At 31.4% G+C, this 251634-nt stretch overlaps 14 protein-coding genes and 2 long non-coding RNA genes across 19 annotated transcripts; 8 read left to right on the forward strand and 8 right to left on the reverse strand.

Annotated features, from left to right (window-relative positions):
- The first annotated feature begins 61002 nt into the window (after window positions 1-61002).
- Window positions 61003-66538, forward strand: cas (castor zinc finger transcription factor). The gene is made up of 4 exons (XM_075289411.1): window positions 61003-62408; window positions 64104-64935; window positions 65012-65403; window positions 65497-66538. The coding sequence occupies exons 1-4, from the start codon at window positions 61320-61322 to the stop codon at window positions 65911-65913; spliced, it is 2730 nt and encodes a 909-aa protein (XP_075145526.1). The 5' UTR covers window positions 61003-61319; the 3' UTR covers window positions 65914-66538.
- Window positions 66539-69644: 3106 nt separating this feature from the next.
- Window positions 69645-85590, reverse strand: gzl (godzilla E3 ubiquitin protein ligase). 2 transcript variants are annotated; one of them, XM_075289415.1, is made up of 10 exons: window positions 85161-85590; window positions 79155-79598; window positions 78929-79085; window positions 78698-78867; window positions 77231-77328; window positions 76954-77147; window positions 76698-76890; window positions 76306-76626; window positions 72436-72559; window positions 69645-72350 (listed from the first exon to the last, which is right to left on the reverse strand). In XM_075289415.1, the coding sequence occupies exons 3-10, from the start codon at window positions 79058-79060 to the stop codon at window positions 71876-71878; spliced, it is 1707 nt and encodes a 568-aa protein (XP_075145530.1). In that variant the 5' UTR covers window positions 79061-79085; window positions 79155-79598; window positions 85161-85590; the 3' UTR covers window positions 69645-71875. The 2 variants fall into 2 exon arrangements, with proteins under 2 accessions (XP_075145530.1, XP_075145531.1); XM_075289416.1 differs by having other exon boundaries at window positions 78935-79085; window positions 85161-85589.
- A 2121-nt stretch (window positions 85591-87711) lies between these two features.
- On the forward strand, window positions 87712-89865 carry Slu7 (Pre-mRNA-splicing factor Slu7). Its single transcript, XM_075289429.1, has 4 exons — window positions 87712-88442; window positions 88507-88735; window positions 88790-88973; window positions 89033-89865. Exons 1-4 carry the CDS (start codon window positions 87845-87847, stop codon window positions 89777-89779), a joined length of 1758 nt encoding a protein of 585 aa, XP_075145544.1. The 5' UTR covers window positions 87712-87844; the 3' UTR covers window positions 89780-89865.
- Window positions 89861-92480, reverse strand: Cpsf100 (cleavage and polyadenylation specificity factor subunit 2). Its single transcript, XM_075289428.1, has 4 exons — window positions 92258-92480; window positions 91268-92191; window positions 90496-91207; window positions 89861-90436 (listed from the first exon to the last, which is right to left on the reverse strand). The coding sequence occupies exons 1-4, from the start codon at window positions 92404-92406 to the stop codon at window positions 89966-89968; spliced, it is 2256 nt and encodes a 751-aa protein (XP_075145543.1). The 5' UTR covers window positions 92407-92480; the 3' UTR covers window positions 89861-89965.
- Window positions 92481-92615: 135 nt separating this feature from the next.
- Window positions 92616-96912, forward strand: LOC142220343 (uncharacterized). Its single transcript, XM_075289430.1, has 5 exons — window positions 92616-92834; window positions 93121-94376; window positions 96250-96384; window positions 96452-96562; window positions 96626-96912. Exons 1-5 carry the CDS (start codon window positions 92688-92690, stop codon window positions 96723-96725), a joined length of 1749 nt encoding a protein of 582 aa, XP_075145545.1. The 5' UTR covers window positions 92616-92687; the 3' UTR covers window positions 96726-96912.
- A 236-nt stretch (window positions 96913-97148) lies between these two features.
- On the reverse strand, window positions 97149-99767 carry LOC142220344 (uncharacterized). Its single transcript, XM_075289431.1, has 6 exons — window positions 99502-99767; window positions 98657-99435; window positions 97977-98038; window positions 97826-97898; window positions 97482-97592; window positions 97149-97412 (listed from the first exon to the last, which is right to left on the reverse strand). Exons 1-6 carry the CDS (start codon window positions 99694-99696, stop codon window positions 97259-97261), a joined length of 1374 nt encoding a protein of 457 aa, XP_075145546.1. The 5' UTR covers window positions 99697-99767; the 3' UTR covers window positions 97149-97258.
- Window positions 99768-101353: 1586 nt separating this feature from the next.
- On the forward strand, window positions 101354-101776 carry LOC142237662 (uncharacterized). The gene is made up of 2 exons (XR_012722542.1): window positions 101354-101506; window positions 101563-101776. It is a non-coding gene; the product is annotated as an uncharacterized LOC142237662 (long non-coding RNA).
- Window positions 101777-103609: 1833 nt separating this feature from the next.
- LOC142220345 (soluble guanylate cyclase 89Db-like) lies at window positions 103610-113855 on the reverse strand. The gene is made up of 2 exons (XM_075289432.1): window positions 113672-113855; window positions 103610-105805 (listed from the first exon to the last, which is right to left on the reverse strand). Exon 2 carries the CDS (start codon window positions 105728-105730, stop codon window positions 103763-103765), a length of 1968 nt encoding a protein of 655 aa, XP_075145547.1. The 5' UTR covers window positions 105731-105805; window positions 113672-113855; the 3' UTR covers window positions 103610-103762.
- Window positions 113856-119410: 5555 nt separating this feature from the next.
- CSN5 (COP9 signalosome subunit 5) lies at window positions 119411-121001 on the reverse strand. The gene is made up of 3 exons (XM_075289434.1): window positions 120643-121001; window positions 119980-120574; window positions 119411-119663 (listed from the first exon to the last, which is right to left on the reverse strand). The coding sequence occupies exons 1-3, from the start codon at window positions 120901-120903 to the stop codon at window positions 119515-119517; spliced, it is 1005 nt and encodes a 334-aa protein (XP_075145549.1). The 5' UTR covers window positions 120904-121001; the 3' UTR covers window positions 119411-119514.
- Window positions 121002-122417: 1416 nt separating this feature from the next.
- LOC142220346 (uncharacterized) lies at window positions 122418-150964 on the forward strand. Its single transcript, XM_075289433.1, has 8 exons — window positions 122418-122994; window positions 123152-123388; window positions 128955-128992; window positions 129232-133700; window positions 136728-136985; window positions 137047-137091; window positions 137162-137227; window positions 137288-150964. The coding sequence occupies exons 1-8, from the start codon at window positions 122818-122820 to the stop codon at window positions 150394-150396; spliced, it is 18399 nt and encodes a 6132-aa protein (XP_075145548.1). The 5' UTR covers window positions 122418-122817; the 3' UTR covers window positions 150397-150964.
- Window positions 150965-154195: 3231 nt separating this feature from the next.
- On the reverse strand, window positions 154196-161010 carry LOC142220349 (glycerophosphodiester phosphodiesterase 1). Its single transcript, XM_075289435.1, has 6 exons — window positions 160743-161010; window positions 160291-160659; window positions 159224-159396; window positions 158968-159160; window positions 155430-155605; window positions 154196-155360 (listed from the first exon to the last, which is right to left on the reverse strand). The coding sequence occupies exons 2-6, from the start codon at window positions 160618-160620 to the stop codon at window positions 155207-155209; spliced, it is 1026 nt and encodes a 341-aa protein (XP_075145550.1). The 5' UTR covers window positions 160621-160659; window positions 160743-161010; the 3' UTR covers window positions 154196-155206.
- Window positions 161011-162308: 1298 nt separating this feature from the next.
- On the forward strand, window positions 162309-199572 carry Hcs (holocarboxylase synthetase-like protein). Of its 2 annotated transcripts, none has more exons than XM_075289437.1 (14): window positions 162309-162841; window positions 162933-163234; window positions 167235-167391; window positions 167521-168077; window positions 168134-168711; window positions 168894-169092; window positions 169190-169338; window positions 172270-172429; window positions 182762-182968; window positions 183031-183216; window positions 183286-183435; window positions 184509-184652; window positions 198479-198807; window positions 198880-199572. In XM_075289437.1, the coding sequence occupies exons 1-14, from the start codon at window positions 162700-162702 to the stop codon at window positions 199055-199057; spliced, it is 3438 nt and encodes a 1145-aa protein (XP_075145552.1). In that variant the 5' UTR covers window positions 162309-162699; the 3' UTR covers window positions 199058-199572. The 2 variants fall into 2 exon arrangements, with proteins under 2 accessions (XP_075145552.1, XP_075145553.1); XM_075289438.1 differs by having other exon boundaries at window positions 162310-162841; window positions 172291-172429.
- ksr (kinase suppressor of ras) lies at window positions 191206-196651 on the reverse strand. Its single transcript, XM_075289436.1, has 2 exons — window positions 195927-196651; window positions 191206-195470 (listed from the first exon to the last, which is right to left on the reverse strand). The coding sequence occupies exon 2, from the start codon at window positions 195404-195406 to the stop codon at window positions 191915-191917; it is 3492 nt and encodes a 1163-aa protein (XP_075145551.1). The 5' UTR covers window positions 195407-195470; window positions 195927-196651; the 3' UTR covers window positions 191206-191914.
- Window positions 199573-201027: 1455 nt separating the features above from the next.
- LOC142220353 (uncharacterized) lies at window positions 201028-219214 on the forward strand. 2 transcript variants are annotated; one of them, XM_075289441.1, is made up of 7 exons: window positions 201028-201632; window positions 208426-209117; window positions 211659-211809; window positions 214680-215107; window positions 218160-218718; window positions 218790-218919; window positions 218990-219214. In XM_075289441.1, the coding sequence occupies exons 1-7, from the start codon at window positions 201151-201153 to the stop codon at window positions 219014-219016; spliced, it is 2469 nt and encodes an 822-aa protein (XP_075145556.1). In that variant the 5' UTR covers window positions 201028-201150; the 3' UTR covers window positions 219017-219214. The 2 variants fall into 2 exon arrangements, with proteins under 2 accessions (XP_075145556.1, XP_075145557.1); XM_075289442.1 differs by having other exon boundaries at window positions 211662-211809.
- Window positions 203577-204923, forward strand: LOC142220354 (uncharacterized). Its single transcript, XR_012717860.1, has 4 exons — window positions 203577-203962; window positions 204056-204144; window positions 204297-204358; window positions 204455-204923. It is a non-coding gene; the product is annotated as an uncharacterized LOC142220354 (long non-coding RNA).
- Window positions 219159-242124, reverse strand: NKCC (sodium potassium chloride cotransporter). Its single transcript, XM_075289440.1, has 11 exons — window positions 241619-242124; window positions 232361-232460; window positions 222538-222925; window positions 221913-222463; window positions 221467-221853; window positions 221063-221410; window positions 220591-220832; window positions 220091-220521; window positions 219918-220029; window positions 219542-219818; window positions 219159-219470 (listed from the first exon to the last, which is right to left on the reverse strand). The coding sequence occupies exons 1-11, from the start codon at window positions 241879-241881 to the stop codon at window positions 219354-219356; spliced, it is 3216 nt and encodes a 1071-aa protein (XP_075145555.1). The 5' UTR covers window positions 241882-242124; the 3' UTR covers window positions 219159-219353.
- Window positions 242125-251634: the final 9510 nt, after the last annotated feature.

Raw genomic sequence — 251634 nt, forward strand, 5'->3', positions numbered from 1 at the left:
TTTATTTTTATAGAAAATTTTTTCAAAATGTTATTTCTATACAAAATTTAGTCAACATTTTATTTCTACAGAAAGTTTTGTTAAAATTTTAGTTCTATAGAAAATTTTATCAAAATTTTATTTTTATAGAAAATTTTTTCAAAATTTTATTTTTATAGAAAATTTTTTCAAAATTTTATTTTTATAGAAAATTTTGTCAAAATTTTATTTTTATAGAAAATTTTATTTCTACAGAAAATTTTGTCAAAATTTTAGTTCTATAGAAAATTTTGTCAAAATTTTATTTTTATAGAAAATTTTGTGAAAATTTTATTTTTATAGAAAATTTTGTCAAAATTTTATTTCTATAGAAAATTTAGTCAACATTTTATTTCTGTAGAAAATTTTGACAACATTTTATTTCTGTAGAAAATTTTGTCAAAATTTTAGTTCTATAGAAAATTTTCTCAAAATTTCTTTTCTATAGAAAATTTTGTCAAACTTTTATTTTATAGAACGAAAAATATTTTAGTGGAATTTGTAGGGGAATTTTTTTGGGAATGTGGGGAAAAGTAGGGAACTTTTTTTGCTCATGTAGGGTAAACCGAAAAATTTCCCTGGCAACACTGTGTTAAAGCATAATCATTTGCATTTGAGTTTGATTATCAAAATCAAAAGTGCTTTAGGCATGCACCATAGTTAATTTCAGTGTCCTTTCAGTCCTTTAGAATTGTCCAATTTAGATTCGATTACTAAATTATTGAATTCCAAATTCCTATTAATATGGTCATTAAACTATGAATTACCCAATGACCATATGACCTATAGTTCACAAAATCAAAGCTAATGAGATGAACTCATTTCGACCAGATGTCTGAAAAGGTCGTTATGGTCGTTCTTATTCCAAATCCTTCAGAGAATGAATAAATGTTGTGGTTAAAATTCTTTACGGGTGAACTATTAAAAAATTGGTCCATAATTCTAAGAAAATGTATGGCAAATTCATGCCAAATGGACGTACAACAACTGCCATTAAGAAAAATTGTAATCCTTGTATAATGGGTCATCCTTTTTATTCTTAGCAAAAAAAAAAAAACAAAAACAAAAATAGTTTGAGGTAAATTTCATGAAATTCCAAAAGAAAGTATTGCAGCAAGGGTTAGAATGTGGCATCGAATACAAAACCTTAGCTAACCAAAGGTGAAGCCAATTTTTCATAGATTTTCTCATGTGAATTCTTTGAAAGGATATATGAAAGAAAAAAAACCAAACGTTTTTTATGGAAAAAATACAAAATCAGAAAACCTTAATCCTTCATCCTTTTTTTCAAAAACACACACACACATAAATGCAGTGGTGATTATTTGGGCTTCACCTTTGGACATCATTTAAGATGAACCCGATGACTCGTATTTATCTCTAAAGCAGCATTCACAATTTCATCCTAAGAATAAGGGTGAGTTTTCCTCGCCTAAGGATTGCCCAAGATTTAAGTAAGAGAAATGACATCATAAGACGTGACATATTGAACCGTGCGTGATCCCCTTTGGCAAAGGATCAACTACATGAAGACGAGAAGAGTCTTTTGCTTAGGGTGCCTATCAGAATTTTGGCATTCAATTTTTGCCAATGTGCAAAGGATTTTTTCTTGTGTTTTTTGCACCCTTTTGATATTTGCTAGGATATTTGATCACTCGTAATGTTTTTTGTTTTTGCTCTATAAAAGAAGAAATTGAAATCGTTAAATAAACTACGATGACGTTGAGATAGCCTTTATTGTGTCCTGTTTTTTTTTTTAGAGCATAGATCAATATCGTTTTATGAAAAACTCTTTTATTCCTAAAGGCTTCGAATTTTGGCAAAACGCCATGAGAATTTCTTTAAACGTTGTATCCTTTCATTGTTGGATTTTGTAAGATCGATAAATAGATATTGCACAATGTTTGCGGAAGCCTGATCGAAGTCTCAAAATATATCCTTGCCGAGTGCGAAAGGGTTCCGCCTTACTTTGCTATTTTTTAAACAATACCTTAGAAAACTATTGATGATCGATGGTATTGGATTTTTGTTTTCTATTTGTCTCTTGTCTTTGTTTATTCCAAGGATTTTTTTATGGAAAAAATTTACAACCCTTTTTTTTGCATTTTTGCGTGTGCGTATGTATTTTTTTTTACCCAAGAAACTTGATATTTTGCTTTGCTAAAAAATTTTTATTTTATTTTTTGAGGGTAAAAAACTGTTTGAAGATCTATTGAAATTATTAGCTTATTTGGTATAGATTTTTTCCGGTTTAATAGTTAAAGATGAAATATTCGTGTTGAATATATTAGCAGCTGTTATTCTCACTAATATGACAGCTGATAAAATTTTATGAGTTTTAATAAAAAAAAAACAAAACAATTTTAGTTTTATTAAATACTTTTCTCCTCAACGAAATTTTAGACAAACGAAATTCGCCTTTCTTATAAAGTATTTTCTTTAAGAGCAAATAACATCGTATTTATGGTAATCGATTCAACGATCTGTTTTATTTGCTGTTAAAGATTTTTTAGTGCCAAAAGAAAACTTTGCTGATCTAAAATTTTATTCCTCAGAACAAAAAAAAATTCAGTGGTGTTTAAAAGGAAAACCTTTCAGGTACGCAGCACGGTTGCCACTCGAGCCAAAATTTGGAGAAAATTCTACCAAAAAAATCTTCTATAGAATATTTTTCAAAATCTTAAAGGGTGATACAGTCAAAATTTGGACAAGGGAAAACGCGTGTAAATCGGTGAAATCGTTTATTTAAAAAATCAAATTAAATTTCTTTTTCATGTTCAATTAGTATAAAATTCAGGAAAAATATTCAGTTAGGCTTTCGCTATTCCAAATCCGAATTGTTTGCCTTGAACTTCTGCTCGTCCTTAGCAGTTTTTTTGGTCTTCTTTAGGTTCCGCTTGACAATAGCCCAGTATTTCTCAATTGGGCGGAGCTCTGGCGTGACTGCATTACCACGCAGTCAAACTTCGTCAGCATCGTCGTGTACAGCCTCCGGGATCGCGCTTTGGCCGTCGTATTTTGTTTATCATCGCTATTTGGAGTCACTTCCTTCTTGTAAGTCGATAGTCCGGCTCGTTTTTTGGCTCGATGCACGGTTGTAGACGATACACCCAGCTTATTTGCGGCATCTCGGAGAGAGAGGTTAGGGTTTCGCTTGAAACTACCGGCAACTATCTTTGTCGTCTCAGCGGCTTCCGATTTTCGATTTCCCCCCGATCCAGACTTCCTGGCTATCGACAAACGTTCCCCAAACACATTTGTAACGGTTGATTTGGCAACTTTTAGCGATTTTGCCAGCTTTGCGTGCGAGTAGCTCGGATTTTCGCCATGCGCGAGCATCGCTGTTCTTCTTGCTTGGACGGCATTTTGACAACTGAAGAGTGAATTCCAAAATCAAAATAGGAGCAACATTCTACACACACACCTTCAAAATGAGGGGTGTTCAGGTTTTTTAAATGCAAAATTGAAAGAAATACGTCAAGTTTATAATGACCAAATTTTGACCGTATCACCCTTTATTTCTATAAAAAATTGTGTCAATATTTTATTTCTATTTTATTGACAAAATTTTATTGCTATAGAAATAATTATCAAAAAATTTTGTCAAGGTTTTATTTCTATAGAAAATTTTATTTCTACAGAAAATTTTGTCAAAATTTTATTTCTACATAAAATTGATTGTATCACTTACCCTCCACCATAGGATGGGGGCCATATTAACTTTGTCATTCCGTTTGTAACACATCGAAATATTGCTCTATGACCCCATAAAGTACATATATGTTGAATGTGAACCTCACCTAAACGCCAAGTTTTTTTTCCGAATTTTATTTGACATTTCTCTATTTCAGACTTACTCAATTTGAACCATGGACGTCTTGAATGGGCAGAATGGTTCCACGAAATGGCAACGAAATTTTAACCACCCTTCAAGGGCCGATGTTGATTTTGAATAAAACACAAACTATTTAGGAAATTATTGTAATTTTATTTTATTATGATATATTGGTATTATTCAATTATGCATGGAACAAAATATCGGCCAAATGGGCGCAGCGACCTCGGTGGCACACCTTCATCCGATGGTCCAAATTTTCGATGACGCTGAGGCATAATGGAGGTTTTATGCCGTTAATGTGCCGAATTATCTCATCCTTTAGCACTTGAATTGTTGCTGGCTTATCGACGTACACCTTTTCTTTCAAATAATATTGAATTTGTTGCGCAAAAGAGCCATTGTTTCGTTAGCTGTGTGGCAAGTGGCACCGTCCTGCTGAAACCACATATCGTCCACATCCACATCTTCCAAATCGGGCCATAAAAAGTTCGTTACCATCTCACGATAGCGAACACCATTCACAGTAACTGTCTGACCGGTCTCATTTTGGAAAAAATACGGCCCGATGATGCCGCCAGCCCATAAACCGCACCAAACAGTCACTCTTTGTGGGTGCATTGGTTTTTCGACAATCACTCTTGGATTCTCATTCGCCCAAAAGCGGCAATTCTGTTTATTGAGGAATCCACTGAGGTGAAAATGTGCCTCATCACTGAAGATGATTTTCTTCGAATATTGATCATCCACTGTTGCCATTTATTGGAACCATTCTGCCCATTCACGACCCATTTGAACCATCCCAGCAAAAAAATTGGAAGTTGTTCCACAAACATTTCTTTTAAAGCCCATCCCAGAATCCCCCATCGAGTTTTTTCAACTTCCGATGCAGTCCTTTTGGACAAGTCCACAAACATTTCTTCTAAAGCGCATCTTGGGATCCCCCAATGATTTTTTTCTACTTCCGGTGCAGTCCTTGTGGACAAATATTAGAAAGAACGCAATCAGGCTATTTTAAGTGCAAATTTTGGACAATTAAATTTTACAAAAAAAATATATAGAAAATTAGTAAAAAAATAGAAAATTAATAAAAAAATAATAATAATAAAAAATTTCATCCCAGCTGGGATTTGAACCTGTTCCGTTTGACTTTTTCGCTTCCATGAAAGTTCTTTTGAGAAGGTTTTGCAAATTACGAGAATTAAATTTTTTTTTTTTGATTTTTAATAGAAAAATATATATTTATACGAAAATATATGCCGAAAATAAAAAATAAAAACGATACATAACATAAAAAATATTTTTTTAGAAAAATATTTGATAAAAAAAATTGCCGCTGGTGAGATTTGAACCTGCGTTTCTTATTTTTTCGTTCATACTAATAAAGAACATCTCGAGAAGCAATTATAATGTTATTCCTTGGTGTCGTATTACGATCATATCACAAACATTTGAATTGACCTTTCGACGCTTTATGTTCAATGGCGTTTGTGGCTGAGTGTGCTAAGGCGTTCTGTTATGGTGCCAGCAAACCCAGGTTCAACCCCTGGTCGGAGCGAAAAAGTTGTTCAAATTGTAAAAATTAGATAATAGGAAAATAATAGTGTAATAAAACATATGGATGAAAAAAAGTTGAAATTGGTTGAAAAAAAAAATTTTTCGCTTTTTAAATTTCTTCATTCAAATTAACTTCCAGGGCACAACTTCTAAAGCAATGCAAAGGATCCAAAAAGGGAGTACTTCCGTCCTATGACAAGCCCATGTAAAATTCATTGGAGATGATCCAAGTTTGCACTACTTCCGGATCACAGATTGGGGATCCAAACTACTTTTTTGGAAGCTCTTTTTTTGCTGGGATGGCAAATTGAGTAAGTCTGAAATAGAGAAATGTCAAACAAAATTCGGAAAAAAACTTGGCGTTTAGGTGTGGTTCACATTCAACATCGGCCCTTACAATTTAACCACCCTTTATATTCTGGGTCGTGGTGAAATTTTGAGTCTGTGGAAATCACGCTAATCTCCGAACGAAACAAAGTATCGACTTGAAACTTGGCACAAGTAGTTGTTATTGATGTAGGTCGGATGGTATTGCAAATGGGCCATATCGGACCACGTTTACTTATAGGCCCCATATAAACCGATCCCCAGATTTGACCTCCGGAGCCTCTTGGAGGAGCGAATTTCATCCGATCCGGTTGAAATTTGATTCGTGGTGTAAGTATATGGTCTCTAACAACCATGCAAAAATTGCTCCATATCGATCCATAATTATATATAGCCTCCATATAAACCGATCCCCAGATTTGGCTTGCGAAGTCTCTAAAAAAAGCAAATTTCATCCGATTCGGTTGAAATTTGGTACGTGGTGTTAGTATATGGCCTCTATCAGAAATAACAGAACGCTTTAGCAGACTAGCCACAAAAGCCATTGAACACAATGCATCAAAACGTCTATTCCAATGTTAGTGATATGAACCTAATATGACACCACGGTATGACATTCTTACTACTTCCTGAGATGTTCTTTATTATAATGAATGAAAACTTACACAACAAAAAAAAAAATCACGAAAAATTCTCCAAATTAAGTCTTAATTGAGTTTTAAAAAATATTCAATTAAAAACTTAATTGATTCAACAAATTTTTTAATTGAAACAAAAATCAATCACAAAAATTAATAGTATCAATTAATTTTTTTATTGCATCAATTATTTTTTAATTGATTTTCAATTAAGTTTTTAATCATAATGTCATTTCTATGATTGAAGACATTTCAATTAATTTCGTGATTGAAGACAAAAATATTTTTTTTGGTGCGTAAAGAACGCTGGTTTAAATCTAACCAGCGGAAATTTTTTTATCAAATATTTTTCGAAAAAAAAAAATTATGTCATACATTGTTTTTATTTTGTTATTTTCGGCATATATTTTTGTATAAATACGTATATTTTTTCCACTAAACATCAACAAAAAAATTTAAAATTCTCATAATTTGCAAAAACCTTCTCAAAAGAACTTTCATGGAAGTGAAAAAGTCGAACAGCACAAATTTTAATCCCAGTGGCCATGAAATTTAATTTTTTACTTTTTTTATTGATTTTCATTTTTTTTTGTTTTGTAAAATTGAATTTTTTTGTAAAATTAAAATTTAATTTTAAATTTATTGTAAAATTAAAAAATTTAATTGTCGAAAATTTAAACTTTCACTAATAGTCTAATTGCGTACTTTCTAATCCTTGTACCAAAGGACTGCGTCGGAAGTTGAAAAAATCGATGGGGGATTCCGGGAAAGAAATGCTAGTGGTACAACTTCCATTTTTTTTTTTTTTTTTTTTTTGAATTTTCTTTCTAAGCAAATTTACCAGACTTTATGTGATTTAACGATTGACTCTAATATGGTTTATAGGCCTTGAAAGAATTTTATTTTATTATTTTATTTATTTATTAAACTTATAGTAAATATAAGAATAATAGAGAAAATCTAGCATTAGCTACTTATCAGCTAATATTTTATTTAATTTTATTTATAGAATATATTTATTTATAGAATATAACTTTTTTACTTTTTGAATGGAAATATTCTCTTGTTATTTTGACAAATTTCTAATTGAGCTGCTCCTAAATCAATTTAAAAAAGGACATATGATATTGATCATCAAAAGAAGAAAATGAATGAGTGGTGGTAATGTTTGTTGAGTTCGTTGTACTCAAAATAAAACAACGTCATCATAGCAATCTTGATCATAACCATCGTCATCCATGTTGATCCCATTATTGTGCTCTTTTGCTCGTGCGCTCATCTTGAACTGTGTTGGCGTTACACGCATCATTTAATAAAGAACAAAATATTGGCAGTTACGAAAAAAAAATCTAAAGGTTTCTGTGTAAGACTCCTAAACACTTCCTCATACAGGAAAATTCTTTCAAAAAAAGGAAAACAATTTAAAGTAAAACGCACAATTTTTCTACACTATTTTTTGGGTTCTTTTGTCTCTCCCCCATCCTCAAATACTCGGGTGTATGTGCTTTTTGTAAAAATAACAAGATTCTTTTAAACGAAACGAAAATCTATGAGAATATCCTTTATTGGTATTGTTTCGGTGAATGAATACTCTCTTTGTTAGATCTTCCTTTGGCTCCAGCTCCTAACATGCTTTGTAATGCTTACATAATCCTTTTTGTAAGACCACGTCATATTTATTTTTCAGGAAAACATTTGTTCATTACCCACACACACTCTACACGTAAAGGTGGATGCATCCTTTCACACATTCGCACACACACACAAGACTTATTGCGAAAGGATTGGCATAGTTTGAAATTGGTCTTACTATTCGAAGGAATCCCCCTTTGGTTATGCCATCACCATCATCACATTTGCTAGTCTATTGTAATGGAATTTAGGACAACTGTCAGCATATCTCCGGCCGGTGTGTAGTTTTAGTTTTTTTTCTTCAAATATTTCTTGTTTGCCTTTAAAGAATTTTGCTTGTGATAGCAGCTGATAATATTGATTGGAGGAGAAGAATATGATGAAAGAATAGTTTTTTTAATAACTGGTGAAGGGATTACAGACAAGATAATTTGATGAAATCATTTTAAGAACTATAGCATTTGCAAATAAAAAACATTTGTCATCCAATTAAAATTAAATTTGTAGAATTCTATTTTGATTAAAAAATTACTTAAATCAATTAAAATTCTTGATGATATTTTCTCTGTGAATAATCAGTAAATTTAATTAAATTAACTTGTGGAAATATCCGCTGTAATAAATAGCTAGGGAGCGACAGTGGCTCAATGCTTACCATGCCTGCCTTCTTGGGTTCAATCCTAGTTTCGACCGAACACCACAAAGTTTTCGAGCAGTAGTTTATTCCCCCTCAGCAATGCTGGTGATATTGTTGTGGGTAACAAAGATTCTCTAAAGTTCATCGTTACCCAGCAAAAAAAAGAGCTTCCAAAAAAGTAGTTTGGATCCCCAATCTGTGATCCGGAAGTAGTGCAAACTTGGATCATCTCCAATGAATTTTACATGGGCTTGTCATAGGACGGAAGTACTCCCTTTTTGGATCCTTTGCATTGCTTTAGAAGTTGTGCCCTGGGAGTTAATTTAAATGTAGAAATTTAAAACGCGAAAACACTTTTTTTTTCTACCAATCTCACTTTTTTTCATCCACATATTTTACTACAACTATTATTTTCCTATTATCTAATTTTTACAATTTGAAAAACTTTTTCGCTCCGACCAGGGGTTGAACCTGGGTTTGCTGGCACCATAACAGAACGCCTTAGCACACTCAGCCACAAACGCCATTGAACATAAAGCGTCGAAAGGTCAATTCAAATGTTTGTGATATGATCGTAATACGACACCAAGGGATAACATTCTAATTGCTTCTCGAGATGTTCTTTATTAGTATGAACGAAAAAATAAGAAACGCAGGTTCAAATCTCACCAGCGGCAATTATTTTTATCAAATAATTTTCTAAACAATTATTTTTTATGTTATGCATTGTTTTTATTCTTATTTTCGGCATACATTTTCGTATAAATATATATTTTCCATTGAAAATCAACAAAAAAATAAAAGTTCTCGTAAATAATTTGCAAAACCTTCTCAAATGAACTTCCATGGAAGCGAAAAAGTTAAACGGCGCAGGTTCAAATCCCAGCGGGGATGATATTAATTTTTTTATTATTATTTTTTTACTTTTTTTATTAATTTTCTATTTTCTATTTTTTTATTTTTATTAGTTTTCTATTTTTAAATTTAATTGTCCAAAATTTGCACTTAAAAAAGCCTGATTGCGTTCTTTCTAATACTTGTCCACAAGGACTGCATCGGTAGTAGAAAAAAATCGTTGGGGGATCCCAAGATGCGCTTTAGAAGAAATGTATGTGCACTTGTCTAAAAGGACAGCATCGGAAGTGGAAAAAAATAATTGGGGGATCACACGATGCGCTTTAGAAGAAATGTTTGTGGACTTGTCCAAAAGGACTGCATCGGAAGATGGAAAAACTCGATGGGGGATTCTGGGATGGGCTTTAAAAGAAATGTTTGTGGAACAACTTCCAATTTTTTTTTGCTGGGTAGAAAAAAACATTTGAGAACATTTTCTATAGAAATAAAATTTTGACAAAATTTTCTATAGAATTAAAATTTTCACAAAATTTTCTATAGAAATAAGAAATAAAATTTTGGCAAAATTTTCTATAGCAATAAAATTTTGACAAAATTTTCTGTAGAAATAAAATTTTGACAAAATTTTCTACAGAAATAAAATTTTCTGTAGATATAAAATTTTGACAAAATTTTCTATAGAAATAAAATATGCACTAACTTACAATACCCTGTTCCACAAATTTTTCTATAGAAATGTTTTTTTTTGTCACAAAATATTCGATAAAAATAAAATTTTGACAAAATTTTCTGTAGAAATAAAATTTTGACAAAATTTTCTATAGAAATGAAATTTTGACAACATTTTCTGTAGAAATAAAATTTTGACAAAATTTTCTATAGAAATAAAATATGCACTAACTTGCAATACCCTGTTCCACAAAATTTTCTATAGAAATGCTTTTTTCACAAAATATTCTATAGAAATAAAATTGTGACAAAAATTTCTATAGAAATAAAATTTTGACAAAATTTTCTACAGAAATAAAATTTTGACGAAATTTTCTATAGAAAAAAACATTTGAGAAAATTTTCTATAGAAATAAAATTTTGAGAAAATTTTCTATAGAAATAAAATTTTGACAAAATTTTCTGTAGAAATAAAATTTTGACAAAATTTTCGATAGAAATAATATTTTGACAAAATTTTCTGTAGAAATAACATTTGACAAAAGTTTCTATAGAAATAAAATATGCACTAACTTACAATACCCTGTTCCACAAAATTTTCTATAGAAATGCTTTTTTTTTCATAAAATATTCTATAGAAATAACATTTTGACAAGATTTTCTCTAGAAATAAAATTTTGACAAAATATTCTATAGAAATAAAATTTTGACGAAATTTTCTATAGAAAAAAACATTTGAGAAAATTTTCTATAGAAATAAAATTTTGACAAAATTTTCAATAGAAATACCTTTTTCACAAAATATTCTATAGAAATAAAATTTTGACAAAATTTTCAATAGAAATACCTTTTTCACAAAATATTCTATAGAAATAAAATTTTGACAAAATTTTCTATAGAAATAAAATATGCACTACTTAAAATACCCTGTTCCACAGTGTGACGCAGGTTATAATTAAAACGCACAGTCTAAATATTTATTAAAATTTCTTTTGACGCAAAAAATCTTTTAAAAAATAGATACAAGCATTGCGACGCTTGTTCTAACTTTTTTGTTTTTAAAGAAAATACTTTATAAAAAAGGGAAATTTCGTTTGTCTAAAATTTCGTTCAGAAGAAAAGTATTTTTTCTTTGGGTGTATGAGATTGAAATTGTATTTGGGTGCATGTGTATGAATGCTGTAACTGATCAATTTTAAAACCACAACATATGATCTTATTTGATTTCTTGCTATTCAGAATTTTCCAACTTTAAATAACATTTCTATTTACTTTTCCCAAAATTTCTTAGCATTTTGCCAAATTTAAATCTTTAGAGTAAACATAAGTGAATTCACCCATGAATATAATGTTTGCCACAATTTATTGTGAGCAGCCGTTCCAATAGCAAGGGTGGCTGTCTTTGATGCAAGAGATATCATAGGCATTTAGAAAGACGGACAAAATAAAACCGTTTTCATTCTTCCATCTTAACGCCAAGGGTCAAAATCTTTCTTAGGTTAAATGATAATACAGACGATCATAACGTTCGCTAAAATAGAAATCGCTTACAAAAAAATAAAAATTGGCAATTATAAAACTCGTATGGATTGAATTTTACCTGATCGAAAGATCCCCATCGTATGATACGATATCATCATCATCATCGAAGCATTTTTGTAGGGAATTGTATTGAATTGATTTTTTAATACTGGACTTTAAACAGAGGGGGTGAAATGCCAACACTTAAGACAATGGCCCACATATAGACATGAAGATTATTGATCATCCTCAATTTTTAGGAAATATTATTTTCTTTGTTTTTTTTTAAGAAAATTTCTGACATTTAAATTTCTTTTGTTTTTTGGGTTTTGCATTTCGTCACTCTTCAAGATTTCTATTGTATGGCTCTTATATTCTGTGGATTTCATTGTCATTTCGAACCTAAAGAATTGTTATTTTTTTTATTTAAATTTCTTGAAAAGTCCTTTTTTGGGATAATTGATCAATTAATAGCATTTATGCAAAAAAAGGACATTTGCGAGATAATACTCAGAGAGTTGTGTTGACAGTTTGTACGCATGCGCAATGGATCAATTGATAAATGGCTGACCTTTTCCATTATTAGTTATTTAAATTCTATTTGGGATTTATCGCCAGGATATGTGTGACAATATTTTGTATAAATGGTGACCACCTAAGGAGAATTCTATTTTTTTACTATAGGGATATTCCCATGCATAGATTATTTACTAAAGATATGTAAAAACCAAGTAAGACCTTATCACTGGGCTAGGCGGAAGTAATTACGTTAATTTTTTAGGAAGTAAATATAGAAATATTTACAGGGTGTCTGATACCCAATGCAACAAAGTAAAGCGCTATATATATTTTTTAATTTGTTCTTTAATTATTTTGGTCCATTCCATGAAATCGTCGATACTTTGGCATTTCTTAGTAGTACCAACCTTACTCTCAAAAATGTCTCAGGCACAAAATCCCAACGTACTGAAATTCGAAGATTTTGAGGGCCATTGAGCGGTAAAAAACAAGCGAGAAGCCTTTTTTTTTAAGACCATCTTGGTTGACGCATGCTGAGTGCGATGGTGCTGAGTTCAGTTGGAATGCCTATGGTATGTGGCCGAAAGGTTTGTCTTTAGGACATTCGGTATTTATTTTGAACACACGGTCAAATAAATATCATCGGCAGTATTTGAGTTCTGGTGGACAATTGAAGATGAACATTTTCAGCTGACCTCATTAGCAAGTAAACCCGATCATTTTGTTTGGTCACAAACTGTTCACTTCGTCAAAGCGTCCAAAATTCTTGGCTTTTTCAAGTCTAAGTTTTTATATTTTATCAGCGAGCTTTGGTACATTTTGCAATTTCAAAGGGTTTAGTCTAAGCTCATTTTCCAAATATGTGTTGTATCCGTTATAGCGATATATTCAGCCCACGAGCAAATTTTCTACGAATGTGGCTTGGATTTTGATCAAATCCAGCCTTCACTTTTCAGATCATTTCTGGTATTTTTTTGTTCACCTTTGCTGGAAGGCTTCAACGATAGCCACTTAAGGGTTTCCAGCCAAATATAAAGCAATTACACTATCAAGCTTGAATTCCATTACGAATGACTTTATTTCTGAATGTTATAGATCAAAATGCTTTTGGAAGCTTATAAACAATAAAATGAACTGTCACTGGAATATATCTGTCAGCTGTCAACAGACTTAGAAACGATAGCAACATGAAGTTTGTTGCAATATATATCAGCCACACTGTATTAGTATATGAGATGTAATTAATTTAATTTTCTTAAATCAATAAAACTGAAAAAATTTGTTTAAATTTGTCTGAGTAGAAGGCCTTGTTATAAAACTGGGATTCCTAATTTCTCGTGTTGATACCACCTGTCATTTGTATTCGAGGTGTCTATGGATCCTTGAAAGAATATTAATATTAAAAATATCCACCACAGTTAATTTTAGAGGAACTCCAATAGAAATATTAAAATAATCCAAACTTCACTACTCATATCGATGTCTGTAGACTCCCAGTAAAGATACCAAAAAAACAATCCTAATTAAACAAGACATCTTCACTACAATAAATACCCACAAAGAAGACAATAGCAATCAACCCTAAATGGCCAAAGAGAACAAAATGAAAGTACTACCGCACAGGTCTATGCTAATAATGTCACGTATTGAAATTTGTGTCGTCGCGTCTTGTCTATGCGTTGCATCCATCCTAGGGTAAATAAACAATACACCTCCCTCTGAGTTTTACACTCAATCAAATAAAGATTATGCAAATTTCCAAAACAAACGTTCACTTTTTAAGAACTCTAAAGAGGTGTGGAAAATCTTAAGAAAGTGTTTTCAAGAAATGATCAACAAATGATCGAAGATTAATGATCAATTGCAAAAGTAATCATTCATCAAATTGTATAGGTAACATAGAGCACGAGAAGGCATCAATTTATATGTTAATATAAAAATAATAACCTTTTGAAACAATAACGAATTTTATAAAAATCAAAAATATAATGAAATGATGATGAAAATCGAATTTTTACAGAATTTTTTTTTTGTATAAAATGTGATGAAAATCGAATTTTCATAGAAAATTTGATGAAAATCGAATTTTCGTAGAAAATTTGATGAATATCGAATTTTCATAGAAAATTTGATTAAAATCGAATTTTCATAGAAAATTTGATAAAAATCGATTTTTTTATAGAAAATTTGATGAAAATCGAATTTTCATAGAGATTTTAATGAAAATCGAATGTTTATGGAAAATTTGATGAAAATCAAATTTTTATGGAAAATTTCATGAAAATCGAATTTTCATAGAAAATATGATGAAAATCGAATTTTCATAGAAAATTTTATGAAAATCGATTTTTCATAGAAATTTTGATGAAAATCGAATTTTCATAGAAAATTTGATAAAAATTGAATTTTTATAGAAATTTGATGGCAATCAAACTTTTATAGAAACTTTGATGAAAATCGAATTTTTAAAAAAAATTCGATGAAAATCGAATTTTCATAGAAAATTTGATAAAAATCGAATTTTCATAGAAAATTTGTTAAAAAACGAATTTTCAAAGAAAATTTGATGAAAATCGAATTATCATACAAAATTTGATGAAAATCTAACTTTAATAGCAAAATTTTACGAAAATCGAATTTTTATAAAAAAATTTATGAAAATCGAATTTTCATAGAAAATTTTATGAAAATCGAATTTACAAAGAAAATTTGATGAAAATCTAATTTTAATAGCAAATTTTACAAAAATCGAATTTTCAAAGAAAATTTTATGAAAATCGAATTTTCATAGAAAATATGATGAAAATCGAATTTTCATAGAAAATATGATGAAAATCGAATTTTCATAGAAAAGTTTATGAAAATCGAATTTTCATAGAAAATTTTATGAAAATCGAATTTTCATAGAAAATATGATGATTTATGAAAAACGATTTTTTATGGGAAATTTGATGAAAATCGAATTTTCATAGAGAATTTAATGAAAATCGAATTTTCATAGAGAATTTGATGAAAATCGAATTTTCATAGAAATTTTGATGAAAATCGAATTTTTATAGAAATTTTGATGGAAATTCAATTTTCATAGAAATTTTTATGAAAATCTAATTTTCATAGACATTTTGATGAAAATTGAATTTTCATAAACATTTTGATGAAAATTGAATTTTCATAGAAAATTTGATGAAAATCGAATTTTCATAAAAAATTTGATGAAAATATAATTTTCAAAGAAAATTTGATGAAAATCGAATCATCAATGAAAATTTGGTGAAAATCGAATCTTCAAAGAAAAATTGATGAAAATCGAATTTTCATAGAAAACCGATTTTTTTATAGAAAATTTGATGAAAATCGATTTTTATACCCTGCTCCACTCTGTGGAATTTTATGAAAATCGAATTTTCATAGAAAATATGATGAAAATTTATGAAAATCGATTTTTTATAGGAAATTTGATGAAAATCGAATTTTCATAGAGAATTTAATGAAAATCGAATTTTCATAGAAGATATGATGAAAATCGAATTTTCATAGAAAATCGATTTTTTATAGAAAATTTGATGAAAATCGATTTTTATACCCTGCTCCACTCTGTGGAATTTTATGAAAATCGAATTTTCATAGAAAATATGATGAAAATTTATGAAAAACGATTTTTTATAGGAAATTTGATGAAAATCGAATTTTCATAGAAATTTTATGAAAATCGAATTTTTATAGAAATTTTGATGAAAATTCAGTTTTCATAAAAAATTTGATGAAAATAGAATTTTCAAAGAAAATTTGATGAAAATCGAATCTTCAAAGAAAATTTGATGAAAATCGAATCTTCAAAGAAAATTTGATGAAAATTGAATTTTCATAGAAGATATGATGAAAATCGAATTTTCATAGAAAATCGATTTTTTATAGAAAATTTGATGAAAATCGATTTTTATACCCTGCTCCACACTGTGGAATAGGGTATTATAAGTTAGTGCATATGTTTGCAACACCCAGAAGGAGACGAGATAGACACATAGTGTCTTTGGCAAAAATGCTCAGGGTGGGCTCCTGAGTCGATATAGCCATGTCCGTCTGTCCGTGAACACATTTTTGTAATCAAAGTCTAGGTCGCAGTTTTAGTCCAATCGACTTCAAATTTGGCACAAGTATGTGTTTTGGCTCAGAATAGAACCCTATTGATTTTGGAAGAAATCGGTTCAGATTTAGATATAGCTCCCATATATATATATATATATATATATATATATATATATATATATATATATATATATATATATATATATATATATATATATATATATATATATATATATATATATATATATATATATATATATATATATATATATATATATATATATATATATATATATATATATATATATATATATATATATATATATATATATATATATATATGTATATATATATATATATATATATATATATATATATATATATATATATATATATATATATATATATAATATATATATATATATATATATATATATATATATATATATATATATATATATATATATATATATATATATATATATATATATATATATATATATATATATATATATATATATATTTCGCTCGATATGGGCTTATATGGCCCCGGAAGCCAGAGTTTTACCCTAATTTGCTTAAAATTTTGCACAAGAAGAACAATTAGTACTATAGTCAAGTGTGCCAAATTTTATTGAAATCGGTTCAGATTTAGATATAGCTCCCATATATATCTTTCGCCCGATATGGACTAATACGGTCCCAGAAGCCAGAGTTTTACCCCAATTTGGTTGACATTTTGCACAGGGAGTAGAATTAGTATTGTAGCTCTGCGCTCCAAATTTGGTTGAAATCGGTTCAGATTTAGATATAGCTCCCATATATATCGTTCGCCCGATTTACACTCATATGACCACAGTGGCCAATATTTCACTTCGATTTAATTGAAATTTTTGCACAAGGAGTAGAATTAGCATTGTAGCTATGCGTGCCAAATTTGGTTGAAATCGGTTTAGATTTAGATATATCTCCCATATATAGCTTTCGCCCGATTTACACTCATATGGCCACAGAGGCCAATTTTTAACTCCGATTTAGTTGAAATTTTGCACAGGGAGTAGAATTAGCATTGTAGCTATGCGTGCCAAATTTGGTTGAAATCGGTTCAGATTTAGATATAGCCCCCATATATATGGTTTTCTGATTTCGACAAAAATGGTCAAAATACCAACATTTTCTTTGTAAAATCGCCACTGCTTAGTCGAAAAGTTGTAAAAATGACTCTAATTTTCCTAAACTTCTAATACATATATATCGAGCGATAAATCATAAATAAACTTTTGTGAAGTTTCCCATATTTATACCCTTCACCACTACTGTGGTACAGGGTATAATAAGTTTGTGCATTTGTATGTAACGCCAAGAAGGAAAAGTCTGAGACCCATCGTTTAGTATACCGATCGTCTTAGAATTAAATTCTGAGTCGATTTAGCGATGTCCGTCTGTCTGTCTGTCTGTCTGTCTGTCTGTCTGTCTGTCCGTCTGTCTGTCTGTTGATGTATTTTTGTGTGCAAAGTACAGCTCGCAGTTTTAGTCCGATTGTCCTAAAATTCGGTACAGGGTCCTGTTTCGGCTCAAAGACGATCCCTATTGATTTTGGAAAAAATCGGTTCAGATTTAGATATAGCTGCCATATATATTTTTCACCGATCTGGTCATAACTGGCGTGTATATCAACCGATCTTCCTCAAATTGCGTACATCCGAATATTTTATGAGTCTCGAAAAACTTGCAAAATATCAGCCATATCGGTTCAGATTTAGATATAGCTCCCATATATAGCTTTCGCCGATTTACACTCATTTGCCCACAGAGGCCAATTTTTTGCTCCGATTTAGTTGAAATTTTGCACAGGGAGTAAAATTAGCATTGTAGCTATGCGTGTCAAATTTGGTTGAAATCGGTTCAGATTTAGATATAGCTCCCATATATAGCTTTCACCCGATTTACACTCAAATGACCACAGAGGCCAATTTTTTGCTCCGATTTAGTTGAAATTTTGCACAGGGAGTAGAATTAGCATTGTAGCTATGCGTGCCAAATTTGGTTGAAATCGGTTCAGATTTAGATATAGCTCCCATATATAGCTTTCGCCCGATTTACACTCATATGACCACAGAGGCCAATTTTTTGCTCCGATTTAGTTGAAATTTTGCACAGGGAGTAGAATTAGCATTGTAGCTATGCGTGCCAAATTTGGTTGAAATCGGTTTAGATTTAGATATATCTCCCATATATAGCTTTCGCCCGATTTACACTCATATGGCCACAGAGGCCAATTTTTAACTCCGATTTAGTTGAAATTTTGCACAGGGAGTAGAATTAGCATTGTAGCTATGCGTGCCAAATTTGGTTGAAATCGGTTCAGATTTAGATATAGCCCCCATATATATGGTTTTCTGATTTCGACAAAAATGGTCAAAATACCAACATTTTCTTTGTAAAATCGCCACTGCTTAGCCGAAAAGTTGTAAAAATGACTCTAATTTTCCTAAACTTCTAATACATATATATCGAGCGATAAATCATAAATAAACTTTTGTGAAGTTTCCCATATTTTTTTACTAACAATGTGTTCCACCCTAGTGCATTAGCCGACTTAAATTTTGAGTCTATAGATTTTGAAGAAGTCTATCAAATTCTGCCCGGATCGAGTGATATGTATTTGGGACAAACCTTTATATATAGCCCCCAACACATTTGACGGATGTGATATGGTATCGAAAATTTAGATCTACAAAGTGGTGCAGGGTATAACATAGTCGGCCCCTCCCGACTTTAGACTTTCCTTACTTGTTTTATAGGAAATTTGATGAAAATCGAATTTTCTTAGAAAATTTGATGACAATCGAATTTTCATAGAGAATTTGATGAAAATCGAATTTTCATAGAAATTTTGATGAAAAACGAATTTTCGAAGAAAATTTGATGAAAATCGAATTTTCATAGAAAATTTGATGAAATTCGATTTTTTTATATAAATTTTAATGAAAATCGATTTTTCATAGAAAATTTTATGAAATTCAATTTTTCATAGAAAATTTTATGAAAATCGACTGTTGATAGAAAGTTTTATGAAAACCGATTTTTCATAGAAAATTTTTGTGAAAATCGAATTTTTATAGAAAATTTAATACAAATCTAATTTGTATAGAAAATTTTGGGAAAATCGAATTTTCACCGAAAATTTGATAAAAATCTATTCAAAGAAAATTTTGATGAAAAAAAAATTGGCAAAAATATTTGCTTTTAAAGAAAATTTAATGAAAATCGAATTTTCTAAGAATATTTGATGTAAATCTAACTTTCATAGAAAATTTCATGAAAATCTAACTTTCATAGAAAATTTAATGAAAATCGAACGTGATTAGGGATCTGCAATTCATATTGGCCTTATACAGTTGTCTGAGATTGACTTATTACAAGGGTTTTCTGAACTTAAATCTACGTATAGGGTTGACAGTGATGACTTACGAGTATATATTATTTTTTCAGGCAGTTGATTTTCACAAGACTGCCTTATAAAAATTCCCAGAGCTTCTGGCGTGTCACTATCGCATTATGTTGTCTGGCGTTGTCCTGATGGAACATATTGGCCGAAGCAGGCCACTTTGGGCGAATACTTCCTTCGTAAGGACCAATTGCTGACAGAACATTATGATTTAAGAGATTTTTGGCATGAGAAGAGCCCATAGTAGATAATTCTCTGCCAATCCCACCAAACACCTGGCTTGGTTACCTAACGGATTTCGATCCGATACAATCCCATATTCAGAAAAATAACTGAATCTATTGAAAAAAATGTATTTCTTTTTACTGTACCTCATATATGTCCACTATGTTCTTGTGTTTTGTAATTTTTACTATCGATAATTTTGTTAATGGATCAATATTTTATATTGATAAAAATTTATTTTTGGAATATTTTTTTTTGCAAATTTATTTTTGGAAAAAATTGCCTGCGATTTTTTAATTAAAAGGACAAAAATATCTTCCAAAAATTCACATCAATTTATAAAGATATCATATATAAGATAAATGATGATTGCGTCAAAGAAATAAAATTGAAATTCGATACTCTCTTCAAAAAAATGAAATGATTGATTGATATAGCAACATTAGAAATGTTCAATGATTTCTCTTGAAAATATCATTAAAAAATTCTTAAGAAAAAAATTGCAATTTCCCAAGGAAGGGTTGCTTGCATCATATCAAGTTTCACAAAATTACACATTTCAAGGGAAAAACGTACATTTTCGCACCCAAAAACCAAATGAAATATGATAAATTAAAAACAAAATTGCGACATTTTACAATCATTAATTACCAAAGGATCACAGTAAGATGCCAAGCAGGAAGTAAAAGGATACTTTCTTCTTCTTCTTCCAACAAGAAATACGTGCACCAAGTGAAAGGATAAAAGGGAAGGGGTTTGCAAAATGGTGAGAAAAAAAATCGAATGTGCAAAGAAATTCAATACTTTTATGGGAATGCAACAAACCTAAGTACTGCACCAAGGATATTTGCAATTTCCCTAATCCTTTTTCGTTTCGCAATATTTGTAAACAAAACAAAAGGGTATTTGCAACAGATTTCCATGCCAATGCAATTTTTTGCATTAAAAGGAAAGCCTACTTGGCGCCAAAGGGTTGATTTAGGTCTTAAAGAGTATATTTGCTACCTACCTATGGTAATGGAATCTTTTGTGTAATTATGCTTGGCATAACGGAAGGGTTTACAATTTTGGCGAATTTCTCCTAGTCTATTGTGTAACATGCAAAAATTATTGAATCCTTTTGCAAACTTAAGGATTTGCTTTTTTGCATTTCTAATTTCGATTTATTAACCCTGTGGCCAGGTCTACTTCTGTCAATTAATGAACCCTCATATTTTTCTATAGGCCCAGGATCCTCTATGCAAAGCGTATACAAAAATTAATCCTTTTACATGGCAATATTGTAACAAGAAAAGAGGAAGGCGTTTGGGATGCCTTCCATTAAGAAATTCGATATGTGCAAATTATGCGCCACCACCACCACCATCGAATGAACGTGAGAAAATTTTCTAATTTCGCTACAAAAATGTTTGCCAATATCTTAACTTTCTCTTTCAAGAATATTTGAAGTGGGTTACATGGTGAAAATTAGTGGATTATTAAGATTCCTTATGTTTTCTTAGACATGCAAAGGCAAATGTCATAAGAAATTTGCATAATTTGAAATTTTTGCATCCCCACATAAGGTAAAATTCTAATGAATATTTAATTAGGGCCTTTGGAATGGTCTTAATTAAATTTACGCAAAATTGCAATATCGATTAACTTGGTCATGGATAGGCCAAACATACGAATTATGTAAATTGGGGGGAATGATTTGAAATTAAAATTTGCATAAACTGTTGTTTGGTATTGCAAAAAATAACATAAGGTATGACAAGCGCAAAATATGATAGATGTTATTTGAAATAAATTTTTAAATAATTCTAAGCAGTGCATGTAGAAATCGAATTTTCTTAGAAAATTTTAATAAAAATTGAATTTTCATAGAAAATTGCAGAATAATCGAATTTTTATAGAAAATTCTGTGAAAATTGGATTTTTCATAGAAAACTTTAATAAAAATGTCATTGAGCTTAACATGGAATCGGGCAGCACTCAGTGATAAGAGAGAAGTTCACCACTGTGGTATCACAATGGACTGAATAGTCTAAGTGAGCCTGATACATCGGGCTGCCACCTAACCTAACCTAACCTTAATAAAAATTGAATTTTTAAGAAAATTTCATGATAAAAAAATTGACAAAAATTTATTTTCATAGAAAATTTAATGAAATTCGAATTTTCATAGAAAATTTTATGAAAATCGAATTTTTATAAAAAATTTCATGAACATCGAATTTTCTTAGAAAATTTTATGGAAATCGAAGTTTCTTAGAAAATTTCATGAAAATCGATAAAATTGACAAAAAATTAATTTTCATAGAAAAAAATCGAACTTTTATAAAAAATGTTATGAACATCGAATTTTCATAGAAAATTTTATGATAATCGAATCTTCTACGAAAATTCAATTTTTCTATGAAAATCGAATTTTCTTAGAAAATATTATAAAATTCGAATTTTCGTAGAAATTTTTATGAAAATCGAATTTTCATAGAAAATTTGATAAAAATTGAATTTTAATAGAAATTTCAATAAAAAAAATGAATTTTCATAAAAAAATTGACAAAATTGAATTTTCATAAAAAATTTGACAAAATTGAATTTTCATAAAAATTTTAATGAAATTCGAATTTTCATAGAAAATTGCAAGATAATCGAATTTTTATAGAAAATTCTGTAAAAATTGAATTTCATAGAAAACGTAAATAAAAATCGAATTTGCAAGAACATTTCATGAATATCAAAATTTCATAAGAAATTTAATTAAAATCGAATTTTCGTAGAAAAAAAAATCGATTTTCAAAGAAAGTTTAATGAAAATCGATTTTCATAGAAAATTTGATGAACATCGAATTTTCTTAGAAAATTTTATGGAAATCGATAAAATTGATAAAAAAAATAATTTTCATAGAAAAAATCGAACTGTCATAAAAAATGTTATGAACAACGAATTTTCATAGAAAGTTTTATGATAATCGAATCTTCTACCAAAATTCAATTTTTCTAAGAAAATCGAATTTTCTTAGAAAATATTATGAAATTCGAATTTTCCTAGAAATTTTTATAAAAATCGGATTTTCATAAAAATTCAATAAAAAAATGAATTTTCATAAAAAAATGACAAAATTGAATTTTCATAAAAATTTTAATGAAATTCGAATTTTCATAGAAAATTACAAGTTAATCGAATTTTTATATAAAATTCTGTGAAAATCGAATTTTCGTTGAAAACGTAAATAAAAATCGAATTTGCAAGAACATTTCATGAATATCAAATTTTCATAAGAAATTTAATGAAAATCGAATTTTCATAGAAAATTGAATGAAAATCGATTTTCATAGAAAATTTAATGAAAATCGATTTTCATAGAAAATTTAACGAAAATCGATTTTCATAGAAAATTGAAAAAAAAATAATTTTCATAGAAAATTTGATGTACATCGAATTTAATGAAAATACAATTTTTGTAGAAAATTTTATGAAAATCAATAAAATCAAGAACTTTTCATGAATATCAAATTTTCACAAGAAATTTAATAAAAATCGAATTTTCATAGAAAATTTATTGAAAATCGATTTTCATAGAAAATTTAATGAAATCGATTTCCATAGAAAATTGAAACAAATTAATTTTCATAGAAAATTGAATGAAAATCGATTTTCATAGAAAATTGCAAAAAAACAAAAAATAATTTTCAAAGAAAATTTGATGAAATTCGAATTTTCATAGAAAATTTGATGAAAATCGAATTTTCATAGAAAATTTGATGTACATCGAATTTAATGAAAATAGATTTTTTATAGAAAATTTAATAAAAATCGATTTTCATAGAAAATTGATAAAAATTTAATTTTCATAGAAAATTTTATGAAAATCGAATTATCATAGAAAACTTGATGATACTTGATGATTTTCATACAAAATTTGATGATAATCGGATTTTTATAGAAAATTGATTATAATCGATATTTCATACAATGAAAATCGAATTTTTATAGAAAATTTGATAAAAATCTATTTTTTTAATTCATTAAGTTTTTATAGAAAACTTAATGAATATCAAATTTTCATAAAAAAATTAATGAAAATCGAATTTTTACAGAAAATTTGATGAAAATCGAATTTTTATAGAAAATTGATAAAAAAAATCAATTCTTATAAAAAATAACTAAAATCGAATTTTTATAGAAAATTGATAAAAAAAAAATCAATTGTTATAAAAAATAATGAAGATCGAATTTTAAAAGAAAATTTGATAATAATCGAATTTTCTATCAAAATTCGATTTTTCTAAGAAAGTTGATTTTTCCTAAAAAATTTTACGGAAATCGAATTTTCATTAAAAATTTCATAAAAATGTAATTTTCATAGAAGGAAATTTGATTATAATCGAATTTTCTATCAAAATTCGATTTTTCTAGGAAAATCGATTTTTCCTACAAAATTTTATGAAAATCGAATTTTCATTAAAAAAAATCATAGAAAATTCGATGAAAATTGAATTTTCATAAAAAATTTAATTAAAATTCATAGAATATCTGATGAAAATTCAATTTGCATAGAAAATTTGATGAATGATGAAAATCAAATTTTCATCATTCATCAAAAAAATTTTTTTGAAGAAAATTTGATTGTCATAGAAAATTTGATTATCAAAAAAAATTTGATAAAGTCGAATTTTAAAAGAAAATTTGATTTCTAGAGAGTTTTTATTACAAATTTAAATTGAAGTGCATTGTTATAGAAAATGTATATCATGTTCTTTAGCAAATTTTCCCGCCAAATATTGGCACCTTTTCAAACTTTTTATAGGAGTTTTCCGTTATTTTTGCACAATAGCTTAATATTCATGTATGTCCTTACCCTTTAGCAATAACACTTTTTTATATATTTGCAAAAATTGTATTTATGCACAAACGCTTTAAATGAAATTGATTATAATTGAATTACCATTTTTTTTTGCAAAATAAAAGGAAGCTCCTTCGTATACTTCAATCAACCCTTGATGAAAATTGATCTCGATCTATACCCAATAAAGATCAATTGAAATTTTACGCATTTACGTTATGGTTAAAGAAATGAGCAAAAATGTCTTAATATGCAAATGAGTTAGGGAAGGTAGAGAACAACAAGGGGCTTAATAAAAAGACACAAAGTGAAAATTTGCATGACATTGGCACAAGCCTTTGCCAAGTAGATATGCATGAAGCTATAACCCAAACCAAATTGAAGCAAACATGACGAAACGACTTTTTGCCAAAACACATTTAAGAAAATAAACAAAGGCAACAGGATGGGAAATCAATCGTTATGAGTGTATGGTTGGTAAAGGATAAGAATCGAATAAAAAAAAACATACTTTTAAATTTAATTTTTCTGAAGTGAAAAAGGACAAATTTTTAAAATTCAGCACAAAAACAATTTCACTTTAAAAGCATTTTTACATCAAATAATTCTGATCCGGGTGAAATTCTAAGACGATCTAACGATGTCCGTATGCCTGTTATAATCACACTACAGCTTTCCATAATAAAGCTATCATGCTAAAATTTGGCATCTTGAGGATATAGATGCTCAAACTAGAGGTACCCAGTAAAAACCGGTGGAAGTTGTTCTAAAGGCACAACTTTAAAAGCACTTCCAAAAATGTCCTCTCAAAAATTTTGTTTATTTTAACTACACAGAAAGTTCTTTTAATTCAACTTTTTATAACTCACTTTTTTCTTATTTTTAATGAAAAAATTAAAACAGAGTAGGATTAATAAAATGGTATAAATTATTTAAGTTTTGTTGAAAAACAAAAAGCCTAATTCCATTCTAGAAAAATTGCGAACTTTTGAAAATATTTGAGGTCAAACGTTTCAGACAAGCTTTGGAATGTATTAAAAATCATCAAAAATTATACAAATTATTTATTTGGCAAAATATCATAAAATTTTTGAATACACATCCAAAACACTGATTTCTATAGAAATCAAATGTGGACAAAATTTATAGAAAATTTTTGACAAAATTTTCGTTAGAAATACAATTTTGACAACATTTTCGATAGAATAAAATTTTGACAAAATTTTCTAAAGAAATAATATTTTGCCAAAATTTTCTATAGGAATAAATTTTTGACAAAAATTTCTAAAGAAATAAAATTTTGGCAAAATTTTCTATAGAAATAAAATTTTTAAAAAATTTTCTATAGAAATAAAATTTTTACAAAATTTTCTATAGAAATAAATTTTTGACAAAAATTTCTAAAGAAATAAAACACGACAACATTTTCTAGAGAAATAAAATCTTGACAAAATTATTTATAGAAATAAAAAGTTGACAAAATTTTCTATAGAAATGAAATTTTTACAAAATTTTCTATAGAAATAAAACTTTGACAACATTTTCTATAGAAATAAAACTTTGAAAAAACAAATTCTATAGAAATAAAATTTTGACAAAATTTTTCTATACAAATAAAATGTTGGCAACATTTTCTATAGAAATATTTTGACAAAATTTTCTATACAAATAAAATTTTTGTAGAGATTTCTACAGAAATAAAAGTTTGGAAAAACTTACTATATAAAAAAAAATTGACAAAATTTTCTATAGAAAAAAATGTCGACAAAACTTTCTATAGAAATAAAATTTTAAGAAAATTTTCTTAGAAATAAAATTTTGACAAAATTTTCTATAGAAATAAAATGTTTTCTATAGAAATAAAATTTTGGGAAAACTTCCCATCTAAAAAAATTTTTGATAAAATTTTCTATAGAAAAAAATGTTGACAAAACTTTCCATAGAAATAAAATTTTGAGAAAATTTTCTATAGAAATAAAATTTAGAGAAAATTTTCTATAGAATTAAAATTTTGACAAAATTTTCTATAGAAATAAAATGTTCACAAAATTTTCCATAGAAATAAAATGTTGACAAAATTTTCTATAAAAATAAAATTTTGACAAAATTTTCTATAGAAATAAAATTTTGATAAAATTTTCTATAGATATAAAATTTTGTCAAAATTTTGTATAGAAATAAAATTTTGACAAAATTTTCTATAGAAATAAAATTTTGACAAAATTTTCTATAGAAATAAAATTTTGACAAAATTTTCTATAGAAATAAAATTTTGACAAAATTATCTATAGAAATAAAATTTTGACAAAATTTTCTATAGAAATAAAATTTTGACACAATTTTCTATAGAAATAAAATGTTGACAAACTTTTCCGTCGAAATAAAGATTTGGCAAAATTTTCTATAGAAATATTTTGACAAAATTTTGTATAGAAATAAAATTTTGACAAAATTTTCTATAGAAATAAAATTTTTACAAAATTTTCTATACAAATAAAATGTTGACAAAATTTTCTATAGAAATAAAATTTTGACAAAATTTTCTATAGAAATAAAATTTTGACAAAATATTCTATAGAAATAAAATTTCGACAACATTTTCAAGAGAAATCAAATCTTGACAAAATTATTTATAGAAATAAAAAGTTGACAAAATTTTCTATAGAAATAAAATTTTGAGAAAATTTTCTATAGAAATATAATTTTTAAAAAATTTTCTATAGAAATAAAATTTTCACAAAATTTTCTATAGAAATAAAATTTTGACTAAATTTTCTATACAAATAAAATGTTGGCAACATTTTCTATAGAAATAATATTTTGACAAATTTTTCTATACAAATAAAATTTTTATAGAGTTTTCTACAGAAATAAAATTTTGGGAAAACTTCCTATATAAAAAATTTTGACAAAATTTTCTATGGAAAAAAATGTTGACAAACCTTTCTATAGAAATAAAATTTTGACAAAATTTTCTATACAAATAAAATTTTGACAAAATTTTCTATAGAAATAAAATTTTGACAAAATTTTCTATAGAAATAGAATGTTGACAAAATTTTATATAGAAATAAAATTTGGACAAAATTATCTATAGAAATAAAATTTTGAGAAAATTTTCTATAGAAATAAAATTTTGACAAAATTATCTATAGAAATAAAATGTTGACAAAATTTTCTATAGAAATAAAACTTTGACAAAATTTTCTATAGAAATAAAACTTTGACAACATTTTCTATAGAAATAAAATTTTGAAAAAATTTTTTATACAAATAAAATTTTGACAAAATTTTCTATACAAATAAAATGTTGGCAAAATTTTCTATAGAAATAAAATTTTGACAAAATTTTCTCTAGAAATAAAATTTTTACAAATTTTTCTACAGAAATAAAATTTTGGGAAATCTTTCTATAGAAATAAATTTTGACAAAATTGTCTATAGAAAAAATGTTGACAAAACTTTCTATAGAAATAAAATTTTGACAAAATTTTCTACAGAAATAAAACTTTGACAAAATTTTCTATAGAAATAAAACTTTGACACAATTTTCTAAAATTTTGACAAAATTTTCTATACAAATAAAATGTTGGCAAAATTTTCTATGGAAATAATATTTCGACAACATTTTCTATACAAATAAAATTTTTACAGAGTTTTCTACGGAAACAAAATTTTGCATAATAAAATTGTTTTGCTTGGTAGATAAAATGTTCTCGAAATTATTTTTGGCTCGAATGGCAACTGTGATGACAAGCCCATATTAAATCCATTGCTTTGCGCCTATTTTGCACCACTTCCGGATTCAAAAAGAACATTTTTACTACTCTTCTGGCGACCCTTTTTTTTGCTTGGTAGTTTAGGTCCATAAGGAGATATGCCAAATTTGGTAGATGTCAGTCCAAATCTTTGAATTAAAGTAAACTTTTTTGAATGCACCTAAAATTGGTCTGATATTGCCCATTTGCCATACATTCCGTCCTACACCAATAACAACTACTTTTGTGCCTAGTTTCAAGTCGATAACTTGTTTTGTTCGAACATTAGCGTGAGTTCGTCAGACGGACGGATGGACATCTCTAGATCGACTCAAAATTTCGCCACGATCCAGAATATTTATACATTATAGGGTCTGAGACCAATATTTCCATGTGTTACCTTCAGCCAATGATGGATGGTATAGAAACCCTTAATTCTGGAGAAAATTTTAAAGACTGTTGGTTGTTTATTAATTTTGATTTAGTTGATTAATACTCTTGTTTTAAGAAAAGTTCAAAGTTGATGATCATTAGATCTCAAAATGTTGGATGAAACATTTTTTGCAAAAATATAATGCTCCGATCATGTCGCCAAAACTGTGAGTCGTATATCTTTAGGTTTTGAATTTCTGTTGACAGCTGTCCAAATGATTGATGTTTGCTGTGGGCAGTTTTCTTTGGGTTGGTAGTTGTGATCTATGATCATAACATATACCCCAACACACATTCCCAAGTATCCTTCATAAGTAAATCTGAAGACATTGTTTGCTTAAGATTTTTTTTTAATTAATGATTTTTCGATTTTCACACTTAACATTTTTTATATTGTACAAAAAGAAACTTAACGAAAAAGGAAGAAAAAATTTTGATTAATGGAAATTTTATGGTATCTGTGTAAAACCATGTTACAAAGGCCTTCAACACTTTTGAAAATTAAAAAAAAATCTCTTTAATTTAATTTACTAAATTTTTTTATGGAAATTATTTTTTTTAATTTTTAAATGGCTGTACTTTTAATGTAATTGAAGAGCATCGATATCTCAAACAAAGCAAATCAACAATTGATGTTTATCGAAAGGGTTGCAAGACGGGTCCTTAACTCTTCTAGTTTTTGCAAACTTTAAATTGATATTGCGAAAAAATCATCCCTATTTATCACTTCTTACATTTGACATAATAACTGAATTTTTACTGAAATATCCCTATATCGATTTTTATTACCTGTGTTGGCTAAACACAACACGAAAGGATTAAAAGCCAATAACAAAGAAAAAAGGATGCGCCACCCAAATGACAATGCATTTTTTTCTACAAAAATTTTCAGTTACAACTCTGCAAATAAAATTAATGAAAAACTACATAAAAGATTTCATGTGCTTCATACCTGAGGTAAGAGAAAAAGGGGTGAAAGGCCACCACACTTGAAAACAAACAAACGAAGTATCCAATTTCTTCAACGAAGATCATTAATTTTAATATTGTCATTATTTTATATAAAAGTACATGACATTTTTGATGTTTTTTTCTTACAAGGTAACGTAGAAAAATTTAAGGTATACAAACTAAATAATGATTTAAGAAGATTTTCTTACAAAAATTAGAGGAATTTTTTTAATGATATCTTTCGATCATTAGGTTGGATACAAAAAATTATGAAAAGATAATAAATCAAGATTTTATCTTAGGAATAGGAGTTTCTTTCAAAATGAAGGGATTTTATAAAATTTAGGGAATATGGGAAACGCATACAAAAAATTAAATGTAAGCGAATCTTTATAAAACGTATAAAAAAAATGAATTTTCATTGATTATAAAATAGAAATAAAATTTTGACAAAATTTTCTATAGACATACAATTTTGATAAAAATTTTCTATAGACATAAAATTTTGACAAAATTTTCTATAGACATAAAATTTTGACAAAATTTGTCAATTTTTTTGTAAAATTTGTAAATTTGTAAAAATTTCATTGAAAATAAAATTGAAATAAAATTTTGACAAAATTTTCTATAGACATAACATTTTGACAAAATGTTCTATAGACATAACATTTTGATAAAATTTTCTATAGACATAAAATTTTGATAAAATGCTCTATAGAAATAAAATTTTGACAAAATTTGTAATTTTTTTGTGAAATTTTCTCCAAATTTTGGTCTATTTTTGTATGCTCGAGTGGCAACCGTGGCCTCAGAACAATGTTACGAAAACGAATTTTTATAGAAAATTTTATGGAAAAAAAATTTTTATAGAAAATTTTATGTTAATCGAATTTTCAATGTCACGAAAGCGAATTTTTATAGAAAATTTTATGGAAAATAAATTTTCATAGCAAATTTTATGTTAATGGAATTTTCATAGAAACTTTTATGATAATCGAAGTTTCATAGAAAATTCGATGGAAATTCAAATTTAATTGAAAATCATAGAAAATTTTCCATAGAAAATTTTATGAAAATCGAATTTTTAAAGAAAATTTGGTGAAAATCAATTTTTCACAGAAATTTTTATGAAAACCGATTTTCATAGAAAATTTGATAAAAATCGCCTTTTCGTAGAAAATTTGATGACAGTCGAATTTTCATAGAAAAGTTTGTGAAAATCGAATTTTCATAGAAAACTTAATGAAAATGGAATTTTCATAGAAAATTTGATGAAAATCGAAATTTTTATTAATTGAAAATTTTGATTAAAATCGAATTTTAATTGAAAATTTTGACAACAATCAAATTTTCATTGAAAATTTGACGAAAATCCAAATATTATTGAAATTTAATTTTAATTGAAAATTTTGATAAAAATCGACTTTTATTTAAAAATTTTAACAACAATCGAATTTTAATAGAAAAATTGATAAAAATCGCATTTTCATTGAAAATTTTGATAAAAATCGATTTTTATTTAAAAATTTTAACAACAATCGAATTTTCATAGAAAAATTGATAAAAATCGCATTTTCATAGAATATTTGATGAAAATTGATTTTTCATAGAAAATTTGATGGAAATCAAATTTTCTTAAAAAACTTGATGAAAATCGAATTTTAATAGAAATTTGATTAACCCTCTAATGCCCAATTAATAAGGAAGCTTTTAGTAAAACACACCTTAAGGCAATATAAAAAGAAAATTTATTTGAAACTATTCGAGAGGCTTTGCAGCATATGCTGCATTTTACCGTATACATTTTTCTTGCTTAGTTCTTTTGCTTTTGTGTCGTTAACATTGAAAATTTAATCAGCTGACAAAAAAATTGGGGCATTAGAGGGTTAAAATCGTATTTTCATAGAAAATGTTATGGAAAACGTATTTTCAATGAAAAAATTGATAAAAATCGAATTTTCAAAGAAAATTTGATGAAAATCGATTTTTTATAGAAATTTTGATGAAAATGTTTTTTTTTTTTTTTTTGTATAAAATTTAATGAAAAATCGAATTTTCACAGAAAATTTGACAAAAATCGAATTGTATTCATATTTTGATGAAAGTCATAGAAAATTTGATGAAAGTCAATAGAAATTCATAGAAAATTTGATGAAAGTCAAATTTTCATAGAAAATTTGATAAAAGTCGAAATTTTGCTGAAAATTATAATTCTCATAATATCTAGAAAATTTGATGACAATCTAATTTGATAAGAATCGAATTTTAATAGAAATTTGATTAAAATCGACTTTGCATAGAAAATGTTATGGAAAACGCATTTTCAATGAAAAAATTGATAAACATCGAATTTTCAAAGAAAATTTGGTGAAAATTGATTTTTTTATAGAAATTTTGATGAAAATCGTTTTTAATTATACAATTATTTTTCGAGCTTTATGGACAGCTATAGATTAAGGAACATGGTTAATAGAGCCATTGAAAAGAAAACGCCAGATACCAATCTATACACGCCTGGACTGTACATGTTTCGGTTCGGGCGAATGAACCTTTCCACAGCCTTTAGTATAGATCTGGCTGGGAGAGATAACTCAATTTTGGGCCCTTTATGCTAACTCCTTATGGAGAAAACATTTGGGAAATTTCCTCTTACAAATTGAATCATCTTTTTCTCCCACTGTACATCATCTTTTCATATAACTTACAAGTCCCTTAATCTTATTTTATTTCGTTTTGTTACATAGTAATGCAACAACACGAAATTTATTTTTAGAAAGCTAATTTGTTAGAATTCACCTAAGTGGTGAACAGTCGAACAATGCTTATTGTTTCTACAGTCAACTACAACATATGACAATTAACAGAAACTGGTTTCCAGGATACAACAACAATTCTAACGCGTACATTAGTCGTGTTTTTCCTAGTGAAAATTTTACGGAAATCGAATTTTCATAGAAAATTTGACAAAAATCGAATATTCATAGCAAATATGAAAAATATCGAATTTTCATAGAAAATTTGATGAAAGTAAAATTTTCATAGAAAATTTGATAAAATTTAATGAAAAATCGAATTTTCACTGCAAATTTTATGGGAATCGAATTTTCATAGAAAATATGATAAAAATCGAATTATCATAGAAAATTTGATGAAAATCGAATTTTCATAGAAAATTTGATGGAACTCAAAATTTCATAGAAAATTTGATGACAATCGAACTTTCATAGAAAATTTGATGACAATCAAATTTTCATAGAAAATATGATGAAACTCGAATTGTCATAGAAAATTTGATAAAAGTCGAAATTTCGCAGAAAAATTATAATTCTCATAATATATAGAAAATTTGATAAAATCGAATTTTGATAAAAAATTTGATGAAAATCGAATTTTCATAGAAAATTTGATGACAATCGAATTTTCATAGAAAATTTGATGACAATCGAATTTTCAAAGAAAATTTGATAAAAATCGAATTTTCATAGAAAATTTGATGAAAATCGAATTTTCATAGAAAATTTGATGAAAATCGAATTTTCACAGAAAATTTTATGAAAATCGAATTTTTACAGAAAATTTGATGAAAATCGAATTTTCATAGAAAATTTTATAAAAATCGAATTTTCATAGATAATTTGATGCAAATATAATTTTCGTACAAATGTTGACCAAAATTGAATTTTCGTAGAAAATTTGATAATCCAATTTTCATAGAAAATTTGAGGAAATAGATTTTTATAGAAATTTTTACCAAGGACGATCTATAGTTATTGAGATCCATCTTCAAGAAAACTCATATAAAATATTTAGTAATAAAGATTTTATAACAAAAATAAAATATTTATCGAGGTATTATGAATACTACCAAGATATTAAATATTCATCCTTATGCTCAAACAGTCTCATGCAAATATATGCAAATCATGAAAATTGTTACAGTGGAGGCTATGACTTCGATTTCATTGATAGTTTTCTTTTTTTTATCATTCAGAAATGTTATTCCAATTGATTTGTAATTTACATTTTGGTTTAATGGTTATCTAGCCGTTAGAAATGTAGAACATGACAAGAACTATTCAGTGATCACAACCCTGTTTCCATATTCATTGATGGTATTGCATGAATGGCATGGAAGAAAGGAGAGTGAGAGGGGCGGTAAGTGGTAGGACACAATTTAGGGTTTGTCAAAGTTGTTGCATAAAATGGCATAACAACAAAAAATCTGCATAAAAATAGTCCAAGTCAAATAGAAGTAAATCCTTTGGCATCCTTTTGCCATTCACAGTGATGATGGTGTTGAATGAAATCGAGTTGTAAAAAATCATGTTGGTACAAATGTGTCTTTTTGTGGAAACCGAAGCTAAGCAATCACCACTGTATCATAGGAAAACACACGCCCAAAATGAAAATTTGCATATTTTGCCAATGAATTAGATGTAAAGTGAAGTTGCCATTCATTGCCAAGGATATCTCATTTCAATGTCTTTTGTTGCAGTTTGAAATTGATTTTTGTGCACATAGTAAAAAAAATCGAAATACTATATGGTTGTATCTGTCATGTTATCTTTACGAATGTTTTTTGACTTCTTTGTTATTTTAATGCAAAATCCTTGAACTAAGGTATTTTCAAAATTTTATTCGCTTGTTAAGTTGATAGAAAAGTGAATCCCTTTGATTTTATATTTACATAAATATACTCTCGGTATCGTGAGTTTACTATTTGCTCCTATAAGTTTGAGTGATATGAAATAGTTTTCGTTTGATTGAATGTCATTTTCCTGGAAATCAAAATTTTAAACAATTCAAAACTAAAATTACATTTCATTACAATTGTACTATATTGCATTTTAATTAGACATATTCAAACTTAATAAAGGACTTTCTATATAGCAACAATAGACCATTGTCCAATGCTTTAGATGTCATATGGACAATGGTCCATTATTCTCGTCTCTCTCAAGAGGACAATTGAAAATTTTATATATTTGATTGACCATTGTGATTATACCTTGTGTCCGTCTCTCTTACAAATTGGCCATACACTGAAAAACATATTCGCTAATATAAAAGATCATGCAATCTGAATTTTAGGATACACAATTAACACAATATTAAGGACAAAGTCTTTAAAAAGAAGAAATTTAAATTAAAAACAATTAAGAGAAAGTTCATGATCTCTTATTAAATGTTTTTCATTAAATTTATGATATGAATCTTTGAAATTTTCATTCCTTCGTTAAAGTTGCATGTGTTTGAATTAAGAATTAAGAAATATTTTTATACCCTTCACCATAGGATGGGGGGTATATTAACTTTGTCATTCCGTTTCCGTAACACATCGAAACATTGCTCTAAGACCCCATAAAGTATATATATTCTGGGTCGTGGTGAAATTCTGAGTCGATCTGAGCATGTCCGTCCGTCCGTCCGTCCGTCTGTTGAAATCACGCTAACTTCCGAACGAAACAAGCTATCGACTTGAAACTTGGCACAAGTAGTTGTTATTAATGTAGGTCGGATGGTATTGCAAATGGGCCATATCGGTCCACTTTTAGGTATAGCCCCCATATAAACGAACCCCCAAATTTGGCTTGCGGCTCTTCTAAGAGAAGCAAATTTCATCCGATCCGAGTGAAATTTGGTACATAGTGTTAGTATATGGTCTCTAACAACCATGAAAAAATTGGTCCATATAGGTCCACTTTTACGTATAGCCCCCATATAAACGGACCCCTAAATTTGGCTTGCGATTGCTCTAAGAGAAGCAAATTTCATCCGATCCGGCTGAAATTTGGTACATAGTGTTAGTATATGGTCTCTAACAACCATGCAAAAATTGGTCCACATCGGTCCATAATGTATATAGCCCCCATATAAACCGATCCCCCGATTAAGCTTGCGGAGCCTCTAAGAGAAGCAAATTTCATCCGATCCGGCTGAAATTTGGTACATAGTGTTAGTATATGGTCTCTAACAACCATGCAAAAATTGGTCCACATCGGTCCAATTTTATATATTGCCCCCATATAAACCGATCCCCCTATTAAGCTTGCGGAGCCTCTAAGAGAAGCAAATTTCATCCGATCCGGCTGAAATTTGGTACATAGTGTTAGTATATGGTCTCTAACAACCATGCAAAAATTGGTCCAAATCGGTCCATAATTATATATTGCCCCCATATAAACCGATCCCCCGATTTGGCTTGCAGAGCCTCTAAGAGAAGCAAATTTTATCCGATCCGGCTGAAATTTGGTACATGGTGTTAGTATACGGTCTCTAATGTCCATGCAAAAATTGGTCTTAATCGGTCCATTATTATATATAGGCCCCATATAAACCGATTCCCAGATTTGACCTCCGAAGCCCCTTGGAAGAGCAAAATTCATCCGATTCGGTTGAAATTTGGTATGTGATGTTAGTATATGGTATCCAACAACCATGCAGGAATTGGTTCATATCAGTCCATAATTATTTTGGAGAAGCAAAATTCATCCGATCTGGTTGAAATTTGGTACGTGGTGGTAGTATATGATATTTAACAACCAAAAGTGGTCCATATCAGTCCATAATCATATATAGCCCCCATATAAACCGATTCCGAGATTTGGTTTTGGAGCCTCTTGGAGGAGCAAATTTCATCCGAGTCAGTTGAAATTTGGTACATTGTGCTAGTATATGGCCGTTAACAACCATGCCTAACTAGGTCCATATCGGTCTATAATTGTATATAGCCCTCAGATAAATCGATCTCCAATCACACAAAAATTGGTCAATATCAAGTTCATAATTGTATGTAGCCCCCATATAAGCGACCCCCATATTTCAATTCTGGCTCTCTACGTATAGTGCAAAAAGTCCATATCGATTCGTAATTATTTGTAGACTTACCTATACATACATAACTTTGATATATACCACGTATGGACTAACTCACAATTTAGAAAACGATGTTAAGAAGTTTTAAGATACCACAACCCAAGTAATTCGATTGTGGATGACAGACTTTCATAGAAGTTTCTACGCAATCCATGGTGGAGGGTACATAAGATTCGGCCTGGCCGAACTTACGGCCGTATATACTTGTTTTTAATTAACTGAGCAATTGAGGCGTTGGCTTAGAGACACAAAAAGCTTAAAATATAGTCTCGTACTTATTTTTATGCATTTGCTTATTTGATTTACTTTTTTTTTTTTAAGAAAACAGTTTTTACTTCGAAGTTCCAGATATAATTGAAACAAATATTGACATGATATGAAAGATTATGCAATCAAAATTTTAAGACACGCAAGAAATTTTAATTAAGGAGGAAATTAGAAGCCGTCAAGACTTGATTTTTAACAATGTGTGGTAACCACCACGGTTATCACGCGTGCCAAAAATAATCTACCAATACTTCAAGAACAACTTACCACAAATCTACCAAACAAATATTTTTATAGACAATTTTGTAAAAATTTTATTCGTATAGAACATTTGTCAAAATTTATTTCCGTAGAAAATTTTGTCAAAACTTCATTCCTACACTCAAAAAAAAGTTTACTTGGATCGAAAGATTTTGATCTTCCTTCAAGGATTTTGGTATTGATTCTGAGCCAAAGATGCGGGTTCTTTCAAATAAGGAAATTTGTTTGCGACCTATCTGGCTTTAAATCTAGGATCTATAAAATTAAAATTAGGATACAAATCTCATTTATCGAATTTTCATTCTATTTTTCCGGTATATTAACAAAGCTATTCACGTACAAACAAATGCCAGTTCAAAAATCCAAATTATGACCGATACTTCGAAGTAAGAAATATTTTCTAAATTCCAAAAAAACTTTAAACCAAAGATGCTAAATCCTCAAAATAAGTCTTAGCCTATATTTGAAGCGTTTTTTTTTTCTTAAATCTAAAAATTGAATATTTCAGTTAATTTAATTAAGGACAATTTCTTTAAATCAAAAATGTGTTTCTTCACATTAAAGAAAATTTGCCTTAGTTTAAAGACATGCAACTTTAGCGAAAAGACGCAAATTTTCAAAATGTAGGACACAACAACATTTAATGAAAACAATTTATGAAGCAAAGATTATAAACATTATTCTAATTAAAATTTTATTATTTTAAAGAAATTTGTCCATCCTAAAATTGAGCTTGCGTAATCTTTAATATCACGTAAATATTTTTGTCAGTGTATAGAAAATTATTTCAATATTTCATTTCTATAGAAATTTTCTCACAATTTTATTTCTATGGAATTTTTTCTCATAATATTATTTCATGCATTCATATCTAAAGAAAATTTTCTCAACATTTTATTTCTTTAAAAAAAAAATTTCTCAAAATTTTATTTTCATAGAACAATTTCTCAAAAAACAAAAAAAAAAATGAAAATTTTCTCCGAATTTTATTTCTATAGAAAATGTTGTCAAAATTATATTTCTATAGAAAATGTTGTCAAAATTTTATTTCTATCGAAAATTTTGTCAACATTTTATTTCTATAGAAAATTTTGTCAAAATTTAATTTCTATAGAAAATTTTGTTAAAATTTTATTTCTATAGAAAATTTTGTCAAAATTTTATTTCTATAGGAAATTTTTCAAAATATTATATCTATAGAAAATTTTGTTAAAATTTTATTTCTATTGAAAATTTTTTCAAAATATTATTTCTATAGAAAATTTTGTCAAAATTTTATATCTACAGAAAATTTTATCAAAATTTTATTTCTATGGAAAATTTAGTCAGACTTTTATTTCTATAGAAAGTTTTGTCAAAACTTTATTTCTATAGAAAATTTTGTCAAAATTTTATTTCTGTGAAAAAATTTGTCAAAATTTTATTTTTATAGAGAATTTTGTCAAATTTTATTTCTATAGAAGATTTAATCAAAATTTTATTTCTATAGAAGATTTTATCAAAATTTTATTTCTATAGAAGATTTTATCAAAATTTTATTTCTATAGAAAATTTTGTCAAAATTTTATTTCTATAGAAAATTTTGTCAAAATTTTATTTCTATAGAAAATTTTGTCAAAATTTTATTTCTATAGAAAATTTTGTCAAAATTTTATTTCTATAGAAAATTTTGTCAAAATTTTATTTCTATAGAAAATTTTGTTAAAATTTTATTTCTGTGGAAAATTTTGTCAAAATTTTATTTCTATAGAAAATTTTGTCAAAACTTTATTTCTATAGAAAATTTAGTCAGAATTTTATTTCTATAGAAAGTTTTGTCTAAACTTTATTTTTATAGAAAATTTTGTCAAAATTTTATTCCTATAGAAAATGTTGTCAAAATTTTATTTCTATAGAAAATTTTGTCAAAATTTTATTTCTATAGTAAATTTTGTCAAAATTTTATTTCTATCGAAAATTTTGTCAACATTTTATTTCTATAGAAAATTTTGTCAAAATTTTATTTCTATAGAAAATTTTGTTAAAATTTTATTTCTATAGAAAATTTTGTCAAAATTTTATATCTATAGGACATTTTTCAAAATATTATTTCTATAGAAAATTTTGTTAAAATTTTATTTCTATTGAAAATTTTTTCAAACTATTATTTCTATAGAAAATTTTGTCAAAATTTTATTTCTATAGAAAATTTTATCAAAATTTTATTTCTATGGAAAATTTAGTCAGACTTTTATTTCTATAGAAAGTTTTGTCAAAATTTTATTTCTATAGAAAATTTTGTCAAAATTTTATTTCTGTGAAAAATTTTGTCAAAATTTTATTTTTATAGAAAATTTTGTCAAATTTTATTTCTATAAAAAATTTTGTCAAATTTTATTTCTATAGAAAATTTTGTCAAAATTTTATTTCTATAGAAGATTTTATCCAAATTTTATTTCTATAGAAAATTTTATCCAAATTTTATTTCTATAGAAAATGTTGACAAAATTTTATTTCTATAGAAGATTTAATCAAAATTTTATTTCTATAGAAGATTTTATCAAAATTTTATTTCTATAGAATATTTTGTTAAAATTTTATTTCTATAGAAAATTTTGTCAAAATTTTATTTCTATAGAAAATTTTGTCAACATTTTATTTCTATAGAAAATTTTGTCAAAATTTTATTTCTATAGAAAATTTTTTTAAAATTTTATTTCTGTGGAAAATTTTGTCAAAATTTTATTTCTATAGAAAATTTTGTCAAAACTTTATTTCTATAGAAAATTTAGTCAGAATTTTATTTCTATAGAAAGTTTTGTCAAAACTTTATTTTTATAGAAAATTTTGTAAAAAATTTTATTTCTATAGAAAATTTTGTCAAAATGTTAATTCTATAGAAAGTTTTGTCAAAATTTTATTTCCGTAGAAAATTTTGTTAAAATTTTATTTCTATAGAAAATTTTGTGTAAATTTTATTTCTATGTAAAATTTTGTCAATTTTTTTTTTCTAAAGGAAAATTTTTCAAAATTGTATTTCCATAGAGATTTGAAGTGACATTTGCAAAATCTACCATTTTTGGTAGACTTCTACCAACTGTGGCCGTCGTGGTGGTAATACAAATATATTTTTACGTAATATATGTACATTGCAATTTTATAGGTTTTAAGATAGTAAAGCACATAAAACCATTTTTTTTTTGTAAATTTCGTTTAAACTTAACGAAAAATATTGTAGGGCAAATTGTAGGGAACATTTTTTGGGAATGTAGGGGAAAGTATGGAACATTTTTGTCCTTGTAGGGTAAACCGAAAATTTACCTGGCAACACTTCTTTCAAATGTGGTAAATATTATTTAACTTCAAGTATGTAGTTTTTTGAATTTGAAAATTTGATTTTCAATTTTGACTGCAGATTACTCGAAGTTCTACAAATTTTCCGGAAAAAAACATAATTTTAAAAATAGCATTATGATGTTTTAAATGCAATAAACTTGATTTCCTAGAATTCGGTCAAAATTTTAAGACGTAGAATTTTTTTCTGGTTGTATCTTAAAAGATACTGTGCGCATTTAAGGGTTAACTTTAACCCTGGACAGTCATCCTTCGTCAAAATGACGACGCGAAATTTCATTTTCGGTTTAAAATGCATTTTAGTCGATTGGGAAATGATAAATTTAAGTTATACTAATTCAACAATTGTATAAATTTTTGTTTTATACTAATTAAAAACAAATTGAATAAGAAAATAAACTGAATTTTTGTTGTTATTTTTGCTTACGATGTAAATTATAGCGTCTTGAAATAAGCAGTAGTCAAAATGACGAAGGATGACGTTTGTGTACAAAAAAATAAGGATGACTTTCCAGGGTTAAGTAAGACAAATTTTTCATAAAGTAAAGAAAACCATTTTTGATTTAAAGAAATAATATTTGAATTAACTGTAATATTGAAGATCCGGATTAAAAAGTTTCAAATATAGGGTAACACTTATTTTGAGAATTTCCCACCTTTGGTTTGAAGTTTTTTTCAAAATTAAGAAAAAATTAGCTTTGAAATATCCGGATTTTTAAACTAATATTTATTGGTACATACATAGTTTTTTAATATACCGTTAAAAGAAAATGAAAATCCGATTTAGAAAATCCGATTAGATTTTTAATAAATTTTTAAATATCTGCACAATACATGATTTTTTTTTTAAATTGGGTTTCACGAAATTTCCGGCAAAAAGTTGCCATCTTTTACTTAAAAAATAATACATTTCTTTAAAAAAAAATTTTTCACTAAATTATTTTTTTTTCTAGAAAAACCGGAATCGTCTTCTCGCATCCTGTTTAAACCTTTTGAGATTACGATGGTAATGTTATATTGACTAATTTATGGCATGTTCATTCCTCTACAGTCATAGAGTAAAGGCACGTGCTTACATGTTGGTCAAGCTGAAAATCCGGTTAGGTCATTTTCATACAATAAAACAAAGGGTGGTCAATTGAAGTGAGAAGATGGACATCTTCTACATAATGGTCAATTAATGGTCAGTGACATTACAAATAGGGTTAAATGGATGGACGATTGAATGGCACACTTCACATGGCAGATGAGTTTATGAGATATATGTGAAGATTTGAGACTCTCTCCAATGGACAGAGTAAAATGTGGGTTTTTGTGGAGATTTCCTACTTTTTTCCTAATGGACAGAATCCAAGAGAGAAACCTAACGCGCTCTCTAAAGAGATTTATTTGATCTTCGTCCATTGAGCGGGATTTGAGGCTTTCTTCTATGGACAGAGTCCAAAGTGGGCTGAGGCAATTACAAAGAGATATAATTTGCAGGCCTTCGATCGGGATATGAGGCTTTCTCCTATGGTTTAGGGTCTAAAGAGGACTAAAACAATTCCAATGAGATAATAATCGATAGGGATATGATGCTTTCTCCTATGGTTTAGGGTCAAAAGAGGACTAAAACAATTCCAATGAGATAATAATGCATAGTTAAAATTTTCTAAAATTAACCAAAATTGTTCTTCCTGGTGGGCTCACTGTTTTTTTCAGTGTAAGAAAATAAATAAATAAAAATAAAATCAAACCTAAATGAAATAGAGCCCCAAACTTTAGGCGACAGTTTGGGTATCTGTTTCATTTAGGTCTTATTTTATTTATTTATTTTTATTTTTTTATTTTCTTACACTGAAAAAACAGGAAGAACAATTTTGATTAATTTTAGAGTGTAATGTAGTTTACTTTTTTTACTTTATCTCATACAAAACTTGGTTTTCTCTGCATGTAATGGTAAGAGGCCCATTTTTCGTGGGAATTTGTGTGTGTTTCGTAGAGATTATTTTTTCTAACGGCTATTTGGATGAAATTGCCCACTATTTTTTCTCGACAATTACCTTAAAATTCATTCTTCACATTTGGGATGATCTAATAAGAATTAAAATGTTTTTTTTTTTGTTTTTTTTTGGTTTGGTTTGGTAGAATCTTCTTAAGAAATATCTCTCAAATTAAGATTTTGGACAAGGGAAGCTACTTTTTGCTATTTAGCATAATAAAAGGGATGAAATCATCTTAACCGGACGCTGGATAAAACCCCATTCCATTGTATCAGCTACTGATGTCGCTGTGAGAATCTTGTCTACAACCGCGATCTGTCAAGAGCGAACAATGCAAAGGACGAGAAAACAAAAAAAGGGGTCAAAACCGGTTTGGACATAACCAAACATTAATTTCAAACTAAAAAACTTAACAGGGCATTGAAAGAACGACGATTGTCCATATTCCATAATGGGTGATGTGAAACCCACTTCTGTGTGTTGCTCTCCATATGTTTTTCCAAAAAGGGATATGCATTGAAAATCTACTAACCTCCAATGGTTCATGACCAAACGAAGCGAAAGCGAATGTCAGTTATCAACACATCACCTTAACGCTTTGGGAATATTAATGATGGGTGGGGGGGAATAGGACACACCAATACATGCAGACATTCTCAGTATATAGACATATTTGCATTTATATACAAATGTTTTGGTATATAATTATTATTTATGTAAGGCCCATACCGAAATAACCTTCTGGCTTTAAAAGGGAGTTTTTTTCAAGTCCATACCAAAGAGTCTATTTAGGAAAGTTGATACTAGGCCTCTATGGAGATTTAATATGCCGTTTGATAATGTTAATGTATTTCATACAACCTTAAAGGGTTCTATTTGTATGGTATGTTGTGCGCATGCCCATGGCCATTCATAAATTGTTATGCAAATTCATCCACACTCTCTCTTGCAATGGTCATACGCTCTATGTGACCAATTACTGAATGGGACAACGCAATGTGGCCGAAGGCAAGGGTTAAAGAGTCAGCCATTTTATTCGAAATGGTGGCCGCGAGATTTTTTTTTTTTTGAGTTGTCTTCTGTTTTCAACTTTAATTTTCTTACAGTGGTTCACTTTAAAGTATTGATGGATGTTTGCATTAGTGGCTGTACCCCAAAGATAAAAATGTAGATGGCAAAATTTGGGGATACTTACTTACAAATTCAACCCCACATTGTCTTTGAAGAAATTAATCTATGAATCACTTTTAATATCTTCTAGTACAGTACAAGATTATTTTCGTCTAGCTAAAATAAAAAAAGTTTTCTTTTTAGAATTCTGAGAGAACACTGAAAAAAAACTAATTAACTACACTCTAAAAAGGGGCGCTAATGGCAACTAAACTTTATTTTAGTTCGTGAACATTTTGTTGATTTTTATTATATTTTGTCCAATATAAGCAAATGTTCCTTATTTGAATTATGTTTTTGCTTACTTTAATGGCGTGAACTAAAACTGAGAAAAAATAACTTGTATACAAATGTAGTACACAATTTTATTAAAAACCAAGTACAAACGGACTTAGGTTAGGTTAGGTTAGGTGGCAGCCCGATGTATGAGGCTCACTTAGACTATTCAGTCCATTGTGATACCACATTGGTGAACTTCTCTCTTATCACTGAGTGCTGCCCGATTCCATGTTAAGCTCAATGACAAGGGACCTCCTTTTTATAGCCGAGTCCGAACGGCGTTCCACATTACAGTGAAACCACTTAGAGAAGCTTTGAAACCCTCAGAAATGTCACCAGCATTACTGAGGTGGGATAATCCACCGTTGAAAAACTTTTTGGTGTTCGGTCGAAGCAGGAATCGAACCCACGACCTTGTGTATGCAAGTCGGGCATGCTAACCATTGCACCACGGTGGCAAACGGACTTACGTTCGGACGGGCCGAATCTTAAATACCCACCACCATGAATCACAAAATATAATTGTTTCCGTAGAAAACTCTTCGTCAGGTTACTTGAAAATACATATATAGAATTTCAAGTGGATTTGATGGCAGATCCCAGCAAAAAACAAGTATATACGGCCGTAAGTTCGGCCAGGCCGAAGCTTATGTACCCTCCACCATGGATTGCGTAGAAACTTCTACTGAAGTCTGTCATCCACAATCGAATTACTTGGGTTGCGGTAACACTTGCCGATGTCAAGGTATCTTAAAACTTCCTAACACCGTAATATATACCCCATTGCCCATACGTGGTATATATTAAACTAAAAAAGGCCGCTTAAATACGTATATAATTAAGTTTAAAGTTTCTATAGAAATAAAATTTTGACAAAATAAAATTTTGACAACATTTTCTATAGAAGTAAAATTTGGAAAAAAAATTCTATAGAAATAAAATTTTGAGAAAATTTGCTATAGAAATAAAATTTGACAATTTTTTCTTATAGAAATAAAATTTTGAAAAAAATTATCAATAAAAATACAATTTTAGAAAAATTTTTGTGTAGTAAATAAAATTCTGCAAAATATTCTACAGAAACAAAATTTTGACTAAATTTTCTATAGAAATATACACTCAAAAAAAGTGAACTCTCTATTTCACTAAAGCCAATTTAACATTCGTTTAGTTCATGGAATTATTATGTTTGGAGAAAGTTTCCTCTACTCTAATATGTTTTGTGTATGTTAGTTAAATTAACTAAACCCGAGGAAAAAATATATACAAATGAAGGATAAAGATTAACTAAATTCGTGTCTTCCACAAAATAGTTCAATATTTCTTTAAATTTGTAAATTTTACTACAAATGCGTTCATCATGAACTTCGTATGTCACTAAAGACATTCTTGCAATTTTTAACTCCAATTTTTTCCTTCAAACTACAAAATTTTCTTTAACAAGTGAAAAAACGTCATTATGTCTAATAAATTTTCTTGAATTTGTCGAAAAATATTTACTTATTTTTATGACATCGGCGTGATGCCAGCGTTTGTTATACTGTTTAGTTAAAATTTTCTAAAAATATTCAAAATTTTCTAAAATTAACCGAAATTTTTCTTCCTGGTGGGTTCACTGTTTTTTCAGTGTAGAAATTAAAAATTTTGACAAAAATTTGTATTACTATAAAATTTTGGCAAAATTTTCTATAGAAATAAAATTTTGACCAAATTTTCTAATAAACAATCTATTACTATAAAATTTTTGCAAAATTTTCTATAGAAATAAAATTTTGACCTAAATTTTTATAGAAATAAAATATCAATAGAAATAAAATTAAAAAAAAAATTGTGTAACAAACAAACTTTTGCAAAATTTTCTATAGAAATAAAATTTTGCAAAATATTCTATAGAAACAAACTTTTGACTCAATTTCCTATAGAAATAAAACTTTGACTAAATTTTCTATGAAAAAAATATTTCTATAGTAAAAAAATTTTGAATAAATTTTTTATAGAAATAAAATTTTGACAAAATTTGCTATAGAAATAAAATTTTGACAAAACTTTTTATAGAAATAACATTTTGACAAAATTTTCTATAAAAAGCAACTTTGAAAAAATTTTCTGTCAATATTCCACATATGTATATGGCCTTAAAATAAAATTAAAAAAAATAATAATAATTTCGGGTATTAAAATGGATCGATCCAGCCCATCTGCTAGTCTAAGATTCTAGGAAACATCAAAAGATAGCCGTAATTGGAAGTTGATTTTCATTTACAATCATGCTGTACATTGATCGAATGAATAACGCAATGGAAACTAATTTGCGTAAAAACTTGCTTAGTTACAAAAATGTGAAGTGTTTTAAAAAATTTGATTTAGCCGGAGTCGGAGTCGAGCAAAATTTTTACGACTCCGACTCCAGCAAAATCTTCAGACTCCGACTCCAAGACTCCGACTCCACAGCCCTGGTGGCAACCATGATTATGAACCGATAATGGACAAATTTTTGTGTGATTGGGAATCGGCTATATATATCGGATGAATTTTGCTCCTCCAAGAGGCTCCGGAGGACAAATCTGGGGATCGATTTATATGGGGGCTATATATAATTATGGACCGATATGGACCAATTCTTGCATGGTTGTTAGAGACCATATACTAACACCACGTACCAAATTCCAACCGGATCGGATGAATTTTGCTCCTCTAAGAGGTTCCGCAAACCAAATCAGGGGATCGGCTTATATGGGGGCTATATATAATTATGGACCGATGTGGACCAATTTTTGCATGGTTGTTAGATACCTTATACTAACACCATGTACCAAATTTCAGCCGGATCGGATGAAATTTGCTTATCTTAGAGCAATCGCAAGCCAAATTTGGGGGTCCGTAAAAGTGGACCGATATGGCCCATTTGCAATACCATCCGACCTAGATCAATAACAACTACTTGTGCCAAGTTTCAAGTCGATAGCTTGTTTCGTTCGGAAGTTAGCGTGATTTCAACAGACGGACGGACATGCTCAGATCGACTCAGAATTTCACCACGACCCAGAATATATATACGGAATCACAAAGTTCATATACCCTCATCCTATGATGGAGGGTATAATAATTATAAAATTGCAAGCACTTAAATATCAGTGTTCATACTGTAGGCACTATTATTCTGCGCAAAATTGTAAGTGCATAATTCAGCACTACTTCTTCTAAAGGTGTAGCAATTTCTTCGTTTACAGCGGTCGACGCACTTAATATTTTTTTTTATTGAACGCCCAACAAAATGTAAGTGCTGCTAAAATATGTAAGTGCTGAAATTAGCGCAATTCTACTGCACTAGAGTAAGCGGGTGCTTCCTCCTTCGCTTACCAAGTTGCACTTCTGTATGCAAGAGCTTTTTGTGTTTTTTTTTATCACGACTTCTTATGAACGAACGATTTTGTGCGAAGGGAAACTATTAAAAATAAATCAGATGATGTATTGTGTTTAAATGATAAATACGTGTTCTGCGGAGGATTTAATTCATTTTTTGGTCTCTTGTTTATTGTATTGTTGAATTTAATTCTAGATACGGATCCGGTCCAGCTAGTATAACTATAAAAATGGAGGACGGTTACAAATGTGTGTTCATTTCATAATTTTTAAGGCAGTAAAGTACCGCTATCTGGTGGTACTTTAGCGCTGTAATGGATCCAATATTCGAAATTATTATGTGCTTCCTTAAGCGTACTAAAGTTGCAATGATTTCCTCAAGTAAATGTACTGCTTCTGAAAGCGCTGAATTTCATACAAAGAAGAAGCGCATTTAAGTGGGACATTTCCTTATAAATTCATCAGTTAATTCCTCGCAGATATAAACGCTGATTGAATTTGACTTCCCTTACAATGCTGCTGAAAATTCAGCAGGTTTTCGGCTGGAATACTCTGCCAAGCAAACATATATACCAACATGGACATCGCAACATGGGAGCTATACCAAATCATGATCCGATCCACACCATATTCGCTACACCTGTTTACGGACCGAAAATACCTCTAAATTTCCGGCAAATCGGATAAAAATTGCGGTGTCTCAAAGTCAAATCGGGAGATTGGTCCCTAAGGGGGGTATATCAAAACCGATCGATATGCCCCATATTCAGATTACCTTGTGTGTACCCAAAATACTTCTTTATTTTGAACTTCAGGCAAATCTCATACAAATTGGGATGTTTAAACACTTAAGAGGTCAAATCTGGAGATCGGTCTATATATACACCATATTCGGCGTACTTATTCGTACACCCAAAATGTCTCCAGATTTTGAATTTCAGATAAATCGGATAAAAATTGCGGTGTCTAGAAGCCCACCAAACCGTGGACCAATACACACCATATTCGCCACACTTAATTATGAACCCAAAATACCTCTAGATGGGATAAAAGTTCGGATGTTTAGATGCTCAAGAAGTCATCAAAATACATATAGATTTTCAGGTAAATCGGATAAAAATTATGGTGTCTAGAAACCCTAGAAGTCAAATCAGGATATCGGAGAATTTCGACACACCTATTTGTGGTCCTAAAATACCTCTAGATTTCCAATTTCAGGCAAATCAAATAGAAAACACGGTTTCTAGAAGCCCAAGAAGTAAATCGGTCTATATGGGGGCTATACCAAAACATGAACCGATACACGTCTTTTTCGATACACCTAAAATACTTCTAGATTTCCAATTTCAGAAAAATCGGGTGGGGGGGGTGGGGGTCCGAGCTATATCAAACCCTGGACCGATATAGCCTATCTTCGAACTTGACCTGCGTGCAGACAGAAGACGAATCTGTGAAAAATTCCAGGACGATAGCACCATTATTTAAGACTGTAGCGTGATTACAACAGACAGACAGGCGACCAGACAGGAGGACATGCCTATATCGTCTTACAATTTCTCCCTGATCAAAAAAATATTTACTTTATATAGTCGGAAATCGATATTTCGATGCGTTACAAACGTATTGACAAACTTACTATACCTCCACCACCATTCTATGGTGGTGGGGACAAAAACGGGGAAAAATTATACACAAATGAAGCATAAAGATTTACTAAATTTGTACTTTTCATAAAATTGTTTATTATTTATATTTGTACATTTTACTACAAATGCGCCCATATTGAACTTCGTATTGGCACTAAAGACATTCATGCAATTTTGAACTCCAATTTTTTCCTTCAAACCACAAAATTTTTTTAAACAAGTGGAAGAAAGATTAATTATGTCTTTCTTGAATTTGTAGAAAATTTTGTGAAAATTTTGTTTCTATAGAAAATGTTGTCATAATTTTATTTCTATGGAAAATGTTGTCAAAATTTTATTTCTATAGAAAATGTTGTCATAATTTTATTTCTATAGAAAATGTTGTCATAATTTTATTTCTATAGAAAATTTTGTCAAAATTGTATTCCTATAGAAAATTTTGTCAAAATTCTATTTCTATACAAAATTTTGTACACATTTTATTTCTATAGAAAATTTTGTCAAAATTTTATTTGTATAGAAAATTTTGTCAAAATTTTATTTGTATAGAAAATTTTGTCAAAATTTTATTTGTATAGAAAATTTTGTCAAAATTTTATTTGTATAGAAAATTTTGTCAAAATTTTATTTCTATAGAAAATTTTGTCAACATTTTATTTCTATAGAAAATTTTGTCAAAATTTTATTTCTATAGAAAATTTTGTCAAAATTTTATTTCTATCGAAAATTTTGTCAAAATTTGATTTGTATAGAAAATTTTGTCAAAATTTGATTTGTATAGAAAATTTTATCAAAATTTTATTCCTATAGAAAATTTTATCAAAATTCTATTTCTATAGAAAATTTTGTCAAAATTTTATTGCTATAGAAAATTTTTTCAAAATTTTATTTATATAGAAAATTTTGTCAAAATTTTATTTCTATAGAAAATTTTGTCAAAATTTTATTTATATAGAAAATTTTGTCAAAATTTTATTTATATAGAAAATTTTGTCAAAATTTTATTTCTATATACAATTTTGTCAAAATGTTATTTCTATAGGAAATTTTGTCAAAAATGTATTTCTATAGAAAATTTTGTCAAAATTCTATTTCTATACAAAATTTTGTTTACACTTTATTTCTATAGAAAATTTTGTCAAAAAATTTTATTTCTATAGAAAATTTTGTTAAAATTTTTTTTTCTATAGAAAATTTTTTCAAATATTTATTTCTATAGAAAATTTTGTCAAAATTTTATTTATATAGAAAATTTTGTCAAAATTTTATTTCTATATAAAATTTTGTCAATATGTTATTTCTATAGAAAATTTTGTCAAAATTTTATTTCTATACAAAATTTTGTCAAAATTTTATTTCTATAGAAAATTTTGTCAAAATTCTATTTCTATACAAAATGTTGTCTACACTTTATTTCTATAGAAAATTTTGTCAAAATTTTATTTCTATACTTTTATACTTTTCTAAAATTAACCTAAATTATGTAAAATTATCCAATTTTTCCTTCTTGGTTCGGTTCTCTGGTTTTTGAGTGTACCTCCTTGTATTAACTTAAGATTTAACACCCAAAAAATTACTTATATTTGGGATATTAGAGAAATATTTCGATGTATTATAAACTTTAAGACCCCTCATATGATAGATGGTAAAAATTTTAAATTCATATTAAATCCTTATTTCAAAATAATGAAAATTTGAAACAATGTTAAATGTGTTTACTCTTTTTCCTTAATTAGGAATCCAAATATTCAAAAAATAATATTAATTTCATTAAAATTTTCTACAGAAACTTTACTTAGAAAATAAAAATAAAATACTGTCATTTTCTTATGAATTATTGCCCAGTAAAAGATTAGCATAGCTCAAGTACCTATCAGTTCATTAAATAACCAAATTAGTTTTTTTACACAAAATTAGAAATTATTTATTCAAAATAGTCAATAATGAAGCCCAAACTCATGTGAATTGCTTTTGGCTATATTCCCATTATCATCAATTTTTCTTTGTAAAATAAAAAATGAAAATAAGGATATTTTGGACGTTTGTTTTTTTCTCTTAAAGAAAAGAAAAATTGACAATATTTACCCTATTTTCACAAAGATTAATGCTACCAAAATAATTTTAGCTATCTTGCTGCTGGGTATCATCATTAAAATATTATTTCCTCTTTTGTGTGGCGGCTGTTAGCCACAGGATTTATTGCCGCCTCAAGACAAACAATTGCTAACCGTTCCTAAAGCGAGAGCCCTAAAGACATCTACGAATAAAGAAACCACCCTTAAAGATTGAAAAAAGATCGCATATATGCTCATGGGGATCAATAGATAATATAGGTAATTATTTTGTTGGGATTTTTGTTTTTCAGGCAAATAATCAAATTTATGTGAGCATTTATTTTTCAATCTTTTGTTTTGCGACAAAAGAAATTTCTAAGGCCAGTCGATCTATGGGGAATGAGGTCAGTCATTGGTATAATGTCTTGCAAATTTTCTATAGAAAATATCCGCAAATTTCATAACAAAACTCATCACCAACTACTGACCCTTAGCGAAATGTGAGATGAATGCAAAAAAGGAAAAAAAAAAGATTTTAAAGTCAAAAATGATCACTTAACTAGATTTCTATTGAAATGGTATATCCTTAAGTGTGGTATATCCTTAAAAGATCCTAGGCAAAATATTTAAATGAATGGACAATGCAAAGTCATTGCTTACCTCTGGGTATAATATGAATGGACCAAATACCTAAGCTAATCTCTCCATTATCCCATCCACATAAGTTACCATTTGAAATTTTAAGGATATTTTCAGTGATGACAACACAATTGAGGTGTTAAGTATCCTAATTTATGAATGACCAAAGAGATTTGTATGTTAAATAGGGAAGATATGCAAAGTCAAAGGATCTATAACTTCCTTGGCATTGTAGATAAGGGTAGATAGCCAATGGTCATTTTAGTAATTTTAATATTCAAACAAAGTCTTTAAACAATGACACGCGAATAAGAATCCTTTGAGATTGTGGTCAAGGAATTTTTTTTTCAAACTGGTTTCTTTTTATAATAAGACTGCCATGAAGGCAAGGTTTCGAAGGTTGTTTAATGATGGTCAGTTTTACTGGAAGGGTTTGAAATCTTAAGGCAATGACCAGTTTGGCACGTGTTAGTAAATGGGATTTTAATTGATCTCGAGAAGATGAATTATGAGATGATAATTGTAACCTCATCAAAGAGTTCTCCAATATATATTTTTGTTTATAAAAAAAATTGGAATCGATTGATGAAGCAATGAATCTTCAAATCAAACAAACATCAAAATAAAAGATGTTTTCTGGATTAAAAGAAAACTTTAAATCATGGATGCAACATCGTCAAAATAGATCATGGCTCCATGAAATAAGTCCCCATGAAATAACTGTCCAAAATGACAAACGAAATAAGTTCCCAAAATTGAGGACTTATTTCATTATGAAGTAAATCCCCAAAATATTTTATGAAATTATACCCCAAAAAATGTGATAAATCCCTAAATCGCAAAATGAAATATATCCCCAATATTTTGGGGGCTTATTTCGTAAAAACAATAATAACAAATTTATGAATTAAATACTATGTTTCTTAATTTTTACAATTTCAACTTCTAACCCTTGCGGTAGTATATTTATTTGGGTATATAATTGTAAACAATTTCTGACTGAAGTACGACAATGTGGACAATCGTACCTGTCCAATCCCTTTGATATGATATCAGCCAGGAGTCTCATTTGACATTCGTTACAAATTTATAAATATAACAATAACGTTTTATGGTAATATATTCCACATTTTTTGGAAGAACGTATGTACTGCAAAGGATCCCTACGCTTATCGTATTTCGCATTACAGCCTGCCAGAAATGAATCCGTATTAAGCATCAAAAATAAAGTGTCAATAACGGATGAGAGAATAAAATTATATTTTTTTAAATTAATTATACTCATAATTATACCAACCAAAGGCTTCAAAGAAATTGAAGCCTTTGGTTGGTTATAATTATATATAATTTGATGAACGCAAAAGCAAAAGCCGAAGGTTTTTTTAGTTTTTGGAGCGTGCGAGAAACAGAAATTAAAAAATTCACGCGAATTTTTGAATTTCTGTTTCTCGCTTTTGCTGAAGAAGGAGTGAAGGACATACAATTCGGTAAATGCAAAAGCAAAATTCGCGCGAATTTTGGAGCGTACGAAATTCAAAAATTCGTGCAAGATTAAGTTTCGCTATACACTACTTAATCTTGCACTCATATTTTTGTACACCATTGTATACAGATTTCTTTTGACAAATCATATTTGTCAAATCAGTTTACGTCCAATCTTCTATGATCGTAGTCATAAGGAAAAACATCTGTGATATTTTAATTTAGTTTTGTAATTATTTTTGAAATTATTTTAAATATTTGTTTAATGTCGTGGTGTTCCTGTGCCGTTACTTTTTACAATTTAAAATTAATTTTAAAAAATATGACAAGAGACTAAATATTTCAATAAAAAATTCATCCCAGAAGAAGTTGGAAATCACCAACGAAACGTCAGATGTAAATATGAAATAAAGTATTTTTATTTGCATATTGAGAGACCTTGAAAGCCCATTTTAGAAAAGATCTAAAAACAACCAAAAATCATATTTTGATTCATAACGTAGGGTAATTCACTATTTTTTCTACACCCGTTTATAAATTCGAAATTCGTTTTATATCATCATCGCTTCACATTTTTTTTTTCAAAAAGTGAGCATAGTATTCATAAAGATAACGGCTCCTGCTACTACATTTATGAATTATTTTAAAATTGAAGAAAATCAAATAACTCCTCAAAATCCATATTGGGGAATTATTTCACTATGACAAATTTGGGAGTTATTTCATTTGAAAAAACTCCCCATAATTGGAAATGAAATAGGTCCCCAAAATATGAAATAACTCCCCAAAAATCTTTGTTTTTGTTCTCTGTAGAAGAAATTGGGGACTTATTTAATTTTTCAATTTGGGGAGTTATTTCATGGGGACTTATTTCATGGAGCCTTTCATTTAATTTAAAGATTATTTCTTTAAATCAAAAATGTGTTTTCTTTATTTTAAGAATAATTTTCCTTACTACAAAGACATACGACTTTAACGGTGGGGTGCAAATTTCAAGGATTTGTGTCCCAAATTGAATGAAAAAATATTATAAACTCTTCAATATTTTCTACAAAAAAAAAATTACTTAGAAAATAAAAATAAAAAACTGTAATTTTCTTTTAATTACAATTTCTTTATTTTAAACAAATTTGTCCTTAATTAGGTAAATATTTTTTGTACATGCTATAGGATTTTAATTGGAAATATTTTGATATTTTTCTCAGTAAAACTTCGAGAGTTCCCAGCAAAAAAATTTGGAAGTTGATGTGATGGCATAACTTTAGAAATACTTCCAAAAATCTCCTCTCAAAAAGATTTTTATATTAACTACACAGGAAGTAATATAATTTTTATAACTCGTTTCTTTCCTATTTTTAATATGCAATTTTAACTTTGTTTGTTTCAAAGAGATTTAAAACAGAAGAATAAAAAGGTTCAAATATTTTTTTTTCGAAAAAATACTAATTCCATTCTAGAAAATTTCCCATTTTTTAGAAATATTAGAGGTTAATAGCTAATTTCTCATATCCGAAACGAATGCTTTCGTTCGTCTATGGCGCCCAAAACAGCTGAATTTATAAAGGAAAATCAGCTGTTTTTGACATTTCAATCGAACGAAAGCGTTCCTTTCGGATATGAGAAATTGGCTGTAAATGTTTCAGACAAGCGCTAGAATGCATTAAAAGGCATATGAAAAAATTATAAAAAAAAATTTATTTGGCAAAATATCAAATCCACAGCACTGAATTCGAATCATACCTTAAGCAGTGTGCATCACTTCAGTGCAGAGGCAGTTGAAATGGAGGACATCCGTCCTATGATAAGCCCATGATAAATTCATCGCTTCTGCCCCATTTTTGCACCACTTCCGGATCCAAAAAGAACATTTTCACTTCTTTTTTACCAACTCTCTTTTTGCTGGGTTCTTATGGGTCATGACCCCTGAGCACTTTCGTGTATGACTTCTTAAGATCGTCTGAGTCAGCGAGTAAAATTTCTTCGCTCTTAAACGCTATTAAAAAGCAATTAATTTTCTCCATTAGCCTGTTGTAATGTTAAGAAAAGATTTTGCCTTATCCAATTACCCCCCCAAATAATATTTTGAATTCCCAAGCCCTTCAATTTAAAAATAAAGTGAACAACATTCTATTCATTCATTGAATTTTTAAATACCATGGTTTTGTTCTAAACTAAATATGTATATGAGAAAATCAGACGATAGAGAATGATCAAATTGTATTGACAATTGATTGGATTTGATTGAATTTGAAAATTGTTACAAGGATAACATAATCATTGATTTTGTAATTACAAGGATACAGAAGTGATTGACAAACTTTTGTGTGGCATAGTGATTTAATCATATGCATAAAACCAAAGGACAGATATTAAACTAATACTTCTAACAATATAGTTTAACGAATCGATAATTCTCACACATACATACCCAGAAACATTATATGTAAAATAAATTCAAAGTTATTGTTTAGCGAAATATGCAAATCTGTATATCAGTCCTGAAATACCAAAATCAATGATTTGATTTAAAAGCATTTCTGCATTTGCATTTCGTATATAAATTCAAAATTATCGTTGAGTAGACGACACCATTCACCCTCTCTCGCTCTTTCTCTCTATTGATTTCTAGAGAATTAGATCTAGGAAAAAGAGATCCTTCGTTGTAGCTTTTTTGAAAAATTCAATACAAAACGTTGCTCCCATTGTTACCATTTTTATGCAGATTTTGCTCCATTTTCATTTTGGTCTATTATTGCCATTTTGAATGTTTGAATTGAAGTGAATACCTTTTTTGTAATCAATATGGAAAGGAAATCGTGGATTTTCAATTCACAAATTCATATCCTTTATTTTCGCCAAGGCTTATTCTGATACGCACAATTGCTCTTGTTCCACAACAGAGTTGAGAGTCAGTTACAAGCGTTGCCCAAAAAAACAATATCATAGGCAAATTTTTTGAAATGGGTTCAAAAGGCTGTTTCCCTCTCTCTCTCAGTCTCACCTAAATCAATCGATAGAAAATCAATTGGCATAAATTTGCATAGATTTATAAGCCTACAGTGTATCACTCAATAGGGGAAATACACAAGCAATCACAAAGCTGCCTTCTCCGGGAAATTGTGTCGTGTGCGCAAGCGCGACAGGTCATTTGCATAACATTGGTCTCGCCCATATCGAAAGAGAAAGAGAGCACACATACACACGAGCCCTAACCTTAGGCTATGGAAAACTGGTGCGCATGCCACCACCACCAATCTACCAGCCATATATCCGGGATATTCTTCGTTTTGTTTTTTTAAAGGTGGAATATGCGAAAATTATGCAAATCCTTAACTCATTTACATTTCAACAAAATCTATGGAAAAGAGAAATAACCTGAATATTTGCAGAAATTATTTGTAAGTATAAACCCTTGTATCTTAGATCCATTGTTAGTTTTTTTTTTTTGTTTTTTTAACGGAAGTTACATGCCGTTTCCTTTTTCTTTTTGATAATGTTTTCTAGAGGGTTGCCATTTGTAAATGGCAAATCCTTTGATTTGTAAAATATGCAAATTTTTGCATCCTAAATGCGGTTCCACATTTGCCAAATCCACATAATTATTTGCATTTCTCATTTTTTGTTTTTGGTTGCAATTAAAATAGCATTCATGCGAGATAGGTTTTCGTTAGTTTTGATCATAGTAGTTTGGTATTGGCAAAATTAACCATTTGGGATTTTTATGTAAATTTATTTTTGTATTAAATCTTTTTTCCTGAAATATGAAAAAAATACAATGGCTTTATCCTTTTCTTTTTTTTTTTTGTAAAACATCTGCAGTTTTAGCATGAAATTTCCCAAGCGTACACACAAAAAACAAAAAGTTTACTTGCAACCAAAAGTTTTCAGATATCTTTTTCAAAGACCATGGTAAATCTTTTTTAGATCTAGGATTTATAACATTTTAAAGAAATTTGTTCTTAATGTTGTGTCCTAATATTAAGCTAGACTTATTATTCATATTACACTCAAAAAAAGTTTAGTTGGATCCATAAATGTTTCCCTTTAAGATTTTGGCATTGTTTCCGAGCCAAATATGCGGCTTCTGTAAAATAAAGACATTTTATAGTGGCCTATCTGGATTTAAATCTAGGATTAATAAAATTAAAATTTGGTGTATATTAATAAAGCTATTCACGTACAAATTATAACGAATACTTCAAAGTAAAAAATGTTTTCTTAATTCCAATAAACATTAAACCTCAAACCACCGTGGTACAATGGTTAGCATGCCCGCCTTACATACACAAGGTCGTGGGTTCGATTCCTGCTTCGACTGAACGCCAAAAAGTTTTTCAGCTGTGGATTATCCCACCTCAGTAATGCTGGTGACATTTCTGAGGGGTTCAAAGCTTCTCTAAGTGGTTTCACTGCAATGTGAACCGCCGTTCGGACTCGGTTATAAAAAGGAGGTCCCTTGTCATTGAGCTTAACATGGAATTGGGCAGCACTCAGTGATAAGACAAGTTCACCAATGTGGTATCACAATGGACTGAATAGTCTAAGTGAGCCTGATACATCGGGCAGCCACCTAACATAACCTAACCTCAAAATATATGTCTCAGCTTATATTTGAAGCGTTTTTATCTTAAATCTAAAGATTCAATATTTCAGTTAATTTAAGGACGATTTCTTTAAATCAAAAATGTGTTTGATTTACTTTAAGGAAAATGTAAATTAATACAAAGACATACGAATTTAAAGGAGGGACACAATTTTTCAAAATTATAATCTTTATCTTAATTAAAATTTCATTATTTAAAAAAAATGTGATTAATATTTTGTAAATTGCGCATCCCAAAATTTAGGTTGTGTAATCTTTAATATCACGTAAATATCTTTTTCAGTGTAGATCAACATTTTCTCAGTGTAGTAAACAATTTCAATGGTGAAAATTTGTATAAAAATTTTTCCAATTAAAGTTTTAATTGAGTTTTAAGAAATATTCAATTACAAATTTAATTGATTCAATAATTTTTTTAATTGAAAATCAATCACAAAATTTAATAGTATCAATTAATTTTTTTAATTAGATCAATTAACTTTTTAATTGACTTTCACTTAATTTTTTAATTGATACTATCATTTCTGTGATTGAAGACATTTCAATTAAAAAATTAATTGGATCAATTAATTTCGTGATTGAATCAGAAAAAAAAATTGTGAAGCTTATGTCAAGATTTTATATACTAAATATTCATTCAAAGAATTTTCCATTTTTTAATAAACGAAAACGAATCTTCAATTGTAGGGTTTGAAGATTCGTTTTTCGCATTAAAATTTTCCTGATTAATTTGAAAAAAAGAAAGAATTCTTACTTCATTAATACTTACACAATTTTTTTTTCTGATTCAATCACAAAATTAATTGATCCAATATTTTTTTATGAAATGTCTTCAATCACGAAATTGATAATAAAAATCACAGTTTTATTTGACCATCAAATAATTAATTGATCGAAAAATTAATTGTTTCCATTAACAAATTTCAATTAATTTTTTAATTAAATCAAATTTAATTGATGTTGATTGAAAAATTTCAATAATTTTTTAATAAACAAGTAACTATTTTCAATCACTTTAGTCTTCATTTTTGTATAATTTTTTTTTTAAATTGAAAATTAAAAAATTTTCAACCACTGACTTAATTAAAAAAATTTTAACCACTGAATTAATAATTTAGTCTTCATTTTTGTATCATATTTTTTTTAAAATTGAAAATTAAAAAATGTTCAACCACTGACTTAATTGATTTATTTTTTGCAGTTTGATTAAAAGGATAATTGTATTTATTATTTTTTATTTGAAAAAAGTTTTCCGTTTCAAAAAATTAATTGATTTCATTAACAAATTTCAATTAATTTTTTAATTGATTCAAATTTAGTTGATGTTGATTGCAAAATTTGAATAATTTTTTAATAAACAAGTAACTGTTTTCAATCACTTTCTCATCAACTGGCTTAGTGTTCTTGCTTAAATAAATGTTTGTTTCAAATAAATCTTTAATTGAAAATTACAAAAAAATCCCAAAAATGGTTCAATCTTCCGAGTTTGATTAAATAACTTTTTAATCAAAATTAATTGATAGTCTTAATTTTTGTATCATTTTTTTTTAAATTTAAAATTAAAAAATGTTCAACCACTGACTTAATTGATTTATTTTTTACAGTTTAATTAAAAGTTTACAGTTTAATTAAATAACTTTTTAATCAAAATTAATTTATACAAAAAATGACTTAGTCTTCATTTTTGTATCAATTATTTTTAAATTGAAAATTAAAAAATTTTCAACCACTGACTTACTTGATTTATTGTTTTCAGTTTGATTAAAAAGACATTTGTATTTATTAATTTTTTAATTGAAAAAGTTTTCAGTTTCAATCAACTTTTTAATTGAAAATATTTCGGTAATATTTTTTTCTGTGTATTTCATACAGTTTTCTCAAGTTTTTTGTGGGAATAGGTTTGCTTAATTTTTAAATTATTTTTTTTTTTATTTTATATCTATTATTTTATTTATTATACTTTTATTTAGGAAAACATATCAGCGAACATAAAACTGAAGATAGTAACGGCCTTAACCGATAAATTTGTATCCAGACAATTGATCCTTAATACTAAGTAAATTTAGATTCATTATTAATTTATTTTATTCAAATAATAGAAAAATTGAAATAAAAAAATAATAATTTAATTAAAACTCAATTAAATTGACATTTCATTTAAATGCACATATTGAATAAAAACTAATTTAATTAAATTAATTAATATTAATAAATTATCTTTTCAAACATACCCCCTAAAGTAAAAAAATCCAACGAAAAATATCTCAAAAAATCCTCTTTTTTCCTACAAAAACACACTCAAATGCCTCTCATTAAAAAATTGCCATACACTTTTCTCTCTTTCTCACACTCACATTGGAGTGCATAAGAATCCTATGTAAAACAAATCGCACAAATTCCAACACTCCCGTTGGCTAAACAGGCGATTTTTTTTTAGCAAAAAAACCATGTATTTTATCAAAATATTAGCATTTCCAGTCATACCATTGGCCATTGAGAAGCCGAAAAAAATATACAACCATGAAAAAAAAACCAGAGTCCCATAAGGGAACATTATTGTATGGCTTGCTGCTCAGTGAAACAACCTAAAATTACAAACACTTTTTTTGCCATAGCGAAACTTTGAAAAACAAAGGAATCAAAATTAAGGGATGAAAGAAAACATTTCACAAAATTTGCCATAAAAAAGAATTTAGAGAAGTCGTTAAAAAATTGTGTAACATTCAATAAAAAGGACCAACATGAGTGGACGGACGATGAAGGACATAGCGCGAGTAAACAACCCCTTTTAGGTTAAGGCCTCATTAACAACTTCTGCTTGCTTGCTTGTAGTTAGCATCGGATCCCAATTGTGCTCTTTCTCTCTTCTTCTCTCTTTGGTACCTATTTCATTATTCCTTTTGTTTTTTAAGAGAACGATCTATGTGTTTTTTAAAGAGCAACATTTTTGTTGTTTTTACTTAGGGCTTCGTTAAGGGATTTTTTAACGAGAGGGTTGTTGAGTTGTTTTTTAGCAAACTCTGTTAAGAGATCTTATGGGCAAGAATTTTTCCTATATTAACCGCTTGCCGTTGAAGAGTTAAATCAGTTTGAGCCCAACAGCCAAGCTTGAAATATCTCTTAGGACTTATTTCGCTATTACGAACGCTAAACGTTAAATAAAATAATTTATTTTATATTTTACGTGAAGTGAACGAAAATTACCAACCAAACACCACAAAAAGGATTACACTCGAAAAAAAATTTAATTGGAATAAAAAATAAAATTTTTTCTTTAGAAAAAATTATTATATGTGAAGAAAAAAATTTAAAAAAAAAAACCAATATAAGTGAAAAATCGAGAGTTTCAAAGAAAATTAAACAAAATAAAAAATCAGTTTTTTTGGAAAAAATTATTAACAGAAAAAAAACTACAAACATGTCTACTCAATTGGAATTCATAATGCAATTGTATATGATGAATTTACTGCAACAACAACAACAGCAGCAGCAGCAACAACAACAACAAACAAATCAGCAACAATCAAACCAACAAGCATCCTCATTTGCCTTAAGTCCTGTTAAGCCTACACAAGATTTGGCAACGCTTTATCAAGCTAGCCAGAATTTAAGGACACAGAAACGCAAAAACTCTCAAAACACCAACAGTAGTAGTAGCCGTAGTTGTAGTCCCAATAGTAATTTGAGCCCCATACCAACAAATATTGCCACTAGCTTTAGCTATCCTTCATCAAATACTACTCCTCATTCAGCTACAATTTCGTTGCAACAGCAGCAATTGCTAATGCAGCAACAACAAATGTTGCTACAACAGCAGCAGCAGCAACAACAGCAGCATCAGCAACAGTCGCAAGCTACCATGAATCCCATGTTGCTAAATAATTTACCGGCCTTGACCCAATTAATGTTGTTGCAACAGCAGCAGCAGCAACAACAACAGATAACCTCCTCCAATTTATTGCTAACACCCACTACTCCCAATTCCTCAAATTCCTCCCTTAACTGTGGCTCCTCTAATGCCCCGAATATGGCAAATTATTTGGGCAACAATATGACGATTTATGGTTCGGCTACAGCCAATGCTGCTTTGTCGTCTTCTTCTGCTTCTTCTACTACACCTCCACCCTCCAATGCTCTTGGCCCTTTAGTTTCTTCCTCTTCGCCCTCTTCTTCTTCTCTTTTCTTTCCCTCAGCTTTTCCAGCACAAAATTCTTTTATAGCTTCACAAGAAAATTTTCTTCAATCATCTACAGTGACATCGACACCCAACAACACCGTCGCCACCGCAGCTTTGAAAAAAGTTTCATGCTCTACCATGGGACAGCAGGAGGCATCTTATGTTGTGGACGATGACGATGATGATGTGGTGCGTGAAGATGTTAAAGCTATTAAGATTGAAGAGAGCCTCAGTGTTCAGACTTCATTGGGTGGAAACACCAATATATTATGTTCAGGCCTTAAGGTTTTGGAGACAACTTCGGATTCCATACAGGATGATTCACATATGGTAAGTTTTTACTTTCAGTTTCACATTCAGTTTCACATTTTAAGATAGAAGGGCACAGTAGGAATTCTAACATTTGGAATTGTGGATTTTAGATTTTTTACCATAATTGTATACAAATAATTTACCATGAATTATATGGCACCTTCACTCTCATTATGGTTCATTTAAAATTTTATGTAGTAATAATAGAAAGGGATAATAGGGATCTCAACATTTTGAATTGTAAATTAATGTTTTTCTCAAGGTCTATTTTTGTTTTTAAATATTTTATTTATTTTTTCCATTACTTCGCTGTTCTACAATATGTTTATCCTTTAATAAGGACAGTAAGAATCTTAACACTCAACATATTGTAAATTAATGTTTTTCAAGCTCGAGGTCTTTTTGTTTTTAAACATTTTATTTATTTTATTCGCTGTTCTAAAATATTTCACCCTTTAATAAGAATTTTTGATATTTTTAAAATTTATTTTTTATTGATAGAAAGGGACAATAGGAATCTCAACATTAAGAATTGTAAATTAAGGTTTTTCTCGAGGTCTATTTTTGTTTTTAAATATTTTATTAGTTTTTCCATTACTTCGCTGTTCTAAAATATGTTTATCTTTTAATAAGGATGTTATATTTTAAATTTTTTTTAGTAATGATAGAAAGGAAAAGTAGGAATCTCAACATTCAGAAGTTTATATTTTTTTAAAGAATGAAGGCACTTCAAACAAATTTTATTTTTCCAAAACTTTTTAATATTTTTGGGTTCAATAGGAAAAAGAAATATCAATTGCTTCAAATTAACCTTTTCGAATTTCATACCCTATGTTTTCTAAGCCAAATCCAATGTAAATGGATAGACATTTTTTGGAATAATAGAAAAAAAATCTTAAAATTTTTCAAATGTTTAAAACATGTAATTAAATAAATAAAAATTGCCGATAATAGAGAACAGTAGGAGTTATAGTTATTCAATTTTATGAGGTAAGATTCCTACTATTCCCTTCTACTATCAAAATTGGTTCGGTTTATTCAGTTAATTCAATTTTACAGCCGACCGCAAAAAAAAACGTTGAACAATAAAAATAATACAAAATGTTTAAATCTATATAAAGTTGGAATATAATAATTTAACTAAATAAAACAAAAAAAATGGATAGTAGAGGGGGGCAGTAGGAATTTTAGCTTATACAATTTTATATTAAAAAATCTATTGTTTAATTTGTTTTTATTCTTATTTGTTGTTATTATGTTTAAGGTATATAGTTTATAGATAATTATTATATTTTTATTATCAAAACTGTTCGTTTCCATAGTTCCTATTTATGGGACATTTTCTAAGCCATCTTACTGAAATCCCTGGAAATTCCAATTCTCAATGTGAACATGTTTTTTTTTTGTTTACATCAATTCATAAAATCGTCAACATCGTTAACGAAAAGAAAACATATATAAGAAAACATCAACATTGTAATGGCTCAATGGAACACTTGTGCTTCATGCAAATTTATAAGAAATTCTGAAAATCAAAGATAAACAAAACCAAAAAAAAAATCCAAATGATTGTGTGTGGGAGAAGGAAATATGAGATATCGAACATGTCTAAAGCATCAAAAACAAAACTCTAATAATTCAATTTTAATTACCAAGAACTTGATGAGGCCAGCATTATTTACCATTAAATGTCAATTTTCTCTCTCTTTGCAGCCATTTACACCAGAAAAATCCAGCATGAATATAAATCCTACAACATTTCCTATGAAACATACCAGTGCCACAACAACGCAAATGATGACACAGATGGTAATGGACGATGATGCTTCAAATGTAACACCAATGTCTTTGAAAAATGCCATATTGACACCACCCTCAAGTGAACAGCTTTCAACATCAACAAAAATAACACCACCCAAAACATTTGAAGGTTCATCGGGGGGTAAATCATTATCGAGTTCTACGGTAACACCTATTACGGGTACCACTTGTACCTCATTGGGTTCGAGTTCGAGCGGTATTGTAGATAGTTTCCTTACCGAAGAGAATCTAAAACATTTACGCAAGAACTCCTCCTATCTGGAATGCGAGAATCCTCTATGCCGCCAAGAGAATTTACGTGACCATTTCCATTGCTATGAGGAACCATGCCAGGGTAAAATCCTTAGTAAGAAGGATGATATCATCCGTCATTTGAAATGGCATAAAAAACGTAAGGAAAGTTTACTCTTGGGTTTTGCCCGTTTCTCTTCATCGGATGATTGTGCTCCAGAATATGGGGCTGGTTGTGCCTACAATTGGAAACAAACCCATTATCATTGTATCTACGAGGATTGTCCTAAGGTCTATGTTAGTACAAGTGATGTACAAATGCATGCCAATTTCCATAGGAAAAATTCCGAAATAGTCCAAGAGGGTTTCAGGCGGTTCCGGGCCCATGAGAATTGCAAAATCGAAGAATGTCCCTTCTATGGCAAGAAGACTTCGCATTATCATTGCTGTCGTGAGGGTTGTAATCACACCTTCAAGAACAAGGCTGATATGGGTAAGTGAAAAGTGAATGAAAGCAATTAGGAATGATTAAATTAACGGGGTAAAATTATTTTCAATTTTTTTTTCAGAAAAACACAAGGTCTATCATATGAAGGATCATCAATTGACCCAAGATGGTTTCAAGAAAATTTTGAAAACGGAAAAATGTCCTTTCGATGATTGCAAATATTCCTGTGTCTCCAATCACATTCATTGTGTAAGGGAAAATTGTAATTACATCCTACATTCCAGTACCCAAATGATAAGTCACAAACGCAAACATGATAGAACCGAAGGTGAACAACAGCAATTGAAAACCCAAAGAGATTCCAGTGAGGAAGAGTCCCCTAGTAATATAGCCGCAGTGGTTAATACCAATAAGGTCAATACTTTAAATTCCAGCAATGCCTCAACGCCTTTGTCCTCATTATCGGCTGAGCATTTTCTGGCCAGAAAAAGGGGAAGGCCACCAAAGAAAATTGTAAGTAGAAAGCCATTAAAAAAGATTTGAAAAATAAAAATCATAAAAAAATAAAAAAAAACTTTACTAATTTTTTTTATTTTCTTTTTCCAGCAATTGCCCAGCGAGGTTAATGAATCGAAGCGTATTAAATTGGAACATAACCAAGACTCAAATAACTCCACCACCACCACTACCCATAATGCACAATCCACTCTTCAAAACCCAAATCTTCCTGGATCAACTATGCAAAATCTGGCCATGATGAATCCTTTTATGGCCAATTTCAATCCTGCCGTAGGTTCTATGGATCCCAATGCTCCCAATTTCCAGTTAACCCATTTAATGGCTCTATTTCAATTGCAAAATCCTCTCTTCTATCAAAATCTCTATCCTCGAGGTATGTCCGCAGCTAATATGGCCAATATTTTGGGAGCTGCCCAAACCACTGGATTACCAGCTACTACATCCAACATTAACAATAATGTAAAGCAAGAGTTTAGTAATGACAAACAGGAATTCAAAGAATGATAGGAAAGTCTTTAAGATGAACCACCCTATTAGCCTGGGCGGTATTGGGTTAAAATTTTCATAAGGACTTGAAAAGGAAAATGTTTGGTTTTCGCACGTGGCTCTTAAAGCCATATCGAACATTTTCTTCTTGGTCTTGGATCTTTTGATGGGAAATCTTCAACAATGAATTGAAGTAAATAAAAGATCTATCTATTGTGGGAAGCTAAAAGACAGCTTCTAGGTATCAAGGGATTTTACTGGCTTATATAAAATTAAGCTTCAGTTTAAGTCTCAGGGCTTTTTGTTTAGAAACAACTAATACTCTGACCTTTAAAAAAATCCTATGAAATATGGAGACAAGAACTTATCAAGGACACTGTTTAAGTCCCCATAAGTTAAAATGCATGAAAAGTCTCTTTCAAAAGTTTTTTTTCCCAACCTCAGACTTTTGGTAAAGAGTCTAGAGCGAAAAACAAAACTTTTGAGATTTGATTTTTCATTGATGGCTACGAAAAAAATCTTACTACATAAATATTTTCTTTTTTTATTCAAATAGAGTATATTTGTAAATTATAAATATTTGAATTTTTGAAATTTATTTTTTACAATAGTACCTCTATTTGAATATCAGACCATAAATTATTAAAAAATTACAAAAAATAAAATTTTTAAAAATAAAAAACAAATCAATAAAAAATTGCTGTGATTATTTTTGTTAAAAATTTTCGTTCATAGAGAAAAATTAATTTAAATTATTATAAAATTATTTTTAGATAAATGTAAATTACTGTAAATACCTAAAAAATTGTTGTTAAATTAAAGAAATTATTATTGAAAGTATATAGAACAAAGACAATTTTATAGACCTTGGGAATGCATTGGCAAAAAGTGGGTAAGGGCATACTGTACGATTGTATGGTATACGCAGAAAAATATATATATTTTTTTATTTCAATTCATCCAAAGAAATATGTATAATTTTGGTCGATATTTTTTTTTTTCATTTTTACGCTAAAGATATTAGTCTATCATTTTAAAACATTTGTGGTTGCTTGGCGAATATTCCCCTTTTTATAAAAAATTCAGTATGCTGAGAATTTCTTCGTTATTGTGACTTATTTTTTACCATTTATAAGTTTTTTTTCAACTTCTACGAATTTAGTTTTGTTTGGTTAAATGATTAAATCAACAACACCATATTGTCTACTGAAATAAAACTTTGACTAAATTTTCTATGGAAATAAAATTTTGACAAAATTTTCTATAGAAATAAAATTTTGACAAAATTTTCTATAGAAATAAAATTTTGACAATATTTTCTATAGAAATAAAATTTTGACACAATTTTCTATAGAAATAAAATTTTCCCAAAATTTTCTATAGAAATAAAATTTTGGCAAAATTTTCTATAGAAATAAAATTTTGACAAAATTTTCTATAGAAATAAAATTTTGATAAAATTTTCTATAGAAATAAAATTTTGATAAAATTTTTTATAGAAATAAAATTTTGACAAAATTTTCTATAGAAATAAAATTTTGACAATATTTCTATAGAAATCAAATTTTGACAAAATTTTCTATAGAAATAAAATTTTGGCAAAATTTTCTATAGAAATAAAAATTTGACAATACTTTCTATAGAAATAAAATGTAGACAAAATTTTCTATAGAAATAAAATGTAGACAAAATTTTCTATAGAAATACAATGTAGACAAAATTTTCAATAGAATAAAATTTTGACAAAATTTTCTATAGAAATAAAATGTTGACAATATTTTCTATAGAAATACAATTTTGATAAAATTTTCTATAGAAATAAAATTTTGAGAAAATTTTCTATAGAAATAAAGTTTTGAGAAAATTTTCTATAGAAATAAAATTTTGAGAAAATTTTTTATAGAAATAAAATTTTTAAAAAATTTTCTATAGAAATAAAATTTTTAAAAAATTTTCTATAGAAATAAAATTTTCACAAAATTTTCTATAGAAATAAAATTTTGACAAAATTTTCTATAGAAATAAAATTTTGACAAAACTTTTCTATAGAAATAAAATTTTGACAAAATTTTCTTAGAATAAAATTTTAGCAAAATTTTCTGTAGAAATAAAATTTTGGCAAAATTTTACATAGAAATAAAATTTTGACAAAATTTTCTATAGAAATAAAATTATGACAAAAATTTCTATAGAAATAAAATTATGACAAAAATTTATATAGAAATAAAATTTTGGCAATATTTTCTATAGAAATTTTCTACAGAAATAAAATTTTGACAAAATTGTTTATAGAAATAAAATTTTGACAAAATTTTCTATAGAAATAACATTTTGACAAAATTTTCTATAGAAATAAAATTTTGACAAATTTTTCTATAGAAATAAAATTTTGGCAAAATTTTCTATAGAAATAAAATTTTGACAAAATTTTCTATAGAAATAAAATTTTGACAAAATTTTCTCTAGAAAAAAATTATAGAAATAAAATTTGGTCAAAATTTTCTATGGAAGTCAAATTTTGCCGAGTACAGCAAGAAAGTTATGTCTAAATCTGAAGCAAGTAATGTAGGCATAATGAGAGGTTTATTTTGTACCAAATTTGAATTTACATTCGGTTAACCAATTTATGAAAATTACACATATATGGGAGATAGATATACATATATCTTAAACCGATATGGGCAACAATTTTTAGGTTCCAGTTTCTAACATTAAAAATTACCCACTTTCATTTCGCCTGAAAGTATGAAAAGAAATTGCATGTCCAAATCTTCTTGTAAACACACTTGCATAATATTTTTCCAAATATTATCTCGTTCTTTAACAGTGAGGAAATAAATTTTCTAGGCCTGGCTCCGACCAAAGGGGACTCAGGATGTTATTTTGTGGACAAGTGGTTTAGGGACCTTTTTCTTACCTTTGAGCTTATTATTAGCTTAAGCGCATTTCTTGAGTAGGCTGTCGAATACGACCCCGAGAATTATGTGGTAATTCTGATAACCATATAATGAACTCTGTTATTGAAGATGTACAGGCTGATATTTTCAAATGTATCGCAAATCACGGCAAAGAAATTCCATAATTTTCAGATTATTGACTCACTTGTTTCATAACTTTTTTAATAGAGTATTTTTTCTGTCGATTTTAACCACGACTCTCATAAAGATTATGGATTTGAATCGTGCCACAATTAGTAGTTTCTTTTAAGCTTGTATCCATCAATTTGTGAACATGATTTTTTTGCAAAGTATGAAATATGTTAATAACTTTTTGTCGACGCCTGAAAATATGCAAATGTTTCATTAGAAATTGTTAGGATAATGTAGAACCAATTGAAAGGAAATTTATTGTCCAAATCTTGCTTGTGGAACACATAATATTTTACCAAATATTATCTCGTTCTTTAACGGACAGAGTGTAAAGCTCAGGATGTGATTCTATGGACTAGTGGTTTGGGGACCTTACGAGAATACTTACCTTGGAGCTTGAGCTTATCCCAAATAGCATTAGCATAAGCGAAAAACTTGAAGGCTGTTGAATATGACCCCGAGTATCATGTGGAAATTCTAATGTCCGACGATTGAGAATGTATTCTCAAATAAATAACAGCAAAGAAATCTTGATCTTATAAAATCTTATTGAAAACAAAAAATTTAAACTCTCCAATAAATTCAAATTGAAATTGCTTCCACTTCTGTAAAATAGTAAATATGTACAAAGATTTAAATGGAAAATAAATATACAAAATATGTAGAAAAATAAACATGTTTATTGAAATTTTTATGCTTTAATTACAACTATTTTTATATGATGTATGTTTTATATATATAATGTATTAATCGTGTGTGTATGAATGTGTGTCTATCTGTCTCTCTTTGTATAATATTATATAGAACATAAAAAATATAACAACAGTTGTAATTCAATCAAAATTTGTTTCGTTTGTTTAATTTTTAATTCATATTCATAATACATTATTATATTTATTTATATATATGTTGCTTAACAATTAAAAAAAAACTAAAAATTATATAATAAAGGTACTTAGTTATTAACACATATGCCAATAAATTGCAATTAAATGATTATTGATTAAATTTGACTGTTTTTTTTCGTATTCTTTCCTATATAGTTTTTGGTACATAACTTGGAGATATAAAAAAGATATTGGTAAACCGTATAGTATAAATATAAATGTTGATCAATTTTGGATAATTTCGAAAGTAATTTAAAGTAAAACAAAAAAAAGGGGTTAACAAAATTACAAAAAAAAACGAAAAATATAATTAAATAATAAAAACAATGAAACAATGGTACAGAGATATAAAAATGTTTGTTGTTTGTGTTTTTTATACTAGTATTAGTATGTTGTTGTATTATTTTTTGTATTTCTTTTCATATAGAGTAATACATTACATATACAGTTTATAAAATTATAATTATAGATGGAACTGGTAGTGGTGGCCTACAACAAGGTATACCTAGGATTTCTCCTTTTTGGCTTCCTTTCGTTTTCTTTGTCTCTGGGTATTAAAACAAAACAAAATATTCATTAATAGCTGTATATGAGAAAATATTTTGGTAAACATTTTTAATTCCTATCCTCTTAATCATCATCATGAACAGGCTTAAATTTAAGTTTTTTTTCGGTTTAATTTTTGTTTTTGTTATATATTTTTTTTTTAATTTGTTATTTAAAGATAAGCTATTTTTTGTATTTATTTTTGTTTTTTGTTTTAAATTTAAACCATCGGCTTTAAATAAATCACAATTATGTATTTTTTTTTTTTATAAAGGAGGATTAATAGGAAGGAAGTTTTTCCCTAACATTAAAACATGAAAAAAAAATGATGAGAAAGATATAAAGTGTAAATTTTTCGAAAGATTTTCTCTTTTTTTTTGTTTGAAAACACAACTCTAAGGAAAGGAGTAAGGAGTAACGCAGAACCCTTAAACTTGCTATGAACACGATATGGACAAATTCAAATATATATAATGACCAAATGTAAGGCGATTCATAAATTTTGACCCAATCTAACGAATGGCGATATTGACCCACTGTAACGAATGTCCGATTTCAGATTTAAAAAAAAAATAAATTTTCTCTTGCAATTTGAAGACAAAAACTACTATATGGGATGCTGGAGAATCAATATTTGCAAACGGGTTTTTTTTATTCTTCATTTTAAAAAATTTAAAGCGGGCATTTTGATCATTTTTCGCTTTTATATCCTTAAAAAAATTGGCATATAAATGTCATGAATAGTAAAAACAATAAAAAGCTACATTTATTAAAATTCTAAATTGGGATTTTGGAAATCTAAGATGACAAGAAAATTGGTTGCGATTATTTTTTTAACTAATAAAAGTTTTTATGTATTTTCGAGAAAAAAAATAAAAACTTTTATTAGAAAATAAAGATCGATAAAACATCAAAAACATAAAATTTTTGTTTTTTGTTTTGTTTTTTTGTTAGATGTGTCTCCTTTTTAAGGTTTAGTCGAGTTAAAAATCTCTGTTAATTTTCTTTAACAAAAAACTATTAGCTCATTATATATTAGGGAAATTCTTACTGCAAAAAAAAAAAAAAAACAATATTAAAAAAATCACAAAAATATCTGTGTAATTATGAGGATCTATTTATTACCAAGCTATACTCTATATTCCCTTGGCAAACAAAAAAAAGACGAATTCCAGCGTCTTATAAAAATATCCATGCTATGGTAAATATTCATATAAACTAGTAAAAGGAAAAAAATCCTAAAGCAAAGATGCCAAAAATCCCTTTTTCGATATATTGAGTCAAAATGATATGAAACCCTTTTGATTTTGTGTCACATAATAAATCTGATAAGCTCACAGCATTTCATTAAAATAATTCCATCCTTCTCCATTTCCATTGAATTACTATATATTGAAAACAAAAACTCTATCTCTGTCTATCTGTATAGCAATTTTTTTTAATAATAATTCATAAATATTACCAAAACCTTGTTGGTTTATTTGTTATACGTTGATTGTTGGATGTTGTGTTTACGGTGTTAAATGTCTCATTCGTATTGGGAGGTAATGCGGCTACCGCTAGACCCCCTTGTGTGGGAGTTTGTAGGAAAATCGAATCGGTGTCTACAACTGCAGCCTGACTATTGTCTATAGCCATTTGCTGTGTCTGTTGTTGAGAATTTTGATGATTAATTAAATTTGATGCCGGTTCGTATAATGATTGCAATGGTGCATCATCCTCCTCGTCATCTTTAAAGGAACCGCTTAAATTCGGATTTAAAACATTATTCGAGGAATGATGTGTTTCTGTTCCTCTTAAATTGGACGTGGGTATATTAGATACCGACGTAGCTGTTTCCATTAGATTTTCCCCAGCTATGACGTCACTTAACATATCTTCTTGATAAGGAGGAGCAGCAATACTTATAGTAGTTGGTCGACGGCTAAACCATCTGTAAAAGGAGAAGATAAATAACAAAAGAAAAAAATCGTTTGTATTTGACTACGCTACTCAGATGACAAAAAGCAAAGAAGTACCTGAAAACTGGCCAAGACCACACAGAACTTCTACGATTGTCACTGTTGAGTTGGGCAGCCAAATGTGGTGGCAAATTTGGTGAACGATCAAAGGGATTTATACGAGGACCAGAAGATGTAAGCACTGAAAAAAAATGAAATATTATATAAATATAGTAATCCAGTTTGATTGGAACGAAGTGGTAGTTTGGTAAACTAGAATTATTTTTCTAATCTAAGTGAGCTTTCCAATGGGCCCAATAATTAAGCCTAGCATAATAGGCTTAAGATAGTTTTAACTTTCTCCAGAAAGTCATCTTATGTTAGAAAATGTGCAAAAAAGAGAGGCGTCAAAACTTTTACATTCAATGGAACAGCATTTGCTTCTTTGAAGCACACTTTTTTGTTTTTTTTTTTTTTATTATTATTTAACTCATTTTACAACCACACTCAAATAGCCACTTACAGAGATACTCATACGGTTGCCCCTCGAGCCCAAAAAATCTACCAAAATTTCGAGAAAATTTGACCAAAAACCTGCCAAACAATTTTCTCAAAATTTTATTTCTATAGACAAATTTCTCAAATTTTTATTTCTATAGAAAATTTTCTAAAATTCTTATTTCTATAGAAAATTTTCTCAAAATTTTATTCCTATAGAAAATTTTCAAAAAATCTTATTTCTATAGAAAATTTTCTCAAAATTTTATTTCTATAGAAAATTTTGTCGAAATTTTATTTCGATAGAAAATTTCCTCAAAATGTCGTTTCTATAGAAAATTTGGGAGCCACCGTGGTGCAATGTTTAGTTTGCCCGCCTTGCATACATAATGTAGTGGGTTCGATTCCTGCTTCGACCGAACACCAAAAAGTTTTTCAGCGGTTGATTATCCCACCTCAGTAATGCTGATGTCATTTCTGAGGGTTTCAAAGCTTCTCTAAGTGGTTTCACTGCAATGTGGAACGCCGTTCGGACTCGGCAATAAAAACGAGGTCCCTTGTCATTGAGCTTAACATGGAATCGGGCAGCACTCAGTGAAAAGAGAGAAGTTCACCAATGTGGTAGAACAATGGACTGAATAGTCTAAGTGAGCCTGATACATCGGGCTGCCACCTAACCTTCTATAGAAAATATTTTCAAAATTTTATATGTCTAAAAAATTTTATTTTTATAGAAAATGTTGTCAAAGTTTCATTTCGACAGAAAATGTTGTCAAAATTTTATTTCTATAGAATGTTTTGTCAAAATTTTATTTCTTTAGAAAATTTTGTCAAAATTTTATTTCTATAGGATGTTTTGTCAAAATTGGGAGCCACCGTGTGCAATGGTTAGCATGCCCGCTCGATTCCTGCTACGACCGAAAACCAAAAAGTTTTTCAGCGGTGGATTATCCCACCTCAGTAATGCTGGTGACATTTCTGAGGGTTTCAAAGCTTCTCTAAGTGGTTTCACTGGAATGTGGAACGCCGTTCGGACTCGGCTATAAAAAGGAGGTCCCTTGTCATTGAGCTTAACATGGAATCGGGCAGCACTCAGTGATAAGAGAGAAGTTCACCACTGTGGTATCACAATGGACTGCATAGTCTAAGTGAGCCTGATACATCGGGCTGCCACATAACCTAACCTAACCTAACCTTTGTCAAAATTTTATTTCTGTAGAAAATTTTGTCAAAATTTTATCAAAATTTTATTTCTATAGAAAGTTTTGTCAAAATTTTATTTCTATAGAAAATTTTGTCAAAATTTTATTTCTATAGAAAATTTTGTCAACATTTTATTGCTATAGAAAATTTTGCCAAAATTTTATTTCTAAAGAAAAATTTATTTTGATAGAAAATTTCCCCAAAATTTGGTTTCTATAGAAAATTTTGTCAAAATTTTATTTCTATAGAGAATTTTGTCAAAATTTTATTTCTAAAATAACGTAACTTATCGACACGCCTGCTACTACTGCTTATTGAACGTTTTTCACAAATCAACGACAGCCATGCCGACAAGCTGCGTAAACTAGAAAATGACGTATAACTCTAAGGCAGGATTTTCCTCAGTTTTGTTCAGTTGCAAGTACTTAATTAGCCATCTTACAACTCGGCCATCCTGTACTATCACTGTCCTCGGTGATTATGGCTAAATCTTCATTTACAGAAAGCTTCACTGCCACAGAATCAACAAACCGCTCAACCTGAAATACGGCCATGGAACACTAAATTAATCAACGCCCAATGGCAATTAACATCACAGAGCCTCTCAACCTGGCAATACCCAGGGAACAACCAAATAAACCATCGCTCAATATGTACTACAATCACAGAGCCGCTCAACCTGGCAACAACCAGGGAACAAAATTACGCAAACCATCGCTCAATGTGGAATACCTCCACAGTAGAGGTGTGCACGTGACACGAAATTGTCGTGACTCACGAAAATGTTTGTGATTTGTGCGTGAGTCACGCACATGACAACAGCGTGAGTGTGCGTGGGCGTGATTAACAAACCAAAATGTCGTTCGTGAGCGTGAGTCACGCAATCTTCGTGAGTGTGCGTGAGTAACGAATTACACTCACGAAAATATTCCTGTTCAATTACAATTTTAGTGACACCTGGAATGTTAAGAGTTTAATAACACTCTCGATTTTAATAATGCTCATGTTTTCAGACACTTCGGTAACTATTACTCACGTGCACACCTCTACTCCACACAGCCGCTTAACCTAGTAATGACCAGGGAACAAAATCCAAACTTCATCAACCTGGAATACATCCAGGAAACAAACTTTCGCTCAAGCTGTCCAATTCCAATTGAACAACCAATGTTATACTTACGATCTTACCATAACTGTATGAAACCAAACCAATCCATTCGAATTCGGTTATGAGACCTCACGGTTTCTTTGTTGTTCCATAACAGACAAATGCGATTCATTATAACCCAATAGCTCTAATGGCACCTTAACTTCAGCAATGTATCCAGTAACGTCATTAATCTGTGGATCCTTTACTTTACTTACTTATAATCCATTCACGAGGCGAAACTGAATCCGGAAGTGATGGGCTAAATACAGGAACTAGTCTTTCGCATTCCTCAATGCCACACCACATAACCACCGATGGAACTGCAACGACTGCTGACTCTTCGTCGGAGATAACGCTACTGATTCTGCATTTCGTTATATTTTCCAGCTCCAATTCGTTGTTAGCCCTGTTGTGGGCAAATATATTCCTTTTTGAATTTTTCCTTTTGTGAAAAATGTCTATACCAATTTTCTTTTTTTTTGACAGCTACATAAGATTTTTTTTTGATATCCCACTTCTGATAAAAGAACGTAACTTATCGACAAGCCTGCTACTACTGCCTATTGAATGCTTTTCACAAATCAACGACAGCCATGCCGACAAGTTACGTAAAGTAGAAAATGACATATAACTCTGAGGCAGGATTTTCCTCAGTTTCGTTCAGTTGCAAGTACTTAATTAGTCACCTTACATTTCTATAGAAAATTTTGTTAACATTTTATTTCTATAGAAAATTTTGTCAACATTTTATTTCTATAGAAAATTTTGTCAAAATTTTATTTCCGTCGAGAATTTCAAAAACGTGACAAGTGTCACTCGTAATAAGAGGCAGCACCCTTATTTTTAAAAGTGTCACATTCTGTTACAAAGAAAAGCCGTTGTACTTTGGACTTTGGCGTTTTCCAGCCATTTCATGTTTCATCGACTGTCATGAAATGATGCCGCAATCCCTTAGGTTGCGCTGAAATAGCAGTAATAATATCCGCTGTAGAGATTTGCGCCGAAAAACCTCGTAACTCTAATAAATCATTTTTTCTATTGCAATTTTTGGTTTATATGTAATATCTCAAGAATATATCGTGGTTTTTTATACTTACTATTTTCATCATCGGAAGTAACATCTCCAACACTGGCACCTGATTCCACGCCTCCACCACCTGCACTACCTCTTTGGAAGGTGCCATGTCTAGTGGTGGAAGATGAGCGATTAGATGATGTCAGTGTAGCATTTGAAGAATTTTGTGATGTCTGACGTAACAACGGAGCCGTATCATCGTCGGTATCTACCATACTATCCAATGAAGACTGTCGATTCCGTTGTGATCGGGCTTCGCCTTTCGTAAAAACCCGACGCTTACAAATTGGACATTCACGTTTATTTTCGGTTAGCCAAACATCTATGCAATCGCTATGGTACGCTGCAAGTAAAAATATCAAATACATTGAGATTATATCCTCCGAATAGCAAAACTCTTTTTGCAATACTTACGATGCTTGCATGGTAATACTCTAAGCTTATCACCCTCGGCAAATGTCTCTAAGCATATCACACAAGTGTCATAGGCAATATCACTGTTTTTTGTATATTTAATGATGGGTAATTTTTTCAACATTCTCTTGGGTAAACGATATCGTCTCAGACGTCTCTCTTCTCGTATGCATTTATAAATCATATAAAATATCTAGAAAATACACACAACATTATCGAAGTTATAACGGAAAGCCAACAAAAAAATCCAGTTTACCATTATCAAGAAGCATATTCCAATCAATATTGAAAATGGCAAAATTAATTGTGTATTAATATTAAAGGGTAACTCATCATTAATAACTAAAACAATTTCCGGTGTTAAGAATGATCTCAGGGTCATGCCCGCTGTGTGGCCTACAAATACTGATGGTATCATTATCCCACTGGAATTTTGGGCAGACATGTGTTCTGTTGGTTGTAAAGGATAAAATCAAAATTTATTACTTAAGCGTATAGTAGATATCAATGGAAGATGAAAAGTGAGATCTTACCCAAATCATCACTATCATTGTTGTAGATAATGACAGCATCGAATCCAGCAGCCTGTGCAATGCGTACTTTTTTCTCAAAAGTGCAATTCACACCTCCTCTGAAAAGAAAACAACAGAACAAAAACAATAGAAATTTATATCATCTTAGTTGTAGAGGCCATTCTGGCCTCCCTAGAGATGCCAGAGCAGAGAGTGAAGCCGACCCATTTTTTGCGGCGGCGGCTTGACGGCTAAGCCGATATAAATATGGCTCTTCGACGGCGGACAATTATCCATTATAAGATCAATTGGAAGTTATTCGAATGGTAATGAGATTAGTTGTACAACCAATCTAACCATCAAATTTACATTTCATTCTAATTTTCTGAGTCAAGTTTTTGCAAAATTATTATAACACTTTGAAATAGATTGATTGTGAGTGAAAGACTCAAAATTTTGGTAAAAATTACGACAATTTTTAATACATTTTTCTGATTTAAATCCATATTTTTGATTAATTGGCGGCTTAATTTGAGTCGAGATGAGTCGAAATATTCGGCGGCGGCTTCGACTGGCAAAAAATGGTCGGAGGCGACTGAAATCAGCGGCGCGACTCGGCGGCTTCATTCTCTGTGCCAGAGGCCATGATTTCATGAGATTTGTTGTACAAAAATTTTAAATAGCCTCTAGTTTAGATAGCCTCTAGTTTATTATAATTTGTAATTATTATAAATTAAGTAATAAATAAATAATCCCTAGTTGGGCAAAGGATTGTCGTCTCCCGTCATTGGAAAATTTTAAGAAAATGTTTTTAGTTTGATTTCCGTTTTTTTATTTTTATTGTAAGAGGTACATCAATTTTCTATAGAAATAAAATTTTGACAAAATGTTCTATAGAAATAAAATGTTGACAAACTTTCCATAAAAATAACATTTTGGCAAAATTTTCTGTAGCAATAAAATTTTGACAAAATTTTGACAAAATTTTCTATAGAAACAAATGTTGACAAAATTTTCTATAGAAATAAAATTTTGACGAAATTTTAATAGAAATAAAATTTTCTATAGAAATAAAATTTTGCCGAAATTTTATATAGAAATAAAATTTTATATAGAAATAAAATTTTCTATAGAAATAAAATTTTTAAGAATTTTGACAACTTTCTATAGAAATAAAATTTTGACAAAATTGTATATAGAAATAAAATTTTGAAGAATTTTGACAACTTTCTATAGAAATAAAATTTTGACAAAATTTTCTATAGAAATAAAATTTTGACAAAATTTTCTATAGAAATAAAATTGTGACAAGGTTTTGAATGGAAATAAAATTTTGACAAAATTTTCTATAGAAATAAAATTTTGACAAAATTTTCTATAGAAATAAAATTTTGAAAAAATCTCTATAGACATAAAATTTTGACAAAATTTTCTATAGAAATAAAAAAGATATTTTTGATCATTTTTTTCTTCAAATTTTCTACTTACCTTTTTATAATGGCTGCATACTTTGCTTTAGGAGGATAATTTTCCTTCGGTGGTGGAGCAATTTTCACACAAGCCTCTTCAGGAAATGCAGGTGCTGCAAAAACTTTTATACCAGTCGAAGAAAGGCTTGGACCAAATTGTGCTGGCATATCATTGTATTCCTCGATGAGCTAGTGAAAAATAAAGAGTTAGAAATGGACTTCCATTATGACTAAGACGAAATAAATTTACAAAAACCTGATTCGTAATGCGACGATAGACCAAGATATGGCCATCAACTTGATGTAAAGGACCCAAAATGCAAAGGCATACAATAAGACGTGGTAGTAATAGCGTATGGAAACATTGTCGTTTGGTCTCCATTGTAAATTGAGTGTATACTCAAAATCTAAGTAATATAAACAAATAGATTACACATACAATTAAGTAAATAAATAAAACAAAAACAAATGCATACATGCTACTACTGCTGTTTGCAGTGAAAACGTTCAAGCGAGTGCAAGTGAGAGATCGTTTAATTGGAAATTAACTTGTTCACCTACACTTATGTTGAGCCGCTCTGTCGTCGCTTTTCTTTACTTCTTTTGTCGTTCGTATGTATGTGTAGTCGATATTTGTTCTTAATATTATTATTGGTTCTCTACTTTACATCTAGATCTTGTCGTTACTCAGTGACGGCTGATTGATGGCTCCTCTACTGCCAGTAGTCCCACCATGCAAACAAAGAAAAATTTTAAAGTGGATCAAATATTTGCTGTCGCTTTCGTAGCTGATGTTGATGCTGTTGATCTTGCGGCTGCTGCTGATCTTCTTGCTGCTGATGAGGATTGATAACAAATTTCCTACTTACAAGTAGCATTTGTATGCCCATGAATTTTTCAATGTTTGCAATGCTATAAAGCTGTAAAAACAAAAAGAGAGAAAAGGATATGATTAAAATTAAATTATTTAAAGAAAAAATAGATATTTAATTGAGGATCAGGTCATTCGATACAGGAGCAACCAAAGTAAATGCAATTGTGAATAGAAAATGAACTATGAATTTTTGAAGTTTTTTTTTGTTAATTTTTGAATAAATGAAATTTAGAACATTTGCAAAATATTATTATTACATAAAAAAAATACTCTCGTAGTCCTATCTCTCAGATTTCTATCATATAGAGGAAAATTTAGTTTACTAAATTGATACAAATTTGTTTTTTTTTTTAATACAAAATTTTATTTTACATTTTGTAAAATTTTATTTATAAAAAAATTTGCCAAATTTCTAAACAAAAATTTATATCAACAGAAAAATTTTGAAAAATTTTACTTCTATAGCTAAATTAAAAAAAAATATTTCTATAAAAAATGTTTGCTAAATTTTATTTTTAAAGTAAAATTTTGTCAAATCTTAGTTTTTAGAAAAAAATTTCCTAAATTTCATTTTCTAAACGAAAATTTATATCTACAGAAAAATTTTGAAAAATTTGAAGAAAAAAATTGCTAAATTTTATTTGTAAAGAAAATTTTGGTAAAATTTTAGTTAAAAAAAAACTTTTTGAATTTCATTTTTTGAGAAAATTATTGCTAATTTTATTTTGCAATTTTTTTCTTTGGGAAATTGGCGATAAATTTTATTTTTATGAAAAATTTTGTCCAAAAATGTTCCATGAATATTTTTTCTACACAAAAATTTATTTCTGTAAGTAGAAAATTTTTGAAATTATATTTTCTATGGAAAGCTTTGTAAATTATAGAAAATTTTTGCAAAATTTTGACAGTAAAGTTTTATTTTTATAAAAAAATTAATCTTTTTGATTTCTCAAATTTTTATTTCTATAGAAAATAGGTGTTAGAAGTACATGCACATATATAATTATCAAACAAATTTTATTTCAAAAACCTAAAATCGGAAAATTATTTCTTCTTTAATATTATAAAAAAATAATTTCTATAGAAAATTCTCGGAAAATTTTATTTCGGTAGACAATTGTTTGCAAAGTTTTATTTCTATAAATTTTTTGTCAATTTTATATTTCTATAGAAAATCTTTGCAAAATTGTAATTCTATAGAAAAAAATTGCAAAGCTTTATTTTTATAAAAAAAAAATACTTCCATTTTTTTTATTTCTAAAAATGTTTCTTCTTTAATATTATAAAAAAAAATTCTATAGAAAATTCTCGAAAAATTTTATTTCGGCAAAGTTTTATTTGTTTCCAAAGTTTTATTTCTATAAAAGATTAAGTCAAATTTATATTTCCATAGAAAATTTTTGCAAAATTTTATGTCTATAGAAATTTTTTTATTTCTACATTTTCTTTAATTTTGTTTCTATAGAAAATTTTTACTTAAAAAAAGTGTCAATAAATATTTGCATAAGATTTTAAATTTCTACAGAAATGCATTTCGGTAGAATTTTCCTTTTTCAAAATTATATTTCGATAGAAAACTTTTGATTTTTTTTTTTTTTTGCTGTTTTCCTATAAAAAAAATTTTGCAAAAATTTAAATCTGAAGAAATTTTTTGCAAAATCATATTTCGATAGAAAAGCATCACTTTTTTAAAAAACGATTTTTCCACATACATTTTTTAATTTTATTTCGATACAAAATTTTGCAAAATTTTATTTTGTATAAAAATGTTCTCAAAATTTGATATTTGTGGAATATTTTCTCAAAATGTTCATTTCATTCGAGTGCCATTCTTTCTTTGGAGTTTTGTTCGATGGGTAGCGTATGCTCTCATAAATAGGTAAGAAAACCAACTCTAAGCAAAAGACTAAGTTAATAAAATGACAGACAAAATTTAATACAAAATGTAATCAGCAATATTAAAATGTTTCAAATGATGCGACAAATAAAGTTACTCAATCATCATTTTATATTTGTATACTCATCAATTGCATATACATATTTTTTTGTATTATCACATGATATGAGTAACAGGCCCATTGATTTCATCTTTGAGTTCAATAACACAAAAAAATGTAACAAAAGAAAAAATTAGTTAAAATAAATTTATTATTATGTGGAATAAATGTAGCGGAGCAAAAATCCTTCCTCTAACCTTAATAACAAGCATATAAATTTCCAGCAAACAAATTAATAATACAAAAGAATGTCATTTGTTTGTTTGTAGGCGCTCTAAAATACGATGGGTGGTTCAATAAGTTTATCATGCCATTTATAAAACGTTCATATTAGATTCCCACAATATGAAATATACAGGGTAGTTCACCAAGTTGACTCTGGTTATATGCCAATCTAGATATTATAGCTATACGATATAATTTCATTTTATTTACTAAGTCATCAATACAAAGAAAGCCACTAATTTATATAATTAAATTAAATAAAACCTAATTTTGTACAATGAAAATAATTTCGTGTCAACTATCCTGTAAATATATCCTCATATTACTCAAATACTATTACTAATAAATGTAATAAACTAACAATAATAATAATAAAAAAACTAATAATATTGAAAAAAATATTTTCATTATGGATCTAATTTTTGAAAATAATACAAAACTAAAATACAAAAAAATAAATAAAAAATCAATGTTATCTAAACACAATTAGACTCACAGGTATTAAAGATAATCACAACAACAAAAATAAATAAACAATTTTTTACTGAAATGTTTAAAAAGCAATCATATTGAATAACAATTATTTGATTAATAAAATAGTACGCAGCAGAATAATGGGCGGCTAGTAATGACTAATAAGCCGAATAGAAAACGATATGCATTTTTTACAAAATACACGCTGCTGTGCGTCCAACGAGCGAATCAATTAAAACCTAGAATAGCAAATGTATAAAAAAACACACCAAATAAACAAAAATATTACTTCCAACTGTTTTTGCTCAAATAAATGCAAACACTATAAATTGTTATTGTTAACAAATATCTATGCATGGTATTTAATAGCTAAAATAATAAATAAATAAAAATAATGGTCCAAAAGTTCATAGACATCTACATTAATATATTTTGCTTGTAATTGTTTTTCTTTGTTATTTTGTTTAATAATTGCTACTGATATCTACTCAAAAAAAAACGAGGCTATGAAATTAAACCAAGGTTAAAGAAAATGTACACTTTGTAAAACTATCGACAATGTAAAGAAAATAATATCAATTACATTACGTAAAAAAAAGAATTTTAAAATAAAGTTTATTTCTAAATATAAGCTGGCTATTTTAGCATTAAAAAGTGTATCTATAAGTAGTGGCTCATAACGACAGGCACAGAAAATAAAATAGAAATAAAATTTTCTACAGAAATAAAATTTTAACAAAATTTTCTATAGAAATAAAATTTTTACAAAATTTTCTATAGAAATAACATTTTGACAAAATTTTCTATAGAAATAACATTTTGACAAAATTTTCTATAGAAATAAAATTTTGACAAAATTTTCTATAGAAATAAAATTTTAACAAAATTTTCTATAGAAATAAAATTTTAACAAAATTTTCTATAGAAATAAAATTTTGACAAAATTTTCTATACGTTTTGTTTGTTATTGTTGGCTTCTCTTCAATCGTTATTGTTGTTTTTGATCTCAGCTTAAAGCCATGCATTGACTAAACTACAAGTGTAGCTTAACCAACAGAGGAAAAGTATGCTTGTCAATTTTTTTTTTTTTTTGACAAAATTTTCTATAGAAATAACATTTTGACAAAATTTTCTATAGAAATAAAATTTTTACAAAATTTTCTATAGAAATAACATTTTGACAAAATTTTCTATAAAAATAAAATTTTAACAAAATTTTCATTAGAAATAAAATTTTGACAAAATTTTCTATAGATATAAAATTTTGACAAAATTTTCTATAGAAATAAAATTTTAACAAAATTTTCTATAGAAATAAAATTTTTCCAAAATTTTCTGTAGAAATAAAATTTTTCCAACATTTTCTGTAGAAATAAAGTTTTGGAAAAATTTTCTATAGAAATAAATTTTTGGCAAAATTTTCTATAGAAATAAAATTTTGACAAAATTTTCTATAGAAATAAAATTTTGATAAAATTTTCTATAGAAATAAAATTTTGATAAAATTTTCTATAGAAATAAAATTTTGATAAAATTTTCTATAGAAGATTTTTTGTTTGGTATTTTTTTTTTTTGTAGAATTTTCTACAAAGTTTAGTAGATTATTGTTGGTTCGAATGGCAACCATGATACGACTACGCACTATAAGATAATAATTTGCTATAGCAATAGTCTTGGGTCAACCATGTCCGCCCGGCATTGTTTTTTTACTGTAAATTATTAACATTTCTCCAGCAGAACCTATTCACTCAAATCCACAAAAACCACATCTATTCTCTTATATCAGTAAACAGTAATCATTCGGACCAAAAGACCTTTGTTAGGCTTGGTTATATATGATAATAAATAAATTAAATTAATTAAAAGATTTAACTGTCAAAGGATACAACGAACCCTGATCGAAGTAAGCATGGACTTTGGGAGTGTCTTTGATCCTCCATGGTATTGACAACTTTTTTATGGTGCATCCTACCCTTAGGTTGCTTAAAGAAGTTTCCAAAGTGCAGGGACATTATATTTAAAATATTTCTCATTTAAAATCTAGTTATGCATTCAATTAATTAAGAGTGTTCTAACAACTATGAGACATGCGAATGCCTTATCGCTCTAAGAAGAAAGTTTCGGTTTTTGTTCTTGGACAAATGTATGTGTTTCGAGGACCATATTCAGGGATTATATCTACACTACAGTGATTTATATATTAGGTGGTATTATCATTCGGTTGACATCACAGGAAAAATCGTTGAATATCTTAGCCCCCCCACAAAATATATACTAAATGCATGACGCATATATGCAAGTCTTCACAGCCATAAACATAAACCAAGTAAAGGAAACAGACAAACATTTTCGTAGCATGTAAAGGAATAACACCTGTTAATCGATTTTAATGCAGTACCAATGAGGGCAATTAAAGGTCACGGTAAAAATAAAGAACTTATAAATTCAAAATAGCTCTACAAATAAGGAGGTAATAATGTTGACGGGCACATTCAACCCAGACCTTGAAATAAAGGAAGGTGGTAGGGGGTATAGATAGAAAAAGCAGCCAAACAAGTTTAAATTTAACATCAAACAAAAATGTACATCACGGCAGGAGATTGTTTTTACTATGAAAAATATTAAAACTTTATATTAATCTGGTGCACATTATTGTAGCTTGATTTACACGATATTAGTTTACTATGTGGAAATAAGAATGTGTGGAAACGTCATTGCACTCAACAAAAAAATAAGGAATGGTAATGTACTGAGGGCCATTCTGTGTTTATCAAAATGAACACAAAACACACACAAACAATAGATGGAGAAGTAGGAAGTGGGTGGTGAAATTTTATTGATATTTTCCATTTCGTGTATACCTTCTTCAAACCGACCATGAAACGACCCTCCACGGAAATAATGGTACTTACATTTCTATTAACTGTTGTTACTAATGACTATGGTCGCCTCTGCTGTATTTCTAATATATGCAGCAGTCATGAAATTTTCTTCTATCACTTTAGTCACAAATTTGTTAGCAATACTTCGAAATTGTTTTCATTTCTTTATTTTTGTTCACTTTTTTGCTTCTACTTTTTGTGTTTGTGTTTTTTTAGGGCCTTTTGTCTTCGACCATACTACTATTGCGTTCAATTACCATGGACATAAAATAACGTCTGTTTATTGCCATACAAAGCTAGATCGTACACAAATTTTAGCTTAAAATGCTAAATAATTTTGCTATATATCTTTGGGACACATTTTTCCAGTAAAATTCCGTTTATTATTGGTAAAATTTGTAAATTATCGCACACAACATTGGGAATAATAGATTGAAAAATTAAAGACAATTGAGGATTTGACAGTTCAAAGGTGTTGCCATATAATTGTTAAATACGCCAGAATTAAATGGTAGACGTATGAATTAATAACAAGATGGCATTGCTGAAACATCTGATTAGAATATTTTGCGAATGCGATATCTATTTCCAATGCAACTTTTGCATGGTTTCAAGTTGTATAAATTGAACGTAGTAGCCACTTTTAATGAATATTTTCCTGTTAAATGGTGATAAATGCAAAATTAAAAAGTTAACATATCAAATGAGTAAAAGAATATGCTCAAATTTAAAAATTTCTAAAATAAACTGCGAAAATTTCCATTTATTTCCATTTATTTCATCGCTATTTTAATAGTCACTACTACTCTTGCGGCTGGGGAGCCAATTAAATTAGTTTCTTCTTAGTTTAAGGTATTAACTTGTTTACATTATATCGATGGCTCAGTAATTTTGTTATGATGTAATATATTTTTATAGGCATCTATTGGCTTTGTATTACAGAATATTTGAGTAAATAAATAAATAAAAATTTCAATTTGGATGATTTTTTGAGGATTTTGTATAAAAAAATGACAACGCTGCCTTGAATCAATTGGAGTTAATTTGGCGTATTTTGTATCGGTAATCTCCTTTGCATTACCAGCAATCGGTATAGGCCACGATCAAGTCTGTTCCCACTTTCGTTTTGCTACGTATTTTCTTTATACGTTTACATGTAGTCATTGCAAGCAACCCTGACAACATTTTTTGAATTTGGGGGCGATTCTACGTCGAAAACAGTAGTATACGATATCTAAAACTCCTCGGAAAAGCGCCGTCACTATTGAGAAATTGTACCACGCCAAGTTACTACAAAAAAGTATCGCATGAGTGTAATTATTAGGAGCCCTTCTGGATACATTTATAAGGACGCCAATAAGAGCCCCTTCAAACAATCAGAGAAAGTGCATTTTAAGAAAGTTGTAAAAGAATCATTGTGGTCAAGTAAAACACGATTGTTTATTTGTTTATTATTTTTATTAAACATGTATAAATTCTCATAAATATAACATTTATACGACTATCACATCACATTTAACATATTTTTATGCATTAATAAAAGATTGATGTTGAGTTACAAGTTGCAAGTATGTTCCCTGCCAACCTGCCTATTTAGATCAATTTCGAAGGACGCCAATAAGAACCCCTGCAAACTATCAGAAAAAGTGCATTTTAAGGTAATTGTAGAATAATCATTGTGGTCAAGTAAAACACGATTGTGTAGATGTTTATTGATTTGATTAAACATTTATAATTTCTTACGGCCAATTTCATGTAGCTCCGTTAGGCTTTAACTCCCAGTTAACAGAAAGTAAATTGCAAATAACTTCTCTCCGGTTAACTTTAACTAAAAAATTTTCGCCAGTTATGTTCCTAACTGGTATGTGGAATATATAGGCAAGATGACAGCTATGTCTGTAATATGGTTTAAAAGTTCGTTAGTTAACGGAGCACTAACGGAGCTTCATGAAAATGGGGGTTATAAATATAACATTTTTCGGTTTATCTCATCACATTTAACATAATTTTTTGCATTAATAAAAGATTTATGTTGACTTTTAAGTAGCAAGTTACATATTGCAGCGTCTATCAGCCAGTTTGTTTATTTTCGATGGAGACAGCGTGCCTGGAAAAATATTTGAAAAACGATCACTTTATTCTATTTGGAAAGTCGAAAATTGTTCACCATATTCCTTTAACAATTTTAAGCGTAATATCTATGTGTTCAAAACTTTATTTTCGTTTTTATTTAAGTAAAATATAACAAGCTGGTTGCGCTTGGCGTTTCACAAAAAAATAAAATGGCTCTTCTAACAGTAGTGATGGCCAAATACTTTCATGTACATTTTGTACTTTTTGATATGCTTCCCCCATCACAGTTCGCGTTGGTTGTGGTGACATTTACGAGTCTGTGGTAGCGATGAGGATGAAATGGAACTTTGAAATGCTGGCATGATTACGTGTCTGTATATAATTTGGCAACGAAATTTGATATGAAAAAGAACTTAATGAAAAACGTGATTGTGTAATATATTCTACTGGCTAATAAAATATTTATATACAATTAACTTTATTTATAATCGTTGAAATATTACTTTCATCAATTGGTAGACGCCAACCGCTTCAACGCCAACGTCTTCATAAAACAAAGAAACACGCATATCTAAGAAATCTGGCAACGTTTGGTTTGCATTGTTTTGGTTAATTTGGAGATATCTTCAGAAAAATCCAAAATGAGTTCCCAAACGGTACGCAATCCAGTATCACAAATTATACACAGTAAAGAAACATTGGAAGATGAAGAACCCAAAAAGAAATCTCGAGAAGACTGGCGAAAGGCCAAAGAGCTGGAAGAAGCCCGTAAAGCTGGTACAGCTCCAGCAGCGGTCGATGAAGAGGGTCGTGACATCAATCCTCATATTCCACAATATATCTCTAATGCTCCTTGGTATTATGGGGCTCAGGGGCCAACCTTGAAGCATCAAAGGCCACAAAGAGAAGAGGATAGAGGAGAACTGGAAAGAAAGGCTCCAAGAGGAGTAGATACGTCACGATTGGTCACCAAGTTTCGAAAAGGAGCATGTGAAAATTGTGGTGCAATGACACACAAGCGAAAAGATTGCTTGGAGAGACCACGCAAAGTAATAGCCAAATATGCTGAATCTATTGTAGTTCACGATGAGTTCATAGCTAAAGATGTTGCAGTAAACTATGATGAGAAACGGGATCGTTGGAGTTCATATGATCCAGCTAACCATAGGGAAATTATTGAGGAATATGAAAAGGTGGAAGAGACTAAACGCCAGTTAAAGGCAGAAAAATTGAAAAATGGTATGTCTTCTATAGATTGTTGGTTTGTTTACGCAGCTTATGAATATTCCTTGGAATTTCTTAGATCCTGATGCAGAAATATCGGACGATGACAATAATGAGGACAAATATGTAGACGAAGTCGATATGCCTGGTACAAAAGTGGATTCAAAACAACGTATTACTGTGCGAAATTTACGTATAAGAGAAGACACTGCCAAGTATTTGAGAAATTTAGATCCGAACAGTGCCTACTATGACCCCAAAACAAGATCTATGCGCGATAATCCAAATCCTAAAGTCCCATCGGAAGAGTAAGTATAATATAAAACAGCATGGAAATATAATCCCAATTCTTTTCATAATAGAGCGGAATTTGCCGGAGAAAACTTTGTACGATTTTCTGGAGATACCACAAAACATGCTACTGCTCAGCTATTTGCATGGGAAGCCCATGGTAAAGGAGTTGATGTCCATTTATTAGCTGAGCCCACTAAATTGGAATTGCTCCAAAAGGAATATGAAAAAAAGAAAGAACAATTCAAATCAAGTGTAAGTAGTAATCATTAGGAATGGAGGCGGTAAATTAATTCGTTGATTTTCTTTTTTAGACAAAAGATCACATTGTTGAAAAATATGGTGGAGATGAGCATTTACAAGCTCCGCCAAAATCACTACTTTTGGCACAAACTGAGGAGTATATCGAATACTCAAGAAGTGGAAAAGTCATAAAGGGTATGGAAAAACCTAAAGCACGCAGTATATATGAAGAGGATGTGTACATTAATAACCACACAACAGTTTGGGGAAGTTATTATAATGGCGGGCGTTGGGGCTATAGATGTTGTAAATCTTTTATTAAAAACTCCTACTGTGTAGGCATGAAAGAACCAGATCTAAATCAAGAAAATTCTTTAACAAAAACAACGACCACACCAACAAGTACAGAAAAACATACGGACGAAGAAATTGTTTCTACTATCAAGGATTCCGAAAAGGATGAAAACTCAGACGATTCATCGTCCTCTAGTTCAAGTTCATCATCGGAAGATGAAGAGGAATTGCAGAAAGCGGCTTTAGAGAATAAGAAACTGAAAAAGAAAATGAAAAAACGGGAAAAGAAACGTGCAAAGAAATTGAAAAAATTAGAAAAGAAATTGGCAAAATCTAAGAAAAGAAATGAGATAGAAACCAAAGAAAAGAAAGATAAACCATCTACTACCGAAATTCTAGACGATAGGAAAAGACCATACAATAGCATGTATGATGTTAAGGCACCCACTGAAGAGGACATTGAAGAATGGCAACGTAAACGAACCAGAGAAGAGGATCCAATGTTGCAGTTTATGAATAATTAAGTTGTAGCCAATAGACAATGTTCATGTATGTTTTTTTTTTAATTTAAATATATAGAAGGGTACTCGCTTTTTCCCAAAAACTTTAATTTTTTACATTTTTTCTTTATTTTATCGTTCCAAATGTATGGAGCAAATCTTACCAATAAAAACAGAATAAAACTAAAATCATGAGGAATCATTAGAAATTTATACAATAGCATATTGTTCGTATAGAAGTTCACGAATTTTATAGTATTCCTCAGATAAACATCCTTCCATTGTTACTTTTCCTGTGTCGATACGTCGCAATGCCAACGAACCATTGCAACACCATAAGACACCACCAGAAAATTCCGAATTTATATTATTACGCATAAGGATTTGCTTAAAATCGGATAGCTTGAGTTCGTTAATCAAGACAGAATTATGCACAGGAATTTCATCGGTTTCCAATGACTCTAATGTCAAAGTTTTTTCCTCTTGTGTGGCTTCAGTTACATCATTGTCGGCTTCATTGCCTTGTGATGGTGTTGCATCAATTGCTTGTGTACGTACACCAATACGGGCATCGACCCAAGCAACTTCGGCATCTTTGCCTTTTTGAAATTGTAATTGAGCCACAAGACCTTCAGTTAAACGTACTTGGTAAATATGAGTTTCCGTTGTGACATCGATTATCTGGAATTAAATTTAAAATATTTAGAATTTTCAAATATTTAAAATGAGAACCCACTCACCTCTCCCTTGCGTGGAGCAAAGACACGTGCTCCTATATTTTGTTCACAGTGTTTGGTCACGGCTTCTGTAGCATCCTCCATGCCATGAACCACAATAACCCGTCTAGGTCTTAGTTGTGAGAGAATCTTTAGCATGGATTCACCATCCGATCGACCCTCGAAATCAATTCTTTGTATTTGTGCATTAATTTCTATGGTCTTCCGTTGACTGATGCATTTCGTTGGCTTCTCCAGCAGTTGGACATCTTCATCTATTTTCGTTTTTTCGCCTTTGATTTCCTCTTTCTTAACATTTTCCTTGTTGGCCTCTTCCATACTAAATTCATATGCCATATCAGCTATTCGATAGTCTTCTAAATTTATTATTTCTCCATATTCATCACATTTTATCTTTTCCTCATGAAATGGAAACATAACATGATGACGCTTATTCGACTTGAAGAATCCTGTATGTTGTTTCCCTTCCGGCCTTATTACTATATCATGTTTGCCAGTTATAATACTCATTTCAATATCGTCATCAGAGTCGGAACTGCTCTCCTCTTCGACGTCTTGTTTAACTATCAAACGATTTACTTTTTCTCCTTGAATACGCAGATATTCCTCGAGTTCGGCACCTTCCAATTCAACTCTACGTCTGATATCAAGTTCGATTTTACGTCCGGGCGTATGGTTGTCAACTAGATCCATGGCTAATGTTCCCTGAGATGTTCTGTAATGGAGAAGTAAATTACCACATCTTTCTTTACACCGATTTTATTCCCTTGCTTACCTTGAAGTGAAAATTATACTGTTATTGGGATTACCAGCCCATTGTACAAACAATTCTCTCGCAAAACCACTTTCCATATCTTGCTCGCTGGCCAATACTACTTTAGGTCCTGGCAATAAAGCCAGTTCAGCCAGACTATGACAAAGCTGCATGTGTTTAAATTGAAATGGATTATTACGGGCCCCTTCAAATGTTTTCATAAGCTTATCACTCATCCATTCAATTTGAGATTTGGCAAATTCAATGACATTATATGAAAAGTTATTCAGTAGTGCCAGTGTGTAGGCCATCAGACCCGATTCTTTGTTTTTCCATAATTGATCTAGCATATGGGCTAGTTCAAGCACCCGCCCAGCAGTGTCAACCGCAATCAAAACATTACCATTCCCTCGAAGTGTTTGTAAAATATTTGTCATTAACTTTTCATCGCGCGCTCTACGCCGAGCTTGTTGATACAGGGCATTAAAGGCATCCGTAATAAGCAAAGATGGCCTTTGTAAACGCTCCAACTCGCAACCGTTTAGATGCCGTTCTTTTTTATGATTGAAATCGGTTGCATACACTATGTCCTCTTCTCCCACTTTGAGAATTTTCCATATGGTACCACCAATCATATGACCCGCAGGCAATGGAGTAATTGCAATTCCATAACCTTTACCTTTCAACGAAACGGTTTGATTATACTTGAGTTGTATTATTTTATCGAAGGCGGCATCAACATCATCCAAGGAAAACAGATCGAAATCATACATATTAAAATGGGACATATACAGGTCGTACATAAACATCTGGCCCATTTTATGGACTGGAATAGTAGCATAAATGGGACAATGCAAACCCAACTTGCCAACTAAGTAAGGCAGAGCCCCCAAATGATAGACATCTGGATGCGACAACAATACGGCATCTATGGAATGTACGTGCCTGCAGGATAGCAATATTGTATTATTTCAATTTCCAATGAGATCTCGGAGACACTACTTCACTGACCTTTTTACCTCCTTTATAAAATTGGCATCAAATTTTTCGTCCCAGCCACAATCCAACATGATTTTTACTTCATCAATTTGCAATATATAACATGGTGGAGATTCATCCATTGCCCCCGATATTGTGTGTAATTTAATAATTGAAGTCATTTTTTAGCAGTATCTGAAAGTCGACCACCACAAAATAAATGTAAACAAAATCCGGTGTTTCGAAAAACATTCACAATGCAATGATATCTTGCGGTCAAACATAACCTTCCACCGTAATATTTATTGGACAATTAAAAGAAAGCAGCGAAAACATGCAGAATGTTTGTGAAAATAAAGTTGGCAACACTGGTTTGGCTGTCATATATACATTCACAATAGTTTTGTTTTGAGTGCTTGCTTGGCTTGTAAAAATTCTAAACATTAAATTCTAAACATTAAATATGGAAATTAACATAACATGGAATATTTGTCGCGTATGCCTTCGAGAGGAAAGCAAAGAAAACAAGGATAAGAATAGAAAGCTGCAGCCGATCTTTAGAGAGGGGAATAGAATGGCAAAAAACATCTTAGTTACATCCGGTGTATTTGTAGGTGTATTTGTTTAGATGAGTTAACATAGAAAATTGTTTCGAGATTTCAAAGTTGTGATTAAATCCACAAATCGGTGGTAGTCGCATGTTTGCAAGAACTGGAAAACATTGAGACTATTTGAGACCATTGGTGTTGGTGGCTATTGTCTTAGATTTATGCCCCATCTGTCCAGTGTCGTATTTCAATGTCCGAAATAGAAATTATTTTATTGTCTATAAACATTAAAAAAAATCCATCAAAATCGAATTTATTTCATTTTCTACAAGCATGTAAATCTTTCAGATGAAGCCCAATGATGGTCTCCCAGACAAGATTTGCGAGAAATGCATTAAGATTCTCAAATATGCGGTCTATTTTCGGAGAACGTGCCAAGAGTCGAATGCAAATCTCCAAACAATTATACAGCGTACAAAATCTGCTAGCAACATATTCAAAAAAGAACGTTCCATGGATATTTTGGAAGAAGATATCGTAGATGAGCTATTATATGATGATGAAGAAAACGAAGATTTGGGTCAATCTTCAATAATTGATAACGGTGATGATGGCGGCGGCGAGCAAAGAAAAACGACAGAAGTCCGTAGTAAAAATAATGATCACAAACCGAGTCAAATCTATAAGCCACAAATGAGTAAAACTAACGAAAACTTAAATGAAAAGCAACAAAAACCAGAAAAACTCTTGGGAAATGAAGTCGATGGGGCTGAGGATAAGGAAATGGTCGTAGAGGAAGATGATTCAGACAATAATACATCTAAAAATGCTTCCTCCAGAGAAAAACAAGATGCTAGAGAAAGATATGAAAATATTAAGTTCCATGCAGACAATATTGTTTGTAGACTTCTTGTCGATTCAATGCTTGAAAATGATGATGCTAGCGATGAATATGAAAATGGCACCTTCAATGAACAAATGTCACCACAAGGATCAAATATGAGAGATCAAAATGACGACGACGACAAAGACCTCTATTACATAATAAATACAATGAAAAATAACGATAATGAAAACCAGAATGATCGGGAATCTAAAGATGAGTGTGAAGATGACCATATTGATTTCGCACCTGTCGAAGATGATCATCAAGACTTACAACATGAATTGGAGGAGAACCAAGATACAGATAATTTAAATGATAATCAAAGCTATGTCACTTCAACGGTTGTTACCAAAGAAGAGATTGATTTTGACGAAGAAAATTCCAATAACTCACAAAGCATAGATTCCGAATATATAATAGATGAATACATTATTGATGAGTGCCAAAGTGATCAAGATAACAATTCAACGTTAAAATCCGAACTGGGTTCGTCAACAACAAAAAACCAAAATGCGTTGCAAAAGTTATCCAAGAATATTGTCGTACGAAGTGCGAAAAAGTCTATAATGTCAATGGAACAAAAACATCGCAGTTCGGAACGCTCACTAAATAATACAACACCCAATGTATGTGAAATTTGTGGAAATTGTTTTTCCACACGCCAACAAATGAATATACATATGAAAATACACCGACAAGAAAAAACACATGAATGCGAGTAAGTATTGAAATTATCTCAAATTTTAAAAAATTGAATATTTTCAAAAATTGCTTTGTATCGTCTACTTATCATTAATTCATCGTGGTTATTACAAAAGACCGACACACCAATAAACATGAAGATCTAAAATTCCAAAATCTTATTTGGCACAATTTTTATTTCTATAGAAAATTTTGTCAGAATTTTATTCATATAGAAAATTTTGTCAAAATTTTATTTCATTCTTTTTTTTTTTTTGTTATTGTTGGTTTTGTTCAACAATGATTAAAGAACAAAACCAACTATAACAAAACAAAACGAATGAACAAAAGTGGAAGCACGCTTAAAATAAACCCAGCCAACTGCACTCAAATCGATGATTTGACGGTGGCAAAGGAAAAAGAGATATGTTTGTACGAATTTATTTCGGCATAAGTCGGCTATAATGTAAAACATTTTTTCGGAAGGTTCAAGTGTGGTTCATTGTTGGGTTTAATGAACTGACTGAATTTATTCTGATAATTGGTTGATAGTTTTGCTGCAAATAGAGGATGCTGATGAGGAATGTCTTTGCCCAAATAAATTTGACAAACATTCTTTTCCTCTGTTGGTTAAGCTACACTTGTAGTTTATTCAATGCATGGTTTTAAGCTGAAATCAAAAGCAACAAAAACTTATTTCTATAGAAAATTTTGTCAAAATTTTATTTCTATAGAAAATTTTGTCAAAATTTTATTTCTATAGAAAATTTTGTCAAAATTTTATTTCTATAGAAAATTTTGTCAAAATTTTATTTCTATAGAAAATTTTGTCAAAATTTTATTTCTATAGAAAATATTGTCAAAATTTTATTTCTATAGAAAATATTGTCAAAATTTTATTTCTATAGAAAATATTGTCAAAATTTTATTTCTATAGAAAATTTTGTCAAGATTTTATTTCTATAGGAAATTTTGTCAAAATTTCTATAGAAAATTTTATTTCTATAGGAAATTTTGTCAAAATTTTATTTCTATAGGAAATTTTGTCAAAATTTTATTTCTATAGGAAATTTTGTCAAAATTTTATTTCTATGGAAAATTTTGACAAAAATTTATTTCAAAAAAATTTTTTGTCAAAATTTTATTTCTATAGAAAATTTTGTCAAAATTTTATTTCTATAGAAAATTTTGTCAACATTTTATTTCTATAGAAAATTTTGTCAAAAATATATTTCTTTACAGATTTTTGTCAAAATTTTATTTCTATAGGAAACTTTGTCAAAAATTTATTTCTTTAGAAAATTTTGTCAAAATTTTATTTCTATAAAAAATTTTGTCAAGATTTTATTACTATAGAAAATTTTGTCAAATTTTTATTTCTGTAGAAATTTTTTTCAAAAAATTATTTCTATAGAAAATCTGTGAATTACCCCTTAGTTGGAGAGGAGTATCTTGCAAAATCTACCAAAACATCAAGAATTCTACCAATCTACCAAGCAGTAAAAAATCTACCATTTTTATGTTGAATTCTACCAACTGTGGCAACCGTGGTTGACGAACCTCTCTGAAGAGCAAACTTCGTTTAAAATTTGTTAGTATAAGCATATATATCACCCATATAAACCGATCCCCATATTTAATTTGATCCGGTAGAAATTTGGTATGAGATGTTAGTCCATGTTGGTCCATAATTATATATAGCCCGCATATAAACCGATCCCCAAATTAGCCTTACGGAGCCTTTTCGAAGAGCAAATTTTTCCTATTTAAAAACCAAGCAAAAATTAGTCCATAATTATTTATAGCCTAACCTAACCTACTAAATAAAAAATTATATTCGCATCAAAAACGTAGCGTTGTTTGAATTACTAATACTTCCTGTATAATCATGTTTTTTTTTTAATTTCCAGGATATGTTATAAAAGATTTATAACAGCATGTAATCTTCAGGCCCATATGCGAACACACACAGGTGAAAAGCCATTCGAGTGTAAATATTGTAATAGACGATTCGCAGATCGTAGTACACACATACGACATGAAAGGTTATTGATAAAAGTTTTTCGTTTTTTTATGTAGAAAAACTATATTTTCATTTTCTTCTATATACAGAATACATACTAATGAGAAACCATTCTCATGTGAACGTTGTGGAAAATCATTTGCGTTGGCTACAACACTGCAAGCCCATCTTAAAGTTCATACTGGTGAGCGGCCATATAGGTAAGATAGATGAATAATTACTACATCAAATTCTATGATAACCTTATCCACTTTGTATTTTAGATGTGATCTTTGTTCGAAGTCGTTTAAATTAGCCCATCAATTAAAAGCTCATAAAAATACAAGTCTACACAAAGCTGTAGAAGAGGGGCGTCCATGGTAGCGTTGTAAATCTTGATTACTTTTGACTACTCGTTACTTTTCAAACACTACTTCATAGATGGGTAACAAGAAATATTAAAATTAATATTACAATATAAGCAATTTAGTATTATAGTAAGAACAGTAGTGTGAGGTAACACTTCTATGCAGGATAATGCATAAAATAAATTTTTTGTATACAAATTAAACTTTTGCTAAGATTGATATTTGCGAGCAAAATATGACTCGATTTGCAAGCAAATTGATTTTGAAGTCGAATTTGACTTGTCAACATATTTTAGGAAAAAACAAACGATTGCTCTCCATAGAACTCCAGATGTTTTCGGCAATCGACTGACTAGAGTAGTTTTATTGTCATCACTACGTCGTCTGTTTTGATGGTTTTGATCTATTGTTTTGGAGAAAATTTAACAATATGTAATGATTAAAATTTTCATATTCTCCGATGTATTAAAATCTTTTCTTTATCTATTTTAATTTTCTTGTAAAATGGGTTTCAAACAAATCTTACAACTAAAAACGATTACTTAAACTTCAATTCTTTGTTGTTTTTGTCATTTCGACAGCCTCAAATATAACTTTATAACCTTCGGCTTCAAAGGCTGCTTCTTTCTGGCGATGGGTCAAAGTTAACATATGTGCCTTTAGCTGATGGGCCAATGTAAAGGATTTATTGCAGACTGCACAACTATAAAAGTAAATAAAAAATGTTACATCCACTTTTCACCTTAAAACAATCGTTAAAATTTATACTCACATATAATCTTTTTCTCCTGTGTGTAGTTTCATGTGATTTTTAAGAATAGCAGAATATGTAAAACTTTTATTGCAGACATTGCAAGTATAAGGGCGGGAATTGGTATGAACTCTGTAAATACAAATGAAAATTAAAACACACATTGAAGACGATTTTCTCATTCAGATTGCAGCCTTATATAACTTTCAACGTTAAATTTAATTAAAATTAAAACACACTTTGGAGACGATTTTCTCATTCAGATTGCAGCCTTATATAACTTTCAACGTTTTCTTTGGAATGTTCTTTTTTTACAAATTTTAAATAAGGCTACAATGTAAATCGGCATAAAAATGATTATGTACCTTTCATGACGATGTCTTGAACTTCTATCCATGAAATGGCGATCACAGAATTTGCATTTAAACGGCCGTTCACCTGTAAGCAAAATGTTTTTGGAAAAATTGTGTAAAAAAATTAATAAACAATTCATTAAATTCCCCAAATATAACTTACCTGTATGACGATACATATGATTTCGCAGATCGCTCATAATACGATATGATTTGCTGCAAATTCTGAAAAAAAACATAATAAAATAGAAAACTGAGTTTGATGTATGTATTGATACCGAAATTGCACGAAAATACTGGATATCATCCCCAAGGGTAGTAGACTTGGAATTAAGTCTAAATCCTTATATGTCACTGGTCTGGATACCATTGGAAAGAAGTTAGTTATGAAAATTTTAGAACGGGTGTAGAGACCTTGTTTCGAAATAAGCATGACAAGTAGAACTACGCCAAAAAACAGAATGACATGAGATTTGGACATAAGGTACCAAAATGGATGATATCACAACACATTGTTATAAGAACAATAATAACGATGTGGTAGGTGGCCGAGGCAAGGAACAAGTAGAACAATAGAAGGAGACACTACTGATTTCGTAGAATTACACGGCCCGAGAAGACCCATAGTGAGTTTCTGAAGATATCCTCATTTAAGAGGCAACATGAGCAGATGGAGTTTTGGAGAATACATCTAAGAAATTGAATTTCTAAACTAGAAAACTTCCGTAAATATGGGACAAAAGCAAGCTCAGTGTAAGACAGGTATAAATCTGAACAAATGAAACATATAAGCTTACTCAAAATAACAAACCTATCACCTTAATAGTATTAATTTCTACTCACTCGCATTGATATGGTTTAACATCGGAGTGCATACGCATATGGTATTGGAATAAGGGTTTTTTGCTGTAAACATTTCCACAAATGTTGCACATAAACATAGATGGTTTCATTAATTTTTTTGTCTCACAATCTATCTTTCTAGTCGATTTTGGTGGTTTTTTCGGTTTTTGTTCTGATGTCTTCTCTTTCATATTAGATGCAACAGCCTTACGTCTCAATGTCTGTAGAGCAACATTTTTTGTGGCACAATGTTCAATAACTTTCTCCAATTCATCATCATTGTCGGCATTTAAATAATCAAAGGCTTCTGCATAGTCATCGGCAGACAATATTTCTGAAATGTCACTTTGATCCAATTTTGAAATATCAAAGTTTTTAGTTTCAATATTAGAAGCGTCGCCACTATCATCTGAACATGGTTCATTGTGAACTTCGAAATGACCATCATCATCATCATCGTCTACTTCTTCAACAATATAATCAATATCCACCTGTGAATCCGATGACTGTATAGTCATTATTTCGGCATTTTTATCCTGCTTTTTGTTGACACTTTTAAATTGTGGTTGTTTCTCTGTGGTTTTCTTTAGTAATTCTGTACGCATTTTTTGTAAATTCTTAATATTGCTTGCAACCACATCCTCCTCCAGAACTACATGCATTTGGGATGCCAAAAATGCTTGTGAATTGCGACACATTTGTCGAAAGTTAGACCACATATTTATGATGTTCAAACATTTAATACAAATTTTGGTCGGCATTTGTGGCTTTGGAAGTAGCTAAAACGGAACATGTAAGAGATATTAGCAACAAAATAAATTCAAAATTGCCTTACTTTCGTTTACCTTAACTCCACAACAATATTCAACCTTTGCAAACAGTGGCAATTTGGTGAATTCGTCCCCTTGAGGAACACTATCGTCATTGTTTTTCATATCGGGAGACTCAGTCTTAGAGAAAAGATCATGCATTTTTTCTATTTCTGTATCTACTAAACAAAGTCGACACTTTCGTTCGTTTCTTTCTTTTAAGTTCGCCATATTTTTAATTATTTCTATAAACACGGAATAATCTTCAATGTTTGGTGTTAGGATCCAGCAAGAGTTGCCAATAGTACTTTCCCAACAAACCACGGAGTTTCTTCAAATCCCCGAACAATGCAAAAATATCTAAGTAGTGTCATACATGATAGAATTACCAAGTAGTAACGATAATGCGCTTTACAGAGTATCAGTTATTCCGGACGACAGTGCTCGTGTCGAATATATCCCATATATTGTGCACATTATAAGTTAAGTCCGAAGGCATAATCGATACTTCTGCATGCTTATGGGATCGATAACACATTTACCGATTATTTAGTCATCGCCGACACACTGTAAGATTCTTTACAAACACCGACATTCCGTCCGGAATAACTGTTAGTCTGTAAAGCGCATAAATTGCAGCCAATTTATCATACCTTTGGTTTAGCGGAAACGCCACTACCCTGCCAACATTTTTTGAATTTAGCGGCGCTTCTGAGAATCCCAACCACGTCGAAAAAAATCGTATACGACATCCAAAACTCGATGAGGATGAAATGGAACTTTGATATTGTTTGAAACAATAGTCGAAGACAGTCGTATACGATATCCAAAACACGTTGGAAAAGCGCCGCCACTATTGAGAAGTTGTATCACGCCAAGCTACTACAAAAAAGCATCGCATGAGTGCAATTATTAGTTGCCTTTTTAGATAAATTTAGAACGTCGCCAATAAGAGTCCCTTCAAACTATTATACTACGTTCGCACTAGACACGAAATCTCGCTATTTAGAACCAAAATCTCTTTACAAATTTCAAATGTTCGGACTGGCAAAATAATGAGATTTCGTAGATTTGAGGATTTAACAGCCGTTTGTAAATATATCAATACAAACACAAACCCGTATGGTGCACACGCACACACAAATTCATCTACAAAGAAAATTGGAGCAGGGTTGCAAAAAGCGCATTTTTGTACCACAGTTGTACAAGGCAGTATAGGGGATTTTGCAAGTGATTTTGTTGGGGTCCTCTACGAGCCAGCTGATATTTACCTATTGCAAATCTACTGAGATCTAGGAGGATTTCGTGTCTAGTGGGAATGTTGTATTAGAAAAAGTAAATTTTAAGATACTTGTAAAAGAATCATTGTGGTCAAGTAAAATACGATTGTTTAGAAGTTTATTAATTTGAATAACAATTTATTTATTATTCCAGGTATAACATTTGTACGAATAAAACCACATTGAATATAATGCCTTAAAAAGGAACGATGTTGATTTATAATTTGCAATTCTGATCCAGCGTCTATCAGTGTTTATTCTTGATGGATGCAGCGGGTCTGGAAAAAAATCTGAAAAACTATCACTTTACTCCGTTTGGAAATTCGAAAATTGTTCACCTTTCACAAAATATAAAATAGCTCTTGTAACAATAGCGATGGCAAAATACTTTCATGTACATTTTGTACTTTTTGATACGCTTCCCCCATCACAGTTGGCAATTGTTATAGTGTCAAGAATCTGTGGTAGCGATGAGGATGAAATGGAACTTTGAAATGTTGACAGGGTTTGGGCAAATATTTTTTGTTTTCTTGCTCTTCCCCTGCCAGCATTTCAAAGTTCCATTTCATCCTCATCGTTACCACAGACTCTTCAACCATCATGAAAAGGTACATCAAAAAGTACATGAAAGTATTTTGCCATCCCTACTACGATTTTATTTTTTGTGAAACGCCAAGCGCAACCAGCTTGTTATATTTTAATTAAATAAAAACGAAAATAAAGTTCTGAAAACATAGATTATACACTTAAAATTGCGAAAGGTATATTGGTGAACAATTTTTGATTTTCCAAATGGAATAAAGTGATTGTTTTTCAGATATTTTACAGACATGCTGCTTCCATCAAATAAAAACACTAGTTGATAGACGCTGCAACATGTAACTCGCTACTTGTAACTCAACATCATCATTAATGCCAAAAATTATTTAAAATGTAATGTGATAGTGGTATAAATGTTATATTTTTAAGAATTTGTAAATGTTTACACAAATTAATAAATATCTAAACAAACGTGTTTTACTCGACCACAATGATTCTTTTACAACTATCTTAAAATGCACTTTTTCTGATTGTTTGGAGGGTCCCTTATTGGCGTCGTTCTAAATTGATCTATAAAGGCACCTAATAATTGCACTCATGCGAAACCTTTTTGTAGTAACTTTTGCGTGGTACAACTTCTCAATAGTGACGGCGCTTTTCCGACGAGTTTTTGATATCGTATACGATTGTTTTCGACGTGGTGGAGATTCTCAGAAGTGTCGTCAAATTCCAAAAATGTTGGCAGGGTCGTTCTCTGATTTTTTTACATATTTGTTAGTACTTTGTAGTTTATTTCAAAGCTATCAATATATGGTCCAAGAGGGCTCAATTGATTAAAAAAATGTTTTGGTTTGAAAAAAATATATACAATTCTGGTATTTTTCTTTTTTATCCGAGGTGACAACTTCATAACTTAAATATTTTTAAAGAATACTTATAGGAGCATTTTTTTATTGCTATGAATAGTTTATACAGTACTTGTACTGTTTCCAACATACATGTTGACACTGTGAAATATATTGCACGTATCATTTGTTTATGATTATGTTTGTGACAGCTGGTAATTGCATGCTACCTCTTGCAAGCATTTAATGGGAACTTGAATGGAGCTATTATAAATTTATTCCAAGTTTAATAATGGATGAATATTTTATTTTTATCCGAGGTGGCAACTTCAAAACAAATACATTTTAAGGGATATTTTTAGGAGCATTTTTTAAATGCAATTGATTGTACTGTTTCCTACTTAAATGAAAAAAATTTTCCGAGTCAATCATGAAATTAATTGATGCAATTAATTTTTAATTGAAATGTCACAGAAATGATAGTATCAATTAAAAAATGAATTGATCCCATTAAAAAAATAATAGATACTATTAATTTTTGTTTTGAATTAATTAAATTTTTAATTGAATATTTTATAACCTCAATTAAAGGTGAGTACTATGTTCGATTTTTTCACCAAAACACTACATTAAAAGTGCAAAAATATATATGACGACGATAACATTTTTATCAAGTCTCTTCAATTTATGGATGGAAAAGATTCAATGTATTGTTGCGAACCATTTAATATTTCGAAATTAATTGATTAAAAAAAGTAACCGTGAAAATAAGCTGGTTTTCAGCTTGAAAACTGAACATAGTACTCAGCTTAAGATTTTAATTAGGAAAAATTGTCATGATTTTTTTTCTGTGTGGTTAAAATAACATATATCAAATTGGATAAAATAAAAGAAAATAAATTTAATTAAATAATTTAAATTTAGTCAAAATATCAAAAGTATTTCAAAAAATTTTAAATTAATAAAATGAAAAAATAAAAATATTTAAAATTTCGAAGGACTAAAAAACCTAAGAAATAACAAATAATAATTTCGAGTCGATAAAATAGATGATCACATACAAAATTTTTACTAACCGGTAGTCTTAACCGGATGATGTGAAATTGGCCATAAGAATTTTTCTTCGCCTTTTATAGGCTAAGTACTGATAAGATTAGTTTTGTATTGATATTAAAATCGGGCTTACACTTTCCTTATATATCCATCAATGCATCTCTGTATACAGTTCGAGCATTGCATTTTCACAAATAATGGTCGTTAAAGATGTTGACCTACATAGATTCTCTTTGACTTTCGACCATAATGAAACCATTACACCTAATTGGTAAAATCAACCATTAAACATTTCATTAGACAAATGAAGGAATCTATTTATTACGACGCGGATAGACAAAATATTAATTGACTATTTGCATGACACTTCCATTACACCAAATTTAATTTCTTCCGCAATAAAAATAAATAAAAAGGCCACTTCAATTTAATTGATTAGTTGTTGTTTTATTATAATATGTAATAATGAAGAAAAATATATAGGTATTTGTATCCTTTTTTTATTTGCTTTCCTTTTGTAACAATTTCTTAGAACTTATATTAAGCTCTAAATTCACCCACCCCAGAGACAATGTCGAATTAATCCTTAGGACCATCAAGTAACCAAAAGGTTTCCATTTCACCCTTACCTTTCACCTTGACATGACCTCGAGATTCAACTCTATAGCCAACTTCTCGAACTTTTTTTGCTGTATCGAATGACAAATGAATTTTAAAAGGTTCACTGGTACTTTCCATACGCGATGCAGTATTGACGGTGTCTCCGAATAGACAATAACGCGGTACTTTAAGGCCGACAACACCAGCTACAACGGGTCCGGAATTGATGCCCACTCGTATTGAGAGATCTGGTATTTGTAGAGCTTTGACTTTTTTTGTGAGGCGTAATGATAGATCGCATGCATGTTCTGCATGGAGAGGATTAACATCGGGGGCTCCCGAAACTGCCATATAGACCATTCCCACAGTTTCAACTTTGTATACAAAGGGTGAAATTATCTCCTCGTCGATTGCTGTGAACACTTTATTCAAAGTAGTAACAGCCATCATGGCGTCATGACGATTATTCGCATCACCATCGTAAATATTCATTACCTCTATGAAAATAACCGAAACTTCATCGTAAGTTTGACAAGTGGCCTCTTCGCCATTACGCATACGCTCGGCTATGGGTCTGGGAATCATGGAATATAGTAATTCGTCACCCTGCTTTTTCCACGAATCGGCCAAGTCCAAAGATTTCTCTAATTCATCAGAGCGCATTTCCTCTTTTTCGAACATCATTTCCAATTTCGAACAATGTTGCCAACCTGCCATAACCAATTCACGGCTTAGACCATGGGGGTTTAGATCGTTTATATATAAACCAATACCATGCAGTTCATCTAAATTCTCTATCAAAGGACTGCATAGGAATATCAATGAGTCCAAGTCCTTCATATAGAACATTTGACCTTTGAGTAAAATCGACTTAATACCCTGCGATTCTTTTCTTACGCCGGTGGCCTCATCAATTTCATCTTCGTCATCCACCTCAACTGGATTTTTCAAAATCGAATTGTTTTCGGCAAAGTCCATTTCATCGAAATTTTCAAAATCCATATTCATGGCGGCGTTATAGGCAGCCTTATTACGACCCGTTCTCATAAGCTCAAACTCAAAGAGTACTGTTCGCATTTGTAGCAAAGTCTCCCATTCTATTTTAGTACCCTTGGGACGACGACATTCAAACAAATCCATTACATGGGACCCAATAAAAGTCTTGGGATTTTTCCCGGGATTATGTAAAATCCAAGTTTCAACTATTTTTTCACCTGCATGTGTAATGCACATATCATGATCGAGGACAATGGTAAAAGGAAATAGATCCAGGAATACACTCATATTAATAGCAGGTAGACTCTGTTGCGATGGATGGGCCACATAATGGACACGTTTTGCCATATACTCGCGATTATCAAAATCCAAACGATATTTTACTATTACAGTTATTGGAGCATCCGACAGCTTTATGGGACCTGCCGTGCCTCCAGCAATATCATTTTGCGATTCCAAAACATAGGCTTTTATATCCAAACCATAGAATTCCTTGGCTACTTCTGTCATTTGACCAATCAAATATTTTGACATTCCCGTTCTACCACTGCGATATAAAATAACAGCTCCGTCATTATCCATATGGGTCAGTTGCATAGAAGGAGACTTCATTTTGGGATAGGTAAAACGCATTTGTAAATGTATATTGTCAATCGATTGCAAGAAATCGCAGTAATATCTTCCCGTGGAACGTATCATTTTATCATATCCGAAATTACTAAAGAAACGGACAAAGCATTTGCCAAAGAAATTCATATAAAAATCAAAAGTCTCTCCTGTACAGGCGGCCAGGGCAGCAGCAAAGTCAGGCATAAGTTTATCTGGATATATCTGATGGGTTTTGAATGAATTGTATTTGCAATCAACAATTTGACAAACTTGTTTCCATACATCTTGGCCATATTCCTTCTGGACAAAGAAAGCAACACTCTCATAAAGCATTCCATACATATTTCTGGCTGGTAATTTAATACTGGCTCATGAACAGTCGAGTTAAAATTTTTCCTGGACTGTCAAAAGGAAAATCTGAAAATATAATGGATTAAATAGGTTAATGGATGCATAATGGCGTCGCTTAACTTAAGGTCAATTTGCCCTTATCTGCCCTAGTAAAATTCCAAAACAAATTTTCTTTTTCAATTTTTTTTTTTTTGGAGTTTTGAATATGCAAAATTTCTATTATTTACTTAAGGCCGGTACTATGTTCATTCTTGCGAAAAACTTTTATGGAAACCATTATTTCGCACATAGAAAGCGGCGTTTTTTTAGGTAGCTTGGAGCGCTATTTTACAGGGAGCGATATTGGATTAAGTTGGTGGTTGTTGCTTGTTTTTACAAAATAACATTTTATTTTTCCTTGGGCAATTGATCTGCTATTCCTTTGATTCTTTGTATAGTTTCGGAACAAAAATATGGTCCGTGTCTGATTTATAAACCCGCACAAATAGTTTTTAATAAATAAATTATTTCTTAATTCACATTGCAAATGGCGCCGTGCTATAAACGTCACTTTTTCAACACGAAAAAACAAAGTATCACAAATGGAAAAAATTTCGCAAATTTTTCGCATTTTTGGTTTTGTATGGAGTTTCAACGCGAAAACCGAACAGAGTACCGGCCTTTAGGCGAAAAATCCTACACTCGTGGGGAAAAATCTGCTAAAAACAATAGCCCATGACTGCTGTTATATTTTTATAATTATTTTTTTTAATTCTTATAATTAAAGGTGTAATGAATAAAAAAAAAAGTAAATTCCGGACCTCTAATATTTCTAAAAACTCCTAAATGCGGCATATTGTTGGCTGTTATGCCTTATTTTCACAAAAAAATCCGTTTCATAAATGATTACAAGGCATATAGGGCTTAAATTAACTTTTTTTTGCTTATTTCGGGTAACTAAAAATATGTTTAACGGCCATTTTCATGTAGCTCCGTTAGGCTTTAACTGCCAGTTAACAGAAAGTAAATTGCAAATATCTTCTCTCCATTTAACTTTAACTGAAAAATTTTCGTCAGTTAAGTTCCTAAGTGGCATATGGAATATAAAGGGTGATTTGTTAAGAGCTTGATAACTTTTTTTTTTTTTTAAACGCATAAAATTTGCAAAATCTCATCGGTTCTTTATTTGAAACGTTAGATTGGTCCATGACATTTACTTTTTGAAGATAATTTCATTTAAATGTTGACCGCGGCTGCGTCTTAGGTGGTCCATTCGGAAAGTCCAATTTTGGGCAACTTTTTCGAGCATTTCGGCCGGAATAGCCCGAATTTCTTCGGAAATGTTGTCTTCCAAAGCTGGAATAGTTGCTGGCTTATTTCTGTAGACTTTAGACTTGACGTAGCCCCACAAAAAATAGTCTAAAGGCGTCAAATCGCATGATCTTGGTGGCCAACTTACCGGTCCATTTCTTGAGATGAATTGTTCTCCGAAGTTTTCCCTCAAAATGGCCATAGAATCGCGAGCTGTGTGGCATGTAGCGCCATCTTGTTGAAACCACATGTCAACCAAGTTCAGTTCTTCCATTTTTGGCAACAAAAAGTTTGTTAGCATCGAACGATAGCGATCGCCATTCACCGTAACGTTGCGTCCAACAGCATCTTTGAAAAAATACGGTCCAATGATTCCACCAGCGTACAAACCACACCAAACAGTGCATTTTTCGGGATGCATGGGCAGTTCTTGAACGGCTTCTGGTTGCTCTTCACTCCAAATGCGGCAATTTTGCTTATTTACGTAGCCATTCAACCAGAAATGAGCCTCATCGCTGAACAAAATTTGTCGATAAAAAAGCGGATTTTCTGCCAACTTTTCTAGGGCCCATTCACTGAAAATTCGACGTTGTAGCTCGTTAGTAAGTCTATTCATGATGAAATGTCAAAGCATACTGAGCATCTTTCTCTTTGACACCATGTCTGAAATCCCACGTGATCTGTCAAATACTAATGCATGAAAATCCTAACCTCAAAAGAATCACCCTTTATATGCAAGATGACAGCTTCTTCCATAATACAGTTTAAAAGTTGGTTAGTTAACGGAACACTAACGGAGCTTTATGAAAATGGGGGTAAGTGTAATTGAGTTAAAAAAAAAGGGTTTTAAATTCAGCATACAGCGACTGCTCTCCTTTTATCAGCATAATTTTTGCTGTTTTAGCAGATTATTGTGCTATTTCTACAAAAAAACAAAATTTTTAGCAGTATATTTCGGGCTCATCTCAATTACTTTAATTAATTAAATAATTGAAGCTGTTTGCCATTCTTCAGGAGACTTTCTTTTCATTTTTTTTTATATTTTTCTGCTAACAAAGTTCTTTGAGTGTAATAGCAGCAGACCTTTTACTGTTTTAGTTCTCTTCTATTGTTTCTACTAACAAATTTCTTTGGGTGTATTTATTAGGCTCATCTCAATTACTTTCAAAAATAACTTTTGTTTTGAGCCTATCCTATAATTAAATAAGTAATGGTGGCTGCTTACCATTCCTCAGAAGAACTTTTTATTGCCTTTTTATATTTTTTTCTATTTTTCTGCTAACAAAGTTCTTTGAGTGTAATAGAATGTAGTCGAAGCCAAATTTGATTTATGATTTCCTCTTAATGTTGTTTCCCTTGTGGTATAGACTTGCTAATGCATACGTATTCTTTGTAAATATGAGAGCGGTGTATGGGGAATGGCAAAGTAATATCAAAACCATTTTTATGGAAAATGGCATACAGCCACGGTTGCCACTCGAGCCATAAATAGTCTACCAACATTTGAGGAAATTTTGTAAATTTTTTTTTCTATAGAAAATTTTGTAAAATATTTTTCTATAGAAAATTTTGGAACAATTTTATTTCTACAGAAAATTTTGTAACAATTTTATTTCTATAGAAAATTTTGTTAAAATTTTATTTCTATCGAAAATTTTGTAAAAATTGTATTTCAATAGAAAATTTTGTCAAAATTTTATTTCTATAGAAAATTTTTAAAAAATTTTATTTCAATAGAAAAGTTTGTCAAAATTTTATTTCTATAGAAAATTTTGTCAAAATTTTATTTCAATAGAAAATTTTGTCAAAATTTTATTTCAATAGAAAATTTTGTCAAAATTTTATTTCTATAGAAAATTTTATTGTTATAGAATATTTTGTCAAAATTTTATTTCTATAGAAAATTATATCAAAATTTTATTTCAATAGAAAATTTTGTCAAAATTTTATTTCTATAGAAAATTTTATCAAAATGTTATTTCTATAGAAAATTTTGGCAAAATTTTATTTCTATAGAAAATTTTATTTCTATAGAAAATTTTATCAAAATTTTATTTCTATAGAAAATTTTATCAAAATTTTATTTCTATAGAAAATTTGTGAAGTACCTCTTTGTTGGAGAGGAACATTCGGCAAAATCTATCAAATTCTACCAATCTACCAAACTGTAAAAAGTCTACCATTTTTGGTAGAATTCTACCAACTGTGGTATTTAGAATTAAGAAATTTAAAGAGCAGAAAATTACATTTTTTCTATAATATTTTAATATGTAATTATGATAAGAATTAACTTCATACCTTGCAATGATAGGCACATACTTTAATTGAAAAAATTGTTAAAATTTTGTTGTATGTGTAATTCCCTAAATAAATAAATAAAATAAAAATCCTGCTCATCGGCATAAGTTAAAATAGAAGACTTTTTTCCGTAAAATCAATTGAACCAAAACAAGCTGTTTTATATAAATTTTCTATTGATTCATAGCTAATATTTAGTATTTTCGTATTTCATTGAGGGTTTGCAATAAATTCCATGAACGAATGTATGTAAAAAGGGGAACAATAACGAACAAAATTTCTATTAGTATACGTAATCTGGATGTTGACTAGTAAACTGAAATCAATAACACCTAACATAATTTATGTTTTTAAGCAGTGTGCTCCTTCAAGTATTTTTTTTTTTTTGAAGTGAGTGAATTGTGTTGTTTTATGGTCTCCTTTAAATGAGATTTTAAAATTTCCACATACCTACACATACTACATAGCTTTGCATTGAAACACACATACACAAATAAATGAACTGACAACGGTTCTCATGAGTGAAAGTTGAAACTGACTCTCTCTCAGCTAGACATTTACCGTTATGAAAATATAAAACACGACCTACAGGTGGTGTTAAGGGTATGTCATTAATCATAATCAAATTGCAAATGTGGTTATATATGTGTTGACATATTGTTACGCTACATTAAAGCGTGGCGGTATCAATTTGATTGGGAGAAATGCACTCTCAATATTATTGACATTCAAAAGAAATGCCAGGTTTAATGTGAATGCAAAAAAAATTAAATAATAAAAATATTTGTAAAGTTTTATAGCAATTCAACGTGAAGTATATGGTAGATTAAAAAATGTGTTGTATAATTCTAGGTTTGGTTTGTGTTAGTACCTCGGTCGCCACAGTTTGTATAATTCTACCAAAATTGGTTTGTTTCCAATTTTTCTACAGAAATAAAATTTTGAAAAAAAGTTTTTAAGGAAATACAATTTTAACAAAAATTTCTATAGAAATAAAATTTTGACAAAATTTTCTACAGAAATAAAATTGTTACAAAATTTTCGACAGAAATAACATTTTGTACAATTCTTATTTCTATAAAAAAAACGTTTGACAAAACTTTTAATAGAAATAAAATTTTGAGAAAGTTTTCCAGAGAAATAAAATTTTCTTTAAAAATAAAATTTTGAAAAAAAATTCTATAGAAATAAAATTTTGACAAAATTTTCTATACTAATAAAATGTTGACAAAATTTTCTATAGAAGCAAAATTTTGACCAAATTTTCTATAGTAATCAAACTTAGAGACAATTTTCTATAGAAATCAAACTTTCAGACAATTTTCTATACACCCAAAGAAATTTGTTAGTAAGGACAGCAGAAAAGTCTGCTAAAACAGCAGAAAGTCTGCTGAAAAAGGGCTGAAATAGCAAACATTTCCTGCTATTTTTGAAGCTCGATTACTCTAAAACATGTTTTATTTTGGCTAAAACAAATAAAAATGTGAACTTAGGAGCTATCCTAACATAATTAAAACAATATTTTATGAATATCTATAGTATGTGGCCAAAAATCTGAATATTTATCGAATTGAGGCATAACAGCAAACAAAATGTTTGCTGATCGTATTTAGGAGCTTGTAAGTATATTACGGTGCAAAAATATACCAAAAACTACTTTTGGTTCTTAAATATGCTTTGGGGAAAATTTATAACCTAAAAATTTTATAAATTGTTGTTCATTCGGCCCTGAAGTACAAAAATATAACAGCAGACATCGACTGCTGTTTTTAGCAGACTTTTTTCTATGAGTGTAGAAATAAAATTTTGAGAAAATTTTCTGTAGAAATAAAATTTTGAGAAAATCGTCTGTAAATTCAATATCTTGAAAAATTGTCGCTGATAGGAGGGGTCATTCATTCATTCGAAGAATAAACAGTTTTTGACAATAACCACAAACAATTGATCCAAAACTTGAAAATAAGATTTTTTTGTTTTAAATTTGATAGATTTGTGGTAAAATTTTCGTCGAAGATTATTTTTGGCACGAGTGGCAACCGTGGTAAGTACACTTGGAGGCAAATCGTACACTAAAACAAAAAATAACTTTACTTGGATCCAAAGATTTGGTACTTCCCTTAAGGATTTTGGCATTGATTTCGAATCAAAGATGTGGCTTCTTTACAATAAGGAAAATTATTATGTTTTGCGTACGTTAATTAAATGAACTAAAAGGGGGAAAATTATACACAAATGAGGCATAAAGATTAATTCATGTCTCCCACAAACTAGTTCAGAATTCCTTAAATTTTGTAATTTTTACAAATAATGCGCCCATCTTGATGTTCGTATGGCATTTCGCAATTTTGAACTCCATATTTTCTTTAACAAGTGATAAGAAATAAATATGTCAAAAATATATACTTATTTTTGTAAGATCGGCGTTTGTGATATAGTTTAGTTAAAATGCAATCTAATCTAAAATTTCTAAAATTAACCACAATTTTCCTTCGTGGTGGGTTCACTGTTTTTTTTTTTTTTTTTTTTTTGAGTGTATAGATTGAAAAATTTTGTTGTATAATTCTAGACTTAATTTGCGTTAGTTAAATTGCATCCCAATCGTAGGACAAAGTCTTAAACCATGAAAATACGTCAAATTAATTTTTTGCTCAAGTTTCCATTGCACATATTTTAATTTTTTGTAATGAAATTCATAGCACTGGGTTTGAGGTTTTATTTCATATTCAAATTTTAGGGTTCATTTAATTAGGAAAAAGTCCTATCTTTGGAGATTTCTTTTATTTTCTTTGTGGAGAATTGTTTCGTCAAGCCTTTTGAGAATTCTGATGGTACTTATATCGGACTCTCATCACACTATCATTGGGATCTATATCTTTGGGTAAATTTCTTTTATGCTATTCATTTATAGGGTGCTCAAGTTTCGACCCGCATACTTTAATTTTTGTGTGTGTTACTTATTCATGAGGCCCAAATTCACACCAACAGTTTTTTTTTTTTCAATAGCCTACTTTGAGGTTTTATTCCTTCCCAACATTAAAGGTTTTATTTAATTAGGACGAAGGCCGAATTTTTTGGGGGGTTTTTCTTAATTTTGGCTTTGCTGTGTTATTTTATGCAGGCTCTTTGAGAAGCACAAAACATCATGACTTTTATATGGGACCCTCATTACATTGGGACCTATGTCTTGGGGTGATTTTTTTATATGCTATTTAATTTGAAGAGTACTTAAGCGTCGACCCAGTCGAATTTCTCGTCTTATTTTTCTACATCACATTATTTACTATAGCTCACATAAGTAAGTCACTATTAATAAGTTTTCACACTCAATTGAATATTTATAATTTTTTTGTTATAAATGGAGCAACACATAAAATCAAGGGCTTAATCAAATTGACCATGATACGTGTTTCAAAGAGAAAGTTGGTTTTATTATTAGTTTTTTATTTAATTGCATTTCATAAAAAACCCACATTTGATTTACACACTTTTTGTACACAAGATTTTACATAAAAATGTTTGCCCTTTAATTTTAAACTTCTGTGTGAAATTCATAGTACGCACCTTTACTGGATAAACCCTAATTTAAATCTCCTTGTCACCATTTATTTTATCTTGTCATTTGCACTTGGTAATTTGAATTTAAATTTGGGGGGTTCGTTCTCTGTTGTTTTGTTTGCTACTTTTTTTCCTCTCTTATTTTCACAACATAAATTTACGCCTCATACAAATATGCTTTAACACTTGATTTATTTTTATCCTTAGCATGTCGACCATGAAGACGGAAACCAAAGACAAACACTGTATCTTGTTGGTCTCTTATCTGCATATGTTGCGAAGAACACACCACATATGCATGTATTGAAGTATGTAGGTGTATTCAACATGAAATAGGTCCCTCTACTAAAATTCCTTTAGGCAATATTTATCTGACTTTTGTATCGAATAATTGGGAAAAGGCGGCAAAAATCATTTTACATGTGTATGTGTGTGTGCGTGTGTGAGTGTTGAATATGTTTACTTTGAGTGGAGAGAGGGAGTGTGGTATAGAGTTGATGGGAAAGTACTACTTATGTGTTTTTGTATGTATGTTTGTATACAGCAGCAATGTATAACAAACAATACACTCTGAGTGCTTTTGATGGTTTTTGTTTGACATAGGGCATTAGTAGAGCATAAGATAAATCATCTCTGCTAAATGTCATATCAATCTGAACTTGACAAACAGTTATTAAAATATATATTTTTTGTTTTTAACACAGAACTTCACACATAAAAGGGTGTTTTTTTATTTTGAAATTATTTTATAATATTGTTGAAGTAAGTACTCATTAACAAAAAACACACCAGCTCTTAGTACTCTTGTGCGTATGATTAGCGGCAACAATATGTATTCCTCATCCGCTATGCTGGACAGTTTTCCTTTTGTATTAGATCAAATGCGCAACTCTTATGTGTTGCTTTCTTTGGTAGAGATGAATCTAATGTTTTGAGTTCCGTGTATTATTTCCGCGCGCGTTTATTGTTCAGATGTTTTGTTGTGTCTGATGTATGCTTTCTTGAAGCACTCGCTTTTTATAGCCTCATCGCTTCTGTATGTGATGGCGGAGAACACTTATTCACTCACATACTTGTCATTTGCAACTTGCTGTCTCCCAGTAAATATAAGGCGTCCGCAAATGACACACACACACATGCTTAGACATATCATTGAAAGGTTAGAGTTACTGAGTTTGTGTCCCAAATGTATCCCTAACCATCTAAAAGTTATACTCTTGTATACTTTATGTGTAATGTGTATTGAATGAATGTGCGTGACAATGATGTGATGTCCTTTCAGTGTTCTTTCCGTTTTGTATTATTTCTTTTGAATTAGGATTGTCGTTATTGGCAGATATTTATGGGCTGGTTTCCTTTGGAAAAAATGAAAATAGTACGATCAGAAATATTGCAACAAGTAACTATGTTCTGTTTTACGATTTTTTTTTTTTAATTAATTAATTAAAATTTAGGGTTCTGTGAAATCATAACACAGAACATGGGCCAAAAGTTGTTAATTTTTGATAATTTTTCGTTTGTCGAAAATAATTAGAAAATATTGTCTAAATTTGAGAAATTGAGTGAAAAATGTGATAAAAATGTTTTTATATCACCAAGCAATAACTTCTTTCACTTCTCTTCCTGTTGGTGTACACAGAAAAAAGTGTTCATAAAAGTAATGAATTTTTCATAATATTTATGAAAAATGTTCTTGATTTTATCCCAATGATACTTTTTATTATATTTATGAAACCTGTTTCACAACTTTGAAATTAATGAAAATTGTAATAATATTTATGAAAGACAATCATTAAATTTTATGATGTTTTCATAGCATTCATGAAAGTTTTTCATACCATTAATGAAGATTATTCATAGCACTAATGAAATCTCATCATTCTATTTATGATCTTTTTTTTTACTTTTATGAAACACCATTTTTAGATTAATGAAAAGTTTTCATTATATTTATGAATATTATTCTTAAAAATTATTATTAAAAATTTCATGTAAATTTATGAAAATATTCAATAGTAATATTTTCATAAATTTACATGAAATTTTTAAAAATGCATAAAAATTTTCATTAATGCAATGACAGACTTCATTATAATGATGAAATATATGTCATTGAATTATTTTTTCGACTTCATAGCAATTATGACGGAAATGTTTAGTGTTATGAAAATTTTCATGGTATTTATGAAACTAAATTTCATAAGTATAAGAATTTTTTAATGAATGGTAGTAGTAATCAATTCCTAATTATCAGTTATTTTTTTTTTGTTGCTTTTTTATATACATATGTCAAATTGTTTTTGTAACGTAGTCTACATATTGTAGTTCCCAACGCTGTTCAACCTAAGATATATACTTAGTAGTAAGGTGCAACTATGTGTCAAGTTTATGCAGTCCTAGTTAGTTTTTATTAAATAAAAAACAAAAATTAGAAATCAAATATAAAATAACTTAAATATATAAGTTCGAGAATTAAAAATTTTTAACATAAAAATATATATTATTTAAAATATTAAATTTTTAGTTGCAAATAATTAAACTTATTGGTTAATAACCTGCGTTAGTAGGCATTTGAGAGTAGTAATCAATTCCTAAATGTTTATATTTATTTATCAAATTGTTTTTGTAACGTAGTCTACATATAGTAGTAAGATATATACTTAGTAATAATGAATAATGTCAAGTTTTTGCAGTCCTTGATTGTAGTCCTAATTATTTTTATAATTTTTTTAAGTAAATTTAATGTAATTCTTTATTTTGAGTATCCCTGTAACCGTATATGGCCATTTCGGCTTGGTTGTAAAATGAGTTAAATAAATAAATAAAATGGTCATATTCTTACATTTGAATTTTCATTAATATTATGAAACATATCATTATATTTATGAAATGGAAGTTATGAAACACGATCATTACATTAATGACCATTTTTGTGTGTACTTTCTTACATAGTTTTCTACTATATTTGAAATTTCATAGTTTTTGTTTTCCTTTGGTCTATCAAAATATTTTCCATATTCATTTTGCACAAACTGCATCCCTACTTTGTTTATGCTCTTTTGTAGATGTGTATGTGCAAGGGTTTTTTTTATTGATGTTATTTAATTAAGTTCACTAAGGATACAATGTTAAAACGTAATCGATTAACTGTCAAAAAATGCGAATTGCATTAGATGGGAACATAGCAACTCATTGAAAAGCAGCTAAACTCTGTATGCCGGTTTAAAATTAAGACGATCACATCTTAATCTAAAGACAATCGCCTATTTTATCTATTGAATTTAAAGAGTAGATTGTAAAAATTTTGCATTATAGTATGGATGTGTTAATTGTGGACTGTTTTGCATGTCATACACTGAAAGAAATTTGTCGACTAAAAGGGGAAAATAATCTAAAAATTATTAACTTCCCAGTAAAAAAAAAGCGTCTCCGAAAAAGTAATGGAAATGTTCTTTTTGGATCCTGAAGTGGTGCAAAATTGACGCAGAAGTGATGAATTTAACATGGGCTTGTCATAGGAAGGAAGTCCTCCATTTCTACAGCCGTTGCACTGAATTTGCATCACTACTTTAGGTGTGAACCAAATTCATTGTTTTGGATGTAAATTAAAAAATTCTGTGATATTTTGTCAAATAAATAATTTTTTTAATTTTTTATAATTTTTAATGGATTCTAACGATTGTCGGAAACGTTTGACCTCAAATATTTTCAAAAATTCACAATTTTCCCCGATTGGATTTAGCATTTTTGTCGACAAAAATTAAATGATTTGTACCATTTTATAAATTCTTACTCTGTTTTTAACCTATTTGAAACAAAAAAAGTTAAAATTATCCATTAACAGTATGAAAAAAAACAAGTTATAAAAAATTTAATTAAAAGAACTTCCTGGGTAGTTAAAATATAGAACATCATTGGGAGTGCATCTTCTGGAAGTGCTTTTAAAGTTGTACCTTCGGAAGAACTTCCAAATTTTTTTGCTGGATTATAACTAACACAACGATTGTTGTTATTTTTTAATATTTCTGTGAGTGTATAATTAGATAGAAATCGAAGTATAATGATGATTTTTTTTAATTCACTTATTCAACTACAGTAGAATTCATTTATAGCGACCTCGGTTATAACGACCATCCGTTTATAACGACGGATTTTCAAAGCAAGTTTGGTTCTTAATAGTTTGTACATGCGCAAGCATTCGCTTAGAACGACTCCGGTTTTAGCGACCATCTGCTTTTAACGACCAATTTGCACGTCTGCTTTGGAATGGACATTCGGTTATAACGACGATGTAAGTTCTGTGTACTAATTTTTATTTTTTTCATTCCATTTTTTGTCGTTACACAGAAAAAAGTATCACCAAAATATTTCCAATTACAAAGTTAATTGAAGTTGAAAATTTTTTCAATTAATAAATTAATTGATACAATTAACTTTTTAATCATGATAGAAACATTAAGTTAATTAAGTCAATGATTGAAATTTTTAAAATGTTTAATTAAAAAATTAATTGATACAATTAACTTTTTAATCAAATTCGGAAGACTAATTCAGTTAAAAGAAGTGCTGCTTTTTTTACTTTTTTAATTAAAAATGTATTTCAAACAATCATTTGTTGATCCAAATAAAAACTCTAAGCCAATCTAACAAAGTAATTAAAAATAGTTACCTGTTTTAATTAATAAATTAATTGCGTTTTGCAATCAACATTGATTAAATTTTTAATTGAATCAATTAAAAAATTAATTGAATTTGCTGAAAAAATCAATTAATTTTTTAATCAAGAATTTTTTCTATGCCCAATTAAAACTGTGATTGATACTATCATTTTCGTGATTGAAGACATTTCAATTAAAAAATTAATTGGATCAATTAATTTGGTGATTGAATCAGAGAAAAAATTTTTTGTGTGTACCCAATACTAAATAAAGAAACATATACTGCGGGAATCACAGAATTTGTTTTCGACTATCCCAAACAGAGGTGCAAATGACAAAGAAGAAATATTCAAACCAGGACTGGGATGAGTTCGTAAATGTCGATGACAACGTCGTGACGTCAGAAGAGCCTTCATTGAGAGAAATAGTGGAGAACACAAAAGAAAATGATGAAACTCACAGCGATAATGAACCAGATGACGAAGATGAGCCAATCAAAATTCCAACTAGGACAGAAACCTTGAGTGCGGTGCACACATTAAAACAGTATTCACGATTTGGGGGTTCTGATATATCAGAGAGTTTATATTGTTCCGTTGAAATTATTGAAAGTAAATTATTAAAAGAAATTCTTGTAAATAGAAAACAAACCACAATTCTAAACTATTTCCAATCTCAATAAATATGAATATACATGGTAAAAAAAAAAAACTTAAAAATATTGTGTTCACGTATAATTTCGGTCCCTTGGCGGTCGCTATAACCGAATTCTACTGTATTTAAATTTCAAGTTTTCGCTATTGTTTCCCATTCCCCATCTAATGTACAGCTATCAATTATAAACACTTTTTTCCACAACGAAAGGATTCTAACCACCAAACGGCTTTGAGAGTGTACATATCTAGTCTAGTGCGCCCCCCCCATGTAGCTCCAAACACTAATTCATTGCGATAATAGAGATAAGGCAATATTAAAGTGATAAATGTGACAAACACTTGATAGTATAAAGAAAGAAAAAACAGAGACCATAGGATGTATCGAATCAGTTTTGTTCGACTTGTGGTCATAGACACAATCGATTTTGTTTTATTTAATTATTTATTTCTAATATTTCGGTTAGTGTCACCAGTCGTCTTCTGGGATTTGAAATCTAAATAAAATTGTTTTGCATATGGAAAAATATCGGTAACTGTTTCATAAATAAGTTTTTTTTTTCATATTGTTTAAACAAATGTTTCTAACGGCATGATTATTACCAAATGAATTCAGAAATAACTTCGTTTTACTGCTGAAAATAAAATTTCGCTCTAAACACCCACCCACTAGGTCAAATTTATGGCATGTTTATGAAATAAGAGCAAATATCGCTCTTTAAGCTGAGTACTATGTTCAGTTTTCAAGCTGAAAACCAGCTTGTTTTCGCGGTTACTTTTTTTAATTAACTAATTTAGAAATATACAATTATTTGCAATCAATTCCTTGGATCTTTTCCATCCATTATTTGCAAGACTCAATCAAAATATAATCGTCATCATAAATATATTTGTACTTTTAATTTAGTGTTTTGGTGAAAAAAAAAAACCAAACAAAGTACTCACCTTTACAAGCTAATATAAAACTTACATAAGTTTATTATCGAGAATACAAACTATTTTATGACAATTTTGAAAGTATTTCCAAAATTGTCCAATGCCATCCTGTTAATACATATAAGAATTTAAACATTTTTCATTCTCTGATTATAGCTCATTTACATAACATATCTCAAATACACTTTAACTAGATTTCAACTGTCATCTGCCTTAAAAAAAGGGTTTTCAAATCCACTTTTTGTATATTTCGAGCCTAATGTGAATGAGGTATTACAGAATTTACTGTTTTTTTTTTGTTTTGTTATTATATTCCAAAATTTCGATACAAGTTCAGTTATACAGTTATAATTATTATGTTAAATATTACATTATAATTTTAAGATCACTTGTGATCTAAACCAACTTTGTTGAATAGTTTATCTTTGGCTATTTGAGCCATTAGGCCATGTATTAATTCAATTGAAGCGCGGCTACAATCTCGAGTGGCTTTAGTTAATTTATCTTCAGTGCGTTTCTCATTAACGTCCCCACCTAAAACAATAAGGAAAGAAAAGTAAGCAAAGGCAAAGTGAGGGAAAGTCATATGTATTATACTCCAAATCATCTGCAAAAGCCATAAATCGGAATTAAATGAAAGAAGAAATAAGAATTGAAACGAGGAGAAAAAAGGAAAAAGGACTGTATAGTCTCTATTAGGAATAAGCTGGAATATTTGAAGTTTCAGTCACTCAAAACATCATATCTTCCAGTAATTGAGGTGGAAATAATATAGGCGCTAAAGATCTATGCTTTTTCTATAGATGGTTTGAAGTATAAATATCGGACGATGTGCTACGTTTTAACATACCGGTTATTAGAAATGTTCCTCTTCCCAAGCTCGATTCACTTTGTTCCAGTTTTTCCGATAAATCAAATATCTGACCCGTTGTATATTCAGTATTAGTCAAGAGTCCAGAACTACCCAAAGTATTAACCCAGTATTTATTCCAAAGTGAATCGAGTAATTTGCGATCCAATGCCGATTTAAAGTAACTTACTTCCAGTGGATAGTATTGTTTACAATGTACTCCGAAATCTTCAATTTTGTTCAAAGGAATAGTTTGATATTCTGAGGGTTCTTCATTTGGTGGTTTATATCCCTTAGGATAAGTACGGAATGCACCAAGACAAACTTTTCCAGCAGAAACAGTGCGTACTGGGTCCACAACAATTGCCACGAATGGTTCTTGGTAGTTCTGATTAAGCATTTGCGTCGAAACATCAATACCCGAAAGCCAACAACCATAACCGGGATGACTATGATACCAGCCAATGGCATTCTCAAGACGGCCAACTTCCTTGGCGGAATCTATGTATGCAGACATATACTCGTATGCTTGGGATTGAGCATTAACCCTTGTCTCGGTACCTTCAACGGGAAGAGCGAAAGCATCCATAACGATCTGAAAATACAAAGAAGTTACATTGAAGGGGGAAGGGAAGTAATTTTAGCACTTCTATCAACACTTACCATAGTATTATCCTCGACTTTGCCCAGTAGTAAGCCCATAATTTCCAAAGTTCCACCAGATCTCGCATGCATTACCATTTTCAGTAAAGATAATGCCGATATCTTAATATCCTTAAAATAATGAGGATCCTTTTCCCAAGGTTTCGCATCTAGTATTTGTCTTTGTTGGTCTGCATCGTAGCGGAAAATTTCATCACACGAAGGTAATGTTTTAACATTATTTTCCAATTCCCATGATCTGCGTGCAGCATCGGCGTCCATTTTCAATTATATTAATAGTTAATATCGAATAATAGTAAATAGTTTTGTTTCAGAATATACGATGGGTACTAATCGCAATGGCCCCATAGACACTTTAGAACAAACTAAAGATTTTCTCTCTTTTCGAGCAAATGTCAAACCTCTAGATGGCACTAATGCGTCGTTCAGATTATAAGTTTATACGGACGTAATACGGCGTTCTCACCAAGCAAGTTTTGGGGTTTAAGATGTTTTCCCTTTATAAGCATTTCCAAGGCATATTAAAGAGGTAAAGTCATGCAATCAGGTGGCTAATATCGACATTCATCTTGTCAAAGGCTTTGTTTACGTTTTGTAGGTTTGTTTACATTCTTTGTGTACATAAATATTGCTTTTATTTACATTGTGTTACAATACAAGTCCGACAATTCTTAGCGTTCGGCCACACTGTAATGCGCCGTTCAGACTATAAGTTTAACCGGACGGAATGTCTGTGTTTGTAAAGAATCTTAAGGGGACCTTATACGGTCAGATAAACCCTACGACACAACATGTTGCGGCGACAAATTCGCTAGTATAAAGGTCTGGTTATGCATCCAAAAACGAGTCGTAAGCGTAGCGTGGCGTGTTAGCGTAAGCGTAGCGTGGCGTGTTAGCTGTTATTCGAAATTCCCATTTCCTTTAAATTCAAATACTCACCATTTGTTCAAATAAATACCGCGATCGCAAAGGGAAAACATTTTTTTAAGTTATTTTCACGTCCCTATGGTCTCCAAAGGCTTTGTTTATTCATTTTTTCTATGAAATTTATTTTAATATTTTGACATATATTTAGAAATGAGTATGTTCAGTCAGATCATATTCTAAATTAAGGGCTTTACATTATAAAATTAACGTGTTTTGGAGTGAATGGGGAAAACGACTCGTTTTGAAATGCCTGGACGTAAGTAAAATATCGACAAATGTGTTATCGATCCCATAAACAAGCAGCAATATTGATTATGTCTTCGAACAATATTTGGTATGTGCGACACGAGCGCTGTCGTCCGGATAAACTTATAATCTGGACGACGCAGTATGCTAGAAGTAACCTTTTTTGATTATTGAAACTTCAATTGGTGCATGGTATGAACGTGTCTTTCTCATAAATTGCGTGTAAACGGCCTATTAACTTTCAATTGTAGTACTATTCGTTGCCGCACCGTCTAAAGCGCCATCATGTGGCAGACTGCAATTTAAGAAATAATGATTTTTAATAAAATTAGAAACTATCTGGTTGTTAATTTCATAGTAGTTAACACACGCATTGAAAGAGAGAATCGTTTTCAATTTGAATATATAAAAATATACTTTTATTTATAATTCAATTCTTTGACATGTTCCTACTTTCAAATATAATGCTAATGACCATCGCAATGACGACAGCGCCATGTGACAGATTGCAAATTAAATGCTAACGGCCAAAAATTACCGGCGAAATTCTCGAATGGCGTCGTGCAGAATAGGCGAGGACAACAAACAATCATTCGGCGAAATCACTCGAGGCGTCACTTTGTGTGCAGAAAAGAAAGGCAATATGAAAAAAAGAAATTCCAATACATTACAAGACATTTTATTAAAAAATATTAATTGTGAACGAAAAAAGTAATTATTCAACAAATGTGATTGAAATAAGTATCGCAGTGTGCCAAAATAGTGTTCAATTTGAATCATATTACCGGCCTTAAAGGAAAAGAAACTCTATACTCAATTTGAGAAGGATACACACATACAAACGACGAATGTCGGAGAATATAAATTTATAAATAAAAAAGATATTAGAAAGGAAAAACCCCAGCTTGGTGACAAATAGTAAAAATTCAGTAAGCAAAAAATTGCTGGGGTTTTGTTTTTCCTAACTTTCCACAACAGTAGGAGCCTAGTTTATGTGAAAAAATGACTCTCGATGGCGCTAAGTTCATATGCCTCGATGAGGCCGGCAATCGTGGAAAGATTATTGAGGCCAAAGGCCGTAAATTTTCAGTGGGTTACTATACAAGCTGCGATCTAACCATTGACGATGAGCGAGCAAAAGGGGTTCACTGTACCATTGAATGTGATGCATTTGGCAGGGTATGTAAAACTTGGGATTTTTTAGCATTCATTTATGTTGCATTTTGTTCTAGCTATTTCTAGTCAGTTGTGTGCTGTTTTTCCCCAATGCTTCTTTTTTTTTTATTACTTTTTAGCATAGTTTAATCTATACCTCTCTTTTTTATTTTCCCTTTAGATTACCATACGCAATTCATGTCCAGAAAATCCCATTTCTATCAATGGAGAAATTGTTGAAAACAAAAGGGTACTTTTCAATAAGACTGTAATCAAAATCTTGGATAAAACTTATTTCTGGGAATTTGAAACGAAAACTATCAAGGAATTTGAAGATTTGGAAAGCGAGAATGTTTCCACTCCCCAGAAACAAATTGGTATACCCCAGCATTCGGCTTTCTCTTGTCCAGGCATTAAGGTAGGTAGTACATATTCCATATCCCTAAAAATTATTGTACATTAACATAATTGTTATTGTGCGACACATGTTAATAGTTTTCCATTACAGTATTGCACAACAACTAAGAGATTTGTTTTTTTTTATATATAATGAAAACTGGTTTTTAATACCATTTTCTTTCTTAAGGAAAACAAGAAATAAAATTTATAGTTAATAACTCATATCCTTTTGACAAAAAGATGTAGGTTGATGACAGGCTTTACATTGTTGGCTATTTGAATTCGAACGATAATTGCCTAGCAAAAACTCTCATTACCCGGTAATCTTGTATGTAAGCCTATTTAAAAACAAATAACCACTTATTAATTGGCATCGCTCCGGATTACATTTACATACGCATGTAAATGTAATTTCATGGCATACTTTCGGCCATGAAATAAGTAGTGCTTTTAGAGCATATAATCAACTAATATGTAAATACTTATTCGTAAATAGATACACCAAAATTTGCAAAATAGCCACTTATTGTCTCATGCAACCACATCTCGAAAATATTGGTTGGATTCGTTAATTACGTTATAATATATCCAATAGTCAATTCACATTAGGTTCGAAATCAACTAAATATGGATTTTACGTCCCTTTTTTATAAGGCAAATGGCATTTGAAATCTAGTTTAAGTGCATTTTGGAAGCGTAATGTGAATGAGGTATAAGAAAGCATTTATTTAAAACATAATATGTTAATGGCATTAATTTAAAGCACAATTGTTATGAAATATTTGTGATAAAAAGTTCTTAACGGAAAAATGTTCAGAATTTCCGTTACATTACATATTCTTTTTGATTTTTTAAGTAAAAACTCAATTATGTGAATAATTATACCAAATGGTACCAACATTTATTCTATTTTATGAAGTCATTAACAGCCAACTGCATAAAAATTTGAGAATAACAATTCGAAAATGACCGAGAAGTATTTATTTTTGTCATTACAAGTTAGTCATTATAACTCACCGCAATGTAATGCAACGTGTAATGACAGCTGTACTCCTGGTAATGCCAATTGTAGTGAGATGTGGTTATCTAGTTTTTGCTGGGTGAATACCAATCAATTTCATAAAGATGTCTAAACAATGAAAATTGGTTTCCAAAGTCAATAATTCCAAGAAAACAGCATCTTGAAGGAGCAAATTGAATCCGATGCGGTTGAAATTTATTTATTTTTTTAAATTTGGTAGGAGATCATATAGTATATGGCTTCTAACAACCATGTAAAAATTGGTCCATATGGGTCTATATGGGGACTATCAGTCCATAATAATAGCAAATAAAATAGCAAATTAAAAATCAGTAGCATGTTATGCTAAATAAATAAATAAAATAAAAATAAAATAAAATAAAATAAAAATAGGCCCCCCACCCCCATTGGACTGATAGCCCCCCTATTTTAAGATTGAACTTCTTTAGCATTTAGGAGCAAATTTCATCTGATCCGATTCAATTTTGTTACATGATGTCAGTATTAGAGGTGTGCACGTGAGTAATAGTTTACTCACGCACACTCACGACTGAAAAATCATACTCACGCACACTCACGTACGATATTTTTTGGTAGGACTCACGCTCACGCACACTCACGAAAAGAAAATTTGTACTCACGCACGAAAACGTCGTGGCTCACGAAAAATATCGAGACTCAAGAATAATTTTATGACTCTTAACATCCCAGGTGTCACTAACATTGTAATTGGATTTAAGTCTTAAGCGTTTTATGTTGGTGAACAGGAATATTTTCGTGAGTGTAATTCGTTACTCACGCACACTCACGAAGATATTATTTTCGTGACTCACACTCACGCACGACATTTTGGTTTGTAATCACCCTCAAGCACACTCACGCTGTTGTCATGAGCATGACTCACGACTCACGCACGAATCACGAAAATGTTCGTGAGTCACGACAATTTCGTGTCACGTGCACACCTCTAGTCAGTATATGTTGTCTAATAATCATTCATATCGATAATTATATATAGCCCCATAGAAACCATCACCCTGATGTGATTTCTGGAACCCCTTGGAGGAGAAAATTTCATAGGATCCGTTTGAAATTTGGTATGTGAGGTCAATATTTCCTCATACAAATTTGCTCGGAACCGTTAGGAATTCCACAAAAGAAAATTTCACGAAAATTAAAGTCTTAATAATTGAGTTTTAAGAAATTTTAAAAAATTTAATTGATTCAACAAATTTTGTAATTGAAACAAAAATCAATCACAAGAATTGTATAGTATAAATTATTTTTTGACTTTCAGTTATTTTTTACTTTTATTTCTGTGATTGAAGACATTAAACATTAATTGAAACAATTAATTTCGTGATCGAAGGCAAAAAATATATTTTTTGTGTGTATGCAAAAATTGGTCCATATCTGTCAAAAATTATGTATAGCTAGAGTTGGGTAGTTCGCGAACGAACTAGTTCAATTGAACGGTTCACTGAAATGAGCGAGCTGAACTAGTTCACATCTATTGTTCTTTTCCGTTCACCATGTCAGTTTAGCTAACTAAGCACATTTTATCAGTTTGATCGATCAGTTATTTTCGCTTTCGTAATAATTGGAATTGGAAAGTATTAATAGGGCTTTGCATCCAATGATATGCACGAAGGAAACAAAATCAAAAAAATTACCAAACTATTGGTTTAATAGCAATTTAAAGAGAATGCAAGTTCACAAACAACAATTACATCAAAGAGCTGTTTGGATAAACGATAATACTAGTTGGGAAAATTATAGGCATTTCAGAAATCAATACAAATCACAACTTCGTAGTGCTAAGGAAACTTTTATCAGTAATAAAATTGATAACTGTACAGATCAACGGTCAATGTGGAAAACCATAAAAGAATTTGTACTTAAGAAAGATGATACTCATATTAAGAAAATAAAAGTAAATGGATCCCTCATATCTGATGAGAAACGCATAGCTGAAGAAATGAACAAATTTTTTATAGAGAGTGTAGAAGAAATAGTCAGCAGTATACCTCCGATCAATTATGAAAATAATATTTCACACATTCCAAAGGAGAACTTCAAATTCAAATTTATAAATACCAATGATTTGAAATCTTTATTAAAGGGAATGAATACAAAAAAAGATCAACATTTTCTGTCAGTAAAAATTCTATTAAATAACTTTGACTTGCTTGGTGAAGCAATAAAACGTTTAATAAATGAATCTATGCGATGGGGATTTTTCCCTAAATGTCTAAAAGAGTCATATGTAATACCCATACCGAAAATCAAAAATACGGATAACCCCAATGAAATAAGACCAGTAAATATGCTTCCGATTCTTAGTAAAATATTGGAAAAAGTAATATACACGCAACTGAATAGCTATTTTGAATCAAATAATGTATTTATCGAAACGCAATCAGGATTCAGACATAATCACAACTGTGAGTCCCTTTTGAATCTCGTTATTACTCAATGGAAATCTGAAGTCACGAATAAAAATTGCATCGTAGCAGTTTTCTTGGACTTAAAACGTGCATTTGAAACCGTCGATAGAGAATTATTGGTACAGAAAATTGAAAAATATGGAGTAAAAGGAGTTGAAAGTAAATGGTTTAAAAGTTACCTGGAGGAGAGAACACAAAGAACAAAATGTGGCCTTTATGTTTCATCAGGGAGTACTGTAGGAATCGGTGTACCGCAGGGAGCAATATTAGGAACACTGCTATTTTTAATATATATTAACGATCTAAAAAACATATTAAGAAATACTAAATTATGCTTGTTTGCTGATGATGCTTTGTTGTACATAAGTGGAAAAAATACAAACGAATGTATATCAAAGCTTAATGAAGATCTAAGAGCAGTGGAAAAGTATTTAAAAATGAACAAACTGAAGCTCAACATAAACAAAACTAACGTAATGGTTGTCAATGGAGTCATTGAAGGAAATATTCTAATCGATGAACAAGAAGTGAATCAAGTTGAGGAAATAAAGTACTTAGGTATTGTAATTGACAAAAAATTTAAGTTTGATGCACATTACAACTATATCTGCAAAAAGATCTCAAAAAAAGTTGCTTTTTTAAAAAGAATACGAAACAAAGTTTCTCTTCCAACAGCAATCAATATATTTAATACGATTATTAAACCTCACTTTGAGTACTGTTCAACAATCATGTTTATGGGAAATCAAGCTATGAAAGCCAGACTTCAGAAGTTACAAAATAAAGCAATGCGAGCGATTCTAAAATGTCATCATTTAACGCATACAATCAGCATGTTGAATAAACTAAAATGGATGTCAGTTAACCAAAGACTTACAATGAACGCATTGATATGTATATTTAAAATAAAGCACGACTTAGTTCCAAAGTATATGCAAAGTTTTATAACGTATGTAGCAGACGTTCAACCGTACAATTTACGAAATATTCAAGATTTTCGATTAAATTTAAGTAGAACCAATTTTTATCAAAACTTATTGTTATATAATGGGCTTAAATTATTTAATGAACTGCCAATTGAATTAAAAAATGAAAATAACATACATTCCTTTAAAAAATCGCTCATTTCATATGTAAAAGAAAAGTTTTGAAAAGTTATGTAATGTCAAAATTACCCAATCCAATTTAATAATTTAACGATGTATTGTTTAAAATCAGTAGCATGTTATGCTAAATAAATAAATAAATAAAAATAATTGGACAATTTTCTGCCTTTACGCTAATATCGATCTTATTTGCACATAAGCTGTTCGGGATTATTTTCGCATGTGGTTTTTGGCATGAATAAATCAATGCAAGGCTAATAGGTCTCATTTATGATGAACTGGAAGAAAACAACAACATAAGTTGAAATGAACCGGTCACTGACCGTAAATGAACTAATGAACTAACTGACCGAACTAGTTCGTTGATCGGAAAAGAGCTGAAGTGAGCGATCACTACACTGAACTATAATGCCCAACACTATGTATAGCCCTCATATATTCCGATCCCAGATTTGATTTATTTTAGCCTAATGGTGAAATTAATTTCATCCGATCTGATTTCAAATATAAATCGATCAAGAACCAAAGTTGTTTATATTGATATTAAATTTGCCCCTTTAACTAATATAGACTACAAAGGTTTAGAAGACAATGTTAAGCAATTTTAAGATTCCCTACCATCAAAACAACAACAACATGTCAATCTATTGTAAATAACAGTCTTTAGTAGAAGCCTGCATGCAATTCATGACTGAGGGTACATAGGAATTAGCCTAACCGAACTTTCTGCTCAATATACTTGTTGTCTAATAATTGATACTTTCATTTTCGCGATTGAAGCAATTTTAATTAAAAATTGATTGGATTGTTAGTATCTTTGGTTTAGGTAAATTGTGACAGGCTGTCAGGCTACCGTAGATAACGAATTCAATTATAGGATATGCTTATCGTCCCTTAAATTGATTTGAACAATTGTAGGATCTGTGTTTTATGAATAAGTAATACATTTTGTAACACCCATTTATTTTTTTGCATATTGTAAATGTTATATTTATTTTTATATTATTCCAGCATGTGGAACACATTGAACCAAGATTTACAGTTCACAAGTAAGTACAAGTCAACATAGTTTATTAATTGGATATATAAACCTCTTAATATTATGCGGCTTTAGGTATTATACTTTTAAAATCTATTTTAATGAGTTTTCAACTCTCTTTTGGCTTATAAAAAGGGATTTAAAATCTCAAAAAATGGCTTTTGAGCATAATAGTGATTAGAGCCTATTAGGGTTGTTTTAACTATAACGGATTTTTCCATATATCTAATTTCATTTTTCCATGAAAAGTTTTGCCTATTGCATACAATCAGATGAGGAGGGAAATACTTCCTTGGAAACGTCTATTGATGTGTTTGAAGAGCAACCATCATCGACTACCGCCGAAAATGTACAAGAACTAGCCTCAAAATCTGAAGAAAAATCATGTGATGATTCTTTAAAACAAAGCACACAGGGTGAAAACCAACGTGAAGTTACACCAGAACCCGAAATAGCAAAACCCGAAGCGCAGGAAACGCCTAAAATGAATTTAATAAATTTTACAAACGATAAAGAAAACTCAGCAAGTACACAAAAGAAAACCCATCTACAACTATCATTGTGCCATCAATCAGATGTGGTCATCACATCGTTTTCACCACGAGAAACAGGAGTTAAAACTGAAAAATCCTTTACGGCTATACTCAAGCCAAAGGTGCTGGTCACTACTCTGGCTTCTAACACACCAAAAAGTGTCTACAGTACACCAAAAAGTATTCTACTCGATGACGATGATGTTGTTGATGAGATTGATAAAAGCAAAGACATCATAAACTTCCATACACCATCAACTTCACGCAAAGCCACGAAGAATTTGAAGAACACCTCAATGCATTTGGTAGATTTTACTACGCCAAACAAATTAGCGCCAGCAAGTCCTTATCTAAAGTCAGCCCTAAAAGCTTCGGCTAAGAAACATCCAATTACGTTATCATCTTCTGGCAAAATTGCAACGAGCAAAGCTAACGAAGGAGATTTAGGTGTAAGTGCTTTACCCAATACACCTATAATAGTGGTGGACGAAATTAAGAATGATCAAGAAACACCCAGCTCAATTATAAGTGTTAATTCCACTGACACCTCTAGTGTCATTGAAATTCTAAGCGATGAATCAACACCTGGCAATAATGCTAATATCATACTCAAAACTCCTGTCAAAAAAGATGCAGGCAAAAGTCAAGCAACAACGCCAATGAGAACGCCTCAATCTCTGATGAAAAGGGCTCTACTCACTAGCACCAAGAAACAAATGTCAACACCGAAACGACAAGAAGCACCCTCCATCGCTACGCCCACAGGTACACCACGCAGGGAACCTATAAATCGTATTCCCTTACGTACTAGCATTGGGGCACTCAGATCTCCCAGTACACCCAAACCAACTAGGCCCGACGAAGCAACAACGCGGCGAATTAGTATGTCTGCCCCTTCACGCAAGAGCATGTCGGCTGCAAGCGTTAATAGAGCTGAAAGTAGTACCCCTATGTCAAATAAAAAATCTTTCATGACACCATCTAATTCTAGAAGATCATCACTAATACCAATGTCTGCCAGTAGAGCTCAAACCTCGACCCCATTCAGTCATTCTAATCGAAATAAATCGGCATGCAGGACCTCTCCATTAAGCAAAGTTCGAAAATCTGTTGGTGGTATTCCTCTGTCGACACACATATCAAAGGCCAGACGATCCCTTATAAATAAATCACATTCCCAATATACCTCCATAAAGGAGAAATCACCTCAGCAAGTTATGAGTGATAGATTGGTCACAAGGGCTCGTAAATCGATAGCAGCCACATCGATGGTTACACCGTCTCCCAGCATATTGAAAAGCAAAGGAATTTCGTCAAGAAAATCGATTGCTCCTCAAACTGTGTTATTTGCCGAAAGAAAAGAATCTAAAAAATTGGTAAAGGAGGATGAGGCTGATCTTAGTGTTACATTTATTATCGAGTCCGATGATGAAGATAAGACGACTGAAAAGATGCAAAAAACTAAATTGGCAAAGGATGTAGAAGAATGCTCCTCAGAAAAGTCAAGTCAAAAAATGGACAGTGAGAAAGGACCGGTATTGAATGTAACCTTTTCCCCGGAAAAAGAATCTACGGACAATAAACAAACGGATATGGATGTTCCTATAGATGTTGAAGAGTTGGTGCAAAATGTTGAAAATGATGATCAGGAAGAAGTCCAAGAAAAGAAAACCTGTACTTTAGAAAAGGAAGCAGAAGATGGGTTAGTAGAAGCCCACTCTGGAGAGGAAATAGAAAAACATGAAACCGAAGAAAGTTTTGCTGAAATTATTCCCCAGGAGGAACTCAAAGATTGTAAACTTCCAATCGTAGAGCAAACGAAAAATGTCGAACAACCCAAAACTGATGGAATAGAAATTGAAGTTGGCTTTGGAGAAGAATCATTAGCTAACCAGGATTCTGTTTGCTCAACTGATGATGTAAATGAACAAAAAATTAGCTCTGATATCATAGAGCTAGATTCGTCAAATGACACAAACAACAAATCTCTACCAAACACAAATATCTCCCAAGAAACAATAGAACCGAATGTAACTTTAGACAAATTGTCAATTTATAAACCCATTTGCGAAGACATAACTCTAGAAGGATCATTAATAGAAAAAGATACCAAAGAGCTGAGCTCATTGAATGAAACGAATAAGAAGATAACTGATATTTTACCAGGAGAAACCCCGAAAGAAGATGAAAATCCATTGAATGGTGGAGTTGTATCCAGCATTGGAGAAAGTACAGTAAAACTGGATGATTCCAGGGATGATACGAAAAACGAAATTGTAGAACAAAAACCATTGAAAGAGGAATTTGCAAGCTCCAATGAATCTTGTGATTCTGAAAAAATTACAGAGCCAAATGTTTCCTTAACAGAACCGGAACATGATCCCAAAGATGAAATTCAAGTTGAATCTAATGTTGAGGAAAAATCAAAGGAAACAAATGACGTAATAAACCAAGAAGAACAATGTACACCTGAAGATATACAAGCATTTGGAGATAGCGATAGGGTTGATACACAAGTAACTGATGTGCCGGCAAATGTGACATTGTCAGAGGATTCGTTGGCCGAAGACCAAATCGAAAATCAAACTGAAGAAAGGAAAACTGAAGAAGTTGTATGCACAACTGTTAGTAGCAACTTGCAGATTTCAAAAGAAAGCATTAAGGAACAAGAAGAAGTGTCAATTTGCCAAGAAGCAGATTCTAGTGTAATTATACAAGGTAACGAGCATATCGTATCGCAAACAGAAAACACTGAAAAATTGTCGATAATCATCGATACAAAAATACCACCAGATATGGAAACTACCAGTAAATTGTTGGAAGAAATCGAAGATGTTCTGAACAAATCTGATGAAATACAACAGAAACATTTGGGAGAACAGGAAGACAGTGAAAGCCTACCAACATTGACGGACGAAAATGAAAGTTTAAAATTAACACAAGAGAGTGTATCCGATTATCAACAGAGTGAAAATGGTGGTGCCGAGACATCTGAAGATGATACAGTTAAAAATTCTACAATTTCTCCAGAAGACTCTAAAGAAGATGAAAATACGCCCACAGTTTCTATAGAAAATGGTGGTGCCGAGACATGTGAAAATGACCCAATTAAAAATTCTACGACTTCTCCAGAAGATGAAAATACGCCCACAGTTTCCAAAGAAAATACCGAGACATCTGAAGATGACACAGTTAAAAATTCCACGACATCTCCAGAAGACACTAAAGAAGATGAAAATACACCAACTATTGCCATAGAAAATACCGAGACATCTGAAGATGACACAGTTAAAAATTCTACAACTTCTCCAGAAGATGAAAATACGCCAACCATTGCCTTAGAAAAGGCGGAGACATCAGAAGATGACACAGTTAAAAATTCTACGACTTCTCCAGAAGACACTAAAGAAGATGAAAATATTCCAAAAATTTCCATAGATCATAACGTGAAACCTATGGAAGAGAGCGTAGTTAATGAGGACATTGATAAAATTCTAAAAGAAGAAATAGTCCCTGAGACGACAATACAACAAGTTCTATCAAGTCAAAATGAAGATAATCCTACAAAATCTCTACAAAAATTAATAAAGGGTAGTGGTTCCACCACTGGTACACCTAAGCGTCGTAGTCGTCGTGCATCTTTATTGATAGAAACCCAGGATGATACTAAAGAAAATATTGATGCTTCATTGCAAACAGTTGCCAAGAAATTATCCGAATGCGAAAGCGAAATGGTATTCTCTCCAAGACGTAGTTCTCGTCGGAAATCCAATTGTATGGAGTCGGATGGTGAAAACAACAATGAGGTTAAACCTTTACCAACATTTACACCAAGACGTAGTACTCGAAGGGCTTCTATGTCTTCTAATGAAACCGCTAGTAGTAGTTCGTATACTCCCAGTAAAAAGACTAGAAGAGCCTCTCTCTCAGCAGTATCGGAAACTCCTTTAACCCCAAAGCGTATAACTCGACGTCGATCTTCCATATCCTTAGATACTGAAGAAGTTGTTAAAGTTGTCCACGAAGCCAATATATCTAGCCATGATGTAACACCACAACTTGATATTATGGGCGAGGAAATAAATGAAGATATGGGAGCCATTATTGAAGAAGAAGAAGAGGAGGAGGAGGTGGATAATTTGGCGAAGAATGAAACCAAGATTGAAGATGATATTAAAATTGCAGGTACATATTCTTTTCATTATTTATTTATTATAAGTCCAATTTTTAGTATTGACGAATATAGCATTTTTAATTAAAATAATTTATTTTTCAAATTAAATGAGATTTTTTTTCAACTCAATGAAACCTTTTTCAAATCAATTGAAACCTTTTTCAAATCAAATAAAACCTTTTCAAATAAAACATTTTACAATTAAAATGAAACTTGTCAATTGAAATTAAACCTTTTTCAAAACTTTTTATTTCAAATACAATTTTTCAAATCAAATGAAACCTTTTACAGTTCAAACGATATTTTTCTCATTTCAAATGAAACCTTTTTCATTTCAAATGACACCATTTACAATTAAAATAACAAATTTTCAATTGAAATGTAACAATTCACTTGCAATTTTTTTCATTCTAAGGAAACATTTTATAATTTAAATGAAACTCGGCAAATTAAATGAAAATTTTATAATCAAATAAAAGCTTTTCATTTCAAATAAAACATTTTACAATTAAAATGAAGCTGTTCAATTCAAATGAAATTTTTTTCAAATCAGGTGAAACTCTTTTCATTTCAAATGAAACTTTTCAAATCAAATGAAACCTTTCTCAAATCAAGTGATACCTTTTTTATTATATCAAATCTGTTTTACATAACATGAAATCCTTTTCTTTTCAAATGAAACCGTTTACAGTTCAAAGGAAACCCTCTTCAATTCAAATGAAACCTTTTATAATTCAAATAAAACTTTTTTTTTAAATCACATGAATATTTTTCAAATCAAGTAAAACCTTTTTAATTTCAAATTAAACTTTTTTACAATTAAAATGAAATTTTCAAACCTCTTTCATTGCACTAGCAACTTTTCATACCAAAGATAACATTTTATAATTTAAATGAAGCTTTTCAAATCAAATGAAAACTTTATAATCAAAGAAAACCTTTTCATTTCAAATAAAATATTTTACAATTAAAATGAAGCTTTTCAATTAAGGGTGTCCAAAACCGACACCGGTTAACCGATTGACCGGATTCAGTTACACAAACCGAAACCGGATAATAAAAAATTAGCATTTTCGGTTAACCCCGAAAACTGGGTTTTGACCATAGGTTTACCGGTTTTCCGCATTTCAACGAAATTTCCTTCTATTTTTCATATATTTCTTCCAAAAGTGGAACTTTTTGCAAAGATATACTGAAGATGAGAAACAAATGACTACCCTACGGGAAATTAATGCAAATTACAGGACTGATACTAGTGTTTCAGTTTATCAAAATTTTTAATTGTCATATAATTTATTGATTTTTATACTCACTTGATATTAAACTCTTTTTGAATCCAACCTTTATCTACAATACAACTATCAGAATTATTTATTGTTCAACATATTCCTTTCTGGTGCAATCCGGATGGAAACAGGGTCCTAAAAGTTTGTCCAAGACTGTTTCATGAGCAGTTGTCTATTGGGGTAGTCCTACTAAGTTGTTCCAGGACATGTCCTTTGGGATGAATCCAAGTCGTGTCCTAAAGTGTGACCTGTCCATTCCATACGCTTGGATCAGAACTGTGACTGGTCCGTACTCACCAGGGACTAACCCTGTACCGGTCCTGGGGTTGATCCATTTCCTGTAGGGTACTTACAACACAGTTTCACTAAGTAAATGAAGATATTTTAGTCAAACGATATTCCATTTAGTTGTAAAGTCCTTTCTTTGATCGCAAATAAACCCGAATTTATTAGAAGCGTTGTGACATTGACTCAAATCTTTTTTATTTGCTTGTAGACAATGTTGTTTGTCTAAAATGTCGGTTTTCAGAAATGAAAACAAATTCTTCTAGAAAACTTATAGTCGGATATCTACAATCAGTCAACAAGTATTTTCAGCGCAAAAGGAGCACCTTAACGGCATTCATTTTCCGGTCAATGCTCTATAAATTGTTAATGTTATTACAATGAATTTGTATTTATTTATTTTTTTAATAAAATGAGTATTTAAAACTCATTTTCACTAATTTTTGGTTTTGAGTAAAATAAAAAACCAAAAACCGCTTTTTAAAAAATTGGGATTTTCGGATAAACCGAAAACCGTCTTTTCAAAAAAACCGACACCCTATGTTCAATTCAAATGTAATCTTTTTCAAATCAAGTGAAAACATTTTCATTTCAAATGAAACTTTTCAAATCAAACGAAACCTTTCTCGTTTTCACATCAAATGAAATCCTTTTCATTTCAAATGAAAACTTACAATTCAAATTAACCTTTTTTCATTTCAAAGGAAACATTTTACAATTCAAATGGCACTTTTTTTAAATCAAATGAAAATTTTTCAAATCAAGTAAAATCAAATTAAAATTTTCACAATTAAAATAAAACTTTTTCAAATCTTCCTGTCCAATAAGCTCGAATAAATATTGAAATAATATGAAATGTTTTTCATTTCAATTTAAATCTTTTTCAAGTCAAATGAAACCTGTTTCATTTGAAAGGAATTCAAACGAATATTTTTAAATCAAATGAAACTTTAGCAAATCAAACGAAACGCTTTTCATAAAAATTCATTAAAATTTTCAAATGAAATGAAACCTTTTTTATATCAAAGGAAACCTTTTACAATTCAAATGAAGTCTTAAAGGGTTTATTAACATAAAACTACGAAATCGTTTTCATCTAAATCTTATGCGATTTCGATTGGAATAAAAGGTGCAACATTCTCCAAATTGATTGCAAAATATGAAGGAGATGGTCATAGATTTTGTATACCCCACAATATTATGAATTAACAATATCATTGGAATGACACTATCAATTGTACGAAAATACAATGAGGGGAAAAGTAGTGTAAGACCAAAGGAACGTTTTAACGAAAATTGCGTAGCTTCGAAAATAGTACCAATATTTTCAGTAAAAATTTTAGTAGAAAAATAAGTTCTTCACAAGTCATAAATTTTTAAAGTATATGTAAAAAATGTAAAATTCCATAGAGAATATTGCTTTTTTCCATATTTATTGAAATCAAATACCCTTTGAAAATATTACAGATACTACGAAAGGTGCTGCCGAGGAAGATGTAAATAAAATTGTAGGTGAAATCAATGAAGCTGATCAAAAAGATTCCGTAGGAAATGAAAACAAAAATGCTGATACCGCCATAGAACTTGACTCGTCTATAAAAGAGGATGAGAGCGAGTCTCAAGGAACAATTGTTGAACCAGACTCCACTCAAGTCATAGAAGAACCAGTTGTTGAAGAAAATGTCCCAGCTTCCACAGAGGGAGAAGCCAAGGATAAGGATGAAAGTATGTTGAAGAAAATTAATAAAAATTAAAAAAATAATTAATAATTATTAATTTCTTATAGCTAATGTTTGTGAAGATATTCCTGATGACATTTCACAGGAAGAAGGTATTGTTATCATTTTATTTTTATATACAAAAACATTTGAATTCATTATTATCCTCTAATTTGTATATAGATATGCAAGCACTTTTGATTTCGGACGACGATGATGATGATGATGAAGATATGCCCGAAAATACAGGTAATTTTTCACAATTATTTAACAACATCAAAAATTATATAGGGCATAATTTATTTATAGCATTGCTAACACCAAAGTTGAAAAAATCTGTTCGTATTGCGGCCGATTCACCGCGCACGCCAGCAATGTCTGGTATGCGGGATTTGTTAAGAACTCCAAAAGCAGCACAAAAAACCCCACAATTTGCAGGAATACGTGATTTGGTGCGTACGCCTAAAGAGACCCGAACTGAAACCGAAGAAGAAGAAATCGAAAAGCTACAAGATGTTCAAGAACTTGTTATGACCCCAAAGGCCGTGTCTAATACCAAAGAAATGGTATATGATGAGGAACAAAAAGATCTTGGAGGAGGGGTGGAGGAAAATATGGCAGCGAAAATTGAACATAACGAAAGCATTGCAATAAAATCTGAAGACAATATTGATAATGTCATGCCCAAAGACAAGCCTGAAATGCTTGAAATTCCAAAAGTAAGTAATACTCCCGTTTCTAGTTGTGCTAAAGAGCTTTTGGATACCACAAAAGAGGTAAATGTCAAAGATGTAGATATTGTCGATAACGAAGTGGAAATGGAAAAAACATCTGAAGAAGATCTGTGCCAACTTCAAGGTGTTAAGGAGCTGTTGAAAACTCCAAAAGGGGCCAGCACTCCTCGCCTTGGAGGATTGCGAGAAATGATGGAAACTCCCAAATTAAGCGCTACTCCGGCTATCAGTGGAGTGAAAGAGCTTATGGAGGAAACACCTACCAAAGCGGATGTAAATATCGAAACTTTGCAGAGCCGCCATACAATTGCATCTGCTACGACAGAAATGGAAGTTCTTACAGGGGTCAAAGAATTATTGAATACACCGAAATCTTGCAAAACTCCTCATTTTAAAGGTATGCGTGAACTTCTGCAAACTCCAAAACTTTCTTCTACACCTGTTTTAGCTGGGGTTAAAGAACTGCTAGATGATTCCCAACAAATGACAACAAATGAAGAAACTGTAAATCCTACACAACTAGAGACATCACCTGAAGAGGCCAAAGTGAAGGAGGAAGATCTAAAAGGCTTAAAGGAATTGATGAACACTCCAAAGGCTCCCGGTACTCCGCGTTTTGAGGGTATGAGAAAATTATTACAAACCCCTAAAGTAAGCACAACGCCAACCTTGGGAGGAGTAAAGGAACTCTTGGATACACCTAAACCAGAAACGATTGATATTAAAAGTGAAGAAAGTAGTGCTGATACAGCCACTAACCAGCCAAAAACCCCTCTTTTTGAAGGTATGCGTGAACTTATGAAAACTCCTAAAGTTAGCACATCACCTGCTTTAGGCGGCGTTCAAGAACTTTTAGAAACTCCCAAACAAGCAATTGAAGAAAGCAATGACTCTGAAGAAGAGGAAAATGATAAGGACCTTAAAGGTGTAAAAGAATTGATGAATACTCCAAAGGTACAAGGCACTCCACGATTTGAGGGAATGCGTAATTTATTGCAAACACCTAAACAAAGATCAACTCCCACTTTAGGGGGTGTCAAAGAACTCTTAGATACTCCGAAACAAGAGGCAAATATTGTTGAGAGTGAAGATAGTAATACCGCAGACACCACACCAACAACTCCTCACTTCAAAGGTATGCGCGAACTTATGAAAACTCCTAAAGTTAGCTCTACACCTGCTCTAGGCGGAGTAAAAGAACTTTTGGAAACTCCCGTTCAAGCAATCGATGAAAATATGGCAGAAGAAGAAAACTCTGACAATGAAAAAGAGGAAAAAGTTTGCAATCTTAGAGGTGTAAGGGAATTGCTTAACACCCCAACATCTTGTGCCACACCACGTTTCAGTGGCATGCGAGAACTCATGAGGACACCCAAAGTCTGCTCATCACCAACACTGGGCGGTGTAAAGGAACTTTTGGAATTTTCGGAAGATGAACACAAGGCCGATTTCCCCACAACATCTTCGACAGAAGAAGCCCATAAAGAATTGAAGGGCGTTAAAGAGTTGATGAATACCCCAAAACGTTGTAGTACGCCACGTTTGAAGGGTTTGCGTGAACTAATGCAAACTCCCAAGATGACTTCAACGCCCGTTTTAGGGGGACTCAAAGAATTGATGGACACCCCTAAGCCAACGGATGAAGAGGAAAACCTAGACAAGTTTCTTAAAACACCAACAGCTAAAAATATTATGATACCTACTTTACCATCGAGTGCCATAATTGAAAAGCGTGAGGATTCCGTAGAAATGGTGCATTCCACAGAGTATGATCTGAATGACTCGAATGATGCAAGTTCTGCACCATTGGGCGATCTATTTAAAACTCCTGTGGCTACGGGTTTTGTGGAACGTATAACAGCCTCCTATTATGGCGAGCAAGATGAAGTTGAGGAACAACAGCCGGGGAGACAAAATCCCTCCGATACCGGCAATCAAACACCTTTGCGAAAAGGTTTACAACGTAAATCTTTGCTACTAAATACACCTAAATTTCAATCGCCTTTTACAGCTGCAGAGATATTATCCGATTTATCGAAATCTGAAGTAGAAGATTGGGTTGGGAAAATTGATCCCTTGCAGCAAACATTAAACATGGAGGAAGCAGAAGGTGCAGACACCAGTTTAGCGGAATTGAATGAAACTAAACCAAAGGCTAGTTTAGATCAGTCAAGCAATGAATCGCTATCCGTTGTTCCCGAAACATGTAGCAAAACAACAGCTGTCAATACCTCTGAGGCAATGATTAATTTAAGCTCGAATGATGGTACTGCATCGAAGGATCCTCTTGCTATAACAGCTTCAAAAAGCACAAATGTGATAAAGCGGCCTCGGACACCTGTGGATATTGAGGCCGATATAAGTGGGATTAATTTATTGGATCAGACTGGAGAATCGGCATTGGATGGTTCTTTGCTAGTTAGCGATGACGATGATGAAGAGCACGAAGATGGCGAAAAGTCAGCCAATGAAACTTTAAATGAACCTATTAGCAGCGATGTCGAGGAAGATCACAACAATACATTGTGTGATTATGGTAATGATTTGTCCCAATCTTTGCTTGTCAGTGATACAGAAGATAACGAAAATGAACCAACTGAAGATTCGGAAAATATCCACAATAAAGAGGAAACTGCTGAAACTCCAATGTCGAATTCTCCTAAACAAGGTGTTGTTGCAGATGAAAGCTTACCTTCATCCCTTGAAACTCAAATAAAACCATCAGAGAAATTAGCCAAGGCATCTAGTATAGAATGTGAAGACATATTCCTGGATGATTCAGTTGATGATCAAATAGAAGAAATTCACAAAATCGAAACTAAAGATCAAGAGACTTTGGGACAAGAGCAAATCGAAGTAACTCCATCCCATTCAACAAATACCGGCCAAGAATGTGAAGATATATTCATGGATGATTCTGTAGTTAGCGATAGCATCGAAAGCCAAAATGATAATAACAACAAGTCTGTTACTGGTTCATTTGGCGATGTTATGGTAGAAACGGTTTCGTCAAGTCATGCGGATGTTGAAATTGTAGCTGCACCATTAAAGGAAGAAGAAAATGTTATTACATCATCGTCAGTGGAAGAGCCAACGGAAGAATGTATTGATACTACAATACAAGAGCCCAAACCCGACGAGGAAACAAAACAAGTTGTTTCACTAGATACCTCCGAGAACCCTAGCGAACCTGAAGATACTTGTACCGCTAAAGAAATTACTAATTCTGAGTCTATAGCTGAAAATGAAGCAATAACTAGCGAAACTGTAGCAGAGAAATCTGCTGAAGACACCCAAATAGTTGAGAAAAATGAAATTAAAACAACAGTTGAAAAAGAATCACCGACTATTGAAACTGCAGTGGAGACATCTGATAAGGATTCCGAAGAAGGAAGGAATGTTCTAGAGACCACTGAAATTGCGCTTAATACAACATCAACAGATAAAGAAGTACATGAAGAAGGTAAGGCATCAGATCAAATAGAGGATACACAAACAGAAATTCCCACCCAATCAGAAAATTCTGCAGAAACCGAACAAAGAGAGGTGCCAATGGACGCAGAGAATTCATCGGCTAAAATTGCCCAAGAAGATGAAATTGAAACTGCTTCAAGTACCCTTAAGACTGTGACGTCAGAGAAAATTGAAACTGCTGATATTATGGAAGAAGATAAATCAGCGGAGCAAGTAACTGAAAGCAAAGTTACACTTTCTCCAAAACCAATTGAAATTCTTGAAAATGATGAGAAATTGCTAGAAGAAAAAACGGAAAGAGATACTGGAGTTTCTGAGGATTCAAAACTCCTCGATCAAGTTGAAATGTCCGTTGTCGAAACAGAAGAAATCTTACCTCTTGTATCTGAAGATAATGACGGAGCCAAAACAACTGATGATGTTCAATCCACAACGCAGGAGGTTGTATCGGAAGACATAGTAGAAACTCTGGTGTTAGAATCTAGTATTCAAAAGGATGCTGATTCTATAGATGAAAATAAAAACCCAGAAGAAGTTTTGAGTCATACAGAATTACCGGAAGTTTCTGAAACCTCTATACAAGTATCTAACGAAAAAGAACAAATGGAGGAAATATCGGAGACTGAAGAGGAGGTTACTACAACAGGTAATAAGACCATTGCGGAAGAAGCTACAATTTCATCTGAACAAAATATTATGGTAGATGAAGCATGTGCGAATGTAGTCATTGATAAGCCCAATCGTGAAGATTCTAACGCTGACCAAAGTAATGAGAAAGCTCCTTTGGAAATACCAGCAGATGAAGAAATTTCAAAGGCAAACATTGAGCCTACTAATGTGGAGGAGGCCGAAGAAATTTCCTCACTAAGCGATGAGAAAGAACAATCTTCCGAAAAATCTTTGAATGTAACCAAAGAGGATTCTTGTATTGTTGAGGCTGATGTCCAACAAGATGCTCCAACCACTATAGAAGTTGAAGGCAACTCAGTTCCGATTCTTAGCTTATCATCCCCAAAAACTGTGCCCCATTCATCTTCGAAATCCGACGAATCTGAAAAAAATATTGATCAACAGGAACATCAAAAAGAACAAAATACCACAATTTCGTCTTCGAAAGACCCGAATGAAGTTGAAAATTTGGACGATGAAAATTCAAGTAGTGTAAATAAGGTCAGCAGTAGCACGGTTGAAAGCTCAACTAAATCAGACCTAGAATTGCCATCCAAACCTGTGAAAGAAGATAAAGAAAAGGTTGAGGCAGTATCAAAAAGCTCAGTTGAGATTACGACTCCATCGGAAATTTCAGAGACTGTGCAAACCTACAACATTGAAGTCACAATTAAAGACAAACCCGATGAAATACCAACAGAAACCGCTTCCAATATCAAGACTGACGAAATTGTCAAGAGATATGATATGGAAGTAAAAATCGAAGATATTACCGATGAAAAACCAAAGGACGTCGGTGAGAAACGACAGGAAGAGGTTAAACCTAAAAAACGTTCTTCTCGCAAAGGCTCGCAGTCAAGTCTTTGTTCTGATGATGGTATTGCTGAGTTACCAAAATCAAGTTACCAAAATCGCAGAGGCTCTAAAACCGAAGAAGAAGAAATTTCTTCCAAATCGGTTGAGGAATTACCTACCGTTAGTGAGGAACACGATGGCCAAGAGGAAACAAAGACGATAGAAGAGAAAGTATCAGATAATGAAGTTCAACAAACGCCAGAACTAGATGAAGGACCAGATAATTTATTGCAAACAACAGAAGATGAAGTAATAAAGGAAACATCTGCTACGAGCATAGATCAGCAATGTGAGCCTACAACTAAAGAACAATCCGAAAGCCCAAAGGCAACAAATCAAAAGCAGGAGTCTGTAGCAAAAACAGAAATTGATTCTAAAGAAACGACTAAGGAAGCTGAATCACCTTTTAAAGATGAGCCTGGAAAAACTTGTGTGGTTACTGGTGAAGATGAGCTTTCTGAGATTACACCTAGTGAACAATGCGAAAGTGGACTGGAGGAGTCTACAGCTCAAACAGAAATAGAATCTAAAGAAATGGTTAAGAAAACAGAAGCCTCGGTTAAAGATGTTAGCGATGAGGACCAAACAGAGAAAGCTGCTAAACCCGAAGAAGAGCCCCACGTAACGACGCTACAACGACGTACTCGTAGAAATGCTAGCCAAGATTCAAATCACGAGGATATCACAGCACATTCTCAAAGTACAATAGATGAAACAAATAAATTGGAGAAAATTGAAAAAGTTGTCCATGTTGAAGATGATCATTCGGAAAAGGAAAGTGGAACTCAGCAAGATATTGCCGAAATCTCAAAGAAAGAAGAAAATGAGAAAGATACGCTATTGCCTACAAATAAGCGTGGTAAGCGTAAGGCTAGCCAAGATACCAGTGATGATGTAGAGTCTGAAGAGAAACGTGACGTAGAAAAGATTGATGAAGTTCCCACCGAACAAGATATTCCCCAATCAAGTTGTGTTGAAAGCGAGCCATTAAATAAACGTAGTCGAAAGGCTAGTCAAGATTCCAATCAACGTGAAGATGCTGCTATAGCACCAAAATCTGTTCGTTTCAATCCGGATGATAATGTGCTTTTGTATAAAATAGACGAAGCTATATTACCTACAGAAGAAATTGCCAGTGATGCAATTGTAAAACAAGCAAGCGAAACAAAATCAGCAAGTAAAACTATCGCAAAACGTGGTCGCCGAAAACCTAGTCAAGATTCGAATCTTGGTGATGAAATGGAAAAATCGGAAGAGAATGACTCATCTAAAGTCGATGTTAACGAAGAATCCAATGTTAAAATAGAATCTATCCGTGCGAGACGTGGTCGCCGCAAGGCTAGCCAAGATTCAGATAATGAAGATATCGCAACCAAAAAGTCAGGGCGTTCAAAATCCAACGAGAAAAAACCTACAGATCTGGATAAAATTGAAGAAATACCTCAACAAGAGGTCAGCAAATCTTCAGAGGAAAGTGCTCAAGTGAATGCATTAAAAGAATCTGATGATGACAATAACACTAAAGAACCTCCTGTAGATAAACTTTCTGCTGAAGAAAAAGGAGACAATGAAGCTATCGCTGAAAGCTCCTTGTCAACAGATCAACATTCGGTTACGGATGAAACGAAAGAAACTAATAAGGAACACGAAAATATTACAGTAGCTAAAAAAGAATCAGCAAATCAAGTCAGACGTGGTCGTCGAAAGGCTAGCCAAGATTCAGATCATGAAGATATTGCAACCAAAAAGTCAGGACGTTCAAAATCCAACGAGAAAAAACCAACAGATCTGGATAAAATTGAAGAAGTACCTCAACAAGAGGTCAGCAAATCTTCTGACGAAAGTGCTCAAGTGGCTGAATTAAAAGAATCTGATGATGTCAATACCACTGAAGAACCACCTGTAGATAAACTTTCTGGTGAAGAAAAAGAACAACACAATGAAGCTATCGCTGAAAGCTCCTTGTCAACAGATCAACATTCGGTTACGGATGAAACGAAAGAAACTAATAAGGAACACGAAAATATTACAGTAGCTAAAAAAGAATCAGCAAGTCAAGTCAGACGTCGTCGAAAGGCTAGCCAAGATTCAGATCATGAAGATATTGCAACCAAAAAGTCAGGACGTTCAAAAACCAACGAGAAAAAACCAACAGATCTGGATAAAATTGAAGAAGTACCTCAACAAGAGGTCAGCAAATCTTCAGAGGAAAGTGTTCAAGTGGATGCATTAAAAAAATCTGATGATATCAATACCACTGAAGAACCTCCTGTAGATAAACTTTCTGCTGAAGAAACAGGAGACAATGAAGCTATCGCTGAAATCTCCTTGTCAACAGATCAACATTCGGTTACGGATGAAACGAAAGAAACTAATAAGGAACACGAAAATATTACAGTAGCTAAAAAAGAACCAGCAAGTCAAGTCAGACGTGGTCGTCGAAAGGCTAGCCAGGATTCAGATCATGATGATATCGCAACCAAAAAGTCAGGGCGTTCAAAATCCAACGAGAAAAAAACAATTGATATGGATAAAATTGAAGAAGTACCTCAACAAGAGGCCAGTAAATCTTCTGACGAAAGTGGTCAAGTGAATGCATTAAAAGAATCTGATGGTATCAGTACAACTGAAGAAGTTCCTTTAGATAAAATTTCTGCTGAAGAAAAAGGAGACAATGAAGTTATCGCTGAAAGCTCCTTGTCCTCAGTTCATCCGTCAGTTACGGATGAAACGAAAGAAACTAATAAGGAACACGAAAATATTACAGTAGCTAAAAAAGAACCAGCAATTCAAGTCAGACGTGGTCGTCGAAAGGCTAGCCAAGATTCAGATCATGAAGATATCACAACCAAAAAGTCAGGACGTTCAAAGTCCAACGAGAAAAAACCAATCGATCTGGATAAAATTGAAGAAGTACCTCAACAAGAGGCCAGTAAATCTTCTCACGAAAGTGGTCAAGTGAATGCATTAAAAGAATCTGATGGTATCAGTACCACTGAAGAAGTTCCTTTAGATAAATTTTCTGCTGAAGAAAAAGGAGGCAATGAAGCTATCGCTGAAAGCTCCTTCTCAACAGATCAACCGTCAGTTACGGATGAAACGAAAGAAACAAATAAGGAACACGAAAATATTACAGCAGCTAAAAAGGAACCAGCAAGTCAAGTCAGACGTGGTCGTCGAAAGGCTAGCCAAGATTCAGATCATGAAGATATGATAGCCAAAAAATCAGGACGTTCAAAATCCAACGAGAAAAAACCAACAGATCTGGATAAAATTGAAGAAGTACCTCAACAAGAGGCCAGCAAATCTTCTGAGGAAAGTGCTCAAGTGGATGCATTAAAAGAATCTGATGGTATCAGTACCACTGAAGAACTTCCTTTAGATAAAATTTCTGCTGAAGAAAAAGGAGACAATGAAGCTATCGCTGAATGCTCCTTGTCCTCAGTTCAACCGTCAGTTACGGATGAAACGAAAGAAACAAATAAGGAGCACGAAAATATTACATCAGCTAAAAAGGAACCAGCAAGTCAAGTCAGACGTGGTCGTCGAAAGGCTAGCCAAGATTCAGATCATGAAGATATGATAGCCAAAAAATCAGGACGTTCAAAATCCAATGAGAAAAATCCAATTGATTTGGATAAAATCGAAGAAGTACCTCAAACAGAGGCTAGCGAATCTTCTGAGGAAAGTGCTAAAGTCCAAGTGGATGCATTAAAAGAATCTGATGATATCAATACCACTGAAGAACCACCTCTAGATAAACTTTCTGGTGAAGAAAAAGAACAACACAATGAAGCCATAGCGGATGAAACGAAAGAAACTAATAAGGAACACGAAAATATTAGAGTAGCTAAAAAAGAACCAGCAAGCCAAGCCAAACGAGGCCGACGAAAGGCTAGCCAAGATTCTAATCATGGTGATGAAACGGTGTCTTCGCGAAAGAGAGGTCGTACAAAATCCCAAAGCAATAATGATTTGGAGAAAATCCCCGAAGCTTCTGTACCTTCTGCACAAAGCGAAGAACATTTAGATAAAATTGAAGAAATACCACAATTAATTGCTAGCGAAAACCCAGAGGGAATGTCTCAAAAGGATTTATCAAAAGAACCTGGAAAATCAAATGATGACGCTGCAGAGACTCATCTAGAGGAACCTCCAGTTGAACACATTGAAACTACCGCTGAGAGTTCTTCATCTGTTGATGAATCGAAACAAACAAATGAGGAACACCACCAAGGTACTGAGGTAACAAAGAAAGAACCTGCAAATCAGGGCAGGCGTGGTCGTCGAAAGGCTAGCCAGGATTCTAATCATGGTGATGAAATTACCACTACACGAAAGACAGCTCGTGCCAAATCTCAAACAAAACAATCTGGTTTAGAACAAATTAAAGAAATGCCTGGCTCTTCTTCCCAAAATGAAGAACCAATTGCGGAAGTTCTGGGCGGCAGTAAAAATGACGTGCGACTTCTGAAAATGGAAAAGTCAGCGGAGAGTACCTCAAAAGATGAAGCAACCGAAGAGCAGCCTATAAGTAGACGAGGTCGACAACACCACCATGAGGTCAAAAGCAATACAGCTACAACAAACACAAGAAGAGGAGGTCGTAAGAAAGTTGATCCCAAACATGATGATGAACACCAAGGTGAAGATGTTCAAAAAAGTGAAGAACATGTTCCGACAGAACGTGATGCAAAGGACCTTGAAAATAAACATACTGAAGATACTGATGCTGCTATAGCAACAAACACAAGAAGAGGTGGTCGTAAGAAAGCTGATGCCAAACATGACAATGGACACCAAGGCGAAGATGTTCAAAAAAGTGAAGAACATCTTCCCACAGAAAGTGATGCAAAAGACATTGAAAGTAAACCTAGTGAAGATACTAAACCTGAGCCTGAAGCTGAACACACAGAACATACACGAAAAGGTGCACGTCGGAAGGGTAAACTTGATACACAGCACACAGAAGAAACAGAACATGCAGAAATTGTCGAACCATCGAAGGGAAGAGGTCGCCGCAAAGCCCATACAGAAATCGATAGCAGCTCAAAACCTACTAGGCGACAACGTGGTATTAGTACGACAGAAGATGATCATTGTGCACATGGAGGAGACGAGCAAAATGCCGCAAAGATCGAAAAGGAGGAAGAAAAAGAACACGTGGTGGAAGAAGAATCGCCCAAAAAAGATGTGGAACAAAAGGACCCTGTGATTCCAAGTCATGATAGCGAAACAATCGAGAGCAAATCAGACAATAAAAGGAAAAGGGGACGAAAGGTCCATGATGAACATGAAGAGAACCCGAAGACTGCCACCGAAAAAACACCAACAGAAGCTGAAAATGTCAAAGATGATCATAAATCGGAATCTAGTAGGGGCACAGGTAGAACGGCTCGCACGAAACATGACGACCACCATGATGAAAAAACCACAACATCAAGATCGAAACGAGGTCGAAAACTTCACGAAGAAGAAGAAACAGTCGGTCATGGTGAAACACTTTCAAGTCCTGAAAAACCAAAACCTGTACGAGGTACTGGTAGAAGTGCTCGTTCCAAAGTCAACGAGAACGAAATGGTTCAACATGAGGATGAACACCATGATGAAAAAGTATCAGGAAGATTAAGACGAGGTCGAAAAGCCCAAGAAGACCACGATCATGCTACAGACAAGACGGATCAAGTTGAGGATAAAGAACAACAGCATCATGAAGGAGAAGAAGATGAACATCACGATGTAAAGGTAACAACGAAAACAAAACGAGGACGCAAGGCCCCCTTGGAACATGCTGCACAAGAACAAGAAGAAGAAACTGCTGTTCATAATAATGAATCTGAGGTCAAAGCAGAAGAAATGAAATCAACTGAAGTTGCAGAACAACAAACCAGTCCCGAAAAAGTCAAGGCCCCGAAAGCAGCAGCAAGATCTAAACGTGGAAGGAAAGTAGCTGCTGAAGACGAGGTACGAAGTGAGGAAACAACAGAAGAAAGTCCCTCTAAAAAACCAAATCTTGAAAAAGCCGACAAAGAAACCGAGGGAGTGGAGGATGATCATGCGAATAAAGAAAAAGTTAAACCTACGCGTGGAACTAGCCGTAATGTGCGTGGAAAACACGAAGATGATCATCACGAGGACCATGATGAAACAAAAGCGCCTGGTGGCAGCAAGAGAAAAGCAGTTTCAAAACAAGTTCCTGCAGGCCGAAGACGTGCTGCGGCGAATAGGAAACAAGATATTCATGAAGATGATCATGATTCCGAAGAATTGCACGAAGTGCCAAGTGGTAAAGAGCAAACTGATGAACAACTTCCAGAGTCTTCGTCCACCATGGAACATACGGCAAAATCACGTCGACGTAAAGAATCGCACACCGAAAAAGAAGATCATCCTCAAACCGATAGTGCAGAGCCTACAACGCCACAACGTCAACAATCGACAAATGACAAACTGCCTAAAGAAACCCCTGAATCTGAAAAACGCACTCGTGATTTGCCCCAACGAAGAGCCGCAATAGCCCATCAAAGCTACGATGAGACATCGGATTCTGAAAAACCAGAAAAGAAGAAAAAGAAAACCGATTCTCCTCGCAAAGCAATAGAAACAATTAAACCGACAATAATAGAAACCATAAAGTCCAGTGATTCTTCGTCAGATCAATCCCCAGCTTTAACAACTACCAGGGGACGAACAAGAAAACCCACCGCTAGAGTACAGCAATTCTTAGAAGAAGAGCGGGCCAAAAATGAGTCGCCTAAAAAGCGTGTTGGAGCAACGGTAGCCACAGCTGCGGTTGATACACCTACAAAGCGCCCAGCAACTAAACGTGGAGCAAAGGCAAATGTTGCTGAAAACCCCTTGGAAACCACTTCGACACCAGATATTAATAAAGCGACGAGAGAAGAAGGAGAAAAACAACATGTACATGAATTGGAAGAAAGTCACCAAGAAATTGCTGAGAGTAATCAGATGGTCGATAACAAAACACCACCTGCAAAAGGTCGCAAAGGGGCACGAAAGGCCAAAGCCCAAGAAACAACTGAGGAGCCACCCGCGAAAAAATCGCCCGAAGAACTGGAGGCAGAAAAGAAATTGCCCACTATTCCAATTAGCGAAGAAAATAGTACTCCAGGTAGAACCACTGGAAGACGCAATGCAGCAGCTGCTGCAATAGCTAGAATAGAAGAAGATGCTATTGCCGCCGCCTCTATTGAGGACCCGAAAAAATCAAAAGCGAAGAAAACACCTGCTAAAGCGCCTCAATCTTTACCAGCAAAACGTGAGCATAGATTGGTATCTGCGTCAACAGTAGAGGGTGTAGAAGATTTGCAGCTGGCTGAAGAACCTGCGGAGGAAAAGAAGCCTGCAAAGAGAGGAGGTCGTAAAGCAGCTGCTGCTTCGACACCTTCCATTACCGATTCTCCAGCAGTTATACCCGCCAAAAGAAGTCGCAAAGGAAAGACGGCTACAATGGATCCATCAACTGAAACCATTGAAACTGAAGAGGCTAAGACAAGTCATGCCACCGCCAGAGGTCGCAAAAATGTTCATGATAAAACTGCAGCAACCGAAGAAAGTACTGAGCCCGAAACTGCCGAAAAAGCTGAAGAAGAACCAGCTGAAGTAGCGGCGACGACGACGACGACGACGACGACAAAACGTGCAACGCGAGTTCGTCGTAAATAAATTTAGTTCTTTTTTTATATAGATAAGTATTGATAAGATTTTACAGATAATTTAATCGTTTCGTTTTTTTATATATATATAAATATTTATGAAGATATGTTCGAGAACAAGGAAAATTTATAGTTTTTGTTCTATTTCTAATCTAATTGTCCTTTGGAAGTTATTTTCTGTTTTATATTAATTCATCATTCACTGTAAAATTGGTTAGTGCTGTGGAACCTTTAGTAAGAAAGCATTTTAGGTTAACACATTTTTGAAAGGAGGATTAGCTTCAATTAAACTTTCCTGTCATCTACTATAATTTTTCGTTTTTAGTATTTTTGCTTTGGCTATAAATGAAGAAAATGTTATCGATTTCGCTTTTTTTAAATTTGTTTTCATATTAAAAATAAATTGAAAAAGAACAAAATCTTTCTTTTATTACAAATAGTTTTTCCCTATCGTCGTATAAATATTAGTAGAGTATTACTTAAATGTAACACTTCAACAAAATTGGACCCGCGATAATTACATAATAAATATATATACAAAATAAATGTAAAGAATATTCTTTAATATAATTTTAAAATGATTTGTTTTATTCGTAGTAGTATAGACTGTGGACTAAAGTAGATTTTTTTTTGGCGCCGATCTATTCAAATCGTTTTTTGATAATCGAAAAAATTGACGAATCGTCGTCGTTAGTATTTTTGTAGGATTCGAAACAGACTCAAAAATAAGAATATAGGCGATATACTCTCCAATAGGTTTGGTTATAGCGACAGTGAGTTTTTACACTCAGACAATTCAGTCCATATTCCTCTCCAACTAAGAGGTAATTCATAAATAGAAATAAATTTTTGACAAAAATTTTCTATAGATATAAATTTTTGACAAAAATTTTCTATAGAAATACAATTTTGAAAAAAAAATCTATAGAAAATATAGAAAAATTTGACAAAATTTTCTATAGAAATTACATTTTGACAAAATTTTCTATAGAAATAAAATTTTGACAAAATTTTCTATAGAAATAAAATTTTGACAAAATTTTCTATAGAAATAACATTTTGACAAAATTTTCTATAGAAATAAAATTTTGACAAAATTTTCTATAGAAATAACATTTTGACAAAATTTTCTACAGAAATAAAATTTTGATAACATTTTCTATAGAAATGTAATTTTGACAAAATTTTCTATAGAAATAAAATTTTGACAAAATTTTCTATAGAAATTACATTTTGATAAAATTTTCTATAGAAATAAAATGTTCACAAAATTTTCTATAGAAATAAAATGTTAACAAAATATTCTATAGAAATAATATTTTGACAAAATTTTCTATAGAAATAAAATTTTGATAAATTTTTCTATAGAAATAAAATTTTGACAAAATTTTCTATAGAAATAAAATTTTGACAAAATTTTCTGTAGAAATAAAATTTTGACAAAATTCTATAGAAATTAATTACATTTTGACAAAATTTTCTATAGAAATAAAATTTTGACAAAATTTTCTATAGAAATAAAATTTTGACAAAATTTTCTATAGAAATAAAATTTTGACAAAATTTTCTATAGAAATAAAATTTTGACAAAAATTTCTATAGAAATAAAATTTTTTATAGAAATAAAATTTTGATAAAATTTTCTATAGAAAATATTCTATAGAAATGAAATTTTGACAAAATTTTCTATAGAAATAAAATGTTAACAAAATATTCTATAGAAATAAAATTTTGACAAAATTTTCTATAGAAATAAAAGTCTGACAAAATTGTCTATAGAAATAAAATTTTGACAAACTTTTCTATAGAAATAAAATTTTGACAAAATTTTCTATAGCAATAAAATTTTGACAACTTTTTTTTCTATAGCAATAAAATTTTTCCAAATTTTTTTCAATAGAAATACAATTTTTTCAAATAAATAAATTTTCTAGAAATAAAATTTTGCCAATTTTTTTTCTATAGAAATAAAATTTTGATAAATTTTTCTATAGAAATAAAATGTTGATAAATTATTCTATAGAAATAAAATTTTGACAAAATTTTCTATAGAAATAAAATTTTGACAAAATTTTCTGTAGAAATAAAATTTTGACAAAATTTTCTATAGACATAGAATTTTGACAAAATTTTCTATAGAAATAAAATTTTGACAATAAAATTTTGACAAAATTTTCTATAAAATAAAATTTTGACAAAATGTTTGATAGAAATAAAATTTTGACAACATTTTCTATAGAAATAAAATTTTGACAAAATTTTCTATAGAAATAAAATTTTGACAAAATTTTCTATAGAATTAAACTTTTGACAACATTTTCTATAGAAATAAAATTTTGACAAAATTTTCTATAGAAATAAAATTTTGACAAAATTTTCTATAGAAATAAAATTTTGACAAAATTTTCTATAGAAATAAAATTTTGACAAAATTTTCTATAGAAATAAAATTTTGACAAAATTTTCTATAGAAATAAAATTTTGACAAAATTTTCTATAGAAATAAAATTTTGACAAAATTTTCTATAGAAATAAAATTTTGACAAAATTTTCTATAGAAATAAAATTTTGACAAAATTTTCTATAGAAATAAAATTTTGACAAAATTTTCTATAGAAATAAAAGTTTGACAAAATTGTCTATAGAAATAAAATTTTGACAAACTTCTATAGAAATAACATTTTGACATTTTCGATAGAAATAAAATTTTGCCAATTTTTTTGTCTATAGCAATAAAATTTTGCCAATTTTTTTGTCTATAGCAATAAAATTTTGCCAATTTTTTTTTCTATAGCAATAAAATTTTGCCAAATTTTTTTCAATAGAAATAAAATTTTGCCAAATTTTTTTCTGTAGAAATAAAATTTTGCCAAATTTTTTTCGTAATTTGTAAATTTATAAATAAAATTTTGATAAATTTTTCTATAGAAATAAAATTTTGACAAAATTTTCTATAGAAATAAAATTTTGGCTAAATTTTCTGTACAAATAAAATTTTGACAACATTTTCTATAGAAATAAAATTTTGACAACATTTTCTATAGAAATAAAATTTTGACAAAATTTTCTATAGAAATAAAATTTTGACAAAATTTTCTATAGAAATAAAATTTTGACAAAATTTTCTATAGAAATAAAATTTTGACAAAATTTTCTATAGAAATAAAATTTTCTATAGAAATAAAAATTTGACAAAATTTTCTAGAAATAAAATTTTGACAAAATTTTCTAGAAATAAAATTTTGACAAAATTTTCTAGAAATAAAGTTTTGAAAAAAAAATTTCCATAGAAATAAAATTTTGCCAAATTTTCTTCAGAAATAAAATTTTACAAAATAAGATTTATCTGTTTGCTAGTTTTTTTTTTTTTGTAAAATTTATTTATTTAAAATTATGCAAAAACGACCTCGATGATTTATCGAGATTCCGTTACAAAAACCGGAACCGGATATTAAAAAGATTAAAATGTATGAGAGCAAATGTAGAGCCTAAACCTACGGTTAAAGAAATATTTGAATTTTTATGTTATATTCGTTTGAACTTTATGTCCTTTTCACATTACAAAAGGTATGTAAAATATGTGTAGTTACACACATAACTCACCAAAAAAATAATTTCCAAGAATTTTAAAATTTAAAGTCGACTTTTCCAAAATTTTAAAGAGTTGTAAGTTTGGAATGTCAGAAGAAAGTCATTTAACTTTTGAATATACTTTGGTTGGATCACCAAAATGTAAAATTTTTTATTATCGAAGCTTTCATTGGCATACCGAAAAACCCCATAAATAAAAAAGTGGTGAAATTAAAAAATTCGTGTTTTTTTTTGCTTTAAAAACTGAAGTTTTTATTTGTTTTTCTTCTACCATTATTCGTATGTTTTCTTTTTGTGTTTTTGGTATATTTAATACAGAACGTAGAACGTATTTGTAGAAAGTCCTTATAGAAATTCTTAATATTCATTACATACCATTAGGTTAATATTTTACTTTTTTTGTTTGTATTGGATATAAAAATAAAAAGACATCTATAGAGTCTTTCTTATACCTATGGATATAAAAAGTAGATTTTACGAAAAATTTGTAACAAATATAAAATGAGAAATAAAAATTTGTGCAATTTATAGTTACAAATTGAGCGTGAAAAATCGATGAATATGAAGTAAACAAAAAAAGATCAAAATATAAAAAACAAAAAAGCGTAACAAAAATAACAATATATGCTGCATACATATGCTAAATAAAAAATATACAAAAATGGCAAAATATAATAAAATAGCATCCATAAAAAAATTATAAAAATAAAGTGTAGGTCAATAAATATTTAAATATGAGAATAACTGGTTCGCTTAATAACATACATAAGTTCATATCTATGATTGATATTTGTGTATGATGATAATACTCTAGAAATAAATATAAATGTATGCCTTTTAATGTTCATACAATGACTGTGATATCTCGCACCATATGAATATTTCATGAATTCTTTTGGTTATATAGTCGGCTTTCGGTTTCGCAAACGACGATTGTACACTAAATCGTTTTAATCGTCTCATTTTCTCCGCCGTAATAATCTATAAGATTATGAGTAGAGATGCTTGGGATTATTGATTGGAAGATGATTGTTTTTTGATTGATGATAGAACTAATATCAATTGAATTTTTTTTTTTTCGTTAATATCGTTGATGTCGCTTATCCCATTTAATTCGTAAATCAAAACTAAATGCGTTGTTTTTTTATTTGTATTAGAGGATTTTGACTTGTTTTTTGATGATGCTGCCCCTAAGATGTAGCTATAGTCTAGATTTTTGAGTATAATTATTAGGCTTTCATTAGTAGATGAGGTTCCGATCTTAGAGAATCGGTTAAGTATTGTGTCTTCATTGTTTTTTGAAAATAGCGTTTTTCGTTTGGTGAATTGACATTGTATACAATTGGCCTTACGCCTACATTACGCCATAGTTCAGCAATATGTCTGTCAAAGAGATTGAATGCAATCAAAATATATATACACAATAATTTTAATGGATAAATGTCTACTTACAGATTAAATTCCTCCTTTGAAACGAAAACTACACTTATACCAATTACGGGAGAGATTATATTACGAAAGAAAGCACCATATATTGAGGTAATTAATGTTGAAGCTTTGAGCAATGGTAATGCCAAAGATTTTTCAGTCCATAGACCACAAATAACGTCGGGATTGACTTTACGCAGCTGCAAAAAAAAAAATAATAAATCGTCTACATATGCAATAAGGCCTTATTTCAACAAGACTTTTAAATACAATTGTTTATAGAGGGAAATTAATTAGCTGGACGATGTTATCGATTTTTATTGCATTTTCTCATTAAGCCCTGTATGCAGCCCTAACGAAATTTCTGCCAACCATTAAAAAAATGCATGGACATTTCCCCAGCGAAAATTTCCCTGGAACGATATTATCGATAGTTTACATTTACTTTCATAAGAAACATGGAAATACTAGAATGCAACATAAATTTTCGTAAGAGCTGCATACCACTGCTCATTAAAACTATCTTATTGCCTGGCAACAAGAACAGTTGCATATCGGGCCTTAAGAAAAAACTCTTATCGACTCCCGTTCCCTGTGCAAGAGAATTTTCTGATATCCATCAGAAATGTTGTATGTATTTTTATTAGTGAAATGGTCTTAAGACTGTATTATCGATAGATAAATTGTTTTCCATTGTAACAGAAATTTCCGCAAGGGAATGTTTTCTTCTTATTAGAAAACATGTAAACAATTTTTATAGTTGTCGAAATTTACGTAGATGTTAATATTGGGGGCTAATCACGGCATTCGATATCGAATTCATAATCATATCGAAAAAATTGTCGATACGATTAAAAGTTTGGATCACGGTATTCGATCGAAATTTGATGTAATTTCTCTAGCATTGCCAACAGCAAAAAACGAAGCAGAACAAAATGATAAAATGACAAAATTAAGTTAGCGGCACAAAATAGAATGTAGAAAAACACATGCTTTTGAAGATTTCAAAGTAAAAGGTGAATTGTATTGCATTATAACTTATGGACCCATATCTATTTTTACATTCCTCCAAATTCCTTCCTAATTGGAGGATGAGATGAATATAAAATAATTCGGCTACAAATAATAAATAAAAGTGCACATTCTTATTGGTGTAAGTACATGGGTTTGAAATGGTGTGCACTGTTAGAAAGTCACCTTTGGAGGCTCAATGGATGAAGGAGGCGTTCTAATGGAAAATAATTTTTGGTGGCATGTCAACGACAATTCTATCACTTTACAATTGTCTGCCGTCTTAAAACTTTTTGCCAGTGGAAGCCTTCATCATTCACTATTCTTACAAGGTGGTGCAGAAGTGTTATGTTGTCAAGGAATGGTTCTTTGCCAAGCTAGGATGCCCGAACTCCTCGACTATGACCAATTTTTTGTTTAACTTTTATTGGAGTTGCATTAATCCTAAATATTCCAAATATTTATTTATTGAATCATAAAGTAATATTAAGCCTTCAAGGCCAATAAACACATTACTCTTAGCAAGTTCCTGAGCATTAAATAATTCTGTAATAAATCTAATATTTAATGACTATTTTTAGTCTAATACTAACGCGGCTCCCCAGCCATGACAACAAAGGTGTATGATATTAAGATAAAAAGGGGGTAACGTCCCATAATTAGGTAGCCTAATATAGTAATATGTTCATTCGAACTAAACTAATATATTTACTATTCCTATATGGCCAAAACAAGTGAAAAATGTTTTACAATTGCAATTTAGCAATCGAAAAAATTGTCGATGAAAAAACTCGATATCGACTCCCGTGATCCGAAAAATTTAGATTTCGATCAAAAGTTCTCGATATCGAATGCCGTGATTAGCCCCCTGGCCGTCGATAAGACAGATTTGTCATATATAACGTTTTAATCCTAGCTCTATAGAAATCCAGTGTACACTCATAAGGTAGAATCATAGCCAGCTGATTTCAATGTTTTTATTTTGTCACACACACAAGCAAACCAACCAATATGAGCAAAGAATTTGACAGAAGGAATTAATAAATTAATTGATACAACATTTTAATCATGATGGAAACTTTAAGTTAATTAAGTCAATGATTGAAAATTTTAAAATTTTCAAATAAAAAATTTAAATTTAATTTAACTAAAAATTTGTTACAAAAATCAATTTTATAATCAAACTAAAAACACAAGTCAGTTAAGAAAGTAATTGAAAATAGTTACGTTTTTAATGAAAAAATTAATAGAGTTTTGCAAACGATATCTCGATATCGATATTTTTAATTGAATCAATTAAAATTTAAATTGAATCAAAAAATTTATTGAAATTTGCTAACGAAATCAATTAGTTTTTTAATCAAGTATTTTTTTAATGTCCAATTAAAACTGTAAATGATACTATCATTTTCGTGATTGAACACATTTCATTTAAAAAATTAATTGGATCAATTAATTTCGTGACTGAATCAGAAAAACAAGTTTTATGTGTACGGCCAAGCACACATACAAACAAGAGAAAATTGTTTTTGTTTTACTGATTCTACCTTATAAGTGTACCCTGGTGGAAATGCTGGTGCGTGCCGATAATGCAGTTCATAATAAATATGTATAAAAACTACTATTCAAACAAAATATAAACCGTCGTTAACAACTCACCGAATTTTCGATTGCTAAAATACAAATGCATCTCTTATGAGCAACGGGAATTTTGCTAGAGATCCATACCCGCCTTTAAACCTGATATGTACCTTTAGCGGAAATTTCGTTTGCGTGCCTGTAACACATTTTTGCAACGCATTTCTTATGGGAGCAAAATGTAAACAATCGATAATAACGGCTAACGAAATTTTCGTTAGCAAATATGTAGCAATGCTGCATACCGGCCTATATGGAAGGAAAGGCTAAAGTCCGGTACGCACCACTAGCGGAAATTTGGTTTGCATGTCAATAACACAATTTTGCAATGTATTTCTTATGGGAACAATATGTAAACAGTCGATAACAACGTATAATTTCTTTAGCAAATATATAGCAATTCATTTCTTATGGGTAGCGGAAATTTCGATGAATGAAATTTAAAACGCCCAAGCATTTTTCATGGGTGCCTACAATTTTTTAGAAGTGATAAACGGGGTCGGTATGCGAAAATTGTTCATTTCTTATGTGTATGGGTAGCAGACATTTCCGTTAGAGCTGCATACCGGCCTATATGAAAGAAAAGGCTAAAGTCCGGTACGCACCACTAGCGGAAATTTGGTTTGAATGTCAATAACACAATTTTGCAATGTATTTATTATGAAATTTCTTTAGTAAATATATAGCAATTCATTTCTTATGGGTAGCGGAAATTTCGACTGGAAGTGCATACCGGCTTTAAAGATGAATGAAATTTAAAATGCATGCATTTTTCATGGGTGCTTACAATTTTTTTTAGAAGTGACAAATGTGGTCGGTACGCGAAAATGGTACAAAATTCCCGCATGTTACATTTTTTCGCATAAAGATTTTTTTGTCACAAATGTTGAAAATGCTCAATATTGAATATTACCTGATAAATAGTTATCGGAGATCGGGTTATAACAATAATTCGTTCCATGAACACATGAGATATGCTGGCTTTCAAGCGTTCTATCATTTGTGAACTATTATCTGATATGTATAAAAATACCGTGAGTCTATTTTCTTCTAAGAATTCCAATAGTTCTTGAAGGGTCCACACATATTCCGGTTCAAAGTGTTTGCTAGTAGTGTAAAAAAAGTAATTCGTAAGCAATTTGTGCATAATATTTATTTAAATGTCTTACCCCATTGGATGTAATTCGGCAATATTGATTTTCTTCAGGGATTCAAGTGTATGTGTCGCTATACTGCCAGAAAGGCCGGCTTTTTCTAAAGTCAAACGGTTTACAATAACAATTTCACCACATGCTGTAAGGCCGGCATCCACTAGAACATTGCGATAGCTTCGTGCGACGCACTGAAAGGAGAGAAAATGTACATTTTATAAAAAAATCATCTATCAGATGTGTGCAAAAAAAGAAAGAGTTTAAACGAAGCAACTGTTAAATAAAACAGGCTTTCCAGTCAATAGGATATAAAATGTAGATCGTGAGGGTTGATTATTATCAAAAATCCCATGAAGCTTTGAAGCCCGTTATGCAGCTGTTACGAATATTCCTGTTGCATGCAAATATGGCGGTTTTCCTATGTGTTTCTTTTAGGAGGAAATGTAATGTTTCTATAGCTGTATACCGGGCTTTTTCCTGGGAAATATATGACAAACAAATTTTCTCTAAGTTGCATACCAGACATTTGACTTGAGAGAGCCTATGGCATATAAAGAAGCTGTCCATCGTATATATTATGATGGACAGCTTCTTTATATGCCATAGATGTCAACGAAATGTACTAATAAGTTAAAAGTTGACTTTCTGGAGACAGATCCATAATTATGTCAATATTTTTCAAGTAAATTTTTATATGCAATATTTCGTTAATTATTATCCCAAATGCCAGTACATTCGGATTTTTTCAAGCATATACATTTGATCAGGTGCTAACATATATGAGTAAAATATTTTTTCTTTCAATAAAATGGATTTCGCATATCCTAAGGAAGTCCTTAAAAGGTAAACATCTGTTCAACCCCCATTCACAATTGTTTAAAGTTATACACCGTTATTCATAACTACCACCAAGTGCCGGAATATAAGCACTCACAATGGCACTAACACACACACAATAAGTACTTGTATCTAACCCTCCTCCACCCACTAAAACATACAATGACGAAACTACATAAGGTCAAGAAAAAAAGAATTCATAAATTTCACTACTGGGACGTCTGTCCCTTCTATGTCTTCTTACTTACTTTCTTTAATGCCGCTTTAGAGTTTTCCGGAGCATCATATCCAGCTCCTCTATGGGCTATTGGCCAAAATGACAAATCTTCGGGATAAAGACCTTGACTGGGCCAGGCCAGCAAACGTTGAAGCCGCTTTTCATCGGGACTTCGAAGTTTTACAAATTTTGAGGCTATACATATAACAACCAGTGTGATCGTGAACCAAGGCAGTAGACCTGAGGCTATGTTGCACATAAACCAGAATACATTGAACAGAAAAGCAAGGAAACTAAACGAACAACACAAAAGTTGATAAAACATTTTTAAAAGATACCAAAATATGGTAAAAATATTCATTCAGGCCTTTTTTCGCGTTATTAACCGTTATGCCAGAATCTGCAAAGAGAAAATATCCAAAATCATTGTGTCTGCTGCTTACTTCATAAGAGTTGGTGGTATTTTATAATATGTGTACTGACCCAATTCAATGAACAAATTTTGGGGTGTCTATTGCAATGGATACAGACACTTTACTTTTTTTATGCTAAATAAACTAGCAATGGGAGGAATTTTTATAAATTTTGTAACTATTAATTTCGTTGTCGTGTACACCGGCTTCGTGTTAGTAATTGTAATTCTCGTAAAAGGACTTTCTTCCGTTTCCTTCCTTAAAATTTTTTCGCATTTTCCTGATTTTGTGGGAAACGGGATGATGTTCTAATAAGAGTACTTTTTGACATTTCGTCATGGAATGTTGACAATGTAGCGATTTTTTAGCGATGAAATATATGTATGGCACTTCGGAGGTTGAAGATTAGTCATACAACTATAACAGTATATTAGGGCCGTTCAGACAATGAAACGTGTTGGCAGATTGTATACACCCAGAAAAAAGGGGCTCTAATGCCAACTGAACTTTATTTTAGTTCATGAATATTAGTTGATTTTAGTTAAATTTTGCACAATATGAGTAAATGTTCCTTATTTGAATAATTTTATGCTAGCTTTAATGACGTGAACTAAAAATAAGAAAAAAGTTGTATACAAACCCTGCCAACATTTTTTGAATTTGGGGGCGCTTCTGAGAATCCCCACTACGTCGAAAACAATCATATACGACATCAAAAACTCGTCGGAAAAGCGCCGTCACTATTGAGAAGTTGTACCACGCCAAGTTACTACGAAAAAGTTTCTTATCAGTGCAATTATTAGGTGCCTATTTAGATCAATTTCGAAGGACGCCAATAAGAACCCCTGCAAACTATCAGAAAAAGTGCATTTTAAGGTAATTGTAGAAGAATCATTGTGGTCAAGTAAAACACGATTGTGTAGATGTTTATTGATTTGGTTAAACATTTATAATTTCTTATAAATATAAAATTTTTCGGTTTATCTCATCACATTTAACATAATTTATTGCATTAATAAAAGAATGATGTTGAGTACATATTGCAGCGTCTATCAGCCAGTTTGTTTATTTTCGAATAAAGTGATCGTTTGTCGTCCGGAATAACTAATAGTCTGTAAAGCGCATAACTGATAGTCTGCAAAGCGCATTACATATCATGCGTTAATCCGTGTGTTGATGGAAGGGTTGGTATTTTTCAGTTTGAAGTATTCCAACAAAACTGTTGCTTTCAAAGAGAAAATTCAACCCTTTAATCGACGGACGCATTAACGCATGGTATGTAACTCAATCTTTAAATTTGCTCAATTTTTGGTTAGAAAATTTAATTATAATAGATACCTAATGACAGCCTTAATTCTTACTCTCTTGCAAGCTTTTACTGGAAATGTTCGCAAACACTTCTAATATCTTGAACTCTATATTTGAGAATGTTTTTCCAATTATTTTTCAAATTGTATTTTAAGTTTAAACAAATGTTTGAAAGCTTGTTGAATATAAGCCCTTATCCAATGCTAGTGTTTAATGGGATGAATCTATGACAAAACGAGTACTCGATTACTCGGTACTCTATTTAATGAAGAACACTAGTTATTTGTTATGAATATGCGTAAAATAGAATTCGCAAAAACTCAAGAAGAGATTGGTCAAATCAAACCAATTGCCATTTGACAAGGGAGGTGAACGAAGGTAGTGTTTTATAAAAATAGGTCTTCGAACGTTATGAAACTAATGTAAAAATATAAAATAAGTGTTAAGCGAACAAAGATTATTAGATTAACTAGATTGTTTTTGCAATAACCAATAGCCTTGCTTGCCGGAACGAGCAAAAGTGCAAAAAGAAACACCAGAAATCCTGAAATCCTTGTCTCCCACTTTCTTCTCTGTGTGGGTCCGGAGATTTGTGTTTTTTGTCCTTTCTATTTAATAAAAAAGCTATAATCTATTCAAGGGTTAAGTTATATTAGCTTCCATTTGAAATTGGGTTACCATAAAGGAGCAAGAAATAGAAACAAACCACCAGCATCATTATGTTAACTCTATATTACGTGAGCGCAACCTTTTTGCAATCTTGGCGTATTAATAAAATATGCCAAAAGATTAGTGAGCAATTGTCTCAGCAAGCCACAATAACCTTCTATTCTGTGCCCCAAAATCGTGATGATGGTTTCTGTAAGTAACAAATCCAAATTGACCAATATAATCATCACAAGTGGTTTTTGTTTTATAACTTATTGCATGTTTTATTTTCTTCCTTACAAAGATTCACGTTTGGCTACATCAGAATTGTGCCAAAATCGACAAATAGCCAAAGTCACCGAAATACTTTGGTTACATGACCATTATAGAGGCTGTTCTTTAATGCCATTACAATTTCTACATATTAACAACTGGATTTCATTTCCCGATGCTCCAAATTTACTGCCATTCCATTTTGATAAAGCTCCTGAATCTCTCCAACGTAGTTTAAGTTTAGATAAACATGGTGGCTTAATACGTCTTTTATTAGAAACTGAAACAACACCATCTTACGAAGCTGCAATTATGCAAAAGGATGTAGTCAGGGTAAGTACCATGATTGTTTATAGCTGTATGTGTGTGAGTGTGTGTATGAATACCAGAGTATGTGTCTATTCTCTGTTTAGGTCAACAACAATCTTATAAATATTGACAAAACTTTGCAAGTGATTCAAAAAATCTATACCATAAAGGCAAGGGGAATACAATTTTTATTAGATTTCGTAGAGTAGTCCTTTGGAGTTGTTCGCATTTCTGAATTTTTCAAATATGGGGCGTTTGGATAGAGTTGAAAGCTCAGTCAGCCCCGGACCGTACACCCGACTCCATTGTGGGTTTAGTTAACATGTCTTATAATAATTTGCTTAATTTCATGGGTACAATCCCAGTTTCAGTGCGAAATTAAAAAAAACTTTCATGGATTTTATCGGTTCCTAGTAATGTAGCTTACATTTCGGAGTTTCATCCATGTTGCCATTCGGGCTCGCTTGTAATACAATGTCGCTTTATCATTGAGCTAATCAATGGACGTCAAAGTTTTTTGTGGCGTAAAATTTTGATATTTTCCCCTTTAAGGTCGGTATTAAGTTCAAGTTGAAATCGAAAGTAAATATGTAAAATCAGAAAAAATGATAACTTTATTGGTAAATTTTATTTAATTTTAATTTTATTAAGACAATACAATAATAATAATTTTATTATAACTTGATGGGGAATGATCTAAAAAGGTTTATTTTATACAAATGAATTATTAAAGGAAAGTGACCAAATGTCTATTTTAGCGCTATTATTCGAACTTAATTAATTTAACACTTAAGGTGGGTATTAAGTTCGAGTTTAGCTGCTAAAATCAAAAATAAATCAGTAAAAAAGTATGAAATTATACATCTTTAATGTATATTTTAATATAACTTGATGGGGAATACCCCAAAGCAACTTTTCACAAAGTTTTTATTTATTATTTATAATGGATTATTAGAGAAAAGTAATCGTGAAAATTTGGCGAATTTATAGCCTAAAGGTGAGTATTAAGTTCGAGTTTTGCCGCTAAAATCGCTAAAGTGAAAACTAAATCAGTAAGAAAAATGCATGAAATTATACGTATTTGTTGCAAATTTTATTATAACTTGATGGGGAAAAGCCCAAAGCAAATTTTCACAAAGTTTGTATTCCTTAAAATGGATTATTAAAGAAAAGTAATCGTGAAAAAATGACGTTTTTAGCGGCTAAACTCGAACTTAATACCCACCTTAAAGGTGGATATTAAGTTCGAGTTTAGCCGCTAAAATCGTCATTTTTTCACTAAAGTGAAAACTAAATCAGTAAAAAGGCATAAAATTACGCATTTTTGATTCAGATTTCATTATAACTTGATGGGGAATAGCCCAAAGCAAATTTCACACAAGGTTTGTATTCCTTAAAATGGATTATTAAAGAAAAGTAATCGTGAAAAAATTACGATTTTAGCGGCTAAAGGTGGGTATTAAGTTCGAGTTTAGCCGCTAAAAACGCCATTTTTCACGATTACTTTTCTTTAATAATCCATTTTAAGGAATACAAACTTTGTGAAAATTAGCTTTGGGCTTTTCCCCATCAAGTTATAATGAAATCTGCGACAAATATGTATAATTTTATGACGTTTTTTACTCATTTAGTTTTCACTTTAGTGAAAATTAGCGGCTAAACTCGAACTTAATACTCACCTTAAACTTAAACTCGAACTTAATACCCACCTTAAACTCGAACTTAATACCCACCTTTAACTTAAAGTATAGGAATATCGTCATATACACAGAAAAAAATATTACCAAAATATTCCCAATTAAAAAGTTGATTGAAGTTGAAAATTTTTTCGATTCAAAAATTAATTGATATTTTAAGTTTTTAATCAAACTAGAAACATTGAGTCAACGATTGAAATTTTTAAATTTTCCATTAAAAAATTAATTGGTACAATAAACTTTTTAATCAAACTCGGAAGAGTCAGACAGTTAAAAAATTTTGGATATATTTGTTTAAATTCTTAATTAATTTTTTTTTTTGAAACTATGAATTTTTGAATCAAACTAAAAAGAATTAAAAATATTTATAGAAAGTGATTGAAATATAGTATATCCATTGAAATTAGTTTTAAGTTTTAATGAAAATTAATTTATTAATTTATTTTTGAAATCATCATCCAGTAGAAATTAATTGAATCAAAAAAATAAAAAAATTGATTGAAATTTTTTGATGCTCAGTTAGAACAGTGATTGATACTATTATTTTCGTGATTGAAAACATTTCAATTAAAAAAATAAATGGATCAATTAATTTTGTGATTGAATCTGAAATTTTTTTTGTGTGTACAACTTTCCAATATGGACATTGAGAATTCATTTACCGGTCCGTTCGAATTGAGTTTTCGATCTTGCGGCTACAAAATTCGAAAATCGATTTTTCGAATTTTTTTTGTCAAAAAATTCGACTAATTTACCATTGATATCTATCAATCTACTAATCGACCTTTGATGTTGGCTAAACTCGACTTATAAAGAAAATGGCGAAAACTCCACATTTCCAAATATGTTCACACCATTTTTTTCCTGATTCAATTACGAAATTAATTGATCCAATTAATTTTTTAATTGAAATGTCTTCAATCACAGAAATGATAGTATCAATTAAAAAATTAATTGAAGGTCAAATTAAAAAAAAAATTGTTCAAATTAAAAAATTAATTGATACTATTAATTTTTGTGATTGATTTTTGTTTCAATCAAAAAATTTGTTGAATCAATTACATTTTTAATTCGATATTTTTTAAAACTCAATTAACATTTTAATTGGAAAAATGTTCGTGATATTTTTATCTGTGTATTCAAATGTCGAAAGATCGTCAAAAAGTCAACTTTTTTCAAATTTTCAAAAAACTTAAAAGGACCATTTTTTGATTTTGATTCGAACTCCTGAATTGTAAAGGAGTAGGCTTGCAATAGTTTTAAAGTAAGGCTAGCACCATTAAAAATCGAACATTCGGTTTTGGTTAACAAGTCGATTAATTTATTTTCAATTTCATGAGTTCAACTAAAAAAAATAGATCACAAATTTTAATAAAGTGAAGTTAATTTTTTTCACATACACAGAAAAATATACATATAACTACAATATATCAAATTAAAAAGTTGATTGAAACTGATGCCCCGTTCACTGAAGACTATGGAAATGTGTATTAGCCAACACTAAAACATATGTATAGTCAGGCTTGCGAGATTGGTATCTGGCATTTTTTCTTTTCAGTAACTTAATAGTATCAATTTTCTTGTCTACTAAGCTCGCATAAATATTGTAATAATATGTCGTTTAAATGGTTTGGACATTAAATCAGCCTGTATTGATGTCAGTCTAACATAAATATAACATAAATATATTCGATATACAGAAAAACGGTGTGCAATCGTAGTAAATTAAAAAAATAATTGACATGAATAATTTTTTTTGGGCGAATTAAAAAATAAATGCATTAAGAAAATATGTGAAATTTTTTACTTTTTTATTTAAAACACTAGCTAACATAATTAACATTTAACTCAAATAAAAAAAGTATTTCCAATAAAAAAAAATTAATTGAAAAATATAATCGAAAATAGTTAATTTATATATTAATACTATTATAAAAACTTTGCTCAAATCATTGCTAAAAATTGGCAAATTATACACATTTTTTAAAGGAGGCTAAATTCAACTAAATAATTGATTGTCTCAACCAAAAAAAATTTATTGAGGAATCAAAATTGAATTGAATTAAAAAAAATATTTGAAAGTATCGTTTCAGAATTATTTAGACGTTTTATGTCTAAATAATTCTGTGATTGAGTCTCAATTAAAAAAATAATTGGAATAATTTCGCTATTGAATTAAGAAAAAATTTTCTATGTAAATATTTATTTTTTTCTAGGATAGAACCAACTTTCTCAGCTTTTCCAAAGCATATAACCTATACTAATATTTAAACTTATAACTATTTGATTTATTTATTGAATTGTCCCAATTATTTTTTTTTTTGCAGGTTGAAAATTATGGTAAGCTGATTGCCTGGAAAATAGATTCCCACCTCGCAGTGCTTATTGAAACCGATATTGAGCACTTTACAAAACTATTAATAGATACATTTTTACAAAATCATTTTATTATCAATGATCATCTGCCTCTATTAAGGATTGAGTGTAAGCAACCCCCCTTAAATGGATCCTAATGAATTATTTCTTCTTTTTTTTTAATTTCTAAAATTTCCTTTATACATATATATTTTTTTTGGAAAATCTATTAATAAAAAATATTTTCATTTCATTCAGCTGTTAGAAATAGTGGCGAACCCCAGCCTTATACATTGTTGTGTAGTCATCTTCGTAAGCCCATACGAAACCTGGAAAAATGTATGCCCCAAGAATGGGAAAAACATCTAGAAGATCTAAAATCTTTATGTGTTTTGGCTAATCAAGCCATTGAATATGCTTCCACAAAAACCAAAAACGAAAGTAATAAATTAACAACAGTTGCCATAAAACCAGATCTTATACCTCAAGAGAAACGTTCCGAAAGCGAAGTCAAATCGAAAGATAATGAATCGCCTAAAAAACCTCTAAAGGAAATAAATAAAGCCGAAGAGGAAAATAAGATGGGGGAAGTTGCAAAGGTGGTAGTTGACTCTCCCAGTGTGTCTGAAAATTTTATAAAGGCTGAACAAATACCCCAAACTAAAACAAAAGAAACAACAACTAAAATAGCGCAACAGGCCGAAGTAACCAAACAAACCAAAGATAAAAATGCCAGTCCCAGTAAACTGAAAGCTAAACCAACTGCAATTAAAAAGCCCGGTGTTCCAGATGCAGGAAGATTAAAAACTGCAAAGGTAAGTGCCCATTGTATATGGATATATTGTAATGCCCTAATATAATCTCTTGTTAGGCTTCTGAAAATCTTATCGAGGCCGAATCGAAAAAATCAAGTGAACTTGAAAAACTGGCAGCAGCCAAAGTTGCGGAACGATCTAAATCGAAATCACCTTCCAAAGATAATGAAATTCCAAAGAAAGCCATTACAGTAGCTACACCTAGTCCAAATGTTAACACTATTCAAAATCCAATGTCTTCATCAAATCCAAATGGTAGCCCTATACAAACTACTATTGCCCAGGAGCAGAAAGAGATTCTCGAAATTCCAGATATGGCTGGTCCCATAGAAACAGCAAAAGTATCCGACTCACTGCCTATAAAAGATGTATTAGATAAAAATTCCCCTCAAACATCCACATCTATGGCGAATAATGACACACCTGTTAAGCTGTCTGAGACAGCTGCAATTTCATCTGGTCCTAGTGGCAGTGCTGCATCGGTTTTAAAGGACAATGCCAAAAGACCAAGTTTAAAACGTCACAAAGACAGCATTAAAGAATGTAAACCCTTAAATGTCTTGGTTTATGCCGAAACGGCAACAGCTCGGGAAAGTGCCATAATAATTTTAAAAGAAATTTTAGCTGATAATACGTAAGTTGGCGTCAGTTGTGGTTTTTTTTTATAGCATTTTATATAGAGTCATTCTATACTGTATATGGCATGTGCCCACACACACCCATCACATCACATTACATCCCATTAAATTTAGAATATGCCCATGGCCTGTTATTACATTGATGTCATATTCTTGTTTTTATTATTCTTCTTTGCAGTTACACCATTTACCCTATGACCCAGCAGCAAGTTGAACAACAACAATGGCTTAATACAACTGCCTTATTGTGTGTTTGCGGTTCGGTGGTCAATTCATTGGGTGAACTTTTTGTCGATTATTTTTTGCATGGTGGCAAAGTACTTTCTTTGTGTTCGGATGTCTTACACTTTATATTACCCACATATCGTACGGCTGAGGTACTATTTTTTTATTGTTAGAGAATACACCCTGCTACACTTGTAAATATACTAGGCACAAGTGGTTGTAAGAACAAAAAATGTGTACTACTTTTAGGTTCGTGAACGTGAACTTGTGCAATTCTCCTATGACAAATGGGAAAAGGTTAAAATGATGCATCACATATTTTGCTATCAACCATCACCAGTAAAAAAGAATTTCTCCACAGACAGCGATGATTCAGCTCATGCAACAAATCGTAAACCGTAAGTAGTCTTTGTGTACAATGTTCTATTGTAGAAACAAGAAAACGTTCTTAGGATAACACTGTTCTACAGATAAGGTTTTTTTTTAAATTTGAAAAACTTAGATTTTTTTGTGATCCCTTCAATTTTTGCTACCAAATTTGTTCACATTTTTCTATCATATTTTTATACACACCACCAACATATGGGGGGTATAAGTTTGCTATTCCGTTTGTAACATATCGAAATATCGGTTTCCGACGATTTAAAGTACTATATTCTAACGATGTCCGTCCGAGAACTTGATCAAAAACGGTGGAGAAGATAAACCGGTTTATCTTCTTACGCCGATTATCGCTTTTCGTGGAATCCCATTTTGGGTGGAGCCGGTGATTCCAAGGCATCAAAAACCGGCTTTCGGTTTTTATATTTAAATTTTAAAATTCCCAACTTAATGTCAAATTTTGGCAAATACATCGGGGTAATATTAAAACAGCAATGAAAACACTTCCAAATAGGGCAACGTACACTTGAATTAAAAAAAAAATGTGTCCAAATTTTAATAAATCATCGAATTATTTTTTCGTGGATTTTTTGTAACAATAAAATTAGATTTTCCTTCCAAAATTACGTGTTAAAAAAAACTGGTTATGTCGGTTATTTGTTAAAAAAAAAAAAAAAAAAAATTACCGTCCACTGCTTTTGGAAGAAATGCGGGTTTTTAAAACCGAGAAAAACCGACACTTAAAAAAGGGGGTTTTGACCATTCTAGTTCTAATGGAGCTAACATGCGGAGTAGATAAAATGTCAAGATAGGTCCAGGCTTAGATATAGATTTCATATAAATTGACCACCCGATTTTGCTTCTTGAGAATCTGGATAACGCCATTTTTATCCAATTTGCCTATTTTAGTCCCATAGAGACATATTTGGTTTAGATCGGTCAATGTTTGGTTCAGACCACCGTATTGACCAGTATACCAATTTGAGATTTCTACCAAAAATGGTAGTTTTTGTACGGTTTGGTAGATTGGTAAAATTTGAAATTTGAAGATTTGGTAGATTTTTAATTTTTTATAGAAATAAAATTTTGACAATTTTCTATAGAAATAAAATTTTGACAATTTTCTATAGAAATAAAATTTTGACAATTTTCTATAGAAATAAAATTTTGACAAAATTTTCCCATAGAAATAAAATTTTGACAACATTTTCTCATAGAAATAAAATTTTGACAAAATTTCCCATAGAAATAATTTTTCGACAAAATTTTTTATAGAAATAAAATTTTGACAAAATTTTCTATAGAAATAAAATTTTGACAAAATTTTCTATAGAAATAAAATTTTGACAAAATTTTCTATAGAAATAAAATTTTGACAAAATTTTCTATAGAAATAAAATTTTGACAAAATTTTCTATAGAAATAAAATTTTGACAAAACTTTCTATAGAAATAAAATTTTGACAAAATTTTCTATAAAAATAAAATTTTGACAAAATTTTCTATAGAAATAAAATTTTGACAAACTTTTTATAGAAATAAAATTTTGACAAAATTTTCTATAGAAATAACATTTTGACAAAATTTTCTATAGAAATAAAATTCTCTATAGAAATAAAAATTTTGACAAAATTTTTTATAGAAATAAAATTTTCTATAGAAATAAAATTTTGACAAAATTTTCTATACAAATAAAATTTAGACAAAATTTTCTATAGTAATAAAATTTAGACAAAATTTTCTATAGAAATAAAAGTTAGACAAAATTTTCTATAGAAATAAAATTTTCACAAAATTTTCCCATAGAAATAAAATTTTGACAAAATTTCCCATAGAAATAAATTTTTGACAAAATTTTCTATAGAAATAAAATTTTGACAAAATTTTCTATAGAAATAAAATTTTGAAAAAATTTTCTATAGAAATAAAATTTTGAAATAATTTTCTATAGAAATAAAATATTGACAACATTTTCTATAGAAATAAAATATTGACAAAATTTTCTATAGAAATAAAATTTTGACAAAATTTTCTATAGAAATAAAAAAATATTTATCTCTTAAATACGACAATTCAGTTAGAACAGTGTTATCCAAAAACAAATTAAGAAAATAAAACTCTTTGTTTTTGTATTCGATCAAAACTTTTATATTTGTAAATTATTTAGTAGATGTTTAGTTCTCTCCTAACACCCCAATAACACTCCTTGAAATAAAAAAAGAAAACTATTTAATGAAAACGACAGCACAATACACCAGAGCTTGGCCAATAATTATGAATAAATTTCTCCATCCAAGCGCACAGCATGAAATGGTTTGAGTTTTTGCTTTTTCAACCGAGTTTTTCTTTTATTTCTACAAAAACGTTTTTGAAAATTCTTTGGCTTGTTTAAGACACTTTAATTGGCATTCAAAAAGTTTTATATATTATACCATTTATATTTAATTTCTAAAGAGCATTTTTAGCTTTATTCCTTTGAAACATATCTTAAAACTCTGATTTTCTTTGGGTTTCTTTTTTTACTACTTTTGTCATTTTTCCCAAAAACAAAACAAAAAAAATCTTTTGTGTCACATGCCATATACTTTTGTCCATACATCCAAAATTTGTTGTCTCTTCTTTAAAAAAAAAACTAAATGATTTATTTTAAATGCCAACAACAACAACAACAAAATAAATAAACATACAACAAAACATTCATACATGCATTATGCATTGCTTGCTCTTCGTTCGCCATGGCTCTATGTGTTTTTTTCCAAATCTCTAAATGTATGTATGAATCTTCTTTCTGTAAATTTGCGAAACTAAAAAAAAAACATTAATTACATCGAACTTAAATTATGCGTACGTACCGTATTTGTATGTATGTGTGGGTGTGCGAGATTGTGAAATTTTCATTAAAATAAAAATGAAACCTCTCACAACATACAATACATGCAAAACGCTTAGAGCTCTAGTGTGTCTACCAAGGTCCATCGAACTCAAGGATTTGAAAGGTCATCTTCATCGACTGGATGTTAAAGTTTTGGGTACTGAAGAAACCTGGAATACACCCAGCTTACTATTGGCGCATAATAAAAAGAGCGGAGGCTCTGCAGTATTCTCCCAGGTATGTAATAGTTCTTAAAATTACAGTAAAATATTTTTTTGGCTTCCATCACCAAATTAATTGATCCAATTAATGAAAACCATTAATTAATCCAATTGAAATGACTCAATAATTCGTGCGCCTGATTTTTTGAATAAGATGTAGGTTAGGTATAATCAGTGATGCCAACTCCCGGAAGGCAAAAAGCACCAAAACTGTAGTATAAATTCTAACATACCACCTCACACCACAAAAACTACTAAAGCCAACTAAAATTCAGTGTTCTACTAAAAAAACTTAGGTTGTATTATAGAAGATTTCCGTGTATTGATTTCACGCCTTTGTAATTTTATGAAATTATGAACCTGTATTCCAGTGTACACCTTGATCACTTTGAATGCTTTCATCCAATTCATTTTGGTCAGTACTCGTAATGTCTTCCAATTTTCAAAATATTTTTTTTAGAGGACAAAAACATTTTTTCGACATTAAATTTGGAAATATTAATATTTATTTCAGTTATTGGTGTTTTTGTTAATTTAATACAAACGTTTTTAATTACATCTTTATCAAGTTCAGAAATTCGGCACTCGTCGCTAAACATTTCCCAGCAAAAAATTCCTATTACCACACCCTCACAAAAAATCGCTTCTGTAACATATACTCCCAAACATATTTTGCTTCAAGCATATACATTTTTGGGTATTGCCCAAACATTTATTTGTTTGATCTCTTCCAATATATAATATGTTTGAAAGCATATTGGTCTAAACAATATATGTTTGGGTAGTCTAAGTTCCAAACATTTTGTATTTTTGCATCCAAATTCAATAATGTTGTCTTCCAAAAAACAATATGTTATTATGTGAACATATAATATGTTTGGTAGCATTTTGCACCCAAAAATATTATATGCTTAAAAAATTTTCTCCCAAACAATATTGTGCTCAAAATTTTATTTATTTATATATAAATATATTTACAATCATAATGAATTATGAAAATAAACAGGTAATATAGGTGCTAACAACATAGGTTTTCGATCTGAATGCTCAAAATGTTGTTTCTGCCTAATTGTATATTCCTCCACATCTTTCTCACTTCCACGAGATTTTTTAGTTCTTAGCACCTTTTTCTGTAATGCAAACATTGTAGAAGAAATTGTTATATTTTATAATTTTTTTTTTAATTTTACTTTTTGCCGGACGGGGATTCGAACAGCGGACCACACAGTTTGTAAGGATCAAAGAAGTAGCTGATCAATTGCCCAAGGAAAAATAAAATGTTAATTTTGTAATAACAAGCCACAACCACCAACTTAATTCAATATCGCTCCCTGTTAAATAGCGCTCCAAGCTACTAAACACATATATATTTATAGGCTATTTCTAAATTAATATATGTTTGCATCCAAGCATATTATATTTACAAACATTTTATGTCCCAAACATAATATGTTCTAACATATTAACATATATGTCCTAAACATGTTATACTAGTTTATGAACATTATATGCTTGCACTCAAAAATATTGTGTTTAAAAATTTGTGTTCCAAACATATAATGTTTATAGCCAAACATATGAAAAACAGTCTTTTTCAACCGTGCAGGTATGAGAATAAGTATGCCTGCCCTAAATTGGTTCTAAACAATACCCTACATACCAATATTGATTAAAAAAAGAATCTATACCACCTTAATAACAAACAAATTCTACATTTGCCAATGTTGAGCTTTTGAAAGTCTAATCCTAATTTTTGTATAAAAAGATATCGTCAATTAAATTTAATACTATTCAAATTGAAAAAAAGCGCCAAAAGCACTAAATGAAAATGCCAGAAAGCACCACGTTGGTACTTTCTTTGAAAAGGCACTAAAAAGACAATTTGGTGCTTTCTGGAAATCAAAAAGCACTAAATTTGGTACTAAAAGTGCAAATTGGCATCACTGGGTATAATGGCAGTCCGTTATATTAGGCTCATTTTAAATTATTCAGTCCATTGTGATACCATAAGTAGCGATTAATAGGCTAGTCAGAGCAAGGTTTCACATAATGGTGAAATCAGAAGCTTTGCAACACTCAGAAATGTCACCAGCTAAGAGAAAAAAAAACTGCTGAAATACTTTTTGTTCGTTGGAAACTGGCATTGAGTCCATGGAGGAACTGTTGTTGTTATAACAGTTTATTGTGATTTCATCCATTTTATGTTAAATGCTTCGGTACTTCAGCTTGTATCCAGATCAAGGAACTCTGCGACTAAGGTGGGATGTGTACAGAGCTGGGCAAGATAAAAGATGACGTGTGTCATATGGCCCTTGGTTGAAAATTGGACACATGTCTGCTACGCTGCTAGCAATCACTGATAGATAGGAATTGAGGCAGCTGTACTTGCCTGATCTTTATTGGGCCAAAACTACCCTAGTCTGCCGTGGGAGTCTCTTTCCTCCGGTGCTATGGGCGGACTCAGAGAACAGGATTAACCTTACAGCTTCTCACCGCTTCAGCTATACTATCCTCATGAATCCTGTTCAGACCTGTTACACTGCTTGATCTAGACGTTCTCTTTTGTAGCGCTGGAACTCGCGCTCTAGATGATGTATATCAAGCCTTACATTCCTGGGTGGTGGTTGTCTATCCATGTTAGGTTAGGTTAGGTTGTAGAGGATGACATCAATTTTTTGTGTTGAAATTGATGTCCACTTAAACCAGTATAGGTCCATTGTGATTCCTCGATGCGATATTTCCATTTTCTTCCTTTCGATGCGGTCCGCTTTGTCCCAGAGCTTCCTCCTGCTCTCCACATCATTTTTGGTCGGAAACGTTTCGCCATCGACACTAATATTCAACTGACTGTCGTCCGTGTAGTGATTAGTGTGGCTGAGACTCTGGTGGGGGGTTATCCTCAAATTTCTCGCAGTGAAATAACTGGTAAGATTAGCGAGGTAGATGTTTAATCGATCGCAAATGTCATCAACATTGGTTCCGGATGGCATGATTGTACAATCGTCTTTGCGGAATCCATGTTGATGATTAGCAGCTGGAAAATTCTCCATAAGGCTGGGGAGGAGTAGAGCCCCAATTGTTTTGGGAAATCGGTCTGTACGATTCACCCTTGCTCGAGTCTTTTCCTTCAGTAGTGGAACCACCCTACCCATTTTCCAGACATCGGGTATAATGAGCGATTGCAAGGGTAAATGAGGAGTCTGGTGAAGTACTCAACTCCCAGTATACCCAGATGCTTCAGCATTAGCATAGACATTCCGTCGGTGCCCAGAGCTGTTGATGATAACTTCGGCTGTGGTAAATTGCGGTGTGTAGTTGGCTCGGAGACCACGAATGCGTCGAATCGCTCTCCTTTTCGCTCTATCAGTCTCGGGGTGCACGACAAACTGTCGTTTGAAGAATATAGCGCCCCTCTTTGGATCAGTCACTGTCACGTCATCAAAGATGACTGAAATACCATCATCCCTGGTAGCGTGTTTCCAGAGTCTCTCACTGTTGACCACAACTTATCTGTTCCTGTGCCTAGATAACATTACTTCAAGTACTCTAACCATGTGTTACGCTTGTGCTCGTCGACTATCTTACTAATCTCTAGGTTCAGTTCCTTGATTCTAGGATCAGCAGCGTTAGCGGTACGGCGTTCATCACGCTCGTCTGCGAGTCCCGCTACCTCTGCTGGGAAGTGGGGCCCAGCTGGTAAGAAACGAGCGGCGCTGCGTTGATTATGTCCTGGAACACCCTCTGTGCAACATGAACCTGAGAAGGGAACGGGAGCTCACTGAAGTATAGTCTGAAGTCAGTTGGTTTCTTTTGGTTGATAAACGTCCGGCGTTCAGAGGTTATGAAATCGGAGGGTCGGTTAATGGTGAGAATTATAGGGAGGTGTCATTTATCAGACCAGGCGATGTTAAAGATATATCTGGCGAACTGCTGCAATCACCCATAATTCTGGTGGGGGCCTCTTAGTTCACCGTGCAAAATGTGGAGTCATCTATCTGCTCTGCCAAAGCTATGCCTTTCTGGTCATTACCTAGGAGAGTGCTAAAGTTCATTGGCATTAAATTCTCCTAGCGCCAATCGGTTATGCCCACACAAAAGCCACTAAATGTTTGGTATCATAGTCTGATGAACCACTGCTACTGTCGTTGGCACAGCACGTAGTCAGTATAGCTATACTCCCACAGCGATGTTAAGCCGGAGCATTCAACCGAAAGTGCGGTTAAACCTCATCGAAACGCGACGCTGCGTTGATTATGTCCCGGAACGCCCTCTGCGCAACATGAACCTGAGAGGGGAACGGGAGATCACCGAAGTATTCTCTGAAGTCAGTTGGCTTTCTTTTGGTTGATAAACATCCTACGTTCAGAGGTTATGAAATCGGAGGGTCGGTTAATGGTGAGAATTATAGGGAGGTGTCATTTATCAGACCTCATCAAAACCGAACGGTGGTGAATTTGGTTTCTCCATTGGCCTCTTCATCGTCCATCTCGTGTCGAGATCGAAGCAATGTAATTTACTAAGGTTAACAGAATCGTCTAAATGTATTAACAGGTTGGCTGATAAGTCCCCGGTCTGACACATAGATGGCGTCGCTAGTATTAAATGCATATTATTTTTATATAGTACCAACCTGCAAATGATTCGTGTCAAAATTTGACGTCTGTAAGTCAATTAGTTTGTGAGATAGAGCGTCTTTTGTGAAGCAACTTTTGTTATTGTGAATAAAATGGAAAAAAAGGAATTTCGTGTTTTGATAAAATACTGTTTTCTGAAGGGAAAAAATACGGTGGAAGTAAAAATTTGGCTTGATAATGAGTTTCCGGACTCTGCCCAGGGAAATCAACAATAATTGATTGGTATGCAAAATTCAAGCGTGGTGAAATGAGCACGGAGAACGCCGTGGACGCCCGAAAGAGGTGGTTACCGACGGAAACATAAAAAAAACACAAAATGATTTTGAATGACCGTAAAATGAAGTTGATCGAGATAGCAGAGGCCTTAAAGATATCAAAGGAACGTGTTGGTCATATCATTAATCAATATTTGGATATGCGGAAGTTCTGTGCAAAATGGGTGCCGCGCGAGCTCACATTTGACCAAAAACAACAACAAAGGGAACTCTGTTGAATAATAAATACGAATTTTGACAAAAAAATGTGTTTTTCTTTGGTAGACCGGGGACTTATCAGCCAACCTGTTAGCACCACGTGCTAAGTTAGGTTAGGTTAGGTGGCAGCCCGATGTATCAGGCTCACTTAGACTATTCAATCCATTGTGATACCACATTAGTGAACTTCTCTCTTATCACTGAGTGCTGCCCGATTCTATGTTAAGCTCAATGACAAGGGACCTCCTTTTTATAGCCGAGTCCGAACGGCGTTCCACATTGCAGTGAAACCACTTAGAGAAGCTTTGTAACCCTCAGCAATGTCACCAGCATTACTGAGGTAGGATAATCCACCGCTGAAAAACTTTTGGTGTTCGGTCGAAGCAGGAATCGAACCAACGACCTTGTGTATGCAGGGCGGGCATGCTAGCCATTACACCACGTGCTAGCAGCCGGCGACTACAAAGTCTTGTTTCGGCGGCCAGTTACCTAAATAGGAACCGGCAATCCAACTTCACTCCAAGAATTTTTGGGATTCTTCGAGTGACGTTCCCGGCCACTGGCACAAGTCTCTGCTGTTACCTTTACAACCGGTGGCACTTTCATTCTATAAACACAAAAACAAGACTAAAGAACTAACCAGCAGCGCCACTAGTGGAGAATAGCCGTGAAACTTAACTAACACATATTCCCTTTCTTCTTCTTCTTCTTCCTCGACACATATGATAATGCGTCATCTCCGGTATGGAGATAAACAAAGTGGCATGAGACACGTAGTCTATGTTGCCACCTTCCGGGGATTATTATAAACGAGATATAGTTGGGTGGATTGTTGATATAAATATCTCCCTTGTTGTCGTGGTTTTGATATAATGGATTGTGGTGTATAAACAAAATATTTTGTTTATTTTTACACCACAATCCCAGCCTTTCTGTAAAATTCATTGAGTATTCTCAGTGCCTTCATGTTTTCTGTTCTCAGCACTGAGTCTATATCATGCGTGTAGATTCCTAATGACTCTAATCCGGTAAGGAGCGCTCTTCGGGTGTGAGGGTTCACACCGGTACAATGGAAAGTCAGATGGTCTATGGTGTGGATATCACCGCATGAGCAGCGGTCTGACTCCACTAGGTCTAGCCTGAATAGGTGTGTCCTTGCTTGGTTGTGTCCAAATCGAATTCTGCATGTCATCGTGATTACTCTGCGGATCAGTTTTGCATGTTTGAACCATGGCGTTTGATTGACCCTGGGGTTGAACGAATATAAACGACGACCAAATGGGCTCGTGTCCCATCTTTGTTGCCAGGAATCTATTGCCATACGTTTGTCCAAATTCGACAGGTCCTGATGATGTATTTCTGGGTGAGTTAGGGTATCGTCATGATCGACTGCTAGTGAGTCTACATGTTCATTCCCTTCGATACCACAGTGGCTTGGTATCCAAAGAAAGTTAATCGAGAAACCTGATATTTCAAGCCCGTATATCTCATTCTTTATTTCAAGAATGTACGGGTGAAATTTCTTCCCCTTGATGTCCTGTATAGCCATTAACACGGATTGACTGTCTGAGATAATCAAGAACTCACCGGGGTCGCACGTTCCAATAAGTAGAAGAGCTTCAAGTATAGCTCTGGACTCGGCTGAAAAAATGGGACAACGGGTGTCTAATGAAAACGATGCCTCTAGATCCATTGATGGCATCCAAACGGCGCAACTGGTCTTGTCCGCAGTCTTCGATCCATCCGTGTATATTCTGGTGTGCGTCGGAAATTTGTTTCTGATGAGTCCTTCAAATTTTCGTCTTATGGTGTCAGTATCATGTTGTGATTTTCTAGCCTTCAAATATGTGACTTTTGCGCCACTTATGACGACCCCGTAAGGAAGGGTATATCGCAAATGTTTCCCAATTCTGGCGATGTTCTCATTAAGCTTTGCGTCGTATAGAGAAAATAATTTCGGCCTTGTGGTAAATTTTGAATTAAATTCCTGTATAAATTTGCTGGCAGGCAAATGTGTGTTAGCTACGAGATTGTTGATGTATTTTTCGGTCAGGTATGTTAATCGTTCTTTCAGCGGCATTACATTCGCCTCCTGTTGTAGTGCTAATGTGTGGGTCGAAATCATGGCTCCGAGGGCGATTCGCAATGCCTTATATTGAATGCGTTCGATTCTGATTATTTTATACCCCGGGCAGTCTGCCAGAAGAGGGGCCATGTATTCTATTCTTGGCCTAATAACACCCAAATATAGTAAAATGATGAGATATGGGTTGGAACCCCATGATATCCCACATAGTGCCCTTAAGATGTTCATGAATTGGAATGAGCTATTCACTATATGTTTAATGTGTGGTTCTGGGTCTAGGCGACAGTTAATGATGTATCCGAGAAAATTAAAGTTGTCTGTAAATTCCACTAGAGTATTCTCTATATAAACATTCGGTTGTGGGGTGTGGCGTCTCGAATCCCGTGGGGCAAATAGCATAGCTTTGGTCTTTTGAGCCGATAGTGCAAGCCTGAGTTCGCTTAGACGTTGAACGATAGAATTGAGCGCATCTTGAATCCTTTGTCTCACTTGTTCCAGATTGTAACCGGAATCAAAAATTACTAAATCATCAGCATATCCCAATACATTGACGTTTAAGTTCTCAAAAAGTGTGTTCACGTACACATTGAAGCTCAAGGGGCTCAGTACGGAGCCCTGAGGTGTTCCGCTGTGTGATATTCTTCTTTTACTTACCCCATCAGTTTCGATTATAAGTTCCTTATAGCGGAACATGTTGTAAATGATGTTAATGTAATGTTCCTTAACATTGAGGAGCCTATATCTCTCCGTCAGAATCTCAATGTCAACGTTCTCAAAGGCACTTTTTATATCAAGAAAGACCGAAACCATATACTTGCCTTCCGTCCTGGCCAGTTGTGCAGCAGACCACAACGCTACGACATTGTCGCGAGTGCTTCGGCCCTTGCGGAAACCAGCCTGGAGGTTACTTAGCTTACTCTGAGACTCCAGTTCGTGGTCAATTCTTCTGAAAATCATTCTCTCAAATATTTTACGAGTGCACGATATCATTGCAATTGAGCGGAATGAGTTTGGGTCATCTGGATCTTTGCCTTTTTTATGTATAGGAACGACCTTATATTCCATCCATGATTTTGGTATATTACCACTTAAAAGCACTTCGTTGTACATAGTTAGTAATCTGGATCTTATATCGTTGTCAAAATTCTTCATGTGGCCATGTCTCAAACCGTCATGACCAGCTGATGTGTCTTTTGCTTCTGAGATTGCCGCATCTAGCTCCTGTATAGTGAATGTTATGTCATTATCTGCCTCTGAAATATTTCTAGGTCCATTAACCGGGCCCATGGGGCCAGATATTATCTCGCAGAAGCCTTCCAAGCACACAGGAGACATCGAATGAGTTCTGGGGCTGTACATGCCACGAAATTTCTTTATGGCGTTCCAGAGTTCTGTGGGAGTAGTATCCCAATTGATGTTCTCACACGTTCTTCTCCAAGCTTTGCGTTTTTCTTCTCTTATAACATAGAAATATTCATTTCTTTTGACATTTAATCTCTCAAAATTTGCACCTGTAGGACGTTTTTTAAATTGGGATAAACACTTCATTTGTTCCGCTTTTATTCTCTTGCACCTCTCGTTCCACCATGAATTGTCCGGGTAGATTTTTCCTTTTCTCTCGGTCTTGAATTTTTCATAAAAAAGTTTTGAAAGTGTGTCAAATTTATGGTCTTCGGGAGATAATATTTCGGCCTCCTCTATGATGTCAGAGACTGTCTGGTTCAGTTTTTTAGCTGGAATATTCTTGGGAACTCCATATGTTTTAGTTCTCATTTTCATTCGTAGTTGTATTTCAATTTCGATTGCACAGTGGCCACTGCCAAATGTCTCGTTTAGTGTCCTCCATGTCGCCAATAAAGATATCGGCGGGCTGCATATGGTAAGATCTATTGCAGATGGATTTGAGCACCCAAAAAAAGTTCTGGATCCATCGTTCAGGAGGCATAGGTGGTTGTCCTCGATAAAATTAATTATCTGTTGGCCTTTCCTATCGTTTCTATGGCATCCCCAGATCTGGTGATGACCATTAAAATCACCGCACATAATGAATTTCGAGTCCATTGGCAGCTTCGTTATGATCTCTTGTAAATCAGATGACGTGTAATTCACTAATGGAGGAAAGTATAGGGAGACAACGAAAATCTCTCCGTGGATGGTATCCAATCGTATCGCAACTATCTCCAGATCTCGATTGGCAATCAGGATGTCATAGTTTGTAAATGAATAGGTTCCTCTCACTAGGATGGCAACTCCGCCCCCGCGCGAGTTTCTATCCTTGCGTATAACGTCGTAGCCGGTAATAAATAATCTATCAGTTGGGTCTAAAAATGTTTCAGATATACATGCCATGTCTATATTTGAGTCCTGGAGAAATTGAGTCAGTTGGCTTTTTTTGTTCTTAATGCTTGTAAGGTTAATTTGAATTATCTTCATCACTATCGACCGGTAGATAATTCATTTTAGCTTCTTGAAACTGCTCAAATTTCTCCAGGGGTATAGTTATGACTGAACTAGGTTTGTTGTTGCTGGGTTTGCTGCAATCCAGTCCACTCGACCGTTCTGTGGCACTGGTATTGATAGTACTGTAGTCGTTATCGGGTATTGTCACGTTCTTTGGGTTCTCTTCTTGCGAAGTTGCTTTGCCGTTTTCATTTTGGCTTTCGTGGTTTCGTATGTCCGGTAGAGTTTGGGAGTCAACCGGTCCAGGTGAGATAGCTGAGTTCACAGGTGGATCCGGCGTAGGATGGGGCATAACAGCCACCATCGAATGTAGTTCTGTATTCTTCCTCTTCTTCGCCCTTGGGCGCATATTCCCTTTCATGCATTAATAAAAACAGCTGTTAATCTAAATCTGGATAATATAAATAGTGATGTAAATACAGGATTCCACGATAATCGACCCTAATGAAACCGGAGTAAAATCAACATGAACTTAAGGATTATCATATCAGCTTCTACAAGTTGATACAACAATAACCTCTTTAGTCCAAAACGTAAAAACAGTCGCTGATGACTTTGGGACAAATAGCAACAAGTTTTTAATTTAAATTACCATCTGTAGGAGAAATTGTTATATGTCACCCATGGCCGATTCCATTCAATGAAATAGAAAATTCCTACCATTTAAAAATAACAATATCTAATTTTTGTTTTAGGTCCATTTGGAAATTAATCCCAGTGAATTTGAAGCGGATGAAACTAAATATTCCATACTCAAACAAAATGATAAAATACGTCATGAAATATTTTCCGATTTATTAAAAAATCACTTAAATTTAAGTGTCAAATCGGAGAAACAAAATGTAAATGGTTCCGGGCCAAAGTGTGTATTCAAGAAGGCATATTTCTTGGGTAAACATGAGGTAATAAAACAAATATTCTCTATGAATTTCTTTCCATTTCATAGTCCTATAAATATTTCCAGGCTAAATTTGAACTTTTGGATAAATTGAAAGACAAATGTAATGCCGATAAGGCCATTGCCGCCACATCAAATTTAATGATTAAATTCTGTGGTCCCGATGATAAACTGCCTAATGTCAATTCCAATATATTACCTATACTTATTCATTCCTGTCCAGAAGATTTTTCCACTGTCGATTATTTTGATGTAAGTGTAAAATTATATATTTTTTTGTCTTGTCGTAACGTGTGTTTTAAATAAATTTTCCTTTTATAGAATCTAAAAACCCGCTATGTGGGTCGTTTAGTAATTTATGCTCCTGTTATTAGCAGTTCACAGCATGTTGTTACTGATTTGGAGCTAAGCAATGGTATTGCAGTAATACCACGTCAACAAACGGCAGGAGTAGGTCGAAGCAATAATCAGGTAATATTTTCGATATATGTTCATTTTTATTTACAACCTGTTCATGAAACGCAAAATCGTACCGAGACGAATCGTTCGTCTAGAATGAAAGTAAAATAACTTTAGATATAAAATTTCTAGAAAACCTCAAACTTTGCCACAGACTCATCCCTTAAGCCTAGTACTAAGATCACGTTTTCGCACGAAAAACTGTTATACTCCATATAAAAAACGTCAGCGCGGAATAAATGCGAAATCTTTGTTTTGAGCATTTCCAAACACATATTTATACAACCCTGGATTTTTCGCACAAAAAAATTGGCAGGTATATTATTTCGCATAAATAAGTTAACATTCCTGGGTTTGAGACCCTATTTACGGAGATAGATGAATATATTCGCTTTAACTTAGTACTAAGCATTAAGGTGGAATCACATACCATGCGGTCATGCGCGTGCGTACGTTGTATTCGAATGCGTTGACGAATACGATTCTGCGCTTTTTGTTGTTTTTGTATTCCACACACTTTTTTAAAGTATAGAACTTTATGTATTTTAACGTCAATCAATAGTTTCTCGTCCATATTTTATATTGTTTTTCGTTTCTTGTTTTTGTTTTACATGTTGTTTAATGTTGTCAACGCACCCGACGCATTGAAAAGTTCGTCAACTTTATGCGTTATATGCCGTGTAACTCAAACAATTGTAGTTCCCACATTTTAACTTTTTTTGACAATAGCATATAACGTACGCACGCATGACCCGCATGATATGTAAAGGTTGAGTTACACAACATGCGTTAATTCGTTCGTTGATTGAAGAGTTGAATTTTCTCTTTGAAAGCAACAGTTTTGTTAGAGTGCTTCAAACTGAAAAATATCAAACCTTCCATCCACGTACGGATTAACGCATGATATGTAACTCAACCTTAATTCCACCTTTACGATTCACTATCGAATAAGACAAACTTTAGTTCTCGAAATATCAACGAGTGATTTTTGACGTTTCGTTTGTCTTGAAGCGAACGAAAATTCCATGAACAGGCAGTTAATTTTTTGTATATATATTTTTAATTTATATTTTTTATATTTTTAGTGGCTAAGTCCTTTGGGATGCGTTATGTATTCCATTCAATTACATATTTCATTGAACAGTCCTTTGGGTTCACGTTTGCCATTGATACAGCATATAGTCGGTGCAGCTATGGTCAATACCTTGAAAGGTCATGATCTATATAAGGTAAGTGATTGCGTTTTTTTTATTTAAATTCTTCAAACATATTCAGAATCAATGTGGACTTTTCAATATGTTTAGTTATGGCTTCTTCTAATCTGAAGAGCTAAAATCGAGAAATCCTAAATCTATATGAGGGATATATCAAAATGTGATAAATTGGATAATAGATATGTGTGAATGAATCAAATGTCAATCACAATTGGACTATAAAGGCCTCAAACAGCTATATAGACAGATTGATTTAATCTGAGGCTTTATCAAATAAGTATTTTTTTGTGATAAACTTCCATTATTAGATTGAGTGGTTGTTTTGGAATTGTTAGCGTATAAAAAAAAAAAATAAATTCAAATTTGATTATTACTAGCAGTTTTACAAGTCCCTTTAAGGTAGCTGATGTGAAGGATTATCAAGTTTACCTATAAGTGACAGCTACAGCTCCGTGCAATTAATTAGGGACACTTCCGCTGGATGACTCATTTCAAAAAATTTCAGCCCATGCAATGGATAAAACGCAAAGTTTTCACATTGTTTGTTTTAACTTAACACCTGTAGTCTAATTTATGTCGTTGACCACACTGAATTTACCGTTAATTTGCTGAAAGCACGTGGTTTCTTCCAAAAATGAGAAAAAAAAGATCGTGCACAAAATTAGGGACATTGATTTTTACTTGGATATTTTATGTAAAATCTTTGTATTGGACCGATTTCGGAAGAAGGATTTAAAAGTACTCCATTTACAGTAATTGGTGTTTTAATTACACATTTGAGAATGAGCAGAAACAATTTTTGTGATGCCAGCACTAAAAGAAATGTATGAAGATGGAAAATCTTGCAGACAAATTGCTGATGCCCTAAAAGTGCCCAAAACGATGGTCCATAACACAATCACATACCTCGTAAACAGAGAAGCCGGATAACAGTAGCCCGGGAAGATAAAATGATTGCCCGCGAGCCAAAGAAAATTTCTCATACATCGGTTAACGAGATACGGACTGCACTTTTCGGTGCATTGCAGTAAAATGGCTTTTGCGGGAGGCAGGCTGTTGGGACAATTTTCCTGGAAGAAGTCTTTACTGTCGGAACGAAACCGAAAACTTTGATTAACGTTTGCTAAAAAAAATACCTCCACTGGACAACTGTGGAATGAAAAGGATATTGTTTTCTGATAAAACAAAGATAGAGAAAAATTCTCATAAATCGGTTAACGAGAAACGGACTGCACTTTTCAGTGAAAATGAAAGGCAACCAACTGTAGACACTGTAAAATGGCTTTTGTGGGTGATGGAACTATTCGGAAGAATTTTCCGGAAGAAACCCGTACTGTCGGAGCGTAACCGAAAACTTCGATTAGGGTTTACAAAAAAACTATCTCCGCTGGACAACTGTGGAATAAAAAAGGATATTGTTTTCTTATGAAATAACATAAAGATAAACCGAGTCACCCCTGATGGAAAAAAGTGTGTTCGACGTCCAAAGTGCGTAGAATCCAAAGAGAATAATCCATTATGCTTTGGGGTGCTATGTCGTCACGTGGTGTCGGACTTTTGCATAAAATAGAAGGTGCCAGGGACCAATTCCAGGTCGCACTGATACTAAATGACACAATCTTACCATATTTACCTGTGCTCGAATGTTTTTTTTTCGTGGTGTGTGAAGGTATATTTTCAATTTATTAATTTTCGGATTATTAATATATACTTGGATGCGCACGTGAGTGAAATTTCGCACATTCACGAAGAAATATTTGTACTCGCGCACGCGATGTGGGTATGAATTCACGCGCTAGTATGAATTTTCACGAAATGAAAAGTCATACAAGCGCACGCTCATGTACGAACAATGTTTATGCCTCACGCTCCCGCACGATTCACTACAATTTTCGTAATTCACGACAAATCTCGTGATTCACGAATATTTTCGGAACACGACAATTTTTGGTGGCTAAATAAACTACACGTAATTCACGAAATTTCTCGTGACTCACGACAATATTCTTCATTCACGAAAATGTTCGTGATACAACAATTACCGTTCACGAAAATTCTTGTGATTCACGACAAATCTCATGACTCGCTGCAATTACTGATGAGCAATTAACATTCATAACTCACGACGAATTAGCACAATTAATTTTTTTGTGTCTCGGTTTTATCGTGAGTGTGAATTTTATCGCGAACACGAATTTTATCGTGAACGTGAAATTTATCGTGAGCGTGATTTCACAATCACGTACACAATTTGATTTTTACTAACGCACGACAAATTTTTATTTAGTCTCGTTCACGCACATTCACGAGATTTAGTTTAAATTTCATTCACTGCTTCGCGTGAATCACAAAAATGTTTTGTTTTTTAAACTGACGGTGAGAAAAAACCAAAGTATAATAAAGCGCCTATATTTGTGCTAATCCACCAGTATGTTGCCAAGAAGGCCGATATCAATGGCTTCCTCCCTTTGTACGATTGCTTTCAAATTCCTCCCCAGCACTGCAGATATGTTCTCCACATCATCGCCGCATTCCTCGTCACTGGGACATCCCAATCGATGTTCAAAATGTGTTCAAAATCATTATTTTTCAAACCTTTTTTCTCTAGGTCTTATGTCCAAAAATATGTAACAGGTTGGCTGATAAGTCCCCGGTCTCAAACATAGATGGCGTCGCTAGTATTAAATGCATATTATTTTTATATAGTACCAACCTGCAAATGATTCGTGTCAAAATTTGACGTCTGTAAGTCAATTAGTTTGTGAGATAGAGCGTCTTTTGTGAAGCAACTTTTGTTATTGTGAATTAAAAATGGAAAAAAAGGAATTTCGTCTTTGATAAAATACTGTTTTCTGAAGGGAAAAAATACGGAGGAAGCAAAAACATGGCTTGATAATGAGTTTCCGGACTCTGCCCCAGGGAAATCAACAATAATTGATTGGTATGCAAAATTCAAGCGTAGTGAAATGAGCACGGAGGACGGTGAACGCAGTGGACGCCCGAAAGAGGTGGTTACCGACGAAAACATTAAAAGGCCTTAAAGATATCAAAGGAACGTGTTGGTCATATCATTCATCAATATTTGGATATGCGGAAGCTCTGTGCAAAATGGGTGCCGCGCGAGCTCACATTTGACCAAAAACAACAACGTGTTGATGATTCTGAGCTGTGTTTGCAGCTGTTAACTCGTAATACACCCGAGTTTTTCCGTCGATATGTGACAATGGATGAAACATGGCTCCATCACTACACTCCTGAGTCCAATCGACAGTCGGCTGAGTGGACAGCGACCGGTGAACCGTCTCCGAAGTGTGGAAAGACTCAAAAGTCCGCAAAGTAATGGCCTCTGTTTTTTGGGATGCGCATGGAATAATTTTTATCGATTATCTTGAGAAGGGAAAAACCATCAACAGTGACTATTATATGGCGTTATTGGAGCGTTTGAAGGTCGAAATCGCGGCAAAACGGCCCCATATGAAGAAGAAAAAAGTGTTGTTCCACCAAGACAACGCACCGTGCCACAAGTCATTGAGAACGATGCCAAAAATTCATGAATTGGGCTTCGAATTGCTTCCCTACCCACCGTATTCTCCAGATCTGGCCCCCAGCGACTTTTTCTTGTTCTCAGACCTCAAAAAGATGCTCGCAGAGAAAAAATTTGGCTGCCATGAAGAGGTGATCGCCGAAACTGAGGCCTATTTTGAGGTAAAACCGAAGGAGTACTACAAAAATGGTATCAAAAAATTGGAAGGTCGTTATAATCGTTGTATCGCTCTTGAAGGGAACTATGTTGAATAATAAAAACGAATTTTGACCAAAAAATGTGTTTTTCTTTGTTAGACCGGGGACTTATCAGCCAACCTTTTATACTTGGATGCGCTCAGGCACATTCACGAAGAAATATTTTTACTCGCGCACGCGATGTGGGTATGAATTCACGCGCTAGTATGACTTTTCACGAAATGAAAAGTCATACTAGCGCACGCTCATGCACGAACAATGTTTATGCCTCACGCTCCCGCACGATTCACTACAATTTTCGCAATTCACGACAAATCTCGTAATTCACGAATATTTTCGGAACACGACAATTTTTGGTGGCGAAATAAAATACTCGTAATTCACGAAATTTCTCGCGACTCACGATAATATTCTTCTTTCACGAAAATGTTCGTGATACAACAATTACCATTCACGAAAATTCTTGTGATTCACGACAAATCTCATGACTCGCTGCAATTACTGATGAGTAATTAAAATTCATAACTCACGACGGAACAATTAGCACAATTAGGGCCAGTTTCTCAATGTCTTGTTATTATTTATCGTGTCGATAAAACAGCTGATCCCATACAAAAATTGTACTAGCCGGAGGTCTATCCACCGGTTAAAATTAATCGGAGGATGAGAAACTGGCCATTAATATTTTTGTGTCTCGGTTTTATCGTGAACACGAATTTTATCGTGAGCGTGAAATTTTATTATGAGCGTGATTTCACAATCACGAACACAATTTGATTTTTACTCACGCACGACAAATTATTTAGTCCCGTTCACGCACATTCTCGAGATTTAGTTTAAATTTCATTCACGGCTTCACGTGAATCACGCGTGATTCACGAAAATGTTTTGTTTTTTCAACTGACGGTGAGAAAAAAAATAAAGCGCCTATATTTGTGCTAATTCACCAGTATGTTGCCAAGAAGGCCGATATCAATGGCATCCTCCCTTTGTACGATTCCTTCCAAATTCCTCCCCAGCACTGCAGATATGTTCTCCACATCATCGCCGCATTCCTCGTCACTGGGACATCCCAATTGAAGTTCAAAATTTGTTCAAAATCATTATTTTTCAAACCTTTTTTCTCTAGGTCTTAGTCCAAAAATATGTATAATTTTACTACCACAATGGCCCAAAGTTGCCCACAGGCAACTTTACAACTTTAAAAATTTCTCACATGTTGGTTTTTTTCAATTCGAAAATTTGACTCCCACAAATATTTTATTTGATATGTATGTACTACAACCAATTTAATAACAACTTTTAACATTTTTGTTGTAATTTTTGAAAAAAAGTCACATATATAAAAAGCTTTTTTCAAATTCGCAAATATTTTTATACCCTGCGCCACACTGTGGAACAGGGTATTATAAGTTAGTGCATATGTTTGCAACACCCAGAAGGAGACGAGATAGACACATGGTGTCTTTGGCAAAAATGCTCAGGGTGGGCTCTTGAGTCGATAGAGCGATGTCCGTCTGTCCGTGAACACATTTTTGTAATCAAAGTCTAGGTCGCAGTTTTAATCCAATCGACTTCAAATTTGGCACAAGTATGTGTTTTGGCTCAGAATAGATCCCTATTGATTTTGGAAGACTTCGGTTCAGATTTAGATATAGCTTCCATATATATTTCGCCCGATATGAACTTATATGGCCCCAGAAGCAAGAGTTTTACCCTAATTTGCTTAAAATTTTGCACAAGAAGAACAATTAGTACAATAGTCAAGTGTGCCAAATTTTATTGAAATCGGTTCAGATTTAGATAAAGCTCCCATATATATCTTTCGCCCGATATGGACTAATACGGTCCCAGAAGCCAGAGTTTTACCCCAATTTGGTTGAAATTTTGCACAGGGAGTAGAATTAGCATTGTTGCTATGCGTGCCAAATTTGGTTGAAATCGGTTCAGTTTTAGATATAGCTCCCATATATATGTTTTTCTTATTTCGACAAAAATGGTCAAAATACCAACATTTTCCTTGTAAAATCGCCATTGTTTAGTCGAAAAGTTGTACAAATGACTCTAATTTTCCTAAACTTCTAATACATATATATCGAGCGAAGTTTCCTTAAAATTGCTTCAGATTTAAATGTTTCCCATATTTTTTTACTAACATTAGTGCATTAGCCGACTTAAATTTTGAGTCTATAGATTTTGTAGAAGTCTATCAAATTCAGTCCAGATCGAGTGATATTTAAATGTGTGTATTTGGGACAAACCTTTATATATAGCCCCCAACACATTTGACGGATGTGATATGGTATCGAAAATTTAGATCTACAAAGTGGTGCAGGGTATAATATAGTCGGCCCCGCCCGACTTTTGACTTTCCTTACTTGTTTTCTTGAGGCACGTGCGTACTAATGAAAAAATTTGCTAATTGACAACCAAATTAGCTATTTTTTTATTCAACTTGAAGAAAACACTTGTAGCTTTCGATACCGTTACAGTTTTATGAACAAAAATAAAAACAACGCTGACAGTGAAACAAAAAGTTGCCCACAGGCAACTTTAGGGTCGAAAGGGTTAAGAATAAGATGCTCACGTCGATTACCATTAACTAGTTTTTGGAATACAATTGCATGATTTCAAGAAGATGGAGACGATGAAGACAAGCTTCTAATCTTTCTAATGTAGGTTTTAGAATAACTATGTAACCAATTAATAAATTACTCCCACTACTACTTGAAAATTGCGAATTGTCTTGGTTCAAAACTTCATCTAATCCCCACCACAAACCTTCTCCAAATATATCTTGTTGTGAAAGAAAAAAAAATCAATTGCATTGTTTTTTATGGTGTAGTAATGTCATAATGTTTATTTCTTTTATTTTTTTTAATATATATGTATATTTGTCGGCATTTATTACATTATATTTTAATGTAAATAGATTTTCACTTCTTTAGAGGTTGTTCTGTTATTAATTTTCTTTGCTTTATCTGCGTCTTGTTGTCTTTTAACTTAATAATAATCATAATAATATTAAATTTTTTGTTTGTGGTTTCTTACTTTTAAAGCATATATTTTTATTTATATATTATAATAATTTTATTCATATGTATGTTTTTTTATGTGTGGGTGTTTGTGTGTATGAGTTTTTGTTCTACGTATTCTTGTGTTTGATTTTAATGAGGTTTCTAACTCGAGATATATTTACAATCATTAATGTAGTGTACTTGCGCTATCTTTTCTTCATCATAGTTTTTTTGTTGTAGTTTTTTCGTATTTCTTTCTAAAAGAAGTATGAATAGAGAAGAAGTATGTTCGGTTGTGTGTCTGTGAAAGTTCTTTCTTGCATGCAATTTCTAAAGTGTCAAGAGGAATGCATTTTTTTTCGAAAAAAAAATCTTTTTCAACTTCTCTAACAACATTTTCGTGTTCGTTTTTATAGTTTTGCTTGATTATATATTTACATATAGCTATTTATTATTTTTTAACTTCTTTTTAATGTGTTTTTTTTTAACATAATTTCTATGTTAGTGGTGATCACCTCTTTAAAATATAGCTTCAGCTGATCTTGATAACTGTATTGGATGTGACGGTGATCGAGCTAAACGTTTCTTGGGTAGCCTTTCGAATAGTGTCAGTAGTTTGGGGAAATCGGGTCGATCATCAATGGTGTAATGCCAACACAACATCAGTATATCCTTTACATCTCTGGAGGTTTGTAGATTTGCCAATGTTTGTTTCATACCTCGACCCACTTGCCATATAATCGACTCGGGAGGTTGGGATTTAAAGGGAAATTCACCGCATAGCAATTCATACCACACCGTACCAAACGAATACACATCGGAGGCAGCAGTAAAGGGAAGAATCTCATCTGTAGGCTTACTAGGCATTAGGCAACGCATCAATTCGGGTGCCAAATAACACAGCCATCCAAGGGGCACACCCAGACCTTTATCACAGTATAGAAGTTTTGTTGAACTAAACAGGCCAAAATCGGTTATAATCACTTTGCCATTTTCCAGGAAGATGTTCTTCGTCCTCAAATCTTTGTGTATAATGCCGCGAGCATGCAAATAACCCATACCTTGGGTAATCTGTTGGGCTATCAGTGTGGTTTTGTTTATAACAAACTTCTCTCGGCGCGAATGTATATGCGTGTATAGCGTATTGCCCTTACAAAGTGAAGTCACTATGGCCAAATGGGGAGGATTCATGCAAGCACCCATAAAAAGCACCAGATTTTCATGACGAGTCTTTTTGAAATTTGCCACTTCGGCCTTGAAAGCTTCCAACATTTTCTCATCGTCCAGATAGTCTTCCTTGAGCAGTTTCACCGCCACCGAACCATGCCACATTGCCCGGTGCACGGTACCAAAACGTCCTTGTCCAATTTTTTCCAGCATTTTTAAATCGGCATAAGGTATATCCCATTCCTTAAGCGATAACGAATTTTGCCGGGGCCAATGACCAGAATCTCCATCTTCTGTTGAATCCAATCTAACGGGTGTACGATCAGAGTCCGTAGATGCCGATGTACTGCCGGATAGCGATACAGTTTTATCGCTGTCATTGGATTTGTGTGTATCGGATAATTCAGTGAAATTACCTCGTTTATCAACACCTGCTGAACTGAGCTTACGTTGGAAAAACGTTGCTGGTCCAGTAGCCACAACTATATTACTTGCCGAAGATGAAACAATGCTACTGTGTACCGTGGAATTAGACGAAATAACTGAGGCATTACAGGACATGTTGTTGCTATTGCTCATGGTCACAGCCATGGCTGATTGATGAGAGGTATTTGTGTGGTTACTGGAAATCAATGGTTCATTGCTGTTGTTACGTGAATGCCCATGATAATCCAGGCCGTACTCATGATTTGGCGATGAGGTATTATTAGCATTTTGAGCAGATAATATGGTTTCGGTAGTAGCACCAGCCGGATTATTACAATTTGATGTTATGGTCACATCGGGAAAATTAAATTGACTTGCATTCCTATGGGAAGAGGGAGTAGATAGCATATTAGAGCTCGTACTAGAACCACCTGCCGACGAACTCATTATAGTTGTGATTTGCATATCATTCGACGAAGTATGATGTTGAAGATTGAAGAGAGCAGGACTTGAAGGACTAGAACTATTACAACTTGATCCGGGAGAACTGCTATCCACATGACCCGTACTTCCGCCTCCAGTGCCGGTGCTGGCATTAGAGCCATGTTTTTGATGTCGACCAGTGGTCAAACCTTTTCTCTGTTTACCCAGACTGCCATGACTCTGATTAGGTGATTGGGTATTGTAGATGGGAGGTGTGTGAGTTAGTTGTGAATGATAGCCAGCGGCAACTTGATCATTGATGGTTTTCTTGAATTCATCAATAAATTCTGGTGGTAAACAGCATGAAGGTGGCACATCCGGCTCGCAAACCTTGTGGCAACGATATTTACATTCCTTACATTTGCGTCCAATAAACATAGGCTTCTGACACAAATCACAAGTTGCCATTTTAACCAGTGTGGTAAAACGATGCGCTATATTATGGCTCATGCTTAGGTTGACTATTGGTGTACAGGGCGATGGAGGGACTTGTAGGATATTATTATTGCTACTATTATTTGCCGAATCGACAAAAATATCCGAACTGGCCGATGAATGACTATCGGGACTGGGATCAGTATTTAGTCGAGATCGGGTAGTCGATCCTCCACCACCACCACCACCACCACCTTGTCCAATGTTATTGTGTTTTAACGAATTGTTGGCCATTGTGGGCGAACTTATGATAGTCGATACTATGGATAATGAGGAATCCTGTATATGCGATTCATTTGATTTGGATTTTGACAGAGGTATGGATATATGATCATGCTGTTGCTGCTGATAATAGTTTGTACTGCCACCTGCATTGTGTAATGTAGCCGCATGAGTGGGCGTCAGTGGTTGCGTGTTATTCAATGTAGTCATATGCTTTTTCATTGGCGGTGGTGTTCCGGCTATTTTCACTTTTTGTGGTGTGCCATTTAGACTGCCACCACCAAATACTGATGTGGATATGGAGAATGGTGAATTTGGAGGTGAAGGTGTGAGAGTTAAGGTTAATGCCGAGTTCTGGCTACTTTGAGTGGAACTATCGTGGTCCGTTAGCGAATTGTTTACCGATGTTGTTGAGGATTTATAGGCCTGTGAATCATTTGAAGGCGATTGTCGACTTGATTGATTCTGTTGTTGCTTTGCTTGTTTTATAATATTGCGATGGGTACGTGGTGATGCTGTTACACCAATAGTACCCACACTGCCACGATGATGCCGATGATCCCATGAATCCCAATATAATTGTTCGATCATCTGCTCATTGGTTTCCTTGACATTCTTCTGATCTTCTCCATCCGGTTGTAGCAGATGATTTTCATGGCTCATAGGATTTGCCAAGATCTCCTTACATTTTCGTAAATTTTGCATGGCTTTGGTTAGACGTCGCAATTCCTCCTCACGATGGCTTGGATTATTTTGCAAGAGTTCCTTCAATTCCATTTCATCTAATTCTAGTATTTGCTCTAAAGTTGATAGCCTGGTTAGGCATACATTCAATGTATCCTGACTAAGGCCAACCACTCGTAGCCATTGACGTAATTCATTGCCTGAGGTATGTGGTAAACCACTGGCCGGCAGTCGTTCATTGAGTCTTCCCTTGGTCAATAGCAATTCCGAAAACATACGCAACAATTTCGTCTCCAAACTACGTATTTCCCTTTGTGTTAGCAATGTACTGGTCACACATTGTGTTCGCAAACCTTCCAAACGATTTGCCGAACAATCAATCATATCCTGTATAACATCCAAATCATTGGCTGGCAATGAGGATGTCGATGCTGAATGTGGATTTGAATGGGGGCTACTACGCACCGGTGTTGAATGCGTTGAGGCCGATTGATGCAATAATGTATGCTGTGAAGACGACGTCATCATGGATGGTGGTGGATGATTCGAAGATGTCATTGCTTTTGTTGGTGTCGTAGTGGCACTGTTGTTCATTATGGCGGCGTCGTTTGTGGTGTTGTTAATGTCATAGGTGAAGAAATCACATGAGTTGGCTTCTCTGAAAAGGAGAAAGAAACTTTATCAATTCGAAGAAAAAAAAAATCGAAAAATGTTTTCTAATCACATTAACAAACTCAAGGTCTATCCAAGGTAAGGCTTTAGGGGGGCTTTTTCTAGGAAATACTATCCATTTATGAATTTTCATTATTGTTTCGGACTATGGAGAAATATATATGACCGCTTGGACATCTTTGTTACTTATGATAATAAATTAATCATTAAAAAGCATTGTTGACTAATTTTTTGTCTTATAATAGACCATAGCACTTCCATATCATAATTCTACCCCTTAAAAATACTAGGGATTACTAATGAGGCCAACAAAAATGAATATGTTTTTATGGTATGCCTGAATGCTACTTCTCTTTCTTATCTTTTTTTTAAGATTTTTGTTTAGCAAATAATCTTAGAGCAAGCCTATTGTTGTAGCGTATATATGTATATGCAACTATACCTTTTTTGGTTTCAATTTATGGAATTTAAATCTTTTGTTGTCCATTAAAGGACAACAATGGAGGAATGAACAAAATTCCTGCGACGTTCTTTTTTTTACTGGCCACTGCCTGCAGTTTCTTCTTTTCTGTTGACTTCTTTTTTATGTGTGTTGCCTTAGTTTTTGTACGACAGTAGCAGCAGCAGCAAGACAACGGGGGTGGGGGTGATCAGCCAATCGTTGCGTAGTATCGCAGAGCACCGTCTTTTATTAATTGAACGAATTATAACATTATTTTGTTGTACTTTATTTTCACTTTTTCTCACTGCACACAGCTGTATTATTTCATGTAAACATATGTATTTTTGTTTTCGTCTCACAATTTGGTAATGCTATTTTTTCTTGCAAATTTTTATATAGTATTATTTGTTACACCTCAAAATTTTATAGATTTTTTCCCATTGGTCGTCTTCTTCTATTACTGTTGGTGACCGTCGCCATTCGTCGTCGTCTTGGGGTATTTGAGAAATTCTTGCAAAATTCTCCATTCCATTAAAGTTTTTCACTTAATTTTCATTTATTTCCCCAAAAACGGCATCACACACAATGTTTTCGATTGGTTATTTTTGGTATTTTATTCGATTTTTTTAATTTTTCTGTTGGAATTGATATGGTGAAAAAGTACAAAAAGTACTGTATGTGTGTGTCGGTGTGGTTGAGGTCTGTCTAATGCGCTTGTGGTGGTGTGTGTCAAACTGTGAATGTCATATTAAAGCGGATTTTATGAAATTGCGAATGTCAGGCAAAAAGTATCAACAATTGTTGCGAATGGTGAGCACAGAAGAAAGCACTCGTTAGGCGTTAGTGATGTGATTTTCATACGTATTTATCGATTACCGAAATCGATTGTTGTATATATGAGGAGTTGATTGTAGCGGCCCCTACACACACAGAAAAAAATATCTACATGTTTTTTTTAATTCAAAATTTTATTGCATTTTAAAAAATATTCAAATAAAAATTTAATTGATTCAATCATGTTTTTAAATAAAGGTGGGTACTATGTTAGTTTTTCGAGTTGAAAATCACTTTATTTTCGCGATTACTTTTCCTAAAATAATCAAAATTATAAATGAAATCAGACATATTCCTTTAAAGTCTTGCCGAAATCTAGAGGAACAAGAATCTGCACATCAATTGAGTTAATCTATCTGCTTTATATTGAATTGTTTTAATAAAGTAACCGCGAAAATATCAACGCCAAAAGCGAACATAGCACTTACTTTAAAACAAAAATTACACACAGCAATTAATAGTATCAATAAATTTTTCAGTGATTGAAGAAATTTTAATTAATAATGAATCCCTGTGATTGAAGAAATTTCAATTAAAAATTAATCTTGTGCCAACCTTTTTTTTAATTTGACGGCACTTCTGAGAATCCCCACCACGTCGAAAACAATCGCATACGATACCCGCAACTCGTTGGAAAAGCGCCTACACTATTGAGAATTTCTACCACGCCACGTTACTATAATAAAGCATCGCATGAGTGCAATTATTAGCTTCCTTTTTAGTTAAATTTAGAACATTGAAAAAATTCTGCAACGTTTGAATGGATAAATAATTTTTCCTTGTGTTTTCCTTTAAGTTTGCTAGTTTGGGGATCCACCAAATGGGTCCTTAGGCGTTGAAATTGTTCACCTCGGGTGATGAAATTTTGTTTTTTCTGCCAGATCAGCAATTATGAACCGATTTCCAAGCTGGAACTTGTAAACCCCTCTAAAGGGTAGAAATATATGCATCGGTTCAGCCGTCGTTGCCGGTAGTAATAATTGTCGGCCGCAGCACAGTGGTTCTTAGTGGATCCATAGGCGTTGAAAATTAGTCAACTCTGGTATATGAAATTCGCAAATATGAGCCGATTTCCATGATTTATTCATTGCTGAAACTTGTAAGGCCATAAAAAAGTTTAAGCATGTGTACGAGTATATCTAATAGTTTAAGAGCCATGGGCAAAACTTTAACAAAAGGAAGTCAGTATTTTCAGCCTAGAAGGACCGTTTTTAGAGATATTTTTGTTTTGTTTTCTTAAATTAATTTCTTACAATATTCGACGTATTTTAGAAGAAACAAATTACATTGTAACATTAAACACCAAAAAATATACGTTTAAGCTTTACACATACTGCCTGTACAAACTGAAAAATTTGCAAAAAATTACGCTTTTTTAACGTATGTGTCCCCTCTTTGGGGATTTTTGATACGAATTTTGGGAACAATTTGGGGACGCTTCATTGTTTCAACATAGAAACATAATAAAGATACTCTTACAATCCTTTTTTAGCAACTTGGCGTGGTGCAACTTCTCAAGAGTGACGGCGCTATCGTATACGACTGATATCGATGTGGTGGGGATTCTATGAAGTGCCGCCAAATTCAATAAATGTTAACAACAATATCTTAATTAAGTTGTTTGCATTCTCCCGATTTAAAATATTCGTTATGGAATATTTCCGCTTTTATACACATCTTAAATAATATTAAAGGATTATTTTTTAATTTATTTACAGGTTCTTAATATTGGCATAAAGTGGCCTAATGACGCCTATGCCAATGGTGTTACGAAAATTGGTGGCTTAGTTATAAAAACTACAATTATGGGTACAAATGCATTAGTAAACATAGGGTGCGGTATTAATTTGGATAATAGCAAACCTACAATTTGCATAAACGATATGATAAGGGAGTATAATCACTCGAATCAAAAAAGTTTGCCATTGCTTAAATATGAGCAATATATAGCATTGATGTTTAATGAAATCGAATATTTGGTTGAATTGGTCCAGGGGGGAGATTTTGAAAAATTCTACAAAATATATTATGATCTATGGCTACACGGGTAAGTAAATGAAAATATTTTTTTTTAATCAATCAAAATAATTTCCACTTAAAAATCTTATAATTGTATTAGCGATCAATCTATATCAATTTGTGACAAAGATGGATCTACAAAGGAGGCCAAAGTGATTGGTATTGATGAATATGGATTTTTACAAGTTAAGCTGGCCAATGGTTTAACTGAAACTGTCCATCCTGATGGCAATAGTTTTGATATATTGAAGGGATTAATTGTACCTAAATTTAATTGAAACCATGTCGATTCAATGTAGTTTTTATAAAGGAATTAAGATCTTTATATGCATTTAAGGGACTTATATATTGAGCATTATTATCAAAATGTTAGGAGCATGCAAAAAAGAGAAAAAAACACATTTAAAGTTATAGAAATTGGTATTAAATATTTAAAAATACGTGAATTATTTAAAGGTTCCATACCCAATTAAAAAGGACACACATACTCATACATATATATTCCTATTTATAAATGTTACTTTACTTTTTAGCTTTCGATAAACAAAACGAACAATTTTGTTTCTTCAAAATTCTAGTCATTCTTCTAATTAATATTATAATATATAACTACATCTGTTATTATAATCGTAAAATTTTCAGACTTATAACTATTAATCAGTTTCTGTGTGTTTTTTGAAAATATAGAAATAATTATATATTCTCGTTGTTGTTATCATATTATATAGTTATTATACATATAAAAATATATAATAAACGCTATTTTAATAAAAATGTAATTCCATTAATGAAATGTATGTGTATATTGTTAAAAAATTGCAATACTTTACGATTAAGACCTGTATTAAGTTTGTGTTTAAGGTTGGGTACAATAGACGAAAATTAGAAGTGCAAAAATATATATGAAAATCTTGTAAAATCATGGATGGAAAAGTCCTGAAGCGTGGATTGAGTAACATTTTGTCTTATGAAATTAATTGATTGAAAGTAATCGTGTAAATAAGCAGGGTTTCGGTTCGAAAAACACAGTACCCAATTTTGGGGATGAAAACTCATATAATTTACCATTGAGTACCGCGAGGCTAGGGTGACGTCCAAAACCTCTTTGTTAATAATAACTACTTCCCATATATTATGATTAGCATTAACAACTTACCACATACTATTTTGTTTTTATTTGCAATGGCTCTGGTTCAAACTCCGAGCGCATATCAGTATCATGTCCCATATAGAATGAAGTTACTCAATATTTACATTTGCCTATTTCTATACTTGCACAAGCAGATTTATTTGGAGGAACAGTAGAGTCAGATGTTGCGTTTTGTTTTACCTCCATCGCTTTCGCAAGTAGAGTTCTTTCATCTGCCTCATCTAAATGTCCAACCTTATAATCAGCATTTGAAAGGTTCATATTATGCTCGAAATCTCTCTTTTTCGATATTTAAAGTCTCTATAAAATAGAGCATAGTGTAATATAATAATAGCAGTCACAAGCATGCCTTTTATAATTATTGCGCCGTTCATTATATGACTTCATTCGTATGTAATGCGCTGTTCAGATTATAAGTTTATCTCTTTTCGAAACTTGAAAATCGCCTTCCAGTATAAAATCGATATTTAAAGTCTCTATAAAATAGAGCATAGTGTAATATAATAATAGCAGTCACAAGCATGCCTTTTATAACTATTGCGCCGTACATTATATGCGCTGTTCAGATTATAAGTTTATCCGAACAAAATGCCTGTGTTTGTAAAGAATCGCAGTGTGGACAAATGCTAAGAATTGTCGCCGATTACTAAATAATCTATAAATGCGCGTTTCCCATATGAATGTGGTAGGTATTAATGCCCTTTATCAAGTTCCGTTGTTACTTTTGTGTACGAAGTCCATTTCTGTGCTCTCCACGGGGAAGTCTTCAGGCAACCAGTTCTCGCAAAAACTCGGATAAAGTTCATTGTATGGAGTGCATGTGGTAAGCCTGTTTGTAGAAAATGGTGACTCTTCCACGCTTTGTGCATCATTGTATTTTGGCTTTTAAAAGAATAAATTTCATAAAATATTCTGTCTGTGGAAAATGGGTGCCAAATGAAAAAAACGCTAATTTCATACTGGTATAACTAGTGCATTAATTTAGTTTTTGACGTTCCTGTGTCACCCAGTTATATTTGCGATAACTCCGTTATCAAAAGTTAGCGACGCTGCTATTTTCACGCAGGTTATATCGAAAATCGCAAATTAAAATTGTAATCGAAAATTACAAGTCTCATGAATATACTTACCAACATTGTATACATAATAAAGTGTAACTTTGTACATTGTTAGTTTAAATAGTTTATTATTTTAAACTAAAGCTTTGCGTCGACCTTAGCTATGTCTCAACGACCGGCTCGCATAGATCGCTTCGCTCAAATGAGCAAGCAAGAGGAATTAATTGCAAAGAAACGCCAAGAAATATTGGAGAAACAACGAACTTCTGAACTGGCGAAAGCTGTCCAGGCCAGACAGTTAGCTAACCAATTGAAAGTTGGAAGTGTCGAAAATGATGAGGTAGAGAAGAAATCTACTGAAGAAGATGAGACCAAAAGTGTCGTGGAGTCCGCATCCACTCAGGAATCGGTCGTTGCGACGACTTCCTCCTCCGCCTCCTCCTCAACTACTACTGCAAAGGGTATTACAAGTAAAATGACCGGAAAAATGTTTGGTGGTACTGGTCAGAAACGTCCTATAATAGCAGCTCCAAGTGCCGAACAACCACAGCCCAAAGTTCAAAATAGCTTTTGTAATGATGGTTCATTTTTGGAGAATTTTAAAAAGATCCTAGAGCAGCAACAACAAACGAAGCCTATTGTAGTGTAAGTATTATGAATAGAATGCTTGGAAGGAGTACGTCCGTCACCCTTCCGCTGAGAATAGAAGGATATTTTGCCGAAGTCGGAATAGAGCGAAACGTGTTATTAGAAGGGTCAGAGCGTCATTTCATAATAGATTATTTGATGGTAAATCAAATAAAGAAGTTTGGTCAATACTTAAAAAGTATGGGGTGGGGAAGTGCAATGATGTTATTGATGTTGACGTTGAGGAATTGAATAATGTGTTTGTGTCTCATCAGAATGTAGTGTCTCATCAGAATGTTTTCCCGAGTGTCTCTGATGCTAGTGAAGGTAATTTTTCGTTTCGTGCTGTTACTTATGCTGACTTAGTTGATGCTCTGTCTCTTATCAAGTCGAATGCAGTGGGTTCTGACGGTTTTACTTTAAAGTACCTGAAAATGAGTTTCCAATTTTTTGCTAGGCATCTTTTGCATATTGTCAATACTATTTTCATGACTTCGTCGTATCCATCTTTATGGAAAATTGGGAAGATTATTCCTATACGGAAGAATGATGCTGTAGTTAGTTATAGGCCTATTTCTATTATGCCCATTCTATCGAAAATGGTGGAATATCTCATGAAGTCTCAGATGATGGACACTATTATCGAGAACTCCTTGCTCCATGATTCACAGACTGGCTTTAGAAGGAATCGCGGCGCAGCATCTCTTTTGATCGGGCTTACTGATAATATTAGAAAAGTAGTGAGTGACCGTGGTAATGTGTTCTAGTGTCGTTAGATCTTGAAAAAGCGTTTGATAGGGTAGATCATGCTATTCTTTTATGTAAACTTATGACTTTCTTTGGATTTTCATCTTCTGCATGTTTGTTAGTTAAGTCTTACCTTAGAAATAGATTTCAATATGTTTGTAGTGGTGGTCGTTGCTCGAGTATGTTGCGTGTAGTTAGTGGTGTTCCACAGGGGTCTGTGCTTGGGCCGCTTTTATTCATTATGTTCATTAATGATCTGTTTGATTTAGTAGCTAGTCCGAATTGTTTACCATTTGCGTTTGCTGATGATATACAACTTCTTTTTAAAAGTCTGTCTGATTTCCCTGATGTCCTGCAAAGTGTTATTGACGATACGTCAAGAGTTTTATGTGACTGGATGTGTACAAATGGTCTTTCTGTTAATACTGACAAAACTAAGGCGATTAGGTTCACTAATCATGGGGATGTGTCTGTGAATTTTGGGAATGTGCCAATCGCCTTTGTTGATCGTGTCAAGTGTCTTGGTGTTGTCTTGGATTCTGACTTATCATTTCAACCTCATATCAGTGCAATATGTTCTAGGATTAATTTTCTTTTAAGTAAGTTGTACAATGTTGAATTACATATGCCGTTTGTGATTAGGAAGAGAGTAGCTCATTCCCTGTTGATGCCTGTCATTTTGTATTGTTTAGAGGTGTTTTCTGGGACGTTAGGATTTGTCTTCAAGAAAATTCAGCTGATTTTTAATAGAATAATTAGATTTGTTTATGCTCTCAATGTTCGTCAGCATGTGACACCATGTGTCATTGACTTTTTGGGATGTGAATTTTGCAAATTTGTAGATATTCGTGTTTTGTTGCATTTCCATAAGGTATATAGGACACAAACGCCTAGGTACGTTGCGGAATTGTTTACCTTCTGCAGGTCGGTTCGTAACCCACAAATATTTATACCTACACACAAAAAATTATCACCAAATTTTTTTCAATTAAACACTTAATTGAATTTGGAAACGGATTCAATTAATATGTTAATTGATTCAATTAATTATTTAATCAAATCCGAATAAAAACCAATTAAAAAAATGATTGATATTTGTTACGTTTCCAATTTATATATTAATTGATTCAATCAATTTGTTAATCAATTCGGAAATAATTTTTAATTACAAACGTGATTGAAATTTTTTCCGTTTCCAATTACACATGTGATTGATCCAATCACCTTTGTGATTGAAACTGAATAATTTTGAGCAATGGGAAGAGCGAAAAGAGAACAAGAGAATGGGTATTTATTCAACAAAGTATGATGGAGAGATCAGTCTGTGGAAGTAACTCGTAACGAACGGTTGGGTTTTTGTTTTTCGCGTAAATTGAAAAACATGATTGGCGACATTCTGTCTGCTGCATTCAATATGTGTGCATAAATATTTTGAACGCAACAACAAATCATAGCAAAGGGTTGAAATAAATAAAGTGTGCAACAACAAACGGCCACGTGGTAAGGGTTTGAAAAAAATATATGAGAGAACGCATTTGAAATTACCTGTGTTTGTGTTTTGTGGTATTGTAAAAATGGAAAACAATCTACGTTTATTGAAGGTAAGAAATTGTGAAATGTGAATACCGTTTTCCATTGAAGCCTGTTTACATTAAACGGACTAAAATAATATATTTTTTATTTGTTTCTTTTAGTGACCAATTTTATTTCGTGAAATTGACCAATCAATCCCATCAACTCCATCATTTTATCAAATATTTAAGAATATGTTTGCAATAAAAAAGTGGGTACTGTATTGATCTTTAAAAATTATACATTTTTTTCACTCCTAGTTTTCTTAAAACCAAGAGCGGTATGGGTTTGTTGGAAGATTCTCCTTGAAGTTGCGAAGTGGCGTTGGCATTAAATTGTATTTTTGTTTCCTGCCTTTTTCAGTTTGAACCCAAGTAGAGAGCAATATATCTGGTATATAAACTAATGAGCTGAATTATGTAATGGTAAAAAGTTCTTTCTTTTGGATTTAAAAATATGAAAAATATCCGAAAATAATGAAAAAATTTGTATTTTCCATTTATATTTTTACCTATTTCCAGAATTTGCAAGGTATCATCAATATAATACCAAATATTACATTGCTTTCCCATTATTTTTGTCTTTGATTGGTTCAAATTTTAATAGACGATTGTAATGTATGGAAATTTTGGAAAGGAATTGTTACTAAAATTAAATTACCGAGCTCCTTAATACACCTTTTTATGCTAAAAGACTACAACTGCAAAAGAAGATTATAGATCTGCAACCTGGAACTTAGAATTGAACTTGATATTCTATGCAGGTAATGTTTAACAAAATTAACTTTTAATTGAACAACATTAAATTCGAATTATTCTGTTTACTTTCAGAAAAACTAATTTAGCTTACAGGCTGCTGATTTATTGGAAATCTAGGCGCATCTACATATTAGAAGGAACATGCTAACATGGTTATTATTATAAGGAAGATAATGATTTATATAATTTATTTGTTCACCCTATAGTAATTGTATTTGTAAGTTATGTTAGAACAAAACACAAATGACAAGAACCAAATTTATTTGTCTATTGCATAATTCAAAAAATAATAAAATGTTAAATATGTTTTATAAGAAAACATATTTTCTTTTATTTCAAATAAAACTAAATACGATTTTGGGGTCGCAATATATAATTTTTTTGATCGAAATTTATAGCCAATTTCAATTAATTATTTAATTGAATGAATCAAATAGTTGATTGATTTTTGTCGCGAAATTAATTAAAATTTTAATTGATTCAATTAAAACTGTGATTGAATTTTATGTTAAAAATCAATCACGTTTTTAATTGATTCAATCACACAATTAATTGATTCCGTGACAAAAGTCAATCAAATTTTTAATTAAAAATCGTGTTGGTTTTCAATCAAAATGGGTGATTGATACTATCATTTTCGTGATTGAAGACATTTCAATTAAAAAAATGATTGATTCCGCGATTTTCGTGATTGAATTCAAAAAATTTTTTTTTGTGTGTAGGTTAACGACTTCATTAGAAAAGTCTTATTTTGTCCGCGTTGCTCGCATTTTCAATGCATTACCTATTTCTCTCAAGATATTTAATTGTTCCTCAACTACATTTCGTAAAAGACTACATGTTCATTTTTCTAATTCATGAGTCAAATGTGTGATAAGTAAAGGGTGATTCTTTTGAGGTTAGGATTTTCATGCATTAGTATTTGACAGATCACGTGGGATTTCAGACATGGTGTCAAAGAGAAAGATGCTCAGTATGCTTTGACATTTCATCATGAATAGACTTACTAACGAGCCACAAAGTCGAATTTTCAGTGAATGGGCCCTAGAAAAGTTGGCAGAAAATCCGCTTTTTTATCGACAAATTTTGTTCAGCGATGAGGCTCATTTCTGGTTGAATGGCTACGTAAATAAGCAAAATTGCCGCATTTGGAGTGAAGAGCAACCAGAAGCCGTTCAAGAACTGCCCATGCATCCCGAAAAATGCACTGTTTGTTGTGGTTTGTACGCTGGTGGAATCATTGGACCGTATTTTTTCAAAGATGCTGTTGGACGCAACGTTACGGTGAATGGCGATCGCTATCGTTCGATGCTAACAAACTTTTTGTTGCCAAAAATGGAAGAACTGAACTTGGTTGACATGTGGTTTCAACAAGATGGCGCTACATGCCACACAGCTCGCGATTCTATGGCCATTTTGAGGGAAAACTTCGGAGAACAATTCATCTCAAGAAATGGACCGGTAAGTTGGCCACCAAGATCATGCGATTTGACGCCTTTAGACTATTTTTTGTGGGGCTACGTCAAGTCTAAAGTCTACAGAAATAAGCCAGCAACTATTCCAGCTTTGGAAGACAACATTTCCGAAGAAATTCGGGCTATTCCGGCCGAAATGCTCGAAAAAGTTGCCCAAAATTGGACTTTCCGAATGGACCACCTAAGACGCAGCCGCGGTCAACATTTAAATGAAATTATCTTCAAAAAGTAAATGTCATGGACCAATCTAACGTTTCAAATAAAGAACCGATGAGATTTTGCAAATTTTATGCGTTTTTTTTTAAAAAAAAGTTATCAAGCTCTTAACAAATCACCCTTATATAAGTCTTATATAATTTATGTCAGTTAATAATTTTAATTTTATTTTTATTATTTTTTTCTTTTTTTTTGTTATGTTAAATGTTAATTTAGTTTTTATCCTGCATGTATTGTCTCATCCCTAACGTTGTGTTAGCAGATGTTGACTAGTTACTGAGTAGCTGTAAATTCTTTAATTAATTTTTTTTTAATTTTTATTTATTTTTTTATATATATATTTTTTATTTAGTTTTTAGTTTTTTTTATTTAGTTTGTATTATGTTATATCATTTTTTTATTTATTTTATTGAGTCTCTTTACTAGCTTTTTATGTTAGTATTGCTGTCTTACTCACATATTCATGTTTTTTTTTTACTTTTTTATTTTTTTTTATTGTTCTTATTTTTTAATTTTTTAAATTGATAATTTAATTTATTTTTTTTAATAGTTTTTTTCTTAATTTTGTTAATTTGTTTTAATTATTATGTATTTGTTTGATTCAAATTCAGTTTAGTCACTTATTGATACTATTTTTGTTATTAATTTCTAGTTTTTAAGCGCATAATTTTTATAATTTGTTATTATTGCTATGTTTGTGTAGTTTTGGAATCCGTATATGGCTTTGCAGCTTGGATTCGCCAAGAGAAAATAAATAAATAAATAAATAAATCTTATGTGGAGTCGAAATTAGACATAAAGGGTGATTTGTTAAGAGCTTGATAACTTTTTTTAAAAAAAAACGCATAAAATTTGCAAAATCTCATCGGTTCTTTATTTGAAACGTTAGATTGGTCCATGACATTTACTTTTTGAAGATAATTTCATTTAAATGTTGACCGCGGCTGCGTCTTAGGTGGTCCATTCGGAAAGTCCAATTTTGGGCAACTTTTTCGAGCATTTCGGCCGGAATAGCCCGAATTTCTTCGGAAATGTTGTCTTCCAAAGCTGGAATAGTTGCTGGCTTATTTCTGTAGACTTTAGACTTGACGTAGCCCCACAAAAAATAGTCTAAAGGCGTCAAATCGCATGATCTTGGTGGCCAACTTACCGGTCCATTTCTTGAGATGAATTGTTCTCCGAAGTTTTCCCTCAAAATGGCCATAGAATCGCGAGCTGTGTGGCATGTAGCGCCATCTTGTTGAAACCACATGTCAACCAAGTTCAGTTCTTCCATTTTTGGCAACAAAAAGTTTGTTAGCATCGAACGATAGCGATCGCCATTCACCGTAACGTTGCGTCCAACAGCATCTTTGAAAAAATACGGTCCAATGATTCCACCAGCGTACAAACCACACCAAACAGTGCATTTTTCGGGATGCATGGGCAGTTCTTGAACGGCTTCTGGTTGCTCTTCACTCCAAATGCGGCAATTTTGCTTATTTACGTAGCCATTCAACCAGAAATGAGCCTCATCGCTGAACAAAATTTGTCGATAAAAAAGCGGATTTTCTGCCAACTTTTCTAGGGCCCATTCACTGAAAATTCGACGTTGTGGCTCGTTAGTAAGTCTATTCATGATGAAATGTCAAAGCATACTGAGCATCTTTCTCTTTGACACCATGTCTGAAATCCCACGTGATCTGTCAAATACTAATGCATGAAAATCCTAACCTCAAAAGAATCACCCTTTAGATACGCAGCACATACTGTGGGCTAAAACTAAAATTGTGATCTCTTACAAAATCTACTTTGAAGTCGAATTTTCAAAAATGTCACAAATGTCTGAACTGATTTTGATTTCTTCAAACATTGGAGATATCTGGGATCTATGTTAAAGACTATACTAATTTTCCCAGATCTCAATAGGGAATATTTCTGAAAAAAGCCTGGACTAAAAGTGACTTTGATTAGAGTTTGGGTATAAAAAACACAGTCACTTTGAATTTCTAAATAATATTATTCAATAACCTTTAATACTAATTTTTCTGTTTGCTTATTCAGGCCTGAAATACCAGTGACCACAAGCGCTGAAACAGAAACGCCCACATCAGCTGCAGCAACAGAACAAACAAATACAAATCAACATCAGGTACCACCACCACCACCTCAACAACAACACCAGGTCGCCATGCCACCAACATCGCAGCCAATGCAATTTCCATTTAATCCCGCCCTAATTGCTGCCCATCAGAATCATTTAATATTGCAAGATACAAATTCATCTCCTGTACCACCAATGCCTATGCCACCACATAGTGCAGCTGCATTTTTCAATCCAGCACCACAATTTGTGCCACCACCTCCTCCACCAACAACTTCAGTAGGTGCTATGCTATTGCCAATGCCGGGAGTGACAGTGGCTCCACCACCACCACCTCCTCCACCGCAATTGCCGCTTAGTTTGGCCAGTTTGACACCATTATATATGATACCGGCCCCGGAACCTTTGCAATTGAATACAATACCACAACCGAAGGAGTTTGATTTGAATGCAATACCTAAGCCGCAGTTAAATTTAGAAGCAATACAAATGCCATCCAATAATGGTCAGGAAGCGAATTTAAATATGCGACCAGACTTTGAAGTGGGCTCACAACATCAGAATCTAGAGTGTGAACAGCAACAACAACAGCAGCACCAACACTCGCAGCAGCAGATGGTTCAGCAATCCGATTTTCAACAAAATTCCCAAGGTGAGTTTATATGTAAAAAAAAACATATTACCTCATTTACTTTTGGCTGAGTTTTATTCCCATCTCTTACACTTTTATAATTTTTTTTTTAATATTTCGTCATGGCAAACTTTTCCATTTGTTGTCTTTGTTTAGAATGTAGTTTATGAATCGATATACAGAGTTATCCAATATTTCTCTGATTTGCTTGCGACTTTATTTTTTGATATTTGGACGGAGATTGTGCACGAGTATTGTGAAAAAACTAAACCTTGTTTGTTAGAATTTACTTGAAATTTACGGAGGACATGGGGTGAGGTTATGAACGTAATATGGGTTACCATTTTTTTGATATTTGGATGGGGAAGGGGGACCACCCCTTTGCCCGACTTTTTACAAATTGGCTTAAGTTCTACGATTTGCTTGAGATTTTCGTGTAAGGTTGGGGTGTCGTTTAGACAAAGACCCTTTATTTTTTGATATTTGGACAGGGAGGGGGGCCTCCCCTTTGCCTGACTTCTTTTCAAGTAAACTTCTCCGCATTACTTGAAATTTAGGGAGGACGTAGGCGGATATGAAATTAATAAAGCGTACCTGATTTATTATACTTGGACGGAGAGGGGGCCTCACCTTTGCCCGACTTTTTAAGTTCTCCCATATGCTTAAAATTGTCTTGGAAGGTTGGGGTTAGCGTCTAGAAAAAAGAACCGGGATCTACCCTTTGCCCGACTTTTTTTAAGTACAGTGAAGAAAATAAACTCCGCACACAAAATTTTTTTTCACGAAATTAATTGATCCAATTAAATTTTTAACTAAAAATTTCTTCAATTACGAAAATTGTAGTATCAACCACAGTTTTAATTGGAAATTAAAAAATACTTGATTAATAAATTTCATTAGCAATTGTCAATAAATTTTTTATTTATTCAATTAAAAATTTAATTGATGTTGAATTCAAAAATCAATTAAGTTTTTCCTTAAAACGTAACTATTTTCAATTACTTTCTTAACTGACTTAGTGTTTTCAGTTTTATTAAAAATTGATTGTTTGAAATAATTTTTTGGTTAATTTGATCACTTTTTTAAGTGACTTAGTCTTCTGAGTTTGATTAAAAAATTAATTGTATCAATTAATTTTTTAATTAAAAATTATTAAATTTCAATCATTAACTTAATTAATTTAATGTTTCTATCTTGATTAAAAAGGTAATTTTATCAATTAATTTATTAATTGAAAACATTTTCTACTTCAATCAATTTTTTAATTGGAAATATTTTGGTGATATTTTTTTCTGTGCAAATTTTTTGAAATTTACAAAGGACGTGTGGAGAGCTTATGAAATTAATATGGAGAGCCTAATTTTTTTTGCACCACGGTGGCTCCCGGGGAAGGGAAACCCCTCTTTGATATAGTGAAAAATCTAAACTTAATCGATTTACTTGAAATTTGTAGGGAATGTGGGATGGTATGAAATGAATGTAGGGCATGCACGAGTTTTTGAAACTTTATAGTTTTTCGATTTTCTTGAAATTTGCAGGGAAGGTAGGGTGTGCTCTCTAAATCGCAATTAGGTACTTAATTTGTTGATATTTGCGCAGGAGGGGAAGCTCCTTATTGTCTGACTTTTTTTTTAGATAAAAAACTTCAATTTACACAAAAAAATCAAAATTTTTCCAATAAAAATTTTAATTGAATTCAAAAAAAAAAAAAAAATTCAATTAAAAATTTAATTGGTTCAACAATTTTTTTAATTGAAATAAAAATCAGTCACAGAAAATAGTCGTATCAATAAAATATCACCAACATTTTTCCAATCAAAATTTGAATTGAATTATAAAAATTAAAAATTTAATTGGTTCAACAAATTTTTTATTTGAAATAAAAATTAGTCACAGAAAATATTAGCATCAATAAAATTTTTAATGCGATAAATTAATTAGTTTCTGCGATTGAAGAAAATTCTATTAAAATTTAATTGCATCAATTAATTTCGTGATTGAAGACAAAAAAATAGTTTTTTTCTGTGTGCTTCACTTGCCGGTATGCCGTATTTGCAACCATGTCTTCAAAAGGTCTTGTCGAATTTTCCATAATAGCAAAAGTGGTGAAAAATCACTTTTCCATAATTATCAAAAAAAAAAAAAAAAAAACGAAAAACTTCTTTTTGAGAAAGAACACAACCCACCTCTTTATTATTTTGTTATTTAGTTAGTTGGCTATCGGAAAAGGTGTCTAGTCGTAAATATTTTATCGATTCATAACCTAAATTTTCAAGAATTTGTTTTATTTTATTAAATAATAACATTTCCCACAATTATATATCCAAAAATTCGCCAAAAGTACAATAATACACTTTATATGATATTTGTAAAATCGTACATCTACACTTCAATTATGTTTATCATAATAATTGTAGTTCTTTTCAAAAGCATGCTTACTTACATGTTTTTCTAGTTTTTTGTTTGTTTTATATTAAATTTCGAATCTATTGTTTTTCTCATCTATCTATAAACAATTTACAATTATAAGCTTAACGAATAAGATTTTAAGAGAATTTTCAGTAGTTTTTTCAGACAATAACCCGCTCGACAATAACAAATGCATACAAATACCAACATCTATAGAAAATCTTATCGATTTGGTGGTCGATAATGGTGATGCATATGAAGAAACATTACGTGGCTATAAAAATCAATTACATCCAGCATTGTGGTAAATAAATCAATAATGATGCGTACGAAAATTATAAATTTTTCTGACTGACTGAATTGGACAGTAGAGGCTTACAGATGATATGTGTTGTTTGGGGTTATCAAAATGTGTGAAAAGTAATGGCTAGTCAGATTTAATTTGTTCGGATCATTGTATATGATAAAAATGTTTGATTTAATTTGATTCAATTTAAAACATACATATAATACAAATGATTCATTTCGGTTCAATTTATTTTACTTAGTTAAATTCATATCATTTCAAAATTAATTATAATAATTATTTAATTAATTTAATTAAATTTATATTTAATTTTTAATTAATAATAATAAAATTGTAAAGAAATAATGTATCCAATTTAATGCAAATCGTTGCAATTTAATTCATTTAAACTTAGTTTAGTTTAATTTAATTTATTTTACTTTAATTTATTTTAATATTTTATTCAAATTTAATACTTAATGTACATCAATTCAATAGTATCTATTTTAAATTAATTTAATTACATTAATTTAATTCGAATTAACTTAGTGTTCCATTTCCTATTATACTTATATTCGTACAAGATAAGTTAAAATAGATAAATGTGTCTTCCATCACATACATTAGAGGCGGTATCGATAAATGGTGTGGCCACTGCGTTTATCATGCCTAGACTTAGACTATAATCGTCCTGGCCAAATATTTGACCAAAATGAGTGTCAAACCATTTTCCCATGTTATATATCCAATATGAGCTAAAAATGCCTTTTGTTTGGGCTGTGGTGATGGATTCTTTTTGGATTTCTGTCAAATATTTGCCCAATGTAACCATATCATTAGTATACAAATCTATCTATCTACCTCATAATGTATTAGTAGGTTAACACTAATTAAAAATCACATTGATTTGATTCCAGAAACTCTATCCCCCTTGTTCTGGTTTTCGAATTAAAAATCACATTGATTTGATTCCAGAAACTCTATCCCCCTTCTTCTGGTTTTCGAATTCGCAAAACGCAATATTTTCCTCAATCTATTGTTTCCGAACCACAATGATATTTAACACAAAATTTTTTCATACAGTTGCTATTTGCTATGGAAGAAATTGCTTGGCAAAATAGGAAATGGTTCAGAAGCAGGGTTGCCATTTTCGTCCGATCGTACCAAATTTGGTCCAAAATATTATTAATTTTTAAATTTGGTCCGATGGTCCGACCAACTGGAATTTGGTTGATTTTGGTCCATTTTTGTCAAATCGGTAATTTTTTAAAAATTTTTTATAGAAATTAATTTTTGATAAATTTTTCTATAGAAATAAAATTTGACAAAATTTTCTGTAAAAATAAGATTTTGACAAAAATTTCTATAGAAATAAAATTTTAACAAAATTTTCTATAGGAATAAAATTTTAACTAAATTTTGTATAGAAATAAAGTAAGAAAATTTTTTTGTATAGATACAAAATTATGCAAAAATTTTTATATAGGAATAAAACATTTGACAAAATTTTCTATAGAAATAAAATTTTGACAAAATTTTGTAGAGAAATAAAATGTTGACAAAATTTTCTATAAAAATAAAATATTGACAAAAATGTTTGTATAGATACAAAATTATGCAAAAAATTATGGTATAGGAAGAAAATTTTGACAAAATTTTCGATAGAAATAAAATTTTGACAAAATTATATATAAAAATAAAATTTTGACAAAAATATCTATAAAAATAACAGTTTGACAAAATTTTCTATAGAAATAAAATTTTGACAAAGTTTGCTATATAAATAAAATTTTGACAACATTTTCTATACAAATAAAATTTTGTCAAAATTTTCTATAGAATTAATATTTTGATAAAATTTTCTATAGAAATAAATGTTTGACAAAATGTTCTATGGAAATATATTGGTCCAAGATAAAAATTCATTATGGCAACGCTGTTCAGAAGTTATTTTATTTATACATTTTGCGTTTTGCGAAAAAAAAACAGAACATGGGGGTATATGTGATTTATAAAATTTTGACAAAATTTTGTAGAGAAATAAAATATTGACAAAAATGTTTGTATAGATACAAAATTATGCAAACATTTTGGTATAGGACGAAAATTTTGACAAAATTTTCGATAGAAATATAATTTTGACAAAATTATATATAAAAATAAAATTTTGACAAAAATATCTATAAAAATAACATTTTGACAAAATTTTCTATAGAAATAAAATTTTGACAAAGTTTGCTATATAAATAAATGTTTGGTAAAATTTTCTATGGAAAAATATTGGTCCAAGATAAAAATTCATTATGGCAACGCTGTTCAGAAGTTATTTTATTTATACATTTTGCGTTTTGCGAAAAAAAAACAGAACATGGGCGTGAGGCTCGGAAGTTTCCACTTACCAGCTAGTTATACGAAACGATTAAATCAGTTGAACACTTTTAAATAAATTGGAATACTTCGAACGATACGAATAAATTAAATCTTACTCTTAGTTACATTTCATAAGCAACCGGAAGAAATTTTGCAAAAGACTGACAAACCCCATAAACTATTGTAAGACTTACTAAAAAGACTTTTCTAATACAAAAAATCGAAATTTTATGCTACGACGCCACAAAAATAAAAAAAAAAATGAAAATAAAACAAACCACAATCTATGATGTAATCTTTTGGGAAGCAGAAAAGATGATGAGGACAATGATGATGGTTACTACTGATTATCGAGCTATGCTTACTTGAAATCTCACTCTCTCTCTATATATCTCAACAGCAACGAACGCAAAATGCAAATTTGTCGTGGTTTACCACGTGGTTTTTTGTAAAATATCTATTATTGTTTCGTTTATTCTCTATGAATTTTCTTCTCTTTTTTTGGTATTAATATTTAGGTTCCTAAGTGACAAATCATCGGAACAATATCACCATTACCGTCAAGAAATTATCGATCGTCGTCAGGAAAAACTAAAAGAGCAACAACAAAGAGAATATGAAGAAATGGAACAGGAGAAAAAAACCAATCCAGGCAATTATCGTCAACGGCGGCCTTTGTATTCCATGGAAGAGGATAAATATGATCCAGAATCAGTTATAAGTGCTGATAATGATTCAGATGATGAATATCGTCGTGGAATGATGGATCGTAATACCGATAATATAAAACGTCGCATTGAATGCCGCAATGAATTGAGTGAAGAGGAACGCCAAGAAAGAGAGGCCGAAGAACAGGAGGAGGAGTTACGTAGAATGGAAAAGAAGAAATTGCGTAAAAGCCGTTGGGGTGGCAAAGTTGAAGTACCGGAGAGTTCATCGTCGTCAAGTAAGAACTTAAAATTTTAATTTAGTTATTACACTATTATTAATAATTTTTTAAGACCAAATTCAAACATTTATTTAATCATGGTTTCGAATAGTGAGTGTATAAGTAAAATTTTCCAAATTTCCGGCAAATTATGGATTCATATTTCTTAAAAGTTTACAGTCTAATCTATATAAAAAGATTAGACTGTGAGATTGTCGCGAGATTCTGCTACTGCAGACTTTGATATGGTTAGGCAGTTCGTTATGAAAACACAGATGATTCACTTCTCTTTTTCCAACGAATGCTGCCCGAATTTTGTTTATTCAAAGGCCTCATTAGGTTAAGTATTGAGACACCCTGATATCTTGGGCTCATGTCGGTTATTCAGTACCTGCTGACACCGCATATGGTGAAATTCTCTCTTCTCAACGATATATTTTTTTATATCCAAGGTCATCCGACACCAGGATGGCTACCTGAGATTATTTTTAATAAATCTGACGATCGAGTATAAAATTAATTCGTAAACACCATTTGCCACTCAAAATGATGGCATACTCAAAAAAGATTTCCTGTTCCCTGTATGTTCACATATTCAAGGAGATATTGCCAAAATAATTTTTTTTCTCGAACATTTCGATTTTTAGGGATTTTAAGCAAAATTTTAATTTTTGTGGGGGTAGTCAAAAATTAAAGTCCTTTTTGCTCTAAGACGCATATTTAAGGAGATATGGCAAAAATAAGTTTTTGATATTTTGATCAAAATTTCGGTTTTTTTGGGGTGATTACAAATTAAGGTTCTTTGCGCTCTAAGACGCATATTTAAGGAGATATAGCAAAAATAAATTTTTCATATAAAAATTACGATTTTTTCGCTCTAGGACGGAGCTTTAAGGAGATAGGGATTTTCAGCAAATTTTTAATTTTTTTTTGGGGTGATCACGAATTAGGGTCTAAAAATAAGGTTTTCATAAAAAATTACGATTTTTTGAGGATTTTCGTCAAAATATTGATTTCTTGGGGGTGATTAGGATTTAGAATCCTTTTCGCTCTAGTAAGCAAATTTAAGGAGGGATTTAGAGATCACTAATTAAGGTCTTTTTCGCTTAGAACGCATATTATAGGAGATATGGCAAAAAAAAGGGTTTCATATAACAATTATGATATTTTTTGAGGATTTTCATCAAAATTTAGATTTTTTGGGGTGATCACGAATTAAGGTTATTTTCGCTCTAGAAGGGAGATATTTAAGGGGATATTTAGGGATTTTCATCTAAATTTTATACTTTGGGGGTGGTCACGAATTAGGGTCCTTTTCGCTCACGACGCATATTAAATATATTTTTCATATAAAAAAAATTAGGATTTTTTGAAGATTTTCAAAGTTTAATTTAATTTGGGGTGATCACGAATTAAGGTTCTTTTTGCTCTATTACGCATATTTAAAGAAGGTGATATGACCAAAATAAAAAAATTCAGATTTTTTTTGAAGATTTTCATCAAAATTTTGATTTTTTGTGGGTGATCACGAATTAAGGCGTTTTTCCCCTCTATGAAGGATATTTAAGGAGAAAATTAGGGATTTCAGCAAAATTTTGGGGGATGATCACGACTTAGGGTCATTTTCGCTTACGACACATATTAAAGGAGATATGGCCAAAATAAGATTTTCATATAAAAATTACGAGTTTGAGGATTTTCATCAAAATCTTGATTTTTTGGGGGTAACTACGAATTAGGGTTCTTTTCGCTCTAGGACGCATATTTAAGGAAACATTTAGGGATTTTCTGCAAAATTTTAATTTTTTTGGGGAGATATGGCCAAAATAAGATTTTCATATAAAAATTAGGATTTTTTGAGGATTTTCATCAAAACTTAAAAAAGGAATAAAATTAGGATGTTTTGAGGAATTGCATCAAAATTTAAATTTTTTTGGGCAAAATATTGATATTTTGGGGGTGAGTACGAATTAAAATATATGTTATGGTAATTCTAAGAATATGTGTAAATGATATCTTTGTCATGGAAAATAGGGAGTTATAGTTACACCTGTGTCCTTGGGAACTATATATTTTTGTGTTTTTTTTTTTTTATCCTTTGATCACCTTTTACATCAAAGGATCACATAGCGAACGATTTATGCGAAAGAAATTGAAAATTTAAATTTTCAAAAATTAACAACGTCGAAAGATCAAATTTTTAAGTCCACCTTCAAAATGGCAAACTTTTCCAAGTTTTAAAAAAGGTTGCAAAATTGATTTTTCCAATTTTTGAAAAAGTCGAATGGTCATAAATTCGTCTTTTGGATTTTTATTACAATCTCTAGAATTAGTCGAAAGATCAAATTTTTTAGTCCACCTTCAAAATGGCAAACTTTTCCAAGTTTTAAAAAGGTTGTAAAATTGATTTTTCCAATTTTTGAAAAAGTCGAATGGTCATAAATTCGTCTTTTAGATTTTTATTACAATCTCTAGAATTAGTCGAAAGATCAAATTTTTTAATCCATCTTCAAAATGACAAACTTTTCTAAGTTTTAAAAAGGTTGTAAAATTGATTTTTCCAATTTTTGAAAAGTCGAATGGTCATAAATTCGTCTTTTAGATTTTTATTACAATCTCTAGAATTAGTCGAAAGGTCGAATTTTTAAGTCCTCCTTCAAAATGGCAAACTTTTCCAAGTTTTATAAAGGTTGTAAAATTGATTTTTCCAATTTTTGAAAAAGTCGAATGGTCATAAATTCGTGTTTTAGATGTTTATTACAATATCTAGAATTAGTCAAAAGATCAAATTTTTAAGTCCACCTTCAAAATGGCAAACTTTTCCAAGTTTTAAAAAGGTTGTAAAATTGATTTTTCCAATTTTTGAAAAAGTCGAATGGTTATAAATTCGTCTTTTAGATTTGTATTACAATCTCTAGAATTAGATTTTAATTGATATTTATTTTAAATACTATGGACAATATGTATTTATGATTTTTGAAAGCAAAGTGGTTTGAGGGCATTTGCATGTTAAAGGTCATATTGGAAAATAGAATTTAAACCCAATATTCGTGAATTACTTTTTTTATAGGCGTTCCAAGTAGCTTTGGCAACCAGAATAAACCATTACTAACAACTATAACACGAAGTGATCCAGCATTATTACAGTATGCTAAACTTAATTATGGTTCGACAAATCTCAGTGAAGAAGATTGGGCGAAATGTGAAGAACATTATAAAGTTAATCTTCTATATCAAGATATGATGCGTAAACGACAGGAAATTGATCGTTTGGCAAAAAGTGGCAAATTTAAATATGAATATGATTCGGATGAGGATATTGAAGGTGGCACCTGGGAGCATAAGTTGCGACAAGCTGAAATGGATGCTACCCGCATGTGGACACAAGCCTTAACCAAACAAAGTGAGGGAAAACATCATATCGGAGACTTTTTGCCACCCGAAGAGCTGAAGAAATTTATGGAACAATATGAGGCTAAGAAAAACAATCGCCAACCAGATTTAAGTGACTACAAAGAATATAAATTAAGGGAAGATAATATTGGATTTCAAATGCTACAGAAATTAGGCTGGAAAGAAGGTCAAGGTTTGGGACAAGATGGAGCTGGTATAGTGGATCCAGTTAATAAGTATGTAATTGTTATAATGTGTTAGGTATAAGTTTGTAATAATTTCTTTTATTTTTTTTGCTATATCAAAGGGGCCCTCAACGTGAGGGAAATCAAGGTTTGGGAGTTCCTAATGCTGCCTCACCTGAAGATTGTGACAATGAATACGATGCTTATCGTAAACGTATGATGTTAGCCTATCGTTTTAGGCCAAATCCTTTAGTAAGTTCATTTGGAATATACATCATCACATTAAACAAAAACATAATTTTCGTCTTCCTTTGCATTACAGAATAATCCCAGGAGAGCCTACTATTAAAATAGATAATCACCGACTTATTTGTATTGAATTTTGATGACAGTTTCTTATTTGATTTTATGTTTGTTAAGAAAAATTTTCTTTGCAATGCATTGAAGAAATCAAATGTCTTAAATGCATAAATGATATAAAAAAAAATGAATTAAACGTTTTTTGGACATTGAAATAAATAAACAATGTATTTATTTAAAAATCGTATAGATACTATAATTTTAACTTAACTAAACGAAAACATAATGAAACAATAATTGATACTAATTAATAATACTCGGAATGCTTTGTATTTATATCTATATATATTTAAAAAATATTTAACTTGTTTTGGTCTTTGTTTCGCTTAGGAATAGAGAGTTAATACTGGCGTTTGGTTACCTCTAGCCATGAGGACGGGACATTTAACATCATTGGATAACATTTCCAACCATGACATGTATAGGGGTGCAGAAATTGCTTCCTAAAATGTACAAAAAATAAAAAAAAAAATTATATTACAAAAGTTACAAATATTTTCATTTTTGATCTTACTTTTCTAGGCATGGGTAATGACATAACTATGAGAGCAGCTTGTGATGAATGCTCTACAACCATTTCATGTACACGTAATTGTCTATTGGTTTTCTCCTCCATATCTTCAAGTTCATCATTGGTAACACCGGGATGATTGGATCCAGCATTCATACAATAACTTTCAATCAAATGTTTATGTTGGCGTATCGTTTCTGGTTTAGGAGCATCGGTAACACCCTTAAGCATTATCAGTTCTGAGTATTTAATGCGGAATTTTGTCAACAAATTGGCCATGCTACATTCAATCGGGAGCACAAATTACGTAAAAAGAATTAAAAAGAAAAAATTATAGCAATTAGCAAACAAGGATTTTACATCAGGTAAGTTATATTACTTTTTCACTTCCATTACTTCATCTTTGCCGTGACTTAAGGCAAATACTCGTAGTTTACAATTTGACCAATTCGAACGCATAGAAATAATATATGGCAATAGCATTGTCAAACCTGAGAACAGATAATAAATAATCAGTAAACTCAATACAAAATAAATTCCCATTCTAAATACCTCCATCATCGTATAACCAGAAAACATCTATAGTACTCTTGGGTTGTTTACGGGTGAATATTGTCACTGCATCCAATACATGTTTTGGAACTTCTGATCCTCCACTTGTCAAATATTTTACATTGTCTTCTTGGTTTAGATTGTATTTCAACGTTTTACTCATATTTGGCATTGGCGCTTCTTGAGGCATAGTATATGTTGAGTGTGTACTATCCATAGCAGCTAAATTTAAATTGGAATCCACATGCAATAAATCTGAGGCTGCATTTGCTGGTGGCATTAGAAGATTGGTAAAACCTTTGGCATTGGCCGTATTAATGTGGCCTAAACCATTTGATTCATCATAGGAAATTTCTGGACTAAGTTCAGAAAAATCTAATCCGCTTGGTAATCGTAAAATAGCCACACCCATTCGTAAAGAAAATGACATACTTAAAGAAAACGAGAATAAGTATTTCAACAATAAAAACAACATCATTTGTTTGCATTATTAAACTTACTTCAGAATATTGAAGTATGTTTCGACTTCTTCTTTGCAACATTCCCTCCAGTTGGGCTTGTAGCCCATTAATACAATATTTGGAGTTAGTTTTCCGAAGCCTGTAGATTTCATTAAAGCTTTTACACCATCTTCCATTCCAAAGCCATCTATAATGTTATAGAAGGCTTTTATTTTCCGTGCATTTAAGTATTTTTGGCCATCCTTGATTAACTGCTTGCGATTCTTGTATCCTAGGTGGTTCTAAAAATATTGGAAATTGTTTAAAAAACGACAAAAGCTTTTAAATATATTTTTTTTTTCAATATTTCCGGTTTTTGCCTTTGGCGTACCAGAATTGGTACGCAAAGACAGCCTGCTATATATATGGAAAAAAAGTACTGGTTCTGAAAAACACGCTGGATTACTACCCAAAATATTTTATGAATTCTTTGCGTACGAGCGTATATGTTTATGTTTTTATTTCGACTTACCGTGACTACATTTCCAACAAATAGCAAAGAATTTTGCTTGGTTAACATGTAGCTGAAATCAATTAGTGGCGGTCTGTCTTTGGGGTCTCCACACAGTACTAGAATTTGAGGTGTATAATTTTTCACATGATCGGAAACGTTTTGTAAACGATATACGGCAGTAACCGCAGCCTTGTATTGTTGAGCTTGAGTTGATGAACCCCAATTTGCGTCAGGTTTGCGATACATTACCACCAGATACAAGGCAAATATGATAACTAATGTTATCAAAGATGAAACATAATCGATTAAGAACATAATGGCGATGCAAAGTACAAAACCGAATAAACTAAGCCATGCATTATAATACTGCAAGGGAAAGGAGACATTAATTAGATCCAAAAATCACTACCAATCATGCTTACCTTAAATGTTGGTCTCCAGCCCAAGGGCTTGACAAAGGCCGCATGGAATGTACAGAAATTTATGAGAGCATATGAAGCCAAATAAAATGTGGAAATCAATGGAGCGATTACGTTCAATTCACCTATTAACAAAAAACCAGCTGCGATGAAAAACGTCAAAACATAACCTCTGTAGGGCTCGCCATGTTTGCCATAGGGTTTGGAAAAGAAAATCAAGCCAGGATATATTTGATCTATACCCAATGCTTGAACTAAACGTGGTACGGACAATAAATTGGTCAAAGCAGTACTTAAAGTGGCCGCAAAACAGCCAGCGTAGATCAAAGGTCCCCACAATGACATCAATTGCATCACCGAATAAGAGTTGGCCAAACCATATTGACAGCTCTGCAATAAGAATACAAATTAATTTGATTCTAAGGTCCACAGTATCAATGATAACTAACCTGATCTGCAACACATTTGAGTTGAGAGCTTACGATGGTACCATTTATCAAATCGCTGATATCACCAGATGCATCACGAACTGCTGCCCCGCCAGCAAACACAACAAAAACTACATAAGAAAACATGGACAAGAGTAGAGCCCATAATGTGCCTCTTGGAATGGCTACTGCGGGGTCTTTTAAATCACCGCAAATATTGGCTCCTGCCTGAATACCAGTTACACTTGGGAAGAAAATGGAAAAAACACTGAAAAAATTTTGATCTACTTTTTCCGAAAAGCGATAATCCGAGCCGAAGTTCTCTTTTAAAGTGCCCCACGAGAAACCTACAAAGCCTTTGGCAATGCTTTCCGTATCACCACGTGGCCCAATTGCTGCTCCAATAAGAAAGTTGAAAATAGCCAAAACTATAGTAACAACTAAGAAGTTTTGTGCCTTTGTCTCCCATTCCATACCAACGCAACAGATTAAGACTAGTACTAGGATTGTTACCACACCAACAATACGAATATCATTAATCCTTTCACCGGTCATTACCAAGTTTTGGGAATCTGAATTAGAAGAAAATTATAATTAAAACGATTTCGAAAATTCATATATCAAGATGCTAAGAGTTATTACTTACCCAACAAATCAAATAGGGAATCACAAAAACCGATGGTATTCATGGAAGCAGCAACAGCATTTGCAAATGCAAATACCACACCTACAGACGCTCCAAACTCAGGACCCAAGGATCGTGATATAATAAAATATACACCTCCTCCCTTTACTTCGCCATTGGTACTAATTGCAGAGAGCGACAAAGTGGTTATCACACATACAGTGGATGATATTGCAATGATTAGTATAGTTTGTAATATACCCGATTGTGATACCACCCAACTTAGACGTAAAAATAACATTACACCCCATATATTAAGAAGGCAGGGTATCATAACACCAACAATCCATCCTAATTTGATTGCATGTCCACTGGGTTCAGATGGGCCAGGATCAGGCATTTGAATTGTCTGTAACGAAAAGTTTTTATATATTTTAATATTAAAAAAAATGAATGAAATAATATGTCGAGATCTGCGTACACAGCACTCGATACAATGGAGTTATTGAGAGGTGAGTTCGGTGAACATTTTATTTCACGTTAATTGGCGGCCTAGATTGTGCGATTTAACGCCTATAGTGTGTGTGACAAGGCTGCTTCAATTGATACATTGGAAGATAATCTTGAAGCATTTATTTGTGAGAATGTTGGAAAGAGTTAACCGCGGATGGACATTTTAAGGCGCAGTAGCGGTCAACATTTGCATGAAATAATCTTCAAACATCCAATTATAAGAACCATAAATATTTGAAAAATTTCCCTCTTAAAAAATCACCCTTCGTAAATAATTACGAACCGATATGAATCCATTTTCGCATGGTAATTAGAGGGTAAAATTTCAACGGCATCGGATGAAATGTCTTACTCCATGAGGCTTCAGAATTTTTTGGTTCGATATAGACCAATTTTTACACGATTGTTAGATGGTAATATTTACATTACGTACCAGAGAATGGCCGCGATCTACCGCAACCGACAAGTGTAATTAGTAAACACCAATATTTGCAATCTTAAAACACCAATTGGTAAAAAAATTCAACCACCAATATCCAATGCAACCGACGACTGTCGGAGTTTGTTAGTATGAGTGTTGGTCTCTCGAAAACACCGTAGTAAAGCAATCACACAAATTGGTTACCCATATCTCAGCAGTTTGGTATTCTCTTATTTGGTACTCTCTCAATTCTTTTGAGCTAATGCCAACTGCTAGTAATTGTTGTTGAGTGCAATCACTCTTAAGTGCCAACTTCGTTTTTTGTTTACCGAGCGTTGTTACGATGTCGATCACAATGGACTGAATAGTCTAAGTGAGCCTGAAATTTAATCGGGCTGCCACTTTAACCTAACCTTTAACCTACGATGTCGATTGGTTTAAGATTGCAAGACTCGCATACGAACATTGTTATATACTATTGGTGTTTTTATTCTCGCATTTGTATCAATGTAAAAGATCGCATGGTAATTGGTGTCCTACTCGCTGTACCATTTTATTAATACCTACTCTGTTTTTAACCAATTTGAAAGTTAAATTTACCCAATAAAAATATGAAAAAAGCGAATTATAAAAATTTTAAGTAAAATAATTTCCTGTGTAGTTAAAATAAAGAATTTCTTTGGGAGAACATTTTTGGGATTTCTGTTAAATTTGTGCTTTTAGAACAATTTCCAAAATCTTATTCTGGGAAACTTAAATTTTCGAGTGTACTTTATAATGAACCAAGCATTTCCAACCAAACATTTGAGCCCTCTAAAACATTTTATTTTTCATATAATTGAATCATGTATACAAAACATTACAACAAAACTGATCAATATCATAATTTATTTAATTTAAATTTGCTACAGATATAATATATAATAATATGGATTCACGCAACTGATGGTAATTAGTAACTTATTGTGTAAAAGTTTTCCACATACAAAAGAAAATTAAAAAACAATAAATTTTTAATTATTGGTATGTAATATCGATATAGGAAGAAGCACGGCAATATACAGTGGTTCACAGCTTATTTCAACCACCGCCTTTTCAGAAATAAAAACGAATATAACATTGAAATAAAAACACATATCAAAAAAATTTTATTGTCATTTTAGAGACTATGTCCAAATAAACAGAAAATTAATTTTATTCAATTCTCATAAAAATGAAACGGAATCTTATTTGATAAAAATTTAAAATAAAGGAACTTTAGTTGTCACAGCTTATTTCAACCACCTTACAAAAATTTAATAAAAGCGAATTTGTATGGGTTCGTTATTAATATTAGAACTTTGTATGACCTCCTCTTTTATTAATAACAGCTTTGAGTCTCTTCTGCATGGATTCTACTAATTTCCGAGTAGTATTGGTTGTTATTTTATGCCATTCCTCCCGGAGAGCCTTTTTGAGATCATTTTTGTTCGAAATTTGATGTTTACGTACATTTTGGTCCAAAATCGCCCACAAATTTTCAATGACATTGAGATCCGGCGATTGGGGAGGTGGCGCCATCAGATGAGGACAGTTCCAAATCAACCATGTCTGCACAATACCTGACTTATGTTTGGGGTCGTTGTCTTGGTAAAATCGAAATTCATCTTTTACTCCTAATTTATCCGCACTTTGTAGCAAGTTCGACTTTAAAATATCGAGGTACTTATACTTGTCCATAGTACTCTCAACAAATTCAAGGCTTCCGACACCTTTCGCAGACATACATGCCCAAACCATAACGCTACCACCGCCATGTTTAACCGTAGCCTTTAAGTTTTTATTTTGTAGTTCTGTATTAGGCTTACGCCAAACATATTTTTGACCATCAGAGCCAAAAATATTGAATTTAGACTCGTCCGCAAATATTACTTGCTCCCAAAATGCGAAGTCTTTGCTAATATGTTCTTTGGCGAACTTCAATCTGGCTTGTTGGTTCTTTTTAGAAATGAAAGGCTTTTTTCTAGCAACTCTACCATGTAAATCTTGGTTTCGCAGCACACGACGAATAGTTTCTGCACAACATTCTTTATTTAGTTCATTTTTGACCTGTGCAACAATTTTTGGTGCCGACAATTTTGGATCTTTTTTAATTTTTCGAACAATATACCGCTCGTCAGATTCGTTAAATATTTTGTTTGGGGCATTTCTGCCCTTATCATGAATTCTATTTTCACGAACAAATCGTGTTATTATACTTTGGATAGTTGAGTCACTTAAGCAGACCATTTCTGCAATTTTTCGCCGAGAATGGCCTTTTTTATAATGCTGCAGAACCAATTCTCGCTGTTCTATGGTGGTACGTCGTCCCATATTAAAAAAAATTGCGGCCGTATCACTTGAATGACGAAATCATACTAATTAACTTATGTAGATCATTGCAAAAACTACAATGTACACACACGCACAAAAAGTACCGTTATACAAATGAATGTGTAACATAAAATTCATTAGAAATTTGCTGGTTGAAATAAGCAGTGGTGTAGATATTACACTCGCAAAGACTTTTTACGCTCTCTCTCTCGCAGTGGGCATGATTTTTTGTTTCATTTTTTACACAGTTTCTTTAAACAGGGCTAAGGTCATTTGAGGATAAAAAGCTGTTTATCTATTTTACTCCACGCCACAGTTTTAATGACTTATATTCACGAATTAAAGGTGGTTGAAATAAGCTGTGAACCACTGTATGGGTGGTAACATTTGCTTTAGATGGTATCGGTCCGTATGGGGGCTCTTTCACACTTTATAGGGTAAAAACGTCGATATATCTATGTGTTGCAAATGAATTGCTGGCAATCTTAGTATATTTTAAGAATGTTTTTCATTTAGTACCCAGCAAAAAAAATTTGGAAATTCTTCTAAAGGCACAACTTTTAAAGCACTTCCAAAAATGCCCTCCCAAAGATGTTCTTCAGTTTAACTACAGAGGAAGTTCTTTTGATTCAATTTTGTATAACTCGACTTTTTCATATTGGGTAACTTTAACTTTTTTTGTTTCAAATAAGTTAAAAAGATCCAAATAGGTCTAATTTGGTTTCTACTTTTCCGGCGGAAAAGGGTCACTATGAAACATGATTTTTTGTTTTGAAAATTTGCCCTTTTTGCATCGATATTTTGAATCACCTTACTTATCACAGATCCAATTACATACGGTTATGTCATTCGCCATTTCAATACCTTTCATTTAAGTATCAACAACGATATAATCGGACATTTCTAACTCTAGGTATAATTTGTTTAGTGAAAAAAGAGCGAAAAACTAAAAATAACGGGATATCTCCATTAAACTGTTCCATAAAAAATTGTTTAACATTTTTTTTCAAATTCAGCAGATCAAAATACATCAAATGTACATTTTCAGTGTAAACTAGTGTAGGTTAGGTTAAAGTGGCAGCCCGATTAAGTTTCAGGCTCACTTAGACTATTCAGTCCTTTGGCCCTTCTAGTTTTAACCACTGAACCTTCTCTATTATTTTCTTTTGTTGAACCAACCATATTGTTCCAAAAACATTAGCAGACTGCTTAAGTTAACGTTTTCCAGGTCCGCCAGTAAGCTAAAGCCATATGCCCCTAAAATTGTCTTACGCCTTACACAAAATGCAGGACACTCACACAAGATTTCTCCACATCATGACAGCTCATATAATAGTCGTTATACTTCGCACCAATAGTTTTTGCAAATTCGCCTATAAGGCAGCGATCCGTTATAGCAGATATCAGAAGTGATATCTGACGTCTTGAGAACACTAGCATATCTAGTGTGCGGTTTAAGTTTAAATGGGGCCATATTTGCTTGTTGTCGTTACAACCCTTGCAATTCTCTCATCGAACATTTGCCATCATGACGTCCTTCTCACGCAGTAAGAGCTTGCAGGTTGCCAGAGACATACCAACAGATTGTAGTTCCCCTGGAATATGTAAGGTAGTTCCTAGCCTTGCTAACTCATCTGCTTGACAGTTCCCCGGTATGTTCCTATGGCCAGGCACCCATATTAGGTGAATATTGTACTGCTCAGCCATCTCGTTGAGAGATTTGCGGCGGTCGATAGCCGTTTTCGAGTTAAGGAACACAGAGCCCAAGGATTTTATTGCAGGTTGACTGTCTGAGTATATATTAATGCCAAAAATTTTTGGAGCGTTACTTCTCAGCCAATTCGCCACCTCTCTTATTGCTAATATTTCAGCCTGAAAAACACTACAGTGATTAGATAATCTTTTTGCTATTCGAAGTTCCAGATCTTTAGAATATACTCCTAAACCCACTTTTCCATCCATCAGTGTAGAAATCTATATATCTTTTATTCCCCGGGGTCTGTGTACACCACGCCTCACTGTTGGGAATTAGAGTTTAATTTAGTGTAATTATTAACCACTCTAATGTATCTCTTAACTTTCTAGTAGCCCATATCATATACGTAATGTGTTAAAAATATAGCAAACTACCGTATAGATATGCATGTTGATATTCAGTCGCATGTAATGTCCACTACCTTAGTGACAAATCTCAATACTTTGGCATCACACTTCTAAAACTATAGATTTGTTAGGAAATTAACACTAATTAGAAGGTTTCGATCACGGAAACAACGTTTCCATAACAATTTTAAAATTAAACCTATTTGGATCTTATCGTCCTCCTTAAAAAAATACATTTGAATTTGAAAAACGATACTGTTTTGTTTGGGGACATGAGGTATTATTCTAGATTATGATAAGCAATTGTAGACATTTGCACAATGTCCTATTACTAATAGAGCGGAATCGTGTACCATTAAATGTTAGCCCCCAATTACCTTTAGTGAGATATGAGTATCATACACTTCAAAAATAGACAACATATAATTCGTAAACGAAAATTTACTGGCATGGACGTTTATATAGTAACGATTTCCCTACCTCCATTCATTCATCATTATATGTGGCGATATTTTAGTGATATCCAACGACAATGATTTATCACATAATGTCAAATGACAATAAACAATTCGAATAACAAGAAGTTAAAACGAAAAAAACACTTTCGTGATAAAAAAAATGATGTTGAAGTTAACTACGAAATGTATTGAAAGACATTTTCATTGTAGAACACCCCCGCATAATCAATAGTTTGACCATTGTTTATGGCTGTACTGAGCGATACAAATGACAAATATCCAGATATGAAATTAATGAATTGATACCTATATATTATGAAAGGTACAAATCTAACAAACAAACGTTTTTTTACACGAATAAAATTTGGATGAAATTATCTTTCCAAATATGACTATGCATATCTACAATAACTGCACAGCCAAAAAATGGAAGTTCTTCTAAAGGCACAATTTTTTCCAAAAATGCCCTCCCAAAGATGTTCTTTATTTTAACTACGCAGGAAGTTCTTTTGATCAATTTTTTAAAACTCGCTTTTTTCATATTTTTAATAAGAAATTACTTTGCTTCAAATAGATAGATAGAAATAGAGGGTAAGAATTAATAAAATGGTACAAATTATTTAAATTTTGTCTAAAAAATTTTAAATCCAAGTCATTTTTAGCCATGTTCTATTATCACTATTTTGAGTTCGTTTATACTAAAAAAATCTATAATAATCAAATCAAAAAAAGGGAATTCCTATTTTTTGAGTTTTTGAGAAATTCCAAAAAAAAAAACTTTGAACATGTTTCCTGTAAAAATTACTTTTTAGACATAGCGTACTTTGGAATGGAGACATCGATACATTCTTTGAAATTATAATTGAATTAATTTTGCCTTTGTTTAATTTCAAACAATATATAAAACAGCGCATAAGTTCGTGAACATTTGTTGATTTAAGTTAAATTTTACCACAAGTGAAGAAATTTTCATTATGTTTGATTAGTTCAATGCAATAAATTGAACAAAATAAACAAAAAACAAAAAAGATTCATATAATTGAACTAAATTTGAAATTCGCACTATATAGTTCGTACTTTTCTAAAATTAGTGATTTTTGCTTAAATTGTATTATATTCCCGGCAAAAAGCGTCGCCAAAAAAGTACTGAAAATGTTCTTTTTGGATCCGGAAGTGGTGCAAAATTGGCGAAGAAGAATGAATTTAACATGGGTTTGTCATAGGACGGATGTCCACCATTTCAACAGCCGTTGTACTGAATTTGCATCATTTTTTAATGTGTGATCCCAATTCAGGGTTTTGGATGTGAATTACAAAAATGTGTGATATTGTGCCAAATAAATAAATTTTTATAATTTTTTACGATTTTTATAGCATTCTAACGCTTGTCTGAAACGTTTGACATCAAATATTTTCAAAAATTCTCAATTTTTCTAGAATGAATTTAGTATTTTTTTTCGACAAAAGTTTAATAACTTGTGCCATATTACTAATTCTAACCCTGTTTTTAACCTGTTTAAAACAAAAATGCTAAAATTGCCCATTAAAAATATGAAAAAGGCGAGTTATAAAAAAATTAAACAAAAGAACTTCCTTACTTAAAATAAAGAACATCTTTGGAAGGACATTTGTGGAAGTGCTTTTAAAGTTGTGCCTTTAGAAGAACTTCCAAATTTTTTTACTGGGTTCTAAAATAAAAAATTGTGTCTGCCTCAATCTTCGTATAACGCTAAAGACATATTAAAAATTTTTGGACTCTAATTTTTTTCCTTCAAAATCAAAAATTTTCTTAAACAACAGAAAAATATTATTTTTTTTATAAATTTTCTTTAATTTGACATTAATAACTTATTTGTATCATATTGCGATAACAAAAATATTTTAATTAACATTTTCTAAAATAAATCTACATTTTATTTCATAAAGTGTTCACTTTTTTTCATTTAACTAAAGTATTATTACATTAAAACAAATTCCCTTTATACAATAAAATATTGTATCCGACTATTTATTTATACAATAATATTTTTTTCACGTCGGTCTCCTTTTAAGGTCTTAACTCATCACGAATATATTAAGTATTGAAAATGATCCATATAAGCCAAATTTATTAAATTATCCTTATTGTTTTTTTTATAAAAAAATTATTACACTCCATTGCTGTAGCATCGATTGATTTTATTCCCTTCAAAATAGGTGTTAATCTTAACAATCAATATTTAGCAGAATTTATAGTGAGAAAGGCTGAATGTATTTGTTAATTAGCACCTTTTCAAAAATGACTTTAAACATAAAACGATATTAATTAACACTTTCATTGGATCGCTTTATGAGACGTTGAAACCATATCCCACTTAAACGTTGTGTAGCCTCATTTTTAATTGTCTTAGCAACTCAGCACTGATTCTTTTGTAAAAGTTACTGGATTATAGAAATCGTTCGATTTTTCAATATTTTAACGATTCTTTAAATTTTTGTAAATGTTAATTTTTTGTAACCTTCAAATTCTACTAATTGTCGACCTTTAAATTAGATATAGTGGCAGCCTGATAGGTGAGGCTCCCTAAGACTATTCAGTCCATTGTGATAACACAGGGGGTCCATGTCGACATTTCTTTTCTATATTAATTTTTCACTATGTTTAATGGGCAAATTCTTAAATTAAAATTTTCTTTTAATTAAAAATTAAATTACTATCTTATAAAATCAATGTTTACATTTATAATAATTATTATAAATAAATGCAAGATTTTGATTAATTTTTTCCAAATTTCGGAATGTAAATTTTTTTTGGAATAAAACAAAAATTATACTGATTTTTATGCTTTTAGCTATTTATGGCCAAGTTATTAAAAAGAGGAAAATAAAACCATATTATTTATTGTTTTCTGGAGGTTTCGTTGGCTTTTCAGACTTTTTCAACAGGGTTTTATTGACAAAATATTTGTATCCAATAATATTTACTCTTCAATTAAGGAAAATATAATATTTTTTAAGAAGAGAAAACATTAGTAAATATCAAAAATCTTTATATTTGAAAACCTCTTGGATTTTTTCACTTAAAATTACTTGAAATTGTTTTGAGGAAAACAATAAAGAAAAATAATAAACAACGTCAAAAATATAACATTGCTTTGCTAAATATACAAGAGCTTACCCTTGTAGTATAATTTTTTTAGGATATTCGATATCTAGAATATTATTTTCAAGTTTGAAGAGTTCTCAAATAAATGATAGGCAACGAAGTTTTGTCAAAATCACAAGTATGGGTTATTTCAATAGGGTTCTATTCTGACCCAAAACAGAAACTTGTGCCAAATTTGAAGTCGATTGGACTAAAACTGCGACCTAGACTTTGATCACAAAAATGTGTTCACAGACAGACGGACATGGCTAGATCGACTCAGGGACCCACCCTGAGCAGTATTTTCAAAGACACCATGTGTCTATCTCGTTTCCTTCTGGGTGTTGCAAATATATGCACTAACTTATAATACCCTGTTCCACAGTATGGCGCAGGGTATACATATTATTTGGGCTTAATAATCAATTATAACTAACGTAGAATTTGTGTTCTAAAAATTTTTAAAAGATCGAGAATTAATGTGTGGAAAGAAGAAAGCTGAAATTATTTAAAAAAAAAACTTGTACAAATTTTATTTCTGTAGAACATTTTGTCAAAATTTTATTTCCATAGAAAATTTTGTCAAAATTTTATTTCAAAAACTCTACCAATGTTGGTAGAATTCTACCAACTGTGGCAACCGTGTTCAGAACATGACACAGCCTTGTCATTGTAATCGATTTTAGTTCTTAATTACAAACTTTCTTTTTAGGTCATAATTATCTCTGCTTATAAAAATCACCAGAAAAGAAACCAATTCTATATGCGCTAAATACGTCGTAATAAATATTGACCCATTGTTAAGTTATAGACTCAATAATATGGACTAATCATTTTCTTTTATATTCCATTGTAAACATTGAAAACGCTTACCTCTTGCTCTTCTATTGCTTCGCATTGTAGCTCACCTATGGAGGGCCTCTTAAGATTTCTCATTGAATATCGATAATTATCCATTCGTGGTAAGGCTTCCCTGGAAAATAATAAAAAAATATAGCAATCATTTCAAAATAATACTATGCCTTGATAAGAATCTTTTGCAGAAACCAATGCAATTGTCAATATTTCAGGAAACATGGGCAATATATTTATTGTGAATTTGTTTTGGGACATTCTGGTTTTGAAAACCACGACTATTTGTGAGATGTTTATATTCCTACTAATTATATCTTGCTAAATTAATTATGCATACATTTATAGAAATATAACAAAAATACAATATGGCGCTTAGGGAAATTGTTATTTCTTCCGTTTTTTGTTTATCTTTGGCAATTTTTTTATCCATAATACAATTTGCTTAATTTTTTTTTGCTACAAAACAGTTTGATCGAGTTCAAACAGGTTAAATCCGATATTTTGATTCATGCTAAGACAGTAAAAATTTTAAGATTTTTCGTTTTGGGGGATTTTGTTTGAATATAAATTTGGCAAAGATATTTGATGATTTTTATTTTTGGTTTGTTTAACATATTTAAATTGCTTTAAAAATATAAAAGTGTTAAGCCCTCGCAAATAAAAAATTATAATTACAAAGGGACATTAACTTGTGAACGATGCCATGGCATGCTTTAATTAAAAAGATGCAATTAATAATGCTTTTAAAAAATCTTTGAAAGGAAAATCATTACTTGTGATACAACCCAATATTATATCGAATGTGTCATACCGGAAATTGACGATTTGGTGGTAAAGGATCAATTAAATATAAAAATAAAACAACACATGACTTGTGTAAGGGGCCATTAAAAACAAACATGATCGAAAAAAAGTTTTCTTCAAATTCAAAGATTTTGATCTTCCTATAAGTATTTTGGTATTGATTCCAAGCTAAATATGCTGCTTCTTTTAAAATAAAAAAACCTCTTTTAGGGGACAGTAAACATTTATTACTATTTGAGTACTTCGTACATTAAAAATCTAAGATTTCACTTCTATTCTGTGACACCTTATGTCAGTGTTGTACATTTTTGGATATGTCCTGGATAAACGAGTACTCTACTAATACTAAAAGAAAACAAACCTATTTTTTCCAGTGTAGAGTTGTAAGCACATTAGTGCCGAGTGGGAGGAGCAGATGATTACGTATGTCAGCCGAGTAAGGGAAATTGTTTCCCAGTATTTCGAAGATTTTCAAAGAAATAATACATTCCTCCGGAACGAAATTTTCGACAAACGAAATTTCCCTTTGTTATAAAGTATTTTCTTTAAGAAGAAATAAAGGCGCTTGTCTAAAATTTTGTTCCTCAGAAAAGAAAACTCTTCTTTCAGTGTAGAATCGGCCGGGAGAGAAGTTCTCCACACCCTCAAAAAAAAATTGCTTCTTTAACATATGTTCCAAACATATTTTGCAGGAAGCACATATATTATTGGATACTGCCGAAACATTAATATGTTTGTTTTATGTGAACATATTATATGTTTGGAAGCATTTTGAGCCCAAAAATATTATATGCTTGGAAGAATTTTTCCCAAAGACCATTGTGCTCATTGTCCAACATACTCGTAATTTTCAATTCCACGAAATATTTTAGTTCTTGGCACCTTTTTCTGTAATACAAATAATGTTGAAGAAATTATTCACTTTTATAAATTTTTTAAATTTTACCTTTCGCCTGCACGGAGAATCGAACCGAGGACCATACAGTTTGTAAGCCAACACACTATCCACTGGACTACGTAGCTGTTATAGTCATCAGTAGATAATTATCGTTATAAGTTACATTTATATAGCATAGTTTGCAGCGCCCACGAGCCCATGCAAACATAACATTATTTAACAGAAACATACATTTGTTTGCCACGTTGAGCAGTGGTTAGCATGTCTACATTGCATGCAAAGGGTCGTGGGTTCAATCCCTGCTCCGACCGAACACTTTTTGTTTTTTAATTTACACATTTATATTTATACTATATTACATTTTTATAATGAAATTTCGAAATGTGGGTTATTAATCATTTTACTGTCCCAGCTATAAAAAGAGTATAGTGCCCTTTCGTTATTTTTATGGAGACCCCTGATTTCTTTTAACGAACCAAGAAAAAAATTGTGCCCATAGTGTCAAAATGATAAACAAAACACATGTCCACACATACATAAACTGCTGCTCTCAAGGCGAAAACATATGCTGTTTGTTTTTCAAATGTCTATTCTCTTTATTCAAATTAAATAATATTTAGACTTAAGCATATCAAATTTTTGGCCTTATCATAAAACAGTTTTCCGAAACAACATAAAAGCGGTTTCACTGAAATTGTTCTCTTTTGATTCTTTCGCTGTGTTATGTTGATATCTTTCGTCAACTCTCCCGGTTTCCATCTCTATTTCTTTCTCTATACTCTCTCTGTCGCTTTGAATAAAATATCACAACATATGTATGTTTAGTCGAGCCACCGTGGTGCAATGGTTAGCATGCCCGCCTTGCATACACAAGGTCGTGGGTTCGATTCCTGCTACGACCGAACACCAAAAAGTTTTTCGGCGGTGGATTATCCCACCTCAGTAATGCTGGTGACATTTCTGAGGGTTTCAAAGCTTCTCTAAGTGGTTTCACTGGAATGTGGAACGCCGTTCGGACTCGGCTATAAAAAGGAGGTCCCTTGTCATTGAGCTTAACATGGAATCGGGCAGCACTCAGTGATAAGAGAGAAGTTCACCACTGTGGTATCACAATGGACTGAATAGTCTAAGTGAGCCTGATACATCGGGCTGCCACATAACCTAACCTAACCTATGTTTAGTCGAAATTTGTATATTTATATATGTTTGTATTCACACATATGATTTTTATGAAACATTCATGCCCCAAACATAATATATTCTAACATATTAACATAGATGTCCCAAACATTTAGTGTTAGTTTAGGAACATTACATGTTTGCACTTAAATATATTGTGTTTTAAAATTGTGCGCGAAACACATTGTGTTTATATCGGAACATATGAAAAACATATTTTTCTAACAGTGCACCATTAGTATCACAATAGACTGAATATTTTAAGTGAGCCTGAATACACATAACTTTCACTGAAAGAAGAGATTTCTTTTCTCTGTAACGAAATTTTCCGTTTGTCCTTTAAAAAAGGGAATTTCTTTTGCTTAAAATTTCGTTCCGGAGGAAAGTATGTTTTTTTGGGGTACACGAACGAAAAAGACTGTTTTTTATATATTTCGGTGTAAAAATTATATGTTTGGCACTGAAATTTTTAGCAAATTATTTTTAAGTGCAAGCATATAATGTTCATAAACTAGTACAACATGTTTTGTACACATAGGTTAGGTTAGGTTATGTGGCAGCCCGATGTATCAGGCTCACTTAGACTATTCAGTCCATTGTGATACCACAGTGGTGAACTTCTCTTTTATCACTGAGTGCTGCTCGATTCCATGTTAAGCTCAATGACAAGGGACCTTCTTTTTATAGCCGAGTCCGAACGGCGTTCCACATTCCAGTGAAACCATTTAGAGAAGCTTTGAACCCCTCAGAAATGTCACCAGCATTACTGAGGTGGGATAATCCACCGCTGAAAAACTTTTTGGTGTTCGGTCGTAGCAGGAATCGAACGCACGACCTTGTGTATGCAAAGCTGGCATGCTAACCATTGCATCACGGTGGCTGCCTTGGTACACATATGTTAGGACATGTTATGTTTGGGACATTACATTTTCTTAAATATTCAAATATATTGGATGCAAGCATATATTAATTTTGAATTTTCGTATAAACATATATATGTTTAGAAAAGGTAAGATGGTGCAAGAGAGAATAGAGAAAAAATATAATGATGGAGACGGAAATACACAACGAAAGACATCAACGTAACACAGAGAGAAAATTAATTGAGAATGGTGCTTTGCTTGAGATAGTTATTTTTATGTTGGTAAATGAGCTTGCATTAATCAACATCAAAAATTTTAAATACTTAATCTAAACATTATTCAATTTATATATTAAATTGTGTATTCGGAGCCTTAAATAAATATATGCTTAGGGTGAAACATAAAATATGTTTGTATAGTACAAACAATTTTATGTTTGCACAAATTCTGAAAATATATATGCCTGAAGCAGAATCTGTTTGGTAGTATATGTTACAGAGTCAATTTTTTTGAGGGTGTAGGAGGAGGAGATTAACTTCTAAGATATTGCCTCCTTGAATTATTTTTTTTACACTGAATTCTACTATAGGTATTTGTTTTACGCAAATTGCTTTATTAACATATCTTTACAATAAATGGAAAATTCAAAAACCGAGATATGTATCATAATTTTAAATATATAAAAAATTTGAATTTACGTCAACATTGAAACCATAATAAGGAATCATTACACTCACGACAAATACTTTTTTCATATGTTTTTTCATATTTAATACACATGTGTAATATAGTTTGAACCAAAAAGAACAGATGTTATATTAATCAAGCAATATAAATTAATTTAAGCTAAAAGAGGTGATGGTATTTTATCTTTATGGACTGGCTACCTCAATATAGTCAGTTCATAAAGATAAAATTATGGCAGGCTAAAATAAAATAAGTAAATATAAATACAAACAGTGAATATACAGAGATTTGGAAAAATTAAAGATAAGACATTTATTATTCAATACTTTATTGTTGGGGTAGGATCATTATTTTTACGATCACACTCGAAAAATGTGGACTTGAATTCAAGGATTTTATTAATTCCAACTTAAAGATGAAGCTTCTTTGATCAAGATTTTATGTGCTTCACATAATGATACACAAAGAAAAAATACTTTTCTCCAGAACGAAATTTTAGACATAAAATTTTTGCTATAAAGTATTTTCTTTAAAGGGAAATAAATCCGAATTTATAACAAGCGATGCAACCATTGTGTCTAATCTTTTTATTTGCTTTTAATGAAAAATGTTTAGCTTTAAAAGAAAACTTCCGTTTTTTTCTAAAATTTCGATCAATGGAAAAGAAAACTTTTCTTCTTCTTCAGTGCATGTCTCTAATCCTTTTATTTGTTTTTAATGAAAAATTTTTTAGCTTCAAAAGAAAACTTTCGTTTGTATAAAATTTTGTTCTATGGAAAAGAAAACCTTTCTTCTTCTTCAGTGCATGAACCATATTCTTCATTTTTATTTCGAGCTATATGTAGTTAGAAAGCGATTTTGGATTAAAAAGATATTATATCAAGTTTGTATAATCTTTATTTCCCTACGTACACTTAATTATTATATTTATTTATTTATTACTTCATTTATTATAATTATAATAAACTTATTTATACGGGCACTAGCAACTAGATGCTATCGATTTCCCAGCAAAAAAAAATTGGAAGTTTTTCTCAAGCCACAACTTTAAAAGAACTTCCAAAAATGCCCTCCCAAAGATGTTCTTTTTTTTAACTGCACTGGAAGTTCATTTGAGTCAATATAACTCGCTGTTTTCATATTTTTAACGGGAAAATTATTTTTTTTGTTTCAAATAGTTTAAAAACAGATTAAGAATTCATTTTTTAAATATAGCCCAAAAAATGTTAAATCCTTTCTAGAGAAATTGCGATTTTTTTAAAATATTTGATGACAAACGTTCCAGACAAGCGTTATAATGCATTAACATAAAACCATAAAAAATTTTAAAAATTATTAATTTGTCAAAATATCACAAAATTTCTTAATTCGCACCCAAAATACTTAATTCACCTCACACCTTAAGGAGTGATGCAAATGCAGTTCAGTGGCTGTTGAAATGGTGGACATCCATCCTATGACAAGCCCATGTTAAATTCATCGCTTCTGCGTCAATTTGGCACCACCTCCGGATCCAAAAAGAACATTTTCACTACTTTTTTGGTAACTCTTTTTTACTGGGTTAATCTTCACTATATTTTCGTTTTTCTGTAAACAAAGAAATAAATATTTCCTTCCGGAAGGTAATTTTAGAAAAACAAAATTCGCGAAATTTATGATAAGCATTGCAATGATTGTATTTTATATTCACTTAAAAAAATCCAAAGTTTCATTTCTCAGAAATGTAAACTCAATTTTCAGTGCAGTCTGTCAGGATTGTAATTCATAGTAAAAAAATAAAATAAATCTCATCTTGTGTGGAAACTCTTTTGTCTTTAGTTAAAAATTTTCTAGATTTGATCCCTTGAAGTTATTTTGTATCTTCTTATAAAGTGGAAAGGCTTAAGAATTTTTCTACACTGAAAAACAAGCATGGCCGGTTCCAAAGATTTTGTCTTTACTTTAAACATGTTGGTATTGATTCCGAGCCAAAGAAGCGGGGAATACAAATAAGGGTACTTTTAAGACACAATTCTCTTTTAAATTTGGGTTTTGTGTACTTGCTTCTAGGAAGCAAATTTTAATTTTTCGTTTTTTTCCATCTTTTTATCTTCATATGCTCAAAGTCGTTTAAAAACGAGTTAACGACTTTATTTTCCAAATTCAGACTCGATTCCAGTACAAATTATGCTATGTTTCAAATAAAAAAACGTCTTTAAAATAAAGTGTTGAAAACATGTACTGCATTTGAACGATTTTTTGCTTTGTAGCCAAGATGCAAAAAGACAATAAATTTAAAGACAATTTCATTAATTTTAAAGAATTTTTCTGAATTATTAATGTCAAGTTGACCTTAGCCCAAAATTTTTTCTTTCATATTATGATATCCATGTTTAAGTCAAATCACTTAATTATAAAGACAATACGACTTCATTGAAAAGTTGATCGACTTTTGGGCAAGGAAAAAAAACTTTATATTAGAGGAATGCGTCTTCTGTGCTAAGCAAAATTTGCATTTGTATTTAAAGACATGAAATCTTTGACCTCGCGACAATATTGTTGTCAGTGTACACTTACTCAAGAAAATATTGGAATATTGCATCCCACTTATAAAGTCGTATGCCATTCATGTAAGGTACATTTTAAATTAAAGAAAAACATTTTTGATTTAAATAAATTAATTGATATGAACTGAATTATTGAATCTTAGGATTAAAGGTAAAAAACCTTCAAATATAAGCTAAGACTTATTTTGAGTATATTGGATCCTTGCTCAAAATTTTTTCTGTCACCTACATTTAATTTGAGCAACAATTTTCTTTAATATAAAGAAATTTTAATTAAAAGAAGGTTCATAATCGATGCTGTTTTTCAGGTTCATAATCGTTGCTCTAAGAAAAAGTGAACTCTCTATTTCACTAAAGCCAATTTAACTTGATAAAATTATTATGTTTGGAGAAAGTTTCCTTTACTCTAATAATACGTTAGTTAAATGAACAAAAAAACGAGAAAAAATTATACACAAATTAAGCATACAAATTTACTAAATTCGTATTTCTCACAAAATAATTCATTATTTCTTAAAATTTGTAAATTTTACCAAAAATACGTCCATTATGAACTTCGTATGTCTTGCATTTTTGAAATCCAAGTTTTTCCTTCAAACTACAAAATTTTCTTTAAAAAGTGAAAAAAGTTAATTATATCTAACAAATTTTCTTGAATTTGTCGAAAAATGTTTACTTATTTTTGTGATACCGGAGTGAAGCCAGCGTTTGTAATACTTTTTAGTTAAAATTTTCGAAAAACATTTAACATTTTCTAAAATTAAGCAAAAGTTATCTTCCTGGTGGGTTCACTGTTTTTTTTTTCAGTGTAGCACCTATTTTTTCTGTTTATTTTTATAATTTATTATGGTTGTAAATATATAAATAAATCGTTGCTTTAAATTTTTTTATTACATTTAGGACACGAATATTTGAAATTTTGAAAGTCGTATGTCATTCAAGTAAGGGACATTTTCTTATATTAAAGAAAAACATTTTTGATTTAAAGAATTCATCTTTAAATTAACTGACATATAGAATATTTACATAAAATTATATAAGAACATATTATTTCTTGAAATTTTCCGTTGGACTGTCTAAAGAATTAATCGAATTATATGTTTTCCTATTTTTATTATAGCATTACAATTTATTTCCATTCGGAACAAACAGTGAACCCACCACACTGAAAAAAAACATACCCGGTTCCAAAGATTTTGTCTTTACTTTAAAAAATTTGGTATTTATTCCGAGCCAAAGAAGCGGAGAATACAAGTAAGGACACTTTTAAAATCTCTTTTAAAATCGGGTTTTGTGTAGTTGCTTCTAGGAAGCAAATGTTAATTTTTCGTTTTTTCAGCTTTTTTTCTTCATATGCTATCAAAGTCCTTTAAAAACAAGTTAATGACGACTTTATTTTCCAAATTAAGACTAGACTTCTAGTAGAAATTATGCTGTGTTTCAAGTACAAAACGTCTTTAAAATAAAGTGTTAAAAAACATGTCCTATATTTGAACGATTTTTTGCTTTGTAGTCAAGATGCAAAAAGACAACAAATTTAAAGACAATTTCATTAAATTTAAAGATTTTTTCTAAATTATTAAAGTCAAGTTGACCTTAGCCCAAACATTTTTTCTTTCATATTATGATATCCATTTTAAATCAAATCACTTAATTATAAGGACAATACGACTTCATTGAAAAGTTTATCGACCTTTGGTCAAGGAAAAAAACTTTATACTAGAGAAATGCGTCTTCTATGATAAGCGAAATTTGCATTCGTATTTTAAAGACATGAAATCTTTGACCTCACGACAATATTTTTTTCAGTGCAGTAAAGAAAATTTTAGTTAATTTTAGAAAAAAAAAATAGATTAATTGTAGAAAAATTTTAACTTAACTGTATTAAAAACGCAGACGTCATGGCAATTTCACAAAACTAAGAAAATAATTTTCGACAAATTCAAGAAAATTTATTAGACATAATTGTAAAATTTACAAATTTTAGGAAGTTTTGAACTATTTTGTGGGAGACCTGAATTTATTTAAACTGTATGCTTCATTTGTGTATAATTTTTTCCTCTGTTTTCGTTAATTTAAAATCATGGAAACATTCTTAAAACGTAATAATTCCTTGAACTAAAATAGAATTAAATTGGCTTTAGTGAAATATAGGGTTCACTTTTTTTGACTACCTTATTGTTATATATTTGTATCATATGTCGGCCACAATTTTTATTTTTAAAAACAATTCACTTTCCACAAGACGCTGGGTTTCTGTATTTCAGATTTTGGTTTTATTTTAATCTGAATCACTTACTGTGTTATTTGGGCCAAACTAAATTTGCGATCATCATTTGATTGTTTTGAACGCAAAAAACTTCCAAATCCTCGAAAGGATATACGTGAACTCTTGCGTGGCGGAGCATGTTGCTGATAGTGTGTCACTGGTGGTGGATTGTCATTATTATTATTGTTGTTGTTATTGAGGTTTGGATCACTGACATTTTCACTAATGGTTGTAATATTTGTAGGTTCAAAATCCCCACCATTTACTTTGGAAATTTGAAAACGATCAGCCATTGTTTTTTGTTATTTTTTTGTGCGTTGAGACAGACTGGCTATCTCAAACGATGTAAAAATTATTTTATTTTTTTCTTAAACAAAAAATTTTGTCTTTTTAGTATTTAAAGCATTTTCTTGAAAACGTAATTTTTTTTCCCACTTAGTAAATTTCAAATGTTGTTTTATTTCCGTATCCGTTTAGCGACTCCCGTTATGGCAAATGGCTCGCGTTGTGTATCCGTTTGCAAAATACGTTAAAGATTAACTGCAAATTATTAAAGCCACTGGCTTTTATCGCCTTGCAATTTCATTGAGTGTATAGGGTATTCGGCTCTTCCACTTTTCGTTCTCCCTTATGTGACGTATACTCTCTCTCTCTCTCTCTCTCTCATAACTATGTTATACTCTTCTTTGATGTGTGGAGTTCACATTGGCGTTTTGCTGCGTATGGAGTAACGAAGATTTGTTTTAATCAAGCAAATATCACTCGGCTAAAATCAACGAACGAACCTACTCTAACCATTGTGCTCACGAGCTCGATTCGAAAATCCCAGTCAAAGCAATAATAATAAAAAAAAAGATCTACAACAATACTAAGAAATTTAAACACAAATGCGAAAGTGTTAATAAATGGGCAAAACAACAAATGAAGAGTGCTGATTTTAAAATGTTTTTTTTTTTTGACCAATCAAAACCATATAGTCTAGCAGTAGCAGAACAATTCTTGTTTTTGTCACTTTGGATTATTTGATTTGGGCTGACAACTTTGCGTAATTTGTTTTAAAGGACCAGATGCATGTTTAGGGTCAAGATTTGTTTACGTTTTCGGTGAAGTTTGATAATTCCTTTGCGGTTTTTATCACTGTTTATGTAAATAAATTCCAAGATTGATTATGAAAGCTTAATCAAACTCGAGTTTATTTTATCATTGAGTAAAGTCGTTGACCGATTAATGTTTTTTTTAGTATTTACTTAATTTAATTGTATGGTATCTAGGTAGGCGACATTGAAAAACTTCCAAGCAAAGAAATACAGAAAAGCAAAACATTCTAAGTTTTCCAGTTCCTATTTTAACGTTTTCGACATCCTATTATTTAACGTTTTAAGCGAAAAATAGAATTTTACACAATTAAATGGCATAGATAATAAAATATGCTTTGGGAAATAAAAAAATGAAACGTGTATACACGACCGAAAGTTAGGTCAAACCGAATCTTATGTACCCTCCACCATGGATGGAAGATGACATGACTTCAATATGGAGTCTTGGTTAGATAAAACAATGCAAATTCCACTTTAGTTTTTGATCTTTGATAATTATGCGAACCTACACGCAAAGAAAAAATTACGTTTGGAAAACGTGTACCGAAAACGTTTTTCTTTTGTTAGAGTTTTTTGAATTTCTTTGAAAATTTTAAACTTTTATCATCAACAAAGTTCGTTTGTTACAAAATTTTTATTTTTTTCAATAAAAAAAATATTTTTTAACCAAAAACACAGTCCAATTCGTTTATATCAAGCACTGTTCTTTTCTGACCTTAAGTCTTTAATAAGACACATTTTACAGTTTCATATTTTCGGAATCTTCCGAACATGTCTGGAATATATGTAAAAGCGGTAGATCGAACCCACGACCCTTGGTATGAGAAGGCGGTCGTACTAACCATTGCCCAAATAAATGTATGTTTCTGTTAAATAAATTTTGTTTAATCGGCTCGTGGGCGCCAAAAATTATGCTATATAAAAACAAGCAAGGAAAGTCTAAAGTCGGGCGGGGCCGACTATATTATACCCTGCTCCACTTTGTAAATCCACATTTTCGATACTATATCAAATCCGCCAAATGTGTTGGGTGCTATATATAAAGGTTTTTGTCCCAAATACATACATATAAATCTGACTCCATCTGAACAAAATTTATAATCTATAGACTTAAAATTTAAGTCGGCTAATGCCGTGGGATCGTACACTATGTTAGTAAAAAAATATGGGAAACATTTTAATCTGAACCAATTTTGAGGCAACTTCGCAGAAGTGTATTTATGATTTATCGGTCGATAGATATGTATTAGAAATAAGGAAAAATGTTAGTCACTTTTACAAGTTTTCGACTTAGCAGTGGCGATTTTATAAGGAAAATGTGGGTATTTTGGTCATTTTGGCCCAAATAGGAAAAGCATATATATGGAAGCAATATAGAAATCTGAAACGATTTCAACCAAATGTGACATGCATATTTCACGTAAATCGAACTACAGCTTTGAACTCTGTGGTCATATGACGGAAAATCGGGTGAAAGATATATATGGGAGCTATATCTAAATCTGACCCGATTTCAATAAAATTTAGCACACTTGACTACACTACTAATTGTACTCCTAGTGCAAAATTTCAACCAAATCAGGGTAAAACTCTGGCTTCTGGGTCCATATAAGTGCATATCGGGCGAAAGATATATATGGGAGCTATATCTAAATCTGAACCGATTTCTTCCAAAATCAATAGAGTTCTATTCTGACCCAAAACAGGAACTTGTGCCAAATTTTAAGGCGATTGGACTTAAACTGCGACTTAGACTTTGATCACAAAAATGTGTTCACAGACAGACAGACGGACGGACAGACGGAAATGGCTAGATCGACTGAGGGACCCATCCTGAGAAAGATATATATGGCAGCTATATCTAAATCTGAACCGATTTCTTCCAAAATCAATAGGGTTCTATTCTGACCCAAAATGTGGCAAATTTTAAGGCGATTGGACTTAAACTGCAACCTACACTGAAAAAATAGTGAACCCACCAGGAAGAAAAATATTTTGTAGAAATTTTTAACTAAACTGTATTACAAACGCTGACATCACGCCGATATCACAAAAATAAGTAAATATTTTTCGAAAAATTCAAGAAAATTTATTAGACATAACTAATTTTTTTTCACTTGTTAAAGAAAATTTTATAGTTTGAAGGAAAAAATTGGAGTTCAAAATTGCAAGAATGTCTTTAGTGCCATACGAAGTTCAAGATGGGCGCATTGTTAGTAAAATTTACAAATTTTAAGAACTTTTGAACTATTTTGTGGGAGATACGAATTTAGTTAATCTTTATGCTTCATTTGTCTATAATTTTTTCCTCTGTTTTAGTTAATTAACTAACGTACACAAAAAAAATATTAACGTCATGGAAACTTTCTTAAAACGTAATAATTCCATGAACTTAAAGAGAGTTAAATCAGCTTTAGCGAAATACAGGGTTCACATTTTTTTGAGTGTAGACTTTGATGACAAAAATGTGTTCACAGACAGACGGACATGGCTAGATCGACTGAGGGACCCATCCTGAGCATTGTTGCCAAAGACACCATGGGTCTATCACGTCTCCTTCTAGGTGTTGCAAATATATGCACTAACTTATAATACCCTGTTCCACAGTGTGGCGCAGGGTATAACAACTGTTTGATTGTTTGCGTTCCTTGTGCGTTGGTGGCTGGCTATAGCCTATTGTCTATTGATGACAATAACAGCTACGTAGCCCAGTCTATAGTGTGATGGCTTACAAATTGTATGGTCTGCGGTTCGATTCTCCGTTCAGGCGAATGGTAGAATTTAAAAAATTTATAATATCGAATAATTTCTTCTACTTTCTTCGAATCACAGAAAAAAGCGCTAAGAAATAAAAAAAAACCTCGTAGAAGTGAGAAAGATGTGAGGAAAAATGCAATTAGCCAGAAAAGATTGTTTTTTTGAGTCTTTATGAAATTGTTTTTACATCCTGGAAAAGAATAAACGTTTATCACAAAAAGTATTCTTCCAAATAAATTTCCCTACAGCGAAAAGCAAAGGAGAAGCGATCTTTGTTTGTCTAAATTTCGTTTGGGATGAAAAAAATTTTTTTGCGTGTATGGACCAATTTTTGCTCGATTATTGGAACAGATGAAATTTGCTCTCCAGGAAGTTCCGGAAGTTAAATCTGGGGATCGGTTTAGATGGGGACTATATATAATTACATGCCGATATGGACCAAATTTTGGCATGGTTGTTAGAAGTCATATGCTAGCGTCATGTACCGCATTTCAAGCAGATCGTATGAATTTGCTCTTCCAGGGGCTTCGGATCGGTTTATATGGGAGCTATACATAATAATGAATCGGCTTGGTCCAACTTTTGCATGGTTGTTAAACTTCATTTATTGACATCGTGTACGTAATTGATTTGAAGGAAAAAATTGGAGCTTAAAATTGAAAGAATGTATTAAGCGTCATACAAAGTTCAAATGGGCCCATTTGTGGTAAAATTTACAAATTTTAAGGAAAAAATTGGAGCTTAAAATTGAAAGAATGTATTAAGCGTCATACAAAGTTCAAATGGGCCCATTTGTGGTAAAATTTACAAATTTTAAGGAATTCTTAACTATTTTGTGGCAAATGCGAATTTAGTAAATCTTTATGCTTTATTTGTGTACAATTTTCCTGCTTTTAAGTTAATTTAACAAACGTATACAAAACATTATTAAATTCAAAGAAACTTTGTATAAATCTGGAATATTTCCATGAACAAAATAGGGTACATTTGGTTTTAGTGCCCTAGAGTATTCACTTTCTTTTAAGTGCAGTCGGCTATTAATTTGAAAAATTTTGTATATGAATCTTTAGTGCAATTCTTCGCTTCTGTTTTTATTCAGTGTACAGTTTTATTGGACCAAAGTAACCTAGATCTCATAGTCACGGTCAATATTTTGTAAAAATTAGATAGATTAATCAAATCAATTTTTTCGGTTTTTCAAAATTCATCCAAGCAAATGGACTTCCATATCATAACTTTTGCAGCAATGAAAAGGATGCAATACTTCCAAATTTGCACTATTTCACAAGTAGACGATCCAAATTACTTTGTTTAAGCTATTTTTTTGCTGGGATATAAACGCCAACGAAATTTCTTTCTAAAAGTGAGTGGGATGAACTTTAATGACCTTCTATGGCGAATGACATATGACCATCCTCTTTCTGTGATATGGAGGTATAAGCTATCATTCCATTCAATATTTTTATAAGATTTATATCGAACTCTATAGATCCCGGAAATTTTGGAACACGTGTATCAACTAAATGTCTATATATATACCATTTACTGTCACGTTGTATATCTGTTAAATTTAATATATTATCAGTTTTTTCTAAGACTACCCATTCATGCTATTGCGGAACAAGAAATTTACCTGTAATTTTAAGCACCCGGGAATAAGTGCTTTTATTAAATATGAGAGTTTAGTATCAAATGTTATTTCGAGTACCATCAAGAATCGAAGGTTTGAAGTGCAGATATCATAATTTGTGGTGTAGTTCAATAAATAAATGGCTGGAAGCATTTTCTGGAATTATCCTGAAAATATCATATTTTACTCTCACAGAAAACAGGAGGTCTTTAACAAACTTTTTTTGTCTTTTACAAAATTGGGAAAACAGACAAGTTCATGCGGCAAGAAAATCTCGATTTTGTAAAAGACATAGTCAAAAACACGATTTAATTGAATTTCAAGAATGTTTTAGTCGAAAAACAAAAATTTTTGTGATTCTATATTACGCTTCCACACGAACACTTTCTAGATAAGAAGTTATCGATCGCATACTAAAATAATGCGAACCATTACAGTCACAGTCAAAACTTGAGACAAAAATAACCTACCAACATTTGGAGAAAATCTTACCAAAAACTACCAAACAAATATTATTTTGCAAAAATTTATTTCTTCAAAAAGTTTTGTCAAAATTTTATTTCCACAGAAAATTTTGTCAAAATTTTATTTTATTTTTGTCAACATTTTATTCCTATATAAAATGTTGTCAAAATTTTATTTCTATAGAAAATTTTGTCAACATTGTATCTAATGAAAAATTTGTCAACATTTTATTTTTTAGAAAATTTTTACATTTTATTTCTAATGAAAATGTTATCAAAATTTCATTTCTAATGAAAATTTTATTAAAATTTCATTTCTAATGAAAATTTTATCCAAATTTCATTTTTATTGAAAATTGTCAAGATTTTATTTCTATAGAAAATTTTCTCAAGACTTTATTTCTATACGAAATTTTGTCAAAATTGTATTTCTATAAAAATTTTTGTCAAAATTGTATTTCTAATGAAAATTTTATCAAAATTTTATTTCTAATGACAATTTTATCAAAATTTTATTTTTATAGAAAACTTTATCTACATTTTATTTCTATAGAAAAGTTTTTTCAAAATTTTATTTCTACAGAAAATTTTATCAAAATTTTACTTTTATAGAAAATTTTGTCAAAATTTTACTTTTATAGAAAATTTTGTCAAAATTTTATTTTATTTTTGTCAAAATTTTATTTCTATACAAAATTTTGTGAAAATTTAATTATAGAAAATTTAATTTAATTTATAGAAAATTTTGTCAAAATTTTATTTTATTTTTGTCAAAATTTTATTTCTATACAAAATTTTGTGAAAATTTAATTTATTGTTGTTTTTGATCTCAGCTTAAAACCATGCATTGACCACATTCCTCATCAGCATCCCCTACTTGCAGCAAAACTATCAACCAATTATCAGAATAAATTCGGGTAATTCACTCAACCCAAAGTGAACTACACTTGAACCTTCCGAAAAAAGGTTTGATAGTCGGCTACTACCTAAACTTGCTGCAAGTAGAGGATGCTGATGAGGAATGTGGTAATTCCGAAACAGCTGTACATCCAACCATCTTGCAGTCTATAGGGCTTTGCCCAAATAAATTTGACAAGCGTACTTTTCCTCTGTTGGTTAAGGTACACTTGTAGTTTAGTCAATGCATGGTTTTAAGCTGAGATCAAAAACAACAATAATGATTGAAGAGAAACCAACAATAACAAACAAAACGAATAAAAATTTAATTTCTATAGAAAATTTTGTAAACATTTTATTTTTATAGATAATTTTGTCAGACTTTTATTTTTTAGAAAATTTTGTCAACATTTATTTGTTTTTTTAATTTTATTTCTATAGAAAATGTTGTTAAAATTTTATTTCTATAAAAAATTTTGTCAAAAATTTATTTTTATAGAAAATTTTGTCAAAATTTTATTTCTATAGAAAATTTTATCAAAATTTTATTTCTATAGAAAATTTTGTCAAAATTTTATTTCTATAGAAAATTTTGTCAAAATTTTATTTCTATAGAAAATTTTGTCAAAATTTTATTTTTTTAGAAAATTTTGTCAACATTTTATTTCTAAAATGAAAATGTTGTCAACATTTTATTTCTATAGACAATGTTGTCAAAATTTTATTTCTCTAGGAAATTTTGTCAACAATTTATTTCTATAAAGAAATTTTGTCAAAATTTTATATCTATAGGAACTTTTGTAAAAATGTTATTTCTATAGAAAATTTTGTCAAAATTGTGTCAAAATTTTTATCAAAATTTTATTTCTATAGAAAATGTTATCAAAAATTTATTTCTATAGAAAATTTTGTCAAAATTTTATTTCTATAGAAAATGTTGTCAAAATTTTATTTCTATAGAAAATTTTGTCAAAATTTTATTTCTATAGAAAATTTTGTCAAAATTTTATTTCTATAGAAAATTTTGTCAAAATTTTATTTCTATAGAAAATTTTGTCAAAATTTTATTTCTATAGAAAATTTTGTCAAAATGTTATTTCTATAGAAAATTTTGTCAAAATTTTATTTCTATAGAAAATTTTGTCAAAATTTTGTGTCTATAGAAAATTTTGTCAAAATTTTATTTCTATAGAAAATTTTGTCAAAATTTTATTTCTATAGAAAATTTTGTCAAAATTTTATTTCTATAGAAAATTTTGTCAAAATTTTATTTCTATAGAAAATTTTGTCAAAATTTTATTTCTATAGAAAATTTTGTCAAAATTCTATTTTTTTTTTAATTTTATTTTATTTCTATAGAAAATTTTGTTAAAATTTTATTTTTTAGAAAATTTTGTCAACATTTTATTTCTAATGAAAATGTTGTCAACATGTTATTTCTATAGACAATGTTGTCAAAATTTTATTTCCCTAGAAACTTTGTCAATAATTTATTTCTATAAAGAAATTGTGTAAAATTTTATATCTATAGGAAATTTGGTAAACATTTTATTTCTATAGAAAATTTTGTCAAAATTTTATTTCTATCGAAAATGTTATCAAAATTTTATTTCTATAAAAAATTTTATATCTATAGAAAATTTTCTCAAAAATTTATTTTTAATTATCTATATAAAATTTATGAAGTACCATGAATTCTACCAATCTACCAAACCGTAGAATTCTACCAACTGTGGCAACCATGATTACAATACTATGGTAGGCTTTGTAAGCTGATATAAAACAAAAATAAAAATAATATTTAAAATTGAGAAGTTAACAAAAAATTTAGTACCGTTTCGCTTAAAACAGTACCTATTTTGCACTTTCTTAAAAATTGTATTTTCCATCCCTGTATCATATTATATATAAAAATTGTAGAATTCGATTGAATCGCCGACATCCAAAGGCTAGACGTCTTTGAGGCTCACTGTAATCAATTAAACGTTTAAAGATTGATTCCCAAAAGGTTGTATGCCTAATAAAAGCTTTTACAATTTGGCAATAATAAACGTGATATTCGAGGGTCATGTTTACATGAAATTAATGAGATCATTTTTACCAGACCCTTGTGGAAATTTCAAATAAAAATTTAAATTTAAATTTGTTTTAGTAGGGGTAATAATGATGCCATTTTTTCTTAATCAATTGCAATCAAAAATAAAATCGTAAAAGCCAAAACAACTACACCTAATCAAAAAACTCCAATCTAGTAAGAGTCTATACAAATATATAAGTTCATTAAAATTTTTTACGCAAGGTGAATCAGGCACGTACGACCATTTAACATTCGTTCCCCAAGAGAGCAAATAAAAAAACCTTACGTTTCTACAATCGAAAGCATCTACGTCTACGAGAGCGCTTCTAGTGTTAATGAGACAGGGAAGAGTAAATTGCAAATGTGTGATATATGTGCCCACGAATGAATCCAGATAGAACCGATTAAAATCTGATTGAAGCGCAAATTATTGCTTCCAAGCTTGTTTTTTTTATTATAACTTTTTGTTAAAGATCAACCAATAGTCGGCTTCTTATCGTAGACTATTTGTATCTCATCGCATCAAAATGATGAGATAGGTCAAACTTTATACAGCAGGTAACGGATATAGAAAAGTCTGTTTTTCTAACAATAGTTAATATAAACATAAATATGGATATAAGAATATATATACTTCATTAAAATTCGATATAGGAAAGAAAATGAAAAAATCTTGTTCTATAATTTTAAAATATGCCTTTTTTGCCTATACCATTATTGTTAACAAGATTTTTTCGTTTAAGCACCGAAAAAATTCGTAATTTTCGAAATTTTCCACAGCCCAATGAAATTTTCTTTATTTTAAGTATGTCTCAAACATTTTATGAACTAAACGTGGGTATAAAGTTCAAAAGAGAACTTAGTTTTTCTAAAATTTCGTTCCTTAGAATAGAAAAATCTTAATAGTATCAGTTCCCTTAATCTTCTCGTCCAATAAGCTCGAGTAAATATTGTAAGAATATCTAATTTTTTCTTTCAATATTGAAATTTTCTTACACAGCAGAATATACATATGTATTATTTTTAATCAATTTGTCAAAAAGTATTAACTTATCTGCTTCTCATGCCAATTTAGTTAATTAATTTATACAATGCAGTTATTTGAAAGTAATTTCTGGAAAACA

This window comes from Haematobia irritans, chromosome 1 (assembly GCF_050003625.1).
Source record: "Haematobia irritans isolate KBUSLIRL chromosome 1, ASM5000362v1, whole genome shotgun sequence".
Taxonomy (NCBI): Eukaryota; Metazoa; Arthropoda; class Insecta; order Diptera; family Muscidae; genus Haematobia; species Haematobia irritans.

What these genes read in the sequence shown, in the direction of transcription:
- cas (XM_075289411.1), top strand. Translation starts at nt 61,320, where the DNA reads ATGTCTACTCAATTGGAATTCATAATGCAATTGTATATGATGAATTTA. An exon ending in TACAGGATGATTCACATATG is followed by an intron (nt 62,409 to 64,103) that starts GTAAGTTTTTAC and finishes CTCTCTTTGCAG; the next exon opens with CCATTTACACCAGAAAAATC. An exon ending in CAAGAACAAGGCTGATATGG is followed by an intron (nt 64,936 to 65,011) that starts GTAAGTGAAAAG and finishes TTTTTTTTTCAG; the next exon opens with AAAAACACAAGGTCTATCAT.
- gzl (XM_075289415.1), bottom strand. Translation starts at nt 79,060, where the DNA reads ATGGAGACCAAACGACAATGTTTCCATACGCTATTACTACCACGTCTT. An exon ending in AGTATTACCATGCAAGCATC is followed by an intron (nt 76,627 to 76,697) that starts GTAAGTATTGCA and finishes TTTTACTTGCAG; the next exon opens with CGTACCATAGCGATTGCATA. An exon ending in TGGTCTTGGCCAGTTTTCAG is followed by an intron (nt 72,351 to 72,435) that starts GTACTTCTTTGC and finishes CTCCTTTTACAG; the next exon opens with ATGGTTTAGCCGTCGACCAA.
- Slu7 (XM_075289429.1), top strand. Translation starts at nt 87,845, where the DNA reads ATGAGTTCCCAAACGGTACGCAATCCAGTATCACAAATTATACACAGT. An exon ending in CCTAAAGTCCCATCGGAAGA is followed by an intron (nt 88,736 to 88,789) that starts GTAAGTATAATA and finishes TTTTCATAATAG; the next exon opens with AGCGGAATTTGCCGGAGAAA. An exon ending in AAGAACAATTCAAATCAAGT is followed by an intron (nt 88,974 to 89,032) that starts GTAAGTAGTAAT and finishes TTTCTTTTTTAG; the next exon opens with ACAAAAGATCACATTGTTGA.
- Cpsf100 (XM_075289428.1), bottom strand. Translation starts at nt 92,406, where the DNA reads ATGACTTCAATTATTAAATTACACACAATATCGGGGGCAATGGATGAA. An exon ending in TTTATAAAGGAGGTAAAAAG is followed by an intron (nt 92,192 to 92,257) that starts GTCAGTGAAGTA and finishes GCTATCCTGCAG; the next exon opens with GCACGTACATTCCATAGATG. An exon ending in AGTATAATTTTCACTTCAAG is followed by an intron (nt 91,208 to 91,267) that starts GTAAGCAAGGGA and finishes TCTCCATTACAG; the next exon opens with AACATCTCAGGGAACATTAG.
- LOC142220343 (XM_075289430.1), top strand. Translation starts at nt 92,688, where the DNA reads ATGGAAATTAACATAACATGGAATATTTGTCGCGTATGCCTTCGAGAG. An exon ending in GAAAAAACACATGAATGCGA is followed by an intron (nt 94,377 to 96,249) that starts GTAAGTATTGAA and finishes TTTAATTTCCAG; the next exon opens with GATATGTTATAAAAGATTTA. An exon ending in ACACACATACGACATGAAAG is followed by an intron (nt 96,385 to 96,451) that starts GTTATTGATAAA and finishes TTCTATATACAG; the next exon opens with AATACATACTAATGAGAAAC.
- LOC142220344 (XM_075289431.1), bottom strand. Translation starts at nt 99,696, where the DNA reads ATGGCGAACTTAAAAGAAAGAAACGAACGAAAGTGTCGACTTTGTTTA. An exon ending in GTTAAACCATATCAATGCGA is followed by an intron (nt 98,039 to 98,656) that starts GTGAGTAGAAAT and finishes GTTTTTTTTCAG; the next exon opens with AATTTGCAGCAAATCATATC. An exon ending in TCAAGACATCGTCATGAAAG is followed by an intron (nt 97,593 to 97,825) that starts GTACATAATCAT and finishes TTGTATTTACAG; the next exon opens with AGTTCATACCAATTCCCGCC.
- LOC142220345 (XM_075289432.1), bottom strand. Translation starts at nt 105,730, where the DNA reads ATGTATGGAATGCTTTATGAGAGTGTTGCTTTCTTTGTCCAGAAGGAA.
- CSN5 (XM_075289434.1), bottom strand. Translation starts at nt 120,903, where the DNA reads ATGGACGCCGATGCTGCACGCAGATCATGGGAATTGGAAAATAATGTT. An exon ending in AAGTCGAGGATAATACTATG is followed by an intron (nt 120,575 to 120,642) that starts GTAAGTGTTGAT and finishes TTGTATTTTCAG; the next exon opens with ATCGTTATGGATGCTTTCGC. An exon ending in AGGAACATTTCTAATAACCG is followed by an intron (nt 119,664 to 119,979) that starts GTATGTTAAAAC and finishes TTATTGTTTTAG; the next exon opens with GTGGGGACGTTAATGAGAAA.
- LOC142220346 (XM_075289433.1), top strand. Translation starts at nt 122,818, where the DNA reads ATGACTCTCGATGGCGCTAAGTTCATATGCCTCGATGAGGCCGGCAAT. An exon ending in TCTCTTGTCCAGGCATTAAG is followed by an intron (nt 123,389 to 128,954) that starts GTAGGTAGTACA and finishes ATATTATTCCAG; the next exon opens with CATGTGGAACACATTGAACC. An exon ending in CCAAGATTTACAGTTCACAA is followed by an intron (nt 128,993 to 129,231) that starts GTAAGTACAAGT and finishes TTCCATGAAAAG; the next exon opens with TTTTGCCTATTGCATACAAT.
- LOC142220349 (XM_075289435.1), bottom strand. Translation starts at nt 160,620, where the DNA reads ATGAATATTTTTACCATATTTTGGTATCTTTTAAAAATGTTTTATCAA. An exon ending in GCCGAATTACATCCAATGGG is followed by an intron (nt 159,161 to 159,223) that starts GTAAGACATTTA and finishes TTACACTACTAG; the next exon opens with CAAACACTTTGAACCGGAAT. An exon ending in TCAAAGGAGGAATTTAATCT is followed by an intron (nt 155,361 to 155,429) that starts GTAAGTAGACAT and finishes TCTCTTTGACAG; the next exon opens with ACATATTGCTGAACTATGGC.
- Hcs (XM_075289437.1), top strand. Translation starts at nt 162,700, where the DNA reads ATGTTAACTCTATATTACGTGAGCGCAACCTTTTTGCAATCTTGGCGT. An exon ending in ATTTCTTGGGTAAACATGAG is followed by an intron (nt 182,969 to 183,030) that starts GTAATAAAACAA and finishes AAATATTTCCAG; the next exon opens with GCTAAATTTGAACTTTTGGA. An exon ending in TATGATCTATGGCTACACGG is followed by an intron (nt 198,808 to 198,879) that starts GTAAGTAAATGA and finishes TAATTGTATTAG; the next exon opens with CGATCAATCTATATCAATTT.
- ksr (XM_075289436.1), bottom strand. Translation starts at nt 195,406, where the DNA reads ATGAACAACAGTGCCACTACGACACCAACAAAAGCAATGACATCTTCG.
- LOC142220353 (XM_075289441.1), top strand. Translation starts at nt 201,151, where the DNA reads ATGTCTCAACGACCGGCTCGCATAGATCGCTTCGCTCAAATGAGCAAG. An exon ending in ATAGTGGATCCAGTTAATAA is followed by an intron (nt 218,719 to 218,789) that starts GTATGTAATTGT and finishes GCTATATCAAAG; the next exon opens with GGGCCCTCAACGTGAGGGAA. An exon ending in GTTTTAGGCCAAATCCTTTA is followed by an intron (nt 218,920 to 218,989) that starts GTAAGTTCATTT and finishes TTTGCATTACAG; the next exon opens with AATAATCCCAGGAGAGCCTA.
- NKCC (XM_075289440.1), bottom strand. Translation starts at nt 241,881, where the DNA reads ATGGCTGATCGTTTTCAAATTTCCAAAGTAAATGGTGGGGATTTTGAA. An exon ending in AAGCAATAGAAGAGCAAGAG is followed by an intron (nt 222,926 to 232,360) that starts GTAAGCGTTTTC and finishes TTTTCGTTACAG; the next exon opens with ACAATTCAAATGCCTGATCC. An exon ending in CTGGTTATACGATGATGGAG is followed by an intron (nt 220,030 to 220,090) that starts GTATTTAGAATG and finishes ATCTGTTCTCAG; the next exon opens with GTTTGACAATGCTATTGCCA.